Source organism: Microcaecilia unicolor, chromosome 9, assembly GCF_901765095.1.
Source record: "Microcaecilia unicolor chromosome 9, aMicUni1.1, whole genome shotgun sequence".
Classification (NCBI taxonomy): domain Eukaryota; kingdom Metazoa; phylum Chordata; class Amphibia; order Gymnophiona; family Siphonopidae; genus Microcaecilia; species Microcaecilia unicolor.
Window position 1 is genome coordinate 150,393,259 of NC_044039.1, and position 263,747 is coordinate 150,657,005.

The 263,747-nt window shown below is 44.5% G+C and overlaps 1 protein-coding gene across 1 annotated transcript; it reads left to right on the forward strand.

Annotated features, from left to right (window-relative positions):
* The first annotated feature begins 12,888 nt into the window (after positions 1 to 12,888).
* PLCB2 (phospholipase C beta 2) lies at positions 12,889 to 233,636 on the forward strand. The gene is made up of 32 exons (XM_030215186.1): positions 12,889 to 13,018; positions 53,379 to 53,456; positions 84,721 to 84,789; positions 115,503 to 115,643; positions 117,008 to 117,087; positions 127,130 to 127,183; positions 138,399 to 138,474; positions 145,948 to 146,048; positions 151,046 to 151,212; positions 153,078 to 153,224; positions 159,247 to 159,404; positions 163,630 to 163,712; positions 177,232 to 177,316; positions 179,279 to 179,438; positions 183,377 to 183,474; positions 183,668 to 183,764; positions 185,410 to 185,494; positions 187,217 to 187,341; positions 188,762 to 188,916; positions 189,938 to 190,102; positions 193,356 to 193,455; positions 193,993 to 194,097; positions 197,188 to 197,282; positions 198,341 to 198,428; positions 198,926 to 198,970; positions 203,598 to 203,808; positions 214,259 to 214,427; positions 223,924 to 224,000; positions 227,867 to 227,962; positions 231,203 to 231,260; positions 231,765 to 231,851; positions 232,602 to 233,636. Exons 1-32 carry the CDS (start codon positions 12,935 to 12,937, stop codon positions 232,905 to 232,907), a joined length of 3,645 nt encoding a protein of 1,214 aa, XP_030071046.1. The 5' UTR covers positions 12,889 to 12,934; the 3' UTR covers positions 232,908 to 233,636.
* Positions 233,637 to 263,747: the final 30,111 nt, after the last annotated feature.

Sequence of the window (263,747 nt, forward strand, 5' to 3'; positions counted from 1 at the left end):
AAGATTCCAGCTATTAGACAAAAAAAAAATATGATAAGGGATCTCCAAACGTTAGAAGAATGATCAAGGGTCTGACAGTTAAAATTTAATGTCAAGAAGTGTAGAGTGATGCACTTGAGGCGCAGAAACCCAAAAGAGAGATACTGGATAGGAGGGGAGAGATTAGTAAGCTCAACTCAGGAAAGAGATCTTGGGGTGTTGGTGTCCAAGGATCTGAAGGTGAAGAAACAATGCGACAAGGCGACAGCCATGGTCAGAAGGATGCTAGGCTGCATAGAGAGGGGTTTAACCAGCAGAAGAAAGGAGGTGTTGATGCTCCTCCACAAGTCGTTGATGAGGCCCCACTTGGAGTATTGTGTTTGGTTTTGGAGGCCGTATCTTGCTAAAGATGTAAAAAGACTGGAAGCGGTGCAAAGAAAAGCTACAAAAATGGTGTGGGATTTGAGTTGCAAACCATATGAGGAGAGGCTTGCCAACGTGAACATGTATACCTTAGAGGAAAGGAGAAACAGGAGTGACATGATATAGACGTTCAAATATTTGAAAGGTATTAATCATCAAACAAACCTTTTCCACAGACGGGAAGGCGGTAGAACTAGAGGACATGAATTGAGGTTAAAGGGGGGCAGACTCAAGTTGTGGTGGAGATGAAAACGGTAATGGAATTCAAACATGCGTGGGATAAACACAAAGGAATCCTGTTTAGAAGGAATGAAACCATGGAATCTTAGCGGAGATTGGTTGGCAACGCCAGTAATTGGGAAGCAAAACCAGTGTTGGGCAGACTTCTACGGTTTGTGCCCTGAGAATGGCAAGGACAAATCAAACCCGGGTATTATATAAAGTAACACATACCATGTAAAATGAGTTTATCTTGTTGGGCAGACTGGATGGACCGTACAGGTCTTTATCTGCCATCATTTATTATGGTACTAGTAAAAAAGCCCCGTTTCTGATGCAAATGAAATGGGGGCTAGCAAGGTTTTCTTCAGAGTGTGCATGTGGGAGTGTGTGTCCCTGCCCTCTGCCCTCTCTCCCCCTCCCCCTCCCCCCTCCGAGTCCAGTCCTTCAGTGTTAAGTTTCCTGCTGTTCTGTGTTTGTGTTACAGAGAGAGTGAGGGCATCTCTTTCCCCCCTCCCCCCTCTGAGTCCTTCACTGTTACAGAGAGAGGGATTTCGTGCTGTGCTGTTTTCCTTCACTCATGGGGAAACCGGATATCTCTGGCGCTTCACACTTCCGGCTGGAGGCTTCATTAGAACGTTGGTGGTGCCTTTTATATATAGAGATTATGTTACTATGTTACAATGAGGATAAGTACATATATATATATATATATATATATATATATATATATATATATATATATATATATATATATATATATATATATGTGTGTGTGTTGCCATACTGGGACAAACTGAAGGTCCATCAAGCCCAGTATCCTTTTTCCAACAGTGGCCAATCCAGGTCACGAGTTCCTGGCAAGATCCCAAAACAGTACAATACATTTTATGCTGCTTATCCTAGAAATAAGCAATGGATTTTCCCAAGTCCATTTTAATAATGGCTTATGGACTTGAGCTATCCAAACCTTTTTTAAACTGCACTATGATAACTGCTTTTACCACATTCTCTAGCAACAAATTCCAGAGTTTAATTACATGGTGAGTGAAAAAATATTTTCTCCGATTCGTTTTAAATTTACTACTTTGTAGCTTCATTGCATGCCCCCTAGTACTAGTATTTAAGGAAAGAGTAAACAAGTGATTCACGTCTACCCATTCCACTCCACTCAGTATTTTATATACCTCTATCATATCAACCCTCAGCTGTCTTTTCTCCAAGCTGAAGAGCCAAAGCCGTTTCGGCCTTTCCTCATAGGGAACTCGTCCCACCCCCTTTATCATTTTCGTCGCCCTTCTCTGTATCTTTTCAAATTCCACTATATCTTTTTTGAGATGTGGTGACCAGAATTGCGCACAGTATTCAAGGTGCAGTCGCACCATGGAGCGATACAAAGGCATTATAATGTCCTCATTTTTGTTTTCCATTCCTTTTCTAATAAAACCTAACATTCTATTTGCTTTCTTAGCCTTCAGTAATACACAGAACATGTTTGATGCAAAAAGTGTATCCACCATAGCTATTTCTTAGACTGGTTTAGTTGCTGATTAATAGGGGATGTGAGACCATTCACCCTTCTATTAACATTGTATAAATAGCAAACAACTTCAAGAAAATTAACATTTATTGGAAAAATAACAAGGTCGAAGCTTCTCTTTTAATGGTGATAAACAATATGGTACCCAAGCTGTGAAATTTGAAACATAACAAAAAACAACATGCCATACCAAGCAAGGTATCCTTCCCTTACCCCACAGTACCAGCTAGGGCAAGTTAAACCGGGCCTAGACCTCCAGGCCTAAACTTGCTAGCATAGGCCTAACATTGACCACCTGGTGAATGTTAAGGTCTCCTTCAAAGCACCTCCTTTGAAGGTGCTCCTAGCTCAGGTACCCACCCCCTCAAGCTGTGACAAACCGCAACTCCCATTACAACAGGGTGGGTGGAACAGGCAAATGAAATGCCTCCAAGGAGCAGGAAGAATCCTGCCCCCAGGAAAACCCAGCCTAACCCCTCCCTTTAGCAAGCACAGGAACAATCCCCATTAGGGATTAATTCCTGCTGCTGGAAATTCAAAAGATACCAGCCAATCATGACTTTTCTTCCCATGGCTCTACAGTCCTACCCAACCCCCTAGCCTGGGTGAACAAGGCCTCTCCTGAAGCCCGCCATTGTTGCCCAGGCTAGCACTGGGTGAAGCTCACCCCCCTGTTAAACTTCAGGCTCCGGACAAGCCGGTTGCCCTGGTTCACAAAGCTAGAATCCTCAATAAGCCACTAAGGCCCTGATTCACCGACATACAGTAACCCATAGTAGCATTACTACCGGTTGCTGCTCTCATTACTGAAGACTCTGATTGGCATCAAGTCTCCACTTTTTCCGGCCACCTCCGCTCTTTGTTTTTCCTCATTATCGAAGGTATTATTTAGTTCACTTATTTACATGTATTAACCTTAGTGTGCTTGAGTGTGTCAGGGCAATACAGAAGCACACATCAAACTACCAAAATATCATTTTTGCTGTATCAGCACATGCTTTTATTTTATTTTTACAACTCAAACTTTAGCACAACAAAAATGAAATTAATGAGATGATGGAAAGTTGAAACAAAGCAACACAAATGGGAAAGACAAAACAGAAAATGAAACAAAATGGCATTTATTTTCAGGCATACCTCTAATTCATGCATGATATTCAAATAGACAGGATTCTTTGCAGTCCACAATAGCTTCTCAAAAGAAGATTTCCCACATAGAGATTTAAACCCTCCAAAGGTTAAACATTCTTGGGACAGATATAGAGGCTGATGTACTAAAGTGCAAAGCTGACATGCCAACTGGAGTTACCTCGATCTCCATGGAAAAGCAAGATGGGGGCTGGTGAGGTGACATCATCCGATGGTACCATGGAAGGATTAGCTTTCCATAAGCTCAGAAGAGCCTTTTTCAGGTCCTTCTAAGCATGTGCAGACCATCCACAACTACCATTCCCACCCATTTTCTCTCCAGTCTGTTCAATCTTCCTGTCAGTGTGGATATCTTCTACTCATTTTATTTCTTTCCCTCTCCCTTCCTTCTATAGTTCCTACCTCTATTTTCCCTGGGAAGAGAAGCAAAAAAAAAAAAATGCCTTGGACCCAGGCTGCTCCCCTGGTAAGACCTCAGGAGGAGGCAGGTGCAGGAGAAATCTCTTTGAAGCTGCATGGCTCACCCGATAAGTCCTCTGAACAAGTGCAAAGTGATGCACATTGGGAAAAATAATTCAAATAATAGTTATTGATTCTAGCTTCTACCCTAGGAGTCAGCAACAAAGAAATAGATCTAGGTGTCATTGTGGACAATATGCTGAAATCTTCTGCCTAGTATGTGGCGGCAGCCAAAAAAGCAAACAGAATGCTAGGAATTATTAGGAAAGGGATAGAAAATAAGACAAAGAGTATTATAATGCCTTGACCACACCTTGAGAATTGTTTGCAATTCTGATCGCCCTTTCTTAAAAATATATAGCAGAATTAGAAAAGGTTCAAAGAAGGTCGACCAAAATGATTAAGGGAATGGAACTCATCTCATATGAGGAAAGACTTAAGAGGTTAGAGCTCTTCAGCTTAGAAAAGAGACGGCTTGGGGGGGGGGGGGAGTATGATAGAGGTCTACAAAATACTGAGTGGTGTAGAACAGGTAAACGTATATTGATTTTTTACTCTTTCAAAAACTACAAAGAGTAGGGAACACTCAAGGAAGTTACATGGTATTACTCTTAAAATGAACAGGAGGAAATATTTTTTCACTCAATGAATAGTTAAGCTCTGAAATTCGTTGCCAGAGGATGTGGTATCAATGGTTAATGTATCTGGGTTAAAAAAAGGTTTGGACAAGTTCCTGGAGGAAAGTTCATAGTCTGCTATTGAGATAGACATGTGGAAAGCCACTGCTTGTCCCTGGGATCATTATCGTGAATCTTGCTACCATCTGGGGTTCTGCCAGGTACTTGTGACTTGCATTGACCACTGTTGGAAGCAGGATACTGGGCTAGATGGACCATTGGTTATTCTTATGTTCTAATGTTCTTATGGTTGAGGCATGGTTAGGAACAGAGCCCTTCAGAACTGCATGGCTCACCCGCTAAGTCCTCCAGACAAGGCACAGGCAGGAGAAAACCCATTGCAGCTACAGAATAGTTCACCCAATAAGTCTGTTTACCAGGTAAGTCCTCCAGACAGAACTTGAGAAGGAAAAAAAACCCCTTGGAACATCTGCACAGCCTAACCTAGAGGAGGCCCACAGCACAATGAGACCCCCACCAAAGTGTGGACTGAGCTGTTGGATTGCAGTTCTTTCCTACCTCTGTGCTCGGTAGAGACCGGTTCCATCCTTCCCTACAGGCCTCACCCACTAATACATGGGGTAGAAACATCTCTCTCTCTTCTACTTCGTGGGGCATGCTACCAATGCCCCTTGCTGTCCCAGCTTCAATGGTCCACTCTGCCCACAGCATTGCATCCTGCCAGTCCACTCCAGACAGCTTCATGCTTTGCTGGACCCCATAGAGATGCACTGCAGACCAGGCGCACAACCTGCATGGCACCATGCCTTAGCTAATTGCAGAACACGGTGCCTCTTCATGCCCCCATCTATGTTGTTGGTGTTGGCATTGTTCAGAGCTTTGCTCCACCCACCGTTATTGGCTCCGCCCCAAGCACAAGCATGCCAGTATAGCAAAGTGCCAATTCATCTTCATCTTATCTGGAACAAGAAGCAGCACCATCGCCCTGTTCTGCCCCTCCGCTGAGAACAGGTTCCCCAGTTCCTCCTATTCAGCATCCAAAATGGAGGAGTAGAGCATTGTCTAGAGTGGCAAGCTGATTTCTGTCAAAATCTCAATGTAGATCTCATGATTTGAGGCAGATCACCGTTTCATTTTCCATGGACCGCTAAGATCCTCAGCCTCACTAAGGAACTCCAAGGGATCCTGGAATCAAAAGGTGGAGTGTTAAGGCACCTTCCACCATGATCCATGATTGGGCCGGCTGAGCAGCACAGTGGTGCTCAATATGTTTTTTCATCCCAGCAGACTTTACTAGGGCTATTGGTGGCAGATTGTAGTGATGCTGTCTCCAGAGAAGTCTGGTTAAGGGAAACCTGTATCCCACCACTGAACATTCTCTATAGCCAATCTGTATATGCCACAATGAACCTCACTTCTGCGGCATAGGGAACAGGTTCACTGTCTCTCGCTCTCTCATATACTCCTGGCTCATGTCAGCTGTATACTTATACTATGCCAAAAAGAACCTCCTTTGGGAGCTCATAAGATGTAACCCTTTCAGGTGTGCTTGAAAATTCCCTTCCAGCAGACCTGTGGATAGTATGGTGGAATGAGATCCTGGGAGACTATACTCCAAGTACCCCATAGTGGTATAATTAGGAGCTGACGTTTTAAGCATGCTATACCCTAAGAGTTTGGGGCATAGTTTGAGCTCCTTTACCCTTGATCAGGGGTCATAGGCTACTTTGAATAAATCAGACCTGGACTTTCCCGGGGTTCTCCAATCAATTCTTAGTATCTACTGTACCAGTATGTAACATGTAAACCATCTTGGTTGTACTACAGAAAGGCACTATAGCATCAATCTCATAAATATGGGGCAAAAATATCACCACTGGGAAATCACAATACCTGGATCTACAGACGATCTCCTAGAGACAGTGCTATTAATACACCTCCAGCACATTGTGAAGACGAGGTTTCTCCTCCTGCTCTCAGCAGGCCTTACTGACCTGTGGCTCCTGAGCAGGACTCTGGCCGGTCTCTTCCCAGCACCCTGAACACACCAACCTTCAGGATCCTAGGTCCCTTGTTCACTCAGGGTGACCTTGTTCTTAATATGCAAATTAGATGTAGATTAGACAGTTCTCAACAACAGCATATTCATCAGGGAGCTCTTTATTCCAGCCACCTGGGCACACTTCTTCCAGCTTAAACACTTTCACAGGTCTTCCCACTGAGCCCTCACACACAGACACTTGGGCCCAGTGCTAACAGCCCCTCTGGCCTAAACAGGATATTCTTCCCCCACTCTGAGGGTACAGCTCTGTCCTCCAGCCCCTGGCTGCTAGTTCCCTGTTCTTACTACATAGTTCTATCCACAACACAGTTCATCAAAAGTCCACAGAGTCCAGCCAGTACCTTCAAGGGGATCTTCTTCCACCAGCTGCCAGGTCTCCAGCTTCTCTCTCTTCCCTTTCCTTTCACAAACTCAGGTAGGTATAAGGAGGTTGATTAGCTCATCCACCCCATTAGGCTCTTCCCCCTAATTCCAGGCACAACACAGCCCATAACAACTTACACCTGTTTCTAGCCCAGGACTCTCCTTGGTCCTAGCAACCTCCATCTAGACATTTTCCCCCCATTTCTATGGGACCAGCGCCCTCTAGTGGCCTACCCAGGATAGGACAACCCCTTACTCTTCACAACATACACACAATTTTCATGACTTACATGGTAAGGCATGCCACCAATTATAGCAAAAGCATTATTGCACCAGTAACTTCATGCTGCCAACAGGAGTACATCTGTTGCCAGTCTTGAGAAAGGTCCGTTCAACTGGAGACAGCACCAGTGGCTTACTTTGTTCAGCATCACTTACAATACTGCTAGACTTTCTCATGTTTAGACAGTCACCGGTCTCAGACTCTACTACTACTACTACTTATCATTTCTATTGCGCTACAAGATGTACGCAGCGCTGTACACTTGAACATGAAGAGACAGTCCCTGCTCAATAGAGCTTACAATCTAATTAGGACAGACAAACAGGACAAATAAGACATAAGGGAATTATTAAGGTGGGAATGATAAAATACAGGTACTCTGAGTTCCTGCTTCTGAAAGCTTTACAGTCCAAGAGAATATAAGCACCTGGCGTCTAGCGCATAGTCCTTCTAACACAAAGCCAAGACTACCATCACAATAGATGTTATATGATCACACAAGGCATGAACATCCAGGACTCTGTGGAAAAATCCCTCCCTTTGGAGACAGGGATACCTCCATCCCATCTAGAGGTACTGGGAACTAGATAATTAGCAACAACATAGTAACATAGTAGTTGATGGCAGAAAAAGACCTATACGGTCCATCCAGTCTGCCCAACAAGATAAGCTCATATGTGATACTTTATATGTATACTTGACCTTGATTTGTATCTGCCATTTTCAGGGCACAGACCGTAGAACTCTGCCCAGCACTAGCCCGCCTCCTAACCACCGGTGCTGCCACCCAATCTCTGCTAACCTTCTGAGGATCCATTTCTTCTGAACAGGATTTCTTTATGTTTAACAATACTTCAAGTGCAACACCAACCAGTCTTCGCCATCATGTCTGCCATATTGCAGTTACCAAAACTGATCTCGTCCTCTACAATCACGGCATCGGATCCTTTCCAGCGCATTGACACTGAAAATTGTCCACAACCCACACATGTGTAAATACTAAGAGTCAAAGTTGCTCTTTCTTAGTCTCTTGACTTGACCTAGGTGCTAGTCCCAGATTTTAGAAAATTGTGAAGCTGGCATGTAACTATGAATGCAGTCCAACCAAACTGTCCTTTGCAGCTGCTAGGGCCTATGTTTGTGTGTGTGTGTGTGTGTGTATATATATATATGTATATATATATATATATATATATATATATATATAACAAAGAAAATAAAGCCATACACCATTACTAGTAAGGCAAGCCTTGGCCTATCCCTTTGCTAGGCAGAGGGTAATCTACCTATGCCAGTCACCTGTGACCTAGATGAACCACCGTTGGACACGGAATACTGGGCCTAATGAATCTCATGCTTTTAGGCTCGAATGAGGTATATTTTCAAATAAGGTACACTCCCTTCCTGGGAATCAGTACCATGATATACTCCTGCTACTGCCGTAGTACTCACCAGGTAGACACTGCAGGGAAACAAGTTACTGAGCTTAATCGACTTTAGCTGGACTTACTTCGACAATTCTCATATCTCAGAGGATATCCCCAGGCTCAGCCATGTATATGCTTGTCAGACATGTACATCCTCGATTTCAAAGCCAATCTTCTGGAACTTCTAATTGTTATCTCTAATTTCCATCTCCCTCAAGGCTTATCAGCCTCCACTTTACAGAGAGGGACAAGTGGTCCCATCTCTTATGTCAGCCAGTGTCCTTGTAAAATCACTCACATTGCTCCTTTTGTCACTTTCTGTGCTCCAGACACAAAATAGTCTGGTTGTCTCATTTGCTGCCCACTCTCAAATCCCATTACCTCCAGTAAGTCTCCATGTGCCACCTGGCTGGCTCACCTACTTGCTCAGTATTGCTATCTTCAACAGGGTACAGACACGTTTCAGCTTTTGATACACTGCTGACCAAAATGTCCCTCATTTCTTCTGGGGGATGGCTTCTACAACTATGTAGACATATACATAGATATATGCTTAACTGATTTATTAGTGAGAGGGTCACAAGGAATCTTCTTTGAATTCATATGGTTATCTGATCCCTGCACCTGTGTTAAATTATTTGTGCCAGTGTTTGTGATCACACACACACACACATATATATTTAATACCACGTTTTTACTGTGCACGTTTGTATACTGTTTCTGTATAATCGAGGTTTTCAGTTTTCTATTTGGTTCACCATACACAGACTTTTCAACACTTTAAGAAATTACAACATTTGTAATTTACATGGACTCCTGAGGCAGGCCTCTTCGGCTGAAACAAGATTCGTGTCGAGTCCAGTACTTTTTGTGGAATAAACTTCTAGTGTGAATTCTTTGAGTCCGTTGGTTATTTTTCATCATTTTCGGTGTCTCTGCCGTTTTGTTTGCTTGTTTTGACCTGCGCGAAGGGTTTGGTTTCTTCTGTGCTTGTCGAGCCACGACCAAGCACCATACAGGTGTGGTTAGCTGCACCATTCTGCAATGAGTATGTCTTCTACACTTGCAAGACAAAAGTGGTCCCTTCATCCTACTCTTGGAGATTAGCCTCATACACGTCATCCAAAGACAGAACACTCCATTTCTACCAAGTTCAAGTCATCAGTAAACACAATGTTAGATCAAAGAGGCAAAATTCTCATACCCTCTCTGCCTATGTCTCAAGCCTGCCAAAAACAAAACAAAAATCCCCAGCTTGGTGGTAAGGCTACTGTAAGAAGATTTGTGGTGCAATCAGTAAGTGCCTCCTGCACCCATGACCTGACTTCAAAGCCCACACTGGGATTTCAGTTAGACAGCTGGTCTCACAGCCATGTACCCACTTTCAAGTGGTGAATGAGTAATGACTGCCGAGACTTAGTCAGTTGGTAAAGATGACAGCAAAGCTTCATACTGCTAGAAACCATCACACAAGTGGCTGTCCCTTAAGTCAGCCACAACTTGGTTCTTACATACTGGAGCCTATCTTTATCTTTCCTGATGTGAACACTTTTCCAGAAAGCTGACAGTTCTAATCGAACTACCTTCTCAGCTGATCCCACCCACTTGACTTCTAGATCCCTTTCCTGGTCGGTGACTTCTAGTGTGGAATCCTGCATTATGTAGCTATAGTTTGGGTTCCTCTTTCCCACTTTGCACTTGCTCACATTAATCGTCACCTGCCATTTGGATGCCCAGTCTCCCATTCTCGTAAGGTCCTCTTGTAATTTTTTGCAATCTTCTTGCGATTTAACAACTTTGAATAACTTCGTGTTGTCAGCAAATTTAATTACCTCATTAGTTACTCCCATTTCTAGATCATTTATAAATATGTTAAACATCAGCGGTCCCAGCACAGACCCCTGGGGAACCCCACTATCTACCCTTCTCCATTGAGAGTACTGACCATTTAACCCTACTCTGTTTTCTATCTTTTAACCAATTTTTAATCCACAATAGAATACTACCTTCTATCCCATGACTCTCCAATTTCCTCTGGAGTCTTTCATGAGGTACTTTGTCAAATGCCTTTTGAAAATCCAGATACCCAATATCGACCGGCTCACCTTTAGCCACATGATTGTTCACCCCATGTAATAGATTGGTGAGGCAAGATTTCCCTTCACTAAATCCATGTTGGCTTTGTCTCATTAATCCATTCTTTTGAATATGCTCTGTAATTTTGCTCTTTATAATAATCGCTACCATTTTGCCCAGCACTGACATCAGGCTCACCGGTCTATACTTTCCCAGATCTCCTCTGGAACCTTTTTTTTTTTTAAATTGACATTACATTGGCTACCCTCCAATCTTTCGGTACCATGCTTGATTTTAAAGATAAATTACATATTACTAACAATAGTTCTGCAAGTTCATTTTTTAATTCTGTCTGTACTCTGTGATGAATACCATCTGGTCCAGGCAATTTGCTACTCTTCAATTTGTCAAACTGCGCCTTTACATCCTCCAGGTTTATAGAGATTTGATTCAGTTTCTCTGACTTGTCAGCTTTGAATACCATTCTGGCACCAGTATCTCTCCCAAATCTTCCTCTGTGAAGAGTGAAGCAAAGAATTCATTTAGGGGTCTTTTTACCAAGCTGCAGGAAAAAGGGCCCATGGGTAAAAAGACCCCAGACACACATGGCCATGCGGTAAGAGAACTCTTACCACATGGCCATGTGATGGGTATACCTTACCGCCACCCATTGAGGTGGCGATAAGGGCTCCCGTGCTAACCTGGCAGAAACTGGGCAGTGTGTGGCGATGCCCAATTACCGCCGGGTTACTGCTGTGCAAGCCATTTTCAGGGGTTTTCTTTTCCCTCGGAAATGGCATGCGCTCAGGGTTGGACTATCACCAGTGGCCACATTAGGCCGACAGTAGTCCCGGAAAAGTGAGTGGTAAACCTGCGTTGGGCTTACCGCTACTCTGTAAAAGGGCCTCTTAATCTCTACGCTATGGCTTTGTCTTCCCTGAGTGCCCCTTTTACCCCTCGATCATCTAGCGGTCCAACTGATTCTTTTGCTGGCTTGTTGCTTTTAATATACCTAAAAATTTTACTATATGTTTTTGCCTCCAAAGTCCCTCTTTGCCTTCCTTATCAGCGTCTTGCATTTGACTTGCCATTCCTTATGCTGTTTCTTATTATTTTCAGTCAGATCCTTCTTCCATTTTCTTTTAGCTCTAATAGCTTCCTTCACCTCACTTTTTAACTGTGCCAGCTGTCATTTGCTCTTCCTTCCTCCTTTTTTAATACACAGAATATATTAGGCCTGGGCTTCCAGGATGGTATTTTGAACAGCATCGACGCCTGATGTAAATTTTTGACTTAACCCTCCATTACCCTAGTTACAAAATAAGTACCTGTATATAATATATAAATCATTTTGATTGTAACCACAGAAAGGCTCAAATCCCATCCTCTTTCCCTTCCGATATTTGACAGAGATTATAAACACTACTGAGAAGGATGTCTCTCATTTAATTTGTACACTACTCTGTATATCTGGTAGTGCTATGGAAAAGTTATCTAACACTCAAAAAGCTTTTTTTGTCTGTTTTGTACAGATGGGAAGCACCTTTAGTGACTATACTCAGTATATTCGTGGATCTCTGTGTCTAAAGTCTAACCCCTAGGTGGGGGGAGGGGGGGAGGCCTCTGGCTCTGTTCTCAGAACCCCTCTAGGCTTTACAGTTTCACAGAGCTTTACTGGAGATTCAGAAGTGTCACAAAGATATCCAGAGGACTCCACCAAAATGCAAATGAAAACATTGGCGATTTAAAAGCTCTGTAGAGCTGCGGTGAGCCTGAATGTTAAAAGAAAAGGGAAGCGGTACACTGAAAGTGGAAGTGCTGTCAGCAACAGCCCCTTGGACTGGAAAGGGAAGAGCTCTCTCAGGCTCAGAGCTGCTGAAACTGAATTTATCGAGTGGTTATGTGGTGAAACCCAGCCTGTCAAAAGACACAAGCTCAGAATAAGGAAGTTTAGCGCCTTTGCAGCTTTGTTGCAATCATCCTGCTGCAGCAAGTGCCATGGTTTTACTGTACCGCCTGTAACTCCACAGGTAACGTCGCTTTGAATGCTCCTGTCCTGCCATGCTTTTTTTTCTCCCCTGAGGGCAAAGTTGGGGACCCAGATCAGACCTCCTGCCTGCTCGCCTGATTTACAATGTAGATTGGAGTCTTGCGCTCATTTGTTTGAGCTGTTTGGATTATAAAAGAGCGTTGACTTCCTGAAGTTCATACTTGTGATGCAGGACCTGATGTGAGAGGTAAAAAGAAGAGGCAGAGAGGAAGGACGCAAAGCAAACAATTTTACCTGGCTGCCCCAGGACAAGGAAGCGTGGCAGCATGTCAAACCTTACCCAGGTCCTGACGCCCCCGGAGGTGAAGGAATATCTCTCCAAGGGGGAGCGCTTTATCAAGTGGGACGATGTGAGTACTCCGTTTTTCTTCTACCTTATCTCATGGACTGATTGCACAAACTGCGTGGGTTTAATGTGTGACACACGACAGGCGTAGGGAGTGTTTTTTTTTTTTTTATCACTTCATGTGAGCAACCACCTTGCTTTCCCCTTACGTTATTCTGAGTTAGGATATCATAACATAAGCTTTGCCATACAGGGACAGACTGAAGGTCCATCAAGCCTAGCATCCTGTTTCCAACAGTGGCCAATCCAGGGCAGAAGGACCGGTCAACATCCCAGAACAGCAGAATAGATTTTAGGCTGCTTATCCTGGAAATAAGCAGTGGATTTGCCCAAATCCGTCTTAATGACTTATGGACTTTTCTGTTAGGAAATTAGCTAAACCTTTTTTAAACCCTGCTAAGCTAACTGTGTTTACCACATTCTCTGGCAACCAAGTTTGTTTTAAATTTACTACTTAATAGCTTCATTGCATACCCCCTAGTCCTAGTATTTATGGAAAGAGTAAACATGCAATTCACACCTACCTGTTTGTGTAAGCAGGACTGGTTTATAACCATCAGGTAGACTAGACGATGGCCTAGGGTAGCAGTTTCTGGAAAGTGGGAGGTGTGGTAGCCCTGTTAGTCCACTCTTAAAGGTTATCAATAGAATTCAAACAAAATAAAACATGGAAAAGAAAATAAGATGATACCTTTTTTATTGGACATAATACATTTCTTGATTAGCTTTCGAAGGTTGCCCTTCTTCGTCAGATCAGAAATAAGCAAATGTGGTGGCAGATAGTATATATAAGTGAGACATCCAAGCATTACTTTGACAGTCTGGCAGGGTGGGAGGGTGAGGGTGGGTAGGAGGTATGCATGGGGACATCAAAGCATTTCATTGATGTCAGAATGATTGAATATTTTGACACCCAACAGACAGGACTTAACAAGGATCTGGGTTTTCTAGCCCATTATAAACCATAAAGTTGTATTTCTCTGTTTATCACCCTCCTCTCACCTATCCACACCCATCCTGTTAGAATATCAATGAAATACTTTGATGTCCCCATGCATACCTCCGACCCACCCCCACCCTGCCAGACTGTCAAAGTAATGCTTGGATGTCTCACTTATATATACTATCTGCCACCACATTTGCTTATTTCCGATCTGACAAAGAAGGGCAACCTTCGAAAGCTAATCAAGAAATGTATTAAGTTATGTCCAATAAAAAAGGTATCATCTTATTTTCTTTTCCATGTTTTATTTTGTTTGATTTCTATTGATAAACTGGAAAGTGGGAAAAAGCAGTTGCAGCCAAAGACAGAACAATAGGTCCTGACACCAACAGTCCCACTAACTCATCAACCTGTACTTTTATACATTTATATAAATTGCTACAGGATCATTTTAGGATGGGCGGTCATAACTGTACAGTTTCATTATCAACATCATAGGTGGGAGAGGTGTCCAGGTGCATAACAATTAATTGAAGGGGTACAAGGTACTAAACACCAACTTACTAAACACCATCTCTCCTACTGTCACCCCCCCCCCCCCCCCATCTGTCATATCCTCAACCTCTCTGTCTCCACTGCAACTGTCCCTGACACCTTCAAGCATGCTGTAGTCAGACCACTTCTCAAAAAACCATCACTAGACCCTACCTGTCCTTCCAACTACCGCCCCATCTCCCTCCTACCCTTCCTCTCCAAGATACTTGAACGTGCCGTTCACAGCCGCTGCCTTGATTTTCTCTCCTCTCATGCCATTCTCGATCCGCTTCAATCCGGTTTTTGCCCTCTACACTCGACAGAAACGGCACTCACTAAAGTCTGTAATGACCTGTTCCTTGCCAAATCCAAAGGTCACTACTCCATCCTCATCCTCCTCGACCTATCCGCCGCTTTTGACACTGTCAATCATAATTTACTTCTTGCTGCACTATCCTCATTTGGGTTCCAGGGCTCTGTCCTCTCCTGGTTCTCCTCTCATCTCTCCCACCATACCTTCAGAGTACATTCTCATGGATCTTCCTTCACCCCCATCCCACTCTCTGTTGGAGTTCCTCAGGGATTTGTCCTTGGACCCCTTCTTTTTTCAATCTACACCTCTTCCCTGGGCTCACTGATCTCATCTCATGGTTTCCAATATCATCTTTATGCTGACGACACCCAGCTTTATCTCTCCACACCAGACATCACTGCGGAAGCCCAGGCCAAAGTATCGGCCTGCTTATCCGACATTGCTGCCTGGATGTCCAACTGCCACCTGAAACTGAACATGGCCAAGACCGAGCTCATTGTCTTCCACCCAAACCCACTTCTCCTCTCCCTCCACTCTCTATTTCAGTCGACAACACCCTCATCCTCCCCGTCTCATCTGCCCGCAAGCTAGGAGTCATCTTCGACTCCTCCCTCTCCTTCTCTGCCCATATCCAGCAGACAGCCAAGACCTGTCGATTCTTTCTCTATAACATCAGCAAAATTCGCCCCTTCCTCTCCGAGCACACCACCCGAACTCTCATCCACTCTCTCATCACCTCTCGCCTTGACTACTGCAACCTACTCCTCACTGGCCTCCCACTTAACCATCTATCCCCCCTTCAATCCGTTCAGAACTCTGCTGCCCGTCTTATCTTCTGCCTGGATCGATATACTCATATCACCCCTCTCCTTAAGTCACTTCACTGGCTTCCGATCAGGTACCGCATACAGTTCAAGCTTCTCCTACTAACCTACAAATGCACTCAATCAGCAGCCCCTCATTACCTCTCTACCCTCATCTCCCCTTACGCTCCTACCTGTAACCTCCGCTCACAGGACAAATCCCTCCTCTCAGTACCCTTCTCCACCACCGCCAACTCCAGGCTCCGCCCTTTCTGCCTCGCCTCACCCTATGCTTGGAATAAACTCCCTGAGCCCGTAAGCCAAGCCCCCTCCCTGCCCATCTTCAAATCCTTGCTCAAAGCCCACCTCTTCAATGTCGCTTTCAGCACCTAACCATTGTACCTCTATCCAGGAAATCTAGACTGCCCCCAATTTGATTGACTGCACTTTTTGTCCTTTAGATTGTAAGCTCCTTTGAGCAGGGACTGTCCTTCTTTGTTAAATTGTACAGCGCTGCGTAACCCTGGTAGCGCTTTAGAAATGTTAAATAGTAGTAGTAGTAAGGTAAAGGTTCATCCAGGGTACCTAATATTTTTCCTACACTCTTTGCCGGAGGATGTGGTAACAGTGGTTAGCGTATCTGGGTTTAAAAAAAGGTTTGGACAAATTCCTGGAGGAAAGGTCCGTAGTCTGCTTTTGAGACAGACATGGGAAGCAACTGCTTGCCCTGGGATTTGTAGTATGGAGTGTTGCCACGATTTGGGTTTCTGCCAGGTACTTGTGACCTGGCTTGGCCTCTGTTTGGAAAACAAGATACTGGGCTAGATGGACCATTGGTCTGACCCAGTATGGCTACTATTATGTTGTGTCCTTATGTAACATCCCTTACAGCTCATCTTAGACTGTTTTCACCCACCTTTCTTTTCATGAGCGCAGAACGTTTTCTAATCTTGTTAGGCCTCTTTTCATTTTCCTCTGATCACAACATACCTTTGTGTAATGTTTCCTCTACGGTACATGGGAGTCCGTCGCCTACATTCTAGTCATCCTGAGGTGGTGCAGCAATTTTGCAGTTTCGGGTCCCCATGAATCCCTCAGAACTTACCTGCCCTTCACAACTGAAACCGTGACATTGCTAAGAACATAAGAATAGCCATACTGGGTCAGACCGATGGTCCATCTACATCACTTCCTCCAGTAGAAACGTGGGTGGTGGGTTCCCATTCACCTTGGTGGGAACACTGGTTCTCTCATGCTGCATGTTCTCATAAGGAAAAGGATAGCTCTCTTTCTAACTGCCACCTAACTTCCCTTTTCAGCTAATTGGGATGCCCTCTCAGTTTAAAACATGGTAAAACATTTTAGTGCAGGCTATTCACAAAGCTTTAGCATGTATGTGCAATAAATTTTAATAAAGCACATGTGCGGGAAAAATATATCATGTGATGACATGAATGATCCGTGTGGGAAAATTCAGTGATATAAACATATTTAGCCAGTGTGGTTTTCGCATTACAGGGTGTTTTACTAAGCATCGGTAAGCCCAACACGGGCTTACTACCAGGGGCGTATCTGGACTTCAGTGGTGGGGGGGGGGGCCAGAGCCGAGGTGAGGGGGCACATTTTAGCCCCCCCCCCGGCGCCGGCGACCCTCCCCTGCCACCATTGCCGACACCCCCTGCCGCCGCCAGCACCACCTCCAACAAGTTTGACCCCCCTCTTGACCCGCCCGCCATCCGTCGCCGTCTGTACCTTTGCTGGTGGGGGACCCAACCCCCGCCAGCCAGTCTTCTTCCTGCGTTTGGTTTCTTCTGAGTCTGATGTCCTGCTGCACGTACAACGTGCAGGGCTTTGTTCTGTTTCTGTGAGTCTGATATCCTGCACGTTGTACGTGAAACAGGACGTCAGACTTAGAAGAAACCAAACGCAGGAAGAAGACTTCGGCTGGCGGGGGTTGGGTCCCCCGCCAGCAAAGGTACAGACGGCAACGGCAGGTTGGCGGGGGGGGGGGGGGGTTGAGAGGGGTGTCGGCAGGGGGTTCCAGGGCCAAATTTATGGGGGCCCAGGCCCCCGTGGCCCCATAGCAGCTACGCCCCTGATTACTACTACTTATCATTTCTATAGCGCTACTAGACGTACGCAGCGCTACACACTTGAACATGCCGCTTGCCTTTCCGGAACTACTGCCGGGCTATCGCAGCAGCCCAGTGGTCGTTCCCACCCCAGCGCATGCCATTTCCACTATTTTTGAAGTGCTGGTGTTTACCCAGTGGAAATCGGGCAGTGCCATGCACTGCCTGCCAGGTTAGCACAGGAGCCCTCACTGCTAGCTCAATGAGTGGCAGTAAGTGCTCCCCCCCTGAAAGGGCTTTATGGTAAGTGGTTCACTTACCGTGTGGCCATTTCTTAAAAATAAAAAAAAGTTTTTCCTGAGTATTGTGCCTTGTCCCGTCTTCCTAATTGTGGACTAAATTGGATAATATACATTTTTTTTCTTTTGGCAAATTATAAATGCTCTATTATTCTTTTTTTCTGTAACAAGATTATTCTTGGAAGTGTAGTAATAATCTTTAAAAATAAATAAAAAAAAAAGACAGCCTTTTACCTGCTGTGGTTAAAGGGGGCCTCAGCGCATGTCAGAAACACAAACTGATGCTAACACAGGCCCCCTTTTACTGCAGCTTAGTCAAAAGAGTCCTAAGTGCCAGTATTTGGCTTAATCTGTGCATTTGGCGCTGCTGTCTGTATAGACAGAGGTACTGAATATGCAGGGGGTCAGTTTTACAAAGGTTGCCAAAAGTTAGGTACCAAGATGTGACACCCTATGCGCTCATTCTATAAGAGTATCTGGACACCCAGATTCTGTTACATTTACATGCCATCATTTAGGCGTGCCCTCATACACCATGCCAGTAGCAGGCATGAATGCCCATGCCTAAACGCGGCACTTTGGTATGTAACTTATACAGCCTGATATTCAAAAGTATTTAACCAGCCAGGAACGGCACCTGGCCAGTTAAATACCCTCAAGGTGGCTACCACTGATATACCACTGATAACCGGCTATCTCCCGCTGAATATCCTGGTCAGCAGCTATGTTGAGTGACACATGTAAATAGCAGGTCTGTCTTTGGCCACTAGAACCTAGCCGGTCAGCAGATGTATATCGGCTTAACCAGCTATGTTTGCAGTGCCAAAACAAACCCCCAGAAATACAATGCTGGTGGCCAGATACGGCCCCAGCATTCAATTTCCAGGTTCGCCGGTGACAGCGGGAGTTAGCCAGTCTAACTCCTACTGTCTCAATATCGGGGCCGTAGTATTCTGTAAGTTATGTGTGTAAATGTGGGACCTGCCCATGCACGTCCCCTTTATGCACACTCCCTCACATTTATGTGCTAAGTGAGTTGAGCATTTTTAGTGCACAATTAGCACTTATGTGCGTAACTGTAACATTCTCACACATAAGAGCTAGTATTCTATAACTTCTTCAACAAACTGGAGAAAATGTTTCTTCACGCAACATGTAATTAAACTCTGGAATTTGTTTGCCAAAGAATATGTTAAAAGAGGTTAGCTTAGCAGGGTTTAAAAAATGGTTTGCATAATTTCCCAAAAGAAAAGTCCATAAGTAATTATCAAGATGGACTTGGGAAAATCCACTGCTTATTTCTAGGACAAGCAGCATAAATCTGTTTTACTGTTTTGGAATCTTGCCGACTTGTGACCTGATTTTGGCACTGTTGGAAACAGTATACTGGGCTTGATTGGCCTTCAGTCTGTCCCAGTATGGCAATATATATATTCTTAACTTATTCTTGCAATTGGCACCTGACTTTAGGCAACCTGTTATAGAATGAGGGGGATACTGTGGTGACCATGCTGGCACTATCCATTTAGTTTAAGTCTACTGAATAGCAGGGCCTAACTAAATGTATAACTGAATGTTGCTACTATCTGGATAATTTTTTAAGGCTGCCTCTTTGGCCCACATTCACATGCCATTTGTATAAGTTTTTAAAATATGTGAATAAACAGATTATATGTTTACCAGCTTCCAAGAAATGCAAAATTTACTTTGAATATTGGCTCACATAAGACCAAAATGAAATGATACAACAGGAGCTGGTGATATTGTGAGTTTCCTCCTTTTCTTTTCTTTAATATATGCTTCTCTTTCACTTTCTGTTGCTGAACTTTTTCTTCCTCACTTGTTTATTTCTGTCTTCCAGGAATAGCCAAATGGTCACAGCAGTAGGCTAAGAGGCAGGGCAGCCCTGTTCAAATCCCACAATGGCATCTTGTGGCCTTGGGCAAATCACTTCACTCTCCATTGCCTCAGGTGTAAACTTGCCAATCAATATTCAGAAGGTGACCCATCAATAAATCTAATACTACTAATTTCTATAGCACTACTAGATGTACATAGTGTTGTACATATCATATGCAGGTACTTTCTTTGTCCCTAGGGGACTCACAATCTGTTTTTTTGTACCAGGGGCAATGGAGGGTTAAGTGAGTTGCCCAAGGTCACAAGGAGCTGTAGTGGAAATCGAACCCAGGTCAAAGCCCACTGCACTAACCATTAGGTTATTTTCCTCCACTCCATTCAGGTGGCAGCAGTCAATGTTTTTTAATGTGCTGACTGTCCGTGGCTAAATTAGACCTGTATCGAATGCCAGGCCATGCTGGGCATGGATACTGAATATCTGGGCATGACTAGACTTCTTCTGTTACAAGAAATTCTACCCACTTCTCCAGCAATTAATATGTTGGAAGAAATGAGTTATTTTGGGGAAAATAGCTCGAGAGCAACTCGCTACTGTTTATAATTTAAGAGCAAGCGCTGTATTTATAAGTTTTAGGATATTAATTTCTCCACCAATCACCAAAGGTGATAATTGCAATAAATTAAATATATTAAGTATATATACTCAGAACACAAAGAGACCGTATTTTTAGTTTCAAAAAGATTGATTTAATATACAATTGCACACGAGAGGTAGGTTTTAAAAGAGGAATCTTTTACAGGTAATCTGTGCATAAAATAGAACAAAGTAGCAGCTAGATCAACTTACAAGTCCTTGTTACAAGCATGCTGTGGTCCAGCTGATTGATGAGCACATGGTTAGGACAGGAGGGCTTCTGCCGTGAGTGAATCCGAGTTGCTTGCAGTTGAAGAGAATTTGACTTGCTGGCAGTTGATGAGAATCTGACTCTTGGGGAAACAGCTTTTGCTTTTATACCTTGCAGCTGCAGGAGGGTATGCCATGTGGATCCCTGTTCTGATTTCCTGGTTTCCACACGACCCCTGAGCATTTGCAAAGCATTGTGATATCTTGGTCTGCACACGACCCCTGAGTTGGTCCCATGTCTTATGACATCACGAGACTTACAGTCTGGACTTTGCTGGCAAATGTCTTTTGATGTCCTGTTCAGTCTCTGTGGCAGATACACATTACAAGTCCTTCCTTTCTGCACATGTCTGGAAGCTGATGGGAGGGGCAGGTATACCTTTGACAAGCAAATGTCCTGTTTATGGTTCCCCTGAGTTTCTTTGTTTTATTCAGGTGTCCACCTTAGTCCATCTTTTGTTAGGTGGGAGGGCAGAGGAATAGAGTCAATTTAAAACTTTAAAGCAGTCTTAGTCTTTTGTTTGAGGAATGAGAAAAAACAAGGTGAGGTCCCTGCCACTGCAGCAGTACTTTTGTCTTGTAAATATTCCCCAAAGGGAGAGGGGAGAGGGCTTTTTGGAATGAAAGCCAGTTCTGCTGCATTGTATTTTTAAGAGCTGCACAAATATATTGGTGTATATATATAATCCACCAAATATGCTACATATTTCAGTAATAAACTGATACCATTACACTTCTGGCTGCCGGCATTTATGCGGGGACTGGACAATATTCAGCTCAGACCCACATAAGTGCCAGCTGAATATTGGCCAGTACTAATATAAGGGTATAATTCTAGCCCCCCCCCCCCCCCCCCCCCCCCCGATTCCAATCTCTCCTCTAGGCTTCCCCAAACATGAGGCTGGCCCCTTCCTGGCAATCTGGGCAGAGCCAGCACTTGGTCAGTTAAGTGCTGATATTTAGCACTTAACTGACCAGGTTTACTACATAAATGGGGCCACAGAAAAGTCAGTCCTATGCGATAACCCATAGCTGGTTAAGGGGTCCTTTTACAAAGGCGAACTAGCGTTTTTAGCGTGCACTAAAAATAAGCATGGGCTAAACGCTGGAAATGCCCATATATTCCTATGAGTGTATCTAGCATTTAGCGCGTGCTAATCATTAGCGCATACTAAAAATGCTACCGCGCCTTTGTAAAAGACCCCCTAAGTGCTGAATATCGCACTTAACTGACTGTGTTAGCTGGCTCTGCAAAACTGGATATTCAGTTCCGAAGCCCAGACAGGGCTCAGCATTGAATATTCTGGAATAATGCCAGCATCAGTCAGCAAAACACTGAGCACTGCCGGCTGAATATCGACCCCCATTTACTAATAACTGGGGTTGACAGTAAAATGATATGTCTTTAACAGGAGCTCAATTAGTAAAGCTAAGCAGACAATTTGATACATTTGATACATACTATTTAGATCTTTTATATTCTTTTGCTTTAATAAGGTTTCACAACTCAGTAGATATTGTTTTTTTTAAAATATATTTTTAGCTTTTCATTCATAATCTGCCATAGAGTTTCATAACCTTCTTCATCTGAGCAATGTGCTCACTGGAAGATGAGTCTTCAGTATTCTGCTGTACAAACTGTCAACATGTAATAATTTATTTACTTTTTATCCATAGGCATATGATAAATTGAGGTTGAAAAACCATTGATTTCCTTAGTGATAAGGATGTCCAAAATGGATATACGGTTTATTCTTAGTGTAACAAATGCCAGCAATCAAATTTTTTATGTCTTATTTAACCAATAGTGAAATTCTATGATTTTTTTTTTGTTTCCTCATGCCTTCAGAGAATAAAGATATCATCTATGTAGTGTCTCCATGTTATGGTGTTATCAACATAAGGAAGATCTTTCAAAAAATTATCTTCAAACTCTGCTACATGGAGCTGAGTGATGTCTGGGGTCATCGTGGTCCCCATTGCTGTACCCTTTATTTGTTTGTACAACATTCCTTTCAACTCAAAATGATTCTGTTAATGCAATTTCTGCTCTGTTTATATTAGACTTGATTTACCGCCATTCCTGACAAACATTGCACAGTGTTTTACAGCCTAAAATATAAGAAAAGGAATGCTATCAGCATGACAGAAATAATGTGCTGTCTGACATGACATGCTATCTGAGTAATAAATTCTGTAGGAATTGTAACCCAGTCGTTCATGTGGAAAGTGATTTTCTGCATACCTGAAAAGCTTTATTAACATCCATAATATCTAATAGACAATTATCATGTAATGTGGGGAACACTTCTAAAAGATTAATTGCATGTGACAAATCCCTTACATATGAAGGTATTAGGGAATGAAAGGATGCAAGAAAAAAAAAATCAGCAAATTTTGAGAGACCTTAGGCCTACCTGGAGGATTTGTTAATGATTTATGAATTTCTGATAACACATATATGATGAATAGTTCAGAATGTGCTACTTTTACAAAATCAAATCCTGTATTTGTCAAAAAAGGTAGCCCTTCACCAATCAGGGACATAATCTTTCAAGATAGGGGGATATAGTTTTCTTTGGGGCTCATTCTCAAAGAGCTTAAACTTACAAAGTTACATTTTCGATGTGACGTCTAAGTCCAACTTCAGACATTGTGCTCAAAACGTCCAAAATTCGAGTAAGGAATATAGCCATTTTCGAAACAGAAAAACATCTATCTATTTTTTTTAATTAGCTATTTCCTAGATGTTTTTGTGCTCTGTGCATTTATCTTTTTGGTCCATTAAAAAAAAAAAAGTCCAAGTGAAAAATGCACAAAATCAAGCCATTGGGATGTAGGAGGAGCCAGCATTCTTAGTAAACTGGCCGTATACACATCCCAGAGCAGTGGGGCACCCTAGGGGGCACTGCAGTGGACTTCACATAAAAGGTTCCAGATACACATCTCACCGTTGCTCCCTTATATTGTATAGTGAGCCCTTCAAAACCCACAAAAACCTACTGTACCCAACTGTATCCCGCTACAACAGCCCTTATGGGAACAGGTATTTATTTATTTTTTATTTATTTCACTTGTATCCCACATTTTCCCACCTATTTGCAGGCTCAATGTGGCTTACAAAGACCTGTTGTGGCATCGCCATACAGGATGAAGTATACATTTGGTGTTACAAAGAAGTCAAGGAAGACAAGAGGATATGTGGGTACAGTAGGTTTTTGGTGGGTTTTGGGGGGATAGGGGCTGACACTTTCCACCACAAGTGTAACAATTAGGGTGGATTATGAGCCTGGGTCCCTTTCTCCACAGTGCACTGCACCGGCCACCTGGCTTATTCATTCTAAAAACAGGTCTAGCTGAAAACGTCTTAGTTTTAATCCTGGATGTTTTTGTTTTGTTCTATTATGACTGAAAAACGTCTAGGTCTTTCAAATCCCACCCTTAACACGCCCCCGACACTCCCTCTTGAGATTTGGATGCACTGCAGGCAAACAGCATAGAAAAACGTCTGGAAAATGGGTTTCGAAAATACTGATTTGGATGTTTTTGTGAAAAATATGTCCAAATGCTGCTTTAAGCCACTTTTTAGACATTTTTCTGTTTCGAAAACGAGCCCCATAGTAATCTATGGAACTTTGTAAGTCTAAGTGCCTTGAAAATGAGCCTCCAAATCACTTAGCTGTCTGATCACTTCATTGATGTACTTATCTCTGTCCATAATCGCCATTCCCTGTCTCTTTTCTACTGATTTTATTGTGTTGTCTGTAATGCCCCATAGAGATCTAACTGCATCATTTTTTGTTTGCTGAAGTTATAGTATGTTCTTGTATTCCTATTTTCAAGATGGTTAATTTCTTTCAAAAGTACTTGTTCTCGTGTGTATAGAGTAGGATTGATGGGGCCACATGGCCTCCATTTAGATTACTTTCTGAGATATGAAGAATCAATATGACTAGTTGAATGCTCTGAAAAATATTGTATAAGCATCAGTTTTCTAGTGAATTTGAACAAATATATCCATGTCCTCACCAAGCTGTATTTAGTGGTCAGAACATAGGATAATCCTTTTTCCAAGACATTGGGCTATGTCTGGGACAAAGCTGCTGAGTATAGACTAATCACTGTTTTTGTAATAGGAATAGAGGTTTTCTGCTCATTCTTCTTCCTCTTCCTTGTCTTCTCTCTTTTCTTTTGTGGAGGAGTAGCCTAGTGGTTGATCTTGGGGAACTGGGTTCAATTCCCACTGCAGCTCCTTGTGACTCTGGGCAAGACACTTAGGGCCCCTTTTACTAAGCTGCGCCCAACGTTCGCCAAATTTGAGTTACTGCCCGGTTCAGGGGTGTAGTTACGGGCGGGCCTGGATGGACCCTGGCCCACCCAGTTTTGGCTCAGGCCCGTCCAGAAGAGTCCCAACACCTTCGTCACCGTGTCTCCTCACCCTCTCCCACTCCCACCGTAGAGCTTCCATTTAACGCTATCGGCGCTGCCTCCTCCTGCACCTCACAGTCTCTGTTTCCCACCCTCCGCGGTAGCGCTTGCAATTTGCTATCGTCAGCGCTGCCTGACAGCTGACAGACACGGTGTGATGTCCTGCTCCAGGGCCTTCCCTCTGCTGCGCTGATTCAGCGTCCTGCTTACGCAGGGTGGAACGCATGCGGCAGAAGGAAGGTCCCGGAGCAGGACGTCACGCTGCGTCTGTCAGATGTCAGGCAGCGCAGACGATAGCAAATTTCAAGCACTGCCACGGAGGTGGGAAACAGAGACTGTGAAGTGCAAGAGGAGGCAGCGCTGATAGTGTTAAATGCAAGCACTGCAGCGGGGGTGGGAGAGGGTGAGGAAGACAGTGGGATGCTGGCCCTGCAAGGGGAGGGGGCTGAATGACTTGTTAATGGAAAATACTTAAGGAGCTGGGCTTACTAGTAGTATAATGACTTTTGGCCCCCTTCATTATATGAATGTTGAATAGTGCGTTTTGGGTAATAGTTGTCCGGAATCCAAGCATATTCTGTAGCCATGCGCATAACTTCATTGGCTTAAGAAGCCAATCAGCATTGATAACAGCACTTAACAAGCAATAATGAACACTAATTGGCAATAATTAGAATTTACGCATACAACTCACTAAGGGAAGGGAACGCTGGAGGCGAGCTGACGTCAGGAGGGATGTTACGAACGGAACGGAAGCCAGTGCCAGCCAGCCAGAGAACGTTCAGGTACAAATCGAGGGGAGGAGAGAATCGTGGGACATTGAGGGGAGGGGAGGGCAGGGCAGAGGAGAATTGATGGACATGGATGGGATGGGAGGACAGTAGAGGAGAGAGTCGCGGGACACGAATGGGAGGGCAGGGAAGAGGAGAATCGCTGGACATGGAGGGGAGGGGAGGGAAGAATTGTTGGACGTGGAAGGGAGGGCAGGGGAGAGAGGAAAAAAAAAAAGCTTACATGACAGCCTTCCTAGGGCCCGTTTCATTGTTGAGGAAATGGGCATGGTTCCACTAGTATTCTATAATGCTGTGCGCCTAACTTCTAATGCATGCATCCAAAAAAGGGCATGGTTATGGGCAGAGAAATGGGCATTCCAAAATTTGCTCACGTAATTATAGAATATGGCCCAGTGCGCCTAAATATATGCACCAGGATTTACATCATGTTTTCATTGGTGTAAATGGATGTGCGTAGTTTTAGGCACTGGGATATCAACTAAGCATATTCTATATACTGCACCTATACCTAGGCACTACATATAGAATATGCTTAGGTAAAAATATTTTCTGCACGGATTTTTTAGGTGCCATATATAGAATTCCCCCCATTATGGAGAAATGACCTATGAATTTCCATAGGAAGATGAGTAGAGAGGTGTGGTAGCCGTGTTAGTCCACTTTTAAAGGTAATCAATAGAAATCAAACAAAACAAAACATGGAAAAGAAAATAAGATGATACCTTTTTTATTGGACATAATTTAATACATTTCTTGATTACTACTACTACTACTTAACATTTCTAAAGCGATTAGCTTTCAAAGGTTGGCCTTCTTCGTCAGATCAGAAATAAGCAAATGTTGGTAGATGACAGTATATCTGAGTGAAACATCAAAGCATTTCAGTGACAGTCTAACAGGATGAGGTGGGTAGGTGAGAGTCAGGGAGACAGGAAGGTGACAGAGCAATACAATTTACAAAGCAATACAATTTTATGCTTTATAATGGGCTAGAAAACCCAGATCTTTGTTAAGTCCTGTCTGGTGGTTGTCAAAATATTTGATCATTCTGACTTCAAAGGTCTTACGTTCCTGTATTGTTTTAAAGTTCCCCTTCAGGATCCTTACCATAAAATCACTGGTACAGTGTTCTGGTTTTGTAAAGTGCTGTCCCACAGGCATGACATCTTTGTTTGAGGTGGCATTTTTCATATGATGTCTATGTAAATTAAATCTCTTCTTTAGCATCTGACTTGTTTCTCCAATGTAGATGGAAATACAATAAAGGAATAAAGCAAAAGAAAATTGATAAAAAAAATAACCTTCTTCAATTCTATTCAGGGTGAAAGTGATTAAGTAACTGTGTCGATGTTTTCCCTAGATACCCTCTTTTCCTCAAGAAATAAAATTGCAGTTGCGATGGTTCAAAAAAGATATATCAATTATGTTGAATGGTAATAAAATGCTTGCATGAAAATCACAATTGCATAGAAGACCCTATGGAAGTCATATCTTGTCACATTAATAGAAATTTTCTCCATCTGAGTTGCGTCCACCTAGAAACATCTGGAAAGATTGACACTTTCCCGCCTAGGAAGGAAGCATTTAAAGGTTTATAATTCAGTCTCAAAACTCTTTCTTTGTCTTGCAAGAAGACCAAGGACGCTAGCAATGTACTTCTTCCTGATATTTCAGTATCAGATATCTCTAAAATAGCTGAAATATCTAGTCCTGATTAAGGTTCAATCTCCACATTAGTCTCTGGAGTCTTTTCTGAAACACAATAAATCTTTGAGTGGGAAGCAAGCTTGCTTTCAGAAACTTCAAACCCAAGAATAAAAGGCAATGAAATAAGTCTCTGGGAGTAGCTAATCTGGACATAAGAAAATTCAGCCATCTCAAATTTAAATTTTGATTGTAATTCAACAGAGTTTCAATTTTTCTCAGGAATGTTTTTATCTTGTACATGAAAGGAAGATCTGGAATTAGGGGGCATAGGACAAAGGTGAAAGGGACAGAAGTAACCTGAGGAAATACTTCTTCAGAGAAAGGGTGGTGAATTCGTGGAATGGCCTCCTGGTGGAGATGGTGGAGATGAAAACTGTATCTGAATTTAAGAAAGCTTGGGACAAGTACATAAGATCTGTAAGGGAGTGATAGGGAGAGTAGATGGCATGGATAGGCATGTTGGATAGGCCATATGGCAGTGATTCCCAAACCTGGTCCTGGAGGCATCCCAGCAAGTCAGATTTTCAGGATATACACAATGAATATTTATGAGAGAGTTCCTCCACTGTTTGCAAATCTCTCTCATGAATATTCAATGTGGATATCCTGAAAACTTACTTTCCTTAATTTTTTCTATCAGCCACATTTTTCTCAATGCCACCCACCCTAGTAATTTGCTGTTTTAGAATAGAATCCAGGTTCTGAAGTTTAATGGAGGAATTAGAAGTAGCTATAATGAAAGAGGAGCATACCTAATGGAGGCTCTCTAATACAGTCTACAGTGATTCCAACATCACTACTGATGGCCTTACTAGTGATTACAAGGAGAAAAGAGGTTTTGGAGCACAACCATGTAGGGCACTACCTGCCCCAGTAGGTGTTTCTTCAGATTCTTCAACCAGTGCCCCACCAGCTTGCCACTCAGATTCAGCTCCTCGAGCCTGCACCGAACTTATATCAATCACAACTGAGCTTGATTGAGAAGCCTGCACAGTAACCATAGCGGCCACTCTGGGGATGCTCCTTAGACTGAGCTGTTTGATCACCAGGCATTCTCAGAGGTGGAAGAGCCAGAAGCCCAGACTGACTCAGTGAAAGATTGCTGTCCAAGTTGGGGCTCTTCCTAACCCTGACAGTAGAAATGCCCTGCAGAAGAAAGCTTCGCAATGGTGGTTATCACGATTTACTGCAGAGAAGAAATTGCCAAAGGGGAAGGAGGAACTCCTGTTCTGGAGTTTTCTGGCCTTTTCTTTTGAGTCTACTTATTTCTGTGTGTTCTGTTGCCATGACATCCCAGAACAAAACAGCGAAGTCGACAATTTATATCCTTGCGAAGATTTGTTTCTTCTGTTTTCGCATCACCATGACATCCCAGACATCTCAACTGTCTTCTTACAAATATAATTTACTGAGCAGAGGTGTGGCATGGACCCCAATAGACTTATCACAATTCTTAGGTGAACATACGGGACTTCTGATTGGTCTAGGACAAGAGAGGTGGTTGGGAACTACAGTCCTATAAAGTTATTAAGCAGACAAAGAAACTCTGAAATAGCCCGGCTGGCAAGAGAAGTTTCATATCCTCGCTCAGCAGGAATATTTCCCAGGAAGCACACCTTTTTCTCTTTTTATTATTGTATTGGTGAGAATTATATTTTTGCAGCTGAGAACTTTATATCCTTTGTATTCGTTCATATTTTCTCCCTTTTTTTCTTTCATTCACCTTTATAACGTTTCTGCAGACTTACAGCTAATGATATTTCCTGTCATTGGTATCCTCTAAAAGCTCCTATCCTTCTTCCTCTTTCTGCAACATAAGATATAATTACTATTTTTTTAGCAATTGCCTAAGTTAGCATTGTTCGATTTTGTAAGTAATAAAGATTCCTTTCTTTCTACCTTCAGTCTTGTTTCTTTTACTTCTAAGAATAGCACCTAATGCAGCCATTACACTTCCTTCAGTTTCCCCTTGCATTTTGGCATTGCAGTAAGGTAACCAAAGGAAAATAAACTCCTTTATTAAAGAAACGCAGATGGAGCCACTGACTCAGCATCTCATTCAGATTCCATCTTGGTCGCTCCCTGCGTCTTTCCTTTCCTTGTCATCTATACCAGACTAGTCCAGACTAATGGGTTGTGTCCATCTACCAGAGGAAGGAGACAGAGAAAATAGTTCCAAGTAAACCGCCCCTTAAAGGTATCGTGCAGCCTGGAATGTTCAGTATTTTCTCTGTCTCCTAGCGGATGGTGGACGGATCGTGCAGCTGCTCTGGATTGCTGGCTGGTAGCTCCTGTCCCAGATTCTTCTGGTGACAGTGGAGCCAGGGGTGTGCTGGTAGCTGTGTTGGGGCTAGTTCTAGATGATACTCAGTGGTCCTGAGTTCCTCATCTGCCAGCTAGGGTGATACCTAGTGACCCTGGTTCCCTCCCCTCCCCTACCTCCCCTGGCTTTCTTTCTAGCAGGGTGATGGTTGATTGTGGCATGGAGTAACATGTCTCCCCTGTGGGGTTCTTCTCTTCTGTGGTGGTAGGTATATCTGAATTTCTGACTCTGAAGTAAGCCTTTTTTAAAATGTTCCGGTCACTAGTGAAGAAGGTAAAAAGAAAGAAACTTTGTTTTTCCTTCTTTCTCTTGCTTGTTACCTGATTTATTTTCCTGCCTTTGGCAGTGTATTACTATGGGTCTGCTTGTGAAGTTTCTTTGAATTTCGCTGGCCGGCGTCTGATTCTGATCTTGGAGCCTTCTGAGCTGGTACCAGTTGCTTTGAGTTTTTTTGTGGGGCATGGCTCGTGTCTGGATCACGAAACTCAGTTGTTTTTCTCCTCTTCACGGTGCTAGATGGTGGCTGGTTCAGAGGGCGGCCCCGTTGCTGGAACTTGTACCTTTGTGGTTCAAAGTTCTTAGTCTGCCATTTCCAAAGTGGGGAAAGCCTCTCGCTGGCTCTGTTTGGCTGCAGGCTTGGTCTTTTTAGTCCAGGGCTATTTTTTCATTCCTGTCAGCCTTACGCGGCTGTTGGTCAGTTCTTTTTCAGACCGTCTGGTCTCTGCTGCTTCTGGCATCTTGCTTGAGATGCCCCTGCTATTTGATTCTTGTTTTGGCAGCAGTTTTTCCTCCCTTCCTTAGGGAGGTTCTGGTTCTCTCGTCCCCGTGGATCCCTCCTGTCTGTTCTGGTTTGTCTGCAGGTACTTTCCTTCTGGTGGGGGTCCGAGTTGCACTTGGTGTGCAACTGCTAGCTCAGATCCCGCAACCTCGGAGTCATCTTCGACTCCTCCCTCTCCTTCTCTGCGCATATCCAGCAGATAGCCAAGACCTGTCGCTTCTTCCTCTATAACATTAGCAAAATTTGCCCTTTCCTCTCTGAGCACACCACCCGAACTCTCGTCCACTCTCTCATTACCTCTCGCCTTGACTACTGCAACCAACTCCTCCCTGGCCTCCCACTTAGCCATCTATCCCCCCTTCAGTCTGTTCAGAACTCGGCTGCACGTCTTATCTTCCGCCTGGACCGATATACTCATATCACCCCTCTCCTCAAGTCACTTCACTGGCTTCCGATCAGGTACCGCATACAGTTCAAGCTTCTCCTACTGACCTACAAATGCACTCGATCTGCAGCCCCTCCTTAATTCTCTACCCTCATCTCCCCTTACGTTCCTACCCGTAACCTCCGCTCTCAAGACAAATCCCTCCTCTCAGTACCCTTCTCCACCACCGCCAACTCCAGGCTCCGCCCTTTCTGCCTCGCCTCATTCCATACTTGGAATAAACTCCCTGAGCCCATATGCCAGGCTCCCCTCCCTGCCCATCTTCAAATCCTTGCTCAAAGCCCACCTCTTCAATGTCGCCTTCGGCACCTAACTACTACACCTCTATTCAGGAAATCTTGACTGCCCCAACTTAACATTTCGTCCTTTAGATTGTAAGCTCCTTCGAGCAGGGACTGTCCTTCTTTGTTAAACTGTACAGCGCTGCGTAACCCTAGCAGCGCTCTAGAAATGTTAAGTAGTAGTAGTAGTAGTAGATCCCTCTTCTGAGTACCCTCGGGAGCGCCATTCTTGCCAGTCTTTTGCTTGGACTCAGTTCAGTGTCTCGTTATGGGCATGTGCCTTTTTATGACTAGTTTGCCACAGCTCTTCCTTGCTTGCCTTGCTTTCGGGCGGGAGTTTTAGCCTGGCACAGGCGCATTTCACCTTTTCTAGTTTCAGGCGCCTCTCTCCTGGCACATTTGGCACTCCTTCCTTTTTCTATAAGGGGCGCAGTTCCTTCCTCCTGAGCAGATCTATTGCTGTGCATCTGGATTATCGCCTCTTAGCTCTGCGCTTTTATCTACTTTTCGGCAGGGAAGTGGCTGTGTTCTTGGTCTGGAGTTTGACTTTCCCTTAGCTGGTTTTTCCTCGGTTTGGTGTTAGTGGCCAGCTTCCTCTTTGTTCCTGGCCTGGCGAGAGTTGTTTCTTCTTCACTGCCTTACGGCTGCATTTTGCTCCCAATGGTCTGAGGATTCCAGCTCCATGATGCTTACCTCCCTCTTGGTGGGAGTTCTTTCTCTACGTTGACTGCTGCGCCGTATCGGTTGCCTAGGAGGGCGGTCATTGTGGCTTAGAGACCACTTGAGGGCCGAGAGTGTTTCTTGGGGCACGGGGCTTTCTCTTCTTATAGTTTTAGTCCCTCTGGGCCAGGGGAGTGCAGCGCCAGGTCTGCATTTCCACAAGTTGTGCTCCTTTCCTGTTGGCCTCCTGGCAGCACCTTCTTCTCTGGCTGTTCCCCGGGACTCCATCTATGCATTTTGCTTGTTGAGCACAGCTCCATCGATGCATGTTGAGCACAGCTCCATCGCTGCTTGTTGAGCACAGCTCCATCGCTGCATGTTGAGCACAGCTCCATTGCTGCATGTTGAGTACAGTTCCATCACTGCATTTGAGCACGGCTCCATCTCTGTAGGTTGAGCACAGTTCCATCACTGCATTTCATTTGAACACAGCTCCATCGCTGTATGTTGAGCACGGCTCCATCTCTGTAGGTTGAGCACAGTTCCATCGCTGTAGGTTGAGTGCAGCTCCATCGTTGCATGTTGAGCGCAGCTTCATTATTCCATGCAGTTCCACTGTTCCATGTTGGCCATGGCTCCATCGCTGCATGCTGGGCACAGTTCCACAGTTCCAGGTTGGCTTTAGCTCCATCGCTGTATGTTGAGAACAGCTCTATCATAACATGTTGAGTGAAGTTCCTTCACTGCTTATTCTGTAACTTTTCATCTCTGCATGTTGAACGCAGCTCCATTGTCACATGTTGAGTGTAGTTCTTTCTCTGCAGGTCTCAGCGTGGGGCACAGTCCTGTGTCTGTGTGTAGAACACAGCTCTGTGTCTGCTTGTGGCATGCAGCTCTCTCTTTGCGTATGGAGCGCAGCTCCCTGTCTGCGTGCAGAGCGCAGCTCCACCGCCTGTTGAATGTAGCTCCATCTCTGTATGTTTAGCACAACTCTTCTCTGCAAATTGGGTGAAGTTCCAGGGTGGTATGTGGAGCACAGCTCTGTGACTGCAGGTGCTACACAGCTTCATGTCTGCGTAGGAAGCATAGCTCCTTGTCGGCCTGTGGAGCGCTGCTCCTTGCTGGCGTCAGGAGCGCAGCTCCTTGATTGCGTGTGGAAAGCAGCTCCTTGTCTGCGTTTTATACACAGTTCCATCGCTACCGTAGCTTCAGTTCTGCAGGTACCTCTAACATCCAGCTCTTTCAGTGGGGCACTGCTCATCCTCTGTCTGTTACTCTCAGCTTCTTCTCTGCTTGTTCAGTGCATTTCTGTCTTTGCCAGAGGTGTGCAACTCTTTCTCTGCCCGTGGTGCTGTTATGACTCTGCCCCAGTATCATGCTCTCATTCATCTCGCCCCCTGGTGGTCAGACCTGGTGGTCGCAATGGACTGTCTGTTGATGGTTTTCCCGGTTCCAGAAGTCATGCCGCTCCGGTCCGGATTTTCTAGCCTGCCAGTTGGTCTCGAGACTTTTTGGAACTCAACTGTTTCGGTACCTGGTGAACTCCCTGGCTGTTGGCCTTTATTAACCACCTAGAAGTGTTTCTAGTTTGCCTTGCAACAGAGGTCCTCAGAGGTGTGTCTTCTGCAGTTGTTTGTTGCTGTGCTTTCCCTGCTACTTTCTGTTTCAGCCTTTGAACCTTTGCCTGGACCTGGACTTTGACTTTGTTTGCCGCCTGCCTTTGAACCTTTGCCTGGACCTGGACTTTGACTTTGTTTGCTGCCTGCCTTTGAACCTTTGCCTGGACCTGGGCTTTGACTTTGTTTGCCGCCTGCCTTTGAACCTTTGCCTGGACCTGGACTTGGACTTTGCTTGCCGCCTGCCTTGGAACCCGTGCCTGGAGCTAGACCTTGACTTTGTTTGCCTGGCCCCAGTTCTGCTGGGTTCGTGGACTGTCTTCCTGCTCCCTGCTGTGGCTTCTGTTCCTGTGGGTGTTCCTCCTGCTGCTGCCCCCTCGGCAGTAGCCCAAGGGCTCACTATCCAGTGTTTCGTGTGAAGCGTGACAGGTGCGTGGCTCAGTTTGTGTGCTTTGAGTGCAAATCTGCTTTGAGTGCAAATCTGAAACTGAACATGTCCAAGACCGAGCTTATCGTCTTTCCACCAAAACCCACTTCTCCTCTTCCTCCACTTTCTATCTCAGTTGATAACACCCTCATCCTCCCCATCTCATCTGCCCGCAACCTCGAAGTCATCTTTGACTCCTCTCTCTCCTTCTCTGTGCATATCCAGCAGATAGCCAAGACCTGTCGCTTCTTCCTCTTTAACATCAGCAAAATTCGCCCTTTCCTCTCTGAACACACCACCCGAACTCTCGTCCACGCTCTCATTACCTCTCGCCTGGACTACTGCAACTTACTCCTCACCGGCCTCCCACTTAGCCATCTATCCCCCCTTCAGTCTGTTCAGAACTCTGCTGCACGTCTCATATTCCGCCAGAACCGATATACTCATATCACCCCTCTCCTCAGGTCACTTCACTGGCTTCCGATCAGATACCGCATTCAATTCAAGCTTCTCCTTCTTACCTACAAATGCACTCAGTCTGCTGCCCCTCACTATCTTTCTACCCTCATCTCCCCTTACGTTCCCACCCGTAACCTCAGTTCACAGGATAAATCCCTCCTCTCAGTACCCTTCTCCACCACCGCCAACTCCAGGCTCCGCTCATTCTGCCTCGCCTCACCCTATGCTTGGAACAACCTTCCTGAACCCTTACGCCAAGCCCCCTCCCTGCCCGTCTTCAAGTCTTTGCTTAAAGCCCACCTCTTCAATGCTGCGTTCGGCACCTAACCCTTACTGTTCAGTGAATCCAGACTGCCCCAATTGGACTGCCCCTATCGGACCGACCGTTCACTTGTCTATTAGATTGTAAGCTCTTTGAGCAGGGACTGTCTCTCTTTGTTAAATTGTACAGCGCTGCGTAACCCTAGTAGCGCTCTAGAAATATTAAGTAGTAGTAGTAGTAGCACAGATCCTACTCTGCCTGATGAGTGTAGCTTCTTTTCAGTCCCTTGAGCACAGTTCAGTCTCTGACTATGGAGCATATTTTCACCTTTGCCTGTTGGGCACTGTTTCACCTTGTTGGTCAACCCCAGCTTTTTTCTGCGGGTTGGATACAGTAACTTCTCAGCAGCTGTATCATACCGCATTTAGACTGCTAGACAAGGCTGTTTTGTTTCATGTTAGCTACCATTCCTGTGGCACCTTTTCTTGTCGTAGCCTCTTGGTGGCTGGCAAGAAGCTTCTCCATTGCTGGAGTTTGAATTAGTCTTTGCTCCTTTTGTGGCTACTTGGCACCTTGGAGGTCTTTTCTCCACAGTGTGGCTCTTGACTCTCTTTCTTTTTGTCTCCTTTTGTTCTCTTGGCTCTGTTCTTTCATCCCTGTCCAGAGCGAGCTGGTTGAGGAGTACTCTTTCTATGGTTGTGCCCTGATGTGCTGCTGCCCTTTTCTTCATGGTTCTTGACAGACTAGCGCTCCAGTTAGTTGGTTCTCTCGACTCTGGAGTCTCTGTGGAGTTTGATTCTTTTATTAGGCACGGGTCTGGGTGGTTCCTAGGCCTTCCTTCCTTTCTTCTATGAAGTGGCACACTGTTTGGGGTTGCGTACTCCTAGTACTTGTTAGGATCGCTTCATCCGACCATCTTGGACTCAAGGCAGACTGGCAGGTTTGGGAGTTAGTCTTTGTCCTGCCAGGGTTCAGAGAGACAGTTCTTCTCCTTGTTGCTCGGATACGACTGTTGCCTTCCTTCCAAGAGGGGGTCCTTTGGCATGAGTATCTTTTGCTGCTTCTTTTGCTACTCTCGGGACAGGGGTACGTAATTTTTCTTTTGCTCAGGACGTTTGTTTTATGTCCTACGGCTTCAGTTCCTTTTCTAGTGTCTAACTCTGTTCCATTTTGGTAGCCTGGTGGTTCGGATATTCGAATCCTTGTCTGCTGATCAGTTTTTTGCTGTGTGTATAACTTTGTTGATTTTTCAACCTATTGCATTCTTCTTTTCTCCCCACCTCTTTGGGAAATTGCTTTGCTACATCCCATTAGTCTGGACTGGTCTGGTATAGATGACAAGGAAGGAAAAATTATGTTCTTACCTGATAATTTTCTTTCCTTTAATCATACCAGACCAGTCCAAATGCCCTCCTTGGCTAAAGTCTGTCAGAGTGTTGTTTCCTTTAGGTATCCCTTGCTGTTACACAATGCTTCAATATGCTGAGATGTCCTACAGCACTGCCTACTTCATCTTCCCTATTCAATCTCCTGCCACTTGTTGTTGTGCCAGCTCTGTATGACTCCTGTTACTTGGCATCACGGAGTTCTTTCCCCAGATTCAGGGGTAGATCTCAGTATGGACCATTCCCTCCTGCTTACTTTACTGTGAGGGGAGGATGTAGTTGCCTTTGGCCAAGCAGGAACAGTGAGGTTCTGCATATTGGCTCCAAGAGTTTGCCTGCTTGGTATTAACTGTGCTTTCTTCTAGACTTCAGAGCACCATTGCTTGGCTATTTGAAATACTGAATATTCCAGGCTGCACGATACCCTTAAGGGGCTGTTTACTTGGAACTACTTTCTCTGTCTCCTTCCGCTGGTAGATGGATACAACCCATTAGTCTGGACTGGTCTGGTATGATTAAAGGAAAGAAAATTATCAGGTAAGAACATAATTTTTCTTTTAAGTCATTCATTTTTCTCTCTAATTCTCTCTGTGTGCCCTTTTCTTACTGGTATATATTAAAAGAATCATAAGATCTAATAGACATTTGTTTAAAATAGCATTCCACTTCCTGATGAATTCTTTATTATCTAAAAACATCTTGGGTTCTTTCAGAATATGGCATCCTCTTGGCATTATCTGAACCTGATAGACAAGAAGGATAACATTACATAACACTTCTTGAATACTATGTGTCTTCTTTTTCCCACTGGTCTACACATGTGAAATTTAGTAAATCTAGCCTTACATTGGAACCTGAGATAATGGAAGTTTAAGTGACTTGGCTAAGGTCATGAGGGGTATCAGTGAGATTTGAACCCTGGCTTCCCTGATTCTCAGCTTACAGTTCTAACCACTTTATATAAATCTCTCCCTTGAACCATGGCTGGAGTTGCAGGAAGAGTTGGAGGTGTGTGCTGTGAGGAGCTCAAGCCCTGTGGCATTGGAGTAGGCAGTCTGCCATAGCTGCAGCGCCATGAAGAAATGAGCTGGGCTGTGAAAAAAAGTTACAAGGTGTGAGGGCACAGGCATCACTACAAATCTTAGTTACCCCCCTTTTTGCACCCCCAGTGAAAGCTAATGCCAAAGCTGCACATTCCCTTTTCCTCCCTCCCTCCCTGCGGGCCCTACACACTTACAAAGTTCGCCAGCACTGCTGGCCAGGCAGCAATTAAAACAGGCTCTCTCCAGCCAGCCCTGGGGTCCTTCCCTCTGTTTCAATTTCCTTTTGCTCCATGGGAAGGACAAGGTAGAGGGAAAGTCTTGGAGCCATGTCCTTGGAGTCTGTTCTTGTAATCACTGCTGGCAGTGCCAGTGAAATCTGTAAGTTTGTAGGGCCCAGGGGAAGGGAGGTAAGGAGGTGATGTCAGCCTGCAGGGGGAGGAGGAGGGGGAGGGGAGGGGAAAAGGTGCCCATAGATAGAAGGGAATGGAGAGGAGAGGGAGACGGTGCCAATGATGTAAGGGAGAGGGGAGAAGCAGCACACGAATGGAAGGGGAGAGGAGAGGGGGACATGCTGCCATATGGATAGAAGGGAAGGGAGGGCACATGCTGCATATGGATAGAAGGGAGAGGAGGGGGAACATACTGCACACAAATAAAAGGGAGAGGAGAGGGGACATGCTGCACATGGAAGGGGAGAGGGGCATGCTGCACATGGGTGGAATGGAAGGGAGAGGGGGACATGCTGTATATGGACAGAAGGGAAAGGAGAGTGAACATGCTGCACATGGATTGAAGAGAGGAGAAGAAGTGGAAAACTAGATAGATTTGGAAAGAGGCAGAAAACTGGAAAAATGCATTTCTTTCTATTTGGTGTTGCATGCAGACTCTGGCATCTCTGGTTTCAGTTTAATTTTTGTCTACTTTAGTACTTTTAGTTTGTGGTTGCTTATCTTGCATTTGAACAGGGGCTGTCTGTTCTGCATGTGTGATCGAGGCCAGGATGGGGTGCTGTAGAGAAGAAGGAGATAGGTCCAAAGGGGGTTGAGTGAGGGTAGAAATGGAGTTAATGTTGTCAAAGGGAGGCAATAGGAGATGGGGTAGAAGATAAGAGACAGAATAGCCTGGAGACAAGCGAAGGAAGGAGACAGGGATGAAGCTGGGGTTGATAAGGGAATGAGAAGCAGTGGAGGTTAGATGAGGGCTGAGAGGTTGAGTACAGAGGACAGAAATGGGGGACTAGAGAGTGAGTGAAAGAGGATGATTTAGCAGATTGGGAAAGGAGAAAGACGGGGGGGGGGGGGGGGGCAATGGAATTGTTGGAGAGAGGATGAGAGGTGAAAATAAGGCAACTAAGTACTGGAGGGTGAGAGAAAGGGAGAATGCGGGGTAAAAATCATTTATGGGTGGATACAGAGGCAGAGGAGAAAAATAAAAAAAGAAACATTAAAAAAAAGGATGAGTGCCAGACGGATGTGAGAAGAAATGGAAAGGCAAACCTAGAAAAAATTTAGAAGACTGACACAAATAGTGGAACAGACTGGGACCAACCCAGTTAGAAAAGTACCTAGTCAACAAAGGTAAAAAAGAAAATATATATATTTTTATGTAATACTTTCCAAGGACTGGTTTGTGCCTGCTTTGGGAAATGTACATCTTTTCTATTTTTGTATTTGGCAGAGTATAGGCAAAAATGCATTTCTGTTTCTCTTTTACCAGTATTTTCACATCTTATAGAGTCTGACTTACTTGGGGGTCTCCATTTCAGCGTGTGTCTGCATATTTTTTTTGGTCCCCTATTTTGTATCAGGTGAGGGTCTGCCCGTGTTCTGCATGTCTGATGAAGGTGAAGAATTCTCCTAAAATATAGTGTCTGTGTAGGACTGTGTAGCAATCCAGCTTGTTCCAGTTTCCCAGTACCAGGTTTTACTGGTGTTCTAGGGTCCAGTCTAATGTTTATAACACTGTCTTGTCATAGGTGGGTCAGGGCTGTTATGGTTTGGTAAGTTTTTTCCTGTATAGGTTTTGAGTGTCTTTTTGCAGGGTTTTGTGTTAATTTGCAAGGTGTCTAGCCTGTTTCAAAGCAGGCTCTGGGGCAAGGACTGCGCCACCCAAAATAAAAATACCACACAAACTAAAACCCATCTGATTTAAACAAAGTGTCTAGCAGTGGAAGGAGATAATCACAATCTGAATATTTTTTGTATGGCATGTTCTAAGAAGGATAGCTCCATTGTTGGGGAATATGAAGTTTTTGAAATAGAACTGGACTTTCAGCATTTATATATAAAGACTAGCCGTTGAGCCCGTTAAAACGGGCTATTGGGTCGCCGCTGGCCCCTCCCCCCCGAGTTCGCCACTGCCTGTACCCCCCCCCCTCCCGAGTCACCGCCGCTGCCGGCCCGTCTCTTCGCTATTCAACTTACATCTCCGGAGCAGGCAGATCAGCTGAGCTCCCGTCGGCCTTCCTTCTCTGCCTGTGTCCCGCCCTTATGTGACGTAACGTCGGCGAGGGCGGGACACAGGCAGGGACGGAAGGCCAACGGCAGCTCAGCTGATCTGCCTGCTCCGGAGATGTAAGTTGAATAGCGAAGAGACGGGCCGGATGGAGGGGTGGCGGTGGCGGCGACTCCGGGGGGGAGGGGGAGCGGTGGCACCCTCGGCGGTTCCCTCCCCTTCGCGCAGTTCCCTCTCTGTCCCACCCCCGTCATCACGTATTGACGCGGGGGCGGGACAGAGAGGGAAGTCTACTGCGCATTTGCAAGTGAGTACGGTCACTCGCCGTTTATATGTTTGATTCTGACCAATCATGTAGAGAATTCAGAACACTCCCATACAGAATGATTTATTGAATGAAGCTACCAATTATCAGACTACTTTAAAAGTGTGTGTTGGGGGGAGAAGGTTATGATGTGAGAAAGTGTCACTTTGACTTGCCCCCACCCCATGCCTATCTTGCCCCCCTGGTGCCACCCTAAATATTTCTGTCTAGAATCGCCACTGAGTAAGGGGGAGAGTATAGGGGAAGAAGAGAGTAAGAAAAGGGGATAGAAAATGAGTATGTGTGTGTGTTGGGGTGGGGGGGGGGAGTAAGAGTGGAAGAAGGAGAACATAAGGAGAAGAGGAAAGAGAGTGAAGGAGGGCATATCTGAGTCTGGGAATGAAAGAAGGAAAAATGTGCCATTATGTCATAATGTAAATGTGCCCTTTTCAGCTTGTTTTATGTTTGATTTTTTCCCCCTTACTAAGTACCTCAATGTATTTATTTCTGCTTTATTCTTATTATTAGCTTGCTAGTTTCCTCCTTCTCTTACAAGTTTCCAGCTCAAGCAGAATTTATTTGTACTGTGCAGACATTTGTTTTAATAACCATTTTTGGCCTAAGTAGAGAGGTGTGTCCTGAAAGGGGTGGGGGGGGGGGGGGGGGGGGGGGAGGGAACTCCAAGGCTGTAAAAACTTTGGTACTAAAGGCACTGCTGCTGGCTCATTAAGGTCATTTAAAGTGGTGGATAAAAGAAGAGTCCCCATACAGAGGGGAGGGGAGGGGAGGGGAGGCAAGATGGCACTGACAGAATAATATGCGTTGAGCTGCACTCTGACTGCTGCTTACCTCTACTGATTTTTGGGTGATTTTGCTATGGAAAAGAGGAAAGGAAGTTCCAGGATTAAGGATAGGACTCTTCCACCGATGACCCAACAGATGATTCCACAGACGGTCAGAGCGGTGGCAGAGGTTAAGCCTTCAGTTGCAAGCCTCGCTGTTGAATTGAATTGGGAGAATCCGCCTTGAGTCGATTGAGCCCTGAGGAACACAGGCCACCTCCTCAACCGGGGACTTCTGTGATGACATCTAGACACTTTGATGGCAGTCGAGGGAAGAAACTTAGACTCCAGACTTGACAGCCCAGCTGGCGTCGCTGGCTACTCCAGTGGACCCCGAGAGCACCCATACCAAGGAAGAGGGTATACGAGGTGCTGACAGTGTGGCAGGAACCTCAGTCTAGGAAAAGGCTTTGAGGCATTCTCGCCTGGCTCGAGTCCCTGAAGGAACAAGCTCTTTGCAGCTTGTGTAGCCTGAGGTAATTACATTGCAATCTATCTGGCCAGCTTTAGTGGCACTGTAACAAATTGGGGGGGTCCTTTTACCAAGCTGCGGGAAAAAGGGCCCTGCGCTAGAGGCGGGGGCTGTTTTTCCCGCATGCCAGGGCCCTTTTTACCACAATGGGTAAAGAGACCCCAGGCACATGGCTATGTGGTAAGAGAGCTGTCACTGCATGGCCATTTCACAGGGAGCTCTTACCACCACCCATTAAGGTGGCGATAAGGGCTTCTGCGCTAACCCGGCAGTAACTTGGAGAGCACGGTGATGCCCGATTACCAGCAGGTTACCGTTGCACAAGCCATTTCTGGGGGGTTCCCCTGGAAATGGCATGCACTCGGTGCGGGACTACTACAGGCGGTCACGTTGGGCCGATGATAGTCCCTGAAGAGCGAGCAGTAAGCTCACATTGGGCTTACCACTGCTCTGTAAAAGGGCCCCTGAGGACGAGAGTGAATACAGTAGAAGGATCTATGGAGAGACTGGAAGATAGTGTTAATGTTTTGGAGAGTTACACCTGCTCAGGGAGCCCAGATTCAGGACCTGGAGGATACAATTAAACAGACCAAGTCTGTTCGAACCGCTTTTGTGAAGGATCTTACAGCACAGTGAAATAAACTGGAGGTCAGGGAGAATAAACTAAGAATCTTGAATCTAAGAGCTATTAATTGCCCTGTTGTCGCCTAGAGAACTCTTTAAAAAAGTTTTTGAAGGCCTCTCTGGATTTGAATGAAGAGGCTATACCCCCCCTTTCAAAGGATTTTTTTTAATCTTGTAAGAAAGGGGAAGACCAAAGGTGTTTTAGAGATTGTCTCCCTAAATAGCTTGAATCTTATCACTTTGTTGATAACATCTGTGGACTGTGTGAATGAGAGAGCCACTCCTCTTATTTCCTTTGTATTTGAGTCTGGTAAAGACTCAGTACTAAAACTTTTTTCCAAAAAAATCTAGTTCAGTTTATGGGTCAGAGAGCCTGGCTTTTTCCAGATCCTTTTAAACAGACACAGAATAAGAGGAAGGCACTTCTAATAATGCACCAAGAAGTGCTGTCCCTAGGTGCTCACTTCTTCCTACACTTTCCAGCTAAATGTATGATTAAATTGAATGATCAAGTATATATTTTTGAGACCCTAAGCAATTGAAAGTATTTCTGGAATCTTACAAATCTGTTGCTGTTTGTCTACTGAAGCTGTCTTTGCGATATGATTTCTTTTGTTGTTTTTGAGTAAGATTGACTGTGGAAAATTGGGTTTGTTTTACTCTGTGGTTTTTTTTCTAGAGCAATGTAATATTTTCTTTTATTAGACTGTAGTTAATTGATATCAACTCCAACTTTTCTGTGGTGTCCCCATTGTAGTTTTGGATTTGAACTTTGATACTCAAAGGGGCCGATATTGAGACCGCGGGAGAGACAAATGCAAAGTGATGCACATTTGGTAGAATAATCTGAATCATAGTTATCTGATGCTAGGGGTCTACCTTAGTGTCCTGATTCTGTTATAGGTGAGCCCTTAGGTTCCCTGAGGCCCCGCAAGACCTCAGAGGACAGCCGCGCACCCCGAATCTTCACCCGCGGCGACCGCCGTTCACCAAGGGTTGAGCCCCCAGCTGCAGGCGGCCAGCAGGACTGCTGGAACCACGGGGTGACGGTCGGCCTGGCTGGTAGTCAGCAACACAGTCTCTGAAGGGCAGCTAGCAAGGACGGCTAGCACTGAAGAGGAACACAGTCTCTGCCGACAGCTAGCAGGGATGGCTAGCACTGAAAAGGAACACAGTCTCTGAAGGTGGCTAGCAAGGACGGCTAGCGCTGAAGAGGAACACAGTCTCTGAAGGTGGCTAGCAAGGACGGCTAGCCTGAAGATGGAACCAGTCTCTGAAGGTGGCTAGCAAGGACGGCTAGCGCTGAAGAGGAACACAGTCTCTGAAGGTGGCTAGCAAGGACGGCTAGCGCTGAAGAGGAACACAGTCTCTGAAGGTGGCTAGCAAGGACGGCTAGCCTGAAGATGGAACCAGTCTCTGAAGGTGGCTAGCAAGGACGGCTAGCGCTGAAGAGGAACACAGTCTCTGAAGGTGGCTAGCAAGGACGGCTAGCCTGAAGATGGAACCAGTCTCTGAAGGTGGCTAGCAAGGACGGCTAGCGCTGAAGAGGAACACAGTCTCTGAAGAGCAACACTCCGAGATCCACTGTGTCGGCTTCTGACATTTGAAACGGAAGCACTGGACCCTTCCTGTTCCGTAGTTTAAATCTTCCTCCAGTCCATCCCCTCCCTGGAAGAGGAGCCAATCCCCCCGGCCCTGGCAGGCAAGGAGCGCCTGGATTGGCCAGCCTGCCTTGCAGGCGGAGTCTCCACTTCAATGCGCCAATCCGGTGCGAGTAGGCGGAGCTTGCTCGCTGGTCCGCTCCGGGCCAGGGAGACGACGACGACGGCGCCGCCATCTTGGCCGGCGTGTTCCCCTCCTCGAGGCCGGCGTTCGTTCCAGTGGGTCGCCGGCCTCGGGCCGACCCGTGGCAGCGCCTGCCCCGTTGGCGGCGCGTCTCCACCGCCCTGGACCCCGCGAGCCCCGCCGACCATCGCTCCCCCCCGCGGGAGCACAGGTAAGGACCCGGGACGGGACAGTATCCTCCCCGGATGCCCCCTTTTCCCCGGGCCCGGGTTTGGAAGGAGACCGGGCGTGGAAGGCTCTGATCAACTCTGGCGCATGTACATTCGCCGCGGGCTCCCAGGAGTTGTCTTCGGGACCAAAATTCTTCCAGGACAATAAATAATATAGCCTTCCCCGCCACTTCTTTGAATCCAGAACATCCTCCACCTCATACTCCGGATCGGGATCTGCTTCTAGAGCTTCGGCTTCCTGCCGTTGGGGGTGCCATCGAGATCCTCGAAAACTTTTCAATAGGGAAATATGGAAGGCGTTATGCACCCGCAGGGTACTAGGTAATCGCAACTGATATGTCACAGCTCCAATTCGCGATTGGATTGCAAATGGTCCAATATACCGAGGTCCCAATCTCCGAGAGGGCACCCGGAGTCGGAGGTATTTCGTGCTTAACCACACCTTCTGCCCTGGTTGTAAGACTGGAGCGGTTCGCCGGCGACGATCTGCGAAGATGTTGTATTTGGCAGCTGCCCTCTGCAATTGTTCTCGGGCCATCTCCCAAACCCTTTGCAGATCCGCCAGAGTTACATTAACCATGGGGGTCGGAGATCCAGACGGGAAAGGTGCTGGAAGCCGAGGATGTCGTCCACATACCAAGAAGAATGGAGAGTCTCCCGAGGCCGAGTGGACGCTGTGGTTATATGCAAACTCGGCCCAAGGAAGCAGGGAGACCCAGTTATCTTGACGCTTGTTGACAAATGTTCGCAAGAACCCCTTTAATGTTTGGTTCGTCCTTTCGACCATGCCATTGGTTTGAGGATGGTACGCTGATGAAAAATGGGTCTTTACCCCCAATGCTGTACACAAGGCCCTCCAGAAACGTGAGGTGAATTGTGGTCCTCGGTCACTAATAATCCGAAGAGGCAGCCCATGAAGTCGAAAAATGTGTTGAATGAAGAGTTGGGCTAAGGAGACCGCCGAAGGAAGTCCCGGCAAGGGAACAAAATGGGCCATCCTGGGAAAAAACGGTCAATTACCACCCAAATCACCGTGTGTCCCCGGGAGCTGGGGAGGTCGGTGATAAAATCCATGGATAGCTCTGTCCAGGGGACTGTCGGTACGGACAGTGGTTGTAACTTCCCCATGGGGGTCCCGATTACTGGTTTAGTTCGGGCGCACACAGGACAGGTGGTGACGAATTGAAGAATGTCTCGCCTCATCTGAGGCCATCGATACTGTCGGGCAATGAGACGAAGAGTCTTTTGATACCCGAAATGCCCGGCCCATCTGGACGAATGCCCCCATTGCATTACCTTCGCTCGATCGGCGGCCGGCACTACTTCTTTCGTAGGAGCGACTTCCCCCACGGCCGCGCTGAGGCATGCCAGATCCAACATGGAATGGATCTCCCTGGTCTCCTCTGGAACCTCAAATGCTCTGGAGAGAGAGTCCGCAGGGGTATTCTGAGCAGCAACCCGAAAAACCAGTTGAAAATGAAATCTGGCAAAAAACAATGACCAACGGGCCTGTCGGGGATTGAGCTGTTGAGCCTCTTGAAGATACAGCAGATTCTTGTGGTCAGTGATCACCGTGAACCGGTGTTCAGCTCCCTCCAGCAGATGTCTCCATTCCTGCAGGGCTAACTTTAATGCTAAGAGTTCTCTATCCCCTACTGTATAATTACGTTCCGCCGGGGAGAATCTACGAGAGAAGAAAGAGCAAGGTTGGAGCCGGCCCTTGGGATTCACCTGAGAGAGGACCGCCCCGGCTCCCAAAGCGGACGCGTCCACTTCCACAATAAAGGGTTTCTCTGGATCCGGGGCTGACAAGATGGACGCTGAGTTGAACGCCTCCTTTACCTGGCGGAAAGCCAGTTGCGCCTCTGGCGGCCAATCCCGGACATTCGCGTTTTTCCTAGTGAGCGCCGTCAACGGCGCCGTCAGTTGTGAATACTGAGGAATAAACTGGCGATAGTAGTTCGCAAATCCCAAAAAACGCTGTAGCGCTTTCAATCCCAGCGGTTGCGGCCACTCCCGAATAGCGCGGAGCTTGTCAGGCTCCATCCGCAACCCCTCGGGTAAGAGAATATGTCCCAAAAATGGCAGAGACCGCTGATGAAAAGCGCACTTACTGAGCTTGGCGAACAGGCGAAACCGCCGTAACCGTTGCAGCACCGCACGAACATGCCCCACATGTTCGGCGGGATCCTTGGAGTAGATCAGGATGTCTTCCAGGTATACTATCACCGTGGAGTTCAATAAATCCTCGAGCACAAAATTGATGAATCGCTGGAACACCGCGGGGGCGTTGCATAGTCCAAATGGCATCACCCGATACTCAAAATGTCCCTCGTGAGTATTAAATGCAGTCTTCCACTCGTCCCCCTGCCGGATCCGAACCAGATTGTAGGCCCCCCGCAGATCCAACTTAGTAAATATCTGGGCTCCTTGCAGCCTGTCATAGAGTTCAGGAATGAGCGGTAGAGGAAACCGATCCTTGATGGTGATGGCATTTAATCCTCGATAATCAATACAGGGCCTCAAGGAGCCATCCTTTTTGGTAACAAAAAAGAATCCGGCCCCGGCAGGGGACATAGAGGGACGGATGAACCCCTTCTGCAGATTCTCCCGGATGTACTCCTGCATCACCTTGGACTCCCCGGGACAAGGTATACAGTCGGCCCCGGGGTGGCATAGTGTCTGCCATCAATCTAATGGCACAGTCAAATGAGCGGTGAGGCGGTAGACTCTCCGCCTCCACGGGGCTGAATACATCTATGAAGTCCCGATAGGCCACTGGCAGGGAGCCTAGATCAGCCCGGGCCCCCTCGGGTGCCATAGTTAATGCGGGGCAGCCGCCGGTCCGGCCCCTGCAGCAAGTCTCCTGGCAGGTGTCACCCCAAGACCGGATCCTTTCCCCGATCCAGTCAATCACGGGATTATGACACCGTAGCCAGGGCAACCCTAGGACCACCGGGTGAATGGTCCGGGGCAGCACCAGGAATTGAACCTCCTCCTGGTGATCCTCCCCTACCTGAAGTCCCAAAAAGGGGGTGATGTCCGTGACCGGCTGTGGTAAGGTAGTTCCCTGAATAGAGGTGATTTGCAACGCCGGTCGACGAGGAAGTGTGGGCCAGCCCATCTGTAGTAGTAGTTCGTGCCCAATGAAGTTGCCCCCCGACCCAGAATCCACCAGGGCCTGGGTCTGGATCATGGTCTCGTGCCAACGTAGAGTTACTGGCAGTATTATCAGGGAAGCCGGTAGGGGAGCGGAATGCCCCAAGACCCCTCCCCTCAAGGTGCCTTGGGGGAAGTGTTTCCCGCCCGAGCGGGACAAGTACGGACAAAATGCCCTGCCTCACCACAATAGAGGCACAGTCCGTCCCACAAGCGCTTCTTCCGATCTGAGGGAGCCAGCCGTTGCCGGCCAATCACCATCGGTTCCTCCCCATTCCCCTTGGAGTCCCGGTTCCCACGGCGGGGGGACGGGCCTTTACCGGTCCGGGAGGCGCCCTGCGCCCACTTTTGCCGTTCCGCCCGGGCTCTAGCTCGCTCCTGGAACCGGGTATCTACTCGTATACAGAGCGAAATCAGTGCATCCAATTGTCCCGGGACCTCTCTTCCTGCCAATTCGTCCTTGATCCGCTCTTGCAGGCCTTCCATAAATATGGCCACCAGGGACTCCTGATTCCAGCGCAGTTCCATGGCTAGGGTCCGAAAACGAATGGCATAATCCGCCACTGTCCCCTCCCCCTGTTGAATCCGCAGCAGTTCCGACGCCACAGAAGACGGTCTGCCCGGAAGGTCGAACACCATGCGGAAGCGGCGTTGGAATTCGCCATAATCGTCCAAGATGGGGTCCTGTTGTTCGTTTAACGGTGACACCCATGCCAGGGCCTTCCCCTCGCACAGGCCCATGATAAAGCCCACCTTGCTTTGGTCTGAAGCAAATGCCTCCGGTTGCATCCGGAAGGCCAGGTTGCACTGATTGAGGAACCCCCGACACCCTCCGGGGGCCCCATCATATCATGCCGGCTCAGGGAACCGAGGTCCCGCGCGGAACCCTCCCGAACGCCGCAGCGGCCTGGTTCTGTACCTGAAGCGTGGAAAGTTGAGAGCACACGTTTTGGAGCGCCCCTGATAGGGCGTTCAACTGCTCCTGCTGTTGCTGAAGTACCTTGGCTAGGTCCCGTAGATCAGGCTGCGTAGGCGAGCTCATGGCTTCTGTTTCCTGTCCTGATTCTGTTATAGGTGAGCCCTTAGGTTCCCTGAGGCCCCGCAAGACCTCAGAGGACAGCCGCACACCCCGAATCTTCACCCGCGGCGACCGCCGTTCACCAAGGGTTGAGCCCCCAGCTGCAGGCGGCCAGCAGGACTGCTGGAACCGCGGGGTGACGGCCGGCCTGGCTGGTAGTCAGCAACACAGTCTCTGAAGGGCAGCTAGCAAGGACGGCTAGCACTGAAGAGGAACACAGTCTCTGCCGACAGCTAGCAGGGACGGCTAGCACTGAAAAGGAACACAGTCTCTGAAGGTGGCTAGCAAGGATGGCTAGCGCTGAAGAGGAACACAGTCTCTGAAGGTGGCTAGCAAGGACGGCTAGCCTGAAGATGGAACCAGTCTCTGAAGGTGGCTAGCAAGGACGGCTAGCGCTGAAGAGGAACACAGTCTCTGAAGGTGGCTAGCAAGGACGGCTAGCGCTGAAGAGGAACACAGTCTCTGAAGGTGGCTAGCAAGGACGGCTAGCCTGAAGATGGAACCAGTCTCTGAAGGTGTCTAGCAAGGACGGCTAGCGCTGAAGAGGAACACAGTCTCTGAAGGTGGCTAGCAAGGACGGCTAGCGCTGAAGAGGAACACAGTCTCTGAAGGTGGCTAGCAAGGACGGCTAGCCTGAAGATGGAACCAGTCTCTGAAGGTGGCTAGCAAGGACGGCTAGCGCTGAAGAGGAACACAGTCTCTGAAGGTGGCTAGCAAGGACGGCTAGCCTGAAGATGGAACCAGTCTCTGAAGGTGGCTAGCAAGGACGGCTAGCGCTGAAGAGGAACACAGTCTCTGAAGAGCATCCACTGTGTCGGCTTCTGACATTTGAAACAGAAGCACTGGACCCTTCCCGTTCCGTAGTTTAAATCTCCCGCCAGTCCATCCCCTCCCCGGAAGAGGAGCCAATCCCCCCGGCCCTGGCAGGCAAGGAGCGCCTGGATTGGCCAGCCTGCCTTGCAGGCGGAGTCTCCACTTCAATGCGCCAATCCGGTGTGAGTAGGCGGAGCTTGCTCGCTGGTCCGCTCCGGGCCAGGGAGACGACGACGCCAGCGCCGCCATCTTGGCCGGCGTGTTCCCCTCCTCGAGGCCGGCGTTCGTTCCAGCGGGTCGCCGGCCTCGGGCCGACCCGCGGCAGCGCCGGCCCCGTCGGCAGCGCGTCTCCGCCGCCCTGGACCCCGCGAGCCCCGCCGACCATCGCTCCCCCCCACAGGAGCACAGGTAAGGACCCGGGACGGGACACTTAGGAGTCAGCACTCAAGAAAGATCTAGGTGTCATTGTAGACAATTCGCTGAAATCTTCTACCCAGTGTGTGGCGGTGGCCAAAAAAAGCAAACAGGATACTAGGAATTATTAGGAAAGAGATGGTAAATAAGACCAAGAGTGTTATAATGTCTCTGTATTGCTCCAAGGTGTGACCTCACCTTGAATATTGCATTCAATTCTGGTCACCGAATCTCAAAAAAATGTCGTGGAATTAGAAAAAGTTCAAAGAAAAGCGACCAAAATGATAAAGAGAATGGAACTCCTCTCATATAAGGAAAGGCTAAAGAGGTTAGAGCTCTTCAGCTTGGAAAAAAGATGGCTGAGGGGGATATGATTGAGGTCTACAAAATACTGAGTGGTGTAGAATGGGTAGAAGTGAATCGATTTTTCACTCTTTCAAAAAGTACAAAGACCAGAGGACACTCAATGAAATTACATGGAAATACTTTTATTTGTTCACTTTAAGAATAGTTAAGCTCTGGAACTCGCTGCCGGAGGATGTGGGTTTAAAAAAGGTGTGTACAAGTTCCTGGAGGAAAAGTCCATGGTCTGCTATTGAGACGGACATGAGGGAGAGCCACTGCTTGCCCTGGGAGTGGTGGCATTGAATCTTGCTACTATTTGGGTTTCTGATGCAAAGCAAATGGGAGAGTCTAATTCATAGGCTACTATTCAAGCAACCAATCAAGGTAACACTCGCAGCGTGATATCCAGAATGCTAAAGGGTGGCATTTTAAGATTTTTTTGTGACTAAGAGGAAACCCCAGAAGTAGGTCTGTGGGATTGAAACACCATTTATACACTAGAGTGGGCGTCAGGTGTTAGATCATGGACACGGCGCTGTGATTGCTTTTGCAAGCTAAGTAGTCGCTTTTTTCATTTTGTATGATTATATAGAATACATTGTATATTGACAAATCAGCGAAAATTACAAGTGTATTGCACATGATTGATAACTCCAGCAGGCTATAGGAGAATCAATAGCCTGGTTTAAAAATGTATCTGATGCATTCGCTTTTGCCTTGATTGGTTGCCTAAATAGTAGCCACATGTATTAGACTCTCCCATTTGCTTTGCATTATGACCCTCAGGAGTTGGTTTATATAGAATTCCCCTTATTTTTTGTTATCTACTATTTGGGTTTCTGCCAAGTACTTGTGACCTGGATTGGCCACTGTTGGAAGCAGGATACTGGGCTACATGGACTATTGGTCTGACCCAGTATGGCTTTTCTTATGTTCTTATGGATCCCGGCTAACTCCCACGGTTGTCAGCAAACCCGGAAACTCAATGCTGGGGCTGTATTTGGCGGCATTGAATTTCAGGGGGGGGGGGGGGGAGGTTGGCTGCTAAAACATAGCTGGTTAAGCCAATATTCACTATTTACGTAGGTGTATCTGGTTGCGTCGAGCGACATAGCCGGTGACTGGGCTAGCTGATAAGCGGTAATATTCAGCCGAGAGAGACGGCTATCTCACACTGAATATTAGTGCTTAGCTGGCTTTAGGCTATTTAACTGGCCAGGCCTGCTCCTGGCCGATTACTGTAAATAGGTTTAAATATCAGCTGGAAAGTTATTGCTGTGGCTAAGTTGTTCTTTGTTTGTTCTTTATGTTCAAAATTAGAAAAATAAAATTTAAAAAGAGAAAAACAAGAAGAGCCCCCTCCCTACTCTTTCTGGTTGGGAAAAATGACTCAAGTGGCATTCTTGGAGGGGCGGATGCAAAAGTCCAACAAAAAAACCCAGTGGACTTACCCTATGCCACCTTGATGCTATGCTGCGACACAGGGTCCCCCCCCCCCCCATGAGGAGGATGAGAACACTTAATGGTATCCCATTAAAGGTCTTAGGGATGAATGAGGAGAATCCTAGAATGAATGGGAGAATGAGTGTTGGGGAGTTTCTAAAAGGGGGAGGGGTGAAATGGAGCAGAGCAGATATAGGGCCCTGTTTACAAGGGCACACTAGCATTTTTAGCGTGTGCTAACCGTGTGGACACCCATAGGGATATTATGGACATTTATATAGTTAGCGTGCACTAAACACACCTTTGTAAACAAGACCCATAGGTATTTTCCCCCTGGATAAGACACAACCAGGGAAAAAAATTGTTGTTGTTTTGACTCTGTAATGTCTTGCCAGGGATGTGTGGTTTCGCAGAAGTGTTTGGCAAAAAGTAAATGTTTTCACCTGTGAACCAAAATGACCAGTTCTGAGTTGTGTTGTCTGTCATTTCGTGCTTTGGAATAAATAAAGATTCCAAAACAACCCATTTTTTAAAAACTCACATTAGAGTTTTTAATCCTGGAAATTGGACTTTACGTGAATTAATGTATAGCTTAATGCATGTTAAATTGATTTTGTGCACCCTAAACATTTTAAGGCACACTAATAAATCAAATTTTTGCTAACAGATGCACATCTCTAGTTAATTCTGAGGCAAAATGAACACCAGATTTCAAGCTAAAGACCTTGGCACACCTTACATTTCAAACCTGTCTGAATGGTTCAGTCTTCCAAATAAGGGAGCACTGTACAGGCCTGGGAAGTAGACGTTTAAAAGCTGGAAGCGCCTTAGAGATCCCCTGCTTATCTTCTACTTGTGGTTAATTTTGTAGCATGTACGTGTATCAAGAGCCCAAAAAGTCATGCAGTGAAAGATGTGCTCCACATCCATTGGTCCATGACTGACTGAATGGTTTCTTGTTCCTCATGCTGATAGACCATTGGCAGCTCTCACATCTGTCATTTCCATCCTCTCAGCTGGGTCAGTGACCCATTGCCATGCTCACCCTCTAATTCACCTTCACTTTCTTTTCCTTTGGGGTTTTCTTGTGTTCATTCTCTGGGGTTTACTTGGCTTTGCAAGTTTTGGTAAGTAGTTTTAGCTTATATTTTGCTCAGTGCATTTTTTCTAGCAAAAAAAGTGCCGGTACTCAAATGCCAGGCCACCCTTCAGGGGTGGGGTGACCACTGAGGAACCCACCCCACAATAGCCAGGCCCCCTGCATCCAGTCACAGAATCTATGACAAGGCAGAATTGGTGTGTAGAGCCTGAGCTCTTTCATTAAAACTTGGGGACCATGGGCCAATTTTAGCAGACAATGGAAAAGGTGCCGGTACTCAATACCCCCAAGTACCCCCTCAAACAAAAGCCCTGATTTTGCTTCTAGAATCAGTTTAGAAGGTTTATATTTTTGTCTTTCTGGTATTATGATTAAGCAGGTGAAAATACTGTGCTTTACAACCTCGCCAACTGGATCAACTAGCGCATACTAGACCGCGTTTCTGTGAGAAGCGTGGAGTGCTTTAATCACAGTGTTTCTTACTGCCGAATCGAACACGTATCTTCAGTGAAGGTGTATGAGCATATACTCAATGACATTATGAGAGGAGGTTGTGAAATCAGACTCCTGATGAAGGCATTTTAGCTGAAACACAAATTCATGTTGAGTCATTCCCTCAACGTAATAAAATATTACATCTGTACACAATCATCATTTGGACTCTTTTTTTTTGTCACCTTTGTGTCCTGTTTGGACTTTGCAAAGGTTTTTTCTTTTTTGTTTGTTCCTGGTGGTAAGATAACCCATCCTAATGGTAGCCCATGTTGATAACTTTCCTCCTTAGCTTTTTGGAGGATCCTTTTTTTAAGAACTGAAATTTAATGTGTCAGTTGAAAAAGGAGTATGAAGGAGTGCTCACCACTTTCTTAGTTTTTCAAAGGTGATGTTGAGAAAAGCATGACAAAAGGAAGAGGGGTTGGGTTGGAACTTATCACTTATCTGTTTTTTTGTGGTTCTTTTATTCAGGAAACCACCATTGCTTCTCCTGTAATTCTACGAGTGGATCCCAAAGGCTATTATTTATACTGGACTTTTCAGAGCAAGGTGAGTATAGATCCTATCTGAAAACATTCAGTGGAATTATACTGTTAAATCAGATCCCCCTTGTTCTGGAAACCCCCCGAGGTTTAGGGAATTCCTCTTAAATAACAATCTGAAAAAATTAGGGCTGCACATTTAATAACGTGATTAATGCGTTAAGGGGTCCTTGTACTAAGCTGCGGGGAAAAGAGTCTTGTAGTAGTGGCAGGGGCTGTTTTTCTCACGTGTCAGAGCCCTTTTTACAGCAGCTGTGGGTAAAAAGCCCCCCCCCCCCCCAAATTGCCATGCAGTAAGATAACTGTTACCGCATGGCCATGTGGCGGGGAGCACTTAGGGCTCCCACGGTTACCTGGCGGTAATCGGGCAGCGCATGGCGATGCCCAATTACCGCCGGGTTAGTGCGCTAGGGAAAAAATGTTTACGTGAGTTGATGCATCTATTCCCCACCCATAAACATCCAGCATTGCTCTGCCCACAGTTCTTCTTACCTCTCTGGCGCTCTCCTCTCCCCTGTGACTCCTTCTTCCTGTTCCTCATGGCTGCTGCTTCTTCCTGTTCCTCATGGCTGCTGCACTCAAAGCACACTGTATGTCACCCGGCTCCAAGCCTCTCTCTGAAACAGGAAGTTCTGTCAGAGGAGGCGGAACTTCTTGTTACAGAGAGGCTTCGGCACAGGTGACACAGCGGGCTTTCACTGAAGCACCTGTGAGGAGCAGGGAAAAGAAGCTGCAGAGGAGAGGGGGGCTGCCTGAGTGTTGGAGAGGTAAATAGAGGTGCCACTACCAGCAGGGGAAAAAAAGGGGAGAGTGAGAGAGAGAAAGTTGCAGACTGAGGGGTTGAGGGGGCAGCAGTGGCAGCAGGAAAAAGAGGAGAAGAGCCAGAGATATGGGGGGAGGGGCAGCAGTGGTGGCGGGAGAAAGAGAAGTGTTAGAGATGCAGGGGAGGAGGAGGCCATGGCAGGAGAAAGAGGAAAAGAGTGAGAGATGCAGGGATGGGGAGGGGTGCTAGAGAAAGAGAGAGAAAGATGCAGGCAGGCACCTGAGAGGTCAGAAGAGGTACCAGGTGTTAAAAAAGGCAGCGAGAGAAAGAAAGATGGGTGGTGAGGGGAGGGGCAGATGCTAGAAGTAGGGGATGGAAGAATCAAAGAACTGAGATGATGCCCATAGAAGTGAGGGGAGGGGAAAAAGAAAGGAAAAAATGGTGATCATGGATGGAAGGAAGGGAGGAGATTGTTCCAGGGGAAGGAAGGGAAGGGAGGACAGGGAGATTGGAGGAGATGGAATCAAAATTATTAGCTGAATGTTTAGCATCAATAGAAAAAAAAATGTAAACAACCATGTGTACATGCTAAATTTATTTCAACTCTTTTACATTTGAATCATACAATTAATGGTGTGAATAAACATTTTAATTGATGGACAGCCCTAGAAAAACATATGGGGGGGGGGGGGAATTCACTAACAGTTAGCATGTGCTGTCTGCCGCAGGGCACGTTTTATTCCTAATTGGTAGTAGATGACACCTGTAATATCTGTTTGATGCTTTAGTTTTTTTTTCTTTGTGTACACATGTATGTGGGGAGCTACAGTGTGAGCTGTGGTAGATGACACTGCTAAACTCATTGTCAGGGAGAGTGGCACCGAAGGGGTGGGGGTGGGGTAGGATAGGGAGGGGGCTTCTATGTTGGCAGCAGTTGCACCAACTAGGTGGCAGGGAACACACATGCTCACAGAGCTTAAGAGGATAACGATATCTTCAAACAACAAATCAATCCTCACTTAATTCTTATACTCTAGTATTAAACTGCCTATTTCATAAATAACAATTGGCAAAAAATTGGAGGAAAAAGCCTCAACAGACTCTGTTCTTTTGGACACACACCTGCTTATAATCGAAAGAGAAAAACGCGTATATTGCGACCCAAATCGGGAGATGGGCGTCTTTCTCCTGTGGGCGCCCAAATTGGTATAATCGAAAGCCAATTTTGGGCGTTTCCAACTGCAGTCCGTCGTGGAAACGGGTAAAGTTGACGGGGGCGTGTCGGAGGCGTGGTGAAGGCGGAACTGGGGCGTAGTTATTGGCCGAGGAGAGATGGGTGTCTTTAGCTGATAATCAAAAAAAAGGCGTTTTTACCGCAATTTTGGGTCACTTTTTTTGGACCCTTTTTTTTCACGAACAAGTCCCAAAAAAGTGCCCCAACTGCCCAGATGACCACTGGAGGGAATCGGGGATGACCTCCCCGGACTCCCCCAGTGGTCACTAACCCCCTCCCACCAAAAAAAAAACACTTAAAAAACTTTTTTTCCGGCCTCTATACCAGCCTCAAATGCCGTACCCATCTCCATGACAGCAGAATGTGTTCTATCCTGTGACAGCCTTTCCCTGGTTCTGATGTGGCTCTCGGGTGAGTGTGACACCTTTTCTGTTATGTGGGTGTAGGGTATTGGGCTCCGTGATTCCACTAGCTTGTGGCAAATGCTCACAATGTTGGTAGTTGGTAGGCTCTACTCCCATGGTGCTTTTCCCCCTGCTTACTGGGTCAGAGTGTGCCCTGTTTTGTTTCCGATAGTCCATGAGGTAGTGGCCATTTTTGTAAGCCAGTTTTAGATCCCTTTCACGTGTTAGCCACGTTACAGAACTTAGTTCTTACCTTGAATGTGGCTGAAAGAGGGCATTGTACAGCATTCTGCCAGCTCTGACCTACTGCTCATCTCAGTACCAGGAAGACTCGTTGCCAGTGGGGCACAACCTCTGATCTGGAGTTAACTGTGAGTAAGGGTGCTTATTCCAATAAAGGACGTTTTCGGAGAGATTAGTCTTCAGGTGTCAACTGGTGTGCCAATGTTATATAGCAGCAACAAGTCCTAGGGGCCTGCGTGTATGCAGGTCCCTGGAGCACTTTTAGTGCACTTCAGCCAGGTGGACCCAGGCCCATCCCCCCCCCTACCTGTAACACTTGTGCTGGTAAATGGGAGGTCTCCAAAACCCACTGTACCCACATGTAGGTGCCCCCTTCACCCCTAAGAGCTATGGTAGTGTTGTACATTTGTGGGTAGTGGGTTTTGGGGGAGGGGTTGGGTGCTCAGCACCCGTGGTAAGGGAGCTATGCATGTGGGAGCTTTTTCTGAAGTCCACCGCACTGACCTCTAGGGTGCCCAGTTGGTGTCCTGGCATATCAGGGGGGCCAGTGTACTACGAATCCTGGACCTTCCCATGACCAAATGGCTCGGATTAGGACGTTTTTGAGCTGGGCGTTTTTAGTTTCCATTATCGCTAAAAAAAAACAAACGCCCAGCTGAAAAACATTCATTTTTTCGAAAATACGGTCTGTCCCGCCTCTTCACGTACCCATGGAGATAGGCGTTCGATTATGCCCCTCACAGTCCATCAATTCAAGGAGCTCTCGCTGTCATCATTGGCAAAAAACCTCCAAATTCATTTTCATGCTTATAATAAATCAAAAAATCAGCAGAATTTATCTTTTCAGGATGCCCAGCGGTTTCCCGCTAGCCACGGCCTAGCCTAGCCTAGCCTGGCCATTGCTAGCGGGAAAATGCTGGGCATCCTGGATCCCGAGGCCCTGCCAACAGAAGACGTCTTCCTCTAGCGCTGCTCTTCTGCTGATTGCCTGCCCCTGCAGCTGCTTTTCCTCTCAGGGCATGCTCAGTTTCAAAACTGAGCATGCACGCCTGAGAGGAAAAGCAGCTGGGCAGAGGAGCAGCGCTGGAGGTGCTCCTCCGGGTCCTCCCCAGCCTCCAAGGGGGGCCCGGCTGTTGCACCGGAGTTTTCTCTCTCCTGCTCCTGTCGGGACGCGATCACTCTGGTCCCGTTCGGAGCAGGAGAGAGAGAGAGACCCCAGCGCCAGGCCCCCCCTCTCGGCAGCCCTGCTTATATGAAATCTGTGTCTTTACAATTTAGATTTAAAATTTTTGAATGGTTGTCTATCTTGTTAGTACAAGGCTCTTGTCCATATTATTTGGGTGATATTTTAACTCCCATTTAAAAAAATTAAATTAGAATATCAAGCGTTGGTTAGTAATTATAGACATATAGGCATATTTTCAAAGCACTTAGCCTTCCAAAGTTCCATAGAAACCTATGGAACTTTGGAAGGCTAAGTGCTTTGAAAATGAGCCCGATAGTAACATAGTAACATAGTAGATGACGGCAGAAAAAGACCTGCATGGTCCATCCAGTCTGCCCAACAAGATAAACTCATATGTGTATACCTTACCTTGATTTGTACCTGCCTTTTTCAGGGCACAGACCGTACAAGTCTGCCCAGCAGTATTTCCCGCCTCCCAACCACCAGCCCCGCCTCCCATCACCGGCTCTGGCACAGACTGTATAAGTCTGCCCTCCACTATCCTCGCCTCCCAACCACCAACCTCTCTTCCCCCACCTGCTCCGCCACCCAATTTTGGCTAAGCTTCTGAGGATCCATTCCTACTGCACAAGATTCCTTTATGCATATCCCATGTTTGAATTCCGTTACCGTTTTCATCTCCACCACCTCCCGCGGGAGGGCATTCCAAGCATCCACCACCCTCTCCGTGAAAAAATACTTCCTGACATCTTTTTTGAGTCTGCCCCCCTTCAATCTCATTTCATGTCCTCTCGTTCTACAGCCTTCCCATCTCCGGAAAAGATTTTTTTGCGGATTAATACCTTTCAAGTATTTGAACGTCTGTATCATATCACCCCTGTTCCTCCTTTCCTCCAGGGTATACATGTTCAGGTCAGCAAGTCTTTGCTCATACGTCTTGGAACGCAAATCCCATACCATTCTCGTAGCTTTTCTTTGCACCGCTTCCATTTTTTTAACATCCTTCGCAAGGTACGGCCTCCAAAACTGAATACAATACTCCAGGTGGGGCCTCACCAACGACTTGTACAGAGGCATCAACACTTCCTTTCTTCTGCTGATCACACCTCTCTCTATACAGCCTAGCAACCTTCTCGCTACGGCCACCGCCTTGTCACACTGTTTTGTCGCCTTCAGATCCTCGGATTCTATCACCCCAAGATCCCTCTCCCCCTCAGTACCTATCAAACTCTCACCGCCTAACACATAAGTCTCTCGTGGGTTTCTACTCCCTAAATGCATCACTTTGCATTTCTTTGCATTGAATTTTAATTGCCAAACCTTAGACCATTCTTCTAGCTTCCTCAGATCCCTTTTCATGCTTTCCACTCCCTCCCGGGTGTCCACTCTGTTGCAAATCTTAGTATCATCCGCAAATAGGCAAACTTTACCTTCTAACCCTTCGGCAATGTCACTCACAAATATATTGAACAGAATCGGCCCCAGCACCGATCCCTGAGGCACTCCACTACTCACCTTTCCCTCCTCCGAGCGAACTCCATTGACCACCACCCTCTGTCGTCTGTCCGTCAACCAGTTCCTAATCCAGTTCACCACTTCGAGACCTATCTTCAGCCCATCTAGTTTATTTAAGAGCCTCCTGTGGGGAACCGTGTCAAAAGCTTTGCTAAAATCTAAGTAGATTACGTCTATAGCACGTCGATGATTCAGTTCTCCAGTTACCCAATCAAAGAATTCAATGAGATTCGTTTGGCACGATTTCCCTCTGGTAAAACCATGTTGTCTCGGATCTTGCAACTTGTTGGCTTCTAGGAAATTCACTATCCTTTCCTTCAGCATGGCTTCCATTACTTTTCCAATAACCGAAGTGAGGCTTACCAGCCTGTAGTTTCCAGCTTCTTCCCTATCACCACTTTTGTGAAGAGGTACCACCTCCGCCGTTCTCCAGTCCCTCGGAACCTCTGCCGTCTCCAAGGATTTATGAAACAAATCTTTAAGAGGACCCGCCAGAACCTCTCTGAGCTCCCTCAATATTCTGGGGTGGATCCCGTCCGGTCCCATGGCTTTGTCCACCTTTAGCTTTCCAAGTTGTTGATACACACTCTCTTCCGTGAACGGTGCTATATCCATTCCATTCTCAGGAGTACTTTTGCCAGTCCCTCGCGGTCCTTCTCCAGAATTTTCTTCAGTGAAAACAGAACAAAAGTATCTATTTAGCAAATTGGCTTTTTCTTCATCATTATCTACATAGCGGTTTGCTTTTTAGTCATTCTTCTTTCACTAATATACCTGAAGAAATTTTTGTCGCCCCTCCTTACATTTCTAGCCATTTGTTCTTCCGCTTGCGCCTTCGCCAGACGTACCTCTCTCTTGGCTTCTTTCAGTTTCATCTGGTATTCCTCCCCGTGTTCCTCTTCTTGAGATTTTCTATATTTCTGGAACGCTAACTCTTTAGCCTTTATTTTCTCAACCACTTGCTTGGAGAACCATATCGGTTTCCTTTTTCTCTTGCTTTTATTTACTCTCCTTCAGTGGCGTACCTAGGGTAGTTGACACCCGGGGCCGGTCATTTTTTAACACCCCCCCTCCAAAATCTAGTACTAGGCATGCCGAGAATACAAAACACTCAGCACCTATAGAGCAATTCTAGCATACCATAAGCAGTAATTTCTACAAGTCACACAAGGAAAAGGAAAGCATCTTAAACACTACAGTGAGCACTAGAACATCAATTCACCTACTGTAAAACGAAACCAGGCAGAATAACACAGATCGTCCATCTTACACAGTCAATGCCAACCGAAAGCCATGTCTTTTTCACAAACACAGATACACCCTAATCCACTATAGAATAAGCAATAATAACCTTTCTATTTAGACAAAAATTAAACTGAACCCCCAAGATGCCAGACTCTGCATACAATGCAACACCACAGAAACAGAAAATGTCCCCTAGTACTGTGCAAAATATAAAGACAGCAGATGTAAATTTGAAAAAACTAACAAGTACCAATCACCACTTTACAAATTAACAAATAGAAATAAAACAAATATAGAAAATAAAATAATACCATTTTATTGGACTAATACATTTAGCTTTCAGAGGCCAAAACATCCTTCCTCAGGTCAATACAGTATAGTGCTGTTACAATATCCTATCCAGACCTGCGGAAGGGGGTTTTGTTCTCCGAAAGTTAGCCAAAATGTATTAAAATTAGTCCAATAAAAAGATTACCTTATTTACATGTTCTATTATAAACATTAACACAGCTACAATACTACTTTATCCTAAAGCAAAAAAAAAATAAAAATATATATTTTATTTACAGTTTGTTGTCTCTGGTTTCTGCTTTCCTCATCTTCTTTTCACTGTCTTCCTTCCATCCAGCATCTGTCTTTGTTCTCTCTCTGCCATCCAGTGTCTGCCCTCTCTGCTGTCCCCTCCATCCAATGTCTGCCCTCTCTCTCTGCGCCTTCCATCTACATCTGCCCCTTCCATCCACCATCTGCCCCTGTCTGCCCTCTCTCTCTCCCCCTTCCATTCACTGGCTGCCCTTTCTCTCTGCCCCTTCAATCCATCATTTGCCCTCCCTCTCCCATCCATCCAGGGTCTGCCCTCCCTCTCCTCCCCCTTCCATCCAGGATCTGTCCCCTCTCTCTGCCCCTTTTTTTCAGCCCCCAGTTCTAGCCCCACTATCCCACCAGTCCCCAGTTTCAGCCCCAGTCCTTTTCTCCCACCAGTCCCGAGCTTTAGCCCCCAGCCACTTCTCCCTGTCCTCTTTTTATCCCCCAGTTTCAACCCCAGCCCTTTTCTCTCACCAGTCCTGAGCTTCAGCCCCAGCCACTTCTCCCTGTCTCCTTTTCAGCCCCTAGTCCCCACAATTTCAGCCCCTGCCGCCTTTCAGCCCCCAGTCCCAGTATTAGCCCCCTTATCCCACCTACCCTCCTTTCAGCCCCCAGTTTCAGCCCCCTTCATCCACATGCCTTGCCCCCCTATTCAGCCTGACCCATTCTCCCACCTGACCCAGGCATGCCCCATTTTCCGTCATGACCCCTTCTCAGACCCCAGTTCTAGCCTCCTTCTCCCATTTGAGAACCCCCACCCCATCTGAGAACCCCCACCCCAGTCCCCTTCTCCCATCTGAGAACACCCCTCTCCTCTCTCATCTGAGAACCCCCTCCCCACCCCAGTCCCCTTCTCCCATCTGAAACCCCCCTCCCCATCTAAGAACCCCCACAACACCCCTCTCCCATCTGAGAACCCCCTCCCCACCCCAGTCCCCTTCTTCCATATAAAAACCTCCTCCCCTCCCCATCTGAGAACCCCCACAACACCCCTCTCCCATCTGAGAACCCCCACAACACCCCTCTCCCATCTGAGAACCCCCTCCCCACTCAGTCCCCTTCTCCCATCTGAAAACCCCCTCCCCTCCCCACGTGAGAACCCCCACAACACCCCTCTCCCATCTGAGAACCCCCTCCCCACTCAGTCCCCTTCTCCCATATGAAAACCCCCTCCCCTCCCCATGTGAGAACCCCCACAACACCCCTCTCCCATCTGAAAACCCCCTCCCCACTCAGTCCCCTTCTCCCATATAAAACCCCCCACAACACCCCTCTCCCATCTGAGAACCCCCTCCCCACTCAGTCCCCTTCTCGCCCATATGAAAACCCCCTCCCCTCCCCATCCCATGTGAGAACCCCCACAACACCCCTCTCCCATCTGAGAACCCCCCTCCCCACTCAGTCCCCTTCTCCCATCTGAAAACCCCCTCCCCTCCCCATGTGAGAACCCCCACAACACCCCTCTCCCATCTGAGAACCCCCTCCCCACTCAGTCCCCTTCTCGCCCATATGAAAACCCCTCCCCTCCCCATCCCATGTGAGAACCCCCACAACACCCCTCTCCCATCTGAAAACCCCCTCCCCTCCCCTCCCCATGTGAGAACCCCCACAACACCCCTCTCCCATCTGAGAATCCCCACAACACCCCTCTCCCATCTGAGAACCCCCTCCCCACTCAGTCCCCTTCTCCCATCTGAAAACCCCCTCCCCTCCCCATGTGAGAACCCCCACAACACCCCTCTCCCATCTGAGAACCCCCTCCCCACTCAGTCCCCTTCTCGCCCATATGAAAACCCCCTCCCCTCCCCATCCCATGTGAGAACCCCCACAACACCCCTCTCCCATCTGAAAACCACCTCCCCTCCCCATGTGAGAACCCCCACAACACCCCTCTCCCATCTGAGAATCCCCACAACACCCCTCTCCCACCTGAGAACCCCCTCCCCACTCAGTCCCCTTCTCCCATATGAAAACCCCCTCCCCTCCCCATGTGAGAACCCCCACAACACCCCTCTCCCATCTGAAAACCCCCTCCCCACAGTCCCCTTCTCCCATATGAAAACCCCCACAACACCCCTCTCCCATTCTGAGAACCCCCTCCCCACTCAGTCCCCTTCTCCCATATGAAAACCCCCACAACACCCCTCTCCCATCTGAGAACCCCCTCCCCACTCAGTCCCCTTCTCGCCCATATGAAAACCCCCACAACACCCCTCTCCCATCTGAGAACCCCCTCCCCACTCAGTCCCCTTCTCGCCCATATGAAAACCCCCTCCCCTCCCCATCCCATCCCTTGTGAGAACCCCCACAACACCCCTCTCCCATCTGAGGAGCCCACCCCAACCCGACTCTCCTACTCCCACCCTACCTTTAAAAAAAATTTTTTTGAAGCGTCGTTGCAGGCAGTGCCTTGCGTCTGCCCTGCTTGTTGTAAAAGAAGTAAATCTCTTCGCTTCGTCGTCGTCGGGCCTCACTATGTCCCGCCCTCGTGGAAATTACCTCAGAGGAGGGCGGGACATAATGAGGCCCGACGATGACGAAGCGAAGAGATTTACTTCTTTTAGAACAAGCAGGGCAGACGCAAGGCGCTGCCTGCAACGACGCTTCAAAAATTTTTTTTAAAGGTAAAGTGGGAGCAGTGGGAGCAAAGCGGATCACCCCCCTACCCACTGACACCCAGGGCGGACCGCCCCCACCGCCTCCCCCTTGGTACGCCACTGCTCTCCTTACATAAAGGTTTGTGGCACTATTTATTACTTCTTTCAGCCTAGACCACTGTCCTTCCACTTCATGTTCGTCCTCCCAGCCCATCATCTCCTTCCTCAGGTATTCCCCCATTTTACTAAAGTTAGCACGCTTGAAATCCAGGACTTTAAGTTTAGAGTGGCCGCCCTCCACTTCAGCCGTTATATCAAACCAAACCGTTTGATGGTCACTGCTTCCCAGGTGTGCACCCACTCGGACATTTGACACACTATCCCCATTTGTGAGCACCAGATCCAGCATCGCTCCCTCCCTCGTGGGTTCCGTCACCATCTGTCTGAGCAGAGCACTTTGGAAAGCATCCACGATCTCTCTACTTCTTTCCGATTTGGCAGACGGAACCTTCCAATCTACATCCGGCAGATTGAAATCTCCCATCAACAGAACCTCTTTTTTCTTTCCTAATTTTTGAATATCTGCGATCAGATCTTTATCTAGTTCCTCTAATTGTGTCGGGGGTCTGTAGACAACACCCACGTGGACAGAGGTTCTATCCTCTCTTTTTAAGGTGATCCATATCGCTTCTTCTTTTCCCCAGGTCCCTGTCATTTCAGTTGCCATGATATCATTCCTCACATACAGAGCTACTCCTCCACCTTTACGACCCTCTCTATCCTTCCTAAATAGATTATAGCCTGGTATGCTTGCATCCCATTTGTGGGAACCATTGAGCCATGTCTCTGTGATTGCAACAACATCTAAGTCTGCCTCCAACATCAGGGCTTGAAGGTCATGACCTGTTGCTTCGATTGCTAAGGTCATAGAAGATATACTTATAACTCAATTAATATCGTACTTGGATAATTTTAATATCCTGCATTATTCTCATTCAGGATTTTCATCTAGTTTTAGTACAGAGACATTATTGTATACTTTATTATTTGACCTACATACTCTGTTGAGCGAGGGAAAAAAGATCCTTATATTGTAGTTCAACTTATCGAGAGCATTTGATGTTGTGGATCATACCCTACTTTTAAATATCTTAAACATCTTAGGCATTACAGGAAATGTCTTGAACTGGTTTCCGAGGCTTCCTCACTACAAGAAATTATTCAGTGAAGTGGGAGGGAGTATATTCTGAGAAATGAGATGTGGTTTGTGGCATCCCTCAGGGCTCCCCATTGTCCCTGGTACTCTTCATTGTCCTTATGGTCTCACTGGGTTACCAGTTAGAAGCAGCGGGTTATAAAGTTTTATATAAGCTGACAATACTACAATTTTAATTCCAAAAGAAGCTGAAGTTCTGCATGCATTTCCGCAAAAATTGTATGACGATGATGGCCACTTGGAATCACCTCAAACTCTACAGTGAGAAAACAAAGTTTTCTTCGTTGATAACCAAGATATTTCATTGAAACCATCTGCTCTAGCCTCTAGTACTAAATGGTGTAAATTACAGATTGGAATCGGCCTTGAAAATCAGGCACTCCAGGTGGTATTGCTTTTGACCGTTTCTTTCACTGCCTCTTCGACATCTCTGTCTAATGGCAGGGCCTACCCTGAATGCTAAGGATTTTCTTTTTCTTCATCTTACAGTTTTTTCCCAGACACTCTCTAGCAGGTTTCTGGTTGTCATTAGGATTTTGTTCTGTGCTGTAATGCAAGCAGTGGAAATGGAGAGCAGTGATCTGAGGTGGTAGAAGGTTGAACCTATGATTAAATCATTAGAAGCTCGAGTCCAGTGACGTATTTTACTAGGAAATACAGTAGCCAGTGACTACACAGTGGCAGAGTGCCATCAAAAGTAAACAAATGAGGAACAAATCTCATCAGTTCAGAGACTGGCAAATACACATGTACATACAACCTCGCAGTACTCTGAGACCTGTAGATACCTTCCATTCCTGGAGTCTTGCCTTTGCACACAGGCCCTACTGCAGTCAGGTATTACCTGGGAATTCAGACATGTCAGTTTCACAGTTCTGCAGATGCTTCATCGGTGGTGTACCATGGGTCTCTAGTGACCAGAGCCAGTGTTTACATGTGTGGCTCCCTCCTACCCCCTTACACATATAATCTCCTGCCCCCTGCCCTCTCCCCAGGCAGTTGACAGCAGGATAACACAACTTGTATTGTGAAAGACCTGCTGCTTCTTTAAAATACCACTGACTGCCACAGTTTTCTGATGGGTGGCAGTGGACGCCAGATGTATTCAGCTGGTGGGCTTGGGGATCCCCACCACCTACACAAATGGTGCACTAGCCACAGAGTGGGTTCAAGGTAAAAGTAGGGGGACCCATGTCCACCTGTGGCTATGCCCCTGGGCAGCAGTAAAAATACAAAGCAATGCAAGGCCTTTGAATCCCTGTATATGGTGAAGGTCTGCTGAGTCCAGCCCCTCTCATGAAGATTTCCTGTTTCAGAGGGAACAGGGCACAGCAGGCAGTGTAGGGAATAAAACTACTACTACTACTACTTAACATTTCTAGAGCGCTACTAGGGTTACGCAGCGCTGTACAATTTAACAAAGAGAGACAGTCCCTGCTCAAAGAGCTTACAATCTAATAGACAAGTGAACGGTCGATCCGATAGGGGCAGTCAAATTGGGGCAGTCTGGATTCACTGAACGGTAAGGGTTAGGTGCCGAACGCAGCATTGAAGAGGTGGGCTTTAAGCAAAGACTTGAAGATGGGCAGGGAGGGGGCTTGGCGTAAGGGTTCAGGAAGGTTGTTCCAAGCATAGGGTGAGGCGAGGCAGAATGAGCGGAGCCTGGAGTTGGCGGTGGTGGAGAAGGGTACTGAGAGGAGGGATTTATCCTGTGAACGGAGGTTACGGGCGGGAACGTAAGGGGAGATGAGGGTAGAGAGGTAGTGAGGGGCAGCAGACTGAGTGCATTTGTAGGTAAGAAGGAGAAGCTTGAATTGAATGCGGTATCTGATCGGAAGCCAGTGAAGTGACCTGAGGAGAGGGGTGATATGAGGATATCGGTTCTGGCGGAATATGAGACGTGCAGCAGAGTTCTGAACAGACTGAAGGGGGGATAGATGGCTAAGTGGGAGGCCGGTGAGGAGTAAGTTGCAGTAGTCCAGGCGAGAGGTAATGAGAGCGTGGACGAGAGTTCGGGTGGTGTGTTCAGAGAGGAAAGGGCGAATTTTGCTGATGTTAAAGAGGAAGAAGCGACAGGTCTTGGCTATCTGCTGGATATGCGCAGAGAAGGAAAGAGAGGAGTCAAAGATGACTCCGAGGTTGCGGGCAGATGAGACGGGGAGGATGAGGGTGTTATCAACTGAGATAGAAAGTGGAGGAAGAGGAGAAGTGGGTTTTGGTGGAAAGACGATAAGCTCGGTCTTGGACATGTTCAGTTTCAGCTGTTGCCTTTTTTTTTTTTCGCTTTTTCACTTTTTTGCTGCATTTGAGGATTCTTCCAGCTCCCATCCTGTAGCCTACTTCCTGTAATGGCAATAGGACTGGTATAGGCGCCAGTGCCCAGTTCCTGATAGAGCTGCCCTTGTAACTAAGAACAGGTGCCAGATATTTCTTGAGTGCCACCTTCAGGCTGGCACCTGGAAACCATAGTCCTCTGCTCTACTTTGGCGTGCCACTGTGCTTCACCGATCTTACCAGCTGTGGCCATTTTATTTATTTATTCAAAATTGATATACCACTGTAGCTGACAGACAGATCACAGCAGTTTGCAAACAGAGCAAAAAGCATAAGAAAAGAACTACAATATGCGATAGGAAAGAACACATGCACACAAGAGATCTACATAAATTAAAATAACATCCATATTAGGAGCTGACATTTATGCCTTCTGTCTCTCAGATACCTGGGACTCAAAAGGTTTGAAGTGTATTCTCAGAGAGCACCACTGCTTTTCCATTTATTGAAAATTCTATAAGTACACTAAAAAAAAAAAAAAAGCAGATGGAGGACAAAGATTCTCAACAAATGCAGATTTATATTGTTTATAAATGGCTGACAGTGCTGGGAGCTCCCTAATTCAGCAATTTGCCTGCTTAGAAACACTACTTGGCATCACGGTAATAATAAGAGATTTCAATTACTCCAATATTGGTAGAATAAATGTCTTATCAGAACGTGCTAAGGAAGTAAAGTTTCTAGAGACCGTAACCCACCACCTGACTACTCCAGGGACCTGCATGTGCTCTAATAGACCTGAGTATTACATCTGAGGCTGGCATAAATGGGTCCTTTTACTAAGGTGCGCTGAAAAATGCCCTGCGGTAGTGTAGACGCGTGTTTTGGGTATGCGCAGAAGTATTTTTAATGCACCTACAAAAAATGCCTTTTGTTTGCCGAAAATGGATGTGCGGCAAAATGAAAATTGCCGCGTGTCCATTTTGGGTCTGAGACCTTACCGCAAGCCATTGACCTAGTGGTAAGGTCTCATGTGGTAACCGGGCGGTAATGGTTTTCGCACGTCAAATGCCACTTGATGCACATAGCTACCGCGCATCAGAAAATTAAAAATATATTTTTCAGACGTGTGCCAAAATTGAAATTACCTCAAGGGCCACGTGGTAACCGGGCAGTACCTCTAATTTGGTGTGCATTGGGTGCGCATAGGTGCCTACGTGGCTTAGTAAAAGGGCCCCAGAGACTGGTAAGTAATGTTTTTAATCACGTTTTTTTGGGAGTGTGTGTGAGGGGAGCATAAAGGGAGGTCATCCCTGATTCCCTTCAGTGGTCATCTAGTCATTTAGGGCAACTTTCTGTGCCTTATTTATTATAAAAACATGTCTAGACCAACATGTCTTAGTTTTAGTCCTGAACAGTTTTGTGGTGTTCCATTATGGATGAAAAATGTCTAAATCTTAGGAACACAGAAAACCCACCTTAAACACACCCCAACATGCCCCCTTGAGATTTGGATGCACTGCAGACGAACAGCATAGAAAAAACGTCTGAAAAATAGGTTTTGAAAATACCGATTTAGATGTTTTTGTGCTTTATGCCACATTTTAGGTGTTTATCTCTTTCGAAAATGAGCCCCTTTATATCTTTAATTTTAACAACAATTTATAAAAGAAGGTAAATTCTGTTTAAGAATATTTTATATTTCTCTTGCATCATTTTTAAGTTCAATATGTTTATTAAAGTTTTACAAGAACATATGTAAAAAAAAAACAGAGATAGGTACTGATACAATATGTACCTGGTAATTATCAAATAAAAAAAGGTTAATAGGATAATAAAACATGGATATTCGTAAGCTGAGTACAAGAACAATATTGCAAGCACAACATAGTTATCAATGTGCATAGCGTAAAATAATATGATGCTTGAAATGACAGACTTAAAAATAAAATAAAAAGAAACTTATAGGGTGTCAGTTAGTGAGACATAACAACAATGTCAACAGAGCAGCTGTGTAAAATCAGATAGGGGCTTCCAAATGTTTGTATAGGTTAGAATACGTCCAGACTTTATTGCCATGTATTTTTCATATTTGGCTATTAATCATAGAGAGTTCTTCTATGCGTTGTGTTCTAATGTTTCATAATTTTTCCAATGATGTTAGATGGGAAGACTAGCAATGAAGAGCATAATCTTTAACAAAGAAGCCTGTTGATCTGATAACTGTTGTGCCAGACCAATATCACTCATAATAATTATAGTATATGACTATATAGCTCATTGATGCTCAAAATAGAACTGACAGTGTCCCAAATTCTAGACCAGTAAATACGAAGTTGAGGACAATAATAGAGGAGTTGAAAAATGTCTGCAAGATCCCCTTATGGAACAATACAAGGCAGAGTTATAAACTGGAAACTGTGGCAAACTGGCATTTGGACTGTAAGGCAATTAATGCAACAACAACATTGGACTCCATTTCGTATTCTTCAAGTAATGTATGGTCTGCCTAAACATCAACATTTTAAATGGATTCAACTCATCCACTGCCTAGAAATGATTAGAAAAACCCTTCGTATGAAGGATTCTATTCCAACAATTATCACCCATTACAAATTAATTTCTTCAAAAATAGGGGCCATATCTAAATGGTACAAACTACTTCGAAATGAAAAATTTCATAGAGGCCTCCTAGGGGTGTTGAAGGTTTTTGAGAAAAGGTTGTAAACACTATCCTAACAAACAAACAATGGAACCAATTATGGCTCTCTAACTTGAAAACACTACATCCTGCATCCATAATTCAATCTATATACTCTGTAATGCACAGAGCAGTTGGGATTCCATATAAATTCTCACATCACATTTTTTTCATCATTTTTAACATCAATGAAATATTGGAGGTTTTGTTTTCTTAGTTCATTCTGTGAAATTTAGTGGTCACAAATACGAACATTGACTGTCAAGTGTGTCAGAAGAAAGGTTGACAACCATTGGTTTAAAGCTCCTCTTCTCCCACTTCACATTTTCAGCGTCTTTGTACTGCTGTTCTTCATTGGACAATTTTCAAAGTATCCACTGAGACAAAGTCCACAAGTACTTCTCATCCATGGATTTCTCTGCAAAAAGCAAGTGTGCACATACTTTCATATTGAAATCTACCACTGGTACAAAGTACCCTCAGATATTTGCACTTGCTTTTTCTGCAGGTACTTTTCCATGCAAATAAGACATGCAAAATTGAAAAATGCAATCTAGAATCTACACAGATTATTTTGCACCCTGACCTAACTACAAACCTAAAAATATAGCTAAATGTACAAAGGGAGAGAAATTTTTATAACAGACTCCCTGATTTATTTGGATTTTGCTCATACTTTTTTCACTAGTAGCTCAAGGTGAGTTACATTCAGGTACACTGGGTATTTCTGTATTGGGCTTTCAATCTAATTTTGTACCTGTGGTAATGGAGGGTTACATGACTTGCCCAAGATCACAAGGAACAGCAGTGGGATTTGAACCAGGCACCTTGTGATGTCAAGAGAGGTGCTCTAACTGCTGGGCCATTCCTCCACATTATGCATCCAGTTCACCAGCAACATGCCACCAATATCTCATCACTCCATGAGACATTGCTTTTATAAAATACTAGTAAAAAAGGCCCGTTTCTGACACAAATGAAACGGGCGCTAGCAAGGTTTTTCTCGGAGTGTGTATGTTTGAGAGAGTGTGTGTGAGAGTGACTGTGTGTGTGAGAGAGAGAGAAAGAGTAAATGTGTGAGTGTGTGTGTGTGACAGAGAGAGAGAGAGACTAGGTGCGAGTGTGTCTGTGAGAGAGAGAGAGTGATACTGAGTGTGAGTGTGTCTGTGAGAGAGAGAGTGTGTATGTGTGAGAATAAGAGTGTGTGCCAGGGGCCCCCCTCCCTTCCCTCCCCTCCCCCTCCCTTCCTCCCAGTTCCAGGGTTGTTCCCTCCCTCCCTCCCTCCCTTCCTCCGACTTTCAGGGTCGTTCCCTTCCTTCCTCCGACTATCATTGTCATCCCTTCCCTCCCTCTCTCACTCCCTCCCCCCAACTTTCAGGGTCCCTCTCCCCAAGTTTCAGGGTTCCTCCTCCCCCCTCCCTCCCTCCGACTTTCAGGGTCCTCCCCTCCCTCCAAGTTTCAGGTTCCCTCCCTCCCTCCGAGTTTCAAGTTCCCTTCCTCCCTCCCTCCCTCCAAGTTTCAAGCTCCCTCCCTCCCGAGGAGTTGTTGCAGCTGCCCACATGCCCTCCAGTGGGGCCTGGAGGGGCAGCCGTGGCCGTGGCCTGCTTTCCTCTTCTTTCATGCCGCTCTGACTCCTGAGGTGCGCCACTCCGACTCCTGAGGTCATCCCTGCCCCGTGCCCAGCGCAGGAACGCACAAGCACACCTGCGCGCCAGCTCGGCACAGCAGCACGCTCTCCGTGGCTCTGCCCCCTCCGCTGACGGCCGAGGAGGACTCCGACCTTGCTTTCCCTGCCATTGGTCGCGACGCTGTCAGCTACTCCGCCCCTCAACGCTTCTGTTTCTTTCAAGCTCCGCCTTTGCCCCTGTGCTCTGCCCCTTTCGCCCCTCCTCTGGCTCTGGCATTCTACTTGACGTCAGCCTGATCTACGGAGCCTAGCAGACCAACTGCGAAGAAAGCCACGGACACAGGCAGCAAGATAGAATATTGGAGGTGAGAATTATTATATAGGATATCAACTAGAGACCCCTAAGAGTCCTCATCTCCTCTCATACTTCACTACAAATTACACCAATTTCTAGATCACATATCCAAACTGTAAAGAGATTTTGCAAATACTTATATATCAGCTTGATCGATGAGCGGAAATGATGGCCATTGTAAGGTGTGGGTGTGAGCATCAATTATGAAAAGCTTTGAAAGGATTAAGCCACAGTGTACATTTCTACAGATAGGTTATTGCACTTCTGAATATTTTTTATTAGGTGCATGAAATTTTATTTGGTGGAATTTAATAGGTTACATAAAGGAATTTTTTTATGACTTGTGATGATTGGTTCCATGCCAGTAAGTTTCCAAGTTTATTTAGTACTTAATATCCCACACATCATATAAAATATCTGAATGGCTTACAGAGAAAAAAAAGAAAGAGAAAAGGGGAAGGAGATAATAAAAAGAAGAGGGAAGAAAACAGAACTAAAATCATTGAAAGGAAAAGGGGGTAACCAGTGGCGTATCTACCTTTTATGGCACCCGGTTTGGAGCACCCCCCCCCCCCAGGCAGCGCACCCCGCTCCTCCAAGCAACGGGGTGCACAGAACAGGTGTGCACTGTCAGCTGTTCCAGTCCCCTGCCCCCTCAGACGTCAACTTCCTGTTCTGGGGCAGGGGACCGGCAGAACAACGGTGTGCGCCTGCTTCACGCTCCCCCTCGCTGCTGACACCATAGGTGGATTGCCCCCACCCACCACTAGAGGGGGTAGCAGAAGGAATAGCATAGGGGCCCTTTTACCAAGGCACATAGGCACCTACATGCGTACAACGTGCATCAAATTAGAACTTCCACCAGGCTACCGCATGCCCCGCACAGTAATTCTAATTTTGACGAGCATCCAAAATGCGTGGCACAAAATAATTTCTATTTTCTACCGTATGGTGCTATCCAGGCAGTAATCGGCAGTGTATGCACGCTGATGATTACTGCCCGGTTAACACATGAGACCTTACTGCTAAGTGAATGGTTGGCGGTAAGGGTCTCAGGCTCCAAATGGATGTGCCCTGATTTTTATTTTGCTGCACGTCCATTTTTGGCCAAAAAAGAGGCCTTTTTTGTAGGTGTGCTGAAAAATGAACTTGTGCGCATCCAAAACACGCACCTACACCAGCGCAGGCCATTTTTCGGCACGCCTTAGTAAAAGGGCCCCATAGTATTAAGCACCTGCATGCTGGACAAAGTTCTGATGTCTTTTTCCTCCTACTTTCCACAGATAGTAGATTTTGTTTTGATAGTGGAGGAGTGGCCTAGTGGTTAGGGTGGTGGACTTTAGTCCTGAGGATCTGAGTTCAATTCCCACTTCAGGCACAGGCAGCTCCTTGTGACTCTGGGCAAGTCACTTAACCCTCCATTGCCCCATGTAAGCCGCATTGAGCCTGCCATGAGTGGGAAAGCGCAGGGTACAAATGTAACAAAAATAAAATAGATACAATTGGACATTCTACATGGAATGTTGCTACTATTGGAGATTCTACATGGAATGTTGCTATTCCATAGCAACATTCCATGTAGAAGCCTGCGCGGCCACATTGGTGATCCGCAAGGGCCGACTTCTATATGCAATGTTGCTAGTGGAATAGCTGAAACCACTTAAATCTCCCTTATACACAAAACTCTTTGGTAACTTTAATGCTCTTCACATATCCAAAGATGAGAACTATGAGAATGCCCACAGTCTACTTGCCGGAAATACATTTGCCTTAATGATTGCAAAACTCAGCCATACATGTATCTTGTTTCAATACCTTCATAAGTTGACTCATTTTTTGGGGAACCCTCGGACGATACCACTAAAAGGCAATATCATACATTTCTGCCTAGTGGCTCAGCATCTCTTCATAGGGTCTTCCCTCCATAAACTATAAGTGCTGTTTTTTAATGCTGTGACAAACAAACTCAAAAAGTGCCAAAATAATATACGTGTTATAAATAAATAAAGAACTCTTAAAAAACTTATCTTGAGTTCTAGTCCATGTCTCGCTGGTGTGATCCACTTAGGCTTCCCCTAAATTGCGCCCGACGCCGCGGGTTTCAAAACTTGCATCAGGGACTCGGGTTAAAGACCCCCTTAGATTCACAGCGATATACAAGCATAGACATCCGAAAACACTGCACTCGAATGTTCTTAAAAGGCGCTATTTAAAGGCTGTAGTACAATGTCGCATCCTAGTGACGTCTCTGTAAAAGAAGTAAGAGCAAAAATCTGGCGCTAGTTAATATATTCACTTCATTGCCCTTACCAAAATAGTTTCTGAAAGAAGAGATAACTGCATTCTGAAAATATATATGTATGTTTTTTTCTTTGTTCATATATAAATTCCAACTACAGGTACATGATGGTAATGTCTCCATATTATAAATAAATGGAGTGAAAAGGAAAAAGGGAAAAAATGGATAATGGATTAAATCATAGAATTCCATTCTACCGATTCATTCAATCCATGAGGATTAGTTGTATGTAGCTTATGTATCCACCATTGTTCTCTCCTAATCAGGGTTGTAGTACGATCCTGTCCTCCTCTAGATTCTGAAACCTGTTCTATTATGAACCATCTAAGGTCCGTAAATATATGATGATGTTGCAAACAGTGCAGTACTAGAGGAGCTGATAATGTTTTAGTATTCAGCCTACTTTTGTGTTCAATCAGCCGTACTTTCATAGTTCTCATCGTGCGTCCTACATAGTACAGAGAACATGGACAATATATAATATATACCACATAAGATGATAAACAAGTAGTCTGTTGTTCCATATTGTACATATGTTGAGTGCTCCCATGGAACCATTGAGTCATTATGCTGGTCATTGTACAAAACTGGCATTGACCACACGGTCGATGGCATCCTATTCCCTTAATTGGGAGCCGTGGGGGAAAATGTGTATGCACTAGTTGATCTTTAAGATTTCTACCCCTTGTATAAGCAATACAAGGTTGTTCCTGAAACACTGGATGAAAAGTCAGTACTTGCCAATGTTTGAAAATTAGGTGAGATACCTCAGTGGCTAGAGTGGAAAAGCCTAGGACACAAACTGTTTTATCCATTTGTTCCTTCTCCTTCTCTTTATTTAATAACAATAATGGACGTTGGGCATACCAAGCTCTTTTGTATGCCTGTTGGATGCACTTGTAGGTGTAACCTCGCATTTGTAATTTTGACATAAGAATCGAGGCTTGAGCTTTAAACGTTTCATCTGTGGAACAAATGCGGCGGAGACGTAAGAACTGTCCTATTGGAAGAGACCACTTCAATTTATGTGGGTGATGACTGTTCCAGGATAGCAAAGTATTGCGGTCGGTGGGTTTATGGTACACTGTAGCCTGTAATTTACTCCCTGCCTTGTATATCCACGTATCCAAAAATGATATATTGATGGTACTACTATTTGCTGTGAATTTCAAATTTTTATCCCTGTTATTTAGCCATTGTAAAAATAAATGCAGATGTTCTTTCGTACCTTCCCAAAGAAAAAATACATCATCAATGAAACGGAGCCAATTTCTAATGTTGTTTTTATACCAATGTGACTGGTATAAATTAGTTTCCTCAAATTGGCTGACATACAGGTTAGCCACGCTCGGGGCGGCTGCTGTACCCATAGCAACTCCTTTCTTTTGTAAATAAAACGTATGATCGAATTCAAAGTAGTTGTGTTTCAATACCAACGATGCAAAAGCCATTAATACATCAACGGAAATTCTGTCCTCTACTGTATCCTCCAAAAGGGTCTTCCGTACTATCTCCAAAGCGGCCTCCTGTGGAATGTTAGAATATAGCGCTTCAATATCCAATGTTACAAGAAGGACTGTCGGGGACACGTACTCCATAGCTTCAATATGCCGCAAAAAATGAACGGTATCCTGTATGTATGATTTAGCTAACTTAACTTGTGGTTGAAGAAAATGGTCCAGCATTTTGGACAAAGGTTCCAAGATGGTGCCTGTAAGGGATACGATAGGGCGTCCCGGAGGTTGATTTAAACTTTTGTGCACTTTAGGCTAGTGGAATAGCAACATTCCATGAGGAATCTCAAATAGTAGCAACAGTGGAGGAGTGGCCTAGTGGTTAGGGTGGTGGACTTTAGTCCTGAGGAACTGAGTTCAATTCCCACTTCAGGCACAGGCAGCTCCTTGTGACTCTGGGCAAGTCACTTAACCCTCCATTGCCCCATGTAAGCCGCATTGAGCCTGCCATGAGTGGGAAAGCGCGGGGTACAAATGTAACAAAAATAAAATAGATACAATTGGACATTCTACATGGAATGTTGCTACTATTGGAGATTCTACATGGAATGTTGCTATTCCATAGCAACATTCCATGTAGAAGGCTGCGCAGGCTTCTGTTTCTGTGAGTCTGACGTCCTGCACGTACGTGCAGGACGTCAGACTCACAGAAGCAAAAGCCTGCACGGCCACATTGGTGATCTGCAAGGGCCGACTTCTATATGCAATGTTGCTAGTGGAATAGCAACATTCCATGAGGAATCTCAAATAGTAGCAACAGTGGAGGAGTGGCCTAGTGGTTAGAGTGGTGGACTTTGGTCCTGAGGAACTGAGTTCAATTCCCACTTCAGGCACAGGCAGCTCCTTGTGACTCTGGGCAAGTCACTTAACCCTCCATTGCCCCATGTAAGCCGCATTGAGCCTGCCATGAGTGGGAAAGCGCGGGGTACAAATGTAACAAAAATAAAAAAATTGTACACTGTTGCAGTGTATATTGACTAACAATATTGCAGCAGGATTTGGTTTGGGATTTTAATTACATTGCTGTATCCATATCAGTGTTTTTGTAGAGTATACCTTGAAATCATACATTTGAAATATGAGAAATGCAAGCAAATGTTGTTCAAACTTTGTTATTCCAGTATTGGTCCTTTGCAGAAACAGTATCCTTGTACAGAATCCAGTACAGGGCTGTTAGGGGAAGCCGTCCAGGCCAGGGGATAGAAACCCCTTTGTGCTGTCTTTAGTGCTCTTGCAGACATGAGTTATGCACATCCTGCACAAAGGAAGGAGGAAGAATATTATCAGTGTTCACATGCCTAAATTAAAGCAAACTAAAGAAGAAGCAAATAGATAAGCCGTGGAAGATAAGATGTCAGCAGAGATTATAAAGAACAGACGTTTTGCAGAGTCAGAAATATGGAGCTGCCTGTAGGAAATGAGCCAAGGGGTGATGTGTGTTGTTTTTATGTTTGTATTTTTTTTTCTTGAAATTATGTATGTGATCTTCTTTTGTAAGCCGCTTAGTTGTAAGCGGGTTAAAAGTTTGTAAATAAATAAAGTGTTGGTGTTAACTATGAACCAAGTATAACAAAGTCTGCTCTCTATTTGCCCCAATTTAAATAGTTATTTTAGGTGGAAGAAAGACTTCAGCAAAAAAACAGCTCTATAGTTGTAGCATAGCTGCTGTGTAACATATCATGAGTCAGAAAACCTCCCCTCCTTTATTATTTTTTATATACTGTTTTATATGTATGATTTTTCCTTAAAATTCAGCTTGTATAAATGAGTCACTTACCCCCGGCTTCTATACAGTGTACCTAGAGATCTACACCAAAATCCAAGTGTATTGTATAACAACGTGCATAACTTAATTGGCTTAACAAGCTAATCAGCGTTAATAACAGCTCTTAAGCAATAATGAGCACTAATTGGCAACAGGGCCGCCGAGAGACTAGGCCGGGCCCGGGGCAAGGCCCCCCCCCCCCGCCTCCGCCCTCCCATTGCTGCCGCCCCCTTTGCTGCCACTGCCACCCCCCGCCGCTGCAGTCCCTGGTCTCACCTGCCTGCCTCCATGGCTCCTGGCCCCCTTTATTCAAAGCGGCAGTCGCAGATTGCGTCTCTTCTGGCCTTCCCTCCCTGTGTCCCGCCCTCGCGGAAACCGGAAGTTACATCAGATGAGGGCGGGACACAGGGAGGGAAGGCCAGAAGAGACGCAATCTGCGACTGATGCTTTGAATGAAGGGGCCCGGAGCCAAGGAGGCAGGCAGGTGAGACTGGGGACTGCAGTGCCGGCAGCCTGACCCCGGCGCCGGGTCCCCCTTGGAGGCCCGGGCCCAGGGAATTTTGCCCCCCCTGCCCCCCCTCTCGGCGGCCCTGATTGGCAATAATTAGAATTTACATTCACAATTCGCTAAAAGCATTCTGTAATGCAGTGCGCCTAACTTCTAACTTGTGCAGGCAAAAAAGGGCATGGTTATGAGTGGGGAAATGGGTGTTTTGTGGGTGTTCTGAAGATTACGTGCGTAGTTATAGAATATAGGCCAGTGTGCCTAAATCTGTGCACCAGGATTTACGCCATTTTTTCATTGGTGTAAATGGAGGCATGTAGTTTTAGGCGCTGAGATATCAACTAAGCATATTCTCCAGTTTATTTTTGAAAGAGAAAGATGGCCATTTTTCGACCCAACTCAGGAGATGGGCGCCTTTCTCTCATGGGCGCCCAAATCGGTATAATCGAAAGTCGATTTTGGGAGTCTCCAACTGCAGTCTGACGCAGGAACGAACAAAGTTGACAGGGGCGTGTCGGAGGCATGGTGAAGGCTGGACTGGGGTGTGTTTATCGGCCGAGGAGAGCTGGCTGCCCTCGGCTGATAATGGAAAAAAGAAGGGCGGCAGTAGCGAGAATTTGGGCCGCTTTTTTTGGACCCTTTTAACAAGTCCCCCAAAAGTGCCCCAACTGCCCAGATGACCACCGGAGGGAATCGGGGATGACCTCCCCTGACTCCCCCAGTGGTCACTAACCCCCTCCCACCAAAAAAAAAGAACTTTAAAAACTTTTTTGCCAGCCTGTATGCCAGCCTCAAATGTCATACCCAGCTCCATCACAGCAGTATGCAGGTCCCTGGAGCAGTTGTTAGTGGGTGCAGTGGACTTCACCCAGGTGGACCCAGGCTCACCCCCCCCCCCCCCACCTGTTACACTTGTGCTGGTAAATGGGAGCCCTCCAAACCGCCCCCAAAACCCACTGTACCCACATGTAGGTGCCCCCCTTCAGCCATAAGTGCTATGGTAATAGTGTAGAGTTGTGGGCAGTGGGTTTTGGGGGGGGGGGGGGGATTTGGGGGGCTCAGCACCCAAGGTAAGGGAGCTATGGACTTGGGACCAAATGCCTTGGAGTTGTTTGTTTTTGAGCTGGGCAGCTTCGGTTTCCATTATCACTGAAAACCGATACCGCCCAGCTCAAATCTGCCCAAATCCGATGCATTTGCCCGGCACCAACCATATTGTCGAAACAAAAGATGGACGCCCATCGTTTTCAAAAATACGGTCTGTCCCGCCGCTTCGCGGACCCGTCCTCGGAGATAGTCGCCCATGGAGATGGGCATCCGCGTTCGATTATCCCCCTCTCTATATACTAAGCATAGAATATGCATAGTCAGCACTGATTTCCGCACCGATTTTTTTAGGCACCATGTATAGAATCTCCCCCTTAGCTTTTACACATTCACTTCACTCTGCATGGCATCAGCTCTTCGGAGCCTCCGTTTAACTAAATGTTGCTTCTTCAGAAGCTGCCAGCCAAAATAGCACTTCTAATATTTTTCTTCAGTAAAAGGGCACTTCACTAGCCACATGTGACTCAGCAGCAATAGGGAATCAAGCCTGCACAGCTCCAGCCTGGGCTTGCTTCCTACCACTTCTCAGCGTCCACATGCTCTATTAGAAAAATATTAGAAGCACTAGTGGAACCATTCCCGTTTCCTCAACAATGAAATGGGCCCTAGGAAGGCTGTCATGTCATGTAAGCTTTTTTTTTTCTCTCTCCCCTGCCCTTCCCTCCATGTCCAGCAATTCTTCCCTCCCCTCCCCTCCATGTCCAGCGATTCTCCGCTTCCTTGCCCTCCCATCCTTGTCCCGCGATTCTCTCCTCTACTGTCCTCCCATCCCATCCATGTCCATCAATTCTCCTCTGCCCTGCCCTCCCCTTCCCTTCCCTTCCTCCCTCCCCTCGATGTCCCGCGATTCTCTCCTCCCCTCGATTTGTACCTGAATGTTCTCTGGCTGGCTGGCACTGGCTTCCGTTCCGTTCGTTACATCCCTCCTGACGTCTGCTCTCCTCCAGCGTTCCCTTCCCTCTCACTGTTCCGCCCTCTGATGTCATTATGTGTTGACGCGAGGGCGGGACAGTGAGGGGGAATGGAACGCTGGAGGCTTGCTGACGTCAGGAGATGTTAAGAACCCAGGCAGCCAAGAGATGTTACAAACCCAGGCAGCCAGACATGGAATGTTGGAGGTGCAAATTATTATATGGGATTATTTTGGCTGGCAGAGTCTGAGGAAGCAACATTTAGTGAAATGGAGGGCTCTGTAGAGCTGATGCCATGCAGAGTGAAGCATCTGTGTAAAAGCTAAGGGCCCCTTTTACCAAGCAGTGGGAAAGGGGGGCCGGCGCTGGCGTTAGTGCGTGTTTTACATGTGCGCCGAGGCCCCCTTTTATTGCAGCTGGTAAAAGGGAAGTCTCACTTTCCTACAGGAAATGGCTGGGCGGCAAGTAAAGCACTTGCTGAGCGGCCATTTTGGAAGGGGAGCCCTTACTGCCACTCATTGAGGTGGCAGTAGGGGCTCCAGTGTTAACCTGGTGGTAACTGGGTAGCGCAGGGCACTGCCCGATTACCACTCTGGCGCTACAAAAGTAAATAAATGTTTGTAGCGCCGGACATGACAGCATGCTAGGGGTGGGAAGTACCACTGGGCTGCTGCGGTAGCCCTGCTGTACTTCCTGTATAGCAAGTGCTAAGCCCGCATTGGGCTTACTGCCGCTTAGTAAAAGGAGCCCTAAGTGACTCGATTATACTTCAAGTTGAATGTTAAGGAAAAGCCATACGTATAAAACAGTATATAAAAAATGGTTTAAAAACAAAATAATAAAGGATGGGGGAGGTTTTCTGACTCCTGATGTGTTACACAGCAGGCTATGCTCCAACTACAGCGCTGTTTTCAGCTGAAGTCTTTCCTCCACCTAAAAAGAATTTTTTAATTGGTGCAAATAGAGAGCAGACTTTGTTATACTTGGTTGTTGATCTACAAATTAGTTTGCAAACCAGATAATATTGAGGGTGTTAATTATGAAAAATGCATTTGCACTTAAGAATAGAAGCTTAGGAAAACTTTTCCAGGCATGATGATCAGCTAGATTATTACATACTGATATAGGTCATTTGGGTGTGACACTTGCACATAATTTATATAAATATCTGCTGTTTTGGCAGAACTGTAGACCGGTTGCTCTTCAGTGTGTGTACATTCCTCTTTGGATTAAAACTGCTGGAATGGAGGCAGTTCCGTCCCATAATTTGAGGTCTTCAGTCTGGTTTTGCATTATGCAATATTTTATACAGTATTTAGACCTGAAAAATCTTCTAGAGAAATAGCCAATTATTTTTTTCAGTTTGATTCAGTTCAGATTAATTCACTTAGGGCCTCCTTTACCAAGCCACAATAACGGTTTCTGTGCGGCAGTGCTGACAGAGCCCATGCAAAGGTTTTGTCGCCATTACTTCGCCAGGAGCTGTTACCACGGCTTGATAAAAGAGGCCCTTATTAATGTTCTGCTAACTCCCTTCAAAAGGCCCAAAGCGGATTACAGGCTAGTAATATCAGAACATACAAATTATAAAATACAAAAGGGCTGATATTCAGACCGCGGGAGTTAGACCGGCAAACTTCTGTGGTCGATGCTAAGGCTGGATATTCAATTCTGGGACGTTTCCGATGACCAGCATTGAATATCTGGGTTATTTACGGGCGGTTTAAAGATAACCAGCTAAGTCAATATTCAGAGTTAGCCGGTTATTTTTAAACTGGCCAAAGATATACCAGGTTTTCACTGGCCACGAAACCCAGTTAGAAAAATTGGTGGATAGCCACTAACCGGGGATATTCAGCAGGGGATAACCGGTTATCCCCCGCTGAATGTCGGCAGATAGCCGGTTAAGCACTATTTAACTGGTCAACAGCCATTCTGACTGGTTAAATAGCACTGAATATCAGGGAGAATACAAAAGTTGACAAATTGGTTTAGTATTAGGACAGATTAAAAATTCATCTTTCGAAGTTTACTGATAAAAATGTTTTTAGTTTTCTGAAAAAGACTTCATAGGAAACAGTTTGCCTAAGCTTCATAGGTAAGCTGTTCCATGGTATGGCAGCCTGATACCTAAAAGTGGGATCAAAAGTTCTTTTATAGAGGAAGGCCTTGATTTTGGGAAAATGTAGTGATAAGTTTTCCGTGTGACGACTTGTTCTAGATTCTGAGCATAACAATCGGTTTGTTTGTTATTCTGAGAGCCATCACAAGCTTTGTAGATTATGCATGCCAGATTAAAGTCAATTTGTGCCTGCACTGGCCACCAATGCACTTGAATGAGTAATGAGGCTGTTAGGAATTACAGATCAGTTCTGCAGTAATGACAGCCTAGCTTTGAGTGTGTTACAGTAATTCACGTGTAGAAGAATGAGGGCCTGAACCAATACACAAAATTGTTCTTCATAAAAAAGTGACCTAATTATGCACAGCAGATACAATTCCAAAAAATACGTTTTTAACCACTGCGTTTACCTGGGAATGTGAAGAAAGCGCAGAATCTAACAAACCAGAACTTTTGTTTGCTTGTCAATTCATAAGGGCATGCCTGAAGCTAAGTAGACAATATCTGGAGTAATATTATTATTATTTAACCACAAGAACTTTTCCTTATTCAGTTTCAGGAAATGAATTAAACAACAGCTTTCTACCCGTTCCATACATTCATTGACAAAATCTCTCTCACTCTCTCTAGAGAGAGAGAGAGAGAGTATATATGTATATGTGTGTGTGTGTGTGTGTGTGTATATATATATATATATATATATATATATATATAAGACCCTGAAAGTCTCCACTAATAGGTTTTAAACATGAAGATAATGTGTTATTCTTTTTAATGTTATATTTCCTATTATTCAAAAACTCTTTAAACCAGCTAGGAACAGCATCAGATAAGCCTATTTTTAAGAGTCTATCCTCATCACTGAGGAAATTTGCTACACGTCTCTCCTCTGAGTTAATTTTCCTTTGTAAATTTCACAAAATGTTTGTTTACCTGTTGAGTCTGACTAAGGTCTGGGACCACTGTTGATGGCCAGCGTTTTGCACTGCTGTCTCAAGGTCGGGGCATTCTTTAAATTGTGTTACAAAACTTAGCTGCATGGAGTCAGCAATTTAATGAATGCCCTGACCTTGAGACAGCAGTGCAAAATACTGACCTTCATCAGTTTGGGGACTATTTGAGATTGCTGGACGAGGCTGGATAAGTGCACTTTGCTTTATTTAAAAAGTTGAAAGTTTATAAGTTTGCATTAATTTTGATTGCACTTGAATAATTTGAAAAATTTGATGGCGTGGTTTTTTGCCAATGATGAAGAGTTTTTAGCTCCGGGGATATTTGAACCTGGAGCGCTTTGAAGCTTTCCCCTCCCCCCCTTATCTTATACAATGTATACTAGCTTCCAAGCAGGGCTATATTTACATAGATTCATTTACCTGCAATTGCTGCATCTTTTAATAAACATGATAGGTGCCCAGGGCTGGTGTAACCATTAGGCAAGACTAGGTAGTTACCTAAGGCAGAGCTTTGGGGGGGGGGGGGGGGTGCAGGGAGTAAAAAGCAGCTGTAGTCAATTGTTGTAGGATGTTCATGATTATAGAATTAAATTATCAAATCATGCCGGGGGGGGGGGGGGGGGGGGAGTCAACAGGCTACAGAGCTGAAAACTAATTGAGGGGGGCGTAAGACCTAAGGTGCTCAGTACTCTTGCACCAGCCCTGTAGGAATCTATGTTGTCTTGATAAAACATCCCAAAAAATAGCCTCCTATTGAACTTTCTACGTAGGCCTCTAATTTTATAAAGGTTGCCTATCAAATTTTGGTTTTGGTTTCAGCCCCAAAACTGGCCAAAATCTGTATTCAGTCCTCTTGGGGTTGTGGCTGAAAATGCAAGTGTGTTTTCAGCGGAAATCAAATTGTAAAAAGGTGGAAGAAGACAACTTCATACAGCAGTCCAGAAATACTAGACAGCAGAGAGCAGACACAAAAAACACACAGTGAAATGTACAAACCAAAATATCTAAAACGTCCCTTTATTAAAATATCGAAGGACCTAACACTGCCTGTGTTTCAGCCTAAATAGTCTGTATCAGGAGTCCAGAATGTCACACTGATCTGGCCATTTAGGCTGAAACACAGGTCACGTTCGGTCCTTTGATATTTCAGTAAAGGAATCTTTTAGATATTTTGGTTTGCACATTTCACTGTGTGGTTTTTATGTCCACTGTCTAGTATTTCAGCTGAAAGCAAAACAGTGCTGTGTCTCTCAAACAACAGCAGCCCCCACTCCCTCCCCCTCCAAACAGAACTAGCCCCCCCTCCTGGACCTAGATGCCTACCCCCACCCTTAGCCTCCCCCTCCCCCGTCCCAGACCTACATTGTCATTGTTTGTGGTCTAGTGGTGCAGTTGGGGCAGACACTCCTGCCCCTGCCAGCTCCAGTCTCAAATGGCTGCCTTGACCTCTAGCAGCAATGTCAGAAGACGATGCTAGATGTCACGGCAGCCATTTTAATAATGGCTGGGCAGGAGCGACTGGGGAGCGCTCCTGCCCCAACTCCACCACTAGAGCACAATCATAAGGTAGGTCTGGAGGGGCCTACGGATGGGTGCACTTCTGTTTGTGGGGGAGGGAGTGGGGCTGCCTCTGTTCAGGGGGAAAGCAAAGGAGGTAGGAAGGAGGCGGCCCTTAGTACTTATTACGGGCAGCTGGTTTCAGCTTAAGCTTTGACTGAAACCAAGTGATAAAATTAGGTTGCAAATTTGGTTAAGGCCAAAACTGAAAAAGGTTGTTTCAGTTACCATCTACATAATGTTATCTTGTTTATGGGTATAATCCAAATTTGTCACATAAATGAGTCTCCTACCTGTATGGAATACCCTTGGAGGCATATTTTCAAAGCACTTTGGGAGGCTAAGTTCCATAGGTTTCTATGGAACTTTGGGAGGCTAAGTGCTTTGAAAATATGCCTCTTGGTCTTAACTGCAATTGGAGATTTGTATTCAGCTCAAAGTACAACTGGCTTGGTGCCCTAAATATTTCAATTATATACCTGAATGATATAAAAGTTACAATTAGAATACAATTTGGACGAGGTCCCATGCATTTCAACCTTGATATCCAGTTTGTAGATTGTTTATATACAATAATATGTTCTTTTTTTCAGGAAATGGAATTTTTGGACTTAACCAGCATTCGGGACACTAGATTTGGAAAATTTGCCAAAATCCCCAAGGTACGTGTCCATGAAGATATTCCTGGTTTAGAGTTCTGGGTGCTGTAAGCAGCTATGTTTGGGAATTTCTTGTGAGGATAATTTTCATAGGTTTAAAATGGATGAGCACAGTAACTGTTCCCATGATGGCATGGATTACTAATTCAGGTGTTAGCTGCATGCTGTATTAGGGGGCAGATACTGGGAAGGATATAGGCAGAGAATGGGCATGGGCTGCACATTGCTGTTAGTGGATAGGACCTGTCACTTGTGCAGTTAAACTGGGTGCACTTACCACCTCCTCAACAGGAGGCAGTAAATACCATCCACACTAATTGCACACAGTTTTAATGTGCAAAGAACTTTCTATAAGAACATAGGACTAGCCATACCGAGTAAGATCGATGGTCCATCTAGGCCAGTATCCTGCTTCTAACAGTGGCCAATCCAGATCATAAGTACCCGGCAGCATCCCAAGCTGTAGCAAGATTCCATGTTACCGATCCTAGAGACAAGCAGTAGCTTTTCCCATGCCTATCTCAATAGCAGACTATGGACTTTTCCTCCAGGAACTTGTTCAAACCTATTTTAAACCCAGATATGCTACCCGCTGTTACCACACCCTTTAGTAACGAGTTCCAGAGCTTAATTCATTGAGTGAAAAAATATTTCCTTCTTTGCATTCTGAAAGTATTACCAGGTAACTTCATTTTACTGTCCCCTGGTGTAAAGAATAAACAATTGATTCATGTTTATCCATTCTACACCACTCAGATGTTTGTACACCTCTATCATATGCCCCTCAGCTGTCTCTTTTCCAAGCTCAAGAGCCCTAACCTCTGTACCCTTTCCTCATATGGTAGGAGTTCCATCCCCTTAATCATTTTGGTCGCTCTTCTTGGATCCCCAGAGGTCATGCTGGGCATGTCCCTATCAGTTACTGTCATTTCATTCTTTTTTGCTCAATTTTGTGTATCTTATATTCTGTATATGTGATATATTATCTGCTTAGAATTTGGAGATAATGTGGAATATAAATAAATGTTATTATTTTTTATTATTAATCTTTGCAGTTAAAGTGCAAAAAGTGCAAAAACTTACCACACTGTAGTAAAAGGCCCCCTCAGTGTGAGTCAGGATCAGATGTAGGCAAATTTGTGAAAAAGCTAGCCACACAAGCCATCCTCACAGTTTCCTTCCTGATCGTCCCTTAACTCTTCTTCCTCTTTCTATCTTTTCTCCTCTACCCCCACAGTCCTTGGTTTGTGAAAAATACCACCGTAACATAAACGCCAGCCCTGGTATGGGTAAAAAATTGTTTTCTGCTTTAAAAGATGCTGGCTTTTACCAGTAGAAGAAAGGGAGCTGTATTAGTTTTGAGTTGGAAGGTGTGCATGAGAATGTCGTATTGAAATCCTTGCACAAATTTTAATACGTGTGTGTTGCACCCGCTTCAAGTCAGTGTGAAGTACTTGGGTAAAAAGTACTTTGCTCCCTTGCAGGCCACATTTTCAAATGAATACTCTGTGTGATGTTTCCTTTTGAAAATTAGGGCCAGCAGGGAGCTGCTATTCTCTTTGCACCTTCCTTGAAGCTGGTGCAACATGCATGCAGTAAATGAAGTCCCTATGTTCATTTTCCCTTCTCTGACCCAGTTCTGCTCCCTTTTCCCCCATGGGTAAAAGAACACTTGCTGTGAAACAATGTGTGAGTTTTTACAAGCACTTCAAAGGTGAGACAATTTTCAAATGCCATTTGTATGTGGTCAGTTTTCTACATTAAACGTGTTAACCAATGTTGATGTCTGAAAATTGTCTTCATGAAGTAAATCAAACTTTTACATTCAGTGTCTAGTATTTTGCAAATTTCCACCTGGGAAATCAAATATGACAGCGCTAATGATGAACCAGTTTTCTGATAAAGGTAATTATGGCTTGAGTTGTTTAGTCATGGTGCTTCTCTGTAACTCATCTGCTGCAGCAGTTGGGCAAAAAGTATCACCGAGATGTAAGGTAAAGCCAGGCAAAGTGATTTCAAAACTGAGGCAATTAAATTCCTGTGGGGTTCTTTTACATAGGTGCGCTGAAAAATGGCCTGCTGTAGTTTTAGGCGTGCACAGAATCATTTTTGAGCGCACCTACAAAAAATGCCTTTTTAAAATTTTTGCCAAGCCATAGGAAGGAATAGGTACCATGAAGTAAGATGATTAATGTAATGTTGATAAAAAGGGGGGGTGGGGGGTGGGGGAGAAAATGCTGTAAAATATTGATGATGCAGTTCTATTGTAAGTATATAACCATGACGTGTTATTATGATTATAAAGAATTTGTCATTATTGCTTCTGTTTATAATGTTGAATCATCAATAAAAACCGTTGAAACATAAAATTTTTGCCAAAAATGGACGTGCAGCAAAATGAAAATTACCACATGTCCATTTTGGGTATGAGACCTTACTGCCAGCCATTGACCTAGCGATAAAGCCTCACGAAGTAACTGGGTGCTAATGACCTATGCGCGTCAAATGCCACTTGGCGTGCGTCTGATACGCGCATCCGTGCGTATCAGACGTGTGCCAGAAATGAAATTACTTCAAGAACCATGCGGTAGCCAGGCGGTAACTCCATTTTGGCGCACGTTGGGCAGGCGTAGACATGCGGCTTAGTAAAAGGGCCCCTGTGTTTCCTCCCCATCAGATGAAAAGTGGCCAAAGAAAGAATGATAAAATCTCTTTTGCCTCACAGCCAAATTGGTTTGTGCTTGCTTTGTGTATATTTGCCTAGAAGTACTTTGCCTGATTTCTGAATCTGATTTGCACAGGTTAAGCTGATAGGGAAATAAGGAGTGGAGGTAGAGAAATAACCAGCGGATGGATATGTGCCAGTGGCACTAGTGAAATCAGGTCAATGCACATGACTTCCTCTCATGACAGTGCATGTTTATCATTACCCAGTGTACCTGAATGTAACTCACCTTGAGCTACTACTGAAAAAGGTGTGAGCAAAATCCAAATAAATAAATGATAAATAAAATAAAATTGCATGTATGTGGCTACAGGCCTCTGTTCAGGCATGTGCTAGTGTGCGTGAGACCACGCTTTAGTTAACGTTTGCTACATATATACTTAATATCATTGTTTCTGCTGCTTATCTTTGCCTGTCTTGTATGTCACTTTTAGAGGTGATGTGTTATGCTGTATGTACGCTTCTGTGTCCCTTTGTTATCAGTGTTTCAACAGTAGTAGTAGCCTGTTTTGAATAAAAGTGCAATTCTGGGCTGCCTGGTCTATGGAATGAAAAAATGCTAACACATCCCAAACAAAAAACAAAGCAAAAAAATGAGCTAAACAGAAAATAAAAAGGATACAACACTTTTTTTCCATGCTCAACCCTAGTGAAGAAGGGACTTGGGTGGGGGGTCTCCAAAGCTCATACCTGATTCACTAAAAAGAGCTGCAGTGATTCTTCCTGGGAACTGCTGATCTGGTGTGTTATCTTCTCCAACAATCACTTTCAACAAGTTCAGCTTCAAACTCATTAATGTGGTCTTGTTCAACTCCGAGCAAGAATACAAAGCTATAATGCTTTGGGGCCTAAGAAAAAAAACTTAATGGCGACTAAAAACAGCAGGATATGCATTGAGGTCCCAGTGTTCATGTTAAGATGGTCTCCCATCACATTAATGTGTTAGAATTTAAAACAGATCAAACCACAGAAGAAGCAACCTTTGCAACCAAAAAGTCACAAAAAAACACAGTGGAGGTGGCAAAAGGTGCTAATAATAAGTCTTCATAAAAAACAAGGCTTGACTCAACACGAGCCATGTTACAGCCACAGGGCCTACATCAGGAGTCAAATGGCAGAATGGTAGTTTCCCCACTTTTACACAACAAATCATTGTCAAATACCAAATCCAAAACGGTATACGGATGAAATGGCTGCGCTGGTGTCGGTGTGTGTTTTTGATGTGCGCCGAGGCCCCCTTTTACCACAGTGAGTAAAAGTCAGGTTTAAAAAAAAAAATGGACGTTTGGCAAGTGAAGCAATTGGTGCGCTCCCATTATGGGTGGGAGCACTTACCACCACCCATTGAGGTGGTGGTAAGGGCTTCCGTGCTACCCCGGCAGTAACTGGGCAGCACGGGGTACTGCCCGATTACCGCCGGGAACGAGCGAAGCTGACAGGCGCGTGGCACCCCCCCCCAGCAGGTAAAGATGCACCCAGGGTGGGTGTCATTTCGCCAGGGGGAGGTCATGTCTGTCGTTTCGCCGCTGGGGGGCAGAGGGAGCAGAGAACGAGCGTTGCCGACAGACGCGCGGCACCCCCCCCCCCAGCAGGTAAAGATGCACCCAGAGTGTCGTTTTACCGGGGGGGGGGGGGTCGTGCTGCACCTGGGGAGGGGGAGCGTATCGGCAATCAGCACCAGGTGTCAGCCACCCTAGGAACGCCACTGAATTGTTCTTCCAATTACAAATGATAAGATGGGTGGCTACTGCTAACAACGTATCATATAGTTTCTGATCAGAGGAGGAAAGGGCAATTTCGGGATGGGAGGAGCACAGAATTATAATTTTATATGAAACAACTAGATTCGCAGGGAGGTGAAATATAAGAAGCATACATGACCAAATTAGATTCCAATAAGCTGTAACATTTTTACAATAGGAAATCATCTATATATATATAAAAGGCACCTCCAACGTTCCAATGAAGCCTCAAGCCGGAAACTTGAGGCGCCCGAGATATCCGGTTTGGCCTGCAGTCAGTGTAGCTCTGCCCTTGCGTCAAAACGCGATGACATAGAGGGCGGGGCGGGCCTGCAGTCACTGTACCTCCGCCCTCGCATCAAAACACAATGACGTAGAGGGCGGGGAAGGCACAATGCACGAGTTCCACAGATTCAGTGACAGCAGCGGGGAGAGCGCTGCGAACTTTAATCACAAATGCGTAACCAAGTGACTGAGGGACGGAGGGAGGGAGAGGGGGGTGTGGAAATCGGAAAGGAGGGACAGAGGGGGGGTCTGAAACTCGGGAGGGGGGGAGGATGTGGGGGGGGGGGATTACCTTGCTAGCGCCCGTTTCATTTTTATCCGAAACGGGCATTTCTTACTAGTATGTGAAAAGTAGCATTATTGTCATGACATGATCAGCAGTTGGAAGACGCTGAATTCTTTGTGATCTTCGCAAGGCGAGAAGGAGTCCAATGGGCCTGATGCATAATGAAGTAGGAGGATTGAGATAACGCTGCAGATTTAGTAGGATGAATGGTTTTAGTCCAAAAACCAAATTCTGAAGATATAAAGCTGATTTCTTGTTTCCAAGAGAGTTCTGTGGGAGTTACAGTTATTGATGTTGTCTTGAAGTTTCTTATATAGTAAGGAGGCTTTCTTTCGACCCATATTGATATTTTGGCAAAAGGAGAAAAATTCAGAGGAGGCTAGTGAGTGTGAATTAGAAACTTGTACTGAGGAGATATAAGAAGATATACTTTTCCAAGTAGATGCATCAATTAAGGGAATTTTATGCAATAAAGACAAAGCATGGGAACATAGCAAAGAACTATGCCCATTTCTTAGTAAAAGGGCCCCTTTATAATATCTGCCAATTAGTCTGGTAATTAATAAACATAATAAACAAAAAAGTTTTTTAAACATTTCTTTTTGTTTAAGTTTATTAATTGGCAGACCACCAAAACAGAAAGGAACAGGTTAAAGACAGATACAAAAGCAAACACTGGTAAGTATTCAACAATGCAGACTAATAGAAAAGTAGCAACTCAGTTTTGTATGCGGTATTATTCAACTCCCCTTCTAAACCCACCGTGACCCCCCTACCCCCTCTCCCTCCAAGAACCACAAGAAGATGGGGCCTCTTTATACATTAAAATTTGTGAAACATTTGAGGCCTTTTTCTAGAAACAATGCATTTGCAATTAGGGAGTTCAATGAATGATTTTATATTGTTTTGATTATTGTGAGAAAGAAAGAGAAGTCAGTGGAGTAGGGTGAAGGGAATGGCACTTTCAAGGATGCGAGGGAAACAAACCAATCTTCAAAGAGCTTTGTTGATATCCAACTTCGAGCTATATTGCTTAACCAAAATCTTTTCCACATAGCTTACTTCCTGAAGTAGGCACTCTGCACCAAAACATGATTCTGTGTCGAGTCTACAAGGTGTATTCTTTGAAATGAACACTGTGTCTGACAGGGGCATAGCCAGACAGCAGATTTTGGGTGGGCCTAGGCAAGAAGTGGGTGGGCACCAAGTGTTCTCCCCCCCCCCCCCCCCCCAACCACCACCCAAAAAATATCTCAGCTGGTGGAAAAATGCTTCTTTCCACCTTGGCAGTCTGCAGCAGCATGCACATGTGCCGGTATCGTGGAGAGTAGCGTTTTCATTACCATCAGGAGAAAGTCTTCAGCTGGCCGAGCTTGGGATCCCACCAGCTACCATTAAACATGTGCTACTGTTGGGCGGGCCTAAGCCCTGAATGGGTGGGCCCAGGCCCACCTGTGGCTACGCCACTGGTGTCTGAAGATTGTTTTGTTTCCCTCGTGTTCTTGGACGCAGGGGCGTAGCCAGACACCCAATTTTGGGTGGGCCTGGGCCCAAGATGGGTGGACAGAAGAACCTCGCCCCGTCCCACAGGTGATTTGGTCTCTCCTTCTCTCGCCTGCATGCCATATGGTCTCTCAAACATCCCTCCTCTCCCGTATATCTTTTAAATAGCAGATTTTCACTTTCAGCAAGCAGCAACTAATACACACTGCTCATGCTGGCCCCACACCCTTCCCTCTGATGCAACTTCCTGTTTCCACCTAGGCAGAAATACATCAGAGGGAAGGCTGTGGGGCCGGTGCGAGCAGTATGTATGTCACTGCTCACTGCAGGTGAAGATCTGCTACTTACAAGGTATGCAGGAGGGACACTTGTTGGGAGTTTTCGGCTGGTGGGGCTTGGGGATCCCTGCCAGCCACATCATAGGTATGCTGCTACTGGGTGGGCCTGAACCCAAAGTGGGTGGGCCTGGGCCCACCCAAGCCCACCCTTGGCTACGCCACTGCTTGGATGTGCCATTCCCCTCACCCAATCCATTGACTTCTCCTGCTGTGTTCGTAGGGACTGGTGTACCTCCACTTCACCTGGTTGTTTTCTCCGTTTTGATTATTGTAATATCACTCTTTTAGGACTCACAGATGAACACTTGGAAAGATCATAGGCTTTACAAAATGTAGTTGCTAAGTTGATCCTGGGAGTGAATAGGGCAGATAGAGCTACCCCATTTCTGATTGCACACTACACTGGCTTCCTGTGAAGGTGTATAACATTATACGGAATGGCAGCAGTTAACATTTGTTCTTATATATCTCTATATGTACCACTAACAAAATAACGTTCAGAGGAGGAAATTCATTTATCTGTGGAAAAGGAATTGAGATTAAAGAAACTTGAACACCAAATTACTTTGCATACGGAATATATATTTCTACAAAAATGAACAGCGAAGTTGTAACTACAACAAAAATTAAAATATCACCTTTTCATGCCTAGATAGGCAAGTTGAAAGATTTTTTTTAAAAGGGGGAAATTTTTTATGTTAAGAAACTGTTGGAACCAGCTGATATCCATTTATATGCTTTATGGATTCACTACCGGTAATGTTTAACAATGATGAGTTGTTTCTGGTCCATAAAGTAAATTTGGTCATTGTAGACAATTTTGAGTTTGCCTGTAAAAATTATGAACTTGAGAAAGCTTTTACCGAATGCATGTATCACAGAAATTTGAGTATTATCTCTGTGGTCCAGAAAATGTTTTGCCAGTGCAGAACAAGCCATGCTGTCACCTTAAATGCTAGATGTACAGTGGGGGAAATAAGTATTTGATCCCTTGCTGATTTTGTAAGTTTGCCCACTGACAAAGACATGAGCAGCCCATAATTGAAGGGTAGGTTATTGGTAACAGTGAGAGATAGCACATCACAAATTAAATCCGGAAAATCACATTGTGGAAAGTATATGAATTTATTTGCATTCTGCAGAGGGAAATAAGTATTTGATCCCCCACCAACCAGTAAGAGATCTGGCCCCTACAGACCAGGTAGATGCTCCAAATCAACTCGTTACCTGCATGACAGACAGCTGTCGGCAATGGTCACCTGTATGAAAGACACCTGTCCACAGACTCAGTGAATCAGTCAGACTCTAACCTCTACAAAATGGCCAAGAGCAAGGAGCTGTCTAAGGATGTCAGGGACAAGATCATACACCTGCACAAGGCTGGAATGGGCTACAAAACCATCAGTAAGACGCTGGGCGAGAAGGAGACAACTTTTGGTGCCATAGTAAGAAAATGGAAGAAGTACAAAATGACTGTCAATCGACAAAGATCTGGGGCTCCACGCAAAATCTCACCTCGTGGGGTATCCTTGATCATGAGGAAGGTTAGAAATCAGCCTACAACTACAAGGGGGGAACTTGTCAATGATCTCAAGGCAGCTGGGACCACTGTTACCACGAAAACCATTGGTAACACATTACGACATAACGGATTGCAATCCTGCAGTGCCCGCAAGGTCCCCCTGCTCCGGAAGGCACATGTGACGGCCCGTCTGAAGTTTGCCAGTGAACACCTGGATGATGCCGAGAGTGATTGGGAGAAGGTGCTGTGGTCAGATGAGACAAAAATTGAGCTCTTTGGCATGAACTCAACTCGCCGTGTTTGGAGGAAGAGAAATGCTGCCTATGACACAAAGAACACCGTCCCCACTGTCAAGCATGGAGGTGGAAATGTTATGTTTTGGGGGTGTTTCTCTGCTAAGGGCACAGGACTACTTCACCGCATCAATGGGAGAATGGATGGGGCCATGTACCGTACAATTCTGAGTGACAACCTCCTTCCCTCCGCCAGGGCCTTAAAAATGGGTCGTGGCTGGGTCTTCCAGCACGACAATGACCCAAAACATACAGCCAAGGCAACAAAGGAGTGGCTCAGGAAGAAGCACATTAGGGTCATGGAGTGGCCTAGCCAGTCACCAGACCTTAATCCCATTGAAAACTTATGGAGGGAGCTGAAGCTGCGAGTTGCCAAGCGACAGCCCAGAACTCTTAATGATTTAGAGATGATCTGCAAAGAGGAGTGGACCAAAATTCCTCCTGACATGTGTGCAAACCTCATCATCAACTACAGAAGACGTCTGACCGCTGTGCTTGCCAACAAGGGTTTTGCCACCAAGTATTAGGTCTTGTTTGCCAGAGGGATTAAATACTTATTTCCCTCTGCAGAATGCAAATAAATTCATTTACTTTCCACAATGTGATTTTCCGGATTTAATTTGTGATGTGCTATCTCTCACTGTTACCAATAACCTACCCTTCAATTATGGGCTGCTCATGTCTTTGTCAGTGGGCAAACTTACAAAATCAGCAAGGGATCAAATACTTATTTCCCCCACTGTATGTGGTGCTTTTAAACAATACTAGAGATAAACCGTAAATAGCACTTCTAGCCAGAGATATACATCCAGGCAAATCATGCTTCTTTCTCGAGGCCCTTGAGGATGCTACCAGAAAACTGTACAGTTATCTCATTGTGGATTTGAATGCTGTGATGCTGTGATGCTCAAGACTTATAGATTGAAGATGGAGCCTATAAAAAGAAGTGATGAGCTGCCACTTTTTCCACACATGCATTTTCGCACGCTCTCAGGCAACAAAATGTCTAACTGCCTGAAGAAGAATCTGGTGCTTTTAAAGCTTTTAGTCCTGGGCTCGCCCCAGCACAGGAAGGCCGTCCTCAGCATCGCTTCAGATGACTCAATAACGCCTATAGCCAAGACAGCCCTAAACACTCTGGGGTGCTTTTACTAAGCCACGTAAGCGTCTACGCGTGCCCAATGTGTGCCAAAATGGAGTTACCGCCCAACTACCGCGTGGCTCTTGCGGTAATTTCATTTTTGGTGTGCGTCCGATACATGTGTCTGAAAAATATTTTTTATTTGCGGACGCGCGCCAAATGGCATCTGACGCATGTAGGTCATTACCACCCAAATTCTTTACCGCTAGGTCTATGGCTGGCGGTGAGGTCTCAAACCCAAAATGGACGCCTGGCAATTTTGATTTTGCCGCATGTCCATCTTCGGCAAAAAAAAGGCCTTTTTTACAGGTGTGCTGAAAAATGTTTCTGCGTGCGCCCAAAACCTGCACCTACACTACCGCAGGCCATTTGTCAGTGCGCCTTTGTAAAAGGACCCCTCTGAAAGGTAACATATGGTTATCACAACATCAGATCAGTGTCCTGAAGAGACAAAGGCATGCGATAGAGAGTCTCGGGAATAAAGTGGTACCTGTTAAAACATTTGGGGCCTTGTTTACTAAGCCAAGCTATAGGCATGCTAACGTTTTTAGCGTGTACTAAAAAATTAGTGCGCGCTAACACTAGAGACGCCCATAGGAATATATGGGTGTCTCTAGTATTTAGTGTGTGCTAATTTTAGCACACGCTAAAAATGCTAGTGCACCTTAGTAAAAAGGGCCCTTGGTCTATCCTTAACAACTGGAAGGACAATAGTTCACTCTCACTACATTTTTGGTGGCAATCTGTTCTACAAGTACACAAATTTGAACTCACTTTAGCAGACAAGCTTGGTACAATATCCTCCAAAACAAAAACTTGATCAAGTCTAGATATTTACCTAAAGTAGAATTATCAATGAGACATTTCCCTTCATTGTCACTTTTTATTATCTGTAATCACTCTCATCACCTTTTATCCCCTTTCTTCACCTTTTATCATTAATTTATGGTACACAATATGTAAGAAGTTATGCCTATAATACAAGCAATGTTTTATACCATAATCTCCTGTATAAACATCAACTCTTGATGGATTATTTCCATCGTTTTATATTGTATTGTTCTGTCCTCTGAGAGCCTTGGACTAGTTTATAATGTGATCCTAAAATGTATTTAATGCCTCTACTGTTATTCTCATTTCTAAGGACTATCATCGCTGCAGTTCCCACTGCAAAGATACTTGAGCAATGCATTGTGTGTAATGTAGTTCACAGGTAATGCAGCCACACTTGCTTGGCTGTATAAGAACTGTTACCATTGGTTGTGCAGCTGCCTAGACCTCCTCTCTCTCTCAGCCCAGCTTGGCTCCTTTGTCTACCTGCTATAATTTCCTAGTCATTCTTACTATCTCTGTCCTGAGAGGTCAAACAGGTATGACCTTTCCCTCCAATCGAGGGCCGTTCTCTAGCACCTCCCCTGCCACCCGATGGCAGGCTCTTTTCCTATTGGTCCTTACCTCCTCCTCCCTGAGCCTGTGTGAGGCTTCTTGACCTCCTTGTCCCTTCAGCCATGAGGCATTCACCATCTTGCTACAGACCTGAGGCATTCACCATCTTGCTTCAGAAACTCTCTGCAATGAACTTGGTTTTTTATCTTGAGTATATCTTCTCAATGAGATATTGCAGTTTCCAGTCACCCAGCTCTGAGATACTTCTATCTGCTCAACTATTTCTCACCTCCAACCACTGAAACAGTTCTCAGAATTACGGAGTCTCTGTGCCGTGGGGCAGCACTTCTGAACATCTGACTGTGAGTAAATTATCTGTGATTTATTCAATAAAAGAGACTTCAGAAAAATAATAGAGACTTCAGGTGTGTCTGGTGTGCCAAGGTTATACTCCAAGATATTGAGACTTTAAGTTAACAAGCCTCAAGAGTCTTGACATGTATTGTACTAAAAGTGTTGAATAAATAAACTTGGACTAAAAAAAAAAGAGGAAGGTAGTGACGCAGTCTGGGGGTGTCACGCCGCTACAGATGGTCCGGAGTAGTGAGCCCTTGGGCTGCTGCCAGAGACCGGCAACAGCAGGGAGATGACCCAAAAAGGAAGCGAGGCCAAACACCAACAGGCTGGTACCAGGTCCAGGAGTCTTGAAGTGGTTTGGCGGGACGGAACTCTGAAGCGGAGTTGGCCTGGCTGGAGTGGAACCAAATGTTGGAACAGACTTAGCTTGGCTGGACTGGAACCAAATGTTGGAACAGACTTGGCTTGGCTGGACTGGAACCGAATGCTGGAACAGACTTGGCTGGACTGGAACCAAATGCTGGAACAGCCTTGGCTTGGCTGGACTGGACCCAAATGCTGGAACAGACTTGGCTTGGCTCGACTGGAACCAAAGGCTGGAACAGACTTGGCTTGGCTCGACTGGAATTCATGATTCTCAAACAAGGCAGACACAAGCAGGGTAGGGCAGAAGCTAAGGACAAACAGGTTGATACAAACAGGAAGGGAGTTAGCACTGAGGACAGACAAGGTAGAGACACAAAGTAAGGAACTGAAACAAGACACGCAGGGCAGCTGCAACCAGGAAGAAAGATAGAACTGAAGACAAACTAGGTAGATACAAACAGTAAGGGACTGAAGCTAAAGACACACGGGGCAGCTACAACCAGAAAGGAAGCTAGGACTGAAGACAAACAAGGCAGATACAAACAGTAAGGAACTGATGCTAAAGACACACAGGACAAGAACTAGCAGAGCTAGAACTGCAACAAGCACTCACAGATGAAAGCATATCTGAAGACCTCTGTTGCAAAGGCAAGTCTGACAGTTCTCAGGAGCTTAATAAAGGCAATTACAGATGAGGTCACAGGTGAGGCTTGGCAGCAGAAACACCAGGGCAAGTCTGGAAAGCTGGAATATCAGGACCGGAATTGAATCTGGAAGATGTCTGGGAAACAGGAAAAAACAGTTTACAGCAACCACAGGACCCGGTCACCCGGGGGCAAGGTGAGTGTAGGCATGGAATGCAGTCACAATCGTGGCAGGGGGTTTTATCGGACCCCTGTTTAATTTTGTCTTGCCACTGATTACAAGTCTTTTCGGCAATTCAGTACGCTGAAGAGGTGAACTTGGTTTCTAGCTGGCAATTCGATCATTTCAGAAGTTCTCTCGGGCTACAAGAAAATATTAGAACAGAGGCTGTTCAAAGGCTTGATGAAGAAATGAACAGTATTGTTCAAAGTTCTGGTTAAACGTTATTCTGCCATGTTGCAGCACTTACTAGACAGGGCAAAATGGAAAAAAGGCAAAAGAAACTTGTGTCTACCCAAACAAGGTGATAAATACAGAGTTACCGCTAGATAACTTCAGACCTTTAGACCCGTTCTTCAAGAGGTGTTTAAAGGAATCAGTGCACATCATAGGCAAAATGTAGAAATGTTGCTCAATAAGCTATCCAGGCACAAGGATGTGGCGACCTGAGGTACTGAAGGGATAGAAAACAAACACGTGACAGGAACAGCTGAATATCAATATAGAAAATCAAAGGCAAATTCAGCTCAGAAAGAACACCCTTATGGCACCATTTTGAGACCTAAGTTTGAGTGTTGAACTTTTTTTCAATATGGCATGTTCAAGTTGGAGTCTGGCAGCCACTTATCTTCCCCAGCATGATAGTGAATCATGGCCAATGTCTTAGTGGCATAGTTTGAACTCATGGACAGTTTATACACAACTTTGAAAAAGATAAGTTTTTTTTGTTTTAGTTTGGAGGCAATATTTCATAATATGCAGGGTTTCAGCACAAATTAAAGACCTTGTTGATGGCTTAATTTCCCCACATGTTTTTGAGCTCTTTAGATACATTTTATGAAGAGCATTTGACTGATGTTTTGATATGGTGGATTTTTTTCTGGCCTATGATTATATTTGCTCCCACTTGTAGCACACTGTTGGCATAAAGTCATTATATTGCATCACCAATTGAAACCTTAGCCCAAACACCTTGGGATCTCTGATGGCAAATGTCACTTCCTATCACGTGATCTACTATAGGGGGCTAACATCTTGGGTTTGTGACATCACTTCCTGTCATGTGGGATACTATGGGAGCTGCCATCTTGGGCAAGGGACATAGCTAGGAGAGGATTATGACATCACTTCTGGTGAATGTCATCAATAGGGATGAGGTTCTGGAAGGAGTCATGATATCACTTCCAGTGACAACATCAAAAGGGGCAGGGAGGCCAGAAGTGGGTGGGAGGGTCATGACTAGGGCAGATCCTCAACATGGATTGATTGATGCAACCAGAAATGGGTGTTGCCACCTGTCAAAATATGCAAGTTAGGTTTGACAAAAGCTATGTAACCTTACTACTGGTCTATATTTCCAGAAGCTGTCACAAAGCCCATTATCCCTTACCTGTTTCGCTTTCAGAGGGTACATCAACTACAAGAGGATTAAGGTGACCTCCCTTAATCCTTCCAATGGAGCACTTTTCTGACATTTAAGACATCCTGGGTAGCAAGTTTAAATCCTGAAGTCTATCTTTTTGGACATAGATGTTCATACCCCTTGTAAAATGGGATATACAGTGCACTCCATTTAAGTGCACGTCGGATAAGCGCATGCTCTGTTTAACTGCATGCCATACTTCGGTCCCGTTTTTGGCACCATCAGTTTCTATGGGGACAAACTTCAGTTTAGCACACCACTGATAAGTGCAAGATTCGCTTATATGCATGGTTTAAGACCGCTCCTCTGCAAGAAAGATTCCACATAAGCGCACACACAGAATATGGAAGCCGATTGGCATGTGACAAAGGGGCGGTAAATTTGAAATCTCGTTGGTTAACTGCCACAGGCAGAATAAGCAAAAAAAAAGGTCTTAGAGTGTACACTGGAGTCGTCGTCATCATCGCGCAACTGTATAACACTGGCTGAACAAATAGAAGTTCTTAAAAAATTAGAAAACAAGCAAAGTCAAGCATCTATTGCTAAAGAATGTGGTGTCAATCCCAGTCAAATTTCACGTATCTTTAAGCAGAAAGATCAGCTTCTGGAAGACTGGCAAAACAATACAAATCCACAAAGGAAACGAAAACGGGCGGGAAAAGCTGAGGATGTAGAAGATGCTCTTCTTCGGTGGTTTTCTCAAGTCAGGAGCAGAAAGTTTCCTATCAGTGGTCCACTGCTTATGGAGAAAGCTAATCAGCTAGCAGAAAGTCTTGTAGAGGAGTGGTCTAGTGGTTAGAGCACCGGTCTTGCAATCCAGAGGTGGCCAGTTCAAATCCCGCTGCTGCTCCTTGTGATCTTGGGCAAGTCACTTAACCCTCCATTGCCTCAGGTACAAACTTAAGATTGTGAGCCCTCCTGGGACAGAGATGTCCATAGTACCTAAATGTAACTCACCTTGAGCTACTACTGAAAAAGGTGTGAGCAGAATCTAAATAAATAACTGAATTCAAAGCCACTGTTGGATGGTTGGAAAGATGGAAGGAGAGGAACAACATAAAATTCAAGAAACAGCATGGTGAAAAACAAGACGCTGATGACTTTGGTGCTGAAAATTGGGTTGTTTCAGTTCTTCCTACCATCTTGAACGAGTTTGTACCTCGTGACATTTTCAATGCTGATGAAAACGGTCTCTACTGGTGAGCAATTCCCAGTGCTTTTTTTGTAGAAAAAAAGGTGCTGGTACTCATTATGGGCGGGGTCACCACATAAGGCACCGCCCCTATTATAACCACACCCACATTAGCCACACCCCTTATACCAGCCATGGCGCATATAAACAGACATCATTGAAAATATTATACTAGTATAGGAGAAAAAATAATGTGATTTTTTTTTCATTATAAATAATTTCTGTAAGCTGTTACAGCTCCAGTATACCCAATGCAAAATAAGACAAATTCCAAACACTAAAATGAAAATAAAATGATTTTTTCTACCTTTGTTGTCTGGTGACTTTGTTTTTCTATCCATATTGGTCCCAGTCTCTGATTCTGCTGCTCTCTATCTGTTCTCTTAACTCCGTTTCCAGGGCTTCCTTTCCATTTATTTCTTTACTTTCCTCCTTTCTTCTTCTTTTGTTGTCCTGCATCCATAAGTAAAAGCTGGGTCCTCCTCCATGTAATTGACTGGAGGAAGTATAACGTGGATCCAGCTTTTGCCTATTTTCTCCATCCATGTGCAGTTTTTCTCCTCATCCTTTTCCCTCATCTCCATCCATGTGCATCTTCTTTTTTTCTTTCCTCCCCTCCATTCATGTCCAGTACTTCTCCTCTCTCCTCCCCTCCATTCATGTCCAGCATTTCTCATCGCTCTTCCCTCCTCTGTATCCATATAAAGCAATAATTCTCTCTCCCCTCTCCTCCATCCAAGTCAGCATTTCTCCTCTCTCCTAGCCAACTCCTCCATCCATCCATGTCCAGCAATTCTCCTCTATCTCCTGCTCTCCTCTCCATCCATTTCTAGCATTTCTCCTCTCTCCCCTCTCATCCATGTCCAGCAATTCTCTCTTCCCTGTCCTCCCCTCCCTGTCCAGCGATTCTCCTCTCTCCCCTCCATGTCCAGCAATTATCTCATCCCTGCCCTCCCATCAATGTCCAACAATTCTCTCTCCCCTGCCCTTCCCTCCCATCCTACTACTACTACTACTATTTAGCATTTCTATAGCGCTACAAGGCATACGCAGCGCTGCACAAACATAGAAGAAAGACAGTCCATGCTCAAAGACCTTACAATCTAATAGACAAAAAATAAAGTAAGCAAATCAAATCAATTATTGTGTACAGGAAGGAGGAGGGTAGGTGGAGGCAGGTAGTTACAAGTGGTTACGAGTCAAAAGCAATGTTAAAGAGGTGGGCTTTCAGTCTAGATTTAAAGGTGGCCAAGGAAGGGGCAAGACGTAGGGGCTCAGGAAGTTTATTCCAGGCGTAGGGTGCAGCGAGACAGAAGGCGCGAAGTCTGGAGTTGGCAGTAGTGGAGAAGGGAACAGATAAGAAGGATTTATCCATGGAGCGGAGTGCACGGGAAGGGGTGTAGGGAAGGACGAGTGTGGAGAGATACTGGGGAGCAGCAGAGTGAGTACATTTATAGGTTAGTAGAAGAAGTTTGAACAGGATGCGAAAACGGATAGGGAGCCAGTGAAGCGACTTGAGAAGAGGGGTAGTATGAGTAAAGCGACCCTGGCGGAAGACGAGACGGGCAGCAGAGTTTTGAACCGATTGGAGAGGGGAGAGGTGGCTAAGTGGGAGGCCAGCAAGAAGCAGATTGCAGTAGTCTAAACGAGAGGTGACAAGGGTGTGGATGAGGGTTTTGGTAGAGTGCTCGGAAAGAAAGGGGTGGATTTTACGGATGTTGTAAAGAAAGAAACGACAGGTCTTGGCAGTCTGCTGGATGTGAGCAGAGAAGGAGAGAGAAGAGTCAAAGATGACCCCAAGGTTTCGAGCCGAGGAGACAGGGAGAATGAGAGAGCCATCAACAGAAATAGAAAACGGGGGGAGTAGGGAGGTGGGTTTGGGGGGGGGGAAAATGAGAAGTTCGGTTTTGGTCATGTTTAATTTCAGGTGGCGTTGAGACATCCAGATAGCAATGTCAGACAAGCACGCTGAAACTTTGGTTTGGATGCAAGGTGAGATATCAGGGGTAGAAAGGTAGATTTGGGAGTCATCAGCATAGAGATGACTCCCATCCCATTGATGTCCAGCAATTCTCTCTTCCCTGCCCTCCTCTCTCCCCTGCCCTCCCATCGATGTCCAGCAATTCTCTCTCCCCTGCCCTTCCCTCCCATCCCACGTCCAGCAATTCTCTCTCCCCTGCCCTTCCCTCCCATGTCCAGCAATTATCTCTCCCCTGCCCTTCCCTCCCATGTCCAGCAATTCTCTCTCCCTTGCCCTTCCCTCCCATCCCATGTCCAGCAATTCTCTCTCCCCTGCCCTTCCCTCCCATGATTTCCAGTGATTCTCTGGCTCTCCTCTGCCCTCCCATCGATGTGCAGCGATTCTCCGTCTCTCCCCTGCCCTCGTCTCTCCCATATCCAGCGATTCTTCGTCCCCCAGCCGTCCTCCTTCACTGCCTGCCAGCCAGCGTCAGACTCAGAAGCGAACGGTGCAGGCAGCGATTGGCTGGCAGCGTCGTAGCTTCCCTCTGCAAGTCCCGCCTATGTGTAAACAGGAAGTTGTAGGCGGGACTTGCAGAGGGAAGCTACGATGCTGCCAGCCAATCGCTGCCTGCACCGTTCGCTTCTGAGTACAGCGTCAGAAACAGCTGATCACGCCAGGAACTGCATTGAATGAAGGTGCTACTCCGGCGCCGAAGAACTAGATTCTTGGCTGGCGGGGCAGGCGGCGACGGCGGGGGAGGGGTTCAAGGGGATCGTCAGGGGGGTGTCAGCAGGAGGGGGTGCAATGTGGCGTCGGCTGGGGGGGGCGGCAGCGGGAGGGGGGCTAAACAGTGCCCCCCCACCTAGGGTTGTGGCCCCGCTCCTGGCGAGGTCTGGCTAAGCCCCTGCTTTGCTCACTTCCACTCCCGTGTATGAAACGTCCTGCAGCATTTCATAGGTTTGCATGCTTTGTGTTGAGTGAACGAGGATGACGGTTGCGCTGGATTCGGACCCACTGCCCTGAGCCCTCATCCGCCTCTTCACATTGTACAGTCGCCGCAGCCGCTCGGTCGCCGTCCTCCCTCTTCGTCTTCTCCGACAGTCCGAATCTGGACTTGGAGAGGAGAGGGAGGGTGTCGGCGGTTATTTGACGGCGGTTATTGTGCGCGGGTGGGTAGGGAGGTTGGCAGCCAATGTCGAACGATTCCTAGGCATGTTTGCCTACTCGTCCCCCTGCCTGGGTCGCTGTTTGCTGCTGGCTGGGTCGTGTTGTGTTGCTGTTCGTCGGGCTGGTGACTTCACCCGAGGCGCAGCCAATCCGTGGGATTCCTGACGTCATCTTGATCTACAGCACCTAGCAGACCACAGTGGAAGCCAGGGTCCCAGGCAGCGACAGAATGTTGGAGGTGAGAATTATTATATAGGATATCCCAGCTTTCTAAATTGGGATTTAGATGTTCATTCACTATGGACATCTAAATGTCAGTTTATGGATGTTTAAAACATGAATAGCACTTCTAAAATAAGCATCTCTGTTTTCAAAATTTGCCTGAACAAGGCTCATAGTACTCATGGGTGAAGAATCTAGCAGTTTTTGTTGTATGAATGAATTTGAAGCAAAGGTCAAACATGGGATAAAAGAATCAAAATGTGCAGATTAGGCAAAAGCTATAAGAAAATTTCAGTGTATTTGGATATCCCTTGGGGGCTGTCAGTTCCATCACTGTAGACACTGCCTCAGTCAGGCTATACCTCCAAACTCAGTAGCTGTGGGTTAAGGAAACTACTAAGAAATAGTACTATAAGGCCTAAGATTACTTTAGACTGGGAAAAATGTTGACTCTTCAACAGTTTCAAGATTGCAGCACAAACATGCACTGTATTGGAGAGTTGCAAGAAATAAACCACTGCTGAAGAAAGGTTATATGATGTGTTGCCTAGAATTTGCAAAATAAATAAATACTTAGAGGACACTGCACACATGTGGTCTGATGAAACCAAAGTAGAACTTCCTGGTCTGTGATAATTGATATATGTGGCATAAAACAAACATAGCACATCACTCATGGATGAAGAATCTAGTGGGGATGCAGGAGAACAGTTAACAATGGAAGATGCAAAGTAGAGGTAAATCCTAAAGAAAAACTTTTTCTAGTCTGTCATAGACCTGGGACTGGGGAGAAGATTCAAAGCTGCTCATCAAGAAGAAAGTGAATGGCCTTGAGTGGGTTCATTCAAAGCCCAGATCTGCACCTACTGTCCCACCCCATTCAGTTTTGGGTAATCACTCACATTTCCACCCAAGCTCCGAGTCACCCCTTACACTCCCAATAACCAGTAAGTCTTAAAGTCTGTCTTTTTCTGTCCTCTCACTCAACCTGTGTCTCCATCTAAGTCCCTGCTCTCACTCATCCCCATGTGCTCAATATCTGTAAGCCATTATTAAAATGACTTGGGGAAAATTTACTGCTTATTTCTAGGATAAGCAGCATAAAATGTATTGTACTGTTTTGGGATCTTGTCAGGTACTTGTGACCTGGATTGGCTGCTGGGCTTGACGGACCTTCAGTCTGTCCCAGTATAGCAATACTTATGTACTTATGAGCTAATTAGTGCAGATAATTGAGATTTTAACAAGCAATTATTGGTGCTGATTGGATTTAATTCAAATTTATGCATGTTAAATTTAGGTGCGTGATCTGTGCACAAATTTTACGTGCAGGTCCAAAAAGGAGGCACAACCATTGGAGGGGATCATGGGCAGATCGGGGCCGTCCTTTTAATTTATGCACATTGTTGTAGAATAAAGTGGATCTGTGCCTAATCTAGGCACAGGGATTTACAGCAAGGTTTCTTTAAATGTAGCCACAGTTCCTGGTGCTAAGCACTATTCTATAAATGGCACCTAAGTTTAAACGCTGTTTATAGAATAACAGTGCTATTTTTTGCACTGATTTTTTGGGCGCTGTTTTTAGAGTTTAGTCTTATACAACCAGTCTCCCTTTCCCATTTGGATTCAGCTCACTCTACTACAGTTTTCCATTTGGCCCTGTCACTGTGGAACTTATTGCTGTCGTTGATGCGTAGTGAATATTTATTTATCACATTTATACCCCACAATTTTCCCACATGGTTGCAGGTTCAATATGGCTAACAATAAACCGAAAAGGCTATCGCCAATCCGGTAGTTATATAAATGTAATAGATTGTAGTAGTCAGCAAGGAATGAAAGAATAGGGTGTGAAGGGAAAGTGGGTAAAGGCAAGAGAGTCCAAAATGGTCCATTTATGCTGTTTTGCAGGACTTTAAGTTTTATATTGGATCATGGGGGTGGGCCTTCCAGAACAGGCTGGTCTTGAGTAATTTCCTAAAGTTGAGATGGTAGTCTTTTAAAAGTCCAAGACAGTACTAAAGATCTATATTTTGACTCCACTTTCAATGGAATGTTGGGTCTGGGATGTCCTGGTTCTGGCTGTGCTTTATCTGTCCTATTTGTGACTAGAGTTCTTTTCTGTTTCTGTAGATTTGTAAACTGCTTTCATGTTTGGACTACGAAAGGTGGTCTAGCAAGTAATGAATAAATATAAACAGGGAGAGCGAGGGGGAAACAGAACTGAACTATCATACCCCCACCCCACCACACCCCTGCACCGCAGTGTCACCTTGACACCACCCCCCCCAAGAAAGTCAGATTCCCTCCTTCTCCCAACATATATGTCCCCTCCCCAATCTTTTTTCCAGCCTCCCTCCACCCACCCACATGATTCCATTCACATCCCCTCCTGTACCTTATCATCATGCCCTGGTGGTCTAGCCTCTTCAGGGCAGGAAAGAGGGGGGGCAGGAATACCTGCCTGGTGCTGCTCAGACCTCTCGCTCCTTATGCTGCTTCAAAATGGCTGCCGAGAGTTTAAGCGGTGGCCTCGCGAGACGTCTGCGGCTGCACCGAGCAGGAAAGAGGGGGCTCTTTCCTGCCCCAAAGAGACCACTAAACCAGTGTTTCCCAAGACGATCCTGGAGTACCCTCTTACCACTCAGATTTTCATGATATCTACAATGAATATGCTGAGATTGATTTGCATACACTGCCTCCATTGTATGCAAATGTCTTTCATGCATATTCATTGTGGATATCCTGAAAACCTGACTGGCAAGGGCCACGCCAGAAATGAATTGGGAAACCTCACTAGACCACCAGGGCATGACGATAAGGTACAGGAGGGGAGGGGAGGACAGGACACCCTGAGGCCTACCTGTCTGCAAGCCAGCTTGCCTGCTCGCCCGCAAACTTGGACAAACGGGCAGGCTGGCAAAACCCACCTAGACACCTCATGCCTCCACTGCATGCAAATCTCTCTCATGAATATTCATTGTGGATATCCCAAAAATCTGACTGGGGTGCCTTCAAAATCAGGTTTGGGAATCACAGTCTTAAGCCTTTCCTCATAAGAGAGTTGTTCCATCACCTTAATCCAGTGGTTCCCAAACTTGTCCTTGAGGCACCCCAGTCAGGTTTTCAGGATATCCATAATGAATATTCATGAGAGAGATTTGCATGCAGTGGAAGCAGTGCATGCAAATCTCTCTCATTATGAATATCCTGAAAACCTGACTGGCTAGAGTGCCTCATGAACCAGGTTTGGGAACCAGTGCCTTAATCATTTCGGTTGCCCTTACCTGTGCCTTTTTAAATTCTACTGTATCTTTTTTTTAGATGTAGTGACCAGAATTGCACACAGTACTCACCTCTTCCCTTCTGTTCCTACATGACACCTGGGAGAGGTGGGGCCATAGCAGGAAGCAGAGGGCTTTCATTTATTGACTGGGATTCAGAGTATTGGCCAACAGAGCCTTGAGTGTAAAGCCCTAAGAGCCATGCATAGTGAAGCCCCTGCTGCTGCCCCCCCAAAATTATCGCTGTCTAGGCTTTGCCTGCCTAATGGAAGGGCCAGCCCTGTACATACCTCATACCAGGTGTTAAATGCTTAGTGCCATAATGTGTCACAAAATCCCCTAACTCTCTCATTCTAACTGGCTCTTTCACTTTTGGCCTGTTTGTTTTGGGGATTCCCACTGTGGGAGTGTGGGGATGTTGTTAACTTTCAGTTCTTTTCCTTACTAGGAGAAGGAGAGGAATGGAAAGGAGGAAGTGCTTAGGGCAGTGGTTTCCAAACCACATCCTGGAGGCACCCCAGCCAGTCAGGTTTTCAGGATATCCACAATAAATATTCATGAGAGAGGCAGTGCATGCAAATCTCTCTCATGAATATTCATTGTGGATATCTCAAACATTTGACTGGCTGGGTGCCTTCAATACCAGGTTTGGGAACCACTGGCTTAGGGAACAAGAAAAAAAATTTCTTTGGAAAAAGAAAGCATAGAAATGTAATAGCCATGGGTTAATAGACTTTTCATCTCTTCTCACTGCCAGTCATGGTTATTGAAGAAGAACATGTTTAATAAACTGTGGAATTTCTCCCATTAAATCTCTTCTTTCTGTTATAATATCCCCATAAACTTTTATTTTGAAATACTGTCACATCTAATTTGTGGTCAACGTCTGTGTTTTTTTTGCATGACAGAGGTGAGGTATTCTGCTAGTGTGTAATTTCTATGTAGGGATCTATAGGAGTTTGGTTTCTTCTGCTTTTCCAATAAGAGGTATGTAGCAGTGAATTACAGCATACGCTTAGCTAGTTATGCGTGTAAATTCTAATTATTGCCAATTAGTGCTCATTATTGCTTAAGTGCTGTTAAAAAACGCTGATTGGCTTGTTAGGCGACTTAAGTTACGTGCATTGTTATGGAATACACTTAGATTTAGGAGCGGAATGCTAGACGTGATACATATAATCCAGCAGTTAGTGGTGATATTAAGTCTGCTAACCGGCTAAGTAACTTCATAAAGTTAGAGCAGCAAAAATGCTGTTGTAACTTTGGGGTCCTTTTACAAAGCTGCGCTAAAAAGTAGCTAGTGCTGATGTCAGCACTTGCTGTGGCCACTTTTTGCGTGGCAGCAAAATGGCCGCTATACCATACTTTTTTATAATGGACAGACACTCATTTCCCCATTAGCGCGTACACCAGGATATAAAATATAAAGTGATCATACAACCACACAGTTCTTATAACATCTCTTTAGTGTCCTGCTGCTTTTTTAGGTTTTTTTGGGGAGGGTCTTTTTTACATTTCTTTTAAAAAAAGAGGAAAAAGACCTTAGTTGGCTGTGACTGTCTTACCTAACCAAAAAAGCAGGCAGGCCTGCAGTCAGGTAGACACTTATGATTCATAACAACTCACAGTTCTCTATCATTGCTCTTAAAAAAAAACCTCCATAATTTTTTATCTCAAAATATAAACATAAATTGTTCTTGAGTCTTTTCAACAAGAATGAATATATACTGTGCGTATAAGAAATCACTTAGTTTCAAAACAGGAGCGGTCCCAACGGGGACCTGTTTCACCATATAGGCTTCCTCAGGGGAATAAGCTCACTGCCAGCAATTTAGGATTGTATCCGCCTGCCATTACCTCTTGCCTGACTAAGGAAGCCTAAAAGGTGAAATGGGTCCCTGTTGGGACCACTCCTGCTTTGAAGTTAAGTGATTTCTTATACGCACAGTATGTACTCATTCTTGTTGAAAAGACTCAAGAACAATTTATGTTTACATTTTGAGATAAAAAATTATGGAAGTTTTTTAAAGACCAATGATAGAGAACTGTGAGCTGTTTATGAATCATAGGTGTCTACCTGACTGCAGGTCTGCCTGCTTTTTTGTTTAGGTAAGACAGTCACAGTCAACTGAGATCTTTTTCATCCTTTCTTATGAAATATAAAAAAGAAAGAAAACTAAAAAAGTAATTAAGTAGAAGGACACTGAAGAGATATTATAAGAACTGTGTGGTTGTATGATCACTTTATACTTTATATTTTACATCCTGGAGTAGATTTGAAGCATCATTGATTCACTATTTGCATTTTTTGGTGTGTTCATTTTTTGTAGTGGTTCTCCTTTTTTTTTTTGTGGCTATTACCATAGGAACCCTTACTGCCACCTATTTAGGAGGCAGTAAGGTCTCCCGCACTACTCCTGTGCTAACCAGGTAGCATGTGGTATGTTCCCACAGTATCCATTTAGTACAGTCATGCCTACTCTCCGTTCATGGACATGCCTCCCTTGCTGGAAAATAAAAAATATTTTCCAGTGCAGGATTAGCGTATGGTGAACAGGAAACTACAGCAGGAAGCCTCAGCACGTCCCAAGGTAGTGCCTTTTTAGCATGCAGTACGCCCCAAGTTAGGACCTTTAGTAAAAGGAGTGGAGGAGTAGCCTAGTGGTTAGTGCAGTGGACTTTGATCCTGGGGGACTGGGTTCAATTCCCACTGCAGCTCCTTGTGACTCTGGGCAACACACTTAACCCTCTATTGCCCCTGGTACAAAATAAGTACCTGAATATATGTAAACTGCTTTGAATGTAGTTGCAAAAACATCAGAAAGGCGGTATATCAAGTCCCATTTCCCTTTCCCTATTTGAGATTCTACATGGAATGTTGCTATTCCACTAGTAAATCACAATACCAAAGATTAGAACTGGGTGTGTGCAAACAATTCACAAGCCAACTGTTAAGTTAAAGTTATTATAGGGAGCCCTCGGAAAATACTACTTTACGGCAATTTCACATTATTTGCCTAGTAGCATAGTCTCTCTTCATCGGGTCGTCCCTTGATAAACTATTGGTGAATGCTGTGATTGTTGCAAACACACTGCCGAGAGTGCTCAAAAAATATATATAATGTGTGCTTTAAATATAAAAAATGAAAAAACTTTAACTTAACTTGCATGCCACTGCATGTCTCACGTTGTTGGAGTCCACTTAGGCTTCCCCTAGGGGAAGCCTAAGTGGACTCCAACAACGTGAGACATGCAGTGGCATGCAAGTTAAGTTAAAGTTTTTTCATTTTTTATATTTAAAGCACACATTATATATATTTTTTGAGCACTCTCGGCAGTGTGTTTGCAACAATCACAGCATTCACCAATAGTTTATCAAGGGACGACCCGATGAAGAGAGACTATGCTACTAGGCAAATAATGTGAAATTGCCGTAAAGTAGTATTTTCCGAGGGCTCCCTATAATAACTTTAACTTAACAGTTGGCTTGTGAATTGTTTGCACACACCCAGTTCTAATCTTTGGTATTGTGATTTGCGTGTTTGATTCTTCCAAGGATTTTGTGATTTTGGAGATTTTAAGTGGTTTCAGCTATTCCACTAGTAACATTCCATGTAGAAGCCTGCCCTTGCAGATCAGCAAAGCGGCCGCGCAGGCTTCTGTTTCTGTGAGACTGACGTCCTGCAGGCTTCTGTTTCTATGAGTCCTGCACGGCCGCGTTGCTGATCTGCAAGGGCAGGCTTCTACATGGAATGTCGCTAGTGGAGGAGTAGCCTAATGGTTAGTGCAGTGCAGCTCCTTGTGACTCTGGGCAAGTCACTTAACCCTCCATTGCCCCTGGTACAAAATAAGTACCTGAATATATGTAAACCGCTTTGAACATAGTTGCAAAAACCTCAGAAAGGCGGTAGGTATATCAAGTCCCATTTCCCTTTATGTGCCAAGTATCAGCTGGAGCCCAGTTAACTTCCAGGTCAGTGCACTTATCCAGATATTCAATGGCGGGAGCCAAACACTTGCCCCAGGGGGATTATGTCAGCCCACTACTGGAAGCAATTTACTAACTGCTTATATTATGATACTTATTGCAGAAGTGCTGTATGTGTTTTAGATGTGCAAAACTGGCATTTAGAGTTTATGTTGCATAAAAGTGTCTATATCTCAATTCTACAAAGCCAGGATATACACATCTAAAAGTGAAAATCATGCATGTGTCAAGGGGGCATGATCTGGGTATGTTTTGGGTGGGACTAGGGTGAGTCTAGGGAATGCACATCTGTGTCCAAACAGATCGATGTTGGGATTTACACCTGCTACTTGGGACATCTAGGGTTCAGAAAAGTGCTCCTATTAAACAACACTCCATTGGAGGGATTAAGTGAGGTCACTTTCTTAATCCCCTGTGGTTGATGTCTCCCTCCCCCCACCCAATGTGAAAACAACAAGGGTTATCGGACTCTGTAACAGCTTTGGAAAATATAAACCTTTATGCTAAAATGGCTGACATATGTTTATGTTCTGCTGAATCTCTTCTTAAATGCAGTTAATAAATCCCAATAAATAAAATAAATTAATTATGTTCTGCCACATTCACATGTATGTTGGCATTTCAGAACACACATATGAATGTTCCAACACATGAATGTTTATGTTGCCACACCGACCCCATCAATATTTTAAACATTTGTGGTTCCAGCACACATAATTGCTGCATAAATATCCATTCCTGGATGGATTTTAGAACAGGTTCTACGTCAGCAGATCCAGTTCTAAAATACTAGTGGAACTTGACATGTCCTGACCAGGACATCTCAGTGCCAGTGGTGTCTCTTGACAGAAGTGTTTGGGGTGGCAATGGGGGTGCAAACAAGGTATGGAAGGGGACAAGCCAAAATAGTATTTCTGAGCATCATGAGCCACATCACAGCTCCCTCCCCTCACCTTTAGATGAACTATAAGAAGTCATCCAAGGCCTTCAGTGCATAAGGTCTGCCCCTCCCCCAGCCAATTTCAGCCACACAGTATAACTATCATTACTGTATCCAAACACCTATACACCTCCCGAATCCCATAACTCAATCCATCCTAACACTTCCTAAACATGCTCTACCAGGACTTATTTCAAGCCCATTGACTCACTCATTCTCTAACCTGTTCATGATCTGTTGTATAGACTCTACAATGTACCTACTTCCTCCCCCCCCCCCCCCCCCCCCGAGTTGTAACCCTGTCCGACCAATGTCTCTAACTTATCCGACTTACTGTAACCTCACTCCCCCGCTCTGTAACTACCTCCCAACATATCATGCAAACCCCACTGAACTTCCTAAGGGCTTAACCTGACCCAACACATCCACGAGAAAGCTCTACAGACACTCACTATCTCTCTTGAATTGTTAACCTTTCTCGATACTTTGTAACTGCCCCCATTGTTCCATGTAAGCCACATTGAACCTACCAATAGGTGGGAAAATGCGGGATACAAATACAATAAATAAATAAATTATAATTATTTAAAAGCTAAATTCAAATTCTTCTACATGAGAGTGAAGTCTGAATTGTGTACAGCATGGGAAAATCTCAGCATCAACCATGAACCTCCAGTTCTATAACACAGGAATAAAGACATTTCCCTTTACAATGCACTATACCAAAAGAAATATTCAGATTATAGTGTCACCTCATGAACAGCAGCAACACTCTGCTTCCACTTCTGGGTGTTTTGTGAAGTAAGAGAAAGCCTGCAGAGCAAACTTACTATAGTATATCAACCCCAAACTATGAAATGGCAACACTGCTTTTAGTGCACCAGATCCTAGAGTACCAATACACCTCCCGTTAATAAAATGCAACAAGCCAGACCTCTACCACTCCCTTCATGGAAACTACACACTAGCTGCATGCTTCACCTTAATCACACATAGAAAACATGGACAGATACCCCTATGTGACACAATAGATCCTCAATTAAAATATAAAATATAAAATTAAAAACAAAAAATATATAGTTGTTAAATCATATAAAAAGTCAAATATTTGGTAGGAGGGTTTTTTTATCTTGATGATTATATGAGTCGCATAGGGGTATCACTCGCATTTTGAGTGTTGATTAAGACAGATATAACATAGTAACATAGTAAATGACGGCAGAAAAAGACCTGCATGGTCCATCCAGTCTGCCCAACAAGACAAACTCATATGTGCTACTTTTTGTGTATACCCTACTTTAATTTGTACCTGTCCTCTTCAGGGTATAAGTCTGTCCAGCACTATCCCCGCCTCCCAACTACCAGCCCTGCCTCCCACCACTGGCTCTGGCACAGACCGTATAAGTCTGCCCAGCACTATCCTCGCCTCCCACCACCGGCTGGCTCTGCCACCCAATCTCGGCTAAGCTCCTTAGGATCCATTCCTTCTGAATAGGATTCCTTTATGTTTATCCCACGCGTGTTTGAATTCTGTTACCGTTTTCATTTCCACCACCTCCCGCGGGAGGGCATTCCAGGCATCCACTACTCTCTCCGTGAAAAAATACTTCCTGACATTTTTCTTGAGTCTGCCCCCATCAATCTCATTTCATGTCCTCTCGTTCTACTGCCTTCGCACCTCCGGAAAAGGTTCGTTTGCGGATTAATACTTTTCAAATATTTGAACGTCTGTATCATATCACCCCTGTTTCTCCTTTCTTCCAGAGTATACATGTTCAGGTCATCAAGTCTCTCCTCATACGTCTTGTAACGCAAATCCCTTACCATTCTCGTAGCTTTTCTTTGCACCGCTTCAATTCTTTTTACATCCTTCGCAAGGTACGGCCTCCAAAACTGAACACAATACTCTAGGTGGGGCCTCACCAACGACTTATACAAGGGCATCAACACCTCCTTTCTTCTGCTGGTCACACCTCTCTCTATACAGCCTAACAACCTTCTAGCTACGGCCACCGCCTTGTCACACTGTTTCGTCGCCTTCAGATCCTCAGATACTATCACCCCAAGATCCCTCTCCCCGTCCGTACCTAACAGATTCTCCCCGCCTAACACATACATCTCCCGAGGGTTTCTATTCCCTAAGTGCATCACTTTGCATTTCTTCGCATTGAATTTTAATTCAAAGATAAGTCCCGGTGACAGTATAAGACTTTTTCTCCCCCTTACACTGAACCATAAGTGAACTGACTGTCTACTTTTTTTGATATTAAGTTGTACACTTATAGAAAGCAGAATCTGAGTGTACTCTATACTCGTTTTTAGGGTACTCGTTAGCAGATTGCCAGCTACAGACTGGAAAATAACATAAATTTACAACCAAGCCTGTCATGGAAGAAGCAGCTAACTAGCTAGTAATGTGCACAAGTAAACAGGTCTGCATAATGAATCCTACACAGTCAGTCTTGGCCATATCATCAAGCCTAGGGCTTGAAAGCAGGATGAAATGGGTGGGAGACATATTCTAGAAGGAATTTTTGACTGAGTCCATATTACAGTCTTTGGCTATCCAGAACAGTATTCAATTACATCAGTTTTAGCAGAGAAAGGGAAGGCTTGAACTGCTAAAATAGTCAGCAGGGCAAGATGTCACAGGCTCCCTCCACACAGGAAAGACATTAATATTTAGACAAAAAATATCTTAATACGCTTTAGACAGTAGTCTTCACATTATAGGACCCTTTTACTAAACTGTGCTAAAAGTGGCCAGCACTATCCCCATTGCAGGCTTTCCCGCAATCTAAGGCCGCTTTTAGTGTGGCGGTAAAATGGTCCTACTTTCCATTTTGTCTATTAATGGCCATGTGCTAATTTCCCCATTAGGGCATGGCCATTAGTGCATAAGCCCTTAACAACACCTATTTTCTAGGTGGTAACCACGGGCTAATCAGTTACCACATGGTGATGTAGCTTGGCGGATTTGCAGACAGACGGGCAGGATGACGAGTGGATGGGCAGGCAGGCGTCCTATCCTCCCCTCTCCTCCTTTACTTTAGTGTGGTGCCCTGGTGGTCTAGTGACCTCTTCGGGGCAAGAAAAGCCCCCTCTTTCTTGCCTGGCGAGTCTGCAGACTGTCTTCATCCTGGCACTGCTTCAAAATGGCTGCTGAAAGTTCAAGCAGCGACCTCGCAAGTCTTCCGCATAAGTCTTGCCAGGTCACTGCTTGAACTCTCGGCAGCCACTAGACCACCAGGGCACTACAATAAAGTATAAGAGGAGAGGGGAGAGGTAGTGAATGGAGTTGTGTGGGTGGAAGGAGGCTGGAAAATTTGGGAGGGAATATATATGGGGGAGAGAGAGAGGGAATCTGGTTTTCTTTGGGGGATCAATGTGAAAGGGGGTGGGGTGAGGGTGTGACAGGGGGCGGGGTGGACTGTGATGGGGCAGGGCGGGATGTGACAGGGGTGGGCAGGGTGCAATAGGGGGCAGGGCATGTGTCCTCTTTTTCCTTAGGGCAAATATGGTAACCCCACCTCCTGTTTCTTCCTTCTTACCAAGTCTTGCAGCAGTGATTGGGTTATTCCTAAATTATTCCTCTGGTGGTCAAAGAGAGGAAAAGAGGCAGAGCTGGAGGAGGAGAAAGTAAAAGGGCCTGTGGTCTGCTTTTTTCTCCCTACTAAGTTGATATCATTGAATCTTTCTTTCTGTCACTGAATATTTCTTTCCTTTCAGAGTCAGAAACTTCGAGAAGTATTTAACTTGGACTTTCCTGAAAACAATTTCCTGGCAAAAACCTTGACTATTGTGTCAGGCTCTGACATGGTGGACCTCACCTTTCACAACTTTGTCTCCTACAAAGAGAACGTTGGCAAGGTACAGTAGAAAGCCCCATTGTTTCAAGGTGGAACTTTTCTGTACTCAGGGAGTTCTATTGGCATCCATTACTTGTACAGTGTTGAATGGCCCTGTGACTGGTCTGGAGGAAGTCACATGACTTGTGAGTGAGAACAAATGCTTTTTACAGTATATCCTGCTGTAGCCAAGGACATGTGATGGGTTTAGGTCCAAGAAGCCTGCATCTTAATCCTGAGGAGTCATTCTCAGTTTGAAACAAACAAATATGACCAAAATTCACATATGCAAATATGAGTGTAAGTTGCACATTCTAACATATGTTTTTATTAAGGCTGATGCAAGGGACCCTCTCTATAGTTTTAAGAGCAACTTCTCATGAAGGGGTAAGAGGAAATTCTGCAAAACCAAACTCAGAGTACACAACATCATTCTTAAGCTGTAGGAGATAACACAAACCAGTCCTTGCTAACACAGTATAAAAATGATCCTTATAAGATAAAGAAGGGGGCTGGGACTGGGGGTCAGTAATAGTTCAGTGTACTGCCCAGAAGGCTACGAATGAATGCTCACGAATGAATGCTCACGGTACTATAGACCAATAGAGGCCAATTCCCACTGAGATGGAAGCTGGAAAGGCAAAAAAAAAAAAAAAAATCTGAAACTAATGTCATTAAATGTAAAACAAACAAACAAAAAAAAAAAACAAAGGAGTTAATTAAACTTTCAAGCTTCACAGTAAATACACCAACTTAAAAGCCCAGAATATATTAGAATGCAGGTGACAAAAATCACTGAGGAATGGATTTTTCTCATTGTATATTTAAACAAAGCATAACTAGCAGAAGGACCATCTGCCTACTCATATCCTTCTTCCTTTGAAAAAGTAGGTCATTCTTGTAATAGTAAGCAAAAAGTTACATGTGGTTAGAAGAATAGGTCAAAACAGAAAAAAAACAATAATTTCTACTATGTTAATTCCCAAATCCACTAGTCTACTATACACTTGCTTCCAAATGCATAGAGGCATGGTACAGGCAGTACTATATAATGGAACTATATACAAGAAACTATATACAGGAAGAGTATATCGGTGATCCTCCTGGGATTAGTGTATTTATTATACCTGTAAATGCCAGATGGAATCTCTCTTTGGCAAAATGTGAGCCTTGAGCATCAGCATTAAATCTGGGACTGAGATCATTTCCGCCACACCCTGGCATGGTCATTCCTACTATGGAATGTGCAAAACTAGTTCATTTGGAAATACGGGCTCCAGGTGTGGTACAGTCAGTGTTACCTCCTCTGGGGATTACATTGTAGGAGAAGAGATGCAGCTCTCTGCAAGGTTTGGCTCCTTTGCTAACTGACATGTTCTCTTGCAGGACTGGGCAGCAGATGTTCTAGCTATTGTCAGAAACCCATTGGTGGCCAATGCTTCTTGGTACTCCTTCTTGGAGAAAATGTGAGTAAAAGGAGAATGTCAGTGCAGACAAACACACAGAATTATCAGGCACTTCTATTCAGCCACCCTAACAAAACCATTTCAGTCTGTAATATTGGAAAGAATATGTATCAGACATGAATACAAACTGTGCTGGATTCTGTGTTTATAAATAGTCTGTAATGTACTGGAATTTTGTTACCTTTGCAATTTCACTTCTCTAAAACATGGGCAGGCAGGTATATCCATTAGCATCAGCAATATGCACACAGAACTGTATTCGAAGTGGATTAAATGTCTGCAGCTTTATTTAGAACATCAAACAGAACATATATGAGAAGAGCAGGGGGTTATCTATTGCAGATATATGGTTGGCCCGCCATTACTCTGAGCCAGGTCACCATTCTGCCACTTTGCCTTGCGTTTACTGTCTGATTTTCATGGCACACACTGTGCCTCCCAGCTACGTTGTGCTGCACTTCCACCTTCTGCAACACATTGCTATCAATGTTATACAGTTATGGGGAAATTCTATGAATGGTGCCAAAAATTAGGTGCCAATAAAAAAATTGGTGCTCAATGTTTTTCTATAAAGGGCACTGTGAGATGAGGGCTCTTCATAGAATAGCATTGAGCACCAAATTCCAAGCTCAACTTTGGGCATATGGACTTAGCCAGCTGAAACCTGGTATGCAAGTTGGGTACGGATCCCCACTATTCTGTAACACTGTGTGCATCTTTTATGAACACCCATGACCTATGGCCACGCCTCCTTTTGAGTTGCACACAATCAAATGTAGGTGCTCATTGTTACAGAATAGTATGCAGCAAGATCGGCACCCATATTTATTGCACATTGACCCAACTTGGCCAAGTCTTGGCACGTATGTCATCGTCAGGTGTCATCAAACGATCCAGTGTATAAAAGTACAAGTAGTACGTAATCATGCATCCAGTGTAGCCAACACAGGATCACACGGTGAGTATTTCTTGTACTTTTATGACATTGGATCATTTGTTGACCTCTGACGAAGGCATAAGTGTTGAAACTTGGCCAAGTCGGGTTAATGTACAATAAATACGCTTGTGGTGAACTTTGAGTGCTTTCCTTCCTTGACCTACCTCTGCTTTGTGTTGTTTGCCTGCGTTGAGACTGCAGAGTGTTTTGCTTCTGTTTTTGTTGCGTTTGTTCAGTGCCGGGAGCCACACATGCACCAGCATTGAATATCTGAGGTGGTCAGCCAACGGCTAGAACTGATTTGTAAGTCACTCACTACTGTACACTGAATAGCAACCTGGTACTGTCACATCTCAGAAGGTGGGTGAATGGGATTAAGAATTGCACCATGTGAACCTTTGAGGCCTAAGGGGCAGAAGGGAAGGGAGCCTCTTTTCTCACCAGACCCCACAGTATCATGATATCTGCTGTGATATTTGCAAAAGCAATCATGGGTGCACATCAGGAAGGAGCGGGAGGGGGGAGCTGGTACCATGTTACATTCGGGGTCTAAGGTACGGGGACCCTTGACCTGGAGTGAAAGCTTAAATTCCTTTCCTAGCATCTGCTATAAACTACTACTACTACTACTTAACATTTCTAAAGCGCTACCAGGGTTACGCAGCGCTGTACAATTTTAACACAGAAGGACAATCCCTGCTCAAAGAGTTTACAATCTAATGGACAAATGTAGAGTCAGTCAAGTAGGGGTAGTCAATTTGGGGCATTCTCGATTACATGAAAGGTATAAAGGTTAGGTGCCGAAAGCAATATTGAAGAGGTGGGCTTTGAGCAATGATTTGAGCAGTGATTTGAAGATGGGTAAGGAGGGGGCTTGGCGTAGGGGTTCAGGAAGTTTATTCCATGCGTAAGGTGATGCGAGGCAGAAAGGGTCCTGCCTATAATTTAAGACTTTACAGGTCCTGTAACGACTCATCTACAGCATGTAGAAATAAAAGTCAACATAAAAGGTGGTTAATAATCCCAATAAATAAATAAAATATAGGAAAATACTTTTTATTAGATCAATTTAATTAATTTCTGCAGGGTTTTATTTTGGAGCTAAACTCCTTTTGTCAAGTCCAAGCTTTCTTTTATCACCATTGGACTAACACAGCCATCACTCCAGGACTGGATTTAGGCATAGGCAACGCAAGCACAACCTAGAGTGCCAAAATTTGAAGATGCCCCAAAATGACTCCAAGCCCTGGGGAACTCCTCTCCCCACTGGTCTTCTGCCTATGGGTGCTATAATCTTAAGTCCAGCCCTATACCCCTCTCTTAGGAACTGATTCATTATGGCTTTTCTCCCTAAAAGGCAGATGTACTAAAGCTCCCATTTCCACACCCCCTATTTTAGGCCGCACATAAAATTTAGACACTGATCCAGTGCCTAAATTTACACATGTAAATACCTATTAAATCTAATTTGTGCCAATAATTGCTTGTTAAAAAGCCAATAATTTGCACTAATTGGCTCATTCAATTAAATTACACATGCAAGATGGGCGAATGCAATATTTGGCAACCTTTATAGAATTAGAGGGTTAGTGCACACAAATCTAATCTAACGCAATCCTGGATTTATAGTCCTCTTTCTTCAGAGCACTTTACAACAAAATACTGAACTACAATTACATAAATGAAGATAAAAACAATATAAAAAGCAACCCTAATTCAAAAACTGTTGGAAGAGATGTTTTAAAGATTCTGTGAAAAGCATAATATGAGGTCTATTTCTTCATCAGTAAAAGAAGTTCTTTCCAGGTCTCAACAACTGTATATGAAAAAGATGATGCCAATATCCTTTTGTATTGGACGCTTTTAAAAGATGGGAAGATTAGTACATAAGTCTTTTGACAGGGAAGCTTTTCTAACTGAAGGGAATGCTACTAACTGAATCAAGTTTGATTCAACTTTCTGGAGCCAAACCATGTAAAATTTTAATCATCAAGCAAGCTCATTTAAATAAGACTTGTGCCTTGATGGGAAGCCAATGAACATAAGCCAACAATGGAGCCAACATAATCAATCCGTTTCTCTCTAAAAAATCAATGTAACAGCCGTATTCTGTAAAAGTTGTAATCTTTTCATGAGAATATCTGAAATCCCAGAATATAAGGAGTTAGAATAGTCCAACTGAGATATAATCTAAGCCTGAACCAGCATTGTGAATTGGCTTCCGTGGAAGTAAGAATGAATAGATTTCAGTTGCCTTAATTTAAAAAAAAGTCACTTCTTATATAAATGATTAAATTGGACTTCACAAGTCAGAGCTAAATCTAATATAAAGCCCAAAACTTTAGATTAATTTACAATGTTCAGGACCTCATTGCTATGCAAACCAACCATAAGATTTTTGTTTTAGCTAAACTTAACTTGAGTCAATTTTGCTTAGACCAAGATTCAGTCTTGTTAATGTAGGATGGAACTTTCAATTGCAATAAGGTCATAACCAGTCATGGCAAATGGCAAAAGCTTATGTAGAATTCTTTAGTGAGTTTTGCTTTTACTCCATTTTTCCTACATTAAGCGAGTGTTAACATTTAGGGCCTCTTTTATCAAGTCGCGCAAGCAGCCCAAAACACACCCACAACACATCCTCCTGCAATTTGGGCATCCCTTTTCTGCCTTTGCAAAATTGGGATTTGGACGTTTCAAGCACATGGACATCCATTTGGTGTTATGATTCTGCCCTTCTGGCAGGGGAGGGGTGTGGACTTCATTCCTGATTGGCTGTCAGGGTTTGAGCTGAGTCAGTGGGTAATACTTAAGCCTACATGTTCCTGCTTCCCCTGCTTTGGCGTTAACGTTTCTTTGTGGCTAAAACCTTTGCAATTCTCTGTCAGAACGTTGTTCTGTTCTCTGGTTTTGAATCTATGTTCCCTGTTCGGGGCTTTCTGTTACTTTCCCTTTGTTTGGGATATCTCGTGGTAGTGTGTGTCTGTGTGTGTGTATTCAGCTTGCTGTTTAGTTTCCTTTGTCTAGGTTCGTTTCTGTCAGTGTGTGTGTGTGTGTGTGTGTGAGTAATTAGTTCACTTGCCTCCAGCTGGGGCTCTCCCTTGCTGCTTGCAGTTCTCTGTGGGAGGCCAGCTACTTTGTTTGTTCAGTGGGGGCTTTGCCCCCTTCTGCCAACTCAGGCTGCTGGTCTGCCCGCCTTCCCTCAGATTGTTTGTTTATTCAGTTATCTTCCTCCTGTTCCTGCCTCTGACTTCTGGAGGCAGATGCACTAAAGCTTAATGAGCCTTTAATGACCCTCCAACGAGGAAAATTTGATCCGTTGCATGCATCAAAGGGCTTTTACCGAGGAAGCCAGCAGCTAACGAAAACGGAATGGAGATGAGCAATTAGTGTGAAAACCCCATTGAAACGACATGCACTAACCTTTTCCGATTGCCTTTACGCAGGAAAAAGGCAGGAAATCTAACGAGAGGTCTGGACCTCTCGTTAGGACAGCTCTGTGCCAGGAATAATCATTAAGTGAAAAAATAAACAAACTTTGAGCCAATCCCAGCGCATTAGCAGAGCTAAAAGCGCTGTGATTGGTCCAAAGGACGTCAGAAAACACATCAAATAAAAAAAATAAAAAAAGGATCGGGAGGTGGCAAGGGCGCTCATCAGGAGCGTCCTGTATGGATGGCCTTGCCCCCCCCCCCCCGCTGCTCCCCACTTTCCGCCGCTCCCCCCCTCCCCCGAAAAAGCAAAATTCTAGCAGCCCCGGCCCCCCTCCCTTCCTCACTACTCTGTCTCCCCTCAGCTCCGCCTCCCGACATCCTCCACCCTGTGCCCCGCCCTCTCTTGGGGTCGCCGCCACCATTCCCCTCCTCCATCGGGCCCCCCTCCCTCTTACCGGGCCCGTGCAGCGCCTCTCTCCTCTGTCCGAAGGCGCTGCACGGGCAAGAAGAAAGCTGATGCCTGCCTTCGCACAGCTTCTGTCGCGCGTCTCTCTCCTCCTGCGCCCGCCCCTGTCTGACGTCAGTAACCTACGTAGGTTACCGACGTCAGACAGGGGCGGGCCCAGGAGGAGAGAGACGCGCGACAGAAGCTGGGCGAAGGCAGGCATCAGCTTTCTTCTTGCCCGTGCAGCGCCTTCGGACAGAGGAGAGAGGCACTGCACGAGCCCGGTAAGAGGGAGGGGGGCCCGATGGAGGAGGGGAATGGCGGCGACGACCCCAAGAGGGGGCGGGGCACAGGGCGGAGGATGTCGGGAGGCGGAGCTGAGGGGAGACAGAGTAGTGAGGAAGGGAGGGGGGCCGGGGTTGCTAAAGGTACGTTTGCTTTTCTTCTTGCTTTTTAATTTAGAATGCAGGGGGAAGTGGGGCGGGGGGAACGGCGACCACGGGTGGGGGGGGGGGGCAAGGACGGCCATACAGGACGCTCCTGACCAGCGCCTTTGCCCCCTCCCGACCCTTTTTTAAAATTTTTGTTTTGATTTGGGAGCCATGTGCTTGTGTTTTGACTGTGTTTTGACTGTTTGTGGCATGCGCAGAGCAGCTAACATAACGCTTGGCTGCTCTGCGCATGATTTGGGGGCCGATTAACGATGTGTATTGTGATTCTTTGATACATTGTACGTTTCAATACCGATCTCAGCATGTGTGACTTTTTTTTTTGGTGCATTCTTCGTTATTTTAAAATCGTTAGGGACTTTAACGATTTAGATTTTTTTACGTTTGGTTGCTGCATCTGCCTCCTGGTTCAGTAAGTTTAAACCCTTGTGTACTTTGTCTCTGCCTCTGTCTTCTGTGTGTTTTAGACAGGGGATTTTCTTCATCCCTTTTGTATCTTTGCCTCTGGCCTCTGGTTTGAGGGCTAGTTTACCTTTTGTTTCCTGTACCTGTCTCTGGCTTTTGTGGCTTTTAGTTAGTTCATTTTCCCTTCTGATCTGGGGGGTTCCTGGCTGCGGTGTTCTTGTGGCAGCCCGGTCTTCTAGCTGTTTTCTCCGTATCCTCCTGTGGTTACAGGGTGCTTCCTGTATTAGTTTTCCTTTCCTGCGCTAGTCCCCTGGGGGTGTGTGGCACCCCGTTCTGGTTCCTTTGGTGTCATTCCGTATAGTCTGGGGGGGGGGGGGTTCTGTCCTGGGTCTGTGGAGCCTCCGTGGTTATTTTTTTCTGCTCCCTGTGGCTGGTGTTCGGTGCGCAGCTGGCACTTTGGGTCCCGTGGGGACTCCTGTGTTTTTTTCTCCCCTCCCTGGGTGTGTATCGGTTCCAGTTCTGCCGTGAGGCCCATACGAGTGGGTCTGAGTGTATCGGTTCCAGTTCGGCCATGAGGCCCACTTGAATGCCTATTTCCCTTTCTTCCTGAGGTGCTGCGTGTGGGTAGGCTATGGGTGTTGGATAGCTGGGGTGTGTAGTGGCGGGTCGGTCTCCCCTAGGCCTTGGCCTCTGCTATCAGCAGGCCTCGACCTGGGTTCAAGGGCTCACAACCAATCCAACAGATTACATTTGGGCATTTTTGAGACATCCATATGTTTTAAAAATAAGCTCCATAAAAGTAGATCTCCAATTTCATTTTTGAGTTCTTTCAGTACTCTGAGTATATATCATCCAGAATGCCAGTGTCCAATTATTGATGTTAATTGGCTCAATAATCAATTAGGTTGCACACACATCTCAGGATTGCACCCAAATTTGGGTGTGGATAATTGGGCACCCTTTAGAGAATCTGAGGTTAATGCCAGTTTCTTCTTTTTGCCGCAAGCATAACGGTATCCACAAATTTAAGAAACAACAGGAGATGATGGTTCTGTACATACATCCGAGAGAAAAAAATTGTATGTACGCATATACTGGAATTTTGTTCTGCACATAAATATCGGCAAACATTTTATGTGCAAGACATTTTTGAGATTCTGCTATTTATTACTACTACTATTTAGCATTTCTATAGCGCTACAAGGCATACGCAGCGCTGCACAAACATAGAAGAAAGACAGTCCCTGCTCAAAGAGCTTACAATCTAATAGATTTCTATTTATCCATAGAATAACCTGCCTGCTCATGAGCAGGTGCATGCTGACACTTTTGTTTTGCTTGGATGGCTGCATCCAGCAGGCTCACTCTGATTAGCGCACAGATTTTGCCTATTTCAGATTTGCAAATGATTGTTTATTGTATCGAAGGGCTAAACATTCTCATATGTTTGCTTTAGAAGCCATGCATTCAGCCATCGGGGCATGCCTCTAGCGTTCAGCTTTCTGCACTGGCCACTGACTTTCTAAATACAGATAGAATATTAAATAGAGATCAGTTTAACCCAAATTTCCTTTTTCACCAAGATTTAGTAGAGTTTCCCAGCAGTAAAATACTCACAGATTCTTTATCAGCAGTGGCAGCCCTATCTCAGCATTTCTTCAGGAGTGACAGTAACTTAGCTCTGATATACTGAGACTGGTCAACAACCTAGCAAATACATTTTGTAGCCTTTGCATAGCTTTAACAGTATAATTGGGCGATCTTAAATACAAAATGTTGCAATAATGCTTCTGAAGCATGGTCTTCTAGCAATATTCTTTTGATGATTCATACTGCAATTAGTCTAACAGAGGGACCTTTCCAGTATCCGGAGTTTCCAAGTTTATTCAGCATTTACTACCCCGCCCTTTGGAAGCCGTCAGGGCAGTTTACAATCTAAAAATAAAGCAGGGAATTGATAGTTAAAAGAGAAAAAAAATAAGACAACAGGAGAGGACATTATACAGTAGGAGCAGGGAAAGAACTACAATCAAGATAAAAATAGGGATGACCAGCAGGAAAAAGGAGGTGATAGTGCCATTGTATAAGTCCCTGGTGAGGCCCCATTTAGAGTACTGTGTACAGTTCTGGAGACCACATCTATGAAAAGATATAACCAGGATGGAGTCGGTCCAGAGAGCGGCTACAAAATTAGTAAGCGGTCTTGAACACAATAAATATAGGGACAGGCTTATGAACCTCAATATGTATACACTGGGAGAGAGGAGACATGATAGAGACATTTAAATATCTCAAGGGCATTTATATACAGGAAGTGAGCCTTTTTCAACAAGGAGAGCTCTCTGGAACGAGGGGGCATATGATGAAGTTAAGAGGGAATAGGCTTAGGAGTAATCTAAGAAAGTATTATTTCACGGAAAGGGTGGTGGAGGCGTGGAATGTCTTCCCGGTAGAGGTTGTGGAGTCGAGGACTGTGTCAGAATTTAAAAAGACATGGGATAAGCATGTGGGATCGCTTAGGAAAAGGAAGAGTTAGGGGTTACAGAGGATGGGCAGACTGGATGGGCCATATGGCCTTTATCTTCCGTCATGTTTCTATGTTAAGATAGTAAAGGGGGTGGGATAAACCAATAGGGATGCTCTACTGTAAAACGGCCAACTTCTTCAGACATGCAGAAAAGGATTACTTCTAAGCCTCTGTGACTAGGTGGGTTTTGAGTTCAGCTTTAAAATTAGGTAAAGTGGATAGCAGCCTGAGTGATAGGGGAAGGGCATTCCAAAGATAGGGTCATTGAAAAGATAGAATCTCTGAAGTGTTCATGAATTAGAATTTCGATAACTGGGAATGAATCATTGGCTTTGTTGAGAGGAACATAATGTTCGGTTTGGACAATCTGGAATTAGGAGTCGAGAAAGCTAAAACGGTTCATTAACAGATAAGATTTTGAAAACTAGTAGCAGAATTTTAAAGGTCATGCGGTACATAATAGGGAGCCAATGTGCATCTTTGAGGCGAGATGTGACATGATCAAATTTCCTAATCTCAGTTATTAGTCGGATAGCTGTGTTTTGTATAGTCTGGAGACGGCGCATTTCTTTTACTCCAATGCCTTGATAAAGGGAATTATAGTAATCCAGTTGTGTTATGACCAAAGAGTGAACTAGGGTATTACGTGCAGATGGGCATAACAAGGATTGTATGGCGCGAATTAACCATAGTTTGTAGAAGCAACTACGTACTAACCGAGAAATTTGAGGACAGAAAGAAAGCTCAGAGTCTACTAGCCTATTTCTTAGCTGACTTATTAAGTAAACACACTGGCAGATATTCAGCCGGCAGTGGTCAATGATTTTTAAAACACTGACTGCCGTGGGCAGAATTAGCCACAGATATTTAGTGCCAGGCCATGTCTGGGCATGAGCAGTGAATATCTGGCACTAATCACAAATGCACTGGTTGCTGGAGTTTATACATGTCCCAGCCGGTATTCAGTCAGGACCTTCATAAAGTCCTGTCAGTGCCTCTGCTCTGATTCCCTCTCCTAGTCCTGATGCCTTCTCCAATCCCGTCTTCCAGTCTCAATGCCCTCTCTTATCCCCTCTCCTGGTTCCGATGCCTCTTTCAGGCCCCTCCCCCAGTCTGATCCCCCTGCAAGACAAAAAAATTCTGCCCTGAACTCCCCCCCCCCCCCAGGCTCCTACAAGCCTACCTCATAGGCCATAGTAGTCCAGTGTGGGTGCTATGAACAAGAGCGATGCCCACTTACTCCTCCTACCTGTTGCAGCTCTATAATCAAAATGGCTGCTTCCAGCTGAGATCTTAAGACCCTTACATTATCTGGCAGAAACTTATACTACAAAAGTCCAGAAGGGCTCTTTCTGGAGTCTAGCTGTGCCCATGGAGCAATGTGGATCCAAAGTGATATTTAAAGCAAAGCTCTAAACCAGCCTAGAGTATGCCAATCTTAGCACTTATGTTCATACAGATTTTCTGAAAATAAATGTTACTTAATATTCACAATTTGATAAAACTGTGAATTACACTTTGAAGGAGTCCTGACTCTCTCATAAAACAGCAGTTATTTATTTTGGAGATTAATGGAACTGGAATCAAAAGGATGACAGAAGGTTAAAGGGACAGTAAAGAAAGTAGGCTTCAGGAAAGTAGAATAGAGATCCTGTTTAACTATTGTTTGCACCTTTGTCCCTTCATCCTAAACATATACTCAGACCTTAACTTGCACTGGTTACCGGGCACAGTCAATCTGTAAACTTCATTCTTGCTGCACCTGTGATAATGGACACCCCATTCCTGCAGTATGGAAAGATACAGAGAAATATTCTTTCTAATTGACTTATTTTTACTTGACAGATTAGTGAAATTAAAGCTACAGCTCAATGCAGAGGCAAAGATTCCGGTTCGCAAGTAAGTTGAAATGTTTCCATTGTCCAAGAGAGCAAGGGTTATCAGTTATAAATGGTAAAGGTACTATAAGCAGCATGAGTCCTACTCAGGTTTCATATGTTTGAGTGAAACCATGGGAAAATTAACGTTCCGCTCATAGCAGCTGTCGTTACTTGAACTGGATCATTATGCTTTGGAGGTGCAGTAAAGTCTCAATTATCCGACCTAAACAGGATTGACTCGTTGTCAGATAAATGAAAAGTCGGATAATACGGAAACCAATGGCAACCCCTCAAACAATGCAGAACCAAAGGCAGAAAAAGCAGAGTCCTGGCACACAACAATGGTAGAAGTAGGGTCCCGGGTTAAGAAAACGAAAAGAGAAGTCATGTGAGGTCATCGGGGGGTCTGGCGGATATGCCGGATGGTCCGATCAGCGAAGGTTGGATAATCGAGACTTTACTGTATACACAATAAGATTGTGGTTTTAGAAGTATGCATTGACTCTGCATTGTATCCGTAGATCTAAATGTGAATAGATGTACAGCCAAAGCCTGTAAAGTTATTTGATGCATTTATACAGGATAGTGGTAGGCAGCTAATAAATGCTTATTTTTTTCCTTCTGAGTGTACACTCCGTGCAAAGGAGTGAGCACGATCATGGGAATTCTATAACTTGTGCTTAAAACAGTGTGGACAAATTTGTGCCCAATTTGTGCTCACAATTTAATTAACGAGCCTGTTAGTGCCAATAATTGAGCTCTAACAATCAACTAGTGGCATAAATTGACAAGAATTTGGAAGTATGTGTACATCTTGCTAAGTGCTATTCTATAAAGATGCATGCGTAAATCCTATATCGTGCAACTGAAAAGGTGCCATGGCCATGGGAGGGGCATGGGCCGGTCAGAGGCGTTCACTAAAGATGTGCGCACTGTTATAGAATTTGGAGGATCTGTGCCTAATTTAAGCATGGCGATTTACGCTAGGGTTCAATTGGTGTTAATCCTTGCACCTAAAAGTTGGGTGTGGATACCGGAACTATGAGCTATTCTATAAATGTCACTCAACTTGGAGTGAGGTTTTTAGAATAGCGCTCAATGTGCATTTTTTTTCGGCAACCAAACTTGGGCGCCATTTACTGATTTTATGTAAAGAGTGCACACTTTTCCCAATAGTGCACACATACATGACACTTTGCGCATGCTCATGCTTTCACGTACTATCAGAGTGCACAATCTTTTCACATAGGGCAAGATTCAGTAAATGGCACCCAAAGTTAGGCTCTGCCAAGATCCATGCTAAGGGATTGATTCATTATATGGCACCAAAAAAATTGGCACTGAAAAAAAAAGCCATTCTATAAGCCGCGCTTAAAGTTTAGCACGGTTTATAGAATAGTGCTTATGCCTGGGAATCACGCCTAACTTTAGGTGTGGCCATTTGTACCAGCTGAAACGTGTTATAAATGTACACACCTACATTAGGCGCGTATTCCCGTTATTCTATAGCAACGCACATACATTTTAGGAATGGGCCCCTGTTACACCCATGTCCCACCCATTCCCAAGCCCCCTTTTTCAGAGCCTGCATAAATTTAGGTGCGGATTCCACACCTAAATTTATGCACGTAAATGCCATTTAAATCTAATTAGTGCCAGTTGCTTGTTAAGAACAATTATTGGCGCTAATTAGCTCGTTATTCAATTAAATTACACAAATTTTGGCAACTTTTATAGAATTAGGGGGTAAGCATGAATTCTAGAAAGATGAATTAACATTAAGCAACCTTTATAGAAGAGTGCTTAGCACAGATTCCCGTGCCCAACATTAAATGTTAGGATTTACACCTGCTGAAATCTGGTGTAAATGCTGGCACCCAACTAATACCGGTTAGGTGCATAAATGACCCTCTTCTGTAACACTGCTCCTAAATTTTGGGAACCCACCCATGCCCTTCCCATGGCCACACCCCTTTTTCAGTTGCACCCAAGACAATTTAGGTGCAGTGATCCATGTATAAGACCTAATTAGTGCCAATTAATGCCAATAATTGTTAGCGGGGCATTAACTAATTAGGTTGCACATGGATCTGGGATCCATGCCCAAATGTGGGCGATCTTTATAGAATCCGGAGGACAATGTTCACTCTTTCAAAGTGTTCACTTTTATCAGTGAATGACATTCTGTCACAAACAACAGCCTATCCATATTAATGTATTACGTTACATTACATTACACATTGGGATTATATTCCGCAAAAGCCTACACAGTTCCATGCAGATCACAAAAACATAAGACCAAATCACAACTCGGGAATTACAGCTTTAACAACATTAAATGGAAAAATCAATCCACATATATACTAAAAAAAAAGAAGGCTTTTAATTGTTTTCTAAACCTTAAGTAATCACTCAAAACCCGAACTGAAGTAGGAAGAGAATTCCAGATTGAAGGAGCCTGATGGGACAAAGACAACTGTCTAACAGATTTAACTGCAACCATTGAAGGAAACTTCAGAACAACCTGGCCCCAACTTAATTGTCTATTCAAAACAGAAAAAATTCAGTCACATGTGAAGGAATGTCCACAGAAAGGGATCGAAAAACCAAAGAACAAAGCTTAAAATGTGATCTTGCTAACACAGGTAACCAGTGAAGTTTATAGAAGTAAGGTGATATATGTTCATCCCGACAGAGTGAAAAGATAACTCTGCTAGATTTTGAATTGTCTGAAGCTTTTTCAAGACCTCCTTAGTACAGCCAAAATACACTACATTGCATTAGTCTGGTTTGGAGAGCAACAGAAATTGCACTATTAGTCTAGAACAGAATGTCTCAAAATGTCTTCGAATAGCTCTTAATTTCCTTAATAAAAGAACCTTATTTACCTGATCTAACATCGTAAGTTGACTGTCCAACTCCTAAAATTCATATGGTAAACTCACATTTAAATTTCGTCTTCCCAATAGCAAAAGCCTCTTTACCCTTTATATTCTTTGGAGAACCTAGCCATAATTTTTTTTATCCTTATTAAGGTTTAGACAAAAATGAATAGCCCAATGCTGTATTGTCTCTATACATTTCTGAATTCTACTTATCAAATTGTCATACTCCTTTGGAGCCAGCATCAAGATAGTAATATCATCCACGTACACAAAAGCATTACACTTTAAACTGTCAATCACATTACCCTAATGGCTGTAATAATAAGTTAAATAAGATGGATGAAAGAGGGGAGTCCTGTGGTACTCCACATAAAGGAATCCAAGCATCCGACTGGGCACCCTGCATCTTGACTCTATAGCAAAGACTAGACAAGAAACCAGTTAAGCACTGTACCCTGTATTCCAAAGCTATCTAACATAAATAACAAAGTTCCATGATCAACTAAGTCAAATTGAATGACAATAGCTCAGTGACCTAGGCTCAACAAATGTTTCCCATGAGCTACCAGGTCCCTAAGATGGTTTCAGTACTGTACCCTTTACAAAGCCCTAACTGTGATGGGTGTAACATGTCATACTTAGTAATATAAGATACTAACTGTTGCAAGACCCAGCCCTCCATAATCTTTATTAATAACTAGTAAAAAAGCCCCGTTTCTGATGCAAATGAAACGGGGGCTAGCAATGTTTTCTTCTGTGTGCATGTGGGAGTGTGTGTGTCCCTGCCCTCTGGCCTCTCTCCCCTCCCCACTCTGAGTCCTTCAGTGTTACAGAGCCAGCGATTTGATTTCGTGCTCTGCTGTTTTCCTTCACTGACTGTGTTACAGTGAGGGCGGGGCAGACACTCATAGGGAAACCGGATATCTCGCCCCCTTCACACTTCCGGCTGGAGGCTTCATAGAACGTTGGTTTTGCCTTTTATATAGAGAGATGGTATAGAAGCAACTGGTCTATAATTTGAGACCTCCTGCAAGTTCCCTTTAGCAATTTTTGGTATAGAGGTTAGGATTATTTCTTCACCATTTCCAGGAAACATGCCCTTCCCTAAATAACGATTAAGCCAGTTGGTCAAAACAGTTAAAAAAAGGAGGGAAGCACATTTCATCAACCTCACTGGACAAGCATCCAAAAAAAATGTGGATTTAGCATAACCTTTCAACAATTGTCTAACCTCCTTCACTTCAATAATATCAAATTTATTCCAAATTCTGTCAAAAACAGTAATAGATTATTTTCCTAATATTGGGAGATCTATAACCAGACTCTGAACCCTTAACAAGGGCTTAAAGAAGGAAGCTAAATTAACTGAAGATGAAGACAAAAACACCCTCTGATTTTATGACAGGCAATTCATAAATATAAACACACTATTTCTTTGAAAAGAAATAAATATTATTCTAAATTAATTGGGGTTGAGAAGCCGAATATGAAGATGTTTAATTTAGTCAACAGATTAACAGATATAGATCATCTGTTAATCTGTTGACTACATTAAACGTCTTCACATTTGGCTTCTCAACCCCAATTAATTTAGAATAATATTTATTTCTTTTCAAAGAAATAGTGTGTTTATATTTATGAATTGCCTGTCTCCAATTTCTCTTATTATTCTCCATTGGACATTTCCTCCAGATTCTCTCCAACCTTCTACAGTCCCATTTTAGCAATTTCAATTCATCGTCAAGCCATTTTACTGATTTCCCCTGTTCCATACTTTTCTGCTGCCAAGGAACAATATCATCTAACATATGCTTACTTCAGTCATTCCATTTCTGCTTTAAAATGCCCCAATGAAAGTAAACCATCTATCTTAACCCAAAAATCAATTTGATCAATATTGCCCCTAGTATTATATACAGCAGTATTAGCATTTTTACTTTTCTTCTTGCCAGATTCTTTCCACCTAATAATAAATTCAGTCAAATGATGATCAGTACAAGGAACTGGATTGTTAGAATGGAATTGAAAATTACAATCCTGAGAACTATGAAAGGCTAGAAAATCTAACTGATGGCCCTTATGATGTGATCCAGAAATTAAAGGACACTCAGGGGCCCTTTTACTAAGCCACATAGGTGCTTATGCATGCCCAACATACGCCAAATTGGAGTTACCGCTCGGTTACTGCGTGGCCCTCGTGGGTAATTTCAATTTTGGAGATCGTCTGCTACGTACGTCTGAAAAATATTTTTTTATTTTCTGATGCGCGGCAGCTATGTGTGTCAAGTGGAATTTGATGCGTGTAGACCATTACCGCCCAGTTACCATGTGAGACCATACCACTAGGTCAATGGCTTGCAGTAAGGTCTCGGACCCAAAATGGATGCATGGCAATTTTCATTTTGCCGCACATCCATTTTCGGCAAAAATGTTTAAAAGGCATTTTTTGTAGGTGCACTAAAAAATAATTCTGCGTGTGCCCAAAACATGCGTCTACACTATTGCAGGCCATTTTTCAGCGCACCTTAGTAAAAGGACCCCTTAAAGCCAAACCATTCTAAAATTTCAAAAAAATCAATAGTTTCGGTCTAGATGCAGATTTATATTACCTAATATAAATCTGGAGTGGAGGAGTAGCCTAGTGGTTAGTGCAGTGGACTTTGATCCTGAGGAACTGAGTTTGATTCCCACTGCAGCTCCTTGTGACTCTGGGCAAGTCACTTAACCCTCTATTGCCCCTGGTACAAAATAAGTACCTGAATATATGTAAACCACTTTGAATGTAGTTGCAAAAACCTCAGAAAGGTGGTATATCAAGTCCCATTTCCCCTAATAATAAAATAGAACTAAAATCCACATTATTCCTCGTTATAAAATCAATAAAAACCTCACGAGCTAGTGACCACGTACCAGGTTGGCAGTAGATTAACATACAACACAATTTCCCCATAAAAGAGTAATCTTTTATCTCACAAGCTAATATCTCTAGATCTGGAGAACTAACAGAATCCCTTAATGTTAAATTAAAGAATGCTTTATGTATAATCAACAAACCACCACCCCACTTATGTGATTAGGGACATGCAAAATTTTATAGCCATGAGGACATGGGGTCATCTATCGAAGTCTGCCAAGATTCATCCCAATCTGAAAACATTGAACCTGGTGCAGCTAAGTCTCATAGATGGCAAAGCAGCAACCAGACAGCAGAAATATAGCTGTCAATGAACCTGGTGTGGCGTCTGCTGTAGCTGGCAGTGGGCGGAGCTTGCTCCCATGCCCTGAACTCCTTGACACAAGCAAGATCACAAATAGTAAGCCTAGCAACCAGACAGCAGAAAGCTGGAAAACACTGAACCTTATGTGGTGGATAAGTCTCACAGAAGGCAAAGCAGCAAGACTCCTGAAGAAATTGCAGAGTCATGGAATCGGAGGTAGGGTATTATTATGGATTAAGAACTGGTTGAAAGATAGGAAGCAGAGAGTAGGATTGCGTGGACAGTATTCTCAGTGGAGGAGGGTAGTTAGTGGGGTCCCGCAGGGATCTGTGCTGGGTCCGTTGCTTTTTAATGTATTTATAAATGACCTAGAGATGGGAATAACTAGTGAGGTAATTAAATTCGCCGATGACACAAAATTATTCAGGGTCGTCAAGTCGCAGGAGGAATGTGAACGATTACAGGAGGACCTTGCGAGACTGGGAGATTGGGCGTGCAAGTGGCAGATGAAGTTCAATGTTGACAAGTGCAAAGTGATGCATGTGGGTAAGAGGAACCCGAATTATAGCTACGTCTTGCAAGGTTCCGCGTTAGGAGTTACGGATCAAGAAAGGGATCTGGGTGTCGTCGTCGATGATACGCTGAAACCTTCTGCTCAGTGTGCTGCTGCGGCTAGGAAAGCGAATAGAATGTTGGGTGTTATTAGGAAGGGTATGGAGTCCAGGTGTGCGGATGTTATAATGCCGTTGTATCGCTCCATGGTGCGACCACACCTGGAGTATTGTGTTCAGTACTGGTCTCCGTATCTCAAAAAAGATATAGTAGAATTGGAAAAGGTACAGCGAAGGGCGACGAAAATGATAGTGGGGATGGGACGACTTTCCTATGAAGAGAGGCTGAGAAGGCTAGGGCTTTTTAGCTTGGAGAAGAGACGGCTGAGGGGAGATATGATAGAAGTGTATAAAATAATGAGTGGAATGGATCGGGTGGATGTGAAGCGACTGTTCACGCTATCCAAAAATACTAGGACTAGAGGGCATGAGTTGAAGCTACAGTGTGGTAAATTTAAAACGAATCGGAGAAAATTTTTCTTCACCCAACGTGTAATTAGACTCTGGAATTCGTTGCCGGAGAACGTGGTACGGGCGGTTAGCTTGACGGAGTTTAAAAAGGGGTTAGATAGATTCCTAAAGGACAAGTCCATAGACCGCTATTAAATGGACTTGGAAAAATTCCGCATTTTTAGGTATAACTTGTCTGGAATGTTTTTACGTTTGGGGAGCGTGCCAGGTGCCCTTGACCTGGATTGGCCACTGTCGGTGACAGGATGCTGGGCTAGATGGACCTTTGGTCTTTCCCAGTATGGCACTACTTATGTACTTATGTACTTATGTACTTCACTCTGCATTTTCCACTAACTCAGACCCCAGTTGAGATTGCTTCATCTTACCTCAACAATTTCTCTTTCTCTGCATTTCATTACTGTAGTAACTCTTCTATAGTCCTTGTCTATTTTTCCAATATCATTTGTCATGTGCAAGGTCCAGAGCTGTATATCCTACACCAGTGTAATGTAGCAGAGGACAAGCATGATAATAGTTCCTTAACCTGTGTTTTGTCATTATTCTATTCTATTCATTATCAATGCATGCTCACACGCCATAGGCATCAGAACGAGGGGAGCCACAGATACCATGGCACCCCCAAAATTTTTCTTCTCTGCCTCTCTCACTGTGAAGTGTTTATTCCCTTACCTCACTCCCCCAGGGTGGTGACTCTATCAACTGCATAAGAGGCATCAGGAGTCAGCAAGCCTTGAGCATGCACAGATGCTTAAGGCCCCATGTATGCAGCTAATAGACTCGTGTACCTAGGGAAGCGAGATAAGGGAATAAATGCTTGGCTGCGGCAGGGTAGTAGAGAAGGAGAGAGATGCTGAAGGGGGGAAATACTATGGGCAGGGGGGTAAGGAAGAAGGGAAGGATAGAGATGCTGGAGGGGGAAGGGGAGAGGGAAGGAGTGAGATGCTAAATGCCATGAGGGTGGGATAGGGAAAGAAAGAAATTCTGAGGACCATGTGGGAGGGAAGGAATAGAAGAAAGTAATCCTGGAAACCATAGCGGGAGGGTTTGAGGGATGGAAGGACAGAGATGCTGAAGACCATGGGTGGGAAGATGAGAAGGAAGGGCAGGGATGCTAGAGATTATGGGGGGTTGAGATGAAGGGAAGGGCAGAGATGCTGGAGATCAGAGGTGGGGGTGTTGGGAGGGAGGGAAGGAAGGAGAAAGATGCTGAACACCACGGAGGAGACTATGGAATCATAGGGAAGGGATGGTGGCGTTGATGGGGGCAGAATTGGGCATCCCAAAACAAACAGGCATTCTGCTTCTCCTGCAGCACACTCACTGATACGAAAACTACAGTGGGGCATTTAGCTTTCATGATGAACGTAGACAGTCTCCTCCATGTATGTTTAAATCTTTTTTATTGATAAAAACAGTATATAACAAACAGGTTATCAAGAAAGTAAAAGAATACAAAACCACGCGACAGTCTCCTCCATGTAACCAGAGAGCCCGTTCCTGACTTGTGTCACAAACACTAATATATTTTGCATATTCATTACTGTGGCCCTCACTACGCATTAGTCTGGACATATTAGTGATTTACTGCAATTATTTCAGTCCTTGGGATGAGTTTCTTGTAAGATGGAGGGCTCACCATGGATATATTTAAGGTTCTATTTGGAGGTAGTTGGAAATGGATTAGGTGAGTCTGAGGCATGGTACTTTATTGAATACATGCCTATAGAGGACCTAGAAAAACGATTCAGTTGACATAAGAATTTCTAACATGTGCTGTACACTGATACCTGCTTACTGTTTAGGTGCGGTTCTCCAATTTCATTTACAAAGCACACTTTTCATTAAAACTCTGTAAACATTGTTTCACAAGTTCTAGAAAGTAAATACAATTAATCGTTTCAGAACCTAGGCCATGGCACAAACTATAACAGTGATGTATTAACGTGTAAAAATTTGCAAATACTGTTCCAAAAAAGTGTGTCTTATTTACAATATTATGAACTGTGTGGCGTTGGTACATGCAAGGCACCATTTACAAACCTTTTCACCTTCAGAGGGAATAAAATTTTATGCATGGATTTTGCATGTAAAATTTTATTCAGATCGTTACTGAATTGCTGTAATGTCAAACCATGCAAAGCAACTCATTAACTGTTACCACATATTTGAAAAAAATCTATACCTCAAAGAGGTATGAGGTTTCTTTGTTTTGTTTATTTGTAAAATTTTTTGCATTGGTTAATTTTGTGCAATTTTTCTTCCCATGGATCAGCGGAATGCATAGAAAAATTCATGCAAATCATCATACTTCATGCAAAAAACACTAAATTTACCATAAGCTAAAATGGTTTTTAGTAGCTTTTCAGTGTATTTTTAGTTGAGAAATGACAGGCATGCAACCAATATTGTGAATGTTTTCATGTTTTAAATCAATAGCACATCTTTTGTACATTGTAATACGCTGAATGTCTGCATTCTGTATTTTTTTTTTTTTTTACATTTGTTCCCCGCGCTTTCCCACTCATGGCAGGCTCAATGCGGCAGGCAATGGAGGGTTAAGTGACTTGCCCAGAATCACAAGGAGCTGCCTGTGTGTATACATGGAGCCTGGCATCCCTCAATCAAGCTGAGCCCTCTCATCTCCACTTCTTGTATTTAATCAGATTTTGACTACGTCACCCAGGGGCCCTTTTACTAAGCTTCAGTGAAAGGGGGCCTGCGCTAGCATCAGTGCATGTTTTTGACATGCACTGAAGCCCCCTTTTACTGCAGCGGGCAAAAGGCTGTGTTTTTTGGGGGAAAAGAAATGGCCATGTGGCATGGCCATTTTTTTTTGGGGGGGGGGGGAGGCTTACCACCAATCATTGAGATGACGATAAGGGCTCCCACACTAACCCGGTGGTAACTGGGCAGCACACGGCACTGCCCTATTACTGCCAGTTAAGTTCCATGACTACAAAAATAGATCATATTTTTGTAGCACTAGAAATGGTGGTATGCTAGGGGTGAGAACTACCACCAGGCTCCGCCAGCAGCCTGGTGGTAGTTCTGGATTGGTGTGCAGTAAGCCCGTGGTGTGCTTACCATAGGCGCCGACTCCGTGGGTGCTGTGGGTGCTCGAGCACCCCCAATAGTTCACCCACCAGAAGTTCGTTCCCTCCCTCCCTCCTCCCTTCGAGTTCCAGGCCCCCTCCCTCCGAATTTTAAAAGTCATCTATTTTACCTCGTCAGGGTTATGGCGGCGGCAGCAGCAGTAAAAAGCATGCAGGCTCGGCTCGGTGCTTAATTCAGTTTTCCCTTCTCTTTCTCTCAGCTCTGGTCCCGCCCTCATTTCCTGTTTCCACAAGGGCAGGGGCTGCTTGAATTTTGCTTTTTCGGGGTGGGGGGAGCGGCAGAAAGTGGGGAGCAGGGCTGCTTGAATTTTGCTTTTTCGGGGTGGGGGAGCGGCGGAAAGTGGGGAGCAGCGGGGGGGGGCAAGGCCGTCCGTACAGGACGCTCCTGATGAGCGCCCTTGCCCCCTCCCGATCCTTTTTTTATTTTTATTTTGATTTGGGAGCCATGTGCTTGTGATTTGACTGTGTTTTGACTGTTTGTGGCATGCGCAGAGCAGCTAACATAACGCTTGGCTGCTCTGCGCATGATTTGGGGGCCGATTAACGATGTGTATTGTGATTCTTTGATACATTGTACGTTTCAATACCGATCTCAGCATGTGTGACTTTTTTTTTTGGTGCATTTTTTGTTATTTTAAAATCGTTAGGGACTTTAACGATTTAGATTTTTTTACGTTTGGTTGCTGCATCTGCCTCATAGTGTTAGAGTGCCAGTACTGGTTCTGATTAAGCTGAAAGAGAACAGAGAAAGGAGAAATCATCTGGCCCCACACACAAAAAGAAAAGAAATCTCATTTTCTTAAGGTTGTAACCTGATAGCAGTGTAAAGAAATTTGGTCTTTTTAACTCATGCTCTATTGATACCACTTGTGTAAAACTAGAGAAACATCCTTCATGCTGAGACCTGTCCTCTCTTACCATTTCTACTTTCAGCATTTTTCAGATGTTTCCAGCAGACAGGAAGAGGGTAGAAAGTGCATTAAGTGCCTGTCACCTCCCCAAGAACAAGGTACGTTTCTCTTGAGGAATATTTACATTCTGCATGGTCCACTGGGGATGAACATTCTCTAGAGCACATTTCTATCATTTGTGCGCCTGAAGAATTTTACTGCACACAAACCAATTTAACATGTATTCAGCTAAGAATTAATGTGCATTCAATTGATCTGCGTGTATTACAAAGTTCTAATGCACTTTTAAAACGTTATTACATTTTAAATAAAGTTGACTTTTCCATAAAATCAGTGCATGAAAAGAACCAAAAAATTATTTAAAAAATTAGGAAAAACAGGCAAACAGAAAACAAACCAATTTTTTTTTTTTGCCTGTGTTCATCCCTACCTTACAGAGTCCTCTAACAGCAGACCACATCAACTTACAGTGCCTTGTAAACAAACCTACACTACTTTCAAATCCTTGTACATTTTTCACAATATACTGGCTAAAAATACAATTCAAATGCATTAAAGTAGACGTTTGGTTCACTGATCTACACAACACACTCTACACTCTCAGGGTAAGATGCACAGAACTCCGGCACTTTTCTCTACAGCATTGGAAAAAAAACGAGTGGAGCACTGATTTTTTTTTTTTTTTTTTTTTTTTGGAGACCAATGCTCAACACTAACAGCATGCAAATTATATGCCCACTGTTAGTGTTGAGCATTGATTGGTAAAGGGCTCGGGAACTTCCTGACACATGCCCACAAGAGCTGTGCGGTAGACGCAGCTCTTGTGTGCATGTCCAGTAAAGGGAGGGGTGGGGGGTGGGGAAGCAAGAAAACTTTTCAGCAATGGCTGAAAGTGGAAAGCAATGGGGTAAGTGTATAGGGGACAGGAAAAAGCTGCTGAGGAGTTAGGAGGCAAGCACAGCTGTAAACGTCACCCTGCCCTAACAACTAAAACCTACTGACAGCTCAGGACATTCAATGAAATTACATGGAAGTAGTTTTAAAACAAATAGGAGGAAATATTTTTTCACTCAAAAGGATATTTAAGCTGTGGAACTCACTGCCAGAGGATGTGGTAACAGCGGTTAGCATATCTAGGTTTAAAAAAGGTTTGGACAAGTTCCTGGAGGAAAAGTCCATAGTCTGTTATTGTGACAGACAAGAGGGAAGCCACTGCTTGCCCTGGGATTGGTAGCATGGAATATTGCTACTAATTTGGGTTTCTGCCAGGTTCTTGTGACCTGGATTGGCCACTGTTGGAAGCAGGATACTGGGCTAGATGGACTATTGGTCTGACCCAGTATGGCTATTCTTATGTTCTAAACAGGAAGCTGAAAAACAAACACTCTTTGTAGGATGTGCACACAGTCCAATTGGTGGCCACTGTGAGATTATGGAGCAGGGACTGTCTCTCTTTGTTAAATTGTACAGCGCTGCGTAACCCTAGTAGCGCTCTAGAAATGTTAAGTAGTAGTAGTAGATTATGGGGATTTTTATTCTCCAAGGCAGTTTTCCTTTAGTTCTCTAAAGATAGATGATTTTTTTAACTTGAAATGAGAACATCTCAACCACATAGTATCTATGTGCTCTGTACTAGAAACAACCTTTTCAAACCCTGCTTGGATAGAATTCCTTCCTAGGCTAACTAGGTTTAGTTCACTTTCTTCTCCCAGTCAGTGAGTGAAATCTGTACAGGTTACCTCTGGTTAGTGGTGTGGATTTTTCTTTTGGATGCCTCTCTGTATCTGTTCTGGCCTTCAGGCATGGTGTAGCTCAACTCTGATCTCAGAGAAGCCTTTGTCTGCAGCAGGGGTTCTCGACCCAGTCCTCGGGATACATCCAGCCAGTCAGGTTTTTAGGATACCCAAAATCAGGGCTTTTTTGAGGGGGTACTTGGGGGTATTGAGTACCGGCACCTTTTCTATTGTCTGCTAAAATTGACGCATGTGGTCCCCAAATTTTAATGAAAGAGCTCAGGCTCTACACACAAATTCTGCCTTGTCATAGATTCTGTGACTAGTTGCAGGGGGCCTGGCTATTGTGGGGTGGGTCCCTCAGTGATCACCCCACCCCTGAAGGGTGGCCTGGCATTTGAGTACCAACACCTTTTTCACTAGAAAAAACACACTGCCCAAAATGAATTTGCATGAAAGAGATTCACATACAGTGGTGGTAGTAATTGCAAAATCCATCTCAGCCTGGAAGAAAAAGGATTTGAGTTCTTACCACTGGAGTCAAAATTTGTGAGTCCACCTGAGTTGCTAAAGCTAAGAATTTCTGGATTTTGTTCTTCTCTGAGGCCCGTGTTTTTGAACCATATCAGGATAACTCCTGAATTGCTGTTTGTTTTGCTACTGTTTTTTTTTAATAATAAAAAATTCCAACAATTAGTTCATTTTTGAACAACCAAATCTCAGGGTGTTTGAACGTGATTGGAATTTTACTGACAGGGATTGCATGTTTGGATCCTACAAAGCTAGGGCCCTGTATGAGCACTTCCATTCCTTCCAGAAACATCCCCTGGGAGTGTGACTGTGAGATGGCTTTATTTGCTCCCTCCCTGACCCTCTGTGAGTATGAAGAGGTACACAAAAGTATTGCTTCAGGCCAGCCATGTACTGAGATTAGAGTTTTAGAATGCTCATCCAGGTTAGATATAGAAAACAAGCTTCAAAGGCAACAGGCTAAATTCCTCCCCAGGGTTTATGACCTTATTTTAGATTGTTTATCTTTAGAAGGCAATAAAATGACATTTCAAAAAGGTTATTTTCTTTTGTACTTCAGAGGTATTATGCCCTAGGTCCTAGGAACTCTAGAGGGGCCCTCCTACAGCACAGTGAGTAGGTCCCTGTTTCTATTTGATCTTCCAGCACAAGGGCTTAAGGACAACCAAATAGCATTAACACTGAAGCTTATTAAGGTAGAATAGCAAGACCCACCAACAATGAAACTCTCCAGCACAGCCATTTTTATGCCAATCACAACAGTGCACCTGGGTGAACATTGTCAGCAGGGCTGGTCAGGGGCGACAGGGGCAGTCAAACAGGGCCCCGCATCTCTGGCACGTCTGTCCTCCTGTCCTGGAACACCTCCTTGCTCTGTACCTTAATGTGCATCTACATTTCAGCAGAGAGCACCAGGCAGCGGCAACGATTTTCATATCCTGTCAGCTGCCAAGCCCAGAGCCTCCTTGCTGCTGTGTTCTGCCCCCTTTTGATGTCACTTCCTGCCTTCACAAAGGCGGGACGCAGCAGCGAGGAGGCTCTGAGCTCAGCAGCTGACAGGATATGAAAATCACTGTTGCTGTCTGCTGCTCTGTACTGAAACGTGCTAGATGCACATCAAGTTATTGGGTGAGGTGGGCTTCCGAGAGCTCTAAACCTCTTTTTAAACTCGGATAAATTATGACTTATGGTGGGGGAGGGGGAGCTGGGCAGGGGGCAGGCGGGGGCCCCACAGAACTGGTCTGCACAGGGCCCCACAATTGCTAAGACTGGCCCTGATTGTCAGGAGTTCCTCAGTCTCGAAAAGTGCTGACGACGGATGCATCTCTCCTGGGGTGGGGGAGCTCATGTAGATGGGCTCCACACTCAGGGAGTCTGGTCCTTTCAGGAAAGAGGTCTGCAGATCAACCTCCTTGAATTAAAAGCGATCTGGAACGCTCTAAAGGCTTTCAGAGATCGGCTGTCCAACCAAGTAATCTTAATTCAGGCAGACAATCAGGTTGCCATGTTTTACATCAACAAGCAGGGGGGCACCGGATCTCGCCCTCTGTGTCAGGAAGCTGTCCAGATGTGGCTTTGGGCTCGCCGTCACAGCATGTTTCTCCAAGCCACTTATCTGGCAGGTGTAAACAACAGTTTGGCTGACAGGTTGAGCAGGATAATGCAACCTCACAAGTGGTCACTGAACATGGGCATAGTCCGCAAGATCTTCCAAACATGGGGCACCCCCTCGGTGGATCTTTTTGCCACTCAGATCAATCACAAGGTCCCTCAGTTCTGTTCCAGACTTCATGCCCATGACAGACTAGTGTCAGATGCCTTTCTCCTACATTGGGGGACAGGCCTTCTGTATGCGTATCCTCCCATACCTCTAGTATGGAAGACTTTGCTGAAACTCAAGCAAGTCTGCGGAACCATGATCCTGATTGCACCCTTCTGGCCGTGTCAGATTTGGTTCCCTCTTCTTCGGAGTTGTCCTCCGAGGAACCGTGGAGATTGGACTGTTTTCCAACTCTCATCACTCAGAACGAGGGGTCGCTTCTACATCCCAACCTCCAGTCTCTGGCTCTCAAGGCCTGGATGTTGAGAGCTTAGAATTCGCCTCCTTGGGTCTTTCAGAGGGTATCTCCCGAGTCTTGCTTGCTTCCAGGAAAGATTCCACAAAGAGGTGTTACTCTTTCAAATGGAGGAAGTTTGCTGTCTGATGTGACAGCAAGGCCCTAGATCTTCTTTCTTGTCCTACACAGACCCTGCTTGAATACCTTCTACAGTTATCAGAGTCTGGCCTCAAAACCAACTCAGTAAGGGTTCATCTTAGTGCGATTAGTGCATATCATTGCAGTGTAGAGGGTAAGCCTATCTCTGGATAGCCTTTAGTTGTTCGCTTCATGAGAGGTTTGCTTTTGTCAAAGCCCCTTGTCAAACCTCCACCAATGTCATGGGATCTCAACGTCATTCTCACTCTGCTGATGAAAGCTCCTTTTGAACCACTGAATTACTGCCACCTGGAAGGTCGTTTTCTTGGTGGCTGTTACTTCAGCTCATAGGGTCAGTGAGCTTCAGGCCTTAGTAGTACATGCACCTTATATCAAATTTCATCACAACAGAGTAGTCCTCCATACACACCCTAAGTTCCTGCCAAAGGTGGTGTCTGAGTTCCATTTGAACCAGTCAGTTGTCTTGCCAGCATTCTTTCCCCATCCTTGTACTCGCCCTGGCGAAAGCAGTTTGCACATCTTGGACTGCAAGTCAGCATTGGCCTTTTATGTGGAGTGGACAAAGCTCTTTAGACAATCCGCCCAGTTGTTTGTTTCTTTTGATCCCAACAGGAGTGGAGTCGCCATTGGAAAACACACAATCTCCAATTGGCTAGCAGATTGCATTTCTTTCACTTACACCCAAGCTGGGCTGACTCTGGAGGGCCATGTCATGGCTCACAATGTTAGAGCCATGGCTGCTTCAGTGGCTCACTTAAAATCAGCCTCCATTGAGATTTGCAAGGCTGCAACGTGGTCATCAGTCCACACATTCACATCTCACTACTGCCTTCAGCAGGATACCTGATGCGACAGTCAGTTTGGGCAGTCGGTGCTGCAGAATTTGTTCGGTGTTTAGAATCCAACTCCACCCACCTAGACCCATTTTTGTTCTGTTCCAGGCTGCATTCTCAGTTAGTTGTTTATGGTTTCAGGTCAATCTCTGTTATGTCCTCGCCATTGCGAGGCCCAATTGACCAATGTTCATTGTTTTGAGTGAGCCTGGTTGCTAGGGATACCCCACATGTGAGAACAAGCAGCCTGCTTGTCCTCGTAGAAAGCGAAGATACATACCTGTAGCAGGTATTCTCTGAGGACAGCAGGCTAATTGTTCTCACAAACCCGCCCACCTCCCCTTTGGAGTTGTTATTGTTTCTTTTTATGCTTTTGATTTAACTGAGGAACGTGTTCAAGCGACGGGCGGGAAATTGGTCCGTGCATGTGCGGTGCGTGCTGCACGCACACCAGAAGACTCTAGCAAGACTTTTTTTTATATTTTGCTTGCAAAATGCCGATTCCTGGGCCAACGTGGACGACGACCCACATGTGCAAACAATCAGCCTGCTGTCCTCAGAGAATACCTGCTACAGGTATGTATCTTCGCTTTACTGCTACCTGTCAAGTGTGGAGCCCCTGATGCAACTCTGATTCATGGATTTTGGTTTGCCTTGCTGACTCTGGTGTTTCAGCTTTGGAAATGTGGCTTTCATACTGATCCTTTGCTGCTTTTTGGCAAGGCCACTCTTTCACTACCCGTACCTCAGAGTATGAAAGGCTTTGTGTCCCATACTGTTTTAATAGCCAAGAAAACCATTCTTGTGGTCTGGCTCTCCTCTCGGGCTCCATCACTCCTGCAGTGGCGGGCACATATGCTGACCCTTTTACTGATGGAGTATCTTGCAATCCAGGACATTACATCTCAGGGTCTTCAGTTTCAGAATACCTGCTCCCCTTTCTGGACTACACTTTCTCCAGCTGATCGAAGTACTGTCTGTATTTGTAACCCATTCTGTATCTGTTCTTTTATTGGGATAGGGAGGTGGGGTGGGGGGGGGGGAGGATTGGGGAGGGGGAATTTCATATCCTTGCACTTCTCCTGTTACTTGTCTTGTATTCAGCTGTTTATAGTTGTGCATTAACCCATTAGTGCCCAATGTTCTCATATTTGTTCCCACATATGGGAACATTGGGCACTAATGGGCTAATAAAAATGATTTGAAATATAAATTAAAACTGTGCATTATGTACCCAGCAAGTAAGTCCAATTCATTTACTAATTTACTATCTTAGTTTATATTCCACATCATTCATTCAGCTTATAAAAAATTCCCAAGAATACATAAAACAAACTCATACTCCTTCCCCCTGCCCAAAAGCAATCACTGTTTTTGACTGTCTTTCTTACAGGCCCTCCACACTTCCTAATTTGTACTACCGAAATCACTTATTAAAAAGCAGTGTGGTTCAAAGTACTAGGTCCAAGTACTTAAGTAAAAGTAAAAACAAATGCATGTTTTAATGCTTAAGTAAAAGTACATTTAAGAAATTAGTTAAGTGAAAGTAAAAAAGTTATTGCCTAAATACTTTTTGAGTAAAAAGTAAAAGTACCGAAATTACAATGAATGTAACCACTGTCAACATTTTTATCTCAACAACTTTATTGCTCTACAATTAAATCCATTTTGCTTTTAGTAAAACTACATTTTGAAATTGACTGCCACTCATGCGGGTGCACCTGTGAAGTCTGGATATATACATCTGAAACTACCTTTTATTTTGAAAGACTTTTAATAAGTTTGAGCCTTTTTAAGCTGCTCTATTTTTTTTGGTTTCTGAAAGCTCCCTCCCACCACTGCAGCAGAGTGCCTCCCTGTCTTCCTTCTGCCCCTCCCCCACAAACATTGGGGGGCGAAGGGACGAGAGAGAGAGAGAGAGAGAGAGAGAGAGAGAGACAAGGAGGCAGCATCTCCCCCCCTCTCCTGTAATCCTCACAGTTCAAACCTTCCATTCATGGGTAGAAGATCATGTCCTATAAGCAGAGAGGTGGAGATGCTATATCATTTGTTTAAGGGGAAGAGGTGGGAGGGAGACAGGGAGGCACTGGGTATGCCCATGAAGGGGGGGTCTCCCCCACCTCCCTTGCACCCTGTGCAGCCACACTCAGGGCTATGGCCCTGAGTGAGTGCATCATTGTACAGTGGAGTGGACTTATCCAGGATAAATGCTAATATGTTGCCTATCTATATAACTTGCATTTTTTGTTTTATTACAGAATGATGCTATCAATCCAGAAGATTTTCCAGAGTCTGTTTATAAAACATTCCTCATGCACCTGTGTCCACGACCAGAGATTGATGAGATATTCACTTCTTAGTGAGTTTCAACATTTTTTTTTCACAAGTTAGAGAAAACAAGAGTCAAGCTGAAAAGGAAAATGATGAAAGTCACTATATGATGAAGTCAATGACCCTAGAATGTACTATGAGCTATGGATATTCAGTGTAACTACTAATAAGTAATTTAGGAAATCACTGTATAAGGCTTAGGCTCCATTTATACATGTAAAAACCTGATTTATGTGTGTGAGAGGGAGTGTTCAAGAGTACCCCGGTCCTCCTTAAACACATTCTCCCACTGTGCCACCTTAACAGAGCCAGGGCTGGAGAATTCAGCCAGGAGGGTGTGGTCTGGCTAGAGAAGTTAAACACCCAGAGTCAGGGACAGTCAGGGAGGCCTAGAACAGCTCTCCAGACTATGACTCCACTACATAGGTGGTCAGTGGGGAGGGGCTAGGGCAGGGTGTGATAGAATGTGGCACAGCAAGTTTCAATCCTTGGAGTGGCAACACCTGTGTCAGCACTTCTGAACATAGCAGGGAACGATCCCTTCACTATGTCCCTCTGCACTCCCACCCCCCATACTTGTGTTAATAAATCTAACATGCAAGCTAATCACACTCAAAAGAATTATCTACCAAAAAATATATATATTGCCCTATCTTTCTCCTCCCCACAACATCCAGCATCACCTCTGTCTCTATCCCCTCCCACCATCATATGGTCTCTTTCCTCCAATCCTCTACAATCTAGTACTGTATTGCCTCATTTCTTTTCCCCTTACTCCACCATCCAGCAACACCTCATCTCATTCTCTATGTCCCTCCACATCAACCACCACTAGCACCATTGCCTACCTTCTCTCCTCCCCTAACATCATTCAGCACCATTGGCCACCTTCTCTCCTCTCTTAACAACAATCACCACCAGCACCATTGCTCATGTTCTCTCTCACTTCCCCCCCCCCCCCCCCCCACATCATTCAGTCCTTCACTGGCACTTTTGCCGGGCTGCTACTCAAGATATAGAATCCACAACCTTCCCCTCTGTTTGTCCTACCCACTCCCTCACTTGGTCACTTTGCCTGCTGGGCCGCCGACTCCCCAACTCGATAGCCGCAAACAACACAAAACCACAGGACCATAGCCCTCTGTGCACCACTAGCAGTTCTGTTGATCTTGCCGTCCAAAACAGGAAATTACATCATAGGGGGTGCAACCTGAAGAGCCACTAGTGGCACGCAGAGGGCTATGGTTCCGTGATTTCTCGTTTGCAGCTATCGAGCAGTGTTACCATCTCTGCACTTTTCCTGCCCAATTGAGCAGGTTTTAAAATGTGTCTGTGGGAAATTTTGACCTGTCACAGGTCGCAGGTTTATGGGCTACTTTTCTTACAATCACAAGGCCGCGTGCTGGAGCCCTGGTGAGGAGAAACAAAATTATTGGACATCCTGTATATAATATGTAAACTGGGTCCTGTGATGCAGTGAACAGGCAGAGACATGTCTCCTGCTTGGTTTGTGGGCCCCAGACATCTTCACCCTCCATCCTTGGTGTTATTGCTGTTCTGCTTGAAGTTACAGCGGAGTGTAGGAGAATATATGAACATCGGGATCCATTGTCGAGTAAAACTGCTAGGAAGGACAAAGATCGTGCAAGGGTCCTGGATGACAAGGTGGTGGACAGTCCCAGCACAGCTGTGTCTCAGTTTACCACATCAGCTTTAGCAGAACTTTCTACAACCATGACATATGCACTGGAACCCAGGTTCACCCAACTTGCTTTGCAGATGACACACTTGGAAAACCTTTTTGCTGACATAGCCAGCTGGATCATGGAATTAGAAACCAGAGACGTGGCCATTGAGGACAACCATCAGTTGCTCCACGCTGACCTAACTATGCTGCAAGCCAAGGTTTGCACGCACCAGGAGCACCTTGAAGAGTTCGAGAACAGATTGCAGTGTGACAACCTTTGTTTTTTGGGGTTCCCAGAAACCCTACCAGACTCACAGCTTCATTTCATATTAGAATAGTGGTTAATGGTGGAGTTCTTCGGACAAGAAGGCCAAGGCCAGATGTGGCTGGATCGTGCCCATAGGCTGGGCTGTCATCAGCGCAGTGACATGTGACCACGTGTTATCATTGCTAAGTTCTCCCTGGATAGAGTATCTTGCAGCCACACAAATGAAGTGACTCTCCCGTGACGTCACTGACCCGGACCAATACTAAAGCATTAAGCTTAAAAAGCTATCACAATATGCGCGTGTGCAGATTCCCTCTCTAGTCCACACTATATACCATCAGGCAAGAACCGCCCCTTTTCAGTTTATTTCTTTCCGCGCTGACGGTCAGACCCGCTGACTCAATGCTCTCCAATGCAGTTTTCTCGCGATTATAATATTTTGTTTTTGTTTTTTTCTTTAATTTTTGTTTTCTTCTCCACAATTTCACTCCTTCGTTAAGGAATTCAATTTGGCAGTTTTTCTCTTCCCTGTCATGTCGGCAAAGAAACAGGGCTTCAAACGCTGCAAAGACTGTAATAATAAAATGTCTAACTTACATCCTCACGATCAGTGTGTTCGCTGTCTAGGGAAAGCACACTTAGATTCCAGCTGTGACAAGTGTGCTAGCATGCTCCCTCGAACATGAAAAATTAGAGATCTTAAAATGAGAGCCGTCATCGACGAGTTACCTCATCAGACATCCTCTAAACAGCTTGGTAAGAAATACAAGCAAAAGAAAACACTCCGACGAACCTCTACGTGGTAAAAGTTCGGAGGGTGCAGTTTCTATCATGAATCAGCAGCCTGTTCAACACCTGTTGATTTCTCCTCAGTCTCTGCCACCACAACTTACTACTTCTGTTGTAGGTGCTGAGACTCAGATTCAGGACACGCCCCCTATATCTCCTCCATTGGGGCTGACAAAATCTCCTGCTAAACGAGCTAAAATGCTCACTGATCTTCAGCAGGGCACCGAATCTTCTCACTGTCATCGGCACCGATCTGACTCTTCACTGCCTCATCATCACAGAGCTCACTCTCGTCAGCACCATCATTCTGTGCACCGAAGGAGCTCTTCTCATTACTCGTGGGCAACGACAGAGCTCCTCCCATTCTCATCATTGAGCTGGCTCCTCCCACTCTCATCGTCATCGAGTTAGCTCCTCCCCTTCTCATTGGACCCAATCTGGCTCCTCTTCTTCTCCCCAGCACAGTGCTTCCTCTCAGCAGTTTTTTGGCTCCTCTTCTTCTCATACTCAAACCACTCTAAATCAGATACCATCTCTCTCTCCAGAATTCAGATGTCGCATGCCAGCCAATGATATCTGTGGCTGGAACTGTCCCAGCACTGCATCTGCAGGGAAGAAATCGTTGACCTCCTTTAATGACATCAGCACTCATTGCACATACTCAGTTCATATGCATACTGAGCAGACACAAGGCATGCCGATGCTGGCAGAAGGAAGGGAGGCCATCAACTTCTTCCATGCAGAGACAGCATTGGGGCAATTCCAGCCAGGAATCTTATCGTCTGGCAGGGATTGGGCATCTCCACCAGCGAGTCAAAGTGTACTCCAGTTGTGAAGGGGGTCTGAGCCAAAAATGTCAAGCCCCCCCCCCACCCCACACACACACACACTGCCTTCAAACCTGAGGGCTATTGAGGTGGTATACAGGCAGGTACCGTAGGTTTTTCTCTATTCCTGGAGGGATCAGCATTTAAAATAAAAGAATTGTAGGGGGGTATGAACCTTGGTGTCCTGGATTACAGTCTAGTGCTCTGATCACTAGGCTGCCCCTCTGCTCTTCTGGGACATCTGTTTGGCCATTTCTGTAAAAATGCTGCCAGACAGACATCCCTGTCCCTAGGTTTGTGGCATTTACAATTCAGACATTTCAGTTTGTGAGATGGCTGTTCATTTTGGACCTTCTCGAGTATTTTCAAACTGAAAACCATGACATATTTCCTGTTTGAAAATGGCTGTGAGATAGATGGGGTTTTTTTGGAGGTTATGAGCAGGACGTCCCAATTCTGACTTGAACGTTCTGTTGAAAATGCCCCTCCACGTGTCTTTCTAAAATACTGTCATAAATCCTGCAGAAATATTGCGTAGATCATGGGCGCTGACATTTACACCTACTTGGGAATGGGCCTAAATATTAGCTTGTAAAGTATGTATTTCTGTGTTTTATAAAATTTGCATATAGGCTATGACTCCACCCATGTTGCACCCAGACTCCTCCCCCCACACCTCATAAATACACACCTAGTGGCAACACATATACTTTCAGGTGTTCACTAATTTTATAAGAAGCCTGAAAATAAATAAAAAGGGTTTATAAAATACCTCCTAAATGCAAAACCTCTGTGATAATGTGTGGAAGCGTGGTCAGCATTTTGGGGAAGTGTGCCGCAACAAACTAGTGACACACATTAATATCACGGCAGATAACATAGATGCACTTAACTACACTTTGAAGGTGGTAACTGCCACCTTAACAATTAGTATGTGGTATGTTAATGAATGTTAAACCGCCTCTAACCTGCCCCTTTCCCACCCCTTCTCATTTGGTTAGAGTCCCACATTACTGAGTTAGCATGGGTTTTAACATGTGGTAGCTTTTATGATGCTGCATCAGCAGATTTTAATGCACATTAAAAACCCCAGTTAAACACCTAATGCAGCTTAGTAACCAGAGCCCTAAGGATGAAATTCACAAGCATTTTTCCCTTAAGCACAGACTGGAAGAAGTGAATCAGGCCATAAGAAACACAAAGAGGAAAGGGAGAAACATAAATGAAGGAACTGAGAGAAGATCTATGTGAAGAAGAAATAACAAAAGAAACAAGACTAGATTGGGGAAGAAGGGTATATCAGCAAATGTTCTGCAAGCTTGGGAGCTGAGGAAGGAAAGTGTGTCAAATACGTGTAAGATAAAAGGATGAATTTGCATAGAAAGTGCTTTAGGGAAAAGCCATGGTTTTTCACTTTCTTCAACACGAATATTTTTCTTCTCTTCCATTTGTAGTCACTCAAAAGCAAAGCCCTATATGACGAAAGATCACTTAACAAAGTTTATAAATAACAAGCAGCGAGATTCCCGCCTTAGCGATGTCCTGTTCCCACCTGCAAAGCCTGAGCAGGTTCAAGGCCTGATAGAAAAATATGAACCAAGTGTAATTAACAAACAGCGAGGTGAGAATCTGTCGATCGGTAGTCTACAAATGTTTTTAAATTATTACTATGAAAGAGGTGCATTTCCTATCCCTAACATTAATGTACAGAGAGAGGCACATTCCTAAGCATTAATCTATAGAGGTGAGTTCCCTATGCATAAACATGAGTCCTCAATATTTTCATCCGGTGTGGTGAATTCCCTGTCTCCCCCCCACCCCCCCACCCCCATCATTATTGCATTAACCTAGTGGTGAGATCCCTGTCCACCGATATTCCTAGAGAATTTATTGTTGCACTGTACAATATTTTAAAAGAATGATGTTTCTGTTGACTTTAAGATATGGGAGTCGATATTCATAGCGATTTCACTGGCCAGAAATGGCTCCTGGCTGGTTAAATCACCTCTGTGGGGATATCCACTGTTATTCAGCAGCACTTAAAAGAGTTGGTGCTGCTGAATATCACCTCTGACCGCTAAACTCAAAGCTGCCTATTTTGTAAGTGGTCCGAGGGCGGAGTCAACATTTATGCGGTTATGTGCTGATATTTAGCACTTAAATACCTAAGGGGCCCTTTACAGAGTGGCGGTAAGCAAAAACACAGGCTTACCGCTCTCTGTTCCGGGACTATTGCCGGCCCAACGCAGCCGCCGGCGATAGTCCTGCCCCTAGGTAACTGGGCAGCATGCGGTGATGCAAGCCATTTCCGGGAGAAAAAGAAAACCCCTGGAAATGGCTTGAGCGGTGATAACCCGGCGGTAATCAGGGATCACCGCATGCTGCCCAGTTACCATTGGGTTAGCACAGGAGCCCTTATCGCCACATCAGTGGGTGGCAGTAAGGGTTCCACGCCGCATAGCCCTGCGGTAAGAGTTCTCTTACCGCACGGCCATGTATGTCTGGGGGCTTTTTTACCCGCTGCGGTAAAAAGGGCCCTGGTGCTTGGGAAAAATAGCTCCCACCACTAGCGCTGGGCCCTTTTTTCCCACAGCTTGGTAAAAGGACCCCTAAGCTAGGCAGCCAAATCGGACTACATAAAACTCAGTCCTATGTTTGGGGCCCTTTATAAAGCAGTGGTAGGGCTAAGGCATGGGTATCGCACACCAAATTGGCAGTACTGTTGGGGTAGTGCAGTCGCCTGGTAGTAATTCTGAAGTTGGTACACGCTGGTTCCCACAGTAGAAAATAATTTTCTACCACAGGAGGGGGGGGGGGGGGGGGGGCATTCCCAGTGGTGATTGGCAGTGTGGCCACATTGGTGTGCGTTGCACGTTTACTGCATGAGTAGCGCATGAGCCCTTACTGCTAGGCCGATGGCTGGCGGTAAGGGATCAGGTGATAAATAGCCGTGTTCTACATTTAACAGTAGCACAAGGCCATTTACTGCCCCATTGAAAAAAGCCTTTTTTTCCCAGCCCCGGTGCCAAAGACACACACCCACACTACTGCTGACCACTTTTTACCACGGCTTAGTTAAAGGACCCCTTTATGAGGTGTGACTTAGGTGGTTCAGTGCTGTATATCGCATTTAACTGCATAAGAGATGGCCGGCTGCATAAACCTGGATATTCAGTGCCAGTGTCTGGATATGGCCCAAAATTGAATATCTAAGAAAAATGCTGCCAGCGTCTAAAAAATCGCTCACTGCCACTGGCTGATTATCAACCTCATGCTGTTTATGATGTTGGTCAGCTGGGCAGAGAGACATAAACGTACTCTATTTAAAAAGAATTGGTCAATGAAAAAATGCGCTTGAGACCTCTCTTATCTTTTGTTTCGTAAGTAAATAGGACAGTTAGTGCCAGGAATGTGCCAGTCATTGGATGGATGAATTCTGATCTGTTGGGTCTTGATGTCAACACTCCTTCGTGCTGTCTCTCGTAGGTCAGCTGTCTCCAGAAGGGATGGTCTGGTTCCTGTGCGGAGCGGAGAACAATATTATATCACTGGACAAATTAAGAGCAAATCAGGACATGACGCAGCCTCTCTCACATTACTTCATCAACTCTTCACACAACACTTACCTCACAGGTGACGGCCAAACTGCACAAAGCCAAACACTTTTCAGTAGCACCCATAGGGCTGCAACTGCATTTAGCAATTTAATATAATTTTATTTCTATCTCTATTCCACTTTTACAGGAACTTTCTTTCTTCAGGACAGATTACAAGCAGAGTTCAGAAGACCAAACAATTTTACATAATACAAGATACAATCATCAGACATACTATTTTCATTAAAAAAAATTCCGTGTATAAAATCTATGACCCAAGTTCAGACGTGATAAAATAATTAAACAAGTGTCCAGCTGCTTAAGAATCCCTTTTTAATCTAAACTCAATGATACATAACTACTATGTGTACTTATTTGTTTGTTTATTTATTTAGACCGCTTACACCTTTTCCGGTAGTCACTCAAGGTGAGCTACATTCAGGTACACTAGCCACCTTATAATTGAAAGAGAAAAACGCCTAGATTTCGACCCAAATCGGGAGATAGACGTTTATCTCACAAAAACGAATAAATCGGTATAATGGAAAGCCGATTTTGGACGTTTTCAACTGCACTCCATCGCGGAAGCGTACAAAGTTGACGGGGGCGTGTCGGAGGCATGGCGAAGGTGGAACTGGGGCGTGGTTATCGGCCGAGGAGAGATGGGCGCCTTTCGCCGATAATGGAAAAAAAGTATACATTTGTAGCTAGAATTATGGCACTTTTCCTGGACCCTGTTTTTTCACGAATAAGGCCCCAAAAAGTGCCCTAAATGACCAGATTACTACCAGAGGGAATCGGGGATGACCTCCCCTGACTCCCCCAGTGGTCACTAACCCCCTCCCACCACAAAACATGATGTTTCACAACTTTTTATTTTCACCCTCAAATGTCATACCCACCTCCCTGGCAGCAGTATGCAGGTCCCTGGAGCAGTTGTTAGGGGGTGCAGTGGACTTCAGGCAGGTGGACCCAGGCCCATCCCCCCCCTACCTGTTACAATTGTGCTGCTTAATGCTTAGTCGTCCAACCCCCCCAAAACCCACTGTACCCACATGTAGGTGCCCCCCTTCACCCCTTAGGGCTATAGTAATGGTATAGACTTGTGGGCAGTGGGTTTTGAGGGGGATTTGGGGGGGCTCAACACACAAGGGAAGGGTGCTATGCACCTGGGAGCTCTTTTACCTTTTTTTTTTTTTTTTGTAAAAGTGCCCCCTAGGGTGCCCGGTTGGTGTCCTGGCATGTGAGGGGGACCAGTGCACTACGAATCCTGGCCCCTCCCACGAACGGTCACTATCTCTTTAACATGTTATCTCCAGTTTAAAGATCAAGTTAATGAACTAGAATATAAATCAAGAAAGATAATGTTTAAAAATTTAGAACCAATGATGATTTGGTTCATAAAGCTTAGGTAGCAATGATTTGATGAGATACCGGAGTGGTACCACTGAGGTTCTTGAAATTGGGTTCTAACGTTTTTAATATTATTATTACAATAGAGTTCAGTCTATTGAATGATATTATATGCTCTACTTCTATTACTTGATGGACCTAATTTATAGAATTGCCCTTCACATGTCATCAGAATGTAACCTCTTCCTCTCAGGAGGTGTGAAAAACCCAACTTGGGAATCCAAACAGGAACTTTTCACATGGCAGTGTATGCATAGCACTGCTACTGAACCACTGGGCTGACCCCTCATTGCTTCTTTAAATAACTAGCCGTTGAGCCCGTAAAAACGGGCTGGTATTGGGGTTTTCCTTCCCCTCCCCTCCCCTCCCCCGCGAGGTCGCCACCGCTCCCCTCCACCCAGCCCGGGCCCTCTCATCGCTTCTGAACTTACACATCCATTTGCCGAACGCAGCAACGCACATCGGTTCAGCTGCCGTGGGTGGGCCCTTCCTTCTCTGCCTGTGGCCCCGCCCTCCCGTGACGTAACGTCAGCGAGGGCGGGACACAGGCAGAGAAGGAAGGGGCAGCTGAGCTGATGTGTGTTGCTGCGTTCGGCGAATGGATGTGTAAGTTCAGAAGGGAAGAGAGGGCCCGGGCCGGGTGGAGGGGTGGCGGTGGCGGCGACTCCGAGTGGGGGGGGAGCGGTAGCAACCTCGGCGGCACAGTTTTCCTCTCTGTCCGCCCCCCCCCCCCCCCCCCGTCATCACGTATTGACGCGGGGGCGGGACAGAGAGGGAAGTCTCTACTGCGTATTTGGGAGTGAGTCGGTCACTCGCCGTTTATATGTTTGATATTTTTGAAAGTGAAATATTGCTTCAGCTTTCTGACACTGGAAGGTTTTTAGACATAAAAGCCATCTGAGGTTAACAGGACCCCTGAGCACCTATGAATGACTAAACTCTACACTTAATCAGACTGAAGAGGACATCACAAGCTGAACAGGAGTCAGGTTCTATAACAAACACATAACCTTAAAACGTATAACAAAATATACATTTTTGTGGTTATCAAAGAAAAAAATTTACAAGTGAAAGGAAAAAATCAGCATACAACCCAAACAAAAAAACCTTCTACTATAACAAATGTTTTAAAATTATCAGGAGGTAGGTGTCAGAAAATCTGAAAAGACACCAGCACCTCCTAATTCATCATCAGACCATTCTATAAATATACAAAATTTACAATATCAAATATCAGTATTAAAAAAATAGAAGTACTTCCAAAAATCTACTAATGAAGGAGATTCTCATTCTGACATCATATTTCACTAAGCTGCATCTGTGAAAGCCATCTCCTGAAAAACACAAACTCCCTGTTTACAAAGTGGTGATAGCAGCTGCCAGTGTGGTAAGGCCAACACAGCCCATTCACTTTATTTATTTAGAGTTTGCTCACACCTTTTTCAGTAGTAGCTCAAGGTGAGTTACATTCAGGTACACTGGATATTTCTCTGTCCCAGGAGAGCTCACAATCTAAGTTTGTACCTGAGGCAATGGAGGGTTAAGTGGCTTGCCCAAGATCACAAGGAGCAGCAGTGAGATTTGAACCGGCCACCTCTGGATTGCAAGACTGGTGCTCTAACCACTAGGCCACTCCTCCACTTTGATTGGGCTGTGTTGGCATTGCTGCGTGGCAGCTACTAGCGTGACTTTCAGGCTTATTTTCGAAAGAGAAGGGCGCCCATCTTTCGACACAAATTAGAAGATGGGCGTCCTTCTCCCAGGGTCGCCCAAATTGGCATAATCGAAAGCCGATTTTGGGCGTCCTCAACTGCTTTCCATCGTGCGGATGACCAAAGTTCACGGGGGTGTGTCAGAAGCATAGCGAAGGCAGGACTGGGGCGTGCTTAACACATGGGCGTCCTCGGCCGATAATGGAAAAAAGAAGGGTGTCCCTGACGTGCACTTGGCTGACTTTACTTGGTCCATTTTTTCTTCTGACCAAGCCTCAAAAGGGTGCCCGAACTGACCAGATGACCACCGGAGGGAATCAGGGATGACCTCCCCTTACTCCCCCAGTGGTCACTAACCCCCTCCCACCCTAAAAAAAACTTTAAAAATATTTTTTGCCAGCCTCTTTCCCAGCCTCAAATGTCATACCCAGCTCCCTGACAGCAGTATGCAGGTCCCTGGAGCAGTTTTAGTGGGTGCAGTGCACTTCAGGCAGGCAGACCCAGGCTCACCCCCCTCCCACCCCCCACCTGTTACACTTGTGGTGGTAAATGTGAGCCCTTCAAAACCCACCAGAAACCCACTGTACCCAAATGTAGGTGCCCCCCTTCACCCCTTAGGGCTATGGTAGTGTTGTACAGTTGTGGGTAGTGGGTTTTGGGGGGCTCAGCTCCCAAGGTAAGGGAGCTATGCACCTGGGAGCAATTTGTGAAGTCCACTGCAGTGCCCCCTAGGGTGCCTGGTTGATGTCCTGGCATGTCAGGGGGACCAGTGCACTATGAATGCTGGCTCCTCCCACGACCAAATGGCTTGGATTTGGTCGTTTCTGAGATGGGCGTCCTCGGTTTCCATTATCGCTGAAAACCGGGGACAACCATCTCTAAGTGCATTTTCAGCTGCAACAAAAACTTATGCTAGCTGCCCTAGCTCTCCCTCTCATCCCGAATGAGCCCCCACTCCCTGTCTCCCAAACAGAATGAGGCCCACACCCAGAATCACCTGTAGGTCCCCTGGGCCTACCATACATATCCTGGTGGTCTTGTGGCTAGCTGGGGTAGGAATGATCCAAAGTCACTTCTGTCTATGCTGGCTTCAATCTCAAAATAGCTGCCACGACTTCCAGCAGTGATCTTGCAGTACTACCACTGGAAATCATGGCAGCCATTTTGACAGCAGAGATGGCATGGGCAGGAGTGACTGGGGATCGCTCCTGCCCTGACTAGCTACTAAGCCGCCAGGGGAACCTACAAGTGGTTCCGAGAGAGTGGTTCCTTCTGTTCAGGGTGGAGAGGGAGGGAAGGAGGCTTCTTTTGTTTTTTGGGGTAGAAGGAGGGAGTGAGAGCTCATTTTGTTCAGGGGAGAGGGAGGGAGGGAGTGAGGGCTGTTCTCAACTGAGCGCCAGCCTGCGCCCTGGCCGCCAGTTTCGGTTTCAGCTTCTGTTTGGCTGAATCTGAGCTGCAAATTTCATCCATAAATTCAGTTTTGGCTGAAATTGAAAAAAAAAAATTCAGTCACTCTCTAGTCTGAAGTTTCTTTCACTCTGTGCTATCATAGGTCACTTATGCAAGTGACTTTCCCCTCTCTGTGCTCAGTGGCCTCCCCATGTCCTGGTCTCATGCATGGTCTCTATTAGTCTGCCCCTCATCCTCTAGCTTTGTGGGTCTTCTTCTTGCCTCCTCTCCTCTGCAGGGCAGAATTCTCCATTTTGAAGAGCATACAGTGCAATTGTTCCCTCTCCAAAAACGTGAACCCTCTTTTTATCCCATTTGTACAAGCTCCACATCCTATTTCCAAATCTGAACTCTCTCACTCTCCTATTCCTACTTCTCAACCACTTCAATTTATCTACCAAATATCTCCACCTCTGCCATAAACAGCTCCTTCAGAATGTCACTTTCACTTCCCAGCAACTGTGATTACCCAGTTCAAAGGCTCTTGCCCTGAGACATAAAACCTTCTGGATTTTTCTGTGCACTGTTAAGTACATTGCCTATATTTATTTGCAATAAACAGTCAAAATTCAGAAAAAGAGAGTTTTCTTTTGGATGTTGAAGTGCAGGGGTTTAGCTGTCTGGTTAATATTGCATGTGCACAAGTCAGAGAATCAAATGGATTTTTGGAAGTACTTTTATATAAATAAGTGGAAATGTATTATTTTTAAAAATATCGATATTTGATATTGTTGATAAATGAGATATATATGGGCATTTCAAATTTTGAAGACCTTTTACTAATGTGTGTTAAGCCCTAGCATGCGCTTAGCGTGAGAAGAACAGGCTACCACAAAATGGCATTATCGTTTTGCAGTCGTTTGCCTATATGTGCATGCTAACTCACACATTAGCTATTTTTTCAACATATTTTTTGGAGGGGACGTGCCATGGGTGGAGAATGGGTGTGAAGGCAGTAAGAGCTCCCAGGTACCACACTCAAATGTGAACATTAGCACACAACCTGAAATTCAAAAAATGGAAAATGCCCTTAAAAAGTGCCATGTTAAATCTGGGCTTAGCACATAGGAAAGTCCTACATTAGAACATGTTAAGCCCAGATTTCAGTGCACTATAGTCAAAGGGCCCCTTTATGCATTTATTAAATTGTCTGATGATGAGTTATGAGGTGTTGGTATATTTTGAGCTTTTCTAATACCTACCCTTCTGATGGTCTGATAATTTAAAACAATTGTGATAATGGAAAATATGCATTTTGTCATTTCACTGTGTAGCAGAATATAATAGTAAATATAAACAATAAGCCCATAGCTTCTAATCTGAGCCTTTATTGTCTACAGAACACAACTGAGTGTAGGGTGAGTACTACCCTACAGATTTCACCATGAACTCCCTGCTTACTCCTTCCTGCTGGAGAGTGTCTAGAAGTGCTTGAAATATACTTGGGAAATAAGTACCTCGTCTTCTTCCTCCCAATCTCTCTAGCTGGCCAGTTTTCTGGAGTCTCATCCCCTGAAATGTATCGTCAGACCCTACTGGCTGGCTGCCGTTGTGTAGAGCTGGACTGCTGGAAGGGAAAGCCTCCGGAAGAGGAGCCCATTATAACTCATGGCTTCACCATGACAACTGAGATCTTGTTCAAGGTAAGGGGATGTCTCCAGAGCTCAGGCAATGCTGCTTATGTGTTTGTGCTCATAGGTGTGTGGACGTAGGAGGAGAACACCAAAGTAATCCTGTGGAAAAAACTGCCCAGTAACAAGGGCGGAGGTCGTTAATACATTTTGGAATCTATTTATAAAGCTGCATTGAGAGGCTCTTTCACTAAAAGGCGGTAGGGCTGTCGCATGGGTAGCACCACCACGGTATTGCTGTGATCAGCAAGTGCTGATCCCTGCAGTAGAAAATAGAAATGATTTTCTAGCATGGGGAGGGGGGGGGGGGGGAGTAGGCATGCCCTGTGCTAATCAGGTAGCACGGTCACATTACTGCACGCTACCCAATTAGCTTAGGAGTAGTGTGGAAGCCCTTACCACTTAAATAGATGGCAGTAAGGGCTCCTGGAAGTAATGGCCACACACTAATGGGGAAATTAGCATGTGCACAAACAAAAGAAGCAACACTGGGCCTTCAAGACTGAGACAACAGTGGTTGTCTCAGTCTTGAAGGCCCAGTGTTGCTTTTTTTTGTTTGTGGGTCATTTGTCAATAAGGAACCACTGTTGTCTCAGTCTTGAAGGCCCAGTGTTGCTTTTTTTTGTTTGTATACTCTATATGTATGCTGTACTACCCTCTCTACTTGTATTGAAATTAGCATGCGACCATTTAAACAAAATGGACACAGCCATTTTTCAACTGCACTAGAAAGTGTCCAGAGCACGTGGCAAACCCATGCTCTATTTGCAGCACCGGCACAGCTTAGTAAAAGGACCCCTAAGTTAGAGTGGCTTTTAATGCGCACCAACAGCAAGTCACCATGTTAACAGTTAATGGGGTGCGTTTCCTGTTAGTGCATGCTAATCACTGCATTAAACATCTAACACAGAAATTCCTATTAAGGAACATGGAATGCGCAGAAAATGGATGGGTCAACCCTAGAGGTGTGCACGGCGACACAGTCAATTTGAATCCATCTCCAACCCATCCCCAGTCAATTCTTTTCTGTCCCACCTCCATCATATTGCTACCATCCCCACAGTTTTCTTTCCCATCCCCAACTTGAAATTAAAAGATCTTGTAAATTCAAACAAAACATAAAATGCATCCTATAATTTGTTAAAATTCAACACAAAACAATAGATATTACTTTGTTAAATATGCAAGAAAACTGTATAGGGGCCACTTGGCAATAATGATAATCACATGATTAAATTTGAGTTAATAACTGCGGCTCTTGACTTCTAGTGACCATAACGTTCTCTTCCTTCTCAGCCAGCGCTGTGGCCGCTGTGTGCTGACTGCATGTTTATTTCATCCCATGCGGCCACGCCGTGGCTGTGCATGCTCAGCCTCCCAACCCCCCCAAAACCCACTCCCCACAACTGTACACCACTACCATAGACCTTAGGGATGAAGGGGGGCACCTACATGTGGGTACAGTGGGTTTGTGGTGGGTTTTGGAGGGCTCACATTTACCACCACAAGTGTAACAGGTAGGGGGGGATGGGCCTGGGTCCGCCTGCCTGAAGTGCACTGTAGTACCCACTAAAACTGCTCCAGGGACCTGCATACTGCTGTCATGGAGCTGGGTATGATATTTGAGGCTGGCATAGAGGCTGGAAAAAGTATTTAAAATGTTTTTTTTAGGGTGGGAGGGGGTTAGTGACCACTGGGGGAGTAAGGGGAGGTCATCCCCGATTCCCTTCGGTGGTCATCTGGTCATTTAAGGCACATTTTTGTGGCTTGGTCGTAAAATAAAAGGGCCAAGTAAAGTCGTCCAAGTGTTCGTCAGGGATGCCCTTCTTTTTTCCATTATCGACCGAGGACGCCCATGTGTTAAGCACGCCCCAGTCCCGCCTTCGCTATGCTTCCGACACGCCCCCGTGAACTTTGGTTGTCCCTTCGACGGAAAAAAGTTGAGGACACCCAAAATCGGCTTTTGATTATGCCGATTTGGGCGACCCTGGGAGAAGGACGCCCATCTTGCGATTTGTGTCGAAAGATGGGCGCCCTTCTCTTTCGAAAATAAGCCTTTTAGTGTTGGCATAATGACTGCATAAATAGAGGAATAGTCTAGTGGTAAGAGCACTGAGCTCAACATCCAGGGATTCTTGGTTCAAATCCCACTGCCACTTCTTGTGATATTGGGCAAGACATTTAACCCTCCATTGCCCAAGTACAAAATACCAATATATAATAAGCAAACTGCTTTGATTGTAACCACAGAAAGACGGTATATCAAATCACATCCTCTTTCTTTTCCTTTCTTATGAGATTGGGCAAGTCACTTAACCCTCCATGGCCTTAGGTACAAAACTGAGTTGTGAGCTCTCCAGGGACAAAGAAATGCCTAGTGTACCCGAATGTAATTCACCTTGAACAATTACTGAAAAAGGTGTGAGCAAACTCCAAATAAATGTTCCATACAATGAGGGCTGTGCATTTAAATGTATTTCATGCATATTCTTTATGGATATCCTGAAAACCTGACCTACCTGTGGCACTTGAGTACCAGAGTTACCTATCCCCGCACTAACCATTAGTAAATGACCTCCTTGGTTTAATCAGCTCCTTTTTTACTGGCAAAATTATTCTATTCTCCAATTCCCAAGTAGAACTGAGGTGAGCTTTCATCAGACAGGGTTGTTATTTCATGGGCAGTTGAGGTGCTAGAGATGCTTTACTGTGTTTCAAGAAGATTTATTCAAGGATCAACATTTATAAACTAGGCATATTCATGAAAATTAATGTTCAGAAATTGGTAGTAGATTCTGCAGGGGTGAATATTCTGAGGTACATTTATTTTCGTGTTGCACTGATGTATGCAACCTGTCAGAATTCTGTGGTATAGGGTTAATCAATGATGGGATATAAGAATCTTCTTTAATATAAATAAAGAGCCAAAGGAAAAAAAAAAAGCTATTTTAGTTTATTTATTTATTTTATTTATTTATTGGGATTTATTAACTGCCTTTATGAAGAGATTCCCCCAAGGAGGTATGCAGCAGGTAGTTAAACATAAAACTTATATTTTTGTTAACAGCATAACAATAGTAAAATGAACAAGTATAAACATAAATACAATAAATGAAGTAAACTTGAAAACAGTAAATTGAAACCTAATAATAGAACTACCGTGAAAATATACACATTTAACAGCACTGGAATTGAAATACCAGAGATATAATACAATGTTAGCATAATACTAATGATACACCTTATAAACATGCATTAGAACATTCACTAACAGATATAATGCTAAATATTTTCTATAATATGGCTGAGGGACCAAGAGCAGATATATGATGGGAACAAGATGCATGGTACAGAGTCAGTTGGGATAATTAGATGGTTAGCTAAACTCAGGCAAGTTCTTCGTATAGTTAAGCAAGAGATAAGAAACTGATCATAAGTACATAAGTATTGCCATACTGGGAAAGACCAAAGGTCCATCAAGCCCAGCATCCTGTGGCCAATCCAGGTCACAAATACCCGGCAAGATCCCAAAAATGTACAAAACATTTTATACTGCTTATCCCAGAAATAGTGGATTTTCCCCAAGTCCATTTAATAACAGTCTATGGACTTTTCCTTTAGGAAGCCTTCCAAACCTTTTTAAAACTCCGCTAAGCTAACCGCCTTTACCACATTCTCTGGCAACGAATTCCAGAGTTTGATTACACGTTGAGTGAAGAAAAATTTTCTCCGATTCGTTTTAAATTTACTACATTGTAGCTTCATCGCATGCCTCCTAGTCCTAAGTTACAGTGTGTGCAGTTGATTTATTATCACTGCCTTTTCCATGGTGAGAGTGGTGGCATGAGAGCTAAATATTATTCTCAGATATTTAACTGTAAGGAGCTTGTTCAAACAGTGATTTATGCTTTAATTGCAGGATCAGATCTTATTTTACAAATACTCTGGGAGTTAATCATTTAAGACAGGACTTCCCAAACCTGACCTGGGGACCCACATCCAATTGGGTTTTCTGAACATCCACTATGAATGTGCATGAGGTCATCTTGCATGCACTAGAGACTCAGGAAAGACAAATTGATTTCATACATATTGACATGGACAGCTTGAAAACCCGACTGACTAAGTGGTCCCCAGGCCAGGTTTAGGAAGCCCTGATGTAAGGGGTATGCAGAGTGATTACACAGGTTGTAGTTTGTATTTTGGTACTGTATGCCATTCTCTGTCACTTTTGCAGGACGTGATTGAGGCCATCGCAGAAAGTGCTTTTAAAACCTCATCTTACCCTGTCATCCTTTCCTTTGAGAATCATGTTGATTCGTAAGTATCTTTTTTCTTTGTTGACTGTCTTGCAGCCAAAGCAGATGTTAGAGAGTTGATTATCTGCTCTTAGGAGGATGTTACCACCTGCTCTCTCTAGGGGCAGATGATCAAAAGCAAACGCCGGCGCTAGAGCCCTTGAGCGCGTGAAACAACGTGCTTGAGGGCTCTTTGCGCAAGTAGCATGCAAATGCATGCTAAACAAGGCTTAGCGCATTCATGGCCAATGATCAGCGGCAGCGCGCAAAAATTTGGGTCGCTGGCTGCAGCAAACCCTACGCCAGCTCCGAGCTGGCGTTTGGGTTTGCAGATCATTGGGGAGGAATGGTGAGCCTTGTCCAGCATGCAGTTGCATGCTGGCAGGCCCCCGTTCCCCCCTCCCCCAAAGCAAACCTGCCAACAGGGGGCTGAAATGCCAACAGGGGGCTGAAGGTCCGGCGGACCTCCAGTCCCCCCTGACGACCCCCCCCCCCCAGGTTCAGGGAAGGCTGGAGATCCAGTGGGTCTCCAGCCCCCCCAAACCCCCAGAAAATGGTCCCTGGTGGTCCCCCCCTCCCAGCGGGGGGGGGGGGGAGGAGGTCTGGCGGACCTCCAGCCCACCCCAACTCCCCCCCCCCCTCAGCATTGTCTGCCGAATCCCAGGTGGTCCAGCGTGAAAAAGAACCCCCTTCCAGCCCCCCCTAGCTTAGTTGGAGGAGGGAGGTAGCCTGCCTCCCTCCTCTTCCTTGGGTTGACGCCACAAAATGGTGGCGCCCAGCCCCGCCCAGTGCATCCTGGGATGCACTGGGCGGGGCTACCAGATCTCCAGCCCTCCCTGAACCTGGGGGGGGGGGGATTGTCGGGGGGACCAGAAGTCCGCCGGACCTCCAGCCCCCGTTGCTCGGGGCAGGGGTAGTCAGGGCCTGGGGGTCCCATGGACCTCAGCCCCTGTGTTTGACAGGTTTGGGCTTTTGACAGCCCAGACCTGTCAAACAAGTGCGGGAGGATTGTGCTGAGCGCATGCTCAGGCACAATTCGCCCGCACTTCTACCCCATGATCAGAGATAATTGCGCTGCTTAAATTTGCATGCATTATCTCTGATCATAGGTCTAATAGCGCCCCGCTGTTTGGAACAGCGCGGGGCTTTTGATCATCTGCCTCTAGATGTCTTAAAGATGCGTAAAGTGAAGTACTACCTCTAGGGTACAGGATATAGATATAGCCAACAGGTGAAGGTTCTTCATGATTGAGGGGCCAATTTTTAAAACCTACTGATGGCGTTAAGTCCAGTTAGCGCTGAAATAGCATGCATATTAATCTGTGAAAAATGCTCAGACGACTTTAGCGCAGGAAACAATGTGTGACCCAGAGGTAGCCGTAAATTGTATTTAAATGTAGTCAAATGAATATTAATGAGGTCATTTGTTGTGCCCTCCCAATGCTTAGAGAACAACACACAAACAAACCCTGCTCTTACTGCTGACATTGGGGGTTTTGAAGAGAGGATTTATTTTGATTTTCAGTTTAAAATCTGATGGTTTTCATTTCTTTTGGAAGCAGAAGAAAGTCCATGCAAGCATGTAAGCACCGGTACTGAGAAAGAAACATAAAAACATAGAAAAATGTAAGCAGATAAAGACCATATGGCCTATCCAGTTTTCCCATCCCTGCAATCTACTCTCCCTATCACTCCCTTAGAGATCTATGTACTTGTGCCAAGCTCTCCTGAATTAAGATACTGTTTTCATCTCTACCATTTCCACTGGGAGGCTGTTCCCCTTGTTCCCAACCTTCCTTTCAATTGAAAGACACTCGCCTCCTGTACATTTATTCCGCATAGGTATTTAAATGTCTCTATCATATCATATCATGCTTCTGGGGTGATTTTGAACAGGTTGCTGAGCTGCCTCACCACTCTGGCAGTTGGGGAAACTGTCAGAGTGGTGAGGCTGGTTGCGGGTGACCTCAAAGACATTTTGGAAGTGCTCAGTGACCTATTCAAAATCACCCCGGAAGCAGGTTCTGTAGAACCGAAACGCCATGCTCTCCTCATAGTGGGCGTCAGGAGCTTTGTTTTTTCCTCAGCACTGTTCTATTGTGTTGTCAGTTAAGTACTGGGGTTGCTGTTTATTTTACTGAAAATTCACATAAAAACACTCAAAAATTAGAAATTAAATAAAAGTAGAATGAAAAGGTTTTATCCGGCATAGGAGGCAAGTGATTAACATATATGAAGTGCTGCAGATCTGGAATAGCTTTGTGCTATAGGAGATCACATAGCTGATTTGATTTACTTTATGATGCCTCCTGTTTTTTCCTTATTAAGTTTGGTTGGGTTTTTTTGCTTATTTAGCCTTCTGTTGCTCAATTTTGCTACTCCTTTTGTTTTTTTCAAATTTCTTATTGAGGAGTGGTAGTTGTTCCCTATTAATTTTGTAGAAACCCAAATATTAGCAACATTCCGTGCTATCAATCCCAGGGCAAGCAGTGGATTCCCCCATGACTTCCCCCAATCAACATCTGGCATATTAAAATCCTCTATTAGTAGTACTTCCCCTTTCACAGCTATATTTTTAATATCTTCAAATACATCTCTGTCCACTCCTTCTGTCTGTGAAAGAAACATGTATATCACACCAGTGTAAATACATTTGCCATTTCCTCTTTCCAGACTGACCCACATTGCCTCTTCCTTATACTGCAGGTCCTGCAATAGGGTGGCTTTAATATTATCTTTAACATATAATGCCACTCCTCTCCCTTTCTTCCTACCCTGTCTTTCCTGAACAGATTATAGCCTGGTGTAACTTTATCCATGTCTATGTGATTGCCACTAAATCCAAAAAAAGATTATTTAGGTCACCTCTCTTTTTGAAATGGTGGTAAAAAAGAAATCCTGGCTCAAAGAAGCTCCTTAAAGAGAAAATTAAATTAAGTCATCTCTACTAAGATAAGAAAAAAAATAAAGCAACAGTTTTTTCAGCAATATAAAATTAGAATTTAAATAAACCCGTTCCTAAAATAAATAAATCAGGCACAGCACTTGTTGCAAAAAATAAAAAAGCAAGTCTCAACAAAACCTGAAAGTGAAAGCACACATTGGCACCCATTTTCTGTGCTTAAACATAAGTCTTCCAAGTGAAAAAAATTGAAACGCTTATATTTATAGAAGCACAAGAGTGGCGCCGACATGTGCTTCAGCTTCAGGTTTGCCTGGCACATGCGCACAAGAGCTCCACTTACAAACTGTTCTGTATATACACCAAGCACATCCCCCCCCCCCCCCCTTGCTTTCGCTCTTACAGCGAGCATATAATTTGAATACCATTTCCTTTGAACATTGGCGAGCTAGTTTTCTGCACTGTTCCAGCGGTATAGGGTGTGTGCTGTTGGCTTTAGCATGGGAGTTCTGAGCATCCACCCCAAGTGAAAAACAAGATCCAAAACCTATATTTATCTCAAAACACACTGCCATCCATTGAAGGGGGACTAGAGATCACAAATGCAAGGAAGCTACTGTAGACACGTCAATGCATGTGAATGAGAAGTGAGGACTCAATTGCTTAAGACCTCCAAGATGTAATTTAGGAGACCTGAGACCTTTTGGATAAGAGTGAAGAGAAAGGGAGTAAAGAAACTGGAAGTTTATCTCTGCACAGAAGGCATCTGTCCTTGGGCCCCTTCTTTTTTCAATCTACACCTCTTCCTTAGGCTCCCTGATTTCTTCTCTTGGTTTCCACTATCATCTTTATGCCGACGACACCCAGCTTTATCTCTCCACACCAGAAATCACCGCGGATACCCAGGCCAAAGTCTCGGCCTGCTTATCCGACATTGCTGCCTGGATGTCCAACCGCCACCTGAAACTGAATATGTCTAAGACTGAACTTATTGTCTTCCCACCCAAACCCACTTCCCCTCTCCCTTCACTCTCTATCTCAGTTGAGAACACCCTCATCGTCCCCGTCTCATCTGCCCGCAACCTCGGTGTTATCTTCGACTCCTCCCTCTCCTTTTCTGCGCAAATCCAGCAGATAGCCAAGACCTGTCGCTTCTTCCTCTATAACATCAGCAAAATTCGCCCTTTCCTCTCCGAGCACACCACCCGAACTCTCATCCACTCTCTCATTACCTCTCGCCTTGACTACTGCAACCTACTCCTGACCGGCCTCCCACGTAGCCATCTACTCCCCCTTCAGTCCATCCAGAACTCTGCCGCACGTCTTATCTTCCGCCTTAACCGATATACTCATATCACCCCTCTCCTCAAGTCACTTCACTGGCTCCCAATCAGATACCGCATACAGTTCAAGCTTCTCTTACTCACCTACAAATGCACTCGATCTGCGGCCCCTCCGTACCTCTCTACCCTCATCTCCCCTTACGTCCCTACCCGTAACCTCCGCTCTCAAGGCAAATCCCTCCTTTCAGTACCCTTCTCCACCACCTCCAACTCCAGGCTCCGTCTCTTCTGTCTCGCCTCACCCCATGCCTGGAACAAACTCCCTGAGCCCATATGCCGTGCCCCCTCCCTACCCATCTTCAAATCAATGCTCAAAGCCCACCTCTTCAATGTCGCCTTCGGCACCTAATCACTACACCTCCTCTCAGAAAACTTATCTACCCCAAGTTGACATTTCGTCCTTTAGATTGTAAGCTCTTCCGAGCAGGGACCGTCCTTATTGTTAATTTGTACAGCGCTGCGTAACCCTAGTAGCGCTCTAGAAATGTTAAGTAGTAGTAGTAAAATAATTAGGTGCATTGAGCCTCTTGAATACAAGCTACAGGGAAGGGCGCAAATCATGGGTATGAAATGCGGAAACTAGCAGTATCAAACTATGTGGGCAGACAATGGAAGATAATTGGGAGATCTACAATCCCTCTGCAGAAGGGGGATAGGCAGGTTGGAGATAGAAGTGTATCTGGCAGGGAGAATGAGAGATCTTAAATCTCTATTCAGAAGGGGACAGATATGATTTAATTTGAGGGTGACAGTAGACTTAGGTGAACATCTGAGGGCCAATGCACAAAGCATTAGCACAGCTTTAACCCAGTTTTACCACAGGTATTACTGGTCAAGCAATGCTCAAATAGTTTCAGCACAGGTGTTTACTCACATGGAAACCATTACTGCAGACCGCATTAAATGCATTGAAATGCATGTTAATGCAATCATTAAGAATCCCACAGCCATGCTAAAGAAAAACGTTTCTCACACACATTGTGCATGGGAAACTTTTCACAAGGTCCAGTGCAGCATAGAAGGATTGGTTGAGAGGAGCAGATATCTAGTGGCCTCCTTCTCTCCCTCCAACCCGGCCACCCTGTCCCAGCCCCTAGTAATCTCCCTCATTCTGCCCAACCTAACCTTACCCAAAACCCTCCACCCCCATCCCCAGCTTAAAAATCCCCCCTGGTAGCCTAGTGGGCTCCATAACATTGATTGCTTTCTGATTTGGCTCCCCTTCTCCCTGATATTAAATCTCTGGTGGTCTAATGTCCCCCCTCCTATCCCAATCCAACCCTCCTTCCCCTAATATAAAAAAATGCCCTGGTGGTCAGATGGCCTCCCCTGGCCCCTTCACCTCCCTACACACACAAATTCTCTGGTAGTCTAGTAGTCCCCTTCTTCCCCTCACCCATTTCCAAAAACATCCCTGGTATTCTAGAGGGTCCCCACCACCCCCACCACCCACCCACCCACCCACTCTATGACCCTAAGCCTAGCCCCTGATCCTGTACCTCACACAAGATGGGCTTGCTTCTGCTTCCAAAAGAATCAAAACTGGCAGATTTTAAACTGAAAATCAAAAGAAATCCTCCGAGCTGGCGGTAGGTTTCCAGCAGTAAAACCAGGGTTTGTTTGTGTGCAGTTATCTGAGCATTGGGAGGGTACAGTAAATGACCTCATTAACATCCATTTGACTACATTTAAATACAATTTGCGGCCATCTCTGGTACACACGTTTCTTGCGCTAAAGCCCTCTGAGTATTCTGTGCAGATTAATACGCACACTATTCCGGCGCTAATTGGCCTTAACGCTGGCGGTAAGTTTTGAGAATCGGTTATGAACAACCCTCACCTGTTGGCTTTATCTATCTTCTCTGGGTGCTGTCATCTGCAAAATGGCGGCACCCCACATAGTTCATCCTGGGGATTCACCAGGTGGGGCCTGTCTACCAAACAGAATTCACACTTAGTGCTCTCAATTTTGGCACCTAAATGTAGATGACCTTTCTTGAATTGCCCCTAAGGAAGTAATTCTGTAAAGAAGGGGCTAACATTTATTTGACCAACACACACACATGAATGACAGAAACCATCATATATACACTTATGTGTGCACATACAAACTTAAATGCCAAAAATCCGGCTACATTCTCTGCTCTATCATATCTGTAGAATATGATTAATAACTCGTAGTTTACAAGTGGGCATATGCATAAGTGGAGTGCATATGTAACTTATAGACTACTATACATTACTTGTGTATTTTTGGAATCTAGGCATGAGCATTTAGGTAAGCTCTATGGTTGACACGCGTCCTCCCAGCTAACTGCATATGCACATATATACCCGGTTACCACTGTTCCCTCTAAATGACTACTTTGCTACCAGGAGGGGGTGGTGTGTTTTCAGTCACTATGGACAGGCAGGTTCCCTGGAGTCCTGCAGAACTTGCTTGTACCTCACTATTGAAAATGTGATAGTGAAACAGCACCCCCCCCCCCCCCCCACACACACACACACACACTGGCAAGACTGTAGGTGGAGGACTCCTGCTCAGCTTAGAGGGAACAGTGCTGGTTACGCTAATATTCTATAAAGAAAAGTAGGTATCGGGGAGAAAGTGACGTCACGCTCCGTTATGGAGGTCTAATAGCGGAGCTCCCGACACCCAGCCTGGAAAAACGAAGCTTTTAGCTATATTTAGCGATTTTGAAATAGCCCTGGAGGCGGATTAGAGCGGCGAAAGGCGAGTGATACCAAAGATGTCGAACACTAAAACTAAACCAGCTGATTTAGCCGCTTTTGCTTACCATCAGCGGGAGGCCAAAGAAACAGCACAGGCCGCGAGCACAAACGCTAACGAAAGCGCCATGCGGTCTCGAGCATCATCGCCTCAGCAAGAAAGCGGGGACGATGGAGATAATGAATTGCTGCCCGATAAATGGGAGCAGCTTAAAACCTGGTTCCAAGATATTAAAACGGAAATGAAAGAGATACGCAAGGATTTTGCCCAGCTTGGAGCAGAACTCCGAGGAGAAATTACGGAATTAGGGAACAGAGTTAATGAAGTAGAAATTGGCCTGGAAGAGCATGCAGACTCCCTAAATACCATCGAGACCACTGTGCAGGAACAGCGCACGAACTTACGCTTTTTAACAGATAAAGTGGAAGATTTAGAAAATCGGAGCCGAAGGTCCAATATTAGGATACGAGGGCTCCCTGAACTACCAGAGCATAATGATTGCGAACAAGTTGTAAAGGACATAGCAGCCCAACTCCTGTCTACCTCGGAGCATGTGGTCACCGCTGAGGAAATAAAAATTGAAAGGGCGCATCGAGCGCTAGGCCCACAACGGGCTAATGTACCTAAAGACATAGTTGCCTGCTTCGCTGAATATAAAGTTAAAGATCAACTTATGCATAAAGCACGGGCAAATAGCCCGATCACATGGAATACCTATCCGCTGGAAATATTTCAAGACATTTCGGCAACTACACTCAAGCGCAGACGAGAACTACAGCCACTTACAGCGCAACTGCGAACAGAAGGGATAAAATATAAATGGCAACATCCATTTGCCCTGCTATTTTATAAAGCGGGTAAACAGTGCAGAATAACATCGCTGGAGGAAGCCCAAGAACATCTGGGCCAAGGAGCAATGGCGGAACCTACGCACTCAAACTGCCCAAAGGCTATCCCACAGAATAGCGCTAAAGCGCGATGGCAGCGTGTCTCGCAAGGACGAGGAAGGCTGAGAAGGCAGCAATCAGGTCAAACAGGGCCCAACCAACGCTGATGGATTACAAATAGAGGAATTAACAATGAGTCAAAATAGACATCAATGAAGAGGGCTATAATGGCGTGTGATTGAACAATGCACAGCAATACCAGGCTGGTAATGTTTTGGGATCGAACTCACTTACCTCCTAGGCATGTCATACCCAAGGGGAAGGATATGTCATACATGGGCTTTGGGGAGGAGGGGAGGGGGGAGGCAGGTAGGGGATTGGGAAAGGGAAGTCAGTGGTAATTTTATAACTAAAAGTTGTTATATGTATGGTTGATAAAGAATTGAAAATTGTTACTTTAAATGTAAGAGGGCTTAATTCACCTACAAAGCGAAAGTTAATGTTTAAAGATATGGTACGCTTGCTGGCTGATATAGTCCTTTTGCAAGAAACTCACTTGAAAAAAGTGCATGAGAAACTGGTGAAACATGGACGATACTCTGTTATTAAGTTCTCCTCTTGTGCTGCTATGCCTAAAAAGCGAGGGGTTCTGATAGCGCTGGCAACGTCTCGTCCATGGCAGATTTTGAAAACTGTAAGTGATAAAGAAGGGAGATATCTATTGATGGTGGTTTCTGTATATAATACCACGTATACTATACTTAATGTGTACGCCCCTAATCAGGGGCAGGGCCCTTTCTGGGAGCAGATAGAAGGGGTTCTGAAGCAACACCAGCAGGGCCACTTATTAGTGGGTGGAGACTTTAATGTCACCATGCACCCCCATATAGATAACTCTACAGGGTCTGCAGTGTATGCCAAAACAGATAGGAAATTATTGAAACAGTTAATGGCCCGGTGGGGACTGATAGACATTTGGCGAGAGAAAAATGGTAATGAGAGGGACTACACATATTACTCCCCCAACTATAAAACATATTCTAGAATAGATGGTTGGCTGGGAGATGTAAATATAGCAAGAAAGACACAAGATGCTAGCATAGAACCTCGCACATGGTCTGATCATGCCCCGGTAATACTGACACTTATCCTAGGAACTCACCTTGTAGGCATACGATATTGGCGACTAGACGATACCTTACTATATGATGAGAGAAATATACTAGAGATAGAACAATATATCATGGAATATCTTAAATTTAATGATACAGGCGAGGTCAGAGTGAGTACCTTGTGGGAAGGTCTCAAGGCAGTGATCAGAGGGCGTCTAATAGCACTACGAGCCCATATATCGAAAACTCGCATGGACCAGGAAAACAATGTTAGGAACGAACTCAGGCAAGCAGAACAGAAACACAAAGCACAACCAGACGATACTAATGAGGCAGAAAAGTTACACCAGTTGAGATTAGCACTTAACGAACTCCAAATGGAAAGCCTAGCGGCGCAACTACAACAGACCCAGCAAGAACATTTTGAGTTTGGGGAGAAAGCGGGTAGGCTTTTGGCCAATAAGCTTAAAAAACAAGTTCAGCGGAATCATATAGGGGGGATACGAGATACGAACGGGGAATACATCACACAATTAGATCAAATACAGAGAACCTTTCTAGAATACTATACCTCACTATATGAGAAAGAGTCCACATTGGAGCCAGCAATCGTGGAACGATACTTGAAAGAGAGTGGTATTCCCCAATTACAGGGAGTGGAGAGCGAAACACTATCGGCCCCCATAACATCGGAGGAAATTAAATGGGCAATTAAAGATAGTGCACATGGGAAAGCACCAGGCCCAGATGGGTATACTATAAAATTTTATAAAACATTTGCAAAACACCTGATCCCAATATTAGAGAGGGTATTTAATGAGCTGGAAGAGGTTCAAGAGATACCACAAACATGGAGACTAGCAGCAATAACACTGCTCTTAAAACCAGGCAAAGACCCCCAACAATGTAGCTCCTACCGCCCGATATCCTTGCTCAACGTGGATTATAAACTCTTTACGAAAATATTAGCACATAGGCTACAGAAACAGCTCCCAAACTTGATTCACGAAGATCAGGCGGGATTTATTATAGGGCGACAAACGTTTGACAACATTCGAAGCCTCATCCATACTATCCAATACACCCAAGATGAAAAAGTACCAGCAGTATTACTATCCATTGACGCAGAAAAAGCGTTCGATCGTGTTGATTGGGCATACCTCTTTGCGGTGCTTCGACAGGTGGGATTAAAGGGGCGGTATCTAACATGGCTGCAACTTTTATATAAAGACCCGAAAGCAATATTAAAAATTAATGGATCATATACTGCGGCCTTCCCGCTTCGGCGGGGAACTAGGCAGGGGTGTGCCCTCTCCCCGCTTCTGTTTGCTTTAACGGTAGAGCCGCTCGCTTGTATATTGAGAAATGATGAGGAAGTAAAGGGCATAGTACGAGGGCGAAAAGAGCAAAAGCTTCTACTTTTTGCAGATGATATACTACTCACTCTTGCGCAGCCTGCAATATCAGTACAAAAAGCAATAGATCACGTGTCATATTATGGAGCAGTGTCGGGATTTAAACCCAATTTAACTAAATCTACCTTATTAAACATAACAGTACCGAATGAAGAGATACCGGCTCTGCGAGAAGCATTTCCATTTGCCTGGGCGCAAAAATCCATTAAATACTTAGGAATACAGATCACACCCAAGATAGAAGATCTATTTCAGGCTAATTTTCCAGTAAAGATAGCTGAACTTTTTCAGGAATTAGATAGATGGGAGGGCCTCAATATATCTTGGAAAGGGCGTATACATGCTATCAAGATGATGTTGCTCCCCAAATTATTATACTTATTTCTGGCACTGCCCATACCGATACCTGCCTCCTTCTTCACGCAACTAAATAAGAAAATGTTTCGATATATATGGAGGAAAAGGCCACCACGGGTTAATAGAGCCACGATGTATCAAACACTAGACCGAGGTGGTATGGGAACACCCAATTTTTATCTATATCACCAAGCAGCACAATTAAGAATACTAGCTGACTGGGCTCCAGGGACAATAAAGAAATGGATGCATTGGGAGAGAGCATGGATAGGTAGGTACACGATAGAGGACATATTGTGGATATCAGGGAGAGATCTGACATCTATATTGCAGGAATTACCTATGAGTCTAAAACACCCGCTCCAAACGTGGTTACAAATTAGAAAGCATATGTTCCCGGAAAGGAAATATTACCGAAAAACAGCAATACGATGGGCGGAGGGTTTCCCACTTGGGAGATCAGAAAAGGTGTTTGATAACTGGGCAAAAGCAGGCTTATACACACTGGGACAGGTATGGGCGGAGGGCAATATGATTAGTTTCCAGGAACTTCAAGAAGAGTATGGTCTATCGGAAAAAGATCTTGTTTATTACTGTTGTCTGCGTAATTTTATTAAAAGACGAGCACAAGATGAATTAGATCTAGAAGAGACAACTCTTGAATTAGCAATGCGTAAGGGAGGGGGCAGAGGTAGTATCTCCCGGATATATCTTGCACTATTGGGCAGGACAGACCCTCAAATTTTTTATCATAAGAAATGGGAAAACGTTTTGCAATGTACACACCCTAGAACAATTTGGATGAGCAATTACAAATATCTGCTCAAGGCATCCCCAGCACAATCTATCAATGAAAATGGCCATAAGTTATTGTACTGGTGGTATTATACCCCAGATAGATTGCAAAAGATATATCCGGGGACCTCGGGAAAATGTTGGCGGGGATGTGGCCTTCAGGGCACGTTTTACCATATTTGGTGGACATGTCCGAAGGTGGAATTGTTTTGGGAGGCAGTAGTGAAGTTGGTAAATACAGTATTGCCTCAACCATACCCAAAGAAAGCAGAACATTGCCTCCTCCATTTCCGGCCTAGCTCAATACCCAGTGGACAACATAGATTGGCTACTCAATACTTTGTAGCGGCCAAGATAGCCTTAGCCCGAGCCTGGAAACAAACTGAAACACCAACACTACAACTGATAGCTCGCAGAGTGGACTTTCTGTATCAGATGTCGAAATTGACTGCTAAGAGGAAAGGCACTATGAAAGTATTCACGAACATTTGGTCAATATATGAACAATCTCAAGAATCAGAAGCAACACCACTGACGGAGAAAGGGAGGGGGGGAGGGGGACCATGAACAAAAATGGGTTACTGATATTGGATGTTATTTGGTTATGATTGTAATTTGCTAAATTGCCAATAAAATATTGGAAAAAAAAAAAAAAAAAAAAAGAAAAGTAGGTATCTATTTTCCTTTACAGAATATGCTCCCAATAGGTGCCTTCTAGATGCCTAAATGTAGGTGAGCTTTTATAGTATTGCCCCCCAAATGGAAGAAGTCCTTTAGCACAGTGTTTCTCAATCCAGTCGTGGAATACCCTCTAGTCAAGCCAGTCTGGTTGACAGGATATCCACAATTAATATTCATGAAATAGATTTGTGTGCAATGGAGGAAATGCATGAAATATACCCAAGATATATTCATTATGGGTAGCCTGAAAACCATACTGGCTAGGGGGTACTTGAGACACACTGCTTTAGCTCATCTAGGGGCCCTTTTTACTAAGGCACACCTAAAAGCAGCCTGTTCTGGTGTAGGTGCGTGTTTTGGACATTCGCAGGTCCATTTGCTCAGCATGCCTGGAAAAAAGGCATTCTTTTTGTGTGCCAGAAATTGGATATGCGGCAAAATTTAAACCAGCGTGTTCATTTGTGGGCTGAGATCTTACTGCCACCCATTGACTTACTGGTAAGGTCTCACATTCTAACCAGGCACATAAACTGCTGATTACTGCCAGGTAAGCGCCATGCAGTAGAAAATAGAAAATATGTTTTGGGCACGCGTCAAAAATGGAATTACTGCTCGGGGCATGCTTTAGCCAGGCGGTAGTGCCAATTTGACGTGAGTTGGATGCGTATAGATGCCTACGCTCCTTAGCAAATGGGGCCCCTAGTTTTTGATTTCTAGTTTAAGATTGTTGTTAAATGTTTACAGTTTATTTCCAGTTTATTTGTGATATATCGTGAATTGTAAAATAAACATCTTAGATGGTTTACAGTAAAAATGGGATAAAAGTAATATTTAAAATATGACGGCAACATACGAAGGACAAAAAAGTACAATACACGAAAGGGATGTTACAGGAGGATAAGATCTCATTTATAATCACAAGAAAGATTATAAATTAGATCTTATCCTCCAATACACAAATTTATAATCTTTTTTGCTAAAAGGGTTTAGGGGGGGAAAAAAGGAAGAAGAAGATGGGAGGAGAAGATCTGTTTAAGTTGCTGTTGTGGATATGCCTGAGTAGAAAGCAAAGTCTTAAGAGCCTTCGTAAAATTTCAAAAATGAAGGTTCTATCAGGTGGAGTAACAGCTCTAAAGCAGGATTTTCAAATTTCGTCTCTAACCATATGTGACAGTGAGATGGAACTATAAGAAGGTGTTTACTAGTAGACTGCAAAGCGCAGGCTGGAGTATGTGGTGTGAATAAATCAGATAAGAATGATGGACTTCCAAATGCCCTATGTGACATCCTCTCTTTATTCTGTTGTGATATTTCACAGTCCCAAGCAGCAGGCCAAGATGGCAGAGTACTGCAGAACAATGTTTGGAGATATGTTACTGACAGAACCTCTTGAAAAATATCCAGTAAGTGGGGAGAGGGAACTTACCAGCTAATGAGGGCTTCCGCTGCTGTTGTACAAATATTTGGTAAAAAAAAATATTAAAAGTATTGATCTGGTATATTCCTTGCAGCCCTGGGGATCTTCTGAGCAGAATCCAGAGTCACTTGGTGGGTCAGAGCCTGGTATTCTACACCATTTTCTTCTGGGGCTGCGTTGAGTTGGGCCGGGATAGGGAGGAGGGGAGGAGTGGGGAAGAGACCATATCTCTGTGGGTTTCTCCTTGCACTACTTGTCGAGCAATATTCTTGCTCATTCCAAATGAATTGCAAATATTTAGGCTGAGTAACTCTTCAATAAAATGTTTACTGATGGAAATCTTTGGGGCAGTAGTAAATATATTCCTTTAGCAAAATTCCAAACACAAACAGGATATGCACAGAACAATAGTTTTCTGATCCTTTAATTCCTCCTAGAAACATCAAGGACTCTTTTGGCTTTGGTCCAGGGTACTGGTCAGTCTCAGAGCACAGGTCTTCTCTTAACACTCTCCTCTTCTCTCTTGTTTATAAACTCTCATCCACTCTTGGTTTCTCAAACCTTCCTCTGGGATTTGTGGACAGCAGGACCCTCAAAAACTCTGAAACAGCAAGGGAGACCTCTTTTCCCCAACCCAAGGCCTACCAGGTCTAGAGGCCCTCTCCCTAGAGCTTTGGCATTTCCAAAGAAAAGCAGAAAGGAAGGGCTTAATCCCCTCCCTCACAAGGGGTTTTAAACTCTACCCTAGCCGTCTCCCCATGGGGCAATGTAGCCATAACAATCCTCCCACCAGAGGGAAGAATAGCCTACTGGTTAGAGCAGCCAGTTAAAAACCAGAGAAGCCCAGTTCAAATCCCACTACTGCTTTTTGTCATCTTGTGCAAGTCACTTAATCCTCCATTACCTAAGAGGAAAAGGAAATACGTAGTGAACTGAAAAAGATGTGAGCCAAATACAAACTCACTGCCAACAGAACCGGTGATATTTCTATAGCCCCTGTTATATAAGGGAAAATGTAGTAACTCTGTCACATCTGCTATAACACCCATTCCAAGGCCTGAGAACATAGGCCCTTTAAGGAGCCTGTCACTGTTATAAGTCTCTACATTTGTGATTTGTTACATAGAGAGCAGTTGTATCAAAAGCATAAGGCCTACACAAAGTTGAGAGATTTCCTCAAAGCCAAAGAGGCAGAGAAAACTGTCTGACATTGTAAAATGCATCAAGACGAAAGAGGCAGTTTCTCCTGGGCAGTAGAAATATGGAAGAGGAAGTGCAGGGTTCTAATGGAGAAGAGCAAGGTAAGTTCTTAAAGTGAAACTTCCTGAAAGTCAACATCAAGGGAAGTGTGGAGAGAATTTTAAGTCCATGTCTCCTTTTATTAGAAAAGAGTCATAGAGGGCAAGGCGGTAATGCAAGAGCGAAGCTGAATAGTCTGAGAATCAGGGAAGCCAAGTCCAGTGACGTTCCTAGGGGGGCTGACACCCGGGGCGGATTGCCGATGTGCCCTGCCCCCTGGGTGCAGCACCCCCCCGGCGAAAGGACACCCCCACGAAGGACCCCCCCCCGGGTGCACGCCGCTGGGGGGGGGGGGGGGTGCCGCGCGCGCCTGTCCTCCGTTGTTCCATGCTTCTTCTCTGCCCCAGAACAAGAAGTAACCTGTTCCAGGGCAGAGAAGAAGCATGGAACAACGGAGGACAGGCGCGCGCGGCACCCCCCCCCCCAGCGGCGTGTACCCGGGGCGGACCGCACCTACCGCCCCCCCCTAGGAACGCCACTGGCCAAGTCCAAACCCCACTGCCACTCACTGTGACCTTGGGAAGCTGCAAACTCAAAGCGTTAGCTTTCTGGGTACTGAAAAATACCTGCTGTACCCGAATCTAACTTACCTGAGCTACTACTGAAAAGAAGAGTGCTAAAAATAATTAACATTTCATCTGGTTCACAGGTCAAACCAGGATTTCCCCTGCCCAGTCCCCAGGATCTGCTGGGAAAAATTTTGATTAAGAACAAGAAGAACTTATGCAGCCAGGACTCCCAAAAGAAGGGCCGGAACAGTGACACCGAGACAGTGGAGCAGACCAGCACCCCAGACATGGACAATGCAGGTAATGTGTAAGATGGGAACAGGATCAGTTCAAGTGCTTGAGGCTGTTTGAATCTGAAAGTTAACAAGGTGCATCATCTGAGACAAACCAGGGAAAAGGGGGTTTGTGGATCTCTGTAGCACTGAGGTGTGTTTGTATCTCTCTGACACATGACAACATTCTAGCAAATCACTGTACTGCAGTGACTGGTTAAAAAAACTCCCTGAAAAGGGGCCCAGAAACCTTAGTTCATAATGTTGTTTCAGTTCAAAGATAAAGTTTCTGGAGCCTGAATCGAAATCTAAATGGCCTAAGTTCATACTTTGATGTTTCAATTCAAAGATGAAGTTGCTTGAGCCTGAATCCAAATCTAAATGGCCTGTCAGCTCCATCTAGCTTGTATCTGACAAAGTAAACTGCAGTGTCCTTTATGTCTGAAGTCCTTTCTCATCACTAGCCAGAGAGCAGCAGAAGGCTGCAAAATGGAACTGGCCCTTGGTGCTGATCCTCTCCCGTGGATGACGGGAGTTCTACTAGGCAGGCCTGGCCCCTGTTCAGATGTATTTCACTCACAGGAACAGTGTTGTGTCAGGTAGCACTTGCTAAGATGAGCAAGGTTCCTAATTATGACAAATCTAATCTAAAATTCTGCTGCACGACTAATATTCCGCCAGTGTCGTTATGCTCATATTAGCCCTCTCCTCAAGTCACTTCACTGGCTTCCTGTCCGTTTCTGCATACAGTTCAAACTCCTCTTATTGACCTATAAGTGCATTCACTCTGCAGCTCCTCAGTACCTCTCCACTTTCATCTCTCCCTACATTCCTCCCCGGGAACTCCATTCACTGGGTAAATCTCTCTTATCTGCACCCTTCTCCTCCACTGCTAACTCCAGACTCCGTTCCTTTTATCTTGCTGCACCATATGCCTGGAACAGACTTCCTGAGCCAGTACGTCAAGTTCCATCTCTGGCCATCTTCAAATCTAAGCCAAAAGCCCACCTTTTTGATGCTGCTTTTAACTCCTAACCCTTATTCACTTGTTCAGAACCCTTATTTTATCATCCTCACTTTAATATACCCTTATCTCTTGTTTGTTCTGTCTGTTTGTCTGTCCTAATTAGATTGTAAGCTCTGTTGAGCAGGGACTATCTCTTCATCTTCAAGTGTACAGCGCTACGTACGTCTAGTAGCGCTTTAGAAATGATAAGTAGTAGTAGTAGTAGTAGTAATCTCCATTTCTATGTATAAAAGTCAGTTTCTGTCACACTCCCTTAAAAGGAAAGTGGCACCCTACCCTGGAATCATGGATTGGCTGGAGAGCCACGTGTGTACAGCTCTGATTGGTCTGCTGATTGCTCCTAATATAACTGCTGCACCACCATGGCCTGACAGAACTTCACTGCTCCGCCATCCTGGTGCTGCCATTTCTCAAGGCTGAAATGGTCTGATTTCTTCAGCCACCGTAACCATGGCCCTACCTGAACTTAACTTTTCTGTTGCTACCATCACCACTGGAGCGGCAAAGCCTGTATCATGGCCTATCCCACCATCCTGTGGGTTCAGCTGGGGTAAAGGCAGACTCAGTGTGGGAAGATATCTGGAGGTAGGAAGAGAGCAAGGTAAGCTATGGTGAGGTCAAGCTTGGGTGGTGGAGAAGAAAGAAAGAATGCTAAGATCCAGCTTCAGAAGATGGGAAAGAGAGACAGAGTATCACAAAGTGTGGGCAAGCAGAGCATCCGCCTTGAGCAGTAAGCCAGGATGGTCCCGCACTGCTCATTGGAGTCATTAATCTGTATTTATAGAGCGTTTTTAGCTTCCAGCATTCTTCACAGTGGGGGAGGGCTCATTTTATATGGGTACATCTGTGTCAACATTTGAAAAAGGCCTCTACTTTATATTTATTTTATAAAAGCCTGAATAATTGGCACCAAGACTTCTACTAATGTTTTAAAGGGATTGGTCACACAAAAAGAACCACACTATATTTCCCATATGCTATAACAGCCCATAAAATGAGAAAAAATTGAAAATGTCTCCCTGAGTTCTGAAGTTTAAATTTATACTTCACTGTGGAAAGTGCCTTAAGATAAGTGAATTTTGAAATTTGAAATTGAAGTTTATTTGAAATATTATTATTATAAGTGGGAATATGAATAAGAAGATTGCTAGAATAAGAATATAACAACCTGAGACTGTTATTGAGTAAGAAGAAAAATTTGACCTGATGACGATGAAAGATGTTTGTTTTCTTCGAGGAGCCCCCAAATGGAGGGATGAGAGTCAATGGGTGGAGGTAAGGTCTCAGCCCAAAAATGGACACACTCTGGTTTTAATTTTGTCGCACATCCATTTTCAGGCACACACAAAAAAACCTTTCTTCCAGGCGCGCTGAACAAATGGACCTGCGCATGTCAAAAACATGCGTCTATATCAGCGCAGGCCACTTTTAGGCACACTTAGTAAAAGGGCTCCTAAGGGCCTTATTCTATAAAGGTTATGCCCCTAAATTTACCCTCCTAAAATTTGTGCTCCTAAATTATGAGCATAAACTATTTTGGAGCATAGAATGTGCTCGTAATTTGGGAGCATAAATTATGCTCCTAAATTTTAGGAGCATAATTTTAGGAGCATAGCCTTTATAGAATAAGGCCCTAAGGGGCTGATATTAAGCCCACTAGAGGCAGCCCACCTGACTCCCACAGTCGGCAGTTAGACCAGATACTCAATGCCTGGCCATTTCCGGTGACCAGCATTGAGTTTCCAGTTTATTTTTGATCGGTTTAAACTTAACTGGCCAAGCCAATATTCAGCGCTGGCCAGTTAAGTTTACGCCGGCCAAAGATAGGCCTCCTGTTTTGGTGGCCCAATTTGGCGCTGCCAAACTTAGCCGGTGATGTGCTGAATATTAGTGGATAGCCGGTTGAGTGCTATTTAACCAGCCAGGAGCCATTCCTGGCCGGTTAAATAGCTCCGAATACCGGAGGGTAAGAATGCAAGTAAATGCTGGTAATGTAGTTGTTTATGCGTGTAACTGTCTATAGAGCTGGTGTAAGTGATTGCACCTTAAAGTAAGGCATGTTTTGGCCACTTGTGCTAGTATTTCATTAAAAAAAAACAGCTGGCTCCTACTTTCCTTTTTAAAGTAGGCTTCAAATAGGTGCCTTTAACTGCACATTTCTTTATTGGGATTTATTAATCGCCTTTATGAAGAGATTCACCCAAGGTGGTGTATAGCAGGTACAGTGTAACAAAATTTACAATTTTGTTAGCAGCATTGTTACCCCCTTCTGAAATGTGCAGACTGCATAAAAGCCTCTAAAGGGCTACGAGCAGAAGGAAAAACATTATCACATAGCGATGGCAGGATGTACCAAAACACAGGGACACAAAATTGGTGATTATGCAAATATGAGCGCAAGTACCAGGAAGAGGCAGAGATATGGGAGTTGCTGATTCCTACTTCAAGTGTCCTTTTACCAAGCTGCGGGAAAACTGGCCCTTCGGTAGCGGCAGGGGCCGTTTTTCCTGTGTGCCAGGGCCCTTTTTACTGCAGCAGGTAAAAAGTCTGAAAAACAAAGTGGCCATGCGGCGGGCAGCCCTTACATCCATCCACTGAGGTGGCGGTAAAGCCTCTCGCAGTAACCTGGTGATAACCGGGCACCGCATGGCGAAACCCAATTATTGCCGGTTACCGCCGCACTAACTATTTCTGGAGAGTTTTTCCCACAGAAATGGTGAGTTCCTGACCTGGAACTGCCACCAATCCTAGTCCCGGACTAGCGAGCGGAAAGCCTGCATTGGGCTTACCACCACTCTGTAAAAGGGCCCCTCAGCGCTTTAACTAGTAGATCACAGCTCCTAAGAAAGATGTAAGTGGGGCATCATGTGTAAATGAACTGTGGGGCAACCTTTAATCCATAAGAGTCATTTATATGATGGTTTGATGTTTGTGAGCAGATGTGCCGTCAGGTGATATGCCCGAGGAAGAGCTGGAGAATGAAGAAGACATAGGAAACCTCAATGAAGAGGAGATGAAAAAGATGCAATCAGACGAGGTACTGTACTATCCTCCGGTGCCTTCTCTGTCCTTTGTCTGCACTGATGCTCCTTGCTCATTGAGTAATTCTGAGGTGTGATAATCTGTTGTTCTGCCTTCTGTGGGCCATGCTGGAGATGACCAAGTTCTTTATTACATAACTGAGATTATATGGCAGATGTCTGAGGCTCTTTCTGCACTCTCTGTCACAGGGAACAGCTGGCTTGGAAGTCACAGCCTATGAAGAAATGTCCAAGCTTGTCAACTATATCCAGCCCATCAAATTTGATTCATTCGAAGTCTCAGCACGTAATAAAGATTTGAACATTATTACAGTAGTTTGAATGTTCGTGTTAGCTGCACTAATGTTGCGGGGTTACCCCAAGATTCTATATATGGCGCCTAAAGTTGTGCGTTCAAATTTGGCAGTGCGACCACATTGCATGCGACACTTAATTGGTTAACAAGCCAGTCGGCAATGATAATTGGCCATCAACCAGCAATTATCGGAATTTATGCATGCAATTTTCTAAGAGTATTCTGTGAACTGGTCTGTGTAAATTCCAACACGCGGATCTCAAAAAGGGGTGTGGCCATGGGAGGGGCACGGGTGGGTCCTAGGCATTCCTAAAAATTATATGCACTGTTATAGAATATGCCTGAGCCACATCTAAGTTAGGCATGGGCATTAACACCAGGTTTTAGTTGGCATAATTGGTCATGCCTAAATTTTAGTCAGTGGGCGCTACGCATATTCTGTGAACCCCACCTAACTTTAGACAAGGTTTATAGAATAGTGCTTTTGACTCTGATTTTTTTGGTGCCACATATAGAATTCACCCCTTAATGTGTGACGTTATTTCAGTTCATGTCCTGTTGCATTCTGACATCCATCTGAAATCTTTGTTAGGGGGGGGGCTGTGCAAGTCATATTGTGTAAAGCACTGCAGCTATGACGGCACTGGGGGATGTTAACATTTTCTTAGAACTAATGGTCAGGGGCGGCTTAATTGGCCCCCGTTGCTCTGCTCTGCCCTTTCACAGTTGACCATTCCTGTCCTGCCCATCACAATACTACCACCACCCCTACATTTTATGCAATGAGACCCTGTGCTAAAATAGCATGACTTGTGGTAAAAACAACCTGACTTAATAGTAGCCCACATTGATAACTTCTCCCCTAAGTCCTACCATACCTTACTGGCACCTACATACAGTAGAGAATAATTGCAAAGGAGCCGTCATCGATGCAATGATGGGACATTCTTGGGACTTCACTTTCCTAGCTGCAAAGGTCTAAAGTACAAACTAATACATGCGTCTTGTTTTTCTTACATGGGCACGCAGCTGTGGAATGCATTACCACTGGATCTGAAAAAATATTCACGACCTTAGCAACTTTCGAAAATCTTTCCTTTTTAACAAAATTTACCATAATAATCAATAATAGGAATTCCAACACATCACTAATTACTTGATAATCTGTATGTTTTATTGAATTGTTTATATCCATTATGTTACACTTGTTCTTTATGTAACCAATTGTTTATCTACTCTTGATTGGCGCTTGTCATGATGTATTATTGTAAGTCACATTGAGTCTGCAAATAGGTGGACAAATGTGGGATACAAATGCAATAAATAAATAAATGAATAGTTTTCTTAGGGTGTCTTTTACTAAGGCGCGCTCACGTTTGTAGCACATACTAAAATTGTGGGCGTGCTAAACGTTAGAGATGCCCATAGGAATGCATTGGCATCTCTAATGTTTACTGTGCCCACAATTTTAGCGTGTGCCAAAAACTTGAACACGCCTTAGTAAAAGACCCTCTTAGTCAGGAGAAGATAAGCAGGTACCTGGCCTAATGTAGAAAATCACTTTGAGCAACAGGAAAATAGATTGAATGGACTTTCTGCTTTCTCCCTATTCATATTTCAAATGGTGTACTTCCAGAGAGGAACCGGAGTTACGTCATCTCCTCCTTTGTGGAGACCAAGGCTTATGAACTGCTGACCAAATTCCCAGTGCAGTTTGTTGAGTATCCTTTTTGCTTGGAGAGTAAGTGTACATAAGAATCGACATTCAGGGTCAGACCAAAGGTCCATCTAGCCCAGTATCTTGTTTACAGCAGTGGCCAATCCAGATCACAAGTATCTGGCAGGATCCGCAAAAGGAGCAAGGTTCCATGCTACCCACCCCTAAAGCTGGTGTTACAAAGTGACAATCATGGCAATTGACCTGGGCCCCCATACCACAGGGGCCCCAAAGCCTCCTTGAACCTCAAGGACGCATAGCCTGAAGATGCCTTTTGAGGCCCCTTCTAAGTTTTTGCCCTGGGCCCCAGTCTTGCTTACCTTCAGGGATAAACAATTGCTTTCCTCAGGTTTACTTTAATAAGAGTTTATTAACTTTTTCTTCCAGGAACTTTTCCAAATTTTATTTTAATCACACCCACACTTTTACCACATCCTCTAGCAATAATCCCAGAGCTTAATTAACTGTGTTCTGAGTAAAAAAAAATATGTTATCCAATTTATTTTAAATGTGTGTTTTCTAGCTTCATGGCTTGTCTCCTAGTCTTTGTATTTTTTTTTCAAACGAGTAAACAATCAGTTTGACCCATTCTACTCTACTTAGGATTTTATAAATGTATATCATATCTCTTCTCAATTTCCTACATGTCTCAACTTTATCCTCATTTAAAGGCCATGTGCTCCTAAGCCAACTAGATCAGAGAGTATATTCTAAAGATATACGAGTATAATAACAATTTGACAATATTATTTGAAGAATATAAGATACATTTATTTATGCATAAAAGAACTCTGAAAAACATAAACAACATAGGAAGGAGGAGGTCAAGGAACCAATGAAGACTCGAGTATGTAAGACACTGTGTATGAGCAGATTAAACAGTGCACTACTGCTGAGGTTCATCGACCAACTTGTGTTGATTTTCTGGAGTTTGTGGATGCCTATGAAGTATACTAGACATCCCGAGGTGTTTGTTGTATAAATCCAGCATTTAATTAAAGCAGTGCCTGGCTGATTTGGTCCTTTTGAACAATCAATAATTAACATTAATTGGCAACAATCTGGAGTTATGCCTGCATCTGCCCTAGGCACTATTTTATAACATCTGTGCCTAAATTTCATAGTGCGCAACTCAAAAGGGGGCTTGGCCATGGGAGGGTGAGGGGCGTTCTAAGAATCTAGGCACAATGTTATAGAATAGGGCATGGGCGTAGTTTTACTGTTTCATTGGGGGGGCAAAAGATGGGACGGGGCATATTAGCATATGAATATGCTAATATGGAGGAAGGAAGGAAGGGAGAAAGAGCTGGCTTTTTTGGGAGCTGAGGGCAGGAAGGAGGGACCGAGAGCTGCCTGCAGCCAGGTTGCGCCGGCCCTGCATTTTTGGGGGGGGGGCAATGCCCCCCTCGCTCCCCCCAAACTATGCCCATGGAATAGGGACACGTAGGTATCCAACTGCCATTAGTTGCACACCATGATTTTACACCAGGTTTCAGAAGGGGTAAGTGCGGCACCCAAAGTTAGGCACCGGGAAGATCTGCACTATTTACAGCATACTAGGTTAGCACAGATCTTTCACGTAACTTTGGGTGCCATTTACTGAAGTCCACCCAGTACATGCAAAATGTTACTGTACGTTAGTAAAAGGACTCTTAAAACTATGGTATTTTTCTCAATGGGTGTGAGTCAAAGATGAAGCCATTTTTCTTATATCATAACTGTGCAGATATAACAAGCGACAAATGAGCAGAATTTACCCCAAGGGCACCAGGATGGACTCCTCAAACTACATGCCTCATATGTTCTGGAATGCTGGCTGTCAGATGGTGGCATTGAATTTTCAGACCATGGGTGAGTGATGGGTTTGGAAGATGAGCTCCACTTCAGTGACATTTACCCCAGCCTACTGCTCGAATCGGTCTCTTTTCCTGTCTCTTTCTCTGCCACTTAGTATGCCCTGCCAATCTCTGTTCCTTCTCTAGGTTTCTCCTCATCTCCCCTTTGCCAACTTTGCTCTCAGCTGCACCCTGTACATATTTCTGAAGAATTACACAGGATCAGTGAGCAGCAGGACTGGCTTATCCTGTAGGTTAACTATGCAGTTGCTTAGGGTGACAGCTTTTGAAGGGCGATGATAACAATTGCAGTCAAAGCAAATCAATAGATCCTGACAGCCAGACACAGCTCAAAATAATCACCAGCTCCTATCTTTACCTGCAGGGAGAGTAGGGAACTTTCAAATAGCCCATTTATCTGGATATATTGCCATTTACCTGGGTAAACAGCTTTTGGAAATTGACCTTGTTTTAAATATATACTGTTTAATATTGAAAAACTCTATAGACGCCCATAGGAATACATTGGTGTTGTTAGCGTTTAGCACATGCCTATTTTTAACATTGTCCTAAAAACGCCAGTGTGCCTACGTAAAAGACCCCCTCAGTTTCTACTATAGAAAATGTACATCGTACTAGGGTCCGGAGCATGTCGTTTTTCCCTTCCCCTAGAAGGCTGAAATACAGCAAGCATTGGAAGTCAACTTTCTCTATTGACTCTGTTTCTGCCTGGAATGATTTGCCTATGGAACTTAAGCTAAAGAGTTCCTACTGTTCCTTTAGAACAGTGGTTCCCAAACCTGGTCCTGGAGGCTCCCCAGCCAGTCAGGTTTTCAGGATATCCACAATGAATATTCATGAGAGAGATTTGCATGCAGTGGAAGTAGTGCATGCAAATATCTCTCATGAATATTCATTGTGGATATCCCGAAACCTGACTGGCTGGGAGAGCCTCTAGGACCAGGTTTGGGAACCACTGCTTTAGAAAAAAGCTGAAGGCATATTTTTTCAAGAAATTCTGTGTATCATAGTTCTTTTCTGTTTGCTTTTATTGTTGAGGTATTGTATTATTTCATTTGTATTTAGAATATATTTTCTTTATTTTATGTAAAGATGTAATATTGTACATTTTTCTTGATTGACTTTGTAAACTGCCTAGGACTACTTGGTTGGATTAAGGGGTATATAAACTTTAGATAAGATAAGAAAAGTATTACTACAGCAAACTAAAATCCAAAGGGGAAATGGGTTCCTAAATTAGACAGATTTTTGTACAAATAAATAAATAAAAGAAATGAAAGACCAACTGATATATAGATATAGATAGATTGAAAGATGACACTTTATCATGATTGTGTGTATATAGTGACATCTGTATATTTTATGGTAGTATTGGTCAAGGTATGTTAATGTCAATTTTTATCTCTGTCTCACAGACTTGCCTATGCAATTGAATATGTCTCTTTTTGAGTTTAATGGTCGCAGTGGTTATCTTATCAAACATGAGTTCATGCGCCAGGTAGACAAACAGTTTGACCCATTCACAGTGGATCGAATCGATGTGGTTGTAGCAAACACCCTCTCTATAACGGCAAGTATAAACCCCAGCAGGAGCACTACTATCCATTTGGAACAGTGGATTTTCTTTGTGGAGGATAGTGGCCCTCCTTCTCATCTCTATATATTCAGCTGGCAAGGTCTCACTCTGGGCACGTTGACTCCTACTGTCCTTTTCCAAAGGCATCTCGATAACCACATTTCCCCTCACTTGAGTAACTGGTAGAATTACAGCTCTATAGAAGCAGACCAGATATGTCTAGAAATGTCCCTCACCAAAAATGATGTTACGGGATAATTTTGTAACAACCCGCAGAGATTTGTGGGCTGTTACATGCACGAATTACATCCGTTTTTCAAAGTGAACATACATGTGTAATTTTGCTTTGAAAATTACTCTGGAATAACTGCCAGTTTGCAATTACACCTGTTATTGGTGTGGTTAGTTTTGCCACAAAAATGTATACAAATCATTTTTAAAACTTACATTTGTGTGTAATGAAGTCTACAACCATGCTCTGTCCTTAGAATGTCTTCCTCAAATGTAGATACATGTATACTGGGCTTACACACATGCTTTTCCCACAAGTCTTGAGAGGGGCATTTCATGAGTAAAACACTGATCTACCTGTGGAAATGCCTGTTGTATCTCCCTCTAAATTCATGGGATTTGGGTGTAATATCATGTGCAGAATATATAGTGTCTGTCTGGATATGTTATGGGAAACAGAGAGATGCTGAAGTGAGAAAGTGGGTATTAGAACAAATCACTAATGGGGATATGAGGAGCTCCATGAAATGTGAAGGTAGTAGAGAAGGTAGTGCTTGTATGGACAGAGCAATGTGATGCAGAGAATGGTGTAGTTTGCAGAAGTACTATAGACAGGTCAGCTCCAAAACAGATATTCAAATGATCCATGTTGGTGGCATAGAAAATAGTGTGGTTGGGATTATTGGGGAGCCAACAGCAAATGGAAATACACAGAAGGAAACAGAATGTTGTATATGTCATCTCATATTGTATTTTTTGGGGGGGGGGTCCTTATTTCTTATAGATCCTTTCTGGACAGTTCCTCTCAGATCGCAGTGTAAAGACCTATGTAGAAGTGGAGTTGTTTGGACTTCCAGGAGACCCGAAACGTAAATATAAGACTAAATTAACATCATCTCCTAACTCTATCAACCCAGTATGGAAGGAAGAAGCCTTTGTTTTTGAAAAGGTAACATGTGAAACCCCTCTTAAGAATTATAGGGGCATTACCTGATATTGTAGATTCCACAGGACATCCTCTCTAGAGGTTCTGGGGGACCTAATGGATTCTAGAGCCTAGAACAGTGATTCCCAAACCTGTCAATCAAGTTTTCAGGTTATCTACAAAGAATATTCATGAGATTGATTTGCATATACTGCATCTTTGGTATACAAATCTATCTCATGCATATTCATTGTGGAAGAGCGACCAAAATGATAAAGGGGATGGAACTCCTCCTATATGAGGAAAGGCTAAAGAGGTTAGGGCTCATCAGCTTGGAAAAGAGACATTTGAAAGGGGGATATGATTGAGGTCTATTAAATCCTGAGTGGTGTAGAACAGGTAAAAGTGAATTGATTTTTCACTGTTTGAAAAAGTACAAACACCAAGGGATACTCAATGAAGTTACATGGAAATAGTTTCAAACAAATAGGAGGAAATATTTTTTCACTCAAAGAATAGTTAAGCTCTGAAACTCGCTGCCAGAGGATGTGGTAACAGCAGTCAAGAGTATCTAAGTTTAAGAAAGGTTTGGACAAGTTCCTGGAGGAAAGGTCCATAATCTGTTATTGAGATGGACATAGGAGAAGTCATTGCTTGCCCTGGGATTGGTAGCATGGAATGGTGATACTAACTGGGTTTCTGCCAGGTACTTGCGACCTGGATTTGTCACTGTTGGAAATAGGATACTGGGCTGGATGGATCCCAGTATGGCTATTCTTCTTATGTTCTCACTGGGTGGGGTTACCCCAGGACAGGTTTGGGAACCCCCTGGTCTAGAATCTCAAATGGTCTTCTAAGCAGATTCCAGAGTTCATGATAGATCCTCCCTTTTGCCCCAAGGAGTTCATGTTTTTGGAATTTGAAGGTTGTTAAAACATGATTGGAAGAGTTGCATTGTAAAGAATGTTGGGGTCCATTTACTAAGGTGCGCCGAAAAATGGCCTGCACTGTTGTAGGCACTTGTATTGGATGCGCACAGGTCCATTTTTCAGCGCCTGCAGAAAAGGCCTTTTTGTTTGGCCAAAAATGGACGTGCGGCAAATAAAAATTGGTGCACGTCCATTTTGGGCCTGAGACCTTACCACTACCCATTGACTTAGTGGTAAGGTCTCACGTGTTAACTGGGCGGTAATCATCAGCGTGCATACACTGCCAATTACCGCCTGGTTAGCGCCACATGGTAGAAAATAAAAAATATTTTCTACCTCGCGTATCAGACACAAGTAAAAAATAGAATTAGCACTCGGGGCACGCGGTGGCTGGACGGTAGTTCCAAATTGATGCGCATTGGATGCGGGTAGGCGCCTATGCGCCTTAGTAAAAGGGCCCTGTTATTTCTTTGCACATTTTGTTCTATACAAACAAAAAGAATTGAAAATATTCAAGTAAGAAAAAACATTTTGTCTGATGTTGCATCAACTGATCCTTTCACTGTAGGAACAGTTGAATGGATTAATTTTTATGATGTATAGTTGGACCATTTTATAAAATATATGTGACATCAGTGCTTTTTTATTTAATTCATACGCACTGTCTCCCACCAAAAAGTTAAATGCAACATGTGTCAAATTAATGAGCTTTGTAACATACAGATGTATTGAAGGCAGTTCATTAATATGCAGAAGATTTGGAGTCCTTTTACTAAGTTGCGGTAGGCAATAGCATGTGCTTACCAGGGGTGTAGCTAGACCTCACGGTGGGAGGGGGCCAGAACCCGAGGTTGGGGGCACATTTTGAGTGCTGCCCCCCCACCCACCCACTGCCACACCTCGTGTCACCTCGCCTCACCTCCTCACCCCCCCCCCACCGCCTTGCCTCGCCTCCTTGCCGCTTCCCCTCACAAACAAATACCTTTGCTGGTGGGGGTCCCCAACCCCCGCCAGCTGAAGCCTTCTTCAGCACCAGTCTCCAGCGCAGCCACTTTTGCTGCCTGACCCCTGTTCTTCTTGCTCCTCCTGTGCACGCTGACGCTGACCCAGCCAAACCAGGGGCCCGGATGAAATTTGTGGGGACCCAGGCCCCTGTGGCCCCCCATAGCTACGCCCCTGGTGCTTACTGCAGCTGAAAAGGGTTTACTGCATGATGCACTAAGGGTGTCCCATGGTCATTTTGCAATGTGCGCCCACTACCCACGTGCTAAAAAATAAATGTTATTTTTTTCGCTGAGGTGGAATGTCAGGGGGTTTCTGCGCTAATCAGTAGTGCAGCTACATTACCGCATGCTAACTGATTAGCGCAAGATTACCGCGTGAGCCCCTATCACCTACAAACTAGGTGCCAGTAAGTGCTGACGTGGTAATTTTTTTAATGGCTGTGTGCTAATGGCAAGATTAGTGCGGGCCATTAATGAAAAAAATAGAAAATCAGCCATTATCTGCTGTGGTGAAAAATGGCCTTTGTACATGGGAAAGACCCAGTTAAGGGCACACTAAGGTCACTTTCTACTTCAGCTTAGTAAAGGGACACCTTACTGCAAGATCCACACCAAACCAAGGTGTCCTTTTACTAAGCTGTGGTAAAAAGGGCCCTGCGCTAGCCGCGGGGGCTGTTTTTGCTGCATGCTGCGGCCGTTTTTACTACATCGGGTGAAAAAAAGCCTAAAAATAGCCATGGCCATGCAGTAAGATTGCTCTTACCACGTGGCCATGTGAGGGGGAGCACTTACTTCCACCCATTGAGATGGCGGTAAGGAATCCCGCGCTAACCTGGCAGTAACTGGGTAGCACACGGTGCTGGCCAATTACCACCAGGCTAGTGCCATGCTAGAAATGACCTTCCTATTTTCCCTAGCGCAGGAAATGGCGCATGCAGGGGCTGGAACTACTGCTGGCGCCTACAGTGGGCAGGCGGTAGTTCCAGATTAGCATGCGGTAAGCCCGCTTTCGGCTTACCGTCACTTTGTAAAAGGGCCCCCAAGCTAGTTAGTTGTCTTACAGGTATTGTGGTTTTACATTTTTATGAATTTAATCCATACATTTGAATTATGCATTTATGTGCTACAGGTGGTATGTTCTTATGATATATTGTTGTTGTATTAAATTTTGTGAACTGCTCTGGGTTGAACTGGGTATACACCTGTGAAATGATGGGTAATGTGCAAAACAAATTGTCCTTCTGAATTGGACTTATTTTTTTTCCTGCACCACTGCCTTGCCTACTGTGGGGAGAGAATAGAAAATGACAGCCCTGAATCTGACCTCTTGGACTTTCTCCGCAGATTTTAATGCCAGAATTGGCATCTCTCAGAGTTGCAGTGTTTGAGGAAGGAGGGAAATTCATTGGCCACCGCATAATACCTGTGAACGCTGTGCAATCAGGTACAGCTCAAGCTCCAGCCCATAGACTTCACCCTTTCTCCCCATTACAGTACCTTGACCATAGCCTAAAGGAGGAGGAAGCATAGGAATAGTAGATGAAAACTGTATCTGAACAGGAAGAAGGATCTAGTCTTCCATTATTGCTGAGTCTCAAAACCTCCAAAGAAGACTACAAGATCATAGTGCTTTCCTGTTCAGTTTGTAGCTTCCTGATATGATGTGACTGTTAAATCATAAAGTTTGAGCTTAGATTTAGAAAATTTATCTGTGGAGTTCTTTGAATCCATAAAGGCATCTGCTGTTTTGAATTCTAATAAATGTTCAGCCTCCTTTCTTCTTACAACTTCCTCTTCTTTGTTTTCATTCCTTATCTCTCTGTGTCTCAGCAGATAAGAGGATAATGAGCGGCTCCTCTTTCTGTCATTCATTCTTTTCCTATCATTCTTTTCCTTCAAATGCTGGTAGCAGCTTAGGTTTGAGATGATTTTCTCTTTTTCCTGTTTCTTGCACTAACCCGTTCTCTTCTCCTTGTTTCAGGATACCACCACATTTGCCTTCGCAGTGAGAGTAACATGCCTCTCACCATGCCTTCTCTGTTTGTTAGTGTGGAGGTGAATGATTATGTTCCTGATACATGGGCAGGTACAATCCACTTTCAACTCATATAGCCGCCTCGGGCATTTTCCAGGCATCCTTTACAAAGTATGAAGAGTCAAAGATTCCACAACCCAGCAATAAGAGACTGTGGAGTAATGTTAAGGAAGGGATATTAGCTGTGAGCAGATATGATGTTCAACCATTTCTAGCCAGAAACAAATGGGACTAGATTCTAAATATTATGCCTAAAAATTCGGTGCCGAGATGAAATTTGCATAAGAGCATTCTATAAAGTATACTTTAATTTAGGTGTACTTTATAGAGTAAACCTACATTTCCATATGGTTTTTAGGATCTGCCAAGCGCCGGTTTGAGCGACTAAATTTAGTTGTGGGCAGTTACGCCAAGTAAACCCTGGTGTAAATGCTGATAGCTAAATTAGGCGCAGACTGGTTATGTTCTGTAACAACGCGCATAGCTTTTAGAAACGCCCATGGCCACACCCCCTTTTCAACTATGTGACTTAGAAAGTGCATTATAAAATACACTTGGACAGTTCTGCATGTAAATTCTAATTAATGTCAATTAGTGTCAATAATTGCTTATTAATTGGAATTTATTAGTGCTGATTGGCCTGTTAACCAATTAGGTTATGCACATTGTTATGGAATACGCTTCGATTTCCGCGCAGAAATCTTGGCACGATATATAGAATCCAGGGGATTATGCATGAGTGATCAAAGTGGCAAGCAAAGTCAGAATCCAGGTTCAGGGTGAAAGACTGTAAGCAGTGATTAGAGACGATTTTACTATAACACAACCTGATAATTGGGAAAAATTGTACATGGATGATACTTTAGACAAATAATTATATCTAGTGTTAGACACTCATTAGATTTCGCACCAGGCACCTCTCAATGAAAAAATATTATTTTGATAGTTCCTAAACGTAACCTGTATATAATCCCAACAGGCAACACTTGAAAAAATACTTACAAAATCAAAAATTAGTCAAGAATCAAATCAACGAAGAAAAAATCTTCATATGGTGTAAGCTCAGCAATTAAAACATAATTGCACCAGTCTGCATCTTTGTAGAAAACATCTTTAATTGAACAACTAAAAGTTATAAACATTTTCCAGATTCCCAAGAGTCCCAACATGGACCATGCTTCGCTAAGTGCTTTTTCAAGGAACCCCAAAAAATGATTCTCCTTAAATACAGCATAAATCACCTGCTTCCAACAGAAACAGAAGTGGAAGGTGCTTAAGGAAAATCATTTTTTGGGTTCCTTGAAAAAGCACTTAGCGAAACATGGTCCATGTTGGGACTCTTGGGAATCTGGAAAATGTTTATAATAACTTTTAGTTGTTCAATTAAAGATGTTTTCTACAAAGATGCAGACTGGTGCAATTATGTTTTAATTGCTGAGCTTACACCATATGAAGATTTTTTTTCTTTGTTGATTTGATTCTTGACTCATTTTTTATTTTGAAGTGTTGACTGGGGTTATATACAGGTTACTGTTTGTGCTTTTTCTCAGTACAGAGATTTTTTGATGTGTTTTGCCTCTTTATTATTTTTGATAGTTCCTAAGCGTAAACAGGAAAAAGATCCCAAAATGGCAGTCAACAGATTAAGGGGTCTATTTTCAAAGCTGCATTGTGGCAGGAACATGTGTTAATTGACAGTAATGTGGGCTATTTGCTAATGACTAAGCATAATACAAAGATTTTTCCCCATAATGCTCATTAAATGAGTTATAAAGCATGCAAATTCATGCAAAGCAGTTTATTAATATGTAAAATAAATAACACCACTTGCATTCAACTTCACAGACTACAATATGCATTGAATGTTAACAACACCTCAAGAGGGGTTCTTGACTTTCCCCTGAGAATATCATCCCACTAACTTGTCATTAAACTCATGGGGTGCTGTGAAAGGTGACTGCAAGTAAAAACAAAATGTCTTCCCACACCCCAAATCCCTTAAAAAGATGTGCAGTCTTCTCCCACCCCCCTGTACTCCCAATGTGCAGATTCCCCAGTCTTTCACTAAATATAATTGTTCCATGTGACAGCTCACACCCCACTTCTGACCCTTAAGAAATATTCAAATCCCACCCCCAACCATCCTCCCAATCCCCCCTCTGATATGAAATTTGCCTAAAAAATTAGGGGGTTGAATGAGTGAGTGGGGAGGGGCAACTTGAAGCTTTTTTTTAAAGTGGATCGAGAATGAATGCGGTGGGACTTATAAGGATTGGAGAATTGGAGCAGCTGGAGTGGGTGGTTCTTGTCAATGAGGAGCACATTTTTTATTAGATCAGGGGTATTGGGCATTTTTTAAATGTTGTGGTCTGTCCTCTTTCAAGATAGCAGGCCTGACAAGATCTGTTGTTTTGGGGTTGCTGCACCTGGAAACATGACGTTCCGAGCAGCAAAATAATCACAATGCAAAAATGTGCTACTACTACCACTTATCATTTCTGTAGCGCTACTAGACATACGCCTCGCTGTACACATGAACATGAAGAGACTGTCCCTGCTCAACAGAGTTTACAATCTAATCAGGATAGACAAACAGGACAAATAAGGGGAAAAACATAAGGTGGGAATGCTAAAACAGACACAGGTACTGAACAAGTGAGTTAGAAGCAGTCTCAAAAAGGTGGACTTCAAATCTAGGCTAAAAGCCCACCTTTTTGAGGCTGCTTTTAACTCTTTCAATCTGCACAGTTAGTACCTGCTATTCGTGCAGGCAGCTTAGCAAGGGGAAAATAGTGCATGTACATTTTAAAACCAAATACACACATGCTATTTCGTTCTCCCACCCTAAGCACATTTGTACCCCAGCGAAAAGCATGTGCACTGTAAAAGCCTGTCCCACAGTCTACTTTTAGTAAGGCAGAGGAGGGCACTTTTCCTGGGTAAATAGCTTTGAAAATTGTTCTTTGAGGGTATTAGAAGAGGGGAAATGAGGGAGCATGAACGGACCGATAATGTGCAAAATTTGGTTTCCCTCTGAGAAAGGAGATCCCCTCACTGAGCACGGAGAATGGAAATGTCTCTTTGATATCTGGGTGACTGGTCACCGGGAAAGACAGGTGAAACACATGTTTTTGTTTACAGATCTTACCAGTGCGCTATCCAACCCTATCAAGTTCTTCAACGCCCTTGATAAGAAGTTGGTTAAGGACAAGGATGGTGCGACAGTCACAGAGGAAGTGAGTGTTGCACAAGACTTTTCAAATTAGTTTGAGAACATTAATTCTGAACTTTGAAAGGTTGAAATTACTTCTAAATTTTCATTAGGGGACAAGGTGTATCAAAAACCTCAAACTCTTCTGTCTTTACACAAAATAAAGTTCTGGTTATTATCTTTTTTGTACTTGCCCAGTTGTTTCAATAAAAATACTTTCAAGAAAAAAGAAAGACATTTTGGTGACGAGTGAGTATAGCATGTAACCCACTAGATTTCATGTAGTACTTAGCCAGAGGCAGCACAGCAAACAGTCTGTCAGACATAAATAGTGGAATATAGCTGTTACAGAACTAATGGATGGCTAAGAATTGGTGAACATTTAGTCTAGTCTGGAAGAATTCTGAAAACGTTATCAGGTGCCATCAACTTTAAGATTTGCAGTGCTAAATGCATATCAAGAAAAATATCTGTGCAGTTTACTATTAACTCAATAAAAGCAACATACAGCACGTTGTAAACATACAAAGCAGACCGCTAATAGACTCTAGATTTATGTGGCAACCAGGGCCGTCGAGGGGGGGGGAGGGAGATTCCCTGGGCCTGGCCTCCAAGGGGGGCCCAACGCTGGGGTCTATCTCTCTCCTGCTTCTGTGTGTCAGGGCCCGAGTGATTGCGTTTAATGCAATAACCCAGGTCCCGACACACAGGAGCAGGAGAGAGACAGACTGAGGGAGGAGCAGATGAAGGAAGGTAAGGGGGCGGGGGTGGCGATGACACGAGTGGGGGGGGGGCAGGGGCAGCTGTGGCCATGCCCTAGGCCTGGCTGTATCAGCGGCCCTAGTGGCAACCATCAGATAGCTCTATGAAAAGCAATCCTGTGGGTGTCTGCAGATTGCCTGCAAAAATCTGGAACTCATTAAAAAGCTGCACTGAATGCAAAGCTGAATCTCAGCTTGTTTGACGCTCATCTCATTGTAGAAACAGTGTGATGCAGTTTGTACTATACGGTATGTTGTCAATTCTGTTAACCAATGTGGTGGGTATTTCCCTGGGGCCTTAACTGATATGTCATTTTTCCAGCAACAGAAATGCCTGGTCTCTCACATCAATGGCATGCTGAAGCCCAGCAAGTTTCTCAACATCGCCACTTCCAATGGACCTCCAGGTGGTATGGTGGATTCAAGTTGAACATATGGGGTACAGGGGAAAGGACCACTGAGTGCTGTGTACAGTGAGCCGCTCGTAATAGAGAAACTTAACCAAAATTCTCCTTTGTTGATAGGTTGTAACCCCTCTTTCCACTTGGGTGAATCTCTTCATAAAAATAGTTAATAAATCCCAATAACTAAATGATACATCTACTGCCTCTAGGGCAGGGTTGGGCAGGGGTGCTCAACCCATACCTTGGGTTTAAGAAAGGTCTCTCACGTTATAAAATACATTCTAGTCAGTAAATAGAGTATTATTAATTTAGCAGATTTAATTCTTGTAATTTGTAATCCCATTCTCAGTTTCTTAGAATAAATAGCATGTCCCATTTAGCCAGACTTAGTCAAAAAGAGACCTCAAATAACCAGGCATTCTGCTTTGTACTCCTGAGGAGGAAGACTCTGAGCCCAGCTCTAGATGCACATGGGAATTCATTTTCTGTCTTACACCTTTCAGGACCTACAACCTCTGTGACAGAAAATGTCAGCAAAGAAGCTACAGGTATTTTACATACTGTATCTCTTATCCTAGTGTTTCCAGACTTATCCTGGAGACAGACCTCACCAGTCAAATTTACAAGATTACCACAATTATTGCATTAATAGTACATTTACATATATTAAGGGGTCCTTATCATGTGGGATAGATGTGACTTCAGGGGGGGGGGGGCGCACTCAGGCATCCTGCGGTAGTTTGGGCATCTGTGCACCCTTCCCACGTGCTAAAAAATACTTTTTTATATTTTAGCGCTGGAAGCGTGCTTGTAGGCAGAGAGTAGAGTGTCCAGCGCTAATTGGTTAGCACAGCTACATTACCGCATGTGAACCAATTAGCACATGGTTGCTACGAGAGCCCTTCCTGCCTGCAGTACAGGTGTCGGTAAGGGCTCATGCGCTAATGGCCACATGCTAATTGGGAAATAGCCATTAATGGGGGAAATAGGAAATGCGGCCGTTTTATAACCACATTAAAAGTGGTCTCAGCATACGGGGGAACCCACACACTAGTCATAGTGCAGGCCGCCTTTTAATGCAGCTTAGTAAAAGGGCCCCTTTATCTCCAATATATATATATATAAATTTCTCGTGCATATTTATTACAGAAGACTGGTGAGGTCTGTTTCCAGGACTGGGCTGGGAAAGACTACCTTTACTTATCCTACTGTTGGAGCACATGCAATATCTTTCTTCAGATTTCTTTATTTTTTTATTGCATTAAACAAGAAATGAAAACCTCTCTATCTAGTCTAGCGGCCTGAAAAGAAAGCAAACTATCTAGCAATTAAAGCCTCTTTTTGCCTTTAAATGATAGAAAAGCAAAAAGATTAATATACCTTGAAACTCTGATTGACATTGTAAATACAAAATGATCCACTAACTATTGCGGAGCAAGGCCATACATCGATTTTAGATGTTATACAGAAGAATTTAAAGAGCACTGTTGCATGAATGGGAAGCCAATGAGTTTTTAAACACATAGCTGTTATAATGTCAGATTTCTTCAGAGAGTAAATCAAGCATAAAGCAGTGTTCTGAATGCCTTGAAGTTTTTTTCAATAATTGTTTTGAGCAACCCAAGAAAAAAATGATATTACAATAGCCTAGCGATCTCAATATTAAAGATTGTACAATTAGGCAAAATTGTTCTTGCTCAAAATATTTATGAACACGATGTAGCTTCCTCATGATGATTTTTGAGCAACAGAAAAGCAGCATATCAAATTCCATCCTCTCTAGAGATCTAAGTGCAATTATTTACACCAGCTCTGTTGCTGTTGTAAGTGTTTGCATATAGATTAAGGGCAGTGCTTCTCAACCCAGTCCTTGAGGCAAGGCCACCAAGAAAAATAGCCAGGCCCAGGGCTGAACCGGACCACTGCAAGCTGCCCCCCCCCCCTACTCACACTGCCACTCCTGCCCACCTCCTTACCCTTCTGTATTTGCTTACAAAGAGCCTCCCCCCCCCCCCCCCCCCCCTCCGGCACCGGCAAGCCACTTCCTACTCCCACGGTCTGTCCTCTCATGCTCCTGTCTGTGCTGGGATTGCATTAATGCAATATGGTGCTAATGCAATCATCCGGGTCCTGGGCAGCACACGGGAGCAGGGGAGGACAGACCCAGAAGCAGGCAGCAAGAAGAAGCTTGCCGACGCCTTGGAGGCTGAGCCCAGGGAATTTTGCCCTCCCTCTCACGGCCCTGCCTTGAGGCACACCTAGTCCCATCAGGTTTTCAGGATATCCACAATGAATATGCATGAAATAGATTTACATGCCATCTATCTCATGCATATTCATTGTGGATATCATGTAACATAGTAGATGACGGCAGAAAAAGACCTGCACGGTCCATCCAGTCTGCCCAACAAGATAAACTCATATGTGCTACTTTTTGTGTATTCCTTACCTTGATTTGTATCTGCCATTTTCAGGTCACAGACCATAGAAGTCTGCCTAGCACTAGCCCCGCCTCCCACCACCAGCTCTGCCACCCAATCTCCGCTAAGCTTCTGAGGATCCATTCCTTCTGAACACCTGTAAACCTGATGGGACTAGGTGTGCCTCAAGGATTGGGTTGAGAAGCACTGGATTAGGGGCATGTTCTTGGCATGTCATGCAACTCTTCTATAAAGAAAAGTGGGTGCCTACTTTTCTGCATAGAACAGTCTTCAAGCAGGCATGTTGCAGATGCCCATTTATAGATTTACCCTCTAAGTGCAGTGGCATGAGGGGGGTGTCTTTGCCTTCCTCATATACTGACTCAGTTCGTTTTAAATTCAGAAACATTGAAAACATTCAATACATCTAAGCAGGGGCGTAGCCAGACTTTGGCGGGAGGGGGGTCCAGAGCCCGAGGTGAGGGAGCACATTTTAGCCCCCCCCCCCCCCCCCGGTGCTGCTACCACCACCAACTTTGACACCCCCCGCCGTCGACCCTCTCGACCCCCCTCCCGCCTCCAACCCTCCCCCGCCGTCGGCTACCTTTGCTGGCTGGGGACCCCAACCCCCGCCAGCCGAGGTCCTTTTCTTCCGCTGGCTGATCTGCAAGGCTTCGTTCTGTTTCTGTGAGTTTGACGTGGACATCAGACTCACAGAAACAGAACGAAGCCTTGTGCCGGAAGAAGAGGACCTCGGCTGGCGGGGGTTGGGGTCCCCCACCAGCAAAGATAGCCGAAGGTGGGGGAGGGTTGGCGGTGGGAGGGGAGTTGAGAGGGTCATCGGCAGGGGGGTCCAGGGCCAAATCTATGGGGGCCCAGGCCCCCGTGGCCCCACGTAGCTAGGCCACTGCATCTAAGGACCTTTTTCAGAAAATCTTTTTTCCAATAGGTGCAGAACAGGGAGAGGTTTTTTTTTTTGTTTAATAATAGGATCCCAGAGTAAAGGAAAAGAAGACATTTTGAACATATAAAAGCCTTCTACTTTTTTGCTTTTAGAAGATGTATTTTTGGTTGAGGTCAGTTAAAATTTTGGTCAGGTTCTGCTTGGCTGTTGTGTAATATAGATCTGTTTTTGTTAGGAACAATAGGATTTCCAAACAAGGGTTGGTATAAGAGGAGGGGTAAGGAGAGTTGGGAAAAAGAAAATGAGGGTTTGGCCCAACAGCTCCATAACAATGCTGTGTGCTGTCCTGCAACAGACCTAGACTTGACTCCCAGGACAGACACCTGCTCCTGAGGCTTGCCAGTGGAGAAGGCAGCTGTACCATCACACATACACATTCATACAACAGCAATACATGTTGCTTGGCTATGGAGACATGGACTAGGTTTGGAAAGAGCTGCAGTCTGTACCTCTCCTCTACAGGATTGTTTCTATAATAACTGGGCTAAATGTCAATTAACTGTGCCTACAGGGTTATTACCCATTGGGGGTGGGGAGGGGTAATTCTATATAGATCACCTAAAGCTGGGCACCAGGATAATGCATACTACATACGAATGCTATAATGGTAGTTGTGCGTGCAAAAGCTGTTATAGAATATTACCATGTCTGCATTTATGTGCCTAACTTTAGGTGCAAATACTTATTCTAGTTCAGTGGCTGGTGTAAATGCTCACTCCTAATTGTAGGAAGTTAGGTGCATAAATGCTTATATTCTATAACACACACACATAACTGCCTTACCCTTACCCACCCATGCCCCTCCCGGGTCAATGCTCCTCTTGAATTTGCACACTCTGGAATTTGAGCATGCAAGTTATAAGAACATAAGCATTGCCATACTGGGAGAGACCGAAGGTCTATCAAGCCCAGTAACCTGTTTTCAACAGTGGCCAATCCGGGTCACAAGTGCCTGACAGGATCCCAGAACAGTAAAACAGGCTTTATGCTGCTTATACTAGAAATAAGCAGTGGAGTTTCCCAAGTCCATCTTAATAATGGCATATGGACTTTTCTTGTAGGAAATTATCCAAGCCTTTTTAAAATCCTGCTAAGGTAATTGCTTTTACCACATTCTTAGCAAGGGCAGTTATGTGCCTAACTGCTGATTAGTACCAATTAGCACCGATTGTAGTCTATTATTGCTCATTTACACCAATTAGTAGTTCATTATTACATTGTTATGCATGCCACTGATCTGTCTCTATAACCTGTGTGTGCAAATTTGCGCATCAGTCACAAGTGTGGGCACACAACTTTCTAGAATTAGGGGTTAGGAGCTAACAGAACTGCAAGTCTAAAGAAGTAGAAAATAGGGCCATAAGTGTGAAAAGATAATGGTAAAGAACAAAACCAGTGAAGGACAGATGACCAGTGGAGAGAGACTGTAACAGAGACTGGGGGCTCCTTTTACAAAGTAGCGATAAGCACAACGCTGGCTTACCACGTACTATACAGGAAGTACCGCTGGGTTACCACAGCAGCCGGCGGTACTTCCCACCCCTAGCGCGCCATCATTTCCGGCGCTACAAAAATGTATTTAATTTTGTAACACCAGAGTGTACCTGGCAGTAATCACTGCCTGGTTACCGCCACCTCAATGGGTGCCACAGCTTGGTAAAAGGGGCCCTGAAAGAGCAGAGAAAGGCAGGGATGAGGATTCAAGGAGGAGGAAGAGGAGAAGCAGGGAGGAGGAAGAAAGGAGTGTGAGGGTGAAAGAAAGCATTTGATTATTGGGTGTATTTGTTTCAGAGCCTCAGACCGCCAGCCTGGAGGAACTACAGCAGCAGAAAGGGTATGTCAAGATGCAGAGGAAGCAGGGAAAGGAGCTGAAGGAGATGGAGCGGAAAAGCGGCAAGCGCAAAGAGGAGCTTCTGCAGAGATATGATGTGATCTTCACTGAGCTCCACAGCCAGGGAGGCAGGAAGAGAAGCATTACCTGGAAAAATCAGAAGAAGAAAAGGTACAGTGAGGTCCCTCTCGGTAAAGACTGTCCCATCTGTTTCCCTTCCCCTAAGGGAGAAGCCTGGGAATGTCCAGTATGCGCACACATAAGAAACTGCTGTACAGTGACAGACTGAGGGAGGGTGAGCAGCAGATGTGAAGTCAGGGAGGATTTAGTCCTAGAGGGGGGCCCATGCACAGTCAGATTAAGGGTAAGAGTAAAGAGAATGGGAATGGGTGTGGTCCAAGACACCCTTAATTCATGCTTCTTTTTGAGGATTGTATTTAGGATTTCTTCCTCCACTATTTTACATAAGAACATAAGAGTAGCCATACTGGGAAGCCAGTGGTCCATCTAGCCCAGTAACCTGTTTACCAAACAGTGGCCAGGCCAAGTCACAAGTACCTGGCAGAAACCTAATTAGCAGCAACATTCCATGCTACAAGTCCCGGGGCAAGCAGTTGCTTCCCCATGTCTGTCTCAATAGCAGACTATGGACTTTTCCTCCAGGAATTTGTCCAAACTTTTTATTAAACCCGGGTACGCTAACCGCTGTTACCACATCCTCCGGCAAAGAGCTCCAGAGCTTAACTATTCATTGAGAGAACAAGTATTTCCATGTAACTTCCTCGAGTGTCCCCTAATCTTTGTATTTTTGGAATGAGTAAAAAAATTGATCTACTCGTTCTACACCACTCAGGATTTTGGTTAGTTTTTAGTATTCTGAATTTGGTGGGAGGGGTGGAAATATATGGGCTTGATTATTCTTGGCCTGTCCAGTAATTGAGTTTCCACCAAAATTCTGTATATTGTGAATTAACATCAGAACATTTTCTGGCAAACCTATTGAAGTTATTGGTAACAGACCATTTCATAATCACAGGTAGGTTTTTAAATCAAAGGTATGTTCTAGTGACTGTGAATTTAGTTAATCAGCTGTCTTTCCCACCTATCCCTGCCATTTATTTAAATGCACGGTCAGTGGAAAACAAGCACATTATCATTAAGGAGCTTGATGAGGAGACACAGGTTGGTTTTGCCTTCATTAGAGAGACCTGGCTCAGTTTGTGCCCATCTGGATATAACATTTTGAGCTGTCCCAGATTAGATTTAAAAAGGTGGTGATTTGGCAATAATTTATAAAACATTTTTATAAGTTGGAATTGATTGCTTCTCTTAGTATTCCTGGCCTTGAGATCTGTTCCTGCAGGCTTTATGATTCTTCATTGCATGGATCAGTGGGCTTTGTGCTGGTTTATTGCCCTCCAGGCCCTGGGAATACTGTTAAACAAGCATTCATTGATTTTATTTCTCAACAACTTTTACATGTTGATTCTATGCTATTATTAGATGATGTTAATCTTCACCTTGAAAAAGCTGAAGATCGAGATGTCAAGGATTTCTTTTCTATTTTAGATACTCAGACTCTAGTAATTATTGACCCACAGGCCAAGCACAAAAAGGGTCATATTTTAGATTGGATTTCTGCTTTTACTGGATGAATTTCCATTTAGGGGGGCTTTTACAAAGTGGCGGTAAACCCAACGCGGGCTTACCGCACGAAAAAACAGAATTACCGCTTACCGCACGAAAAAACAGAATTACCGGTCGGAGGAAGTGACGTCATCGAGCTGTATGGACGCTTAAGAGTACAGCTCCTGCTTCCCACGGCGAAAACGAGCAATCCACACGCGGAAAAAACGTCTGGAGAGCCGAAATACAGGCTAGCTTGAGCCCAGATAAAGAATTGCAGCAGCGTATGAGCTCCGCTCAAGAGATACAAGACCTCTTGCGGTTCGCTTACATCGGAGGTGTGGTGGAGCCCAAAAACAAGATGGCGGAGGCTCGGAAGACAAAAGAGCCCACGAGCGGAGAAAGCCCCAGATCACCAGAAAATCAGCTGGAACAGCTGAAAGACATGGAAATGGAGGGAGAGGAAGTCCCAAACTTACAATCATGGCTGCAAAATATCAGCGCCGACCTAAAAGCCCTGCGAGCAGAGGTGGCAACGCTCGGGGCCGATTTAAGAGGGGAAATCCGGGAGCTGGGCACGCGCCTAGAGGATACAGAGGCGCAAGTGGAAGCTCACAGCGAAACGTTGGGCGCAATGGACCATCAGATGACAGAAATGCAGGGTGAGCATCAACAATTGCTGGAAAAAATTGAAGACTTGGAAAATAGGGGGCGTCGTAACAATTTAAGATTTCGGGGCCTCCCTGAGACGCCAGCATACCAGGATTGTGAACAAGTGGTTCAAAGACTGGTCAGTGACCTAATTACAGCGCATGGGGACACGGTGGAACCAGAAACAGTACAACTGGAGAGGGCACACAGAGCGCTGGGACCAGCGCGCAATAATCAATCTAAAGATATCATTGCCTGCTTCCCCAGTTATAAATTGAAAGAAAAGGTGCTAAAAATAGCACGACAGGCCCCGGAATACAAATGGGATTCATATGCAATCAAAATCTACCAAGATCTAGCAGCAGCGACCCTGAGGAGAAGAGGCAAATTAAAACCTTTCACAAGATATTTAAGAGAGCTTAAGATTCAGTATAGATGGAAACATCCCTTTGCTCTGGTCTTCTATAAAGATGGAAAGTTACATCAGATTAAAACAATACATGAGGCACGTACAATCTGCCCAGAAGCTGCAGGCCAGGAAGAAAGGCCAGCAACAGTTCCTGGGAAACAGCTCAGTCGGAGCTCTGCCCCGCCAAAGTAGCAGCGGGTAGGGAAAGGCCCTAGGAGACTACAGCGCCAGCAATCAGCGACACGGATCACCTGATACAGTGGAGACTTAAAAACTGGAACAAGTTTTGATGTAAATGTTACTGTTGTTGATGAAAGAGCTGCACAAGTTGAGCAACTCTCCAGACCTGGTTGAAAGGTAGTTTCGTTAATGTTGTATATCGGAGGTACGTAGGAAGCTGTAATATGGCTCACTCCTCCCACTCTAGACACACACTGGGATATACAGAGGTGTCAACATTATTTAGGGGTACAAAGGAGGGGGGAGGGGACATATATGGGGGGATGGGGAAGAGTGGGAAAAGCAGATGTATGACATATGATGTGGTTCATAAGAGTGGACTAGTCCAAGCGCATGCGGTGATAGGAGAAGATCAACATGCACACTAAGGTATAATGGGGGACATTAAATGTATGTCACTCAATGTAAGAGGGTTAAACATACCTAGAAAATGGCAGCTGCTATTCCGGGAACTTCAGCGGCTTCAAATAGATATAGGGTTGGTACAGGAGACACATCTTAAACCTCGATATGAACATTTATGCAAGCATAAGCTTTATCCTTCCATTTATTTTGCTTCTAATATGGATGGTACGAAAAGCAAGGGAGTGCTTATAGCGCTCAGTGGCAAGAAGCCCTGGGAAATAAGAAAGGTGCACAAAGACAGGGGGGGGGGAGGTACCTGCTGATCGTCCTTGCCCTGGCTGGTCGAGTATACACAGTGGTAAACATTTATGGGCCTAACATACCACAAGGAGATTTTTTTGCAGAAGTAGATCAGGTACTGACCAGAAATATCGAGGGGTCCTTACTAGTAGGAGGGGACTTTAATTTGACAATCAATCCATCCCTAGATAACTCATCATCCACAAAAAATTATGCCAAGCAAGATAGGAAAAAATTTCAGGACTTTATAACACACTGGCAGCTATTAGATTATTGGAGAAGGGACAACCCCGGACAGCGGGCATATACATACTTCTCAGCGGTGCATCAAACCTCATCACGAATAGATATGTGGCTAGGGGATACCTCCCTCGTGGGTGTAGTTGGAGATCACCAGATCCTCCCCAGTACTTGGTCCGACCACTCACCGGTGACTTTACAGCTTAAAGGGCAGGGATCTTACCAAAAAAACCGAACTTGGCGCCTAGATGATGCATTGTTGACTGATCCAGCTAACATCTCCCAGGTAGAACAATATATTAAAGATTATATTCAGCTTAATAACGGGGAGGTATCGCCGACCACTGTTTGGGAAGGGCTCAAGGCTGTCACTCGGGGTCATTTGATAGCATTGCGGTCACGGGTGTGGAAGGCACGGTGTGCTAGAGAAAATGAATTGCGCCAACAGTTGGCTACAGCCGAGGCACAGTTACATCAGGAGACTGATCAGAACTTTTCTAGCCGCAGGGAACGGGTGCTTGAACTTCGCAATCAATTGCATGACCTTGAATTAGCAGACCTGGTGGAAAAATTACAGCGAGTAAGACAGACACACTTTGAATTTGGCAATAAGCCCAGCAGGCTTTTGGCCCATAAATTAGCACAACAAACTAGCAGAAACTTGATAGGGGGCTTACGAGATGAGGGGGGTAATGTCCATTCAGATATTGACTTCTTAGAATCGGCATTCAGGGGATATTATAAGACTCTTTATAGCCCAGAAGATGAAGGTGGACAGGAAGAAATTACAAATTACCTCGAGGATGTTGATCTACCGACACTCCCCGAGGTTTCGGCCCACATGTTGGGAGGCCCCATAACTTTGGAAGAGGTGGAACAGACAATCCGTGATCTGTCCCTCAACAAGGCACCGGGTCCCGATGGATTCACTAATAAATTCTACAAACTGTTCGGGAAATTGCTAGCCCCCATATTACTTAAAGTTTTTAACTCGCTAGATGAATCAATGGGTTTACCACCTACCTGGAACTTGGCCACAATCACAGTTCTGCCAAAACCAGGAAAAGATCCCCAACTATGTAGTTCATATAGACCGATCTCTCTGCTCGGAGTGGACTATAAAATATTCTCTAAGATTATGGCCACCAGACTGCAGAAATATCTCCCTTTACTTATACATGAAGATCAGGCAGGGTTTGTGCAACATCGCCATACATTTGATAACATACGGCGAACCTTGCAAATATTGCAGGGGGCACAAATCACCAAAACACCCCTATGTATACTGTCGCTTGACGCGGAGAAGGCCTTTGATCGGGTCAGCTGGCCATTCCTCTTCGCGGTCCTGAAGAAAGTGGGCATAGGGGGGAAATTCGCAGAATGGCTACACCTTATATATAAGACCCCAGAGGCAACTGTTTGCATTAATGGGACTTTAACTCAACCTTTCCATCTTCATAGAGGCACTAGGCAGGGTTGTGCGCTATCCCCATTGTTGTTTGCCCTGGTGATGGAGCCTTTGGCGACTAAAATCAGAGCCAACCCAGACATCAAGGGCCTGAAGGGGGGGGGGGGGGGGGGATTTGAAACTAAGATCTTATTATTTGCAGATGACATCTTGCTTACCATAAAAAATCCAGTAACAGCTTTCCCGGTCATAGGGGATGAAATAAAAACATATGGGGCTGTCTCCGGATTTAAAATCAATTTTGAGAAGTCAGAAGCTCTTGATGTGAACTTAAATAGTACCAGCCTAAAATTGTTGAAAGAGGAGTTTCCATATAGATGGGCTAGCAAGTACATTAGGTATCTAGGGGTTAACATACCACGCCGCCTGGAAGATATCTTTAATAATAACTTCCCTAATAAAGTGCAGGACTTGTTCCAGGAGCTAGAGCATTGGGAAGGCTTGAATTTATCCTGGATAGGTAGGATTAATGCTATAAAAATGGTAGTTCTTCCGAAGCTTCTGTACCTATTTATGGCCCTCCCAATATCTATTCCGGATTCCTTCTTCAGGGGTCTACAGGGTAGAGTATTCTCCTTTATTTGGAGGAAGAGACTGCCACGGGTACGGCGGGAGACAATGTATCAGTTTAGAGACAGAGGGGGCATGGGGTGCCCTTCTTCCGCAACTATTACTATGCAGCTCACCTGCGCATTTTGGCAATTTGGCTGCAGGATACAGGGAAAATCTGAACCTGTATAGAGCAGAGTTGGCTAGATCCATACCCACTCCGTGCAATACCCTGGCTACCGATACATAGGCTTAAAGAAATAACTAAGAGGAGTCCCTCAATTATCCAGTGGCCACTCACTAGTTGGTGTAAGATTGGGGAGCAATTTTTCCCGGAGCGAATATACTTTAAGCATACATACTTAAGGTTTGCTCCACACTTTGGCCTGGGTAGATTAGATACAGCATACAGGGAATGGGAGAACATGGGCCTCTGTGAGTTGGGACAAATGCATGAACAAGGCCAGACACCATCATTCCAAACACTTTACCAGGAACATGAACTCTCCCCGCTGCAGGCATTCCAATACTGCCAGGCAAAAGATTTTATTTGCCGTAGAGCGGCGGAGGAACTCAGTCTGGAAGAAACACAATTGGAAAAAGGATTGACAGGAGGAGGAGGGAGAGGGGGTGTTTCCAGGCTCTATAAAGCGCTGCTAGCCCGTACCTATCCGGTAGAGTACTATACACATAGATGGGAAACTGCACTTGGGGCCTCATATGGCCAAACGCAATGGGCATTGGCCTTCCGCTCATTGCTTAGAGTCTCAGTATCCAGCGCTATGGTAGAAAACAGGCACAAAATTTTGTATAGCTGGTACTACACTCCCAGCCGCCTGGTTAAAATGTATAACTCGGGCTCGGCCCTATGTTGGAGGGACTGCGGGATGGAGGGGGATATGTATCATATTTGGTGGTCCTGTACTCATGCAGCTCGATACTGGAAGAGTGTATTGGACTTTGTAAAATCAGTGACAGCCACTCAATATCAGATGAAAATGGACTACTGTCTTCTACATTTTAGACTGCCAGCAGTCAAAAAGCATGTGCACCAGTTTGCCACACAGGTGTTTGTAGCGGGCAAGCTGGTGTTGGCGGCAGCCTGGAAGAAACCTCAGCTACCAGGCCTGCCAGCTGTGCTGGAAAAATTGAATTACATCCAGTTGATGTCTAAACTCATAGCAATGCGCAAAGGACAATTGGCTCACCACCTGAAGATATGGGACATTTATAACACTTGGCTATCTACAAATGTGAGCATATAGAACCAACTGCACAGACACTCTAAGGGGTGGGGGGGAGTAGGGAGGGAGGGTGGATAGGGTTTATATCTTGCTTAGCAATTGTTGATTATAGTTACAACGAAGTAGTTGAATAAGAACACCAAAGTTGTATTAATCAACTGTGAAATTTGACCTGTTGCTATTGGCTTTAATTGTATAAAACTGTATAAATAAAAAATTGGAAAAAAAAAAACAGAATTACCGCTGGCCTAAAGTGGCCACCAGCAGTAGTTCCGGCTGGAGCGTGTGCCATTTTTGGTGCTTTTGAAAAAGAAATTATCTAGCGCTACCCTAACCCGGCAGTAATTGGGCACCACTGTGCACTGCCCAGTTTCTGCTGGGTTACTGCGAGAACCCTTACCGCCACCTCAGTGAGTGATGATGGTGAGTGCTCCCCACCGCATGGCCATGTGGTAAGGGTTATCTTACCACATGGCATTTTGGGGGAGGGGCTTTTTACCCACTGCAGTAAAAAGGGCCCTGGCAAGTGGGAAAAACAGCCCCTGCCGCTACCACAGGGTCCATTTTCCCACAGCTTAGTAAACGGACTCCTCTCTGATTAAGGATGTTGTTTGGAATTCAGTTCCCTGTTCTGACCACTTTTTGGCTGAAGTTACACTTTCTTTCATTATGTCGATTCCTTCATTAGTGGCTAATTCTGTCATGAGCAGACCGAGAATAAATCCATCTGAATTTTGGACAAAGGTCCCTTCTCAATTGTATATATCTACTGTCTCAGATCATTTTAAATACTTGGCATAATGTTCTTTCTTCCACTACTGATGCCATTTCACCTGTAATTACCAAACTGAAATCAGTTAGACATCAAGTCTCATGGTATACTAAAGAGATTTCTGAGTTTAAAAAATATGTCAAGGCTTATAACACTGATGGAGAAAGACTAAAGATACCCCCCCCCCCCCCCCCCAATATTCAGCCAGTGGCGGTCAGCATTTTTTAAACACTAATCATCACCGGCTAAATTATCCCCCAATATTCAGTGCTAGGCTGTGAACGGGCACTGGCACTGAATATCAGGAGGAATAATGTTGGGCGGGCAAGTTCTGGAGCTTTTGTGGGCCCGGCCAATTTTCAGCCAAGCCCGCATAAGAAAGTTATGTGGACCCTGGCTGAATATCAACCTTGCACCCGCATTTTTAAAAAAAGCGTTCTCCAGCCCCCTCTCCACTGGTCAACCGCAGCCCCATCTCACTTCCACCTCTCCAGGGACCTACCTGACCTCCCTGGTAGTCCAGTGGAACATCGGGGCCAGGAGTGACCCCCCCCCCCCCCCCGCTCCTGCCCCTAGTGGCAGTTTCTTGAAAATGGCTGCTGCAAGGCTTCCGGAGGGGTCACGGCAGCCATTTTCAAGAAGCTGCACCAAGGGGCAGGAGGGAGGGGGTTTCGCTCCTGCCCCTAACACCCCGCTAGACCACCAGGGAAGTCAGGTAGGCCCCAGGGGAGTCCTATCTAAAAATCGTCACCACAATTTAATTTTTGTGAACCACATAGACGAATACAGAAACGTTTCCTCAAATTTGCCAACAAAGAGAGTGGCAGCTGAAGGGGCTAATGACGCCCCCATAGCTACTCTCCTTGTCTGCAAAAAATAAGAGTCATTAAAAAGAAAATAATTCTTCTCAATCACTAAAGTTGCCAGCTTCATCAAAAATCTAGTCAATATACGTTGAGGACTAGATCTCTTTTCAAGAGTTTCTTGTATCACATCGAATAATTCATCCTGTGGAATTTGAGTATACAAGGACACAATGTTTCTATATTCGTCTATGTGGTTCACAAAAATTATATTGTGGTGATGATTTTTAGATGATATTTTTTTCATTTGGCAGGATACAGAGGACCAACTGAAAGACTTTCTAGCTTGGCTTAATTCTCTAACCAGTTGATTACAGCTGGTAGATCCCCGCCAGCTCAGGCATTTTATTTGTTGGAGGTCGCTGGTGCAGAGTTAGGGGTGAGCATTTTCGACTCCTGATTCAGACAATGTTGATGTCTTTGGTGAACTATTTCAATGTTTTGTATGTGGGAGTTGCCCATAAGATTAGAAATAGAATTCAACTTTGGCAGAACACTGCTGCGAGAATGATTTTTGGTTGTAAAAAATTTGACCATGTGACCCCGTTATTAAGGGATTTCCATTGGCTGCCAGTTGAAGCTCATACTGAATTTAAGGTAGCATGTTGGGTCTTTAAAATAATTAATGGTTGCTGCTCTCAAGTTCTAATCATTACTTTTCCTACTGTTTGTTCTGGCACTCGCTTTGGATCTTTATTAAGACTGGGTAGTCCTTCTGTATCTCAGGTTCATTATAAACGCATTCATGAAAGTTCGTTCAACCAGCTGTCTAGTAGGATTTGGAATTCTATTCCATTTCAAATATGGATACTTACTAATTATATGATGTTTAGGAAAGCGCTAAAAACTTTCCTATTTAGCAGATATATGGAAGATTATTAGTACATGCTTGTTATTATACTTGTTGTTTTTTTATTTTTGGTTTTGTTTTTTTGATGTAACCCGCCTTGATTCCAGGTTGATTTAGGTGGGATATAAATAACAGGAATAGAATAAAGCGATTCAGGGGAGCAGGGGCTGTTGTGGAGGTTTTGGACAAGACAGCATGGATCGGAAGAGGCTTTCGTGATATTTGGGAGGTAGGAAAGAGTGAGAGGAGTTTGGAATCTTGGGAGGACCCACATGAGACCCAGCAGCTAGCACAGGCCAAATTAGCTTCAGCATTGAATATCCGGGGCTAATTCTACCCATGGCTAACTGCCGTGGGCTGAATATTGACCAGAGGGTAGACATCTTTGCATTTTCAGAGGTATTAACTGTTCATAGGAGGGAAGAGGCTCAAAACCTGGTATAAAAAAGTAGGTTTTGGATATATTAGTGACTGGGACAATGTATGTAACAGCAAGAGGCTGTAATGACATACTTCTTCAACAAGGCCTACAAAGAGAACCAATAGCTCTACTAATCCACTTTACCAACCCATCAGCCATGAAAGTCCACCTTCTATACTTACCCGCCTAATCACTTCCTTCTTTCTTCCCTTACTCATTCTCTGCACATTACTAAATGTATCTGATATCCTGGAATGTTAATGTCATAACAAAGTTATTTAAGCCACATTGAGCCTGCAAATAGGTGGTAAAATGTGGGATACAAATGCAATAAATAAATAATGAGGGCCAGCATCTTGCTGTGGCAATGTAATTGCTGAATATTTTACCCATTTTTCCCCTTCTTGACTTTTCTCTCTCTCCCCCTCCCCCCACCACCCTATTGTGAACTGAAGTTTTTGGGTAGGTGTTGAGATTTCTGTTTTTGATTTTTCCTTGTTGAGTGTATATTTTCATGGCATTTACTGGTACATGAATAACAGAGATTAAAAAAAAAAAGAAAACAAAATGAAAATATACAATGTGTTTTGCACACACCTGACATCTTCAGCTTGAGGTGGCCCTGTTTCTGTTTCTGCTGTAGGAGTTTAACAGGAGAGGAGAGCGGTGTATGGGGAGACACAGGAGAGATGCTGGAGATAGCTGATCCCCGAGTCCTGGAGCTAAAGCAGAAGCTGGAGATTGATCTGCAGCAGCTGGGGGAGGAGCTGTATGAGGGAATTCAGAAAAAGAAGGAGCAACATTCTGCAGAGGTAAGGAGGATTGGAGAAATGTTCCCTGCCATTCTTCCTAAAGCCATTGGAGGACAGGATCTGAGGCAGTGCCATCTGCACACACTCTGCAAGTACTTCCCAGAAACAAGAGAGGGTAAAAAACCAGAGAGTCAAACATTTGCAAGTGTGTACATTTAGAAAAGTCCAGAGCTGCCGAGAGGGGTGGCAAAATTCCCCATGCCCGGCCTCCAAGGGGGGCCCAGTGCCGGGGTCTCTCTCTCCTGCTCCTGACGGGACCCGGGTGATCGCGTCCCGTCAGGAGCAGGAGAGAGAAAACTCCGGCACTGGGCCCCACTCCAGCACTGCTGTTCACTGCACCTCTACCAACTGCCGAGCAGGTTCTTTTCCCCTCAGGCACTTGCTGGGTTTTAAAAACCTAGCGTATGCATGAGAAAAAAAGCAGCCACAGGAGCAGGGCAGGCATGGAATTAAGAGCAACATTGGATTCTTCCGCTGGTGGGGCCTCAGGATCTCTGCCAGCCTCAAAGTACTTAAGTTCCCAGCAATCCTGGGGGGGGGGGGGGGGGGTGGCAGCCCTGCCCCGGGCCCTGCTCAGTTTCCCAGCAGCACTGGAAAAGGCAAGCACTGGGAAGGGCTATTAAAAAGATATGCTGAAAGAGGGAGTATTAAGGATTTGTCCAGGGACCTCGGAGTCCATAGTGCTCCCCCCCTTCAGTGACTGGGATTCACGCTTGCTCTTCTAACAAAAGACTCCTGACAACGATATATGTTCCATGTACCTGCTTATGCCTTAGTATGTGCTAACCCCCAGGTTCTGTATATCACGCATAGATTTCCACACGGAAATCTAAGTGTATTCCATAACAATGTGCACAACCTAATTAGTTAACAAGCCAATCAGTGCTGTTGGATGGTAACGAGCAATTATCAGCAGTAATTGGCATTAATTAGAACTTAGGTGCAGAATTTTCTAATTGCATTCTGTAATGTGGTGTGCGTAAATTCTAATGCACCTTGTCAAAAAGGTGGCGTGGTCATGGGCGTGGAATGGGTGGGCCATGGGTGTTCTCAAAAGTTATGCGCACGGTTATAGACTATACCTGCTCTGCACCTAACTTAGGCGCTGGTATTTACACCAGGTTGTACTTGGAGTAATTCCTCGTGACTAAATATAGTCACGCGGATCGGCGTTAACATATTCTATAAACCACGTGGAAATGTTATAGAATATGCTTGGGTGGAAATGTTTTCTGCACAGATTTTCCAGGTGCCATATATAGAATCTAGCCCTAAATGCCTGCAAAAGTACAGCTTTGTTCAACTTGGTAGAGGAAGCAATAAGTATTACTGGAGCAATTCTGTAAATGGGAACCCTCCTTGTAGGTGCCCCGATCCTGTTCTATAACTGCATCTGGGTATGCAGATTCCATTATAGTACACTAGCGTAAGCTGGTCCCAGCACATCTAATCTCTCACCGTAGAACTGATGTAACTGTGAGTGACCTACAGGCAGCAAGAGCTTGCATAATGTACTGTATTCTGTAAGTTATTTTATTTTTTTTATTAGGATTTCTTTACCGCTTTTTTGAAGGAATTCACTCAAGGCGGTGTACAGAAAGAGTAGATCAAACATAAGCAATAGATAATTACAGCAGTAAAAATATTCAAATAACAATACAAAGTATTGCATAGTATAATACTTCTCTATTTTTCCTTTATTTGGGTTCCTTGGTCTACTATAATCTATAATATCTTTCTTCCAAGGATTATCGTATGTGTTAACCAGGACCCCCAATGCTATTATTATTTTAACAAACTGACCTCAACACCTCCACCCCTGGTCTATCACCAACTGGTGAAACAGAACCTTAATATAAAGGATACCAGGGATTCTGTGGGGTTATTTCTTATCATAGGTCTTGGTGCCCAATTATTATAATTTGTACCATGCCAAAAATCTACTTGGCTTGCATTGGTTAGCTTGAATCAACACATACTCTTACATCTTCCATCAAAGTATCCTAACCACACTACTTATTAATGTAATCCATATCCCAATACCCTCATTTTTTGTTACTAATGCCTAACCACATTATCCCCTCAGTCCCATGTATAGTGCACTTAACTGAGTTCTTTATTCTTCTCCAGCCGGCTGGTAACCGGTCTATTATGGTTCCAACCTTGTCTCCTGTTCATGAGCTCCTGAGGTATGTGGTAATGCTTTCGCTGGTATGAGTGTATGCGGAACACTTCGTCACCCCGTTCCTTTCTTTCTCTTTGCTTTATAATTAAGCTTTCTTTTCCGACAAGCACGTCTTGTTTCACGATATCAATCGCTGCTTCAGGAACTTTTTTATTACTCTTATTTCATACTTTTAATTCCGATGCTATGGCGCACAAGATGGCCGCGGTTTTTCAATGACGCCCTCAGGAACTTCATCCAATCGCCTTGCTCCTTTTATTTAAAGGGGCAATTAGTAGAACGCCTTCCATTCTACATTCTTATTCAGTCCCCTGGGCATGGTTGTTTTAAATTGATAAATCAATCGTTGTTCCCGCTGCCATAGAAGTGATTAGCAAGGGAATGAGAGGGGGGGACATTAAACAACAACTATGGCAGCGGGAACAACGATTGATTTATCAATTTAAAACAACCATGCCCAGGGGACTGAATAAGAATGTAGAATGGAAGGTGTTCTACTAATTGCCCCTTTAAATAAAAGGAGCAAGGCGATTGGATGAAGTTCCTGAGGGCGTCATTGAAAAACCGCGGCCATCTTGTGCGCCATAGCATCGGAATTAAAAGTATGAAATAAGAGTAATAAAAAAGTTCCTGAAGCAGCGATTGATATCGCGAAACAAGACGTGCTTGTCAGAAAAGAAAGCTTAATTATAAAGCAAAGAGAAAGAAAGGAACGGGGTGACGAAGTGTTCCGCATACACTCATACCAGCGAAAGCATTACCGCATACCTCAGGAGCTCATGAACAGGAGACAAGGTTGGAACCATAACAGACCGTTTACCAGCCGGCTGGAGAAGAATAAAGAACTCAGTTAAGTGCACTATACATGGGACTGAGGGGATAATGTGGTTAGGCATTAGTAACAAAAAATGAGGGTATTGGGATATGGATTACATTAATAAGTAGTGTGGTTAGGATACTTTGATGGAAGATGTAAGAGTATGTGTTGATTCAAGCTAACCAATGCAAGCCAAGTAGATTTTTGGCATGGTACAAATTATAATAATTGGGCACCAAGACCTATGATAAGAAATAACCCCACAGAATCCCTGGTATCCTTTATATTAAGGTTCTGTTTCACCAGTTGGTGATAGACCAGGGGTGGAGGTGTTGAGGTCAGTTTGTTAAAATAATAATAGCATTGGTGGTCCTGGTTAACACATACGATAATCCTTGGAAGAAAGATATTATAGATTATAGTATAATACTTACAACGTCAACACAATATGTACTAGAACATTATAATTGGTAGTGAAGGGTAAGGCAAAGTTGTAACATATAGATGAGTAAGAAAGTAGGAAGAATTAGAAAGTAAGGTGATTGATTTGAAGAAAGTTGCACGTGAGGACTAAAAGATGGCTAAATATTATTTCAGCTAGGGTAGGAGTGGATAAACATGTTCCGCTGCTGTAAGTGCAGCCTGAGTCAATCCTTGTGTGTGTGAGTGAGACTAACAAGTTAGTTACTTCTTCCATTAAAGGCTTGGTTGAAGAGCCAAGCTTTCACCTGCTTCCTGAAGTACAGATAGTCTTGTGTTAAGCAGAGCCATTCAGGCAATGCTTCAGGCAATGCATTCCAGAGTGTGGGGGCTACTCCGGAGAAGGCTCGCTTGCGGGTAATCACATCGCTGTGTGTGTAAGTTGTGTTTGTAAGTGGCAGCCCCATTCATGCCCCTCTCATCTTAACACTCCCTTGCATTTGTGTGCTAAGCCACTTACTCAGGCACATACAGAATACTGTCCCATTGATTTACTGCCATTTAGGCACCTAAGTGCCTGTTTCTGTATATTTATGCATGCAAAAAGGTGCTTCATTGTAAGTGCCCTGTCTTAGAGTCCCCTTTATAGAGGACACTGTCATATTGGCAGTCTTATGCTAGTTACTCTTCAAAAGTAATTAATTACAGTTACTAGTTACTCAGCTTAAATTAATTAGTTATAGTAATTACATTACTTATTGAAGAAAGTAATTGATTACTGATTACAGTTACCTGCATAGAATAATTAATTGATTTTCCTTTACCAATGCCACGTCCAAGAATATTTATAGTAAAAGCCTTATGGTATGTGAAGAGGTAAAATATGCATCTTATACACAACCCCAATGTGAATATTGCATAACATCATCTCTTGATGCTTATTTCAAAGAGGTTTGACCAACTCATGCCAACTACATCCTCATGTCATGTCATGTAACTAATTACTAATAACTCAGTATCGCACAACACTGCATATTGGTTCCTCCATCATCTGTTTCTTGCTTCATCTGAGTATCCAGAACTTTTCTCTCTCACTTCCTCTTTCCTCACCCGCCAACATAAGTTCCTCTGCGACTATTAACTTGACTGGAGCGTGAACGTTTTCCAAACATTTTTCTGTGGGCCAAAAGGAAGACAGTATCCCTGATAGTGAGACAGCGGGAGTTAGACCGGCTAACGTCTGCTGTTTTCAGCGAACCCGTAAATTCAGTGCTGGGGCTGTATAATTTCCGGGGGGGGGGGGTGTTTGGCACCACAGACACAGCCAGTGAAGCCGATATTCATTGGCTGACCAACTAGGTTCTAGCGACCAAAGACAGACCTGCTATTTGCGAGGATCTATGTGGCCGTTAAACTTAACCAGTCAGCTGGTGAAAATCAGCAGTAAACGGCTATGTCACGTGACATAGCTGGTGACCAGGCTAGCCGGTAACCAGGATATTCAGCAGGAGATAGCTGGTTATCTCGCGTTGAAGATCAGTGAATAGCCGACTTGAGTGTGTTTAACTGATCAGGTGCCATTCCTGCTCGGTTAAATGGTTTTGAATATCGGGGGGGTGGGAGGTGGGGAGAAGTATCTTTTGTAGATATTGGAATGGTGCTTTTTGAACCCAGACAAACCATGGAATCACAACTAGTACCCCAACCAAGGGACCTACTGATTTTTTGCATATTTACTTATTTTTTTTAATTACATTTATGTTTAATGTTTAATGAACACTGATATACCATCTAAGCTGAATGTGCAGGTCAAGGCAGTGTACAAAACTCATAAAATAATAGTAATGGAAAGGAATGTCAATTAAATAGGACAGAAACAGAACAAACACAACCACAAATCCAAAACAAGTACCAAAAAAAAAAGAAGAAACATGGGGTCCTGTTACTAAGGTGTGCTAATGGATTTAGCGCAAACTAATGATTAGTGTGTGCTAAATGATAAGACGCCCATTATATTCCTATGGCCATCTTATCATTTAGTGCACGCTAAATCTGTTAGCACACCTTAGCAGAAGGACCCCATAGTCTGTCTTTTGAATTTGATGCAAACAACTGCACACTCAATCCAGGACCTGCCAACGAAAAGCCTGAACAAAATAAATTGTGTCCTAAGCAAAGCTTTACATTTTTTGAATGATATTTTACCACAAATATGTGGAGGGAGGTCTTTCCATAGTTTGGGTCAGAGAAAATAAAAAGCTGAGTGCCTTGTAGATTTGAGATGAGCCTGACAAGGGCTGGGGAGCACTAAGTGGTGGGAGTCAAAGATTTGGTAGGAGTGTACAGGATAGTTTGAGAGGCCAGAAATGAAGGCAGGCCAGAGTAATAGGCTTTATGAACAAGGGAGAGAATTTTGAAGAAGATATTGAATAGGAATGGAGGCCGAAGAAATAATGCATGACGTGATCAAACCTTTTTGCATGACAAAGGAGTCTCGCAGCAGAACTGAGCAAAGTTTGAAGGTACTTGAGTCGATAACCTGGTATGCCGGCATAGACAGAGTTACAGTAATCTAGACAAGAAATCAGAAAAGAATGCATAAGAGTGTGGAATATAATGAAATCAAGACAATTGTGTATAGAATAAAGTTTCTGTAGCACAACAAAACCCCTACATTGGATATTTGTTGTTGGAACAATAATCAGGAATCAAATATGATCCATAAATAGCGATAAGAAGGCTCCAGGCAACTTACTCTACAACAGTAGAAAAATAAAAATATATCATAATATTTTATTTATTAGGATTTATTTACCACCTTTTTGAAGAAATTCACTCAAGGCGGTGTACATTAAGAATAAATCAAACGAGCAAGAGACAATTACAGCAGTAAAAATATTCAAATAGCAATACAAAGTATAGCATAGTATACTACTTAATATAATCAACAAAAACTTGCTCTAAGTACTAACAGTAACCCAAGAGATAACAAGCTATTAATTTAGTAAAGAAAAGAAACCTCAATAACCTGGGGAGCCTACAATGATGGTCTACCCTTATAGAGGCATTTATCATAGGTTTCAATCAAAACTCTGTAAATAAACCTCGACGGAAAACGACTCCAACTGGAGAAAAAAACCGCAGAGACCAAAAAACCAGAGAGAAAAAAAGCTGATTAGTGTTAGAACTCTACCCAAAAAAACTACTGAAACAATGTCCAAACCATACTGCACGTGCATGGATTAGAATAGTAGCTACTTAGCTTATCCACCCGGGTGGTTGCAGTGACTTCACAATGGTCGCTAGTAGTCTTCCACCGGGGTTCATCTCCAACAGTGGTCTCTCCGTAGCACCCAGCAGCTCCACGACAAGGAGCCCCCTCGTTTCGCTTCTGCTTCAGGGAGGAAAAAGCACCAAGGACAAAAACTTTTTCAGTCATGCAACCATGCAAGTATTTGTCCTTGGCGCTTTTTCCCTCTGAAGCAGAAGCGAAACAAGGTTGGAGACATTATTAATGGAAGACCTTCTATTAATTTGTGAAGAAAGGGGGGGAAATTTAGCAGTAAATTGAGTGGTAAGCACTGGTCCTTGGATCAAAGAAATTGTGGAATATTGTATGCTGTTGTTTGATACTTTTTGGTATACATGCCAGTGTAAATGCAATCTGTCTTAGCATAAAATACATTCATTTCCTTCTCTTTTCTTGCTGTTACCCTCTCACTGGTGTGAATAGCACATATATCTTCCAGTCCATTTATTCATTTAATATATCACCATTCACTTTAAGCATTAGGTGGCTTACATTGTCCAATACATCAAAAAACAAAAAGCACTGTAAACATATAATACATTATACAATTTATCATTAAATATTAATCACATATTTTATTAATGTTTCTTTTATGTGACCAAAATGATAAAGGGAATGGAACTCCTCTCGTATGAGGAAAGCCTAAAGAGGTTAGGGCTCTTCAGCTTGGAAAAGTGATGGATGAGGGGAGCTATGATTGAGGTCTACAAAATCCTCAGTGGTGTAGAATGAGAGATGCATACAGCGGGCTCTTTAGGAGTAGCTGGCTGTTCCTATAGGACTATTTCTTATCCTGTGCCTGTGGAAAATTTATTATTGAATAAGGTCCCAAAACAACAGGTTGGCTGCTCCCACAGCCTTCTACATGCATAATGGAAGCTGTACAAGTCCAGTTTCAAAATTTTTCAATGTCTTGCACTGAACTGCAGTTACCAACATCAAGCAAGTTATCTATGTTTTATGAACAATTATTGGCACAGCAAATATGGAAATTCACTTAACAGAATTTTGTTGTAACACAATTTTCTATTTGGGGCCTACATTTCGTTTACAGGATTGAGACACTATTGAAATTTAATTAGAAGAAAAAAATTAACAAAGAACATGAAATGCAGCAAAAAAGAGTCAACGGTGATGGATAAAGTAACTGGAATTAGTATCTATATTAAGTGACATCGCCTGGGAGTGATTTTGACTTTACAGGAGCATTAGAGGTCCCACCCTGGATGAACATAGGAGCACATCTTCATGTTTTTAGTGGATGTTAATGGGAAAATTGGTTTTAATATACAGGAATCTCTCTCTTCTGTGTATCCAGGAACTGCTGTAATTTGCTTCTAATAATCTCACTTGTGCAGGGATTATTAGGAGGTAATGCTCATTTGTATCTGTTTCACTGAAATACATGGGTTTCTGCAAAAGCTTTGCGTCACTTTGATAGAATTGCTTGGTAGGGAGATAATTATTCATCCTGCTGTTTTCTCCAGTTAATGCAGAGACCTGTTCTGTTGAACAGCTCCCCCCCCCCCCCCCCCCACACACACATAAAAATCTACTATTTTATTTTTAGTCCATCCAAAGAGTTTATCTTACTATTTGTCACTTTCATGCCTTGTATTCTCTCACTTTCCCTCCTTCTGATGAAAACTCACAGAGGTGGATTCAATACCTTAGGCAAACCTTCAGACATATGCCCCCCACCCCCACACCAAGGCGGCTTAAGGTCCTCTCCCCATATCCTCATAGCTAGCATCTCTTCCCCCCCCCCCCCCCCAGTGAGGTCCGTCATCTGTTTCCTTCCCTACCTCCACCTGTGATGTCCAACGTCTCTCTCCTTCCCTATCTCCCCCCCCCCCCCCCGGTGGTGTCCCAGTATCCCTCTCCTCTATTCCCCCCCCCCAGACTGCCTAGCATACATCTCCTTTCCTACCTCTCTCCCCCAGTGGTGTCCAGCATCTCTCTCTCCTTTCCTATTCCACCTCCCTCCCCATAGCATCTAGCATCTCTCTCCTTCTGTGCCTCCCCCAATGTTACAGGAAGACTGACCATTGGGACAATAGGGCAGTGCCTGAGGGCCCACAACAATAGGGAGCCCACTCTCCCCTTGGATCCATCTAACTTTATCAATTTTGATAAGGGGTTATGGGCCCATGACCCTTTTTGCCCAAGGGCCCAGATTACTGTCAGTCCGCCCCTCCCCCATAGTATCCAGCATTTCTCTCCTTCCCTATTTCTCCCCCCCCCCCCCCTACCCACAGTCTCTATCATCACCCAATCCTTCCCTCCCCCAAGGTGTTCAGCATCTTTGCTTCTCTTCCTTACCTCCTCCACGGTGGCATCAGCACGTCGGTCTTCTTGCTAATTAGGCTTTGAGCTTCTGTACAGGCTGAAGTGCACCAGCTCCCTGCCTCTTCTGAAATTCGAAGAGGGTGGGACCCATTGGGCCTTGAGAGTGGGCAGATGCTGAAAGCCATGCACCGTATGACTAGTGTTGTATCGGCCAGCATGCCGGTGCCACCACAGAAAGGGTAAGGAAGAGAAAGGAAGCCACTCAACACCTTGGAAGGAGGATGAGGAGATCCTTAACACAGAGAAGTTGATTGCCATGACTTGCTTTACTAGGTGAATGCCTAGTCCGCCTTGTGCTCAGGCTGGCCCTGAGCTTTCTCTACCCCAGCGAGGATATTGACGGACAGCTGAAGGCAGGCAGACTAAGGAGTTCAAACCAACCGTGACGGTGATCTGTTTTTTATCCTTTCAACAGCAAATCAGCAAACTGATGGAGCTAGCACAAGAGAAGCAGGCGAGTGAGCTGAAAAGCCTGAAGGAATCAGCAGAGAGGTAAACGCAGGAAGCATGGATTCTTCCATCCCATCATCAGAATCTGAGCTTGAGATAGTTACTGTCCTCCTCTTCGTATTTGTATTTTTAGAGCTTTCCTACTCCATCGTCTCTGACTATCTGCTCCTGTACATTCTCATGACACCAGGGCCAGTACAAGGGTATTGGTCTTAACCTGCCCCACTTTCCTTTTCAAATAACTTCCATAAGAATATAAGAGTTGCACTACTGGATCAGACCAAGGGTCCATCTAGCCCAGTATCCTGTTTCCAACAGTGGCCAATTCAGGTTACAAGAACTGGCAGTCACTGTTCCCGCTAAGCTGAGCAGGTGTGTCCAACTGCAGTTCTGCCAGTGGGGGATAGTGCTTCAATATTGTGCTTTCAATGACTGGAGACAGACAGGCTTCCTGGAGTCCTGCAGAGTTTGTCTGTCTCTCACTACTGAAAATGTGGTAGTGAAACAGCATCCCCCACCCCCACCCCACTGGCAGAATTATAAGTGGAGGACTCCTGCTGAGCTTAGAGGGAGCAGTGCTGGCAGAGTCCCAAAAGCAGCAAGATTCCATGCTACTTAGTCCCAGGGATAAGCTGTGTCTTCCCCCAGGTCTACCTTAATAACAGTTTATGGACTTTTCCTCCAGGAATTTGTCAGAACCTTTTGTAAACCCAGATACATTAACTCTTAGGCCCCTAGCTCCTCCCCCACCAAGATTTTGATAATTATGACCATTGCAATCACACCTTTTTTTTTGTTCCGGTACGCACCGGTACAGCATACGAGCACCTTTTTTTCCCCTTCCCTGCTCATCTCCCCTATCTCCCACGGCGCCTCTCTCCCGCTGCCACAGCTGCTTTTCCAATGAGCAGCAACACCACCACCACAGGCACAGCAAGGAGTAGCAGGTGCGGGGCTGCAGTGCTAGGATACGCGCTGTTGTCTCTGACGATCCCCTGCCCCGGAACAGGAAGTTGACGTCAGAAGGGCAGAGCCGACAGCGTGCGTCTGAGCACTGTGGCCTTGTGCCTTTTTCTTCTTGATTTTCCTGCCACTGCTGCTGGTTGGAAGAAGCAGCAGCGGCCCTAGGAGAGTTTCTGGATGGGGTGAGAGGAGGCAGGGGGAGAAATACTGGATGGGAAGGAGAGGGGACAAGGCGAAAAATACTGGATGAGGAGAGAGGGGACAAGGTGAGAAATTCATAATACCATCCCTCCCAAAACAATCCTGTAAAATTGTGCAGTTGGACATTAATGGGACTGTTCTATAAACCAAGTGGTAACATTTAAACACGCATTACTTGTGTAAATGTTTAAAATACTAGTATATGCACATATATGTGTGCAGTTTTATACATATGTGCCAGCATACTGCCTAAGCACTATTCTTCAAATAGCTGTTTCACTTGCATAGCGTTCATTTGCAAGGGGACATACACAGAGGCAGAGCAGGGTGAGACATTAGCAGGGCTCCCACTTACAATGCATAACTTACAGAATACATGGCATACACCCCCTTCTTCACTCTATTCAGGGATGACCCTACCAGTAGGCCATCTGAGACAGGGGCCTCAGGCATCATGCTGCAGGAGCAGCACTCCCCCCACCTTCCCTTCTCAACCCTTTATTTTAGTTTTTTTATTTTGTTTCCAAAAGGCAGCAGCGGTTCCCATAGGTTGCCCTGCCGTAGTGCCTCTGGCACCAGCCTCTTCTCCCACTGTGACCCGCCTCTTGTTTCCTCAGAGGTGGGACGCAGTAGCGAAGAGGCCACGGCAGGGCAGCCTATGGGAATCGCTGCTGCCTTTTGGAAACAAAAATAAGGTAAAGGGTTGAGGAGGGAAGGGGGAGATGCTAGACCGGGGGTGGAGGCAGCATTTCCTCTCTGCCTCGGGCGGCAGATTACCTTGGGCCACCCCTCGCTCTGCCTACTGGGAGACAACACGAAAAAGTGCCTTTTACTTTATGACTCCAACTATTTGGAATAATCTTCCCCTTGGGATTCAAACTGAATCATCCATGCAAAATTTTAAATCAAGCCTTAAAACCCATTTAGGTAATGAGGCCTTTAATTTGACCTAGGGTCTACCCCATCTGAAACATTGGTGTGAGGTTGCTGTTCATTGCCAGGATATGTGATTATTCCTTTTATGACTGATGTGTTTTCCTATAAATATATTGGTGTTCCTTTCCGCAGTTTGATTTTATTGTACATCGCCTTGAATTATCTGGTAAAAAAAGGCAATTCAACAAATCTGAATAAACCATGAACCATACCTGCTGCACTTACGTGCTCTCATTTACACCAGCTGTATGGCTGACATAAATGCAAGCGCATTTATACCTGATTAGACTGGTATTCTAGGTTCCTACCGCATGCCCTCTGGACATGTATTTCTAGGCACCCTCTTATAGAATTGCCCTGTATGTAGGCTATTTGATAATTTGACGGTTCTTTAAATTTATTCAGATGTCAGAATCTATTGCAGTGTTACTCAATGCAAAGCCTGTAAGCCAATGACAGCTCCCACAGACCTCTAAGGCGGCCTCGATCAATCACCCTAGACACTCCAGCTGCTCTGGACATTCTCCCTGATTCCTTCCACCCACCCACCCAGACATATTGTCTGGCCACTCTGGACATCTCCCACCCCCCTCAAGACATATCCCAACCTTCTACCCGCCTAGGAAAGGGGGACATTTGAGAGAGACACAGATTGATAGATATGGATGTTACTGGCACACATTGATCAGTGTTGTGGCCCTGAGTGGGACCTCTGTTGGAAGAGGCTTCCTCTGCTTCATAGCCGGCAGTATAAGATATCACCATGGTTTTACAGGGTGCAGCTTTTATGTTTAGTATGGGAAAAGGCTGGTATTCATGAAGCTGGTCATATTAGAATAACGGTGTCTGATGGCCCAGTGGCAATCCTGCTCACTGTTGTGCAAACCAGTTTATTCAGGTCCTCTGTTTCCAGTGTTTATAAACAGGGCTTTTTTTGAGGGGGTACTTGGGGGTACTGAGTACTGGCACCTTTTCCATTGTCTGCTAAAATTGGCCCAGGGACCCCAAATTTAATGAAAGAGCTCAGGCTCTACACACCAACTCTGCCTTGTTATAGATTCTGTGACTGGTTGCAGGAGGCCTGGCTATTGTGGGGTGGGTCCCACAGTGATCACCCCACCCCTGAAGGGTGACCTAGCATTTGAGTACCGGCACCATTTTTGCTAGACAAAACGCACTGGTTATAAATGACATTGAGAAAGACTAGAGCAGATTCAAAAGGAGGCTACATTGACAGGACAGATAAGACCTATAGACAAGGTCACTTTGCATCGTGCTGCAGCCCCATAAGGAAGAATACAGAGAGGTAATGTGACCCTGCCATTATAGGAACCCACACTAGAAAAAAAACCAGGAACTTTAAATTCAGATAGCTGCACAGGCAGTGAATCGCTAGTGCCACGGTCCAACCAATATTTTGCTCAACACAGCATCAGCGATTATGAACTTGAGGGCAGAGTTGGAGATAGATTTGTTTGTTTTAAAATTAGATCCGATTCACACCCCTTTGTTTTAGAACTACACACTCTGTGAATCTCTCATGCACTCACAACCACTGCGTGTTTACACAGCAGTATGAGGTTTTTCCTCTCACATAAAACACATCTGTAAACACACAGTGGTTGTGAGTGCATGAGAGATAGATTTGTTTGGCCTATTCAACCAAAAAGGGGTTCTGCTTGGATATCTGGACTAAAAAGGAAAGTCAAAGGTATGAAATGCTGATCTCACACCCATGAACTGTAATGATTTGGTTTTAATGCAAAATGTACATGGATTACTGGACTGAGCATTCTTTTTCTCTTCAGTGACACTAAACAGATGAAGAAGAAGCTGGAGATTAAAAGGCAAGAGCGGATAGAAGCTATGAGCAAAGCTAATACTGACAAAGCAACTCAGGAGAGGTACATTCAACTCAAACTACTTCCAACAAATGCTGTTTGACATCTAGCAGAGACCAGCCAGATACATCTCCTACCAAACTTTAGAGGAAAACCAACCAATATCAACCATATTTGCAATTATGCATAGTCTAACCATGTACTCTTCCCTAATACCTGCATGCATGTTTTTCAAAAGCCTCTGAACATCGTGATCCTGGTGCTTTGTTCATGTACTAGGATTCAGGGTGCAAGGTAAATACAGTAGTAATAGCTAGTTGTATTCAAAGTCTTTACAGTACATCTCTAAACATTGGAGTCACTACACATAAGATCTCCAAAGGGGGCACAGGATGTTCTAAATTCCGAGCTGCCCACAAACAGTTATTGCTAGATCAAGACCCCCAGCCTAAGGGATTGGCTCAGAAGTAACGAATGCCTCATATCTTATAACAGGAAGAATGTCATAATCCCTTGAAATAGATTTGTATCACTTGAACTTCAAAAGGGATAGCCATGTTAGTCTGGTGTAACAAAAATGGCAGAGAGCGATTACACCTTATAGACTAAGCATGAGTTTTTGAGGACTAGAGGCATGTGGTGAATTGGACTCTGGTCCTCAAAAACTCATGCTTTAATAAATAGATTAGTCTATAAGATGCCGCCTACCTCTGCCATTTACTTGGCACTTACTTGGACTGTTTCTGGGACTGTGTATGTTCCACAACATATTGAGCATTACATTCCATTTTCAATGCATTTATGGTGCCATTTTCAAACTGCCCACGTTAATGCAAAGTCTGCAAGTACTTTTCACTCAGGGAACGTACATGAAGACCTTCATTTTGAAAATTGCCACAGATGTTATTTATCCATCAGACTATAAGGTACATTGAGCCCAGCATCCTGTCCGGGTGTAATCTAGGTCTCAAAGATAATTTCTGGCCAATTGTTGTTTGTGGACTTTTCCTCCAAGAACTTGTCCAACCCTCTTTTGAACCTGCTGTGTTAGTCGCCTTGTTTGTGTCCTCTACATAAGTACATAAGTATTGCCATACTGGGAAAGACCAAAGGTCCATCAAGCCCAGCATCCTGTTTCCAACATTGGCCAATCCAGGTCACAAATACCTGGCAAGATCCCAAAAAAGTACAAAACATTTTATACTGCTTATCCCAGAAATAGTGGATTTTCCCCAAGTCCATTTAATAACGGTCTATGGACTTTTACTTTAGGAAGCCGTCCAAACCTTTTTAAAACTCCACTAAGCTAACCGCCTTTACCACATTCTCTGGCAACGAATTCCAGAGTTGTTTTAAATTTGCTACATTGTAGCTTCATCACATGCCCCCTAGTCCTAGTATTTTTGGAAAGCGTAAACAGACACTTCACATCTACCCGTTCAACTCCACTCATTATTTTATAGACCTCTATCATATCTCCTCTCAGCCGCCTTTTCTCCAAGCTGAAGAGCACTAGCCTTTCCTCATAGGGAAGTTGTCCCATCCCATTTATCATTTTTGTCGCCCTTCTCTGTACCTTTTCTAATTCCACTATATCTTTTTTGAGATGCGGCGACCAGAATTGAACACAATATTCGAGGTGCGGTCGCACTATGGAGCGATACAAAGGCATTATAACATCCTCATTTTTTCCATTCCTTTCCTAATAATACCTTACTTTCAAGGCCTTCAAGGGGGGAGATGTAGAATTATGAGCACAGTGATGCACTATGGAAAGGATCAAAAGGCCAGAGATTGATAAGCCTGTGTGACTGTGGAATCTATCAGAGATTGATGAGCCTGCATGACTCTGGAATTTATGATCTATTATGATACCCTTTCAGGCAAGCAGGCTTGGGAAAGAAACTAGTATAAACAACAGGAGACTGTGGATTAGCAACTTAGGGGAAAATAGATGGTGAGAACAGGGAACAGAATGAACTCCAAGGAATATAAGTGCTAAAGTAATGTGAAGCATTGTTTAACATAAAAGTATATAAGCAGCTGAACCAGACCATTACTTTGGAGAGACGGGTTCAGATAATACCTTTGTATAGCAGAGCCTGTTCTCCCATGAGAAACTATTAATTATATCTGTACCTTTATATATCTGTACTTTGGTAAGTAAATAAAAAGAATTGACTTTCTCATATGCACGTAGCCCTGGTTTCTTTTATCCCCCCAAATTATTGGTGGCTGGTACATGCTAATTTGGGAGGGGTACAAGGCCTAAAAACAACAGAAAACCCTGTAATGAGAGTTAAGAGAAGACAAAGGAAAGTGGAAACCAAAGACTGGGGCCGACACAGTGAGAAGAATTAAAGGGCCAGACAACAAAGGTAAATAAAAAGAATTTATTTTTATTTTAGAATGCGTCACATAGCCAATAGGAAGTTGCTGGACCAGGAGCTAGGGCTGACCAGGAGCCAAGTGTTCAAGTACCTGTACATGTACTATTCTCTTTATTATATTGTATTTTAATTTTTTGGCACATAATTCTCTGGAGTGTACTCAGTGTGCATGATACCATCAGTTACAGAGGTACTAGGGGGAGGCAGCTGGTAGGGGTTCTTCTGTACTGCACTGTTCTCTCTAAACCGAGAAGTCTTCCAACTGCATTGCTGCCAGTGGGGGGGGGGGGGGGGGGAGGGGTACTTCAATATTGTGTTTTCAGTCATTAGGAACGGACAGGTTCCCTGGAGTCCTGCAGAGCTTGCCCGTCTCTCACTGTTGGAAATGTGATAATGAAACATCACCTGCCACTGGCAGAACTGTAGGTGGCACTCAGCTTAGAAGAATCAGTGCCGTACCATGTTTAAAAGTACACCTTTCCTGCTGACATAGGTGTTGCCCCCCCTAAGGTTTTTAACATGACCCACCCCACCTTAGCCTCACCCAACAACCTCCTTAAACAGTTGAGTCACTGACCACCTATGGTAATTCTGACAGTTATTAACATAATTTAGAAAGCAATAACCTCGTTGAGTTGGTTGGTTAATTTGAAGTAATCAGTCTACACAATCCAGATACTGCAAAATGACAAGCACACTCTTATATTGAAGGGAAGCTTTTTCTTCCCTTCAATATAAGAGTGTGCTTGACATTTTGCAGTATGTGGCTTGTGTAGACTGTTTGATTTTATCATCGGTTACATCCACACCTGTATTTTTTTAAAATATAATTTAAAGTAATAAACACACATTCTTCTTTCAGGTAGGATGCTCTGGTATCACATTTTGCATCGCAATTTCTTTTTCTTTTTAGATTAAAGAGAGAGATTAATAATTCACATATCCAGGAAGTGGTACAGGTTCTCCAACTGGTATGTAGCACATTAGCAGCAATTCTACTGTCATTTTAACATTTGTTCGTGTATACAGAAGCAGTTTCTATAAAAACACCATGACAAAGGAAAAGCCCAATGGCTGTACTGAGCATGTTCTGTAGAATATGTAGCAGCCCATGGCTGTACTAAGCATACACTCTAGGATATGTAACGGCCCATGGCTGTACTGAGCATGCTCTATAGAATATATAGTAGCCTATGGCTGTACTGGAGCATGCTCTGTAGAAAATATGTAGTGGCCCATGGCTGTACTGAGCATATTCTGTAGAATATTTAGCGGCCCACAGCTATACTGAGCATGCTCTCTAGAATATGTAGCAGCCCATGGCTGTGATGAGCATGTTCTTTAGAGTATGTAAAGACCCTACTGGCCCATAGCTTTGCTGAGCATGCTCTGTAGAATATGGAGCGGTCCCTGGCTATATTACATGTTTCTTGTAGTCTATCTGTAATTGTAATCTTTGTATTTATTCCTTAAAGATGACCATAAAGTCTAGGAACCAGCAAAAGTTACTGGAGGAAAAGCAGCTAGCTTGCCTGGAGAAGATAAAAGAAAAAGGCATTCAGGTAAAGCTCCTCATAAACAATGATGTTCTACTGTCAGTCGTGTGTTTTTATTGTTGAAATCTGCTTTGGGAATTCTACACCTACCCTAATCACTCCCTTCCTTCTTCTCTCTTCCCTTACTTAATTTCTACACCATACTAACTATATCTGATATCCAGGATTGACAATGCTAACAAAACTATGTAAGCCACATTGAGCCTGCAAATAGGTGGGAAAATGTGGGATACAAATGCAATAAATAAATAAATAAAATAGCCAATAATGATGATGAAAGTGAAAATCAATGTACATCGTATTACTGATCCATTTTTAGCCTGACATTCAGTAAATTGCACATGCCCTTCTTTCAGATTTAAGAGGTATTGAAGGCATTTGAATCAGAAATCATTTGCACACCTGATTTAAATAAACCCTATGCCATATTCTACCACGCCACTAGCAGCAAGATCCAGACTCAGAGCACCATAAGGGAAATGGGCAATGGATAGCTTGATGATTTGGGGGAAATTATGTTTTGTCCTGCAGCAGGGCTATAATGAAATGGAGCAACCAAGGAACATTCGTCACATGTATTCTTAAGAGCTTTCCCTGGCTATGCCTATGTCGCCCATCACTCTCCTGAAAGAAAATCTGTTTTTCCTTTTTCCCCTCAACCTGAAACCTATGCTATGTTGTAAGCATGAGATCTGGCAATGATTGATAATTTTTCTCTTTTGAATTCTGCAACCACATTGTGCCTGTGGTAAGCAGTTGCAACAACAGGTACAGACAGATCATCAGAAGACAAAAGCCTTGGCCGTGGAAATTCAGGACACGGTACAGAGCAGCATGAAGGTCTGGTTTCCACTTGAGCTACAGGGTCCAAAGGAAGACATGCTAAATTCCGTTAACCCAGAGGAGGAACAGTCCCAGAAAGACTCTGCCAACTATGAAATGCCCCCAAACATCCAGGAAGACGAAGAACTTCTACCTGGAGAGACAACCAGCTCCAGAATGCCTCTGGAGGCAGTGAATGAATATATACAGGTCTTGTCTACAATCCCTAGTCCCCCCTAAGAGGAGCAGGTGATCAACTCTTCTTGGCATCTTAGGCTACAGCAGGACTAAGGAGTTGAAAACTGCTGTCTTTGTTCTTTAGGGATGTTGCATAGAGAGATAAGAAGGGGAAGAATCATCTATGTTTCAGCTTTCAAGGGGATTAACATGAGAGCAATTAAATGTTCCAAATTGATAGCCAGCATGGCAAAGCCTAGCCTCACTCTGATGGCCTTTAATAAGTTTTTGCTGTGCTCACAAGAAAAGGAAGGTTAGAACACGGCCTAGTGGGTAGTGCGGTAGACTGTAGCAGTATACCCCTTGGGAAGGGCACACACCTACAGCTCTCTAGCGTCAACCAAAAGTCCTGGCTCTGAAAAATTAGAGCATAGTCCTATGGGGATTTGGTCATTTTTCCTAGTTTTCCTGGAATTATGGAGGCAGATGTCAGAAAAAGGACATACAAATTGGAATAGAGACGTCCAGGTCAGAATGTCTGAAGTTCCACTAGTAAATTAGAACAAGATCTGACTAGGTACAGCCTGTTCTAAGTACATGGAGAAATGGACATGCAGCAGAGCATCCATTTTAGAAAAACAAATGTCTAAAATTTCAGTGGGTCAATACAGGCATATATCGTTCATATCATGGAACAGCAACAGAAACGTTTATGTGCCAGAACATAAACATTTGTTAGCCATTTTAGAAACATAAATGTATATTTTTCCTGAAGCTATCATAGAGCCCAGAATCCCTTGCAGTTTCAGGGGGGGTGGGGTGGGGGAGAGGGTCATAACCACTGAGGGATTAAAGGAGCAACCTCCCTTAATTCCTGTAACAGAGCACTGCTCAGTAGAAGGACTTTTCTGAAACCTAGACCTCCTGGGTAACAGGTGTAAATCCCGACATTGATCTTTTTGGACATTGACATTCATTCCTCTTCTGAAATGGGGAAACCAAGTTTAGTTTTTAGACCTGCTTTGTCCAGCCCAAAGCATGCCCAGATCACATCCTTTTGTTATATGCACATTTTAGAGTTTTGCACGTGTATAAACCCGGTTTTGTAAAATTGGGATTTAGACTTTTATGCAATTTAAATGTCTAAATGCCAGTTTAAATACCAATAGCATGAACCTGCCACTGTAAAATGGTAAGGTGCATAGTTTGCTCTAACAGACCTCAGTGGCGACTCTTTTCACATGGGCATCTTTCATCCATGACTTGCCTACCTCCCCCAGCGATCATATGTTTTATTCTAACTTATAAATTTACATCCAACAATTTTATATATGTATATATAATAGCTTAAAGCCATACTTATCTTTAAAAGTAGAGGACCAAACGCCAACATGTACTATATCTCGCTTGTAGCTGCCTCAGGGTGTGGTCCATTCGCATTGTGCATTCATCGCACTCGACTCAAACTGGCTTCAGCTCTCTCCTCAGGAATTCCAGTTTATGCACATCTAAAACTCCAAAGAGTGCTTCTAAAATAAGCACCTTAATATTTAATACAGCATTTATAACCTGATCCAATCAATGATCAATCTTAGCCATCAGACAATACCTTGAATGTGAGTCTGCTGTAGCATCAAAGGTCACTGGAAGAATAACATTGTCCTTTCTCCCTTGGAAGATCTTATGAAGTGAGAACACCAATGTTGAGCTAACAAGCCAGATGACGACACCGTATTGTGTGCTTCAGAGTAATAAATTATAAAGGAACTTGGGAATGAGAGGCACCAGATAAATCTATATGATTATAAGAACACCAGAGCTTATAGTCACTGCTACAAGCTGCGTTTGATAGGATTAATGGAAGCAGTTGGTCAGCAGCAGTTCTTTTCTTCCTGGATAAATAACACTTCCAGCCACCAACTGCTTCCCGGGACGGAGACAGCCATCTCTCTATTGACTGCAGAATTACCATCAGCATACAGGAGAAGGCAGTCTTGCTTTAAGAAAAATATCCATAGCTGTTGGCAAAACCTTGATAAGCAAACCTAGCATGTAATAGTAGTCACGGTGGATGTCTCAGCAGTCACTGTGGAATTAGCACTGATGTCTTAAAACATCTTGTGTTGTTTAACGTTTCTTGCTCTTTTTTTACATACATAACAGCTGGTCTGCAGGTTTTGTGTGTGTGTGTGTTTTGGTGGGACCCAACGTGAACATGGGTGGGCACAAGGCAGTGAAGAAATGGACATTGCCTCGCATTCTCCTGTTATTGGTTTAGGTCTCTGCTGCTGACGGGGTAGGCCTGACTCGAAATAGGAGGGGCCATAGCCCACCTATGGCTGCACCCATGGCATAGGAGCCAACTTTTCAAAATTATTGGGGGTGCTAAGCCTAGTGGAAATAACCCTTCCTTGGACACATACAAGGAATTTTCTCAATATTGGGGCTGTTGAAGCACCCACAGCTCCCACAGAGTCGGCTCCTCGAGTATGGGTGTGTGTGTGCATGTATGCTGCTTCAGGTTGTACATGTCTGATTTTCAAACTGTCTGAGTGTGTATTGATAGTGCAGAAAGCTGGATTGTAGACCATCTTTTGTTTGTAGGTCTTCCTGTCTACGGTGACCTGTATGCATATGTCAGTTAATCTGCAGGCTGTTTCTACTATAATTTGTACAAAGGTCCTAGACCTAAACATTTCTGTAGCATAGTGTGAATTAAGGGGAAGCTGAACTCTGCCCACAGGAGTCAGCTGGGGCATGTTTTATTATTGAATGTTTACATTGTGAGGCATATTTACTAAGCTGCAGGCCCAGATATCATTTCACACAGACCTAGCCAAGTATGAAGTAATTCCTAGGTTAAACACCTAGCGCAGAAGAGGCCGTGGGATAGGTAGGGAGTGTGCTTTATAGCTTGCCTAGACGTAGTTACCATATGTCAAAGGTTCTCAAGGTCAGACCTTGGATTGTTAGGATTTCCACAATCAATATGCACGAGATCTATGTGTATACAATGGAAGCAGTGCATGCAAATAGATCAATCACGTTCATTGGGGAAATCCTGAAGACCTGACTGGGTAGTGGACCTTGAAGACCAACATCGAGCACCTCTGGCATTTGGTAACTGTTAACACATTAGATAGTGTGACACAATTAATATCACCTCAGTAATGGCATCATATTAACTTCTATTCAGTTAACACACAGTTAAAAAAAAGTGCACATTTTTTCTGTATTGAGTGAGTAGGGAAATGTTGGAAACAGCTAGAAGTTATGCAGTTCCTGTATGTTCATTGTGACAGTTACCACTTTAGTAAATAGGGGTCTTAGATCGCAGAGTAGATGTGGAAGGCCGATTGAAGCAGGAAGCCTCAGTCTGATCTCTGTTCAGCATTGTCCTGTAACTGCATTGCAGTATCTGATGTGTTAATTTTATTGACTGGATGACCAGAAAATTGGAATGAGGGAGAGTGCTAGATGTAATGTACTTAGATTTCAGCAAAGCTTTTGACACTGGTCTGCATAAGTGACTTATAAATAAACTGAATACCCTCAATATGGGCTTTAAAGCAGAGCTTCACATACCCTGGGTCAAAAGGGAGCACAAAACCCACATTTGGGGTCCAGATCTGGGTGGGTTCTCCATAGCTGCATCATTATTCTGCACCTCCGGGGGGGAGGGGGGAGTCACACAATTTTATTTGGCCATAGTCATGGGGTCATGGCCACAAAAAGATTGATAAGCACTGCCCTAAAGGACTAGATTCTATATATGATGCCTGAAAAATCAGCGCCGAAATGAAATATGCCTAGACGTATTCTGTGAAGTGTGCCTAAATTTAGGTGTATTTTATAGAATAGGCCAGTATTTACAAGTGGTTTATAAAATATGCTGAGAGCCCGTCCGCTTGAGTAAATTTAGTTGCGGACAGTTACACCAAGTAAAACTTGGTGTAAATAGTGATGCCTAAATTATGCGCGGACCGGGTGTATTCTATAACAATGCGCATAGATTTTAGAAACACCCATGACCCGCCTATTCCACCCCTATGGCCACGCCCACTTTTTAACTATACAACTTAGAATTTACACGCATCACGTTGTAGAATACGCTTAAACCGTGTAAATTCTAATTAATGCCAATTAGTGTCAATTGCTTGTTAAGCGGCAATTCTCAGCACTGATTGGCTTGTTAAGTAATTAAGTTGCATGCACAAATCCAGAGTATGACTAGATTTGCGCATGCAACTTGAACTCGTGTATTATAGAATCCGGGGGCATAGTGACTAGAAACTGATTGAGTGGAAGGCAACAACGGGTAGAAATAAATGGAATTCACTCTGAGGAAAAGGGCTTTACCAGTGGTATGCTACAGGATTTAGGACCCATTTAGGACCAAGCTGCAGCAAAAGGAGGCCTGCGTTGGCATCGACGCGTGTTTTTGACACACGCTAACGCCCCCTTTTACCGCAGCTGGTGAAAGGTAGGTCTTTCTTTTTTTAAGAAATGGCCGTGTGGCAAGTGCCGCACAGCCATTTCAGTGCGGGGGGGGGGGGGGGAGTCCTTACCACCACCCATTGAGGTGGCAGTAAGGGCTCCGGTGCCAACCCAGTGGTAACCGGGAAGCACCCGGCACTGCCCGATTACCGCCGGGTACACACTAGCGCTACAAAAATAAACATATTTTTTAAGTGCCAGATATGACGGTGCACTGGTAGTGGAAAGTACCGCTGGGCTGCTGTGGTAGCCCGGCGGTACTTCCTTTTTAGCGAGCAGTAAGCCCGCATTGGGCTTACCGCCGCTTTGTAAAAGGGGCCCTTAGTTTGTAGTCTGTTTATTTTTAACATTTTTGTACGCGATATTGCTGAAGGGCTGTTTGGTAAGTACATAAGCATCGCCATGCTGGGACAGACCAAGGGTCCATCGAGCCCAGCACCCTGTCACCGACAGAGGCCAAAAGAACAAGCAGTTTGTCCCGCCCATCCTAGAAATACTGTATTCCCTCGTCCATTCAATAACATTCTATGGCTTTTGCCTCTTTGTGGATGATACCAAAACCTGTAATAGGATGGACACCCCAAATAGGGTGAATGTTAAAAGAATTTTACCAATGATACTCACGAACACCACGAGACCAAGTCAGGCTTAAATCAGTTTTATTTCTTGCAAGGAGACAAATCCAGCATACCCTCATGAAGTTGTCTGCCCTCTCCATGCCTTCCCATTTCTTATATACCTTTTTAGACTCTCATCTACGTGCAGCTGTACATGAAACATATCTTTTAAGCTTGGATGAACATGTTACAGTTTTAGACCATTAGGAGGTTTTTACAAGCTAGCCAAAAAGCATATCTAAGATCATTCAGTTCTTCTTGTAACACACAAGGTCAGAAACCGTTTCTTTTCTTATAATCTACACTTGTTTAGTATATGTTAAAATGATTAACTTCCCTACAGTGAATAACATAAGAAGGCGTCTAGTGAAGCTTGAAGAATGATCTAGAATTTGACAGTTAAGATTTAATGCTATGAAGTGCAGGGCCATGTATTTAGGTTGCAAAACCCTAAGGGAGCAGTACAGTATAGGGGGTGAAATATTTCCACGCATAAAAGAAGAGCTGGATTTGGGGGTGGCCAAATAGGTAGTAAAGGTGATGCATAGGGAGAGGAATCGCCACCGAAGAAAAGGAGATGATGATGCTTCTGTATAAGTCTTTGGTGAGATTTCTTTTAGAAAATTGTGTACAATTCTAGAGACTGCACCTTGAAAGATATATGTTACAATATGCCTACTAAAATGATCACTGGTCTTCATTGTAAAGCTTATGGGGGCAGACTTAAAGATCTCAATCCGCCTAATATTTAAAACCATTTAACCAGTCAGGAACGGCTCCTGGCCAGCTAAATGGCACTTAAATGGCTATCCAGCAATACTCAGTGAGAGATTGTCAGTTATCTCCTGCTGAATGTTGCAGGTTAGTTCTTAGTATTTCACAATATAACCAGCTATCCACTAATATTTAGCACATTGCTGTTTGGTGGCCAAATTCGGCCAATGAAATAGCAGACCTATCTTTGGCACGTTTCAACTTAACCGGCCAGTGCTGAATATCAGCTTGGCCGGTTAAATTGCAACCAGCCAAAAAACACCCGGATATTCAATGCCAGTTAACAGAAATGACCCGGTATTGAATATCTGGGCTCAACACCAACCGCGGGACTCAGCCCGGCTAACTCCTGTGGTCTGAATATCGAGCCCAATATGTTTACTTTGGGAGAAAAGTGGGAGAGGGTAGATGAGATGTTTTAATACTTCCATGTCATAAATGCACAAGAGGCAAGTCTCTTTTAATTGAAAGGAAGCTGTGGAATGAGGACGCGTAGGATGAAGGTGAAAGGGGTCAGACTCAGGAGTAATCTAAAGAAATACTTCTTCTTGGAAAGGGTGGTGCATTTGTGGAATGGCCTCCTGGTGAAGGTGGTAGAAAGGAAGACAGTGTCTGAATCAGGGGCGTATCTGGAATCCGGCAGTAGGGGGGGCCAGAGCCAGAGAGGGGGGGCACATTTTTGCCTCCCCCCCCCCCCCCCCGCCGCCGCCTCTCTCCACCCCCTCCCTGCCGTCAACCCTCCCCCGTTGCTTACTTTTGCTGGCGGGGGGCCCCAACCCCCGCCAGCCGAGGTCCGACCCGCAATCTCCATATTTCGTCTTCCTCCGTGGCCATGTGCTTCAAGGAAGTAACGCAGTGCTGATTGGTTGAATCCAGTTCGCAGTGACGTCAGACGCCGAACTGGATTCAACCAATCAGCACTGCAGCGTTACTTCCTTGAAGCACATGGCCATGGAGGAAGACGAAATATGGAGATTGCGGGTCGGACCTCGGCTGGCGGGGGTTGGGGCCCCCCGCCAGCAAAAGTAAGCAGCGGGGAAGGGTTGACGGCGGGGAGGGGGGCCAGGGCGAAATCTGCGGGGGCCCAGGCCCCTGTGGCCCCACGCAGATACGCCCCTGGTCTGAATTCAAGAAAGCTTGGGACAAGTGCATAGGATCTCTAAGAGAGACAAAGAGATATTAGAGAATAGTAGTTGGTATAGATGCACAGAACAGATAGGCCATGGTGCTCATTTTCAAAGCACATAGACTTACAAAGTCACATGGAGTGGAGGAATGGCCTAGTGGTTAGAGCATCCAGAGGTGCCCAATTCAAATCCCACTGCCACTCCTTGTCACCTAACCCTCCAGTGCTGCAGGTACAAATTTAGAATGTGAGCCCTCCTGGTACAGGGAAATACCCAGTGTACCTGAATGTAACTTATCTTCAGCTACCACTGAAAAAGGGTGTGAGCACAATCCAAATAAAATAGCAACCTGTGCAACTTTGTAAGTCTGTGTGCTTTGAAAATGAGCCTCCACATGTTCTTTATCTGTCATCATTTTCTGTGTTTAAACAATGGGAAGAATCTTTCTGTGTTGGATTTCAAATATTTTCAGTTGGAATTGGATTTGTTGTACATATGTGACTATTTATTGTATAATTTTATAGAAAATAAAACATTCATTTTATAAAAATACAGGATGCTTCTTCCATATTTCTTTATCAGGAAGCAGGAAAAAAAAATCAACATTACATGGTCCCATGTGAGTTCTAGACTCACCCATCTGCCATTGCCACTTGAAGTTGTACAGCAAAATCACTAGAAGTAAAACTGGAAGACATATAAAATTGTGTGGTCACATAAGTACGTAAATCTGAGTAGACAAAAAGAGTGATCATGGACACTCCCCCCCTCCACTTTGAGTTCAGGCCCCCTCCGAAATTGCAGCACCAGAGATTAGCACACCCTGCTGACTTTCTTGCTGCTGAGGCAGCACAGGCGGGAGCTCAAGCAGAGAATCACTTTGGCTGGTAGGGCGTGAGTATCTCCACCAGCAAAGGTATGATTTAGCGGGAGTGCCAATGTCTGGGGGGAGGGAGAGAACTGAAAAGAAATGCTTGCCCCCCCCTCCCCAGTCCTCCTCTTGGCCCCTCAAAAATCGAGCTCTGGATACACCCCAGGTGGGGACATGGTTTACACAGACACATTTCTACCTTTTTCAAAGCATTTCCAAACTTTGGGGGCTGGTTCTGGGAACCTGTTTTATAAGTACATTTATTAGCTTGTTTCAAAAAAATGCACCTTTGTGGAATTATCTAATAAGCACCCTGTTATAAAAATACCTCGATCAAGAGCAGTGGGCTGCCAAAAGCTGACACATGCCACCTGAAGATTAAGATGGCTGTGCACTAAGACCTGCAGTGAAAACACGTTTAACATGCTTGTGCTAAACATTGTAAGATAAATGCTAAAATAGTTCATAATGAGCAGAGCACTAAATATTTTTGCTTGCACTCTAACTGCATGTCCAGTATTCCAAAAAGTGTATTGTGCACTGTTTTGCATCTCAAAACCTCCAGCTCAAAGTGATGCCCTATGCACAACTCAGAAGAGCCTGTTCCTCTGGGTAAAGCACTGCTCCCTAGGCTCAATCCAGAAAAAATTGTCATCTTGGAAGGAAATTATGGTTTGCTGTCCTTTGTCTTCTGTATCTGCCCCCACTTACATGGCAGCAAAACCCACTGCTAATGTTGCGTCACTTGGATATCGGAGGCATCTTCTGACAAAGCAGCTGCTGTGAAATGAACAGCTCCACAGAGAATAATCGAATGCTTCTACACAACAGTGAAATTGATTTGTAACTGCACTGATCATATTATCTTAATGGACATGGAAAAGACTTTTGATGGTTTTGCATATTGAAAAGAGGAGTTTTTTTAGACTTGTGATGTGCTCTTTGTAAGGCTGTTCGGCAATTTCGGACATTTACTGAAACGTTAAAGTCATAAGTACATAAGTATTGCCATACTGGGAAAGACCAAAGGTCCATCAAGCCCAGCATCCTGTTTCCAACAGTGGCCAATCCAGATCACAAATACCTGGCAAGATCCCAAAAAAGTACAAAACAGTTTATACTGCTTATCTCAGAAATAGTGGATTTTCCCCAAGTCCATTTAATAATGGTCTATGGACTTTTCCTTTAGGAAGCCATCCAAAACTTTTTTAAACTCCGCTAAACTAACCGCCTTTACCACATTCTCTGGCAACGAATTCCAGAGTGAAGTCTTTTTCTCATTTAAACTATCTAGAAATAAATTGTGGGGGTTCTTTGTTTAACTCACATATACATGTTTTCAAGTTTCTGCCCCCTCTTTTTTTTTTCTTTTTTTTTTTGTGGAAGGAGAGTGCTAGTGTAGAGCACAAGTGGCAGGTGGAGGTGGACCTGAGCTGTGCTGGGGATAGACCCTCTAAGTGGCCATGGGGTAACCCTAGGTGGGTGGCTAGACATTTTATCACAGGGACATAGCCTTGTTCTTGCACAACAGTCAGTAGGGGTACCAAAAAATGTTAAAGAGTGCAGGAGATAAAATGGAGCCCCGGGGGACCATGGAACAGAGGGGAAGAACAGGAGAAAGTATCTATTCTTTATTTATATTTTCAAAATAAATGACAAGTATTAATATACAATGTCAAAGCAACACAGCATAAGCACTGCCCCCTCTTATACATCCCACTCATACTGACAAAACCACACAGTGAGAGAACATTGCAGGGACACTTTGAGGTTGATTCAAGAAAGTGCACCAAAAATGAGGCATATAAAATATGAGCACTAAGGGCCAGCTTCTATATAAGGCACTTTTAGGTAGAATTTTAGGCTCCTAATCAGTGGCAGCCCTACCATTAGGCCTTCTGAGACAGGGACCTCAGATGGCACTCTTGTGAGGTGACATCCCCCCCCCCCCTTCCCTTCCCTCCCCAACCCCCTTCCCTGAGATTACCTTTTTCTATTTTTGTTTTTCAAAAGAAGGCAGCAGCAGCAACTCCCATAGGCTGCCCTGCGGCTGGTCCCGGCTCCTTCTCTGTACTGCGGGCAGCCTGCCTCTCTGACATAATTTCCTGTTTCCTTGGAGGCGGGCCACCTGCAGTTAAGCGAAGGAGCTGGGACCGGCGGCAGGGCAGCCTATGGGAATCACTGCTGCCGCTGCCTTCTTTTAAAAGACAAGAAAGAATAGAAAAGGATAATTTCAGGAAAAGGGGTTGGGGAGGAAAGGGGGTGGGGGCCGCGGCAGAGGAGCTGGGGCGGCAGTTTCTCTTGGGCCACCCCTGCTCCTAATGGTTTAAATCGTTTGTGCAGGTCTAGCCAGGATAGTGCCACTGAATACAGCTGGTTAGCACCTTAGTTCATGTAGTCATGTAGGTGTTAATGAGGTCATTTCCTATTTCCTCCCAATGCTCAGAGAACAGCGCACAAAACAAAGCCACCTTACTGCAGGCATTTAGGGTGTTTGAAGAGAGAATTTCTCATGATTTTTTCTTTAAAATCTGCCAGGTTTTATATAATTTGGAAGCAGAAGGAAGCCCGAGCAAGCCCCTAAGTGCTGGTAGTGAGAGACCAATGTTCCAAGTACTTGTGCCTGGATTGGCCACTGATGTAAACAGGATACTGGGCTATATGGACCACTGGTCTGACCCAGTATAGATAATCCTTCTGTTCTTATGTGTACAAGTCAGAGCAAACCTGAAAGTGAAAGCACACATTGGCACCCATGACCCTGAAAAATATGAACAATCTAACCAGCTTTCGCAAATCTTTGAAAACACACCTCTTCAACAAAGCCTACAAATGACATCCTTAATAATTTATTCCTCAAATCACTCAGATGCATCAAAAACGCCTCGCACAACACCTTTCTAGCACCTTGTATCTAATTCATCTACTTCCAGCTTATGTATTTAAAATCATATAATGACCTTGCATCTAAATCATTTACTTTCAGCTTAGGTATTTAAGATCATGTAATGACTGCATCATAACAACACTCTGTAAGCCACATTGAGCCTGCAAAAAGGTGGGATAATGTTGGGTACAAATGCAATAAATAATAATTTCCTGCGTTTAAATATAAGTGTTCCAAATTTTACAAAAAAACCCCATTGAAATGCTTATATTTAAAGGCACAGAATGTACGCTTCACTTTTGGGTTTGCCAGGCACATGTGCACAGGAGCTGAGCTTAACACGAAACTCTTCTGTACAAGCACTAAGCACATTTCCCCCTTGCTTTCGCTTTTACAGTGCACATATATAACTTGAATATCATTTCCTTGGAGCAGTGGTGAGCTATGTTTCTGCACTGTTCCAGCGGTATGGTTTCTACACTGTTGGCTTACCGCAGGAGCTCTGAGTATCGACCCATGGATGCTGTGTGCTAAGCACGAATATCGGCCATTATTCCTCCGGATTCTATATATCGCATTGAGAATTCCACGTGGAAATTGAAGCATATTCCATGACAACATGCATAACTAAGCAATTATCGGCACTAATTGGCATTAATTAGAATTCATGTGCACTGCTTGCTAAGCACATTTTGTAAAGTGGTATGCGTAAATTCTGAAGTGTACTGCCAAAAAGGGGGCGTGGAATGGGTGGGTCGTGGGCATTCTGAAAAACTATGTGCAGGGTTATAGAATATACCTGCTCCACGTTTAACTTAGTCACTGGTATTTACACCAAGTTTTAGTTGGCATAAATGAATGTGCCTAGAGTTAGGCCCTGTCATGACCACTAGGCATATTCTATAAACCACATCTAGATCTAGGCGCAGTTTCTAGAATACGCCTAGGTGGAAATTTTTCTGGTGCCAATTTTTCAGGCACCATAAATAGAATCTAATCCTATGCATGTAATTGCCCTTATAGCATATTGGTGTAAGTCCAGTAAAGTTACGTGCCTAACTTTAGGGGCGAGCACACATGGCAGCTGAAAGACTGGCGTAAATGCCTGCACCTAAACACATAACTGCTAGTATTCTGTACTTTGTGCGCTCAAGTGCTTGACCCCCTATGCTCCTCCCAGGTCCACGCCCCCTCGCAGCTCCACACTTTGCATTTTGCCCGCACAATTTGTAGAATCCCAACTAAAGGCAGGCACGCTTGTAACGGCAAATGAGTGCCAATTAGCACCAATTAACATCAACTGTAGCCAATTAGCAGCTAATTAAGCAGTTAAGTTACACGTGTAACTGACATGATTCTATAACTTGTGCATGTCAGATTATAGAATGAGGAGGTTTGGAGATAATTCTAGAAAGAATTATCTGCATGAAATACATGCAGGAATGACTAGAATAGCAGAACATACACTCATATATAGACACAAACCCACATAAATGCCAAAAATCCATCTAAACCCTATTCTCTAACTACACACATATTTTACAGGTAGACGTTCACATGGCGGAGCGTGGGCAGCACTCATGTGCGTAATTAGAATACTATCCAGCTCATTTTCAAAAGTGATCGCCGGCCATCTTCCAACACAAATTGGGAGATGTTTGGCGATCACCTGAACCCGGCCAAATCGGTATAATTGAAAGCCAATTTTGGCCGGGTTCAACTGCTTTCCATTGCGGAGCTGACGAAACATCAAGGGGGTGTGTCGGTAGGGTAGTGAAGGCAGGATGGGGGCAGGATGTGGGCGTGCTAACAAGATGGCCGGCTTCGCCTGATAATGAAAAAAACCAGGCTTGATGAGCATTTCGCCGGCTCTACTTGGTCCCTTTTTTTCACGACCAAGCTTCAAAAAGGAGCCCCAACTGACCAAATGACCACCGGAGGGAATCGGGGATGATCTCCTCTTACTCCCCCAGTGGTCACCAACCCCCTCCCACCCAACCCCCCCCCCCCCAAAAAAAAATAACTTTTTTGCCAGCCTCAAATGTCATACCCAGCTCCCTGATAGCAGTATGCAAGTCCCTGGAGCAGTTTTTAGTGGGTGCAGTGCACTTCAGACAGGTGGACCCAGGCCCATCCCCCCCCTACCTGTTACACTTGTGGCAGTAAATGGGAGCCCTCCAAAACCCACCCAAAACCCACTGTACCCACATGTAGGTGCCCCCCTTCACCCCTTAGGGCTATGGTAATGGTGTAGAGTTGTGGGGAGTGGGTTGGGGGGGGGATTTTGGGGGCTAAACAACCAAGGGAAGGGAGCTATGCACCTGGGAGCTATTTTTTTTTTAATTTTTAGAAGTGCCCCCTAGGGTGCCCGGTTGGTGTCCTGGCAAGTGAGGGGGGCCAGTGCACTACAAATGCTGGCTCCTCCCATGACCAAATGCCTTGGATTTGACCGGGTTTGAGATCGCCGGCATTATTTTCCATTATGGCCGAAAACCGATGCCGGCCATCTCAAACCCGGCGAACTCTGACATTTGGCCGGGCCCAACTGTATTAGCGAAGAAAAAGATGGCCGGCCATCTTTTTTGAAAATACGGTTGGCTACACCCACTTATAGCACTGGCCCCAAAGATGACCGGCCAGCTATTTGGCCGGCGCCATTCAATTATGCCCCTCCACATGTTATAAATGTATCTCCAGCCACTAGGCATGAGCATGTACAGGAGAAAAGGAAAGGGGATGGGAATTCATATACTGTCTTTCTGTGGTTACAATCAAAGTGGTTTACATATTATCTACAGGTACTTATTTTGTACCCGGGGCAGTGTAGGGGATTAAGTGACTTGCCACATGGAGCTGCAGTAGGAATCAAACCCGGTTCCCAGGCCACTGCATTAACCATTAGGCTACTCCTCCACTCTGTGCTGGTGTAGGTGCTCACACTGTTTACCCGGGTATGCGGGACCGGAGGGGTCTGCTTTCCACTGGAGAATAGGTGCTCCTTTGTACAATTGCCTCCTTTAGAATACAAAGTTTAGCTGATTGGAACCTTTAGGAGAACCAGAAGCTGCATTAAGGAGTCCTTTTACAAAGTTGTGGTAAAACGTGGCCAGCGGTAGTGTGGGCACCTCTTTTGGGCACGCTGGACCACTTTTTACCATGGCTGAGAAAAAGGCCATTTTTAATGGGCCAGGAAATGGGTGTGAACAAAATTTAAAACTAGCGTGCGCCTATTTACAGCCTGAGTCCTTACCACCAGCCGTTGACTTAGAGGTAAGGGCTCACGCACTACCTGCATGGTAACCATGCAGCATATATATGCCAACGTGGCTGCCAGGAACACCCCTGTGGTAGAAAATAGAAAAATATTTTCTACTGCGGGATTCAGCGCACGCCAAACTCGGAATTCCTGGCGGTAATTACATAGTAAATTACAAAAAATCAGGAAGAACAAATCCAACAAACCAAGTTAAACCATAAACTCACTATAATAAACTTGGGTTCAAAATAATTTATCTTTTTTTATATATGCACTTTAAAATGCTATAAATATTATAAAGTGTTTTAAATGTGCCAAGGTATTAACAGAGTATATGACGGCAGAAAAATACCTGCACGGTCCATCCAGTCTCCCCAACAAGATAAACTCATATTTTTGTGTATACCTTTCCTTGATTTGTATCTGCAATTTCAGGGCACAGACCGTAGAAGTCTTGCCCAGCACTAGCCCCGCCTCCCACCACCGGCTCTGCCACCCAATCTCGGCTAAGCTTCTGAGGATCCATCCATTCCTTCTGAACAGGATTCCTTTATGTTTATCCCACGCATTTTTGAATTCCATTACCGTTTTCATCTCCACCACCTCCCGTGGGAGGGCATTCCAAGCATCCACCACTCTCTCCGTGAAAAAATACTTCCTGACATTTTTCTTGAGTCTTCCCCTCTTCAATCTCATTTCATGTCCTCTAGTTCTACTGCCTTCCCATCTACAGAAAAGGTTCATTTGCGGATTTATACCTTTCAAATATTTGAACATCTGTATCATATCACCCCTGTTTCTCCTTTCCTCCAGGGTATATATGTTCAGGTCAGCAAGTCTCTCCTCATACGTCTTGTAATGCAAATCCCATATTATTCTTGTAGCTTTTCTTTGCACTGCTTCAATTGCTGATTTGGCGCATGTTACCTGCGTGCTAGCCCTCCCGTGGCTTTGTAAAAGGACCCTGTAATGAGTCTTGAATTGCAACAGTTTGGGATGTGCATTTGTTAGCATGCATTAAGTTCAGGGTGCCTTAAAAATTTAGAGTGTACAAAATTGAGTTAACACATGCACAATTGGTTTGCTCTTGTTACAAATCCCTAATGCCTGTTTAAAATATTTGTATTGAAATTAATGTGTGAAGTGAGCAAAAAAAAAGTCTAACAATTAGGAAAAATCCAAAAATGACCTGAAAATTGCTTGTGCACATTCCTAATGACAGGATTCATTTCTAGTGAGCACTTTTTTAGAAACAGAGAAACATGACAGCAGATAAAGGCCATATGACCCATCCAGCCTGCCCATCCTCTGTAACCCCCAATTCTACTTGTTCCTAAGCGATCCCACATGCTTATCCTATGCCTTTTTAATTTCTGGAACAGTCCTAGACTCCACCACCCTTTCTGTGAAATAATACTTCCTTAGGTTACTCCTAAGCCTATTCCCCCCTAACTTTGTCATATGCCCCCTCATTCCAGAGTTCTCCTTCATTTGAAAAAGGCTCTCTTCCTGTACATAAATTATAATCAGCTACAGACTGTCTTCCAGCCAGAGAAGGGACAGAACCAAAATTATTTCCATTTCTCCTGCACGCTCTCTACCTGTCTCTGTGCTAGATGTGCAGTCCTGGAAATCAACAGTAAACCCTCCTCCCTCTCCCCTCCCCCTCCGCCCATGCACATCACATGCAATCAAGGGAAACACAGCATGGATGCCCCATGGACTTCAAGGACAAAGATTATAAACACCAAAAGGATTCAACCAATCAAATCACTGCCACATTTTCCAGTGCAAAGCCAGTAGAATAGCAATTGGACTGCTCCATGGCATGCTGCAGGACAAACTTTCCCCACAGCGGATTTGTAAAAGAGAATGCATTTATAAGTTATGAAATGTGTCGCTGTTTTATTAGACTAGGATTGTACTGCGAAGATGATGTGTAGGTGTTTTGTGTTCATAGTGCATTACGTCCTTTAAATATATAAGACAGAGGAGGGAAATCAAAGCACACATAGGTGAGAAAAAAGAAAAAGTGGGATTTGATAAGAAGAAGACCAGCACGAGGCAAAAATCTTTACTGAGTATTTACAGAAGAGGAAGCAACTGATATAAGCTTAGGATCACCATTAAGAACTGTGAAATGAGGCACTTAAGTATGTTGAGCAGTGTCCTTGGGACACACCTAGCCAGTTTAGATTTCAGGATATCCAACATGATATCCTTATCATGCTTATTTGTGTTTTTAAACATTAAAATGAAATTTAATATTGTACTTCTTTCTCTTACAATTTGTTTCCTTGCTAGTTCTGAGCACACTGTTTTGCTATCACTTTTAAATAGTTTAACTTGTTACACTATACTCTATGCAATCATCAATATATATAAATGGCGAGTGTCGTACTCACTCGCAAATGCGCAGTAGAGACCCTCTCTGCTCCGCCCCCGCGTCAATACGTGATGAGAGCGGAACAGAGAGGGTCTCTACTGCGCATTTGCGAGGGACACCGCTGACACGTCGCTAACGCTCCCCCCACCCGGAGTCGCCGCCGCCACCCACCTTCCACCCGGTCGGGCACTCGATCCGCTATTGAAACAGCGAGGGCACGCAGCACACAGCTCTGCTGAGCTGCTGTCGGCCTTCCTTCTTCTTCTCTGCCTGTGTCCCGCTCTCGATGACGTTACATCACACGAGGGCGGGACACAGGCAGAGAAGAAGGAAGGCCACGGCAGCTCAGCAGTAGAGCTGTGTGCTGCGTGCCCTCGCTGTTTCAATAGCGGAGCGAGGGCCCGACCGGGTGGAAGGTGGGTGGCAACGGCTCTGGGGGGGGGGGCAAACTCAGAGGGGGAGCGGCAGCGGCGAATTCGGTGGCAGGGTGGGGGGCCTTTCAACCCCCCCTCCTATACTAGCCCGTTTTTACGGGCTGAACGGCTAGTAAAGTACTAGAAGCCCAAAATCAAACTAGCCCTCAAAGATGTTTCTGCCTGGCAACTTCCTTCTGTTCCATTTGGCCTCTCATTTCAAATTGAAGCAGCCTGTGCTACAGCTACTTCCACATACAGCCAATTGCAGATTTCCTCACCCTACTCCCTATTTTTTATAGAAGACTTTATTTGAATTTGGAGAAACATTACATATGCAGATAAGAAAACATATCCAATGGAACAGGAGGAAATTACAAGCGTATGTAAATCCTACCTTCCAACATATTTATCTGTGTCAAAGTTTAACCTTTTCACAAAACTCTCCAATCAGATATATCGCTAACAATGTACTTCTAATATTTATAACAAGCTTTCCTTCCAGTTTTCTCCCGCCCCCCCCCCCCCCCCCACCCGTCCCTCCCACCCACCTCTCCTCACACCCACTCAACTTGTACAATGTGTTACAAAAGGAACCCAAATAGCTTCCCACTTAGAGTGTTATGACGTTTGGCCCACAGCCTCTCCATCTCACAAATGTACCACAACTTATTTAACCATTGTACCAAAGATGGAACCTTGGGAGACTTCCAATGGGCCGCCAGGGTCACCCTGGCAGCAGACATAGCATGACGTATCAGTAGAGACTGAGATGTAGTAAGACCCGGAGGCTTTTTAGGAAAGAGAAAAAATTCAGGTGACCACTTTATAGGCCTGGAGATCCAATTCTGAAGCCTACTCCCTATTTTTAACCTTTTCCCATCTAGCCTAGGCACTAGAGGCGCGCTGAAAAATGGTCTGCGGTAGTGTAGATGCGTGTTTTGGGAGCACTCAGAATCATTTTTCAGCACACCTGTAAAAAATGCCTTTTTAAATTTTTGCCAAAAATGGATGTGTGGCAAAATGAAAATTGCCGTGTGTCTATTTTGGGTCTGAGACCTTACCACCAGCCATTGATCTAGCGGTGAAGTCTCACGTGGTAACTGGGTGGTAATGACCTACGCCCGTCAAATGCTACTTGGCATGCGTCCAAAAATAATTCGTTGGACGTGTGCCAAAAATGAAATTACTACAAGAGCCAAACGGTAGCCGGGCGATAACTCCATTTTGGCATGTGTTGGGTGCATGTAGACGCTTACACAGCTTAGTAAAAGAGCCCCTAACTTTGGCAGAGAAGCAAAACCCAGTGCTCTCTCAGAAAAGCAGTTTGAAGTATGCTGTTGGCTAAACAGTTGATGTCACTGTGGTTTAAAACAAGGATCACCAGCACTGACCAGGCCAAACCAGGCTTGGGCAAATAAGCCATATCTAAAGCACTGCTATGGCGTCTTGGCCCAAAACAGCAGAAGAAATGCACCAAGAGCCTTCAAAACAGGGACACAAGTCTTTTAGTTGTATAACTTGAATACCAATCTTGTGTTAATGACCCGATACGGGCCGTGTTTTGGCGCACAGCACCTGCATCAGGGGTCAATGATTGGTTCTTAAGCAATTCTGATTGAAAAAATCCAATGTATAATGCAAATAGAGTGGAGTTCCCTGTTCCTCACGGTCAAATCGGTCAGGAGTAGGGAACTCCACTCTATCTGTATCGTGCGGAAAAGGAGGCATCTCCATTGTAAGTTGGGGTTTTTTCAATTAGAATTGCTTAAGAACCAATCATTGACCCCTGACGCAGGCGCTGTTCCCCAAAACACAACCCTTGTTGGGTCAGTAACACAAGCTTGGTATTCAAGTTATACAATTAAAAGGACTTGTGACCCTGTTTTAAGGCTCTTAGTGCATTTTTTCTGCTGTTTTGAACTTTGTCTTGTACTTCATACCCTCTCTGTTTATGCGTATGGAGTCTTCGCCCAGCATGAGGTAGTTTTGCATACAGTTCTTCCATTGGATGCAGATCTATCTCATGTATATTCATGGCGGATATTATAAACTCCTGACTGACTGGTATGTCCCAAGGACTGTTCAGAATTCCTGATTTAGACACTTCAGCTTAACTTTTTACCCAATTGTGTACAAACTTGGTTGAAGGCAACATCAGTTTGTGCAATTCGACACGTGTCGTTCTGCTGTCATGAGATACTTGCTTTGTTTGTGTTATGATGGACTCCTGATGCAGGCCTGAATGCCAAAACACAGCTGTGTCAAGTTTTGTGACAGCTGACACTGACCAGATTTTATATCTGTTTTAACTACTCTTTATAATTAATTGATGTGACTTTGACATCTTGGACTCCCTCCTGTTTTTGGGCCTCTTTGCTGCTGGATGCCACGTGTTCCAAGGACTGGGTTCAGAATTCCTGATTTAGACAACTGAGAATGAATAGGATGGGAGCCAGTGGTGTTCAGCCCAGGACACTAAGTAGTGGTAAAATATGATATTTTATTGCAGCAGGACGTTTGCCCAAGTCTCCTCAGTAGCATAACATAGTGACTTGCAAGGTAAGTTATATACCAGGGTCCGGGTGTGTGCTGCCCTTCTGGTCCTGGGTGCACCGGGATCCTGGTGTGTGCAGCCCTTCTGATGAGAAACACCTAAACCAACCTCTCCTCTTCCCCCATTCTCTATTTCTGTGGATAACACTCTCATCCTTCCTGTCTCATCAGCTCATAACCTTGGGTCATCTTCGACTCTTCCCTCTCCTTCTCTGCATATGTTCAGCAGACTGCTAAAACCTGTCGTTTCTTTCTCTATAACATCACCAAAATTTGCCCTTTCCTTTCTGAGCACACTACCAGAACCCTCATCCACACTCTTATCACCTCTGGCTTAAACTATGGCAACTTGCTTCTCACAGGTCTCCCACTTAGCCATCTCTCTCCTCTTCAATCTGTTCAAAATTCTGCTGCACGACTAATATTCCGCCAGTGTCGTTATGCTCATATTAGCCCTCTCCTCAAGTCACTTAACTGGCTCCCTATCCATTTCCGCATACAGTTCAAACTCCTCTTATTGACTTTAAGTGCATTCACTCTGCAGCTCCTCAGTACCTCTCCACTCCTCCCCGGGAACTCCATTCACTGGGTAAATCTCTCTTATCTGCACCCTTATTCTCCACCGCTAACTCTAGACTCTGTTCCTTTTATTTTGCTGCACCATATGCCTGGAATAGACTTCCTGAGCCGGTACGTCAAGCTCCATCTCTGACCATCTTCAAATCTAAGCTAAAAGCCCACCTTTTTGATGCTGCTTTTAACTCCTAACCCTTATTCACTTGTTCAGAACCCTTATTTTATTATCCTCACTTTAATATTCCCTTATCTCTTATTTGTCCTGTTTGTCTGTCCTAATTAGATTGTAAGCTCTGTCGAGCAGGGACTGTCTCTTCATGTTCAAGTGTACAGCGCTGTGTACGTCTAGTAGCGCTTTAGAAATGATAAACAGTAGTAGTAGTAGTAAGTTGAATTTTGCATTTCTGCTGCTGGGAACGTCACATTTTCCTGGCATAGCTAACAACACAGAGCAGGGGTGACTGTGTCATGAGGTGAGATGAGGTGGTTGTTTCAGGCAGAATATTTTGGGTGGCAGCAGCATCTGCCCCCAAACACCCTAGCAGCCAACCTTCACTCCTGGCTAGCAGTTGGGTTGCTTTCCTCAGCAGAAGCAGCTCCCCAATGGCCTCTCTCCAGCTGCCTTCACTCCTTCTGGCTGTCACTGCATTTCCCAGCCTTGTAGCAGCAATAAGCAAACCCATAAGCACATGTCCTCTGAGACCCCTGTGAGTCTCCAAGGCCCTGACAGTCATGCCCTCTGACACATGCTTTTTGCATTACAGCAAGGCTTCAGAGATGCATGTGAGTCTCAGAGTCCCTGCCCTTATGATTTAGCTTATTATCACTGCCACCATAGCAGGCCTGAGGAGATGCCGCAGATGTGTCTATGGCAGCTGCAGGGGGTGGGATTTGAAAGGAAAGTGCCATGTGATGAAGATGGGCTGAAAGGCAAGTGCAGTGCAGGGGGCTGAAGCAGGGGCGTAGCTAGGTGGGGGCATGGGCCCCCACAGATTTAGCCCTGGCCCCCCTATACTTTCAACCCCCCACCGCTGACCCTCCACCACCATTCGACCCCCCCCCCTCGCCATCGCCGCCGACCCTCCTTTGCCGCCGCTGCCGCCAGGTACCTTTGCTGGTGGGGGTCCCCAACCCCCGCCAGCTGAAGCCCTCTTCAGCGCCGGTCTCCGGGGTGTTCGCTGATCTGTTTCTGTGAGTCTTAACTCCTGACGTCCTGCACGGACGTCAGGAGTCAAGACTCACAGAAACAGATCAGCAAATGCGTCGGAGACCGGCGCTGAATGGGGTTGGGGACCCGTGCCAGCAAAGGTACCTGGTAGCAGTGGTGGCGAGGGAGGGGTGGCGACAGCGGCAGAGGTTGAAAGTGGCAGGGGAGGGGTCGGTGGCACAGAGGGGCTAAAATGTGCCCCCTCACCTTGGGCTCTGGACCCCCCTCCCACCGAGGTCTGGCTACGCCCCTGGGTTGAAGAAGTGCTGGGGGAAAGGTTAGAAGGGGAAACACAATGGGGTTTTGAAAGGACACTGGACTAGGGGGACGGAAGGTTGGAGGGAAAATGCAGCACTATGTGATGGGAGAAGGAAGAGAAACGGGAGATACCGCATTAATGGGATAAGATGAAACTTGGCATATGAGAAAAACTGGTAAATAGATACATTTTCTCCCTCCTCCCCCTGATATTCAGCCGACGGCAGGCAGCACTGTTAGCTGCTTCTGTCAGCACCAACCCCAGATAATCAATGCCCGGCCATATCCAGCAACCAGCATTGAATATCCGGTTGTAGTTTTGGCAGCGGCAACTTAACCAACTAAGTAAATATTCAGAGCAAAGATAATAACAGTTAAAGATAGGCCTGCTATTTAAGCGGCCTGGGTTAATTGCTCAGCTTAGTTGGTTCAGTGCTGAATATTCACGCTTAGCTGGCTAAATTTCACAACATAGCTGTTAGCCAGCTAAGCACTATTTAACCAGCCGGGAGCCATTCCTGGCCAGTTAAACAGCATTGAATATCAGGCCCATTGAGTTTGAAAATGGGCCTAAATTAGACTGTGAATCCAAAGAAATAACCCCCCCCCCCCCTCCAAAAAAAATGGTACTGCCATATTTTGGTTAGGCCCCTTGTGTGAGCTTTGGAAGTTGGTATTATGGAATGGTAGATTCTGAGTAACTGTATTTGTAGGGTTTTGTAATACCTTACACTGGGGCCCTTTTACCAAACAGAAGTCAAAGGGGCCCTGCAGTGGTATCAGCATGCAGGTTTGCTGCGTGCTGAAGTCCTCTTTACTGCCACTGGTAAAAGGCTTTTTGGAAAGAACAGGAAATGGCCGTGCAGTAGGTTAAACACTTGCTTCATGGCCATTTCCTGGGGTAGAGGCTCTAGCAGTAGCACAGCACTGCCCGATTACAGCCAGACACGCCTCCTGCGCTAGAAAATACAATCATCGTGCACTGGAAGCCAGAACTACCACTGGGCTCCTGAGCAAGGCCGGCGGTTGGGTCGATTTGGCACGTGGCAACACAGTAGTATGACTACCGCCGCTTCATAAAAGATACCCAATATGTTGCTGTCAGCAAGAAGCAACTGAAATCAGAAATTGTTCTACTTCCTCATCGTTGGAGGAGAGGTTTCAGTGAATGCAAATACATGTTCAAAAAGAAAAAACAAGAACCATAGTGTGGTTTATAACATCAAGCCAAAATTAGTTATAATAACTTGGGAGCGTTAAACTGCACCATGGGTCATGCTTACTTTTTTCCTCCTTTGCATGAGCACTTTGCATCCCCTTAGATATATTTTTACATTACATTTAACATCATGCAAGTTTTATATATGTTTTATTGTAACCCACTTAAATTGTGTGGTAATGCAGGAATATAAATTTGGTTTTTTTTTTGTGTTCAGTGTGCAGTATTAGGAGTCAGCATAGAAATCCAAGCTCCATAATTAATTTCTACAATTTGTGTTGCAAATAAATAACATGGCAGTTTTTCTCGTTATATAGCCTGGGTATGTTGCTTTTCCTTTTTCTTGGGGCAACCACATGATCACTCCTGCCTAGTGGTTCCTGACTTCAAAATGGCAGCCAAAGGCTCTTAGTGGAGATTTAACTTTCTTTCATGTGTTTTTGTTTATTTAAAACAAAACAAAATAATAATTAAGACAACAAAAAATGAAACAAATCAAGCCCTGCTCCCTTCCCCTGCTACCAAAGTTGTTGTTGTTTTTTTTTAAGCCTCTCCTTGGGCTCATCACTGACCCCAGGATCCCAATGTCTCCATACCCACCTGTCCCAGTCCTTGCTGGGACCACTGCTGGTTTTTAGAGGTGTAGCGGCTGACCCAAGGCTCCTGCCCATGGAAGATTCATGGCTGAGCTAAGGACTAGAGGCTGTGGAGGCTCTTGATGGCTTCCTTGAAGGAGAGGGAAGAGAGAAATGCCAGATGACCAAGAATTTCTTTTAACAAACAGCAGCCAAATGAAACCAGATGGAAAGCGAATGGTAATTTGTTTGTTTTTCTTTCTGTGTCACTCATAAATGAAAAAGGAAATGTCACCACCATATTTTAATTAAAGTCTGTTCAGTGAGACACACTGCAAAAGTATACCAACATTGCATCATTAATTGAACTGTTATATATTGCTGCTAGAAACTTGTACCATACTACAGTAACTTCTGAACATTTTCACACCTACCTTACCCCTCCCCCACCCACCCCAGTACATCTGTGTCTTACACTTCCAAGTTATTCAACGAGGCACTTAAAATTCATGCTATTAAAAGTTCCCAAAGCTTCAGTAACCTCCTCCCAGTCATCCTACTTGCTGTATCCACAGCCATTAACTATATGCTCAACAGTTCATTCATTTGATTCCTCCATAAAACCAAGTCTAGAAGATGTTCACTAATACATTGTAACAATATGCAGCGTTTAGCAATTAAACAAGCTTAACAGATGAAAAGAAAATGCGCTTCTGTCTTCACAGGCATCCCATGATCTTTACCCAACAAACTCATCCAGCAGTCCTTATCCATACTTATCCCAAGCATACTGCTCAAGTGATCCCACCAACTGGACCAAAAACAGGCAATCTGTGGACATTCCCATGTACAGTGCTTAAAATTGCCTTCTGTAGCCCCACACTTTGGATAGGTTCCTACTGCTGCAATCCCCACCTTATGAGCCCCAGAGGGCTACGAAGACACATCCCTAAAGATGAGAGAGGTCCTGAGGGGCTGCTTGTCTAAGTTCAGTCCTTGAGGGCCACAAGCAGGCCAGGTTATCCTGAATATGCATGAGAAAGATTTGCCTGCCCACTACATCCATTATGTGCTAATTTCTTTCATGCATATTCATTTGGGATAGCCTGATAACCTGGCCTGTTTGTGGCCTTCAAGGACTAAACTTGGACAAGCCATGGCTATGGTATTTATTTGGATTTTGCTCACACCATTTCCAGTGGTAGCTCAAGGTGAGTTCCATTCAGGTAAACTGGGAATTCCCCTGTCCCTGGAGAGTTCACAATCTAATTTTGTACCTGAGGCAATGGAGGATTAAGTGACCTGCCCAAGATCACAAGGAGCAGCAGTGGGATTTGAACCAGACACTTCTGTGTCAAGACTGGTGCTCTAACCACTAGGCTACTCGTCCACTCCACTAGAAGAACAATGGATTATGCTGCTAAACAAAAGTGGACATAACTATGAAAACAGTACTAAAGAGAAAGCAGCAATCTGAAAACAGTATGTTTCTCCTTTCCTTCCCTGAGTATAGAGCAGGGGCGTATTCGCCAAGCCCCCTCCCTGCCCATCTTCAAATCCTTGCTCAAAGCCCACCTCTTCAATGTCGCCTTCGGCACCTAACCATTATACCTATATTCAGGAAATCTAGACTACCCAGCTTGACATTTCGTCCTTTAGATTGTAAGCTGCTTTGAGCAGGGACTGTCCTTCTTTGTTAAACTGTACAGCGCTGCGTAACCCTAGTAGCGCTTTAGAAATGTTAAGTAGTAGTAGTAGTGTACCTGGACTTCGCCGTTAGAGGGGTCCAGAGCCAAGGTGAGGGGGCACATTTTAGCCCCCCCCCCCGGTGCCGCCGCCAACCCCCCTGCCGCCATTGCTGACGCCGCCCGCCATTGCCGACACCCCCCGCCACCGCCAGAGCCACCTCTAACAACTGTGGCCTGCCTGCCGACGACCTCCCGTCCGCTGTCACTGTGACGTCACCTACCTTTGCTGGCAGGGGACCCCAACCCCCACCAACCGAAGTCTTCTTGCTTCGTTTGGATTCTGAGTCTGTCTGACGTCCTGCACGTACAACGAGCAGGACGTCAGACTCACAGAAACAGAACAAAGACCCACAAGGCTTCGTTCTGTTCTGTGAGTCTGACGTCCTGCACGTTGTGTACATGCAGGACGTCAGACAGACTCAGAAACCAAACGAAGCAAGAAGACTTCAGCTGGCGGGGGTTGGGGTCCCCCACCAGAAAAGGTACTAGACGGCGACGGCAGGTTGACAGCGGGTTGGTGGCGGGAGGGGGGTTGAGAGGGTCGTTGGCAGGGGGTCCAGGACCAAATCTACGCCCATAGCAGCTACGCCCCTGGTATAGAGTCCCTGAAGATTCCCTCCTTTGCTTGATATTACTTAATATTTATATGCAATCACCAAGGAAAGTGATTCAAATATTTGATGCAAAGTATCATATATACATGCAAAACATTTGCAACTTTTGTATTGCAATAGGTCCCAATCATTGAGGTAGTAGTAAATATGGTTTGCCATATTGTAGAAAATCTTTAGCATCATATCTATGTTAGTTGAATGTTGTAATGCATGCTTACTAGGTGTATCATTAGTATTATGCTAATGTTGTATTATATCTCTGGTATTTGTGCACATTTTTTATACTGTTTCAATTTACTGTTTTCAGGTTTACCTCATTTATTGTATTCATGTTTATTCTTGGTTATTTTACTATTGTTTTGCTGTTAACAAATTATAAGTTCTATGTTAAACTGTATCTATGGGAAACAAAACAGCGAAGATGACTAACAAAAACAAAAAAACAAAAAATCAAAACTAAAAAACAGAATATATTAAAAAAACATCAAAATGTAAAAATAATTATAAAATATGTATTTAAAAAATATAAATACATAAAGATTAAAAATTACATAAAAAAGATGACACTTTGGATGTAAAAATTAAGAAATCAACTTTATTAGCCAAACGATAGCAGGGAGAAAGGGACTTGACCCAGCTGTGTTTCGGCCGTACTGGCCTGCGTCAGGAGTCTATGTACACCGCCTTGGGTGAATCTTTTCATAAAACCAGTTACCAAATAAATAAATAAATAAATAAATGTTATAGGACCACAGACAGCATGATTTTACCAAAGGAAGGTCCCACTAAACAAACTCACTTGAGTCCTTTCAGGAGATGACTGAAGTGATGGATCAGGGAAATACAATAAACATTGCTTATCTAGATTTCAGTAAGACTTTTGCCACTGTTCCACTGGTAAGCAGGTGGGATGGTAATGAAGTAAGCAGGAAAGTTGTAAAATGGATAAGGAATTGGTTGAGCAGCAGGGTGCAGAGGTGGTAAATAAAACCCACAAGGCAACATGATCAGTTCCCCAGAGCCGCCATGCCTCAAAAGAGGCAAGAGCAATGCACACTCGTTCCTGCCTCTGGCACCACCCTCTTGAAAATGGCAGCACCCTGTTGAGGGCAGTCTGCCATATAAGGGAATGTCAAGGCACAGGAGTCTGGGGGAAGGGTCAGGGTATCACTAGACTTGAGTATTTTTTTAAAATCAAATCATGGAGAGTGGGAGGGAGTGTTGCCACTAGTGACATATTTTTAAAATGGGTGGAGTAGCCTGGGGGCTGGTGCTGGTCACTTTCGGGGAGGCAGGGTGGGAGTGCAACTAGCCACCAAGTATTTTGTTTGTGGGGTTTTTTTTATATTGGAGGGGAGTGGGAGGGAACAGGGTCGGGCCGAGTTGGGCATAGACTTTTTTTTTAATGTCACCCTTCCTGTCAGTGCCTGAACCAATCAGAAGTAGGGAAAGCAACAACAGCTGAAAAACAGAGGTGATATTGTTTCTGTCCAGGACAGGACTTCCCACACCTGACAAAGTTGTCCGGCTAGCTTCTTGAATGTGGAACTAAAAAAATGAATGAATTCTGTCTTCTTCATTTCTACTTACTGCCCCTGCCCTATTTCCTCAAACTGTCCCTCACTGACAAACCACCTTCCTTTTCCCCGTACTAATCTTACTCCCGACGTACTAAGATTCTTTACCATTGTAAAATCAAAAGTAAATCCATTGCACTAAAAAATACTAAGACAGCATGCAAAATACATATATATATATATATATATATATATATATATATATATATATATAAAAGCATTTTGGTGCCTTTTTTTTCTCTCTCTATATAGTAATGAATCTACAACTCAGGGCTGGAGTAAAGATGCAGCATGGGAGCAAGACATATCCCACGTGAAAGGAATCTGTATCACCATTTTGTCTCCTATGATTTTGTTTCCCACACAAATAAACTGATGCTTTCTGTGCAGCTCTCCCACAGCTCACCTTTCTCTTGCTTATTCTAATTAGGTGAGTGACTACCTTGGTCCAGAACGAATCAAGTACTACCACTGTGATGCAGGCTGACACACTGCCTGTCTTCTTCAACTGGAAGATGATGCACATCAGCATTTAGGTTATCCACCTGAACTGGGTTTACTTTAAAAAGCAAACACTTTACTGCTTTGGGATATGGCAGCTGTCTGAGCTTAGATGGCAATAGGTTGTCATTCCAAAGAAGGCGGCAGTATGGTTTACAGTTTATCACTTTCCCTTAGAAACCAGCTCACCAGCTGAGAACTGACTGTTTTGGAATTAAACTTACCTTAATTATGTATCTACACCTGATGCTGGAATCGCAGCAAGCCCAGTAAACAATGAAACACCTTCTGTGACCTCACTCTGGGCAACATAATAACCACAATTCACACAGGAGCAAATGGAAACCTCTATTTAACTGAATGTGGGAAGGCAGGGTAGGGCAGCATCTTGTACCAGTCAGTGGCTCTTCTCCATTCCTGTTTTTAAAGCATAGGGCCTGATTGGCCAAGGATGAGCCTATCAGAAAAATGTTTGATCTTTCACTGTACAAACTTAGGGGGTTCTTTTACTAAACTGGGGGGGGGGGGGGGGGGGGGGGAAGGCCCTGCGACAGTGGCAAGGGCCATTTTTCCCATGTGACAGTGCCCTTTTTACTGTAGCAGGTAAAATGCCTAAAAAAATGACCACGCCGAAAGATAACCTTTACCGCATGGCCTTTAAGGTGGCGGTAAGGGCTCCTGTGGTACATAAGTACATAAGTATTGCCATACTGGGAAAGACCAAAAGTCCATCAAGCCCAGCATCCTGTTTCCAACAGTGGACAATCCAGGTCACAAATACCTGGCAAGATCCCAAAAATGTACAAAACATTTTATACTGCTTATCCCAGAAATAGTGGCTTTTCCCTAAGTCCATTTAATAACGGTCTATGGACTTTTCCTTTAGGAAGCCATCCAAACCTTTTTTAAACTCCGCTAAGCTAACCGCCTTTACAACATTCTCTGGCAACGAATTCCAGAGTTTAATTACACGTTGAGTGAAGAAATATTCTCTCTGATTCGTTTTCAATTTACTACATTGTAGCTTCATCGCATGCCCCCTAGTCCTAGTATTTTTGAAAAGCGTGAACAGACGCTTCACATCTACCCGTTCAACTCCACTCATTATTTTATAGACCTCTATCATATCTCCTCTCAGCCACCTTTTCTCCAAGCTAAAGAGCCCTAGCCGCTTTAGCCTTTCCTCATAGGGAAGTCGTCCCATCCCCTTTATCATTTTCGTCGCCCTTCTCTGCACCTTTTCTAATTCCACTATATCTTTTTTGAGTTGCGGCGACCAGAATTGAACACAAAATTCAAGCAATAACCAGGCAGAGCGAGGCAACGCCCGATTACTGCTGGGTTAGCGCCACGCTGCAGAAAAAAAGTTTTTCTGGAGTGCCAGAAATGGCATGTGGTCCAGCTGAAACTACTGCCTGCAGCCGCGTTGGGCCAGCAGGAGTTCCAGATTAGCAAGCGATAAGCCCGCATTGGGCTTCCCATCGCTTATTAAAAGACCCCCCCATTAATGCATATTTATTACCAGATAGCTCTAGAATTTGCAGCTCTCTATGAAATGAGCCCAAACAAGACTGCCTTTACAAAGGCACGCTACCATTTTTAGCAAGCACTATAAAATAAGCATGTGCTAAACACTTGAGATGCCCATATATTCCTATGGGTACCTCTAGTGCACGCTAATCATTAGCATATGCTAAAAAAAATTCTAGTGCACCTTTGTAGAAGAGTGCCTGCATTGAATTTTGAGGGTATATTTTATTTGCTGTAATTTTAGCCTTACTTCACTGTTTGTAGGTTTGGCAGTTCTGCTCCTCTTCCAGATTAAATTATAGTTTTCCTCTGTTCCATCAAAAGGGAATGCAGTTCAATGTGTAAAATTATGCTAATTATTCAATGTATTCCATGTACTTCTCTAGTTTGACCAGCAGGTGGTGCATGTTTACGTTTAAAGCTGTTACAGAGAACTGACTGTTCCTTCTTTAGTTAACACAGATAAGTGGTAACCTGCAGTGATGTGGCCAGCTCAGTGGCATAGCCAAGGGTGGGCCACTTTGAACTCAGGCCCACCCAATAGCAGCACACCTATGATGTGGCTGGGAGGGATCCCCAAGCCCCACCAGCCAAAAACTCCCAATGACTGTCCCTCCTGCATACCTTGTAAATAGCAGATCTTCGCCTGCACTGAGCAGCGACTGATACATACTGCTCGCACTGGCCACACAGCCTTCCCTCTGATGTAGTCCCGCCTATGTGGAAACAGGAAGTTGCATCAGAAGGAAGGCTGTGGGGCCAACATGAGCAGTGTGTATTAGTTGCTGCTCACTGCTGGTGAAAATCTGCTATTTAAAAGGTATGCAGGAGAGGGGGGGATGTTTGAGAAACCATATGGCATGCAGGCGAGAGAGGGAGAGACCAAATCACTTGTGGGACAAGGTGGAGTTCTTCTGCCACCCATCTTGGGCCCAGGCCCACCCAAAATTGGGTGTCTGGCTACGCCCCTGGGCCAGCTATTTTTAAAACTTGTTGTTCTGGGCTCTGATTGGCCCAAGAGCTCTCAAAATTCAGTAGGATATACTGGCTTTTTCTCCAGTCAGCCAAGGAGAAAAGAGAGAAGAATCTCTTCGTTGAGGCCCTGTGAACCAGTGGCGTACCAAGGGGGGGGGGGGCGGTGGGGACGGTCCGCCCCGGGTGCACGCCGCTGGGGGGTGCCGCGGCACATGCCTGGCTCCAAGTTCGCTATCTTCGCTCGTTTGCTGCAGCTCCCTCTGCCCCGGAACAGGTTACTTCCTGTTCTGAGGCAGAGGGAGCTGCAGCAAACGAGCGAAGTTAGCGAACTTTTCTGAGCCGACAGGCGTGCGCTGTGGCACCCCCCCAGCAGCGTGCACCCGGGGGGGTCATTTCACCGGGGGGGGGGGGCGCTGCACCCCGGGGGGGGGGGCCATCGGCGATCCGCCCCGGGTGCCATCCAGGCTAGGAACGCCACTGCTGTGAACAGTTATATTTGATAACCTGTAAGCAACTATCACGCTTATTTTCGAAAGAGGGCACCCATCTTTTGACACAAATCTGGAGATGGGTGTCCTTCTCGCAAGGCCAGCCAAATCGGAATAATCGAAAGCCGATTTTGGCCGTCCGCAACTGCTTTCCGTTGCGGGGACGGCCAAAGTTCACGGGGGTGTGTCGGCAGGGTAGCGAAAGTGGGACTGGGGTGTGATTAAGAGATGGCCGTCTTCGTCCGATAATG

Excerpts from the sequence above, each read along its gene's own strand:
- PLCB2 (XM_030215186.1), top strand. The coding sequence starts at position 12,935 with ATGTCAAACCTTACCCAGGTCCTGACGCCCCCGGAGGTGAAGGAATAT. Across the intron at positions 179,439-183,376 it reads CCCAGACATGGACAATGCAG|ATGTGCCGTCAGGTGATATG; the intron begins GTAATGTGTAAG and ends GTTTGTGAGCAG. Across the intron at positions 231,852-232,601 it reads TAAAAGAAAAAGGCATTCAG|TTGCAACAACAGGTACAGAC; the intron begins GTAAAGCTCCTC and ends TGTGGTAAGCAG.